The sequence below is a fragment of the Mus musculus genome, chromosome 18, assembly GCF_000001635.26.
Source record: "Mus musculus strain C57BL/6J chromosome 18, GRCm38.p6 C57BL/6J".
Classification (NCBI taxonomy): Eukaryota; Metazoa; Chordata; class Mammalia; order Rodentia; family Muridae; genus Mus; species Mus musculus.
Genome location: NC_000084.6, coordinates 47,198,117 through 47,486,474, shown reverse-complemented (window position 1 = coordinate 47,486,474; position 288,358 = coordinate 47,198,117). Strand labels below are relative to the sequence as shown.

General features: G+C 43.3%; 1 protein-coding gene, 1 long non-coding RNA gene and 1 pseudogene across 5 annotated transcripts; 2 read left to right on the top strand and 1 right to left on the bottom strand.

Moving 5' to 3' along the window:
• Nucleotides 1-15,606: 15,606 nt before the first annotated feature.
• Nucleotides 15,607-33,807, bottom strand: 9130209A04Rik (RIKEN cDNA 9130209A04 gene). Its single transcript, NR_033453.1, has 4 exons — nt 33,690-33,807; nt 32,294-32,394; nt 29,938-30,075; nt 15,607-15,925 (listed from the first exon to the last, which is right to left on the bottom strand). It is a non-coding gene; the product is annotated as an RIKEN cDNA 9130209A04 gene (long non-coding RNA).
• Gm6883 (predicted gene 6883) lies at nt 71,095-72,043 on the top strand (annotated as a pseudogene).
• Sema6a (sema domain, transmembrane domain (TM), and cytoplasmic domain, (semaphorin) 6A) lies at nt 115,275-241,221 on the top strand. Of its 4 annotated transcripts, none has more exons than XM_006525726.2 (20): nt 115,275-118,237; nt 179,982-180,119; nt 182,254-182,371; nt 186,331-186,391; nt 187,336-187,398; nt 188,188-188,289; nt 192,365-192,455; nt 194,468-194,587; nt 195,291-195,379; nt 196,282-196,499; nt 198,921-199,052; nt 203,011-203,166; nt 204,504-204,680; nt 205,043-205,183; nt 205,275-205,355; nt 207,301-207,359; nt 209,869-209,889; nt 210,006-210,056; nt 215,702-215,866; nt 236,891-241,221. In XM_006525726.2, exons 2-20 carry the CDS (start codon nt 180,020-180,022, stop codon nt 238,090-238,092), a joined length of 3,147 nt encoding a protein of 1,048 aa, XP_006525789.1. In that variant the 5' UTR covers nt 115,275-118,237; nt 179,982-180,019; the 3' UTR covers nt 238,093-241,221. The 4 variants fall into 4 exon arrangements, with proteins under 4 accessions (XP_006525789.1, NP_001298026.1, NP_061214.2 ...); XM_006525727.4 differs by lacking the exon at nt 115,275-118,237 and adding an exon at nt 129,028-153,201; NM_018744.2 differs by lacking the exon at nt 210,006-210,056 and having other exon boundaries at nt 117,607-118,237.
• Nucleotides 241,222-288,358: the final 47,137 nt, after the last annotated feature.

Below are 288,358 nucleotides of genomic sequence, written 5' to 3'. Positions count from 1 at the left end.
CAAATTTGTTAGCCACCAAATATTCCGTGAAAGACAATCTAATACCTTGAAAGAGCTATATAAATTCAATGTTTTCAGTTTGTCAAATGTCTAATCTTGGAAAGGTTTTCTGTATGCCTCAGTTTTCTTCTTTCTTTTCTTTTCTTTTCTTTTTTTTTTTTTTCCGAGACAGGGTTTCTCTGTGTGTAGCCCTGGCTGTCCTGGAACTCAACCTGTAAAACCAGGCTGGCCTTGAACCAGAAATCTGCCTGCCTCTACCTCCCAAGTGCTGGGATTAAAGGCATGTGCCACCACTGCCCAGCTTGCCTCAGTTTTCATATCTATAAAATGGCAATAACAGTACTGTTAGTGTTATCAGAGGAGACCCAAGGAGGGCTGGAGAAATTCCTCAGTGGTTGAGAGCACTGACTGCTCTTCCAGAGTTCTTGAGTTCAATTCTCAGCAACCACATGGTGACTTACAACCATCTGTAATGGGATCCAATGCCCTGTTCTAGTATATCTGAAGACAGAAACAGCATAATTACATAAAACAAACATAAATCTAAAAAAAAGAAAACAAAAACAACTATTTATTAAGAAAGGGAGGAAGAGAGAGAGAGAGAGAGAGAGAGAGAGAGAGAGAGAGAGAGAGAGAGAGAGAAGAAAGACAATCAGAAGAGGCCCATCGAGAGAAACACCTAACACCTTCTGGTCAAGAGACTGTATCACCTCTGGGGCTTGGTAGGAGACCTGGCATTCCAATTGGCCTAGGAAATTAGGTTTAACTTCAGCCAGTCTAAAGAGGTCAGAAGAATCACTAGTGCTTTAATGAGATTCTGTAAATTTTCATCCCAGAATCTACCCCACATAGGGTGCCTGTGAGTCACATGAGATTCTATGAGGTCTGTACTTTTTTCTGTGACCTAAGTCACAGAACAGGTACAACTTTTTCCTTTTTCTTTTTGCATCCCTGTCTTTCAGATGCTGTCCGGAATCTACATAAGCATTTGCTGCTACTTTGGCCTTCCTCAGTCTCCCTCTAAAGGTCCCCTTCCACCAGTGGCTGCTTGTCATCCCCCACGAGTCTGCCTCCAGGCCAGCTTAAACTGCTTCTAGTCTTTCCTTTGCTCTCCTTCAGGAAGCAACTGAGGTTTACAGCTTGCCTGTCCTGGGGTTTTTTCTTTTAAACTATAATAAAATTGACCTTGAACTTCCATTCAAGTCCATTTTGTTTGTTTGTTTGTTTTTGTTTTTTGAGACAGGGTTTCTCTGTATAGCCCTGGCTGTCCTGGAACTCACTTTGTAGACCAGGCTGGCCTCGAACTCAGAAATCCTCCTGCCTCTGCCTCCCGAGTGCTGGGATTAAAGTCCTTCCTTAAATTCTTTTATTAATGACACTAAGAACTCCAGGAAAGGACCCCCAATTACCCCTATATCCCCAATATTGTCACTGCAATTCAAGTATTGCAATGAAGAGTAAATGATTTGATGTGTATAGTGTGCCTAGAGCAATGCCTGGCTCACTGTAAGATCCATACATGTGTTTGCCAAGAGTACTGCTTGGTATTATTGTCAGTTGCTGCTACTGTGTTCAGTAGGACAGAACTAATCGATGACACTGTATAGGGTTGGGATATATTTCCATTAACATTTTTCTGACTTGCACCTAGATTACCAGAATGAATAACTTCAGAGAGCTGATCGAAGTGTGTGGGGAGATGACAAGATACCATAAAATTCCAAGGCTGGTTGGTGCTAGTCAGTTTTAAAAGAATGAGCGTATCTTTGAAACACTTCAGGGGAAGTCCTGTAACTCCCAGGGGTGGGCACAATCCATCCAGCTGCGTGCACGTTGGGAACCACCTTCATGGCCCTGTGTTTCACTCTTCTCCAGATATATGACCTTAAGCTAGAACAAGTGCCCTGTGAGCACGCATGTGCCGACGTGTAAGCTGTGCCACACGATGCAGCTTTAGGCTCTGAAAATGGAAACTGGCCTCAGTTCTATTTAAGTAATGTTGAGCTTCTGTGCAGACTGCCAGAGGGTTGGTTGGTGTTGCTTGTGTGTTTGTTTTGTTCTGTTTTATTTAACATAACCTTCTTATCGATTACTTGGAATTTTCATATACTGCACCCCAATCACACACATTTTTCCATCCTCTCTGGTTCACCCTTGACCTTCAAGTGATCTCCCACAAAACAAAAGAAGAGGAAGAAAAAAGGGGGAAAAAAAGAAAAAAAAATCAAGTCTGATTTGTGTTGCCCATATTCTCACTGGAACATGCTCTAAAGCCAAATGGCCAGCCCCTTAAAGAAAACGTAGTCCTTCCTCCCTGACCCTAGCCCTTTCCAGAAGCCATTAACTGCTTTGTGTTCTTAGGAGACTAGGGGTGGTTCAAGCTGATAAGGACCGCTGTGAAGGCGCCTCTTAGCCAGGCATTACCTAAAGGTCTCCTTTCATCTATTCTTATAGAATCCACTGGATGAAACAGGATCTTACATTCTCTTAGATTGTAGGAAAGAATTGCACCTCTTTGTGGCTCTTGGGGTCAAGTGGATGGAGAGAGCAAAGTCTAGAAAACATCTCTTTCAATAGATTAGAGTTTGAGCAAATATTGTCTTGGCCTTCCCCCTACCGCTTCCATTGTTAGATTAGCCCAAAGCCTCATTCGAGGAGATGAGTGTTTGCATTTCTCATTAATACGACAGGTCTATGTAATAAGTCCCCAAACCCAATAGTCCAGATTGAGGAGTGGTCTCTGTCTTGGCTTCCTCATACAACATGAAATTCTGCCCTTCACACACACAGTGCTGGCATTCTTGGTCACCTCATGCACAGACGCAATCTTAACAAACCCAAGTAGGATGGTACCTGAAGCTATGAGTAAAATATTCATCAATGGAGTTGCTTAGCTACTTGGGAGTCCCACAGAGTAATCACTTGTTGTTTCATCTAATCAATAACCATTAAAACATCAACAACAAAAAACCCCTGTATACTCAAAGAATTAGGGGAAAGCAAAATCTGGTGAGCCGTTTTTCACCTCCCCATTGCCCCTGAGCTTTTGTTAGCTCCCAGTTTTTCAAGGCAAAAGCTATGCTGTTTAAACATCTATGCTGTTTAGAAAGAAATGTTGTAGTTACTAAACATGGACTTAAACTACTTGGGTTCATAGAGCCAGCATTTCCAGGGATGTTTCATGTCATCTGGTGCATCACAGCCTTAGCTAACCCTCAAGTCTCCCCGGCAGTGCAGAATGGAGGAATGCGGAAACAAGGAGATGAGGAACCCAATAGCTGTGCTCTCTGGCTCAGGGCAAGTTTTCTGACTATGTACCAGAGAACTAGAGGACCTGCCAATGAGCTGGAATCCTTTTCTCAAAGGCAAAGGACAACAGCAAACCTCCGAGAATGAAGAAGAAAGGGGCAAAGAAGGAGAGGTTGTGAGGCAGGGCATCCCGGGCATGGGGATCTGTGTTGGAGAAGTTTTAGGTTTCATTTCCAGTTTTCTCTCTGCCTTTTCTCTTCTCAGACACTTTTGTAGAACTTGGAAAGTGGGCTCAAAGAAAGTCCTCTCCCTTCCCTTGCCTCTACTAAGCAGGGCTGTCCATCAGATTCTAATGAGCACTTCCTACTGAGACATGAGGTCTCCTAGAAGCCACCTTCTTTCCAAGGAGTAGAAAGAACAAGGTGAACCTAAATGCAGTGTCTTCTCGTTAAAAAAAAAAAAAAAAAAGATTGGGCTGGTGAGATGGCTCAGTGGGTAAGAGCACCCAACTGCTCTTCCGAAGGTCCAGAGTTCAAATCCCAGCAACCACATGGTGGCTCACAACCATCTGTAACGAGATCTGACTCCCTCTTCTGGAGTGTCTGAAGACAGCTACAATGTACTTCCATATAATAAATAAATCTTTAAAAAAAAAAAGATTTAAGTTTAAAATATATAAGCATTTGAAAATGTAATTTTTGTTATATATGTTGGACAAAACCAGAGTGGTCTAGAACCTGGTTCCGCTGTCAGAATGGACTCCAACGTGCAATGAGAACGAAGAAGACACTGCTGGACAGATAGCTCCAATTTGTTGGGGGTGGGGAGCACTAATGAATTCACAGCTTTACCAGGAGGAGGAGTTGACAGGGTTACAACAAAAGTGACTTTATCCTGCCCGGAAAGTATCTGCTTTGGTTAGAGTAGCCTTGCAGGCCACTAAGGATGGATTTCCGGGACCATTTAAGAATTCCTTGTGGTCAAATAAATGGAATCTACCCCTGACTCTGGGTGAGTACATGATAGGATCTGCTGGAGAGACTAGAACATTCCATGCCATTGCCTCCTCATGTCATAGTTAATGCAGCTGGTCTTGTCAATCACCCAACCAGGGAGCTACCACTAGGAAATGTTGATCTGCTAAAGTCAAGCTAAGGAAAGGGGAGGAATAATTCGCCTCTTAAGGAGATAACCTGCAGACCCTTCTCAGAAACTCTGCTTCCAGGCCATTGCTTCCAGGGCTGTGGCTTCACCTGTATCTGCTCATGCCATGTGCATTTCTGCAAAAGGCTGTCACTTTTTTTTTCTTTGTATCTTTTTCCCCAAAGTTAAAGCTTGCTTTTTCTGACAGTTTGAGTTTTCTCATACTTTCCCATTCACCCACACACCTATGATTGCTCATGCCCTCCTCCTCTGGGCAGCTGCCAAGATTTGAGGTTTGCCTAACCTGTTGCTTTCCTCTCAATCTCCAAGGAAATTGTTCTAGAGTTTTCTCCTGATTCTGTTTCTAAATTCTTTTGTTACTGAGTCTAAGAACACAAGGAGGGAACTCCAACCTACCCAGTAACACTTGGCACTCGATGAGGGACTTCCCAGAGTTTCTGGTCACCTATATCTCATACTAAGTCAGAAAGATTCCTGGACCCACCAGGATCTAGCAGTAAAGTAGACATATTATAAAAATAGTTTTGACATTTCATTAGAAAACTACACAGGAAAAAGCAAGTCAGTTTACTAGAGAACGGCTATGGATAAGATGGCTACAATCATATTGTAACAGGGCCCCCTGACTTCAGTAGGCCCCCAGACGTAGCACAACGACTCCATGATAGAAGTACCATTCAGGCGACAAAACTCAGCACATAGACAGCAGTACCTGCTAAAACTAAAAGCAAAGGCCTAACCCATCAAAACCCATCGTTCTGGGAAACTCTTTAAATGTGTCTTAGTCAGGGTTTCTATTCCTGCACAAACATCATGACCAAGAAGCAAGTTGGGGAGGAAAGGGTTTATTCAGCTTACACTTTCATACTGCTGTTCATCACCAAGGAAGTCAGGACTGGAACTCAAGCAGGTCAGGAAGCAGGAGCTGATGCAGAGGCCATGGAGGGATGTTTCTTACTGAATTGCTTCCCCTGGTTTGCTCAGCCTGCTCTCTTATAGAACCCAAGACTACCAGCCCAGAGATGGTCCCACCCACAAGGGGCCTTTCCCCCTTGATCACTAATTGAGAAAATGCCTTACAGTTGGATCTCATGGAGGCATTTCCTCAACTGAAGGTCCTTTCTCTGTGATAACTCCAGCTGTGCCAAGTTGTAACAACCTTGCTTTTTGACATCTGTAGTTCTGATCCTGGCTAACTGTTCTTCTTAACTGAAATATGCCAACCCAGAACATGATTTTTTTTTTTAATGTTTAAATGCTAACCCTGAGAAAGGCTTGGTGCTACAACTGACCCCGAACACCCAGTGTAGTCGCAGACCAGCTAATACTTTCTATTGGCTTAAACCTATGTCCAAGCAGTCTTCTCTGGCGTATACTCCACAACTTTCCCAAGAAGAATCTGTACAAAGAAACTGTATAGACAAGTAGCTAAATACCATGTCTTAGGTCAAATCTTGGACTTTGCTGTCTTTGAACAGCTATGAGAGTAAGGAGAACTTAACTTTTCAAAGCTTCAAATTCTCAGAGCTGGAAGGGAATGGCAATAATAATAATAATAATAATAATAATAATAATAACAATGATAATAATATAGTATTTATTTATTTATTTTGAAACAGGGTTTCTCTGAATAGCCTTGGCTATCCTGGAACATGTTCTGTAGATCAGATTGGTCTTGAACGCAAAGATCCACCTGCTTTTGCCTCCTGAGTGCTGGAATTAAGTGAGTACCACCCCATCCCATTCAGAAGAGAGATTCTAATTGTAATATACATATATATGATATATATGTGCATGTGTGTATGTATATATGTATATTATATATATATATAATGTAAAATTGTTACTATAGATACAAAGAGTATGTTTTATGCTCTCATCTTTATATCCCTAAGAAAGAAGAGTTCTACTTTACTGATTGATAAGGCCCTAGGATTAGAGAATTAGTTAAGTGGAGGAAAGTTAAAATAGACACAAAGAACCTCTGCATAAGGAAGCAAAGGTTTATAGCTGGAGATTCAGGCAGTATTTGCATTGTCCCATATCTAAAAATACAAAGAAGAGACTTCAACACCTGGCAATGGATGGAGCCAGTTTCTGACTGTCCTATGGCTGGTCTGTGGGGAGCAGAAGGGTCCACACTGACCGGAGCAGAACATCATGTTTTCTATAGATGGGAACACAGCTGAGCAGGGGAGTAGAGGTTTTCAAGAACCCAGAGGACACTTGCAAAGCCCAAGTCTTCCTTCACCAGGAAACAGAGCTGTACTAGAAGATACATTCTATCAATCAGGAAACAGAGCTGTACTAGAAGATACATTCTATCAGGAAACAGAGCTGTACTAGAAGATACATTCTATCAGGAAACAGAGCTGTACTAGAAGATACATTCTATCAGGAAACAGAGCTGTACTAGAAGATACATTCTATCAGGAAACAGAGCTGTACTAGAAGATACATTCTATCTTCCTTGTTAAGATTTTCTGGCCCTGGAAGTTTTTTCACATCTTTATACTATGGTAAAATAAACACACAGGGACAAGTTGGTAGGAATTAGACCTCTGATGGAAGGGAACATAAGATCCCTAGGGATGTAGGAACATTTCCAATCTAATCTCAGAAATCCTTCCCAATAAGTCTGAAGATCTTTTACTAGGCTTGGTCCTTTGGTCAGGTAAGCTCTTCAGCTGACAATGAAGCCTATAAGTCTACACAGGTGTTTAAAGTTCTGGCTCACTCTTAACCTTCATTTTACTTGCTCGATATACTTAGTATCTTTTTAGACCATCCTTCAGACACATGAAGAAATTTCTGGCAGTTATCTCTTGTTCTATGTTTACGCATGTGCATATACACACATATGCACCCAACTGAAGAACCTTGGTTTCTTCAAGTCCACTTTTCATACATCGTCTTCCCAGCATCTTGCTTTCCTTTCTAGATTCTGCTAATTATGAAATCTCCCTTCCAAGTGTGATGCCTCACGGGGATATTGTTTCTGACACTGACGTTGGTAGCCCCACCGCATGTCTGCTTGATCATCATCCTAGCTGAGCACCCTCCCTCTTTTGTAACAGCCAATGCTATGGGTTCTCTTTCCACTTTATAGTTTATACTTTTCCCCTGGCCCTCCCCTGCCTCAGCCCAAGGTCAAAATGGTCTCCAGTTGACTTATTATCTCCAGATGTTGCAATTTTTTTTTCACCTGGTTACCAGAAAGTTCTTTCTTACCCCAAAGTAACAGTTCATTTGCAGAGAGAAAAATGTTCTGTCCTAGTGGCCTTCAAAAGTGTTCTGTCCTAGTAGTTGTGACCCCATGGCATAGCATTTGAAGTCTTCTGAGATCTAACTCTAAGCTGCCTTCTGAGCTTCTTTGCCCTCAATACCCTGCCGGCCAAGCTTAACCTCCTGCCATTCTCCTTAGATTCAAATGTTTCATGTGTTCTACCTGGCTGTAAAGTTTTGTCTTACTTCAAAGCATTTTCGAAAAAGCCATAAATGATCTCAGCTTTAGAAATTCTAACATTTTTATATGTAGTTTTTTCTTTAGAAAAAATAGATTTCTATAAAACCTTTTTAAAATATTTGTTTGTCACACTATTTATGAATAATTTCTTCTACCTCTTTCCTACCTCCATCCTCTTTTTAACTGGACACAACTTGAGATTCTTGACTACTGTGTAATGAGTTGCCAGCACTCTAAGATGAGCCAGCTGAGAGAGCCTGAGCTACAAAAGTGGGCATCTCTTCACAAATGTTCCCGGGGCCAGAGAGATAGGTCAGCAGATCTTACGGAGGATCCGGGTTCAATTCCCAGCATCTACACGGCAGCTCATTCATGTCTGTACCTCCAGCTCCAGGCGATCGGAGCCCCCCTCCTACAAACATGCAGGCATACAAAACACAAAGGAAGGAAGAAAGAAAAAGAGGAGAAAGGAAAAGGAAAAAAAAGTGTTGTCCAAAGTTTCCTATTTTGTAGGGCTGAGTCCCTAGGTGGTGGTGCTACTGGGAGATGATTGGATAGTAAGAGCACTAATGTCCTTCAATGAATCTATGTATTGTTCAATTCACACTGATCGACCTAGGCTAAGATGGAGGAAACATGACAGTTGAGGTATATTCTGGAACTCTACCCCACTCCCTGTCCTGTCCCTCCCCCTCCCTCTCTCCCTCCTCCTCTCCCTACCACTCTCTCTCTCCCCCTCTCCTCCCCCTTCCCTCTCCTTCTCCCTCCCCGCCTCACTCTCCCTCCCCCTCCTTCCTGGATGCCCTCAAATAAACAGCTCATTTCCACCAAATTCTTCTGCCAGACCCCAGAAGTAGCCAGTCACAGACTGAAAAGCTCTGAGATTGTTAATCAAAATAAATTATTCCATCCAGGAAGTTGTCTGTCTCTGGGTACTTTGTCGCAGAGACAAAAGAAAATGACTAACAACAATGTTCAACCAGAGACTAAGGTTAGAAAGCACTCACCTAAAGACAGAAGAGCTGTCTTCGCACACGAGCAGGAGCTGCAGGCAAAGGGAATTATCTTTAAAGCATCCCTTTGACAAATGAGATCATGGCGGTTTAGAGGAATGAATTTGTAACTGTGTGGCTGCTTTGAAGCATGAAAGGTAGGGCGTGGTGGAGATGAATGGAGAGGGGTTGGCCAAGCAATGTCAGGCTGGGCCCTGCAAGCTCTGCCTCAGAGGTTGGCCCTCATGGGAAGGACAGTGAAACCCTTGAAGGATGTTTTCTTGCCAGGAGAATGGTACGTCATGATCAGACCTGTTGAGATTCAGAATCGCCATTCTGGCTAAGAGTGGAGGAAAGAAACGAGAGCCAGTTTGGAGCAGAGGCATGAGACTCTGCAGGACACTTGGGGAAATTTCAAATATGTTAGTATATACAAAAAAAAAAAAATGGTGGCTAGTCTCAAAAAAGGGGGGAGGAAGAAGTAGAAGCCTCAAATATAGTGACTAGGGTATGAACAGTTAGAAGGAAGGATATATGCTAGGTTCCCAGGTCTCTAATTAGCTTTTCTTTTACTTTCTATTGTTTTGTATGATTATCTCCAAAGAGGAAGCACGACATCCCCCAACATCAAAGTTCTCATTATTTCAGGCACAATTTTTTTCATTAGTATCAGATCCTCTGTAATAACTCAGCCTTGCACAGTCTTAGCAAATACCTGAATGGATTTCCTAAATCTCCTCATTTTGTAGCAATTTTCATTTATGATTGCACACAGAGTGTGTTGTTTCCCAAGATGCTTCTGCAAAAGAACACCTGTTGGCTCATCCGTGAGGTCCTATACGTTTTGTGTCCCACAGCTATCCACTGGGTATTCCTAGCCACTGCTGTAGATGTTGGTGATACCACAATGAAGATAGCTTCAGACCCTAACTGCACCTGTCCCACCAGCAGATGATATACACAGAGTGATACAATAAAAATATAAGTTTACATAGATATAATTGTACAGAAGAAAAATAGAGGAAACAGTAAAGACAATTAATTAAGGAGTAAATAATTCAGCTAAAAATTAGGTGTCAAGAAATAGACTGAGATACACAAGAAGAGAAAGTTGGGCAGGTGGGATAGTTCCTTCTTTTTTTTTTTAAGCTTTATTTATTTATTATATGTAAGTACACTGTAGCTGTCTTCAGACACTCCAGAAGAAGGTGTCAGATCTTGTTATGGATGGTTGTGAACCACCCAAGTGGTTGCTGAGATTTGAACTCAGAACCTTCGGAAGAGCGTTCAGTGTTCTTAACCGCTGAGCCCGCTCTCCAGCCCCAGGATAGTTCCTTGAAGATATCTTCTGTATGGACCCAAAATAACAGGAGAAGAAAGTGCCCTGTATTGAGATTAGCCATGTGGGCAGGTCACTTAGGTCCTCACAGGTCCTGCAAAGGAGATTTGTGCATTCATCAGGAGATGGACTCGACCTGAACTTGGATGTACTGTCTTCTCAGTGTTGGTTGTCTTAGTTTATACCTCACATCTGTGGAGAAAAGCAGAAGAGTACTCTATGACTTTGCCTTTCCTGAGCATTTTTTTTTCTCATCTTCAGAAGAAAGCAACTGAAGCATGTTTATGCTCTTCATTCAGCAAAAGTTTGCCTGGGCTTCACTCCAGCATCTTTAGCAATATTATTGATTCTTTCTCCAGGTGCAGGAATGTACACCACTCTTTGTCCAAGGAGGGGAAGCTGAGCAAAACACAGAACAAAGTCTCTATTATGTTGTGCATGGAGCCTTGGTGTGTGGTACCTCTCTGATACTCGTCTTGGAGCATGAGAACTAGGAGTACCGCGACAGTCCAGGACAGAACTAGCAGTCCTGGAATCCTGGATGGAAAAAGAAGAGAGGGAGGCTGGTGCAAAAGCCAGGAGCAGATGGTGGCAAAAGAGCTCAAGTAGGTGATAAATGCAGGCTGAAGGAAAAGGGAAGCCAAGGTCAGGGAGACAATGTGGCTTTGAGCCCCTTAAGGTGAGACTGTGGCTTAGCATCAGAATTGCAGCTGTGGCTCATTTGTCTCTCCTGAGTCACCAAGAAGAAACAGTAGCAATTATTTCTTCAGTTCCAGGGAGCAAACAGGGAGTAACCAACCACAGCTAGAAGCCAGACTACAAAGCAGAGCCCTAGAGCCAATCCTCCGTTCCATTCCATTTGCCCACCAGGTTTTCTCTGTGTCTTGAAGAGTGGCGAACACCTCTTAGAATAACAAAAGAGGTGGGCAGCAAGGGTGGGCTGGGGCGGGGCTGATATTGATAGAAAGAAAGGTGTCAATGGGAAATAGGATTCTGTCTTAAATATGAGAGCTTGCTTTCTCTGTTGGTCACTATCAAACTACCCCTATCCTGGCCCTCTTCTCCCTAAACAACAAGCCGTCCATCCTTAGAAAAAGCCTGTTTTCATTTATCTCTAGATTCCAAGTAGATTATTCTTAGGACTATGGATGAGGCCGTGCTATGAAGTCTCTGGTCTTGGGCTCTTTTGCCTAGTCACTAGAACCTTCATCAATGCCCTCACAGTTGAGTGCTGTTCATGTGTTAGTGATCTCACAGAGACACCATTGTATTGCTTCGTGATGGTTTTCCTTAGAGGGGGAGGGAGTGAGGAGGAGGGAGGGTCCTTCATAGGTTCTAACATGCATAGAAGCACTACTGTCAAATTTCACTCAGAGTAGAAGCCCGAGCTTGTCACTCAAATCACAGGGGAACTGTATTGGCTGCTTGTCAAAGGTTGAATTGATTTTAAAATTGCTTTGATGACTTATATATTCAGGGCACAGTTTGGGGCCTCTGTTTATCTCTCCATATGAGCCTAATCACAGCTTGAGAGCATTTGAAGCCTGCTCGATTGGCGGTTTGGAAACACAGGTTGTGGTCACGTGGAGTGTGGGCTTCCAGTTGCTGATGCAGAGTCTCACATTTGGAGTTCATTCCTGGCTAGCCTCCAAAGCATCGAATGAATAGGTCTATTTAAGATGAAATTTCAGTTTGATCTCTCCACAGAATGCTTTTGAATTAAACATATACCTAAGTTGGGCATGATTGTACTTGGAGTTACACAGCACAGGAGAGCTTTGAAAGAAAAAGAAAAGGAAGAAAACAATCTCAGGAAAAACAAAAATATCCCCAGCCCACTGGTTAAATTGGTCGCATTACCTATTCTTCCTTCCAAGTCCAGTCAGGTGTTCTGCACAGCAGGAGGTCTGACTTTTGCCCAAATCTCCCACCAGGATGGATAAGAAAACCTTGCCATGGTAGCCTGAAAATGCAGAACTGGACAAGAAAGATTAGACTTTTCTTCACCCATGAATTGATAAATAAAAGGGAGGAGGGGCAACTGGGAAGGAATCTGAACTGCGGCTCTCGTGAACGTGAACGGCTAAGCCTTTGTGCTGTGCTGGATTAGTGAGGATGATAATTGGTTGAAGTTAGGAAAATGGAAGGCAAACCTGCAATGTGATAGCCTGAAAAACCAGCATCCCTAGAGCTCTGGACTTGTCCTGTCATGACTAGCTGATGTTTTTTGCACAACCTTCCCCAGGGTGGGGGGTGGGGTGGGGCATGCCAACCCCTTATGCTAATGAACACTTTTGATGGATTAGACTAAAATCTAACTGGGAATATTCATTACCCTGAAAGGTACATGATCAATGAACATGGACTTGGAAATGTTCAGGACGGAGGCAGAAATGAATTCAGACCCAATTCTTATAATTTAAAATGCTTATGTTAATCATCTTCTTTTCTGATTATTTTCAGTCATGGTCCACAGTGAGTGTCGAGGACGGGGACATCAGCTGTCTGACCTTTAGAGAATAAAAACACCCTGAAGTCGGGTCCATGGGTGTGAATGAATAGCAAGCAAGCTTTGGGTTAACCTTCCTTGCAGGGTTTAATAAGAAGCAGTGCGGCCCAAAATTGCCTCTCACATTTTCTTTTTCCTTTGCTTTCTAAAACACAGGACCTAAATCCTGCATTCAACAGAGAAAAGTGTGTGGCCTCTGAGTCAGCTGAGCAGGCACATGAGGGCCTCCTGCCTCCCAGAGTTCCAAAGCTGTAGCTGTTTGTGGTCCAGACTACAAAGGTTAAAAGCCAGGACAAATATGGGCATCCTGCTTATGCCAGTCAGTACATTTCAGAATACTGGTTTCAAGCGAAGGATCAGAGATGGGTTTCCAGCACAAAGTCCTTCACTTTTCAGAGACCCTAAAGAGAGTCCCAAGCATGGGATCCTGTTTTTTTAGACCTTGGAAACAGGTATTTTAACTGCCGTGGATAAAACTGTTTCTCTCCAGCTCTGACTTACCATCCATTTCTCCTTGTGTAGGAGGTTCTAGAATAGCTGAGCACTGTTGCATGTCTATCTGACAGGGTGAAGTTGGGACAGGAATCCAATAGCTTGGGTTTAGTGTGGTTGACAACAACGTCTGAGTATATTTATTCCTAGTCACCCCCAGGATTTGGGATTTCCCGAGGAGTGATCTTTTATTTTTTTTGTTTTGATTCGTATGTTTTTGTTTGTTTTTGTTTGTTTGTTTCCTGGCTTTGAACTACTTGTGAAACTGGACAGATAATTTCAATGTGTACTTTCTTTTATAGTCTAAATATTTTTCTGTTTTTATATTTAATGTGTATTTGGATTGTGTGCTGGTCCTTAAGAAGCTCCAAAATCCCGGAGCTGACACTGCCCGTGAATAAAGGCGGCATCTGACTGCATCAGCTAGTATTACCAGAGACTAGAGGGGAACTCAGGAAACTTTCTAGAAATTGAGAGTCCACAAGCAGAGGGCAGGATCACCATCACGGAAATCAGCCTTAAGCCTCAAGGAAGGAACCCTGTACAGAAAAGCCCTGCCTGACCAGTCTATCCAGCAAGACTGAAATCCGCACACCCTCTATGCAGAAGGAGTGAGCGCACTGAAAGAGGGGTGACTCCTCTTAAGGAGGTGGTTAAGCGAGTCCCAGGACCATTTCCATCCTCTAAGGGATGGACCAAGTGTACCACTGGAGACACTGTGATCATCTGTCAAAAGCATTTGGTAAAACTCCCATTACTGCTCAACCTCACATCTGAGGTGTCAAGTCAGGAGCCCTCCCCATGATCACCTCAAATCCCCATTTAAGCTCCTCCCCAGTGACAGGCTCCTTTAGTGCCTTCAAAGAGAAAACAAAGAAACAGAAACTGAGCTGAATATGATGTCCTTACTCCTGAGAACACACTCCCTCACTTATTCCTTAAAGCTCTGAAGTATTCTTCTGCACAGGCGAGAGGTTTCCTTTAGCATCCTAACTTGATCTCCTCATTTCTCCGCCTCTCTGCTTCTCCCACGGCCCATCTAGAAACCATATTCCAAAAGACGTTAATTAATAAAGTAGCTAATGGAATGCAGTGTGAGTCATGTCCCATTATTACTCATTCTTTCTTCTGCTCTTTAGAGCATAATTGGAACACTAGAGTCCCAAGCAATTTTGGTCACCAGATGAGCTAAACACATTTTCAGTACAAATGAGCTATTTGTATTTATATTCAAATGTAATCATAGCATATTAGAGACATTCTGAGAAAAAAGTCAAAAGTCTAAAAATATGAATACTAGATAGGTCTAAATTTCTCATATTATAGATGATAAGTTTTGAAACTATAGGAATAAACTTTCTTTCTTTTTTTTTTCTTTTCTTTTTTTTTTTTTTCTTTTTTTTTTCTTTTTTGGTTTTACGAGACAGGGTTTCTCTGTGTAGCCCTGGCTGTCCTAGAACTCACTCTGTAGACCTGGTTGGCCTCGACTCAGAGATCCGCCTGCCTCTGCCTCCCGAGTGCTGGGATTAAAGGTGTGCGCCACCACCGCCCGGCACCTTATATTTTTTCAACACAACATACGTTGGAAAGTTTTACAAAAGTCTAAAATATACTACGACTATCACGGCAGTTGCTCATTATTGACACCATCAGCCCCTATCTGTCCTGTGTAGTTTTCTGCTGCATTGTAACAGTTTGGATTCTGTTACCAAAAAGAATATGAGGCAAAAAATAAATAAAAAATAAAAAGAACATGTCCCTTTTAAGATTAGGTTGTAAAAGACTGCTGCTCTTATTATTGAGTTTGCTTGCTCACGTACGTGCTCTCAATCTCTCTTTCTCTCCTCCTCTTCCCCTCTTCCTCCTCCCTCCCTCCCTTCCTCCCTCCATCCTGCACATCTCAGGAAGGAAGCTAGTTGTGTGATGTGTGATGTGTGAGCAGCCTCTGGGGCAGTGTATGTGATAAAGAAACTAAAGCCTCCAGCCAATAGCCAGCCTGGAACTGTGGCCTGCCAGCATCCATCTGAGTGGGCATAGAAGTAGACAGAGAGGCTTGACTGACACCCGACCACCACACCAAGTCTAAACTTCAGTCACATTGACTGGAGAGTATGTCTCTCTGACCTCACAGACTTGAGAAAAGTCGGTGTGTGCTTGAAACTTTGAGGGTCCCATGCTTAAAAAAAAAAAAATACCTCTCCTGTTAACCAGTACACAGTACACAGTAGTAGAGAGACATGAGGGGGCATGAGAGGGGAATGGGCGGGGCATGGGCCGGTCATGGGAGGGCATGAGAGGGGCATGAGAGGGATAGAGTGCCAACAAAATTACCAATGGTTTTACTCCAGTTCAGCTTAAACTCATCTTGTCCTAATCCACAAAAATACCACAAATTGAAGCCCCATATTTCTGAGGTATATTTAAATCACATTACATTCTTGCATCAAATTCTTTGATTGTGAAATTTACATTTGCTATGAATGGAAAGACCGTTGTTGCTAGGTCAGTTAGTGCTTTCTTAGAAACTGTTAACGTCTGCGACATAACAAGTCAAAAAAAAAGCATTTTTTTTTTTACCATTCATTTTAACTTGCCAAGGAAATAAAATATGAAATCTTCACTTTTGAAAGTTCCCCAGGTACAGGTGACTAGCAGCCTATTCAGTGACATCTGTCGCTGACAGTAGACAAGAAGTCCGTCTTTCAAACACAGAGCTGGGGAGAAAGCAAAGCAGGTTTCAAATGGCTATGAATATTTTAAGACTCCCTCTCCTTTTTCTTTATTTCTCCTGCTTTGCCAAAAAGGTCTTTCATTTATGACTTTTCTGGTATGATACTCTGGAGTGAAGAGACCAGAGCTGGTTTATCTCCGAATCCGGCCTCTGAGAGCGTGTGACAATACAGGTGCATAGCAGAAGTGTCAAGCAATTTGATTTTACCCCAGTCCTCTCTTCTCAGGCAAACCCTAATAAGATTCCATGAGAGAGACCACCACCAGAGAAATAACAGTTAAGAATGAGAGTGAGGCAAGCTCGTTGGCACACTGTAGTATCTTCCTAATGAAATCTTGCTTGACTCACAGCTGCAATGTGCCCAGTTTTTTACCACAGAACACAAGCTGGTGTGTAGGCCACCAAGGTTTCCATCCAAAAGAATGTGTACATATTTTCAGTCTGCTTATCTGCTAGAACAAAGTAGATTTTTCTTCAAAGTAGATTTTTCTTCTTTTATGATTCCATATGTCGTCCCAATCTTAGTGTGTTTTAAATAAGTAAGACAAAAAAAAGCTTTGTGTGTAATGTTGGGTCATGGTGAATAATCTTCCCTGCATTATATTCCCACTGAAATGCTTTGCCATGAAGAATTCATCGGTACTCAAGAATCCTGGAATCTATCTCATCAAAACAGGAGGAAACGCACTCTGTCTTCCAGGAGTTAGTATGTGGGCTGCATTTCCATTCCAGGTGACCAGGAAGGAGAGCTTTATTTACAAAGTTAAAATTGGAGCCGTGATTAAATAATTACTGCCAGAAAACTAAAAATAAACTTTACTCATAATTACTACCAAAATAATACAGGAAAATGCTGGGACTTTCTTTTCAAGAACTTCCTGGCTATGCAAATGCCAAAGTGTCATTTGGCAACAGTTGGACAAACAAGAAAGTTTTGTGTCACCCAACACAAAGCAACAGGCTACTTCCAGATATGTTTCAGAGCAAAGGGAGGGGCCTCAGCTCCATTGTGAACAAGAGTCCTGCCCCCACCTTCCACTTTCATTTTTATTTATTTGTTTATCTGTTTGTTTGTTTGTTTATGCTTTTTATAAAAACTCACTTGTCAATTCTCTGGGAGACTGAACTGAAAGCCTTCTCAAGGACTGGATCCGCATCTGGCCAGAAGGCAAAACAACTGTGCCGGCAAATCAGCGCCTTCTCAGAAATGAGTTTGGCCAATGAAGCAAGCAGTCTAGAAGTTTTTTGATGTTCAACAACATCTGTCACCAACCGGGACTTTTCCAAGCACTCCAAAGTGTCTATTGGCTAAATCACTCCCATGTCACCAATCAGTCTAGGCTAACTTTACCAAAGTGAGACTCTTCTGTAGACACAAACACCGAGTACATATCTCCCAGCAGAATGGCCTGCCTGCCTTGGAATCACCTTGAAGCCAATTTCAGATTGTATTCCAGGGCAAGCAACATAAGGTAACTTCAGTGATGGTTAAAAAAAGAGAGAGAGAGCGATAACAATAAAATCTGTTTCATGAGGTGGCTCAGAGAACTGAAATAGATGAAGACACAGAAGGCACTTGCCTTCAGCACTGCCTCCATCAATCTAGCCATAGCTCCCTGCCTTCTCCTCATTGTTAATATCATCACTACTTTGAGCCTACAAAGTCAGATTTCTGAAATCAGACTGTGCACTGCCACAGATAGCATGAAAAATGTGTTTATACATTGAAAGGGGATAATATTATAAAGCACATTTATTGAGGCAATTCATAGATACAACATACATAGAGCATGGGCTTTAAACATAGAATCTATCACCTAGATTCTCATGTCCCCTGCCCTATATTCTGCACAATGATTATTTCATATTTGCTGTCTGTCTGTCTGTCTGTTTGTTTGTTTGTTTGTTTGTTTGTTTGTTTGTTTTTTGTTTGTTTGAGATAGGGTATTTCTGTGTAGCCCTGACTGTTCTGAAATTCACTGTGTAGACCAGACTGGCCTCAAACTCATAGAGATCTGTCTGACTCTGCCTCTCAAGTGCTAAGATTAAAGTGTGTGTCACCTCACCTGGCTCACATCTGCTGTTAGAACATTTTTTCAATCTCCTCATAAGTCCAAATTGTTCTTCTCTACACAGGACTTCTCAACTCCTCTCATGACAGAATTTTCAGCATAAATGTTGACAAAATAATTTGAGAAATCCACCTCCACTCCAAAGAACAAAACCCACAGCCAAGAGGGATGCTACAGGACACATGTCCTTATAAAAATAAAGATACAGAGACAGCAATAAGGGAAGCCCAGAAAGCTTTAGGCTAAATAACTTTTAGAAGGAAAAAGAAAAAAATATATAAGGGGAGGGGGACTCTCTAAAATGAAGTCTTGTTCATAAAAGCAAAATTTCTGCAGGGTAAGTCAGCTGATAGGTTTTTAATGGAGTGCGAACCTAATTCAGTTACAAACTGAATCACACCCAAATCAAATCAAGATCCCTCTAGCTGACTGAAAGAGTTTGAGAAGAGGCCATCATTCATAAAGGCCTTCCTTCCTCTCACACGCTTTAGTCCATTCAAGAGAATAAACACATTTTTAAAGCCCAACACTTGGGGTTGGTATTTGTCTTTGCCTCGAGAAATTCTCCTCTCTTCCCAAGGTCCGAGAATAATCAAAACAGCCAGCTTTGAAGGAGGAGGATTGTCAGTAACTGCCAAGTCAACTCCCCTTTGTTTTGAGCTGAGCAAAGATAAGCCAGTGGTTGATGTGTTTGTAGGGCTAACTTGGCAGAAGGACTTAGAGTAGTGGGTAGAATTCATCTGATCGTGGCCAAGAAGAAGGAAAGACTTGTCATTCACAGAGGCTTGTTGTGTGTCGGGCAGGAGTGACTTACAAAGGCTGTAATTTAATCCTTATAACAATCCAAGGTTGACAGCATTGCTGTCCTTATCTTAGGATTAATAAAAGGACTTATATCTAAAAAGTCTTAGACTTTTACAGACTCTAAGTCACTAGAGATCAGCCATCAGTCTAAATCCTATTTTGTATTTTGCCCTCTACCATTAACCAACAAACAGGCAAAGGTATTTTGCATGTGTATGTGCATATATACACACACACAAACACACACGTACATGGACACACACATGCATGGACATACATACACACACACTACATTTAAACAAATGTCAAAAATTATTAACGCAGATGTTAGCAGCTCACAGTTGATTTTGATATAGAAACAATATTATAAATGGTAGTCTTGCAGACCAGTTTGCAAACAGATCATGAAAATGGAATTTCACCATAGTGTTTGATTACTGTTGCATAGTTACTGGTTATTTCATTTTGCTTTATTTTCCTAGGTTTAGGTCCTGGAAGGGGAAAGAACAGGAAAAATCATAATTTGTGACTCCAGATCCTTGGCAAGAGCTCTGGCTACAAGGTACAAAATTTACTCAACTTAGTTGAAGAAAAAGGGGAGGATTACAGACAAACAAACAAAGAAGAAAGCTGGCGAGAGCTGTATTTTTCTCCTCTACCTCAGGGTTTGCAGATCGACTGTTTTCTGTCCTCTGAGTTACTTCTTTCTTCTCTTTTCTCTGAGGACACTTTTCTCTGCCTTTTTGGACTCAAGGTGGAAAGTTCCTTGCTTTGTATCCTTCCCTAGCTTAAATAATATTCCAAAAGATAGCTCCGTATGTTTTTGGGGCTATGCTTGTTTCAAGGTCCATTGCCTTTTTAGTTATCATTGGAGAAACTTCATCCTGCAGCAGACGAGGGCAGATGTAAAGACCCTCAGGCAGACATTACACAGAGAGAAAGCCCCGGGAACACACAGCTAAATGGAAGGTCTCCATCAAGTCCATCCCCTCAGAGTTCAGGGAGCCCCCACAGAAGAGGAGGCAGAAAGAACATCAGAGCCAGAGGAGACAGAACACATGAGGATAAAGAGACTCTCAGACTCAACTGACCCAAGCTCATATGCACTCATAGAGACTGAAGCAGAAACACAAGGCCGATGTGAGTCTGCACCAGGCCCTCTGAATGTGTGTCATAGCTTTCAGCGTAGTGTTTTCATGGGACTTCTGAGTGTGTGAATGAGTGTGCCTCTCGTTCTCGTGCCTGCTCTTGGGGCTCTTTACTGTTGGTTTGCCATGTCCCGGCTTGATATGATGATTTTGTTTTATCTTACTACATTTTATTTGTCATGTTTGGTTATTATCTCTTAGAAGCCTGTTCTATTCCAGGGAGAGACAGAAAGGGAGAGGATCCGAAGGAAGTAGAGGTTAGGAGTGATTGGGAAGAGGAGAGAGAGAGAAAACTGTAATCAGGATATATTGTATGGCGGGGGGGGGGGGGGAACTAATTTCTTTTCTTATCTTTTTTTTTTTTTTTTTTTTTTGGTTTTTCGAGACAGGGTTTCTCTGTGTAGCCCTGGCTGTCCTGGAACTCACTTTGTAGACCAGGCTGGCCTCGAACTCAGAAATCCGCCTGCCTCTGCCTCCCAAGTGCTAGGATTAAAGGCAAGCACCACCATGCCCAGCTGAAAACTAATTTCAATAAAAGGAAAAAAACAAAAACTAAACAAAGTAACACGGGATGGGGCTGCGTCTGTGCCCTTCGCTACCAGAGTATCTGTTCATTCATCTTTCAATTATTTCTCAATGATCACTTCTGCCAACTACAGAGAAAAGAACAAGACATGGCAGGCCCTCAATGAAGCCTAAGCCCACCTGGGGAGGGAAAATTGATTATCATGAAAACCAGGAGCTGCTATGGGCACAAGGGTGGGCTGACAGCACTTTAAAATCTCAGAGAAGAGCAAAGACGATGTGATACTGTTGGTAAGTTGTTCTGCACAGCTGAGAAAGCTGAGTCCTTACTGAGGCAGCTTTATTAAGCTGTATAGAGCATCAGTTTTGCAGAGTCATGAAAAGAAATTCAGGGTTCAGAGGGGATGGATTCATTGACCCAAGACTTCCGTTAAGCTATACTCTGTATTTTCTTATTAGAAGTAAGAATCAGGGGCTGGAAAGGAAGGTGGTTCAGCGGTTGGGAGCAGCCTGTTCTTACAGAGGACTCAACTTTAATTCCCAGCGCCCACTATAGCTCCAGGGGAGTCTGTAAATTCTTCTGTGCTCTGTGGCAAGCTGTGCGCTTGCACACACACACACACACAACTCCTAATTCAAAATTAAGCAAAAAAAAAAAAAAATCTTTAAAAAAAATGAAGTGGGAAGGGATATGGCAAAAAAGATACGGGAGTCAGGTATCTGTCATTCACCAAGCATAACTATATCTGCAGCAAGAATGGTTCACTGATGTCCTGGATCAGCTGGCAGAGGTTTGCAGGGACTGGCCTGTCTTTTCATCAACATCCATCATGAACATCGTCACCACACAATGAAGCAGCAGAGAGTTGTATTTTCCACTTCCAACTTGGCCCCTCCCCGTTGTCAGGCCGTGGCCTGGCTCTAAGTCTGAACAGCTCATAAAGAGGGTTAAGGTGAGACTGGTCCAGAGTTACTAGCAATGAGGCATAAAAGCAATCTCAAGATTCTCACAGTCAAGAAAACACGCTGGAACTCTATGCAAACACGATAAGGATGATCGATGGGTTCTGCTTTTCCTTTGGACATGCTAAGCCCTCATTTCCCCTCGATTTCCACATTGCCATTGTGACTCCCACAGGACCAAGGTTTTGCTCCCCGTTTTCCAATTCTGCTTTCAACACATTGTTAGAGTATCGTCTTTCCAGTTTCATTACATCATTCTCTTTTCAGAATCCTGTTTCCATCTACATCAAATGCATGGGCTACTGTTCAAAGCTTTCTGTTATCCATTCCTGCCAAACTGGTCACACTCCCACCTGTGGTGTGCTCATCCCATCTCTCTGCCATACTCCTCTGCTTGAACAAGTGCCGTGACGGCACTAGCTTGAGTCACTCAGTCCCTCAAGATCAGTGAAGTTCCAGTCTCTTCATTGAAACCACTGTGACCATTTTGACTTCTCAGCTAATAGACATTATGATTAATGCCTACAATCCTGGGTGGTGGTATTTGTCCCCTATGGATTGCTGTCTATATGCAGGTGAGGGCAGATACAACATAAGGCTAGAGCCTGTGATTGGGCAGTGGATAAAGAAGGAGGGCTGAGAGTTTTAGAGACATAGGGAGAGCTAGGGAGACACAAGGGAAGGAAGGAAAATGGAGGAAGAGAAAGATGATCCAGATACCGCGTGGTTTTAAATAGCCACAGGTAGCTATGAATATCATATAAGGAATGGATAATTACAGGACAATTTGTTTTATCTACGTGGGCAGCTTATATCAATACCAATTGGCTCCGAGTTCATTGTGTGGACATTTTGTGGGTTGAGAATTTACTGATATAAATCTGACTGATAAATTACAAGCCTCTAGAGTTTTGATTTTCGGGTTATGGGGATTTGCGACAGCTAACCACTGGAGGCAGATGGCTGGGAATGTGAGCAGGATCTGCCGCAGGAGACCCTGGTGGCGGGGGAACCATGTTACTAGAACATAGCCGGCGGCGCTAGCATGGGTGCCTGCTTTTTAATATTTCATGCAACAGTCCCCAAAGGCCCATGTGCTGATTAATTGGTCCCCAAGCAAGACGCCACCATTGAGTAAGGGTAGAACGTTGGTACATAAAACCAACTTCAGGTTCCTGAGGACATCCTTTAAAGAAGATTGTGCACACCCAGGCTCTCTTCCACCTCTGGACCATGAAGTCAGCAGGTCTACTCTACCATGAACTCTCATTGTGATAAACAGGCTCCTAGGACAGGCACAGTATAGACTAAAACCTCCAAACTGTGACCCCAAATAACTCTTGTCTTTTTATAAATTGGCCATTTTAGGCGTTTGTTACAGAAAGCTGAATAGTACAACAGATTGAGTGATATTGTAAATAATAGTATTGATGTGTTTTAATTGTGTTTCCCTGACTAGCACCTGGCACCAAACCTGTCAAGCAGGTTTGATACTTCTTTAATAAATGAAAGAATGAATCATGTACTGGCCATAACATCTATTGTCTTTATCTCCCATATAACAACTTACTCAAGCCAGTGTCAATATTCTATCCAAACGTGTGTATTAAATAGTTTCCAAGTATTACACAAGGGTGACTTGTCATGATGAGATGATACTGTAGGCAAACTCCTCCCCCCACAAAGAGGACAACACATGAGAAGGACAATTTCCAAAGTATAAACGGTACCTGAAATTTCGGATTCAGTAACAATTAAAACAGTTGTTCTGTGAAGACCAAGTGCTTATTATATAACACATGCATTGCTGGGCAGAGAGATGGCAGACCGAGCAAGAAATGTTCTTGCATTAGTGACGATCTTCCTACATCAACTCTTCCATCCTGGCTTGGACAAGACAGGTGTACAGGCCAGTCATAGGAGAAACAGGCTCAGATATATGGACAACCAGGTGTCCGTGTAGGTCTGTTCCTCAAAATATAAGCACATGCCGTCGGAGTTGGAGTAGGAAGGAGGGGGTTTATTTGCTCAGTTGTGGATTGTGACTCCAAGTATCTGCCTAGACAGTTTCGAGTCATCGATCCCAGGTGTTGTGTGTGGGTTCCATTGGTGATTCATCTGTTCTCCGGCTGCTTTACTAGGTGCTCTCTGTTAGCTTCCTCACTAGTTCAAGCATGCAAGACACTAGGCCAACCCTTCACATAAAAATAAGATTGATGAAAAGGATGAAAACTGAAAGAGAAGTAATCCAGGCCCCAGTGGATGGGACAAATAGTAACCCTGTGAGAGCCCACAGAAAACTGCAGGCGCCCCTCGTATTGCAGAAATGCGTCCCAATTAGAACTAAGAATGTTAAACTCTCTCTCTCTCTCATTCTCTCTCTCCCTCTGTTTCTCTCTCTCTCTCTCTCTCTCCCTCTCTCTCTCTCTCTCTCTCTCACACACACACACACACACACACACATACACACACACACAAGGCTGACACTTTGTATTTTATTCTTTCTGGCACTGACATAGTAACTAAACATTTTAACAGAACTTTCTGTACATCAGGATGTATGCTGAGTGGCCTGAAAGATTAGCTCACTTCATCTTAATGCCAGCACTATGTAGTAGGTACTGCTATCAGCTTCATTCTGCAGATCAGGAAACTAAGGCACTGAGAAGGGAAGAAACATGTCCAGGAAAACAGAACTTACCAGTGTTCAAGATAGATAGATACATAGATACATAGTATAGATAGATAGATGATAGATAGATAGATAGATAGATAGATAGATAGATAGATAGATAATAGATGACAGATAGATGATAGATAGATAATGATGATGGTGATAGATACATAGATAGATATAGATAGATGGAAAATAGATGATAGATAAATGATTGATAGATAGATAGATAGATAGATAGATAGATAGATAGATAGACAGATGAGAGACAAAGAATGTATCTACCTCTACCAGAAAGTTAGCAAACCAAAGGAACATTTGTATCCAGGAGCCTTTATAATCAAGGAATTCTGAACTTGATACAGTATATCGAATTAGGGGTGAGAATTCAATTTAATTTAGCAAATATTTATTTAGCCACGGAGGATTAAAGGATGAATAAGATCTAGTCACTTTCCTTAAGGAAGCCAATACACATGGTGGGAAATGGAGACAAGTAAACAGCTCATTACAGTGCACTGTGGTGAGTGCCTGAGTACTACTTCCATTGTGTCAACAAAGCTTGTGGGCTGCAAAAAACAAGGGATTAATTCTGCCTGCCAGGTTTAAAGAGGCTTCCCAGAGGTTCAGACCGAGCCAAGCCTTGACAGCAGACAGGCTCTGCTCTGGAGAGGTGGGTTATGAATGGGTAGGAAGAGATTTTTTTGCAGGGGATGGTCAGACACAAGAGAAGCAAGTGTTGACAATCGATTTGCACAACAATAGTACCTGGATTCTGCACTCATGGGTGCTTGGCACGAAATAGGCAATGCAGGCCAAAAATTTCCTTCTCAGCTTCTTGTCCCCTACCCAGTAGCATATATTCTGACAAGTTGGGTTGTACTCATCCAGGAGGCCACCTTTAGCCAAGCGTAGTAGGTGGAAAGCTCTCAAAAGTCTCACAGTGTATAGAAGGATTCCTCTAGTTCTTCCCCAACTCCAAACTGATGTAGTGTGCTTCTCCACTCTGACTTAAGCCAAGCTAAACCCAAGCAGAGCATCCAAGTGAAAGGAGCACTTGGAAATCACAGCCATGGGCCTTAAGGAGGATAGGTGTGACAGTGTGAGAGAGGTGGGCCAGGCTTCCAGACAGAAGCCTGTGTTCTACCTGAGGCACAGATTTTGAGGTCTTCAACCCTTGAGTGGAGAAGAAACACGGGAAGGAGTCAAAGAGACAACTCTGTGGGCCTCCTTGGTATTCCTACCTATGGCATCCCTGGGAGTGTTCACAAGATGTGCATTTCGGTTTTCTCTTATTTAGGTTAGGACTGGATCCCACTGTGTGTTCCTGTTTGATCCAGAACTTCCTAGTAGACAAGGCTGGCCTTAGATTCACAGAGAACCATCTGTCTCTGCCTATGGCTTTTGTTTACTTTGTTTTGAGAAACAGATAGAAACATAGTTCTCACTCCTCATTAAGGACATGTTCCTTTGCAACCATCAGAGAGCGTCACAGAAAACCATAAGCCATCAAAATGCAGAGCTGTGGAGCCCAGCCCCAACAGACATATTGACAACACAATTCCTGCACCTGAGGCTCTGGGATCATTGCAGAAGAGGGGGAGGAGAGATTATAAGAGCCAGAGGAACAGGAAGTTTGCTGTGAGACTGCGTCTCATAAAAAAAAAAAAAAATGTGTCACCAACGGTGGTACCTAATGGCTGACTAAACTTGACCTGAACAAGCCCAGGGTAACATGAAGCAGCAAAGCTCAGGAGGCCCTCAACTCTGAAAAAGAACTAAGGGCAACTTGGGGGATGCTAAGAACAAGAGATATAGTCTTCTCCAAACACACAAATCAGCTATCCAATACCAAATGGTCAGCCCTGAAAACATACGTCCATGTAAGATAACAGTAAATAGACTATTAAACTGATTGTATTTGTGTGTGTGTGTGTGTGTGTGTGTGTTAAAGAAAAAGAAACATGAATTTGAAAGAGATCAGGGAGACAGGATGTGGTACATGGGAAGGTCAGGAGGGAGGAAAGGAAAGGGGGAAATGCTAAAATTATATCATAATCTCAATAATAATTAATAATAATATAAACTAAAATCCTGGAACGTTCTTATAAGAGCTGCTTCTAAGGGAACCAGGTCCTAGCTGATGTGACCAAAAAGGGATAGAGAATAGGTTTATAACCAAGCTTTGTAGCCTCCTAACATTACACAGGAACCTCTGTCATATGACGGGGATATTTACCTCCTATAGCGACTGGGACAATTCAGTGAACATGTGTGCCAAGCGCCATGCATCAGGCTTGGGTACATGAAAGTCAGTCTCTCCTCATAAGGGCCTTGGATAGATAGTCCTTGCCTTCAGAATGGGGCCTCCCTCCCCCATTCGTGTCACTTGCTGTATGGTCGGTGGAGGAAGCAGATTGAATGCAGGGATTTAGGGGCTTGCAATAGTGCTATAAAGAGTGAGGTAAGTCTCTCAAACTAGCTCCCTGGACAGAGACCAGACCAAGAAATGGCCATGCCCCCAGGCAACTATGGGAGACTTGCACACCATATAAGAAAGACACACTCATGCTGGGGCATGAAGACAAGTAGAAATCCAAAAGCTTGGTTTTTTAATCTTCTGTAAGACATTCTGGAGAATGGGGTTTCTTGGTCAATAACTGTGTGCCAAGCCCAACAAAAGAAAACAAAAATCTGTAAACAAGATTTTAATCTAAGACCAGATTGGAGAAGGCCACGAGATGTATCAGTTGCTAAATATGGTTTCTAGTCTTTCAGAGGGTTCAAATTCTATTCCCAGCACCAACATGACAGTTTACAATGGCTTGTGCCTCCAATGTCCTCTTCCTGTCTCCTTAGGCTCCTGCACACATTCAATACACATAACATCATCATGAAGACATGCACACATAGGTACAAAATTTAAATTTTAAGATCAGATTAGAGGACGCATTTGAAGACAGGAAGCAGTGTCAACAAAGACTAGAAGAAAGAAAGCAGTGTCTTCAAGTACCTGCTAAACCTTAAGCAAGCTCTGGGGAGGAGGCTGGGGACCAGCTTTGAGACATTCCATTTCAGTTCAAGTCAGATCATCCAGACCACATGCCTCTTAGAACAGTTCAAGCTTGTGACCCTTCCTTGGATCCAGGACCCTACAAACCCTGTGTAAAATTCCACTAACTTGTCTCTATTTCCTAAAGCATCATTAAATGGGTCTGGAAAGGATCAGTGGTACCTTCCTCCAAGGCCAACTCTACCTGGAACTGATCTTCCCCAAAGCCAAGTTGCAATATCTACTTGGGGTAAGTCAACCTATGAAAGAGTTGCTAATAGTTATGTGTCCTTAGAATTGAGTTTTTCACGGAAGGAAAAAGGATGAGAGTGGATGAACAACAACAACAACAAAATGATGTGAGGATTATGTAAGAAAAATGGCATCCTACTGCATCGACTCCATGAGCCCCTGATGGCAGGAGCCCTTGTTTTGTTATTCATGCCCATGGTGCAGGGGAGAGCTCTAGTTGTTTACTGGTGAAAATGGAGTGGTAGAAGCAAGCAATAGAAGACAGTGCTGTTTTCATTTTACACTAATGTCCCTAGACAGCCATACACATTTCTCAAGGCTCTTATTGTCCTGGTTTCCTGTTTAAAAGAAAAAAAAAAAAAATCAAGCTATTGATGGCAGACCCACGCAGTCCCATTAGAATACTGAAGGCAGTGTATTATAGTACTAGGCAGGAGAGGGGAGCCAGACAATAAGTATAATAACAACATATAAATTCTCAAAGAAATAGCAAGCTATACGCCATAGCCACTGCAGAGCAAGAGCCAAGGCTTGAAAATGAGGACATGGTCACAGCAGTACCCCGAAAGCCCAATAAGTAGAGGCTGAGGACAAATAGGCAACAAAGACATTGAAGAAATCTCTGTAAATCAAAACATGGCTACAAAAAACAAGCTCAGTTTAGCCATCGAAAGGATAGTTTTAAACAAAGCTGTTTGAACACAATATGGTAGGCCTATTGAACAGATATCTAACCATTGGAATCTTTGATGTTTTCTCAAGCATGCTTCTGTGAGTATTATCAACCATAATATCTTATGATAAATGGCTCGCTTTGCCTGGACAGAAGTGGGTAAGGAGAGAATTCCTTCAAGAACAGAAGATTGAATTCCAGGGTCAGTCCCTAGGGGCTTATGGCTAGATTGTACATGTCACTGAGATTGAATGTGTCACTGAATCTATGGTTTAACAGGCAGGAGAAAGCTCATCAGACAGATAAAACACAGGAGGACAAAAATGAGTGATTCCTAAGTCGGGCCTTGTACAGGCAAGAGCAGCAGAAGTCCTCCGGAATATTCCAGATCGTTATACAGCGCTTCTAAAGATGTCAATCTACAACCACAGATCCATGTTCAACCTTGTACAAGGTTAGACAAGCCATCCCTTGCAATGAGAGATTGATTTTTTTTGTTTGTTTTTGTTTTTGTTTTTCGAGACAGGGTTTCTCTGTATAGCCCTGGCTGTCCTGGACCTCACTTTGTAGACCAGGCTGGCCTCGAACTCAGAAATCCGCCTGCTTCTGCCTCCCGAGTGCTGGGATTAAAGGTGTGTGCCACCACGCCCAGCTGAGAGATTGATTTGAAAGCCCTTATAAACACATTTATTCAAAGCAGAAGAAAAAATTTCTTTTCCACATATTCTCCCACCTGGAACAAATGTCAACAAAGCCTTTTGGAGGGAAAGGATTTGTTTCTGTTATCTGCTGTATACAAACGTCTCAAAATTCATCAGCCAAAATATGCTCAACAGAGAAGATCGATTTGTTATATATACCTGATGAAAGTCAAAGAAATGCAAACGACAAGGAAATTCACAGCAAATAAGTACCTTTGCCTTAAGTCTCATGCATAAGATCACATTACTGAAGAAATATAAAAGAAGACAGGCTGCATTGCTAGATAGGAAGTCGTTTCTGTGAAAAGTGACAATTCTTTCCAAATTAAGATACTAACCTTCTTGGCGCCTTTAGCCGTGTTGTCATGACCTAGGCCCAAGCCCAAAAAATGATTTTTTTTAACCTCAAACACTGGATTATCTGCATGAGTTTTTTTTTTAGGTGACCTTGCAGTTTACCTATTTGGACGAATTTCTATGTCTCTTCAGATTGTCCTCCCTACATCTTGTTGTTGTTTTATTACTGTTATCATTACCCCTTTAAAGAAAAGGTAGGTAACGTATATTTGCAAATACTATCTGGTCAAAATGACCTTCTTCACCCATTTGGACAAGCTCAGCTTCCCGTTCACTGGAGGAGACTGTCCAAAGTAGAATGGAGAGAAATTTCTCCAAACAGGTTAGGTTAGGGGGTGGGGAAAGTCAGGCTGGTCCTGATTTCTAAGTGGCCATGGGACTTCTTAAAGATGATATTTCTCCAGTTACTAACATAGCAGAGTCAGAGAAAGTGCTACTGGCTCTGCTATAATGTTTGTGTCATGTTTTTAGTCGTGGATAACTTTGCAAAGGAAATATAAGTTAGTGGCCTAGGAGGACCCACCTCTGCACTGACCCTTGGGAGCAGAGCTGCTATTAATAAAAGCTTAAGAAATGAGATCTTTTAAGTCTTAGACGTCTGTCTTCAGTCTTTGCAGAATTTCATTCTCCTTGGAACACTTGAGAACTATTTAGCAGAACACATGTTTTAACAAAATTCAGTCCATGTACCCATTTTAAACCTTGGAGAGCCTTACACATCCACACGTTGACACTGATATTTGGTGGCTATTACTGAACCATTACAATTCTCACCTTCAAAATTAGTAAGTGGCACTCCATGAACGTAATTACATTGTTCAGCTCTCCATAACCCGTGAGTCCTCCGCGTGCAATAACATGTGATCCAGGCTTCTTGAATCCAGCTGCTTCAAATAATTGCTTGCTGTCCTGCTGAGAAAGAAAAAAATAACTTTTATTAAATGATGCATTAAAACAAAATAGTGAAACTGTTTTCATCGCTACAAAATCAGAGGTGGTTTCTACCCAGAATTCCATTCTGTGGCCCTCTCCCCACTTTTGTAGCATCACCAAGGAGACTGGTGGAAGTAGGAATTAGAATATTGTGACTAGAACCCCCACAGTTTCATAGGAGCACTACCAGGATTTTGCCACTAATTGAAGAAATAGATAACACACATCTCCTCTAGCAGCTCTAGTTTCCTTAATAGTCTTTCCCCCAGCAACTTTGGGAAATGTTTCCCTTTGAAATACAGCATCACATAATGGGCCCATCTGGAATGGTGTCTTTGCACAGACACTAAGAAATGAGAAGCGTTTTTGTCTTTGTCCAGGGTAAATAATTGCAATTAGTTGCTGCCAAATATATGTGTGTGCATATAAATAATATATATATTGGAATGATCAAAGTCTTTTATTCAAAGGCATTCAAAATCACCAGAGCTTTGTTTTGATATCCAAGAAAAAAAGATGTAGCAAATATCCTTATTCAAACTATAAGCATTTTATTTCTTATTCAGGTCCATATTTCCTTAATTTCTTATAATTTGGGGTTTTATTTGGGAAACAGGATTTTATATATCACAGGTTGGCCTTATAGTCAATGTAGCTCAGCCTGATTTGAACTTCCGATCTTCTTGCCTCTCCCTCCCAAGTGCAAAGATTCTCGGGACACAGTGCCACACACAGTTTACGTGTTGCTGGGGATCACACTCAGGGCTCTGAGCATGCTACTTGAGCTACCTCTTCAGTCCAATTGTGGCCTTTTTTTTTTAAGGCATTATTTTGGAACAAGAAAATTACTTCAAACTATGATGACTTCTTGATTGAAGAATGAGAGTTTTCGTTTGAGTTAAAAGACATGAAAATCTTCAGTGGCAAATAATAAATAAATAAATAAATAAATAAATAAATAAATAAATAAATAAATAAATAAATGGCTGCCGACTGCCTTTATTCCAGAGTTGGGGTGAATGGACACTGAGGAAGCTGAAGTCCTCAAGACCAAAGGACAGGATGAGTCCACCTAGTGTCACCAACTCTTCTTTCAGCAACCTAGGTCTACACTCAAGGAAGCAAGAACACTTAAAACATTCAGGAGCTCCTGGCACAGGAAAGCCACCCTGGTAGCCTAGGATGAAGACTGAAAGTCAGCACCAGAGAGAGTGACAGTTTGACAGCCAACGCAGGAGCTTCCGAACGTTTTTTAGGAAAAGGCCGTGTATATTTTAAAAACGGGCAAAGGATAAATATTAGGTGCACTAACTGAAATCTTCCACCCACCTTCAGGGTATGTTTCTGATCTGTGCCATCGGGAGTCTGGACAGTCCTGTGTCAAGCCAAAGTGTTTGGTTTTCTCCTTCCCTCTCTTTCCTTTGGTTATTTGTTGTTGTTTTGTTTTGTTTTGTGTTTTGTTTTTTGTTTTTTGTTTTTCGACACAGGGTTTCTCTGTGTAGCCCTGGCTGTCCTGGAACTCACTCTGTAGACCAGGCTGGCCTCGAACTCAGAAATCCACCTGCCTCTGCCTCCCAAGTGCTGGGATTAAAGGCGTGCACCACCACTGCCCGGCCCTTTCCTTTCTTTTGTGACATGATTCCAAACATGAAGTGGAAATCCTATCGCACTGTCGTTTCATGGAAATAGTGTCTTCCAAGACAAACAACAATGAATTCTAACTGCAAGGAGCATTAAAAGCAGACTGTCTGGATCTGCAGACCTCACAGGACTATATCTAGCCTTTGAAGATAATGACATTTTGGACACAAAAATCACTACTTTGCAAAAGAAATATGTGATATTTAATCTGCCTCTGTAAACATATGTTTTGAGCATCAGATGCCGCTTATTTCATTAAGTCACTCTGAGCCGGGGCTTGAAGCCATCATGCTGTTACACCGCAGTGCCTTTTTCTAAACCACAATGTTTCTACAAGTGTTTACTTTTGCTCTTTATCGTCCACTCTACTCTGTTCCCCCTCTGTGTGCCAACTCTCCGTGACAATAAGAATTATCTGCCGGTATCATTTTGTCTTCCAGGACTACAGGTGCTCATCCAAAGATCTTACAATTAACGTTGGAAGATGAGATCAAAGACCCAGCCCTTATATTTATGATGGAATGAAACTCTATCAGAAAGAAAAGGTAATAGCTACTTTGGCAAGCTGAACGGCTTCCACGCATAGTTGTAGTAATTCCGGCATCTGTGCGCAGTTGGGATCCTCCCAAGGTGTTGTCTGGCAGCCAGAATCTGAAACTTAAAATAAAACCTCCCTGTCAACAAAGGTAGGTCTCCAGGGATCCCGTAAAGCACAGATATCCACTCAGGGTGACATGCAGTTTCATGGGAGCGAGGTGACTCCAAGGGAAAAAGGAAAGTCACATTTCAGAGTTTCTCTTTCAAAAAAGGTAAAGCTGCATTCTCTCAGGAAAAATTTCATAGGTGGGTTGTTGCTATTGTTTTTCTTTTAAATACACACACACACTGACACACACACACATAGATACACTGACACACACACAAGCATGCACACAGACACAGAGACACACAAAGACACACACACACACACTCTAAATTTTCATAACAATGACCAAAAAAAAGATCAAGTTTCTATGTCACCCCTGTCACCATATAAACAATTGACAAAAGGGTACTGTGTGCAAACTTCTCTTAGGCCGGATTAAAGGCTCTCTACGCTTTTCCTAAAATTTCCATGTTATGACACACTCTCTGGCAAACCCTGAACCCTGTCATTACTGTCCTTAGTTCAACAACACTCAGAAGCTGTGGTCCCTAGGGATGCTGTCATCTTCTACAAAGGCCACATCACGCCTCTAATTCTTGCTCCTCGCGGTTCATTTTATATGCTCTGCGTGCGCATGTTTGACTTTCAGAACATGACTCATGCCTTTTAAGTTACTCGTCAAGCCTACAAATGGACAAGGAGTGATGAGTTAGCCGATTGGAAATGAAAGAAAGTGTCCTTCACTCCCTGGACACTAGGATCTTTTTTAGAGAGTGCACTAAGTGACTTCCTGGCGCACAGAGACCAATGTGATGTGACATTTGAGAAGCGAAAAGGATAGGGGGTGTTCCCTGTGCATTATTTTTAGACAGCTCATCACTTTCATTTCTGAAAGCAATACCTCCCCTCCCCTCCCCCACCCTTTCTTCAGTAGAATAGCAGTGCAGCATAGGATGTCATCATAGGATGCCAAAGCTCAGATTCAGGTAAGTAACTTATACAGAGATAACATAATGTCTTCCGTACAGCTATGTTATCAGTGTATCAGTGGAAACTGGGAAGGGCTTAAGGATTTAAGATATATATATATATATATATATATATATCCATCCATCCTGTGTTTGGAAGAAGATAATTCTCTCTCTCTCTCTCTCTCTCTCTCTCTCTCTCTCTCTCTCTCTCTGTGTGTGTGTGTGTGTGTGTGTGTGTGTATAAATGATATGTGTCTTAGGATTTTACTGCTGTGAACAGACACCATAACCAAGGCAACTCCTATAAGGACAACATTGAATTGGGTCTGGCTTACAGGTTCAGAGGTTCAGTCCATTATCATCAAGGTGGGAGTACGGCAGTGTCCAGGCAGACATGGTGCTGGAGAAGGTCAGAGTTCTACATCTTCATCTGAAGGCCGCTAGGAGAAGACTGACTTCCAGGAAGCTAAGGTGTTAAAGCCCAAGCTCACAGTGACACACCTACTCCAACAAGGCCACACCTCATAACAATGCCACTCCCTTGGCTAAGCATATACAAACCATCATAGTATGAGGGAGAATATTTGGAAAAATATCCAGTCTATATAGGCACTTCTGACTCTTTTCATTTTTCTGATTCCCTAACTAAAACAGAAGATAGCTTCAAGCAAACTTGACAAAATCTTGAGTGACAACCCCACGTCTTAGGGAGATTGCTGCCCTGTCATTGACAACTATGACTGTTCTGGGGTGGAGCCTCCTGACATCATGATCACAATGCTCTTTATCCTCTTATTATTTTGACTCATGTCTTTCCACTTTTCAAATGAGTTTTACATCCATTATGTCATTTCAGAATGAGGATACTCCTATGAGATGGCCGAATTACAGATAAGTCTCTCTCAATAGAACCATGACTCTTACCTCAGGGTTCCTAGCAGGAAAGATGATCTAGTAGCTTTATGGCTTTCCCAGGAATGTTCTCCAGTGTTTAAAATGGCCAGGCATTGCAGGTGACTAAAGGAATAAACCCAGAAAAAAAAAATCGGTGACCTCCTAGACGGACACACGTCAACAGCTCTGCCTAGAACAGGAGTGAGGATGAGCGATGCTCTCCTGTACGGTTCCGTTTCATCTTTTGAGTCTGTTAGGATGCGCAGGTTTTGACTCCTTGGGGACTGATACAAATCCCTCTATTCCATATGTAGGGTTATAATGCAAAAGAACAGAATGGGAAAGACAGACTCTCCTTTTGTCTTAGAGCTCTTCCTCTACAAAACAGTAGGAAGGCAAGTCTTCAGGAGCAAAGATGCACAATGTTCTCCTTCTCAATTTTTTCCCCAGCTAATTAGATTAATGTGCCAAAATGCAGGATGCTTCATAGCCAAATAAGTCATTTCATCTTCCTCAAGGACTTCTGTGACCATTGGAGGAAGTGAAAGTACACACTTAAAGTGATTATTATAAATAGTATATATAAAGTGGTATGTAGCACAGGTTTATTAAATGTCATAAACTATTTTGTATTTGAGATCGACAACAAGACTGATTGGCATGCCTTTTCAAATAGCTACCTACTTCTGCCCTATAGAGCTTCAAATGCCAGGGCACAGGGAAGGAAAGGGTTACAGGCATCTAGTGGCTATGTTTCAATTCTAGGAACTGAACCCAGGACCTCGTGCATACCAAACATGTACTTTGCCACTGAGCTATACCTCAAGCTGGAGTATCACTCTGGAGTATGGAAAACAAGTGTCCATTTTATGAAGTGGGTTGAGACAGGCTAGGAAGGAAAGGCCAACATACAAAATGCAGCCAGCCTTCCATGACTCACCAAGTATATTGCAGCCAGAAGACACACTGAAAAATAAAGGCAATGGTTACCACAGCCAGTTCTCTTTAGACTGAGGGAAGTTAGCTGTGTCACTTTATCCAACACGCCTGTTGACATTTATGATCTGCTTGTTCATATGAAAAGCAAGAGCTAAAAATGCTTTTTCAAATTCATCCCATTTACAACCAAGTGAAAATATTTCTGTACCAAGAATACTCTTTCATCAAATGGCTTTTTGTTTTGAGCAGACCAAATTTAATCAGCTAGAATTCTTTGTTTGTTTTGGTTTTGGTTTTAAGATGCTATTCTATTCAACCTTTAAAAAATAAAGGATCTAATTTTATTTATTTGTTTATCTTATGTAAATTGGAGTTTTGTTTTCATGCATGTCTGTGTGCAGGTGTTGGGTCCCCTGGAACTGGAGTTACAGGCAGTTATTAGTCACCATGTGGGTGTTAGGAATTGAACCCATGTCCTCTGGAAGAGCGATCTGCATTCTTAACCACTGAACCATGTCTCAGTCACTGTAGAAACTGATTTTCATGTAAAACCTTCATCTCATCAAAGATGGTATATAGAGCTCTCACCTTAATTATTCTTTGAGAAAGAAACACTTCACAGCCGGGTGCTTAACATGTAGCAAGAACACAGACTAAAGATGGTTGCCTCTGTCCATACTGACTGCCAAGGGCAGCCACATCATATTATTGCAGCTTGAGTGCTCAAGGACACATGCTGTCATTCTTGACAGTAATGTCACTACATGTCCACACATCAAAATTTAGAGAATGATTGAAGCAGATTAATAAAGCTTCATGATCATATGACACTTTATACAGCCCCGGAATATCTCATGGTATTTTGCTACTTTATTCTCTATCAAGCAAAAAAGTGGCCAGCCTTCAGGTACAGAAGGATCATGACTGTGACCATAAGTATGTGGGCAGCAAAGCCAAGATGTGAATCAACCTTCTTTAATAACATTACTTCAAGTTCTGCCATGCAGCTGCCTAGTTAACAACTTTTGTGGAAGGGCTAAGAGGCAAAATAACTATACTTAAAGGAACACTACTGAGCCTGCAAGGTGGCTCTGTGAACAAAGGTGTTAACTGGAAAGGCTGACAACCTGTGTGTGATCCTGGGTCCCAGATACTAAAAGGAGAGAAGTGGTGTGTATTAAATTTTTTAAGATTTATTATTTATATGTAAGTACACTGTAGCTGTCTTCAGACACACCAGTAGAGGGTATCAGATGTCATTACAGATGGTTGTAAGCTACCATGTGGTTGCTGGGATTTGAACTCAGGACCTTCATAAGAACAGTCAGTGCTCTTAACCACTGAGCCATCTCTCCAGCCCCCTATTAAATTCTTCTGAAATTAAAACCTTCTATCCTGGAGAGAAGCTTGTTAGGACACAGAAGAGTGTTTTAAGACAGGGTGTTTATGAATAGGAGGTGAAACATTCCATCCTGTAGAAAGCTCCAAAAGCTCAGGAAGTAAACAACTCAATGGTTTCAGAAAATCCCTGAAACTGACAAGATTCACTAGGACCCTCCTTCCCCAAGCATATATAAGCAAGACAGCTGAGCAGAAGAAAAACTAGCAGAGACCAGCCAAACTGCCTGGAAGAAACAGAGAAGAGCCCAGCTGCCAGGAAGAAAGCAAGCACCAGTTGAGACGCCTAGAGTCTCAGACCAACTCAGACTACCTATAGAGGACACTCTGCCAACCTGTTGGGATGCCTGCAGGTTTTAGACTGTGCTCCAGTTTCCCAACTTTCATGAGCTATCTATAGTTACCCAGGCTAGGGTAGGCTTTGGTGATGCAGCTGCCTTTGTGTGATTTTTGTTCTATGAGTAACCCTGCACCCATGTTTCTGTAAGTAACCCCAATAAAACTCATTGGTACATCATATTGGACTTTGGTCTATCATCATTTCCCTCTCCTGAGTGATGAGACATTTGTTCATGTTCTCTCCAGGAATAGTGTCACAAAACAAGAACTAACTCCTGCAAATTATCTTTGGTTCTCCACAGGTGTACTATGGCATGCATGCTTAAGGACACACAAACGCACATGTATACCTACTGACCTAGTTAGGTTTTTATTGGGGTGATAAAATACCATGCCCAAAAGCAACTTGGAGAGGAAAGGGTTTATTTTAATTTATAACTATTGGTTCACACTCTATCACTGAGGGAAGTCAGGGCAAGAACTTGAAGGCAGGAGCTGAAGCGGAAACCATGGGTGAACACTGCTTATTGGCTTGCTCCTCATGGCTGGCCCAGCTTGCCTTCTTCCACAGCATACAACCACATGCCTCGGATTAGCATTTCCTGCTGTGGGCTGTGCCCTTCCACATCGATCATTAATCCAAAAAAAAAACGCCTTACCCACAGACTTACCCATAGACCAATCTTATGAAGCCATTTTTCTCAATTGAGAGTTCTTTTCCTGGATGTATCTATATTGTATCAAGTTGGAAACAAATGAACAATGACAGCAGAAACAACCAGGACACATACACAAATAAATCTAATTCTGAAAATGGTAAGGGGCAGAAGTGGCAGATGAAAGTGAAAATCAGTTGAACTCTATTTTGTATTTTAAGTCTTGTAATCTGGACTATATTTTCCAATCCAGTACCTCCAGTCCTCACCTTAGAAGAAGAAATGTTAATTCTGTCTTTGTCCATGCCACGAAGCTATTAAGTAAAAAAGAGGGTAATGAATATGAGACGATTGTTAGAGATAGAAATTCTTTCCAAATGGTGATATGGAGATACTTTAACATAAGTTAGCCTCTATGGGCATGTTGGATCGAATGAATATTTGAATATTTGAAAAGCTTATAAGATCAAATGACCACTGGCCTTTTAGATGACTCCAGAAGCCAATAGGTAGAGAAGACACCATCGATTATGTTGACTAACTCTCACCTCCCTTCTGATGACAATGGCTATGGATTCCACTTTGGAAACGTTTCTGCTCAACACAGGCTTGAAGGGAGTGTAAAGAAGAGCCCATCACCTTGGCCTTAGTGTGCAGTGAGTAGGTCTAGGAAAAGTGTGAGCTTTTTCCCCTCCTGGGGATGGCTTGAAAGATGCCCCATGCCTCCTGCATCCCTGGAACAGCCCAGGTCCCCAACCCTAGCTAGCCTTTCATTCTTTCTTTCAGTCCTGTGAACTCCTGCTCATTCTTACAGAAATCCCTTTCAGTGACATCAAGTTATCATCTCTGTTACCGAGTTGGCTAGTATGAGACCCTTCATGGTACGAGCAGCCATGCAAGATTTCCTGCATGAATTAACTGAGGGTGGATACCTTCCCATATAAGGGAGCCTGGGAGCAGGAAGGAAGCAAGGCTGCTTTTGCCTACCTGCTTTTACTCCTTGCTGGTGAGTGCATCTACTCTGTTTCTGATGTCACTGCTACTGCCATTCTTTGCTGACCCAGATTCTTCAGACCTCCAATGTAGACCAAATCTTCTTGGCCAGCAGCACCAGAGTTTTATTTTAAAGTAAGCTATATGAACTATAGCCCGCACCGCACATTCGGGAGGTATAAAAAGCTTTCATAAAACTGCTTAAGACACTTGTTGATACTATTAGTTTTACAAGATATGTACGGATGGTCTGTTAATAAAGTAATATGGTCAACTTTGTGTGAATATCACTCTTCCAAAGGTAAGTTCTTAGAAAGGGAAGTTAGTTGGTGCTGTCATCACAGGATTGAGTTACAAGAAAGAGCTGCATTCCAAAATCTTCACAAGTGGTCTATAAGCAGATAGATATTTAGAGGTGTTTTATGGTGTTTCTAGATGTTCATATGTGGAAAAATTCAGACTTTCCTATTCAAAAACAAACACATTTCCCTACCTCATTTAGTGTGTATCTAAATATTAACTTAGTTTTAATGTTTCCTGTTTAACTATTGTTATCTGACAAACCACTCAGGATCTCAGCAGGGAAAAGCACTTGACCATGCTAATGGACACTGTGGGCATTGCAGATGTGTGTTCTTGCTGCTCTGTGATGGCAAGGCCCTATGCAGAGAAGACCTACGTACTGGGGTGGTTCGGCAGCTGAGAATGAACATCATGTTGTTTGCAATTTTCTCCTATTCATTTTGATGCTGGCTACCAGCTGAGATGGATGACCAAAGCACACTCAAGTAACTTCTGCACGTGGCTGCAACATCCTCAGGAGAGCATGGCCATACCAGGGGAATCAGATATCTCACATGGCAAATCAGGGCTATCCCAAACTTGAGTTTCTTTTTTCTAACATCCTCCAAGGTTATGTAGCAATAATTCCACAGAGCATTGTGTTGGTTACAAATTAGTCTCAAGTCCACTCAGCCTCAAGAGGAGAAGCCATCAGACACCAACTCCTGGTGAATACCTATGTATCCTCACAAAAAGAATGTAGGGCATGAGAGATTGATAGCCATCCTTGAAATAATGTACTGGGTTCCATCTTCCCAGATGTTATTCCAGCTGCTGCTTCTCTAAGCTCACATAAAATTCAGTCTTTAAAGTGATGCTTCCCAAATTTCATTATCCCAAGTATCATTATCATGGACATGGTCCATCTCAGCCATTCCTCTAAGAGCTTCCAGTCACTCCCTTTTGTCTCTCTCTTTCTCTCCACCACCAGTCTTCCAGCATAGAACAGAGCTTTCAGCACTTGGAGAGCAAAATGAACTGCATTGAAGAAGTACGGATTATTTTAAACCAGTTTCAGCGATGATTACTATATGCCAAGGGTTAGTCTCAGGCTGGAGAGATGGCTCAGTGGTCAAGAGTACAGGCTGCTCTTCCAGAGGACCCAGGTTTAATTCCCAGCTTACATGGCAGCTCACGCTCTCTATAACTCCAGGCTCAAAGACCCTCTCTGGCCTTTTCTGACACCAAGCATGTATATGTGCATAGACATACATGTAGGCAAGATACTCATACATACAAAACTATTTTAACTGTTTTTTTTTATTCTTTTTGAGTTTCACATTATGCACCCATCCCACTCATCTCCCTGTCCCCTCATCTCTGCCCTTGCAGCCTTCCCCCAGTCCCCCCAAATAAAACACACAAGGAAGCAAGGGACCCCCAAGAGAAAAATCCCCAAACACATTAACAGGTCTCTTCTTAAATGTAAGACCAGTAATTTTTTTTTAAATATACATTTCTTTTTTACAGTTTGCTTTTTTTAAAGATTTATTTATTTATTATATGTAAGTACACTGTAGCTGTCTTCAGACACTCCAGAAGTGGGCGTCAGATCTTGTTACAGATGGTTGTGAGCCACCATGTGGTTGCTGGGATTTGAACTCCAGACCTTCGGAAGAGCAGTCGGGTGCTCTTACCCACTGAGCCATCTCACCAGCCCCAAGACCAGTAATTTTAAAATATATATATTTATTTATTTTATATGTATAGGGATTTTGTTGCACACATACATATATGCACCATGTGTATGCTACTGCCATGAGTCCCCGGAACTGGAGTTACAGGCAGTTGTAAGCTGCAGTCCCAGTGTTGGGACTTGAACCTGGGTTGAGCATAGACCCTTCCTCATCTTCAAACTGTCATGCTCCACCTATGGCTGATCAATCTGCAGTGACCCAGATCTCACTGGTGCTCTCTGCAGTGTTCCAGCAACCTGTCCACAGTGTCTACTCCAGCTCCATCTCCATGGCGACATACGGTTACCTAGCCACCTTGAAAAACACTTCCTTGGGCCATATTTCTCCCACATGCCCATTTTTTTTCTCTAAAAACAAAATAACAAACCCTCTCCAAATAAAAATAGAAGACACTTACAAACAAATAACATCGCTGAGTTTTTTAATGCTTATTTGATTGTTGGGTCTTCTTCATATTGTTTCTTAACCTCACCCAGAAAAGGGTTCCCTTAGCTACTCCACCAATAATTTCTTCAGAGGTTTTGCTTGTTTTGTTTATTCGTTTTTGTTTGTTTTACTTATATGTAAGTATCCAGGTGCCTGTGGGACCTAGAGAACATCAGAGCCCTTGTTTTTGGAGTCATATTGTTGTGGCAAGCTGCCTGATGTGTGGGGCTTGGGATAGGAACATGTGTCCTTTGCAAGAGTAGCAAGCAATTTTAATCACTGAGCCCTCTCACCACCCCAAAACTGGCTATTTATTTATTTATTTATTTAATATAAGTACACTGTAGCTCTCTTCAGACACACAAGAAGAGGGCATCAGATCTCATTACAGATGGTTTCGAGCCACCATGTGGTTGCTAGGACTTGAACTCAAGACCTTTGCAAGAGCAGTCAGTGCTCTTAACCAAATGAGCCATCTCTCCAGCCCCCAAAGACTGTTGTTTTTAATGAAAGTTGCCTTGAGCCATCTCAGCACTGAATCTAATTTTCAGTTCTGTTTCCTCATGAGCAACCTCTGATGCGGTTAACACTCTTCTCATCCGTACACTTTCTTTCCAGAGCACCACGAATGTCCCTGCAGTCTTCTTGGTGCTTCTGGATCCTTCCCTCACTCCTCATCTGCTCCCGTGCTTCCTAGTGTTGCAGTGCCCCCGAGACAGGCCTGGAATGTCTTCTCCATCTACCCTCACCCCCTTTGTAACGTTTCCACTCTCTTAGCTTTAAATACCCTCTAGATCAGACTACCTTTGAAGCCTATCTCCACTTAAGTGTTCTTCGATCCACGGACTTGATTGTTCTACTCTGCTTATCTAGTAGACACCTCTTCCTTTGAATTCTCTATTCAAAAACATTTAGTCTGTTCTTTCTGTGGTTTTTTTCCATCTCAGATGTTGGCGATACCATTCTTCAAGTTCCTGGTGCCAAAACATTAGCATCAGTCTTGGTCTCTTCTGTAGCCACCGTGTTTGTTATATGAAGAATTTATATATCCAGATTATATAGCCAGTTGTCTCCAGCATCACAAGTCCCCACCATCCTTTGCCATAATGAAATTGCTTCCTGGCTGGGCTCCCTTCATTCTCCTCCCTCTCCACTGTCTGCTTTTAACAGTGCAACCAAAATTATGAAAATCAAAATGTCAGGCATATCGTCTCTCTTCTGTTTAAGTCCTGTAATGCCTTCTTACCTTGCCCAGAGGCAAAGCCTAGGTTCTAAGATGGCCAACCAGTCATTACATGATTCGACTCGCAGGTATGTCTCTGACTTCACCTTTTATAGTTCTTCGCTGGCCTTCTGTTTTACTGCCAACATTCTAGGCAAAGACCTGCAATAAAAACTTTGCCCTGACTAATCCCTTTTGTGACAAGGTGTAAGCATTGAATGGCTTATCTCTTCCAAGTCTCTAAAAAAATGCCAGGCTACCTTCTCAGAGTCCAGTTTGAATGACCTGCAGGAGCCACTGAGCCGCCAGCATTCCTAACTCTCCATACACAACTCTATTGATTTGCTTATATTTTATCCCATTGGACCTGTTCTCATGAAACCCTAATATGCCAATTTATTCTTTGTAATAGTTACTACTTACTCTCTTGTCTCACAAGAAAAAGAAGCTTCATCTGTTTTGTTCACAGAGCTGTCATAAGCCCCTAGGATACACATGGTAGGTACTGAAGGAATAATTTCTGAATGAATAGAAGTTGTGAAGTCAACAGCCCATGCATGTCTGAGATACAGGTCAACATGCATAGGCTTGTTAGAGATCTAACAACTTTGTATTTTTTTTAACCTCAAAGTCACTTTCTCAGCACGTCATCTATTAGCTTACATTCTTCTTTAGGTTTAGCCTTTACAGTCCTTAATTACAAGAACAAAGCAGTAGAATCAAGAAATGAGAATCCACACTCAAAGATGTCAGTGAAAGCTCAGAGAAAAGTTGAGTTGGGGTTAGTGAAAAGGTAAAGGAAGCAAAAGAGGAGTGACATCTAGAGAGGGTTGGATCGTCTCACAGTGTGCCATCTCCTTTCATAGAATATGGTCGACACTCATTAAAGGGAAGACAGAGTCCCCCCTAAAGAGTTGGATATATTGGTATGGCCACTTTGAGGACAGCACAGCAGCATAATCTAAATCACTCCTAATCACGGAAAGTTTATTTCCAGCTGTATATCTTATTGCAACACTGGTTCACCCACAAGTGACATTTGTGTAAAGTCATTTGTTTGCCAAAGAGGAAGCGATCCAGAAATCCATCAAACTGGAACATATGCAATAAACAAGAGTAGATCATCTACTGTAGAAGAATTCTATGTGGCTGTAAAAAAGAATGAGAAATCTCAGTACTGACGGGGGAAGAGTTCCAGGGTTCCAGAGTTCCAGGGATTGCTGATAGGAGAATGAGAGAGACAGAGAGAGAGAGAGAGAGAGAGAGAGAGAGAGAGAGAGAGAGAGAGAGAGAGAGAGATTTGGATAGGAATATATTGTAGACTGCCTTTATGTTATAGGGAGGCTTATAGAAAATGTTTGTACCTGCTTTTATATATTAGAAGGAAATTCAAGAATTTAATGCAAATGAAGGATATGTTCATCTAAGGTAACCAGCAGGGACCAAAACTGTTCCACAAGCAAAACTTTTACCTACAATAATACTTATGGCATGTTCAAATGGTTTTAATTAAGTTTCATGATAGTAATAATTGGTTGTATATATGGGATATATTAAGTGAAAAATATAACAAATTCCATGGGGAAAATTGATTCTGTCCCCCTCTCCAAAAAGAGAGCGGGATGGGGTGGGGGTGAGAGGAGACAGCCCTGGAAGAATTGTGTAATGGCCATTTCTTCATCTGAAAATCTAACAAATAAGTTACAACTGTGCTTCACCCACAAAATGAAGTAGAGTGGATAATATCAGACTGGGAATTCAACCGCTACATTTGAACTCTTTCTTCCTTACTCAGTACTTTTCAAATGTGCCCTCACTTCCTCATGCTTTGTGAATGATGGGAAGTGATGGAAATGGCCAGACCCTGGAGGAGGATGGTCAGGATGTGTCCATAGAAGAGAGAAGGTTCCTAGGGAGGCAGTGGGAGGCTTCGACTCAGTCTGTTTCCATCATATACAAATGACTAGGACAAACATGGACTCGCTTATTAATAAGACAATTGAGATGCTATCTTTCCATCCATTATCTACGACCACATTGGAAACCTGAGAGGGAAGCAGTCCCAGTTGATCTTTGTTTCAGACCATGGGCAGATAACTGTAGTGTGAAACCAAGACAAAGGTGCTCAAAGCAGGACCAGAAAAGCTGGCCAAGCCAATCCCCAGGAGCCTGCTTAAGGTTCACAAGGAAAGAACACCATGTAGAGTTCCACTGCCCAACTCAGGCAAGGAGGCTCAGCATGATCTCTTTATTTTCTCTCTAACTAAAGTCCTTACAACAGCCACTGATGTCTTGTTTATAGCTCCTCCTCAACTTTTATGGGCTATCGCACCTTGAAAACAGATACAGGCAATGAGAACCTACAACCCACGCCCCACCCTTACTCCCTTACCCACCCTTCCTTCCTCCTGCTCTGCCTGCCTCGTTTCCTTCCCAATAATTGTTTTAGAGTGCACAGCAAGCACTATTTACAGGATTAAGAAACAACAGTCGTGCTCACTGTGAGAAGCAGTAGACACCAAAAGCAGACACGAAAGTGATTGCACTCACATGAAGTTGCAGAACTCATGTCTGATCAAAGGTCAGGGAAGCAGAAAAGGAACAGGGGTTGGGAGCAGGTACAAGGAGGCTCTGAAGTGCACTGATGATACCTTTTAATGGCTTTTCTGTGCCTTTGTCCTACACCGTTTAAAAACAAACAGACTCTGAAGTGTTTTTTGAGAAAGCAGATTCCATTTTGTTAGCGAACATGAAAAAGTTCAAGCACACAAAAGTATTATGTTCCTTCCATCCCCACAGCAAGTATATAGCCTAAAGGGAAAAAAATCACAGGAACAAACAGACGCTATCACATCCTCCCTTGGTAGAAAGTTAGCTATCAAATTATCTAAATACCCTAAGTGTAACATCGGAACAGCTTTGTATCACTATGGTAGCCATCATCTACTAAAAGATTCAACATAGGCAACCTTTGAGTGTAATTAGCATGTGAAAACTTGGCAGTGCAGAGCAGGGCCTGAGAGCAGAGGGGAAATTGCACTCTAACCAAGCTTCTGAGATGTTGCTCAGAACAAAAGCCCATCTGTCAACAAATTGCAATAGGGAACCTGTCTTTCTGCATAGGTTCTGAGCAATGAGTTATAGGAATTGCCTCTGGGGGAACAGAAGAGACCACTGCAGGGGCAAGCCCTAAGACAAAGGGAAAGCTCATCACATAGGTAATTTCACACACTCCCCTTCCTGGTAGAGAAGATGAATGGAGGTCAAAATATTTGAATTTAGGAGTTGAATTCTCTAGGAAGAAAACAGGAGTGTAGGCTGTCTTTCCACTCCCACTTATAATACGGGGTTAGGCACTGGCATAGACTCACAAGAGAAAGCTCTATCAGAGTCCTGTCAGCAAAATTTTGCTGGCATATGCAATAGTGTCTGAGTTTCATGGTTGTTTACAGAAATGGATGCTCACAGTCATCTATTGGATGGAACACAGGGCCTCCAGTGAAGGAGCTAGAGAAAGCACCCAAGGAGCTAAAGAGGTCTGCAACCCTATAGGAAGAACAACAATATGAACTAACCAGTACCCCCCCCCCCCAGAGCTGTGTCTCTAGTTGCATATGTAGCAGAGGATGGCTTAGTTAGCCATCAATGGGAGGAGAGGTCCTTGGTCTTTCGAAGATCATGTCCCAGTAGAGGGGAATGCCAGGGCCAGGAAGCGGGAGTGGGTGGGTTGGGGAACAGGGCAGCGGGAGAGTATAGGGGACTTTCAGAGAGAAAACTAGGAAAGGGGATAGCATTTGAAATGTAAACAAAGAAAATATCTAATAAAAAATTAAAATAAATAAATATGGGGCTATAATCAATGAATTAAAAAGTCTTTTTTTTTAATTGAGACACTGTCTTATGTAGCCTAGGCTGGCCTTGAATTGTCAGGGCTTGACAAAGGCCAAGAATTGCATCAGATTCAATTGTACATAATGGGTCATTCTCAGGTGATTCTTCCCCTCATTTAGGCTATAGATACTCATGAGCCATGGCTACAGGTCTATTAGAAGATTTTCTCCCTCCCTCCCTTCCTCCCTCCCTCCCCCCCCCCCCTCTCTCTCTCTTTCTCTCTCTCCTAGATTTTTACAGTTTTTCAAGACATGGGTTTCTTTGTATCTCTGTCTGTCCTGGAATTCATTTTGTAGACCAGGCTGGCTTCAAATACAAAAATCCACCTGTCTCTGCCTTCCAAGTGCTGGGATTAAAGGCGTGAACCATCACCACCTGGCTGCAGATGTGTTTTTTAAACGTGAACTTTCGAGTGGGTAGAATGCCCTCAATTACCAGTGATGCTCCTTAAAGTAAGTATTTTTCAAACATTTACTCTTTTTTTTTTAAGATTTATTTATTTATTATATGTCAGTACAATGTAGCTGTCTTCAGACACACCAGAAGAAGGCATCCGATCTCATTACAGATGGCTATGAGCTACCATGTGGTTGCTGGGATTTGAACTCAGGGCCTCTGGAAGAGCAGTCAGTGCTCTTAACGGCTGAGCCATCTCTCCAGCCCCTGTTTACTTCCTAGCATTCACATTTACGTTAACATTACGGTTCAACTGAGAGAAATAGGAAGTATCTTTCCTACTCCAGGGAGTGGCCCTGTGGTGCTCCTGCGTTTTGATGCAGCTGCTTTCTGTGCCCATCCAGGAAGGTATAAGACACGGAAGACTTCCTCGCCTTGCCCCTCCCTAAAGTAATTACACATGGGAGTGGCTCAAGCCCTAAGCCAACATAAAGGGTAGATTTCAGCTACATGGGCTTATGTTTACAGTTTCCTAATTTACAAAAGTGAACCCTAATATCCATGCTATTCTTTTGCTTTCTCCAGTCTGACAGGGAAACCTTCCCATCACGCAAGGGCAGGGAACCATCCTGAAACATTTTTTGGAGTGCTGTGGAGGAAACAGGAAGTCCCACTGGTGGTGGGACAAATTTTGTGGTGACATCATGAGAGTAGCCCCACCCTGAAAGTAGTGGAAAAGAGAGAGGAGCCTTCTGAGAATCTCAGCCATATTTGCTTCCCTGCTTTGTAAAACAGTCTCTCCAGTTCTCAGCAATTCCAAGAATCAATAAAGCACTTTTGCTGACCTGGAGACACACTAATTTGAGGCAATCTGTTTCATTACAGGATACCCCAATTTAAGAAAAAAAAATAGTCCAGCCGGGCGGTGGTAGAGCACGCCTTTAATCCTAGCACTTGGGAGGCAGAGGCAGGCAGATTTCTGAGTTCGAGGCCAGCCTGGTCTACAAAGTGAGTTCCAGGACAGCCAGGGATACACAGAGAAACTCTGTCTTCAAAAACCAAAAACCAAAAACCAAAAAACAAAACAAAACAAAACAAAAACAAAAAAACAAAAAAACAAAAAAAAAAACCCACCCCAAAAGCAAAAAAAAAAAAAAAAAAAAAAAAAAAGTCCTTAATTTGATTCAATATCAACACCTTGATTTCAAAATACTGGTCATAATTTATTATTTTAGAGTCAATAACATCAAGAAACACAGAGAACCACCTATTTTTAAATTCATATAGCATTCTCAAGTTAAATATGTCTGCGCATATTCTTATATAACATACATTTTGGGTTCTTTTATTTGCTATTTTTTGGTTTGAGATGGGGTCTATGTATAAATAGCTCTAGCTGTTCTGTGATGTACTATGTAGACCAGGCTGCCCTTGAACTCATAGAGATCTACCTGCCTTTGCCTCCTGAGTGCTGGGGTTAAAGGTTTGGGCCACTACGCCTGGCTTAACTGACTTTAAACACATGAAAAATGCAAAGGTTCAGTCTGAGGATAAAGTGTGGTGGTAAAGTATTTTCCTCACTTATTCAAAACCTTGGGTTTGATACTCAACATTAAAAGAAAGAAAGCAGGGAGACAAGACACCCAATTAAATCTGAAATTGAATTCTGAACAAGCAATGAATAACTTTTAATATGTTTGCCTGTGAAATATCTACTATATAATTACATTTTAAAGTATCCATTGTTGATAAGGAATTTAAATTTAGCTAGATCCCCTGAATTATCTGCAAACCTCACTCCTGTTTCTTCATCTAACTAAAAATGCCCTCTTCCTATGGTCAATTCTCCTTTACTTTTACTGCCTTGTGCTGCAAGGTTGGGTCCACAAAGGACCAGATCTACACTATCCTTCAGCATGGCCAGCCACTCCTACCCCAATCACGATGACTTTGCCCTCCCCGCCCCCCATCACAGAACTATGATCACAGGGGGTCCACTATCCCAGAGAAAAATTGGGCAGCTCCCAAATAAAAGAAGAAAAGACACCAGAAAAGAGCTGGCCAGTCCTGCTCTACCTCTTGCTTCCTTGACCACTGGACCCTGGATACAAAAGCAATCATCTCCTGGATTCTGGAATGTTTCCATTTCAGAATCTGCATGATCTAATAATAACACACAGGCTAATGCTGCCAATGTTTTCCTTAGCGAAGACACTATAGCTTGTTATTTAACCTGTACTTTAAAATATTTGCTATTCAAATACTTATTTATATTAGCTCTGCCAAATTGTGGTTTATCTTCAAGTGTTCGAGGTAGCCAGAGCCGGCAGATTTCCATCTAACACATCATATTGCTGCTCGATTAATTATTCATCAACGGGATCCTGTGAGCCAGAGTGCAGACCATGATGGATCCATTTATCTTGACACTAATTAGCAGCCTGGATTGGAGGTGCTGTTTATCCACTGAGTTCAACTGGTTGTTAATGAGAGGAAACACACACAGTTCATGGGACATAGGTTTGGCTTCCATCTTTACCTCCTACAAGGCAGAGATTATGGGAGGAAAGCGGGGTGATGGGAAGACAGAAATGATGTAGCAAAGGCAGAGGAATAAGCAGGGATGGGCACCTATCTCTCTGTGCATTCTGGTTCCTCTCACCAAATCCCATGCATTTTTATTGGCCATCATTTTCACAGGATGCCTCAAAAACATAATCATAATATGTTCTTTGTTCTGTAACCTTTTTTATTTACAATATATCTGGAAGATTTTTTCATTTTAGCACTTGAATCTTTGCTTCACGGGTTTAACAGCTGTATTCGGTTTCATTATAAAAATATTACACTTTACTTAGTCCCTATCAAGTTTTTGCCTTCTTCATTATAATCATAAACAATTCTGCGCTAAATATTATTATTTATTCTTATGCATAATCAAAAGTTTTTCAGTTGTAGTTACTAGATGAGTCTACTCATTTGTTTAAAAACATGGAGGGCTGGAGACATAGCTCAGCAGTTAAGAGCATTTGATGCTCTGGCAGAAGATCCAGGTTCAATTCCCAGTACCTACATCACAACCATCAACCATCTGTAACTCCAGATCCAGGGGATCCAACATCCTTTTCTGGCCACCACAGGCACCAGGCATATGCACATGGTGCACATAAATATATGCAGACGAAACACTCATATGCATAAAATTAAACAAAAATATGGAGGATTGGGGAGGTATTTCAGTTGGTAAAGTGCCTAGTTTGCAAGCATGAGAATGGAAATCTAGATCTCGAGAACCCATATAAAAAGCCAGATGTGGAAGGATGCTCTTGTGACCTCAGAACTTTGGGGTGGATGACAGACAAAGAGAGGCAGACCCCTGTAGCATGTTGCTCACCCAGGGTAGCTCAATGCATACACTTCGGATTTCGTGATCTTATTTCAAGAAATGAAGATGGAGGGCTGGAGAGATAGCTGAGTGATTAAGAGCTTGTGCTGTTCTTGCAGAGGGCCCAGGACACATTCTTCCAAGAGAATCTCATGTCTTCTTCGGGTACCTGCATGCATGTGGTGCACATATATACAGCCAGGTACATAAACATGTGCATATGCACATGACTGTGCATACAAACACACAAATTTAATGTGTGTGTGTGTGTGTGTGTGTGTGTGTGTTGCTAAATAGACATAGCATTACACAGACTCCTAGTGACTTACTGATAGGCACATAGACCAGTGCATCTCTCAACCCTCATCAGACAAGCTTCTTGCAGTAAATGGCACTTTACACAGAGACCTATAATGGTCAATGTACTGAGAATAAGAGACCAGAATTCTCAGCCCTAAATGGGATGTCTATATCATACCCCTCCCCCCAAATGCTTGGGAATCTATGCAGAAGGGTCAGAAAAATTGTGAGAACCAGAGGTGGTGAATGACTTTGAGGAAACAGTAGTGTTTTCCCATCACAACAAGCCAGATGTGCATACAAACTCACATGCACATTCCTGGTGGTTTAGCTGATGGGTTACTGTGACCTTTCTCAATGAGATCTGAGCTATGACTGTTATATATGTCCATTTGCTATTAAGCATAAAGGAAGGAATTTCTAGAGCGCCCTGGTCTGGGACAGCAGCCCTGTCTTTTTGTGATCACAAGGAGTCCTTACTCTTTCTGAAACGGATGGAAGCTGTTCCCACCTGCATGGTAGACCTTGGCACAAAGATCAGGCAGTAGCGAAATTAAAACTAGGTACATAACCTCCCGATGAGTTTTCTGGAGGAAATGTTCTTTCTGGAACTGAGACCTTCCAAGCCTAGAAACCTGAAAGTATAATAAAAAATGATGCACAGATTTTTGAAAGAGGGATACAGATTGACATAAGCAGGGTCATGTCTATTTCTTTTCCTTGGTTCCTAGATTCACAAGGCTACCTATGCAGAAACTGTTCATAAAATTATTGCTGACTGGAGGGGTACACAGTGAACTGGAGGACAATGTCCATCTCTAATCTGTGTCCTCACTGGTTATTAAAAATTATTTCATCACTTTATCAGACTTTGTCCTCGGGGCATTGCAGGATGCGATAAGGCCAACGGAGACTATAATCCTGGGCCTACTGCTGCTCGGCCTAGCCTTTACCGGGCTTCCTCAAGCCAATGCAAGACTAAATAGGCTCCTGTGTCAGTGAGCCAGGCATTCTGCAGCCCTTTGATAGTCATGCTGACAGATGCCCTTAGGCAAAAAATGACAGTCCCGTGCCCAGTGTGTGTGTTGACTCAGTCAATACACATCAGTGACTCTTCCAAAATGGAAGGTGTCCAATGTAATCACTTGCCACCAACTGGATGGTTGATCTCCACTGAGGATGGAGCCAAGCCAGTGGCTCAGTGTTGACTGCTGTTCCTAGATGTCTGGATATTTATCTCTAGCAAGTTAGCTTAGTGAGAAGGTACTGGGTCATGCATAATTTCTACTCTGTCACTATGACACGAAACTTGTAAACTAGTGTTAGCTGACCAAGCCACCAAGTATGGTGGTGGTGGTTCATCGCTTCTTTCATGCCAGATACTCACTATAGGCAGTACTGGTTAACACAAGGCTTGCCACTCTTTACATTCTCTCCAATACATGCTTCTAGATATGTCTTCCAAGACACCTACCTGTGTTTCTAATCCTACACTCTTTCTCTTTCCAGGTTCTCAACAGCCAAACGTGCCCCTTACTACCAACTATGGGCTTCCAGGTGCTTTTACTCTGTACTACTTCTTTGTTTTGCATAAACTGTATGGCCACGTAGACTGCCAAAGTATCTCCACTTTTTTTTTCAGGATTACCCCTAAACTGAGCTGTATTAAGCCAGGCTGTTTTCAACTTATATAAGAGTCAACTCATCCGCAAACCAAACTTGGCCTTTAACTCTTTCATAAGCTGGTCAAAGAGGTCTCCTACCCACATGCAGTCATAGATGGGACCTGAGAAATAGGTTTCACCTGCTTGTCTTGGCATTGCCTGTGCCCAACCTCAGATGGTCTTTTATTCTGCCGTGACTGTAATTTTAGGATGCGCTGGCTCTCACAGTAAGAAGCAAGGCAGTGAGGAGTGGATTAAAAGCTAAGTGGGAGATGTTCAGGATGTCCCTACATCCTACCCAGCACAGAGGCAGAGCCCCGGAGGTACAGCAGAACTGGTTGGTGTTCCCAGTAGATAGCATCACAATTATTCTTCCCCAGTTAACTAACCAGTTAGTAAAATTTCACTTCCCAGGAGTAGAAACAGTAACTGGGCAGAGGAAAATCAGCAACGTACTTAAGTAAAATTCTATTTTCCCCGTCGGAAATCCAGTAGGGAACCAAAGCATTTCTGCTCTAATAAGCAGGCTGAGGTGGATCCTCCAGGGCCAGGAGAAGTGCAATCGGCTAGGAGGAGGGCTTCTGAGGACCATGAAGGTCGGGGCTGGAGAGCCGGCTCACTCACTGCCTCTTCTAGAGGTCCTGAGTTCAATTCCCAGCAACCACATGGTGGCTCATCACCATCTTTAATGAGATCAAATATGTGTCTTCTACTGTGTCTGAAGGCAGCTACCGTGTACATATACATATACATATATATATATTTAATAAATAGCTCTTAAAAATTAAAAAAAAAAAAGACCATGACGGTCCCAAGGCTGTCCAGCTCCAATGCTGTCCAACAAAACTTCCTATGAAGACCGGAAAGGTCTACTGAGTTTGAACTGGCTACTCGGGGTTCCAAAGTACTCGGGAACGTGGCTGACAAGGCAGAGAAACTGCTACCGGTCTTACTGCGTCTTAGTTTACATTAGAATGGCTGCAGGTGGTTTGTTGAGCTGAACGGCACAGACAGGGAATGTGTAGGCCTTGATCTTAGGGATTAATACCTATACAGGCAGGCCCCATGGAGCGAGTGACCGCAGGAGACGCTTTCGGGTGAAAAGGTGAAATTTTCCCCTCCCCCCCCCACCCCCGCCCGATCCCATGGGTGTGGGTCGGGCTTTAGAGTCACTGAACCTCAAGTCAGCGCTCACCACGTTTAATTCCTAGCAAGCTGAGATTCATTTTAGAACAACAGTTTATGGAATCATTGTAGGTATGAGCATCTGGAAGCCATCTTATCTGCGGTGGTCACCAACGCAGCCTCTGATCCTAGCTTCCTAACTTCACCTCTCACCTCCTGCACTTCCAGAGCTAAGCCCCAGAATAGCACCTCAGCCTAGATCCTCTATGATCTTGCTGTCCCGCTGTGAAGGATGAAGGAGGTTAACGGTACCTCTTGGGCTGGGTATTCACATTTATTGGCCTCTGAGCGCTGAGGGCATGGATAACTGAGTGTCAACATGGATACTCTAATTACTTTTTAGGGCGTGAAAAATGGAGACCGGTCTATAACCTCATAAATATGGCATTTCCTTCCACACCGTCTCTAACCACCTCACTGACAAAATGACCTAATGAAAAAAATCAGCATCTTTGTTACACTGGTGGAAGCGAGATTCTCACCTAATTTTTGCTGTCAGTTCCCAGGAGTAAAAGTCTAAGGAGAGGCTGAGATTATCAGTGGAGAGCCCTTGTCTGGGAATTACGTAATTCCCACAAGGCAAGCAGCCAGAAGCTGGGTTTGGCAGCTCACCCGGGTTTGCTGGGGGCTGACTTCTCTGTTTGGCTCTTTAGCAAGTTGCTTTTGTTTTGGTTTGGGATGTTGGGAGTGATGTTTTGAGCTATGCAAGTATTCTCAGGTCTGCTTTCCTGCCTGTTATTGGGGAGGAGAGAGCGCGCTCTTTGTTTGCGATTAGTAATGACCTTGTTATTCTGTGGCAGGAGGTGTGGGGAAATTCAGAGGTTTTGAATTTTAATCTAGCTCCATGATGGATCCTTCTGATGAATTTATGTTTTAATTTTTTTTATCCGTGTCTCAGCACCACATCTCTTATTAATAAAAGAATACATAAACAAAATTCATGAACCTGGGCCCAGGGATTTGAAACAGCGAAGCCTTGCTGAGTTTCAGGGGTGAGTTTTAACATCAGAGCCTCTCATCTTGTAATTTGTTATTTCCCATGCAAAAACCTTGTAATGAAGGAGCGAAATAGGTCACTCCCAGCTGTCCCAGAATAGAAGGCAGCGAGGAGATATCAAGGAAACCCCACAGCCTGTTGTGTCCACTGTCAGAGGACACCATTATAGCTTTTATTTTGCTGATATTCCTGGAAATCAAAGTCCTGAGAGTGGACTGGCTCTTCCACCCTTGTCAAAGCAACCGCAAGAAGGTGGCACCCCCAATCATCTTTGTATGGAAAAGTGGGGCATATGAGCATGGAAATAGAATGTTCCGGGAACCTCGTGGCCCCAGGCTGACATTAATTCTTTTATCATCTTCTGCTTTTTCGTGGGGTTTTTGCTTTCTTAGAAGAATTGGGTAAAATCGCATCGGTTAGTTCATCCTGATCTCTTTGAAAGTCACTTTGTACTCTTTAAAAAGCAGAAACAAAACACAGAGTTCAACGGCTGCGCTTCATATTTAAATCACTTTACCAGTTTTCGAGCCAACCTCAGGTTTGCGGAAAGACAGGAAAAAAAAACAAGTTCTGACAATTTACAGTCTTAGAGAGAGAACCCATGCCAGTTCCCTAGAGAGTGGGGGAGCCACAACATCACAGTGGCAGTTTCTTCAAAGACAAATACAATGAATGAAGGCTCAGAACAAGCAAAAAGGAAAGATTATATCCTAACCAGGTTACCTTTGGTCAACAGTTGTAAATTCCTTTCTTATTGTCTCTTTCCCCACCTCCATTCAGAGGCCACCTGGAGGGCAAACCAACTCCTAAATTGATGCCTGGAAAAAAACATGAATGGAGTGTTTCCTGGGAGCTTATTGTCTCTCTACCCTTTGTTTAGTATTTGTCCCATGGTCGGGCTGGGCTAAGAACTGTGTGCTCTACAGAAAGAAGATGACCCACCACTACATCCTTGCCACCACCGTCTCTCTACACTCCGGGTAGCATCCATGATATCATATAGTATATGCAGCACTTGCGTACTGGGTGTCCCATTCTCATCACTACACCAAAGTCCTGGCTTTTCCTTTACTGTCACATCAGGCTGAAAATATCCTCAGCGCTGAAAGGAGAACAACAGCAGGGCAGGGTCACAGGAGCAGCAGGACACCCCTCAGTGTTGTTATCCTGTGACTACCGTGGTCCACCTCATGGGGTTTCCTCTCTAGAGTCCAGGATGATGCTATCCTCAGAACTCTGGAGGTATGGCATAGTGGAACAGTCCCTGGCTAAGTCAGGCATGGGTCCCTAACACAGCTCCTCCCAGAGCACAACCTATTGAACTATCAGTTCCCATACAAATTCATTTAGATGATGGAACCCTGTTCACCGAACTGAAAAAGCTGACGTATAAAAAGCAGACCATCACCAGGACAGTGAAGGAGGTATCATGCAGAATGAATAAAATGTCTTTTCTAATAAGTGTTTTCTTGAACTAGACTCTGGAAGACACCTGGCTGGGAGTCAGAAACAGGGTGGTCTTGGAGAATCTCCAGAGACCCACCCATTCTGTACCCAGCACAGAATCTAAGCAACAGAATTCTCCACATTTCTGAAAAAGGTGTTGGCTTTCATTTAAAATTCAACTTAATTTCCCTTTGAGATAGTCAGAGGTTGCCTGTTCTTGAAGGGGTAGAGGGTTGCCTTCGAGGCCTTTGGATGGTGACTCCAGAGCTCTTTCTCTTGGTCAAGGTACCGTAGGTGCAGTTCTTGGAGGTGGAGGAACGAAGGCAGCTGCAATACACTCAGTCGTCCTGAAAGACGGCTCTACGTTCCCTAACAAATACTTGGCTTTAGATCCAGCCAGGAGCACGTGAAATGAAGCCAAATATCTTTTGCTTGCTGGGAAAATAAAACAAGGGGAAGAAGGAGGAGCAAGAGAAGGAGAAGGACCAGGAGGAGGGGGAGGGAGAGGGGGGAAGGGAAAGGGGAAGGAGGAGGAGGAGAAAGAAGAGGAGGAGGAGGAGAAAGAAGAGGAGGAAGAGGAAGAGGAGGAGGAGGGAGAGGAAGAGGAAGAGGAGGGGGAGGAGGAGGAGGAGGAGGAGGAGGAGGAGGAGGAGGGGGAGGGGGAGGAGGAGGAGGAAAGGAGCAAGATTAGCCGTAGCATATATTTTCTTTGCCATTAGGACCCTTTGATTTGATCTCATATGGAATGGCCATGCTCCAGCATACAGCTGCAGAACCGTAGAAAGTGAAAAGAACATAAAGTATTATAGAAGCTTTCCCCCTAGAGGCTATGATATAAGAAATGAAACATTTTCTACAATTTTCTCAGATTCTCACTCTGACCAGGTTTATTTATCTAGAACTCTAGGCCCGCACTGTACACTCTGGGACATTCCCACTGTCCCAGCCAACCAGTTCTCACAGTCAGACCTGCATCTGTGAGACATTCGGGGTGACTCGGGCTGCCCAACCTTTCCTCACTGTGTATGAATGAAAGAAAAGTTGAGCAGGAAAAAGTCTTGCCTCTGAGACCCTCTTTCCTTCCCTTATACGTTTGCACAGAGCCTGCACATACTATTGAAGAAACTGGGCTGTTCTTTCCTTTTGCATCTGGAGGTAGAGTCAGAATGGATAGTTTACCATTCTCAATTGTTGTTGTTCTTTGTTTGTTTTCAAAACAGGGTCTCACCATGTAGCCTTGGTCTGAACTCACTTATGTAGACTAGGCTGGCCTAAACTCACAGAGATCCACCTGCATCTGCCACCCAAGTGCTGGAATTAAAGAAACGCACTACTATGCCCTACTCATTCTGCACTTTTAAAAAATTAATTAATTAATTTATTAATTAATTTATTTATTATATGTAAGGACACTGTAGCTGTCCTCAGATACTCCAGAAGAGGGCATCAGAATTCGTTACGGATGCTTGTGAGCCACCATGTGGTTGCTGGGATTTGAACTCGGGACCTTCGGAAGAGCAGTCGGCGCTCTTAACCACTGAGCCATCTTGCCAGCCCTCATTCTGACTTTTAAAAAGATGCATTTTAAGTTTTTTTTTCCTCACGTGTACGTGTATGTGTCTGAGTGCCTGTCTGCACACAGGGAAGGCCAGAAGAGGCTACTGAATCCCCTGAAACTGGAGTTATAGGTGATCATGAGCCATCACATGGGTTCTGAGAACTAAATTTGGACCCTCTGCAAGAGCAGCATGCAGAACACGGGAAGTGCTCTCATCTGCTGAGCCATCTCTGCAACCCGGCATCCTGTGTTTTTGCTGCTAAGCATCTAGCACTATTCCTAGACATTTTTAGAGTGAACATGACAGGTACAGCAAAGTCCGGAGCTAAAGCTTTTTGCCAAAAGAGAGGCCAACTTGCAGTCTGTGCAGGGTTGGGAGACCCGAACCACTGGTGCTAGATGAACTCATTTGATTTAGTGGCTGCACCAGTCTGATCTTTTAAATGGTTTCCTAACAGAACGAACCAGCTCTTGGGAAAGTCGGTCTGACGGTAATTTGCTACTAATTGTAGTTTCAAATGAGCTACTCTGGGCATGGCAGATAGCGAGACGTAAATTCAAGCATCTGCTTTCAGCGTGTCCTTGGATTAAGGTGAACTTCAGTATCCTGACTTCCTGGGCTTCGGGAGGGTGAATGATCTCGCTGTCATTTGTGTAGATAACGCTACTTCCCAAATTTAAGTCAGTGCTCAAGTTATTGGAAAAGAAAAGAATGATTCTAGGTGGCATTTGAAACTCTGAAAAAGCCAGAGAGGCTAATTATATAGTGTACTTCCGATGTGCTTTTCCTTGGCTGTTCATCCTCTGTGATCTTTAATCTTCCTCCAGCCCGTTACTTTTCAGCCATGGTCACAGATTTTGATCTATGGACCACGTTCAGTTCACTAGACCCCAATCTACTGAGTCACAATTTAGGGGTAGTATGGGAGGAAGATGACAGAATTTGGCATTTAAAATATTATGTTAGTTAGATACTGATGGCTAAGCGATCCCCAGGCTGGGGGTGCTGGGGGTGTAGCTGAGTCAAGAGTACTTACTTAGCATAGACAATCCCCTGAGTTCCTTCGCCAACACTGGAAGAAACAAAAGGCACCCCCAAAAGATTTAAATTATACCCATGTTTGAAAACCCCTGCCTTGTAGATAGTAAGTTTGCTGTCAAGGGAGATTTTTTTTTTCTTTCTTTGTTCATTTTTGGGTTTTGAGACAGAGTTTCTTTGGGTAGCCTTGGCTGTTCTGGAACTCACTCTATAGAGTAGGCTGACCTGGAACTCATAGAGATCCACCTGCCTCTGCCTTCAAGGCATGTACTACCACCACCCAGCTTCGGGGGAGTGGGGTGTTTCTAAATAGAATCATCAGTGTTGTTTTGAGTGACATGGAGATTGTGGAGTTGGAGAATCAAGGATGAGGGCCCACGTCGTCCTCCAGGCACCAAGTCTCTACTGGTTTCCCTTGCTCTCTTGGCTACCACAGGCCTAGGTGGATCAGGCTAGTTCCAGAGGTGGATTCAAGATCCTGAAATACATTTCAGGGTTCTTCCTGTTTCCACCTTTATCTTCTCTCACACACACCCCACTACATTTTATCCAGTGGCTGTTCCTCATGTCAGCCAGGCCATGCCAGTCTGTTTATAAACACAGGCATCCCTACACAAAGCATTACCTCTGCATGTCGACATCACCCAGTCTTGCCTATGAAGCTCCGACTCCCACAGGGCCCTTTTCTAGCCCCTTCTCTAAAACTGTATTTTGTTTAGAATTAAGGATCCATATGTCAAAATTCACATTTAATTTATATAATTCCCATTTTAGCAGCTGCATCTTAAGTCCTCTCGCCAAAGAGACCATCGGGCATTTCAAAATCTCCCTCAGTGGTCAGCACGGAACACACATCAGTCTCTGACTGATGGGACAGATTCTCACCAGCCCAAAGGAGTGTGCATTCATTTCAGCAGTCTGGAGAGCTGGCCCCAGCAACTGAGAGTCAGCAGTGTTACATAAGAGGAAGAATCACACCAGGGGCTGGAGATGCAGCTCAGAGGTTAGAGCATCAGCTGCTCTTCTAGAGAAATGGAGTGTAGGTCCCAGCATCCCTAGCAGGTGGCTCACAACCACTTGTGACTTCAGTTCCAGGGAACCAGTGCCTTCTTCTAGCCTCTACAGGACCCCAATGCGCACATACACACAAATGGATATGTGTGTGTGTGTGTGTGTGTGTGTGTGTGTGTGTGTGTGTGTTATATAAGCATGGCACTGCTCCAGTGATATATATGTAAACTTAAAGAAGAATTGTTTTAAAAAGAATTACACCAAAAGAATGCACACGTTGCTTATTAAGCCCCAACTGTGTACCTAGCACTGGGCAAGTTGCTGAGTGTATGGTTGTTCTAGTTTGCTTTCTATTGCCTGATAAAACACCAAGGTGAAAGAAAAAGAAAAACAAAAAATAAATAAACAAACAAAACAGCTTAAGGAGGATAGGGTTTATTTCAGCTTACAAGTCCAGGTGACGGCCCATTACAGAGGGAAGCCATGACAGGAACTCAAGGCAGGAAACTAGGTGCAGGCATTGAATCCGAGCATGGAGGGGCACTGCTTACGGGTGTGTTCTCCAATGCTTATTCAGCCCACTTTCTTAGATCAACCAGAACCGCCCGCCCAAGCATGGCACTGCTCCAGTGTTCTAGTCCCTCCCATAGCAATCATCAATCAAGAAAATGCTCCCACAGACTTCCTTATAGGCCACTCCGATGAGGCATTTTCTCCACTGAAGTCCTTCCCAGATGACTACAGCTTCTAACGATTTGACAAATGGAAAGGATCACAAGAGGAATAAGTAAACTTCTCTCTCTCTCTCTCTCTCTCTCTCTCTCTCTCTCTCTCTCATCTCAGAAGTCCTCATACCCCTGCTGAAAAGTGATAATCCTTCCTGGTAAAAATTAGTAGATTATTGATTATGCATGATAGGATAAAAATTTCGAGGGTTGCAGTACCCTTGAGAAATTATACCATGTAACAGATCTAGTGTAAGAAGTTTACTGGGGGAAGGGAAGAGAAGCAGAGAGAGCAGAGAGGTGGGGTGCAGAAAGAGAGAGAGAGAGGGAGAGAGAGAGAGAGAGAGAGAGAGGAGAGAGAGACCTCAAAGAGAGAGATCTGGGGTCTCTAGGGGCCCTTGTATGTGCAGCACACACCTGGCACACCTAGCACACCTTGCAGGCAGTAGGTGATGACATGAACTGCTGCTGGGTCCCTGAGAGCAGGCCAGTGGGCATGCCTGTTTAGTTGCAAAGCATACATGGAAAACACAAACAGGACCTCACCTTGCTCATGGGATCTAGAAGTAGGGAATACCGTGGGGCTGAAACAGACTCTGACGTCAGGTTTAACACTGTGCAAAACTCCCCCATACACACTTTCCTGCTACAGAAATGGGAGTCGCAGGCCTGTCACAAGTATGAAAGAGCTCAAGTCCATGGGAGTGAATTATGGAAACTAGGTGATCAACCTGGTTTATGGCGAATTGGTGAAATCCCTAGAATTCTCCTTGGACCTCCTGGTCATAAAATGGGTTTGATAATAGAGTCCTGCTAGCTTCATACTATGAAGATTAAGGAATGTAATATTTGCAACTCCTGGGAAGAAGTTAAAATCCACTATCCAGTCTGCAGAGATTTAACACTAAATGCTTTCCTAGCCAATTCCAGAACAAATGTAAAGAGATTGTGTGTGTGTTTGTGTGTGTGTGTGATGTAAACAAACAAACAAACAAACAAAAAACATATGTACTGTCCCAATGGGCTTTTAATAAAACTAGGTTGCACAGTTCAGCTGCTCTCTTGTGCCTTTCTGTGAATTACAACAAAGGAACATTTTAGGGGGCTCCAGAACAATCCTCTTAGGGAAATCTGACTGCCCATCATACATCACACATCGTGGGGTATTGTTTGTTTGAATAGCTTTGTCTGCAATAGGCAAATTTAATGACAAGGTAGTTACCCTGAAAACTCAGCGGGTAGAAAAAGCAATAACATATGGAGATGGAGAGGTGTTTTTGTTGTTTTCCTTTCCTGTAACTTGCACAGAGTGTGGTATGTGCCTCCCAAGAGTGCGTAGGAAGGTACAGAAGAGGTGAGGGGAAGACACCAAAGGCGCTGGCCACTCAATACAGCTCTACTCGGTCAGATGGATTTTATTATGCAGACTTGCACAATGAAGACATTTCTCTTCAACCTTTAAAACTCGAGATTCCACCTCACACATTGTCAGACCCGGAAGACTTAAATAGATAACACACCTGATTGTATTTAACAAAACACTTTCAGTGAGACCTGCAAACGCCTCTGCGTTAGCTGTATTATTCTTCTAATAGCTTTTCTGGTCTGTTTGTGTGTCTCCCTTCAAATATAACACTTAGAAGACAGTTCAACATGGCCTCAGAATCAACTGACTCATGAGAGCTTGCAGAGATCAGGGAGTCTGTAGAGGTCTAACTTTGGTCTTCTGCATATATGTTATGGTGTTCTTATGGGAATCTGAGCAGTGGAAGTGGGGCTGTCCTTGACTCTTTTGTCTACGTATGGGACCTTTTATTATCATTATTTTTTAACCTATTGGGTTGCCTTGTCCAGTCTTGATGTGATGGTATGCGCCTGGTTTTACTAATGTCCCTGGGAGGCCTGTTCTTTTCTGAGGGGAGGGGAGGTGTGACAGTGGGGGATTTGGAGGATGGATCTGGGAGAATGGAGAGGTGGAGATGGGGAAACTGGAGAAAGAGAGAGGGGAACTGTGGTCAGGATGTAATATCTGCCCGGCGGCGCACGCCTTTGATCTTAGCACTTGGGAGGCAGAGGCAGGCGGATTTCTGAGTTTGAGGCCAGCCTCGTCTACAAAGTGAGTTCCAGCACAGCCAGGCCTATACAGAGAAACCCTGTCTCGAAAAACCAAAGAGAGAGAAAAAGAGAGAGAGAGAGAAGAGTAATAATAAGAAAAAGAAGTCAGATCATTAAGAATTCATACCTATCTTTGCTTTCCAAAGCATACACCCTTCTATTCTTTGCCTATCTGAACTTATCTCTTACCTGCTAAAAAACCTATGAAAAAGGAATGAGTTTGACTTACCTCCCAAGCAAGAAAACCAATGTACAGAGAGGCTTGAGCCTTGCCTAAGGTCACAGTGCTAATCACTGGTATAAGGATGTGACTTGAATCCAGGCACAGAGATGCAGTCAAGCCTCCCAATGGTCTGTCTTACAGGCTGGTGAAGAAAGATTTTATACTGAATGTAATTGTTTTCGAGTAGTTAGGGAACATGTAATGTGTCCCTAGGCTTTCCATAGGCCAAATTTCAAAACTCTTGTTTAGCTTGATGGTGAGTGATGAGGGAGTCACGTGTTACCTCACGGCTAACTACATGCCATAAATAAATCAGAAACACCTAATTTGGACAGCCTAACTCAGAATCGGTAATGAAAGCAAGGGCAAGAAAAATGTTTGAGAAAAAAAATGTTCAGAGAAAAAGGCAATAAGTAAAAATTGACTCCCTGAGGTAAGTGGACTCTCCTCTTTGCAATTTACCCAAGCGCTGGGAGGTGACTTACAGCTCCTAGCCTTCGCTTGCACGCACGCTAAAAAGTGCTTCTTTTAGCAGCTCTTGTTGGATAAATTATGACTTCAAAGCAGCGATGTCTCCATTCAGAAAAAACGGGTCGCTGACAAGAGCTCGAGGGTCTAAAGAAACTATAACAAGCCAAGAAATACGGCAACAAGAAAAATGAGTCCTTAGCTTGGGTGCCACCTCCCCTCATCCATTTCACGCCATATTACGGAGAGCCTCATTCTGTCCTGTCACACACGGAGCGCACCTGAAAGAACAGACTCAATTCCACTCACTGGGACTGGTCCGCACGGAATGCCACTGAGAGAAGGCGCCATATACTTTTGCAAAGCCAGATCCTTCTCACAATGTGGCCCTAATGGGCTCAGGCCCTCCGACGAGGTAGTCCAAGAAATCAAAGCTTCGGCTGGAGCTGGGAATCTGGGTCCAAACCCCTGTGGCCTCAGGCACTTCTTGCTGAGTGAGTCAAGCGGCTTATTTCTGCCCAAAGTAGGGTTTCTGTGAAATAAAGAGTAAGGGTAGTTTTACAGTGCTGAGGTGAACAGAAGAAGCAAGTCAAACTTCGGGAGAGGGCTGGAGAGATGGCTCAGTGGTTAAGAGCACCAACTGCTCTTCTGGAAGTCCTGAGTTCAAATCCCAGCAACCACCTGGTGGCTCACAACCATCTGTAATGGGAACGGATGCCCTGTTCTGGTGTGTCTGAAGACAGCTACAGTGTACTTAACACATAATAAATAAAGAAATCTTTAAAAACAAAAACAAACTGAGGAACAGAGACGGTTTCAGAGAAGCATCAACCCCTACCAGCAACAGTGATACAGATACAGGGGTGGCCACATAAAGCCCTAAGATGCACATAGAGGGGGCATCCAGGAATAACCCACCATCTAGCCCAATAGCGAGGAACTTGTTAGAGAGTGCCATTCTTCTGTTGGGTAGGACCCACCTGCAGCTGTTAACCTGGCCAAGAGAGGTTGGAAGCAGCCTGCCTCTGGTGGCATTCTGGGCTGTGTCTCTCGGTGTGGGGGCCAGCACTGCAGTTAGCGGGGACTGGAGCACAGCCTGAGCCTCAGACCACTTGGCTGCTGTCCTGGTGTCTTATCTAGCTTTTGCTCTCCTTTCTCTCCAATCTGGCAACAGCCTGAACTTTTCCCTCCCCAAACTCTAATTCTAAAGGAAGCAGCAAACCTGCATGTAGGGCTGGGGAACGGGGAGGGTGGAGGAGCTACAGTTCAGGACTTCTTGTGACTCCTATGGGCTGGCTTCCTGCAGTCAGTGTTGCTTCCAGAGGAAACTTTGTGTCAGGCTCTCTAGGTGATGCTGGCATTGGCTCTATGAGGGTTATACTTTGTTCCTACTTTTGAGAGGAGAGAGATAATAAGTTTCAAAGTGGGTGTGACTTACCCAAAGGCTAGCACTAGGTAGTGGAAATTAGATCCAGGCCCTAAGGGCAAGTCTACTCTCCATGGCTGTATCAATGGTTACAACAGTAGGCAGTCACCGGCTGCTCTCTCCACACTCCATAGCCACTAGGGGAAGGGAAGCTGCATCTTCTTCTGGGACAAAATAAGTAATAGGACAAGATCAGACTCCAACCCTTTCTGGTGTCTAGATTGAGGCACAAAACCATAGGGAACAGGTGCAACCCCAGGAAACTGAAGAGTGGCAAGAGTTAGCTGGAAGCCCAAAGTGGGGAAAGAGTTGGATGCAGGAATACAGCTAGACTGAAAATGAAAACCACTGTAAGTTCTTTCATCTTTGCTAATAGATATGGTATAAGAATACAAGTAACCAAGAGATGTCTGGGGAGATGGCTTAGTGAGAAAAGGAATTTGCTGCCAAACCTGATGACCTGAGTTTAATTTCCAAGACCCACATAGTAGAAGGAGAGAACGGACTTGTGCAAGAGATGCCCTCCGGTCTCCATGCATGCTCTCTGTGGCAGGGACACACACATTCGATAGATAGATAGATAGATAGATAGATAGATAGATAGATAGATAGATAGATAGATAGATAGACAGATAGATAACATAACTGACAGTAGAAAAATAAATAAGGAAATCAAATCAAAGACAGAGGGGAAAACATAAGACCATGCATGTCTTTTTTTTTATATAGTGCAAAGATCAACTTCTGCTATCAGTCAGCATTGCAAAGGGTCTGGTCTGATTTCTGTCTGGCTGTGACAAGAGCCATGACCTCACCCACTTTCACCTTCATTTCTAGGTTGGTTCAGCAACTATTCTAAGCAATGTCCTCCACTAATTACTCAATCCATTGGCTCCTACTTACTATGAACCGTTCTGGCAACTGTATGGATACAACACACACAGAAACAAAAGTGGTGGGGGAATGTCATATTCAGTCATTAGCTTACGAACTAATACATGCAAATGTTTTAATGTCATTTATTATTATTGTGTCGGTAAGTGATGTGTGCTTGAGTACAGATATGCATTGCATAGGAAGCTTGTGGAGGTCAGAGGACAACTTTCAGGACTTGGTTCCTTTCTTCCACTTTGGGTTCTTAGGGTCAAGCTGAGGCCCCCAGGTATATACTGCTGAGCCATTTTATGCCTCTCCACCCACCCCACCCCCAATTGTTTAAAAACATTTAGACTGACATTTAACAGATAATGCAGTGGATGAGAGTGCCCTGAACCATCCCACTGGCCTGCTTGGGCTTTGCCATCATTAAACTGTAGGCAGATCAGATCATATGTCCACCATCTGGGCATGGTAAAGATTGTGTATCTTCCCTTTAAGGAGGAGCTCACATAGCCTGCAGAGAGCAGACTAGTCTAAGTATTGATCCTACCCCTTTCCTTGCCTCTAGAGTTTAGGAAATAATACAGGCTTGATCACAAAAATCTAAGGCTGCGTTTTCAGTATATTCTGTTTTAGTGAATGAGGCTGCCATTTGTGTTAAGCATGAGTGGTATGGAAGAGACAAGCATCACCATGCGATTCTATATCAAAATTTATCTTTCCATCCTTATTTGAGAACTCTGGAGTTTCTCTGAATGCTCTGTGATTAATTTTTAATAGACCCCAGAAATGAAGATGACAGCCGTTGTGTGGAAGAGAGAGCCATGGGGAGCCAGTCTGTATGTCACTTACCTATAAGATGCCAAGGGGAGAAGGAGGCTCATAACCTTTGCAGTGACATGCTTTTTATTTAATGCACTCAGTGATTTCATTAGACTGCCAATATAAATCTTTTAAAAATATAATAAAATAAAAATGTGAGCAAAGTCAGCAGGGGTCCAAGTCCTGATGTTATTTTCCCCACCGCTGGATAAATGATTTCCCCCACCACACCGCAGCACATGCCCTCATTAGTATGCATGAAACGAGAGCAATGAGCATTGGGAAATTTACAGTACACTATGTCTGACTTCATGAATAAGAAAGGGAACCCATTTTTTAGGGGAGGGGTCAACATTCACCAGTTCCTACATACTTGATCAGTTTAACATCATAAATTCATCATATGCAGGTGACTTTAAAAGTCTCCATCTCATTTTCTCTACCTATTGCAGCTATTAACCAAATTTGTCTGTATCTACTGTGATGTTAATTTACATATTATACCTTATCTATCCTAGGCTGGCCTCTAACCTTTTCTGTAACCCAGGAAGACCTTGACATTTGGCTTCTCCTGCTTCTGCTTCCTGAATGCTGAAGTTACAGGTGTGCAATGCCAAGCCCTGTTTACGCAGTGCTTGGAGTCAACGCCAGGGCTTTATGCATGCTAGGCAAGCATCCTGACACCTGAGCTACATCCTCAACTTACCCTGCCATGACCTTTAAGTAGCTGATGTAAATTAGTTCTAACCTTAAAGTCTGTACCCAGTACCCATCTTACCCTCTGTTCAGTCGATACTAAATAACATTGTGCCGGCGAGTGGCACAGGCTATGCTGGGTTCAGAAGATACAAGCTTGTGTAAGACAAAGCCTGAGTTTCTAGTAACATTCAGTTAAATAGATAAGGCAAGGATATAAAGGAAGATGAGCAGAGAGAGAGAGAGAGAGAGAGAGAGAGAGAGAGAGAGAGAGAGAGAGATTGCAGAAATACATAAATAACCAAAAATGCCCCGGACTATAGCAGCAGAGGGTGGAAGCCCAGGAGGAGGACGGTCTGAAGTTTCCAATGGAATTAATGCCTGAACAGTATCTAAAGGCAAATAGCCACCTCCCCCAGAAGATTTTAGAACCTAGTGAGAGTAAGTGATCAATAGATGTAAAAGAGGGGCTGGTGAGATGGCTCAGTGGGTAAGAGTACCTGACTGCTCTTCCAAAGGTCCGGAGTTCAAGTCCCAGCAACCACATGGTGGCTCACAACCATCTGTAACAAGATCTGACGCCCTCTTCTGGTGTGTCTGAAGACAGCTACAGTGTACTTACATATAATAAATAAATAAATCTTAAAAAAAATAGATGTAAAAGAGTTACTGGCCTACACCTGTCAGACATGGAAGGAAATGACAGCATTTTAGGAGGAGGTGTTGGGGCAAAGGTTAAACGTTCTTGACTTTCTTGAGAATTATGAAGGAGACCATGATTTGAATGAGAACATGATGAAAGGTGAGCTGGAAGGGGATTATTAAAATAACAACAAGAACACACAAACAGAACCACTTGGTCCTGAGAAGTAAGTAACCTTCCAAGAACTATTCACAAAACCCTGGAGATGCATCAGCCCACAGGGCAGGCTCATACATCAGCAAGTACAATAGGAGAAACACCTTGAAAACCACGAGGCATTGTTCTCCGACTTGTTTACATGGCAAAAACAAAACAGAGCCAGGTGTCTCTATGACAGGATGTATTTCTCTCCCTTTGGAATAGTGGAAGTTCTGGAGGCGGGTGGTGGTGCTGGTTGCACAATGATATGAATGCATTAAACGTCATTGAGTTGTATGCTTGACATGATTCAAATTATACAGTTCGACCGTGCATATTTTACAACAGTCAAAGAAAGTATTTCTTCAGCATTCAAGAGGTAGAAGCTAGAAAATGGAGAGACCAGCCTGATGCACATAACAGATTGTAGACCAGCCTAGGCTACATAGGGAGACTTTATTGCAAAACAAACAAGGGTCTGGAATAGAGCTCAGCCACAAAGTGCCTGCCTGGCATATGTGAGGCCCTGGCTTTGACCCTCAGAGCTACAGAAATATTCTAAAGTATTTCCTGAAGGCCTGAAATGTATAGAGTTTAGCTCAGGGAATTTTAGTCATCATGAGCAGGCTCACTGAGTTTTATTTTTCTTCGTGGTTTCTTTCTGTCTCTGTCTGTCTCTGTCTGTCTGTCTCTGTCTGTCTGTCTCTGTCTGTCTGTCTCTGTCTGTCTGTCTGTCTCTGTCTGTCTGTCTCTGTCTGTCTGTCTGTCTCTGTCTGTCTGTCTGTCTACCTGTCTGCCTATCTGTCTGTTTCTCTCTCTCTTCTCTCTCTCTCTCTTTCTCTTTCTCTCTCTGTGTGTGTGTGTGTGTGTGTGTATGTGTGTGTGTGTGTTATATGTGTTTGTTTGTGTATAGCACAGGTATATATGCCCACAAAGAAGCCAGAAGAGAATATCAGACATCCTGTTTATCCTATTCCACCTTATTTCCTTGAGTCTGAACCCATAATTAAGCTGGGAGCCAGCCAATTCCAGTGATCCATCCTCCTGTCTCCACCTCTCATAGTGCTAGGGTTATGGCCACACATATGGCTAGAGTGAATGGCCACACTCAAACAGGAGTGCTGAGGATTTGAACTTGGGTCCTCGAGCTTACACAGCCAGCACTCATACTCACTGAGTTCTCTTCTTTAACAAGACATACGTATATGCATGCGTACAGGTCTATGCTTGTTTGTTTTTGTAAGTAGGCACTAATGTTCTAATCCAGCACCTCCATCAAGATGCTATCAAGAGGACCCAGCCCTCCAGTGGGTCCCTTCCCCGGGAACTGATTGTCCTCAAAGCTAACCGTATTTCTGGTTCCCACCATTTTAGTTGGGAACAACATGTGCTTATCCTCATGTTTCCTTGATTTTATGCAGTGGCCCTGCCCCTTGTTGCCACACCTACTTGGGTCTTGTTGTTGTTTGTTTTTATTCTATGACTGGCTTATAGCAAGACCAACTTCCGATCTTCAGTTCTCACAGATCAACATTGCAGGCATTGTTTAACTGGGCGCTTGGCAGAGAGGCTCTTTCCCAGCTAATGTCAAGGCGTAGGCTAGGATGTTAGCTCATCTGACGCAGCATCCTCCTTCATGCTCCCTGTGTGTTGGCAGGATTCATTCCCTCGCATCTGTCCTACCAAGGTCACCACATGCTTGCCTTCTGTCCTTTAGTCCCCTTCAAGGACACCTTCTGTCTTGCCACTCTAACCCAACACAGCAGTTGAACTCTTCAAGGCCAGGTGAAGGGGAATGATAGCTCCTGTTTCTCAAAAGCTTGCCTAATTAGCTCGGGCCCATGCAGAGTAGTTTCCCTTTTGGTTAGCTCAAAATCAACTGAGTTTGGACTTTAATCTCATCTACAAAAATCTCTTTGACATATAACTCAACATTTCATGGCATTTACAGAACAGCTCACACTTGAGAGGAGAAAATTATAACTAGCCCATGGGGTGAGGGACAGGAATGTCAGATCACCTAGAATTCCACCCTCTTCAGTTGCTTCTTATGCATTTCAGCTGACCACAAATGCAACGTGACCATTATTTTTCTATGCAAGACATTTGCTGCCAAACACTTAGAAAATTGAGTCAGGCAGTGATAGTGCACACCTTAAATCTAGCTTGCAGGAGGCAGGGGCAGGCAGATCTCTAAGTCTAGCGTGGTCTACAGAGAGAGCTCCAGGATAGCCAGGGCTATACAAAGAAATATTGTCTTGAAAAAAAAGAAATAAGAAAATTAAGAAAATTGCAATCAAAACAGAAATTAATATAATGCTTTCTATTATAACCAGGTGTAGTTAGAATTTCAGTTACCCTGGAACATTATAAATACACATACATAGGCATATTAGGTAGTTAACTGGGTTTTAGTATGGTCTTCATTGGATCCTTTAAGACCAATTTTCATTTTTTGGTGCTTTTATTTATATAACATCCAAGCACATAGGTGTATAATAATATTTCAGTCTGCTAAGCTAAAGTATGCAGACAATATGTTTTCTAGTTTTATCTCTGTCTTCGTTATTAGTTAGGGTTTTACTGCGGTGAACAGACACCATGACCAAAGCAACTCTTATAAAGACAATATGAATTGGGGCTGGCTTACAGGTTCAGAGGTTCAATCCATTAACATTATAGCATCCAGGCAGAGCTTGAGAGTTCTAAATCTTCATCTGAAGGCCACTAGGAGAAAACTAGCTCCCTCGTGATTAGGAGGAGAGTCTCATTGCCTACCCTGATAGTGATACATATCCTCCAACAAAGTCACACCTATTCCAACAAGCCCAAACCTCCTAATAGTGCCAATCCGTGGGCCAAGCCTATTCAAACTACCATAATCTCTATTGTTGTGATAAATCATAACCAAAGCTACTAGGACAAGAAAGGATTTATTTAGATTGCAGTTCTGTGTCGCAGAACATCAGTGAAGGAAATCAGGGTAGGGACTCCACAGGATCTTAAAGCTGGAACCATTGAGGAATGCTGCTTGCTGGCTCAGCCACTCCTAGGTTTGTGCTCAGCTAGGTTTATTATACTGCTCAAGTCCAACTGCCTAAGAATGAACCCTCCTACACCAATCAATAATCAAGACAGTCTCCCACAGATATTCCCGTGGCCCAATCTGACTCAGGCAACTCCTCGGTTGAAGCTTCTCCTCTCAGGCGACTCTGGGCTGTCTCAAGTTGACCATCAAAGCTATCAGAACAATACGCATGAGAGTACTGTAAAATCCTTCTTTCTGTGTGGCAAACATGGAGAAACTGACCCAAGAGGTTTCAAGCTTGCCCAACTGTGCTTCATTAGAAACCAGGAGACAGAACTGACTGACTGACTAAACACTGAGGGGCTCAGAACTTAGTTTTCACAAATGATTCTTTTCACCATTTTTAAGTCAGCAGTGGTAATTAAGGCTTTCATAAAAATTTCCATCTTCCCTTCTCAGAGCATATGGTGGCATTACTTTTCCCTGTCCTCAAGTAGTATAACCTATATGACTTATATTCATTTTAAATTAGGAACCGACTGATATGTGGCATTCTGGGGTCATAATGACGAGTTTTCAATTTGAAATATTACCTCTGCCCAGCTGTAAGATGACATGTGCTAGTTTTCTCTGCTAGCCTGGTGTCTAGGAGGCCCCCTCTACTGTAAGTTCACATTTACAATGAAATTATTTCTCTGCTCAACCACCATGTTATTTCTTTAAAAAAATACATATACAGCTCTTTCCCGTCTTGCAAGATGGCGGGTGAAAAGGCACCTGATACAAAGGAGAAGAAACCTGCGGCCAAGGAGGCTGGCGGTGACGCTGCTGCCTCCTGTCCCCGGGCCGCCAGCACAGCCAAAAAAAAAAAAAAAAGGTTCGCCATAAAAAAAGACCAAGAAGGCGAAGCCCCGTTGCAGCCGAAACCCTGTCCTGGTGAGAGGAATTGGCAGGTACTCCCGATCTGCTATGTACTCCAGGAAGGCCTTGTACAAAAGGAAATACTCGGCTGCCAAGATCAAGGTTAAGAAGAAGAAGAAAAAGGAGAAGGTCCTTGCTACTGTCACCAAAACAGTTGGTGGGGACAAGAACGGTGGCACCCGGGTGGTGAAGCTTCGAAAAATGCCTAGGTATTATCCCACCGAAGATGTTCCTCGGAAGCTGCTGAGCCATGGCAAGAAGCCCTTCAGCCAGCACGTGAGAAGGCTACGCTCCAGCATCACTCCCGGACTCTCCTGATCATCCTCGCTGGGCGCCACAGGGGCGAGAGAGCGGTCTTCCTGAAGCAGCTGGACAGTGGCTTGCTGCTTGTGACTGGGCCTCTTGTCATCAACAGAGTTCCTCTGCACAGAACACACCAGAAGTTTGTCATTGCCACCTCTACAAAAGTTGATATCAGCGATGTTAAAATCCCCAAACACCTGACTGACGCGTACTTCAAGAAGAAGCAGCTGCGCAAGCCCAGGCATCAGGAGGGCGAGATCTTCAACACGAAGAAGGAGAAATATGAGATTACAGAGCAGCGAAAGGCTGATCAGAAAGCTGTGGACTCACAGATTTTGCCAAAAATTAAAGCTGTTCCTCAGCTCCAGGGCTACCTGCGACCTCAGTTTTCCCTGACAAACAGGATGTCTCCTCCCAAACTGGTCTTCTAAATTGTTAACCTAATTAAACAGCTTCATATGTTCAAAAAAATACATATATATATACACACATATATATGCATGTATATCTACATATACATCAATCATATGTGTCACATACATCATATATATATGCACACGAACATGAACACACATATGATCCATAATCCATATATATATATGTACATGTACATATATATATGTATATATATAATGTGTGTGTATGCATACTTATGTGCACATACACACATACACACCACAGCTTGAACAGAGGCCAGAGGATAACGTTCTGAGATCAGTTCTCTACTTCTACCATGTGGATTCTGGGAGTGGAACTCAGGCCATCATGCATGGTTACGTCCCATCTCTGTAGGGAAGTTACAGTAGCAGGAGACTGAGATAGCAGGTCATAGTGTATTGCATCCACAGTCAAGGGCAGAAAGTGCTAGCATGTCCACTTGCCCTTTCCATTTTATACTGTCCTGATCTGCCCAAGGAATTTGTGATATTCTGCCCACAATTAATATGGGCCTTCACATTGCTAATTAGCTTAATCAAGGCAGTTCCTCATAGACATTCTCAGAAGCTAGGCTTAGTCTATATTGTCCCTCGTAGGTGTGCTTAGAGGCCTGAAGTTGAAGCATTATACTGACGGTGACACCATCTCTGCCTTGGTGATACCTGAGGAATTATCAGTGCACACCCGTACTTCCTTCCTTAAGTTCACACTGACAGCTATTTTATCCTAGCAATAAGACAAGTGAGGGATATAGAGAAGAATCTGTCATTGATTTGAATTCTGATGTAATTTTTGAATAAGAGTATACAGCTAAAGGGATAACGGGAGTACTTAGTGCCCCCATAGAAGTCTGTCCTCAGAATGCCTCCTACCTTAGTAGATAAAAAAAATCTTTAATCCTCGGAGCATCACAGTGATACTGGTTAGAGTTTAGAGCCCTCTACTTAACCTTAAAAATTAAAAATTGTCCTTTCCTAGTTAGTTAGACCTTTCCTAGTTAGTTAGTCCTTCCTAGTTAGTTAGTCCTTCCCTAGTTAGTTAGTCCTTCCCTAGTTAGTTAGTCCTTCCTAGTTAGTTAGTCCTTTCCTAGTTAGTTAGTCCTTCCTAGTTAGTTAGTCCTTCCCTAGTTAGTTAGTCCTTCCCTAGTTAGTTAGTTCTTTCCTAGTTAGTTAGTCCTTCCCTAGTTAGTTAGTCCTTCCTAGTTAGTTAGTCCTTCCCTAGTTAGTTAGTCCTTTCCTAGTTAGTTAGTCCTTCCCTAGTTAGTTAGTCCTTCCTAGTTAGTTAGTCCTTTCCTCAGATTACTTAGAAGCTGACATAAAAAAAATATCCAAACATTTGTTCAAGTTGTTAAACCTAATCCTACTAGAATTTCTGTTTTTTTGAAATTTTTTAGCGTATATTCATTGTGCAAAATAGTCAATTTCATTATGACATTTATATACATACATATAACGTACTTTATATTCTCAGACTCTCATAATTCTCCCTCATCCCCCTAAAATTCCCTTCTGAAAGTAGGGCACCACCAGGGATTGCTTTTAATATAGATGAATATGCCTTTATGAGCACTCAGTCCTTCACAATCATGTCTAATATGAATTTTCCATGGCTAGAGTCTTCTGACTCAGTCCTGGGTGCAGTTCGTACTTGGGAGCCTAAGGCATATGTGAGTCCTATGTTTTGCTGTTAACACAAAACAGATAACAAGCAAAACCTCAAACCATCAATCCAGCACTGGGCAGTAGGTGATAACAGAATGCTCTTAGAAATGCTAAATCCTAGCTTATCAGGTGGCACAGTTACTGTGTTGGAGTCAAAACAGATTTCCTAGTATACACCCATCATCCATCATTGTAACTGGCCTGATTTCCTTTTTCCAGGTAGCCATACCTCCAACGAGACATCGTGCTGTGAACAAGACGGACTGTGACACTTTTCCCATAAAGGATAAGTATGCAGCTTGGGTCTAACTATGCAGCTCAGGTCTAAGCCAGTGGCTACCACCTCTCTCCTAGCACAGAAACTGCTTCAAGAATGCAGGAAACAAAAGCCAAGCCAGCAGGACTGGAGACATCTTAGTGATGAAAAAGAAAGCATCTTGCTCTTTCTTGAGAGCTCCTTGCAGTGGCCATCTCTCAGACTGTGCTAGGACACACATGGATATTTGTCAGCAGCCAAATGGACACCTACAGATGAGACCCACCTCACAGTGATCTTTACTCTGTGGTAAGAAAAAGCAGTGCCCCACCCCCATTGATGCCGTTGTTGAGCCTGACAACTAAATTCACCCAGAGTTGCATCCTACGTCCAGATTTTCAATTATATGCACCAATATACGTATTTTTCTTTCTTTTTCTTTTTTTTTACATTCATTTACACATGTGCCACAGCATAAATGTGGTAAGAGGACAGCTCCCAAGAATCTGTCGGCTCTTTTCTTCTTCCATGTGGGTTCTGAGACTCAAACTCAGGCCATTAGACTTGGTGGCAGGTGCCTTTTCTCACTTTTTCGTCATCTTAGTGGCCTGATAAACATGCCTTTTTTTTTTTCCAAGTCAGGGTTTCTCTGTATAGCCCTGGCTGTCCTGGAACTCACTCTGTAGGCCAGGCTGGCCTCGAACTCACAAATCCGCCTGCCTCTGCCTCCCAAGTACTGGGATTAAAGGCCTGCACCACCACTGCCTGGCCTAAACATGCTTTTAATGTTTGATTAAAACAATATTTCTTAGAATTTCATTCCTTGTATCTGACATAATTGAGAACAGACATTAATAGAATGCTTAGAAACCAGTTGCCTAAAATTCAGATAGAGAACAAAAATCATAAAACAGTTGTCTATTTCACTGCTGGTTGTGCTGGTTTTGTGTCAGCTTGACACAAGCTACAGTTACCTGAAAGGGGGGAACCTCAGCTGAGAAAACGCCTCCGTAAAGACCCAGCTCTAAGGCATTTTCTTAATTAGTGGTTGATGGAGAAGAGCCCAGCCCTTTGTGAGTGGTGCCATCCCTGGGCTGGCGGTCCTGGTCTATAAGAAAGAGGGTTGAGCAGATTAAGCAGCAGCCCTCCACGGCCTCTACATCAGCTCCTGCCTCCATGTTCCTGCCCTGTTTGAGTTCCTGCCCTCACTGCTTTTGATGACGCACAGTTTTCTGGACTATGAGAGAAGTAGACAGCTTTTTTGCCCCAAGTTGCTTTCGGTCATGGTGTTACATCACAGCAGTAACCCTAACTAGGACACTGACCGTGAGGCTAAGTGCCCAGAAATGATAGATAATGGAAAATTGTTTACAATTCTATCCACAGCACAATGGACAGGATGGTAAATCATAACTATTCTCTTTAGAAGTTTAGAAGATCATCTAAGCCAGGCAGTGGTGGTGCATGCCTTTAATCCCAGAACTTGGGAGGCAGAGGCAGGCAGATTTCTGAGTTCAAGGCCAGCCTGGTCGACAGAGTGAATTCCAGGACAGCCAGAGCTATACAGAGAAACCCTGTCTCAAAAAAGAAAAGAAAAGAAAAGAAAAGAAGAGAAGAGAAGAGAAGAGAAGAGAAGAGAAGAGAAGAGAAGAGAAGAGAAAAAAGAAAACCAACAACAACAAAAAAGAAGATCATCTAAGAGAATATATTGTGATTAAGAAGGAATTAAAAGGAAGGAAGGAAAGAAAGAAAAAAGAAAAGGAGGAAGGAAGGGGAGATAACAGAGAGAAAGGAAGAAAAGTTTTACTAATAACTATAGCAAACACTACCCGTTGCTCACTGTACACCCAGCAGTGCCCTAGCCAGATGGCTGATTAACTCACACTTCATAATATCTTATAATAATGTTTTATTTATTCCCATGCCAGGGTGTGAAGAAGATGGAGTTGTCAAAGTAAGCCACATCCTAGTACCTTGGGTAATAAGATCACAGGTCAAGCCACCAGGCCTGATTCCAGGGTGAGCATCCCAATGCTTTTGTGGTCTTTTGGGTCCTTTACGGCTAGTGTAGCAGTACCACCACTGATATAAGGCATTCTTTGCGGATGCTCTGTTGCATCCTCTACAAGTTAGCAGCAATACTTTGGATGCAGCCAAATATTCACATAGGGATTTTCCTGGCCTCCTAATAGATGAAGACTGTTTATGAACACATTTTCTAAGGAATTTTCTTAGGTCCACAGATGGGGATCTTCTGCCGGTGACCTACCCAGTTTCCAACTACGTCCCTTCTGAGATTGCTGGGAATCCTAAGTTTCTTTTCTAGAAATAAATGCTGCATTTCTCCCTCAGTTTTTTCCTAAAAAGGGACGTCACTACAGGTGAAAAGGTCCCGTTTGAAAGATATATTTTGGTTATCTTTTTTTAAATATTTTTGCATAGATATAGATATCAATAGCAAAAACATAGCAACTTCAATTAAACATAATCCAGAGTGAAAGTGAATAAACAGATAGCCATAACACATTGGAAACTCTGGCCCTTGAGCTAATGGTGTCTGTTGTTGCCACTGTAAATGTGAAAAGAGCACTGAGTGGAGAGAGACTGCATTTGGCTACTGACTTAACACCAGGGGTGTCTGAAGGTAACTATGAAAAACATCGCCAAATCCTAAGAAGGCGCTCTTCTCAAATCTCCATTTTCCCATGTTTCTCTCCCACCCTGCCCCCTCCAGCTCCAGATCAGATCTCCCTCACTCCAGAGACCCACACAATAGAGTGGGAAGAAGGGCAAACCCCAGCTTTGTGTCTTTGTTTTATAAAAGCCAAACCCTTGGGGAAAGAGAGTCTCTATTCACACCCTGAAGAGCCAGGATGAAGAAGTTCCCTCAAACTTCCCAAATTCTCTGGGCTTAGAGAAGAAGAGAAGAGGCGGAGGTCTGGAGCCAGTCCCAGGATCAGAGGGGGGCAGAGTCCCACATTAAGCAGCCCACTAGGAAGGCTGCCAGCCTGGAGAGAGATGGCCACATTGTGCACATTGACAGAAATATAAGCAGCTTCACAAAGATCCCCAAGCTCCCAGCATGACATGGGAACAGCAGAAGACCATTAAGACTAAGGACAGAAATGACAAGCTCTCAGCCTATCCCATCTCCAGTAAAAACAGAGAACCCACTGTCTCTTGGCCCCCAGCACTTGGCTCTTTGGAAGACGCCTGAACTGGGCCATAGTCCCAGGGAAGAAGTCAGACAACCCCAAGACAAACTAAAATTCCATTGTTTTCTATGTTGACTTGTTTTTCCATGGACAGAGCTGAGCAGGCAAATATAAGATCTCAAGTTCAGATAAAGAAAGCAAGAGGCGGAATCACTGCGTACAGACCGGAGTTTAGTGTGCAGAATTCGAGGCTTCTGCAGGACAGGAGGGCGAGATGATCCCTCTGGAAAAGTTTAGGGTCTCCCAGACACAGAATAGAGCCTAGGCCATCAGAACTCGAACAGAAAGAAGTCAAATGCAGCCGTGCACTACAAACAGAATGGACCATCTGCTTGCTGCCAATCCCCGGGAATCATCACGGAAATGAGGGATTTGACATGGGCTCCCAAGAGGATGAAAACAGGGGTGTATACAGGCCAGCACAAACTCAGTGCTGAACATGAGTATATTCAAGGTAATGATAGGAGGAACACACATTTGACAACTACTATGGGAGGATAAAGAATGACTAGATAAAAACAGATCACACTTAGAGAGTCCTGAGATCTTGACTCAGAAGTTTGAGTTGGATACCATATTCGAGAGTCTCACATAGGCTGGGAAAATGATTTTTACTGAGAATAAAAGATTATCTGTAGTTGGCATGGCATATTATGATTGGTCAGGAGACTTGGAGTAAAAAGAATAAATGGGAGGCCATTTCGGTGATATAAGGAAAGTAGGGTGAAGGTTTAGCTGTTTCTCAAAAAGAATGGAAGCACAAGAAACAGTGTGTGAACATGCTCCGAAGAGTGGAATCGGTGTGGTCAGTTGCAGCTATAAGCTAAAATCTCACAATCGTCTGATCTCTTTGGACCTGGAATAGTTCGTTCACTCTAAGTCCCGACAGTTGTCTGACATCAGACCATATGCTTCAGTTTGCTGTTGTAAACATTTGTTCATCTTAGTCTTGACAGGGTTAGGAAAGACTCACAACATTAAAAACAAATGTGTCCAGCCTTGCAATCTTTTCATTTCTATAACATTCTTCACTATTGCTTGGTAATGTCATCTAGCACTTGACATGAATTTTTTTTTCCATTTTTTATTAGGTATTTAGCTCATTTACATTTCCAATGCTATACCAAAAGTCCCCCATACCCACCCACCCCCACTCCCCTACCCGCCCACTCCCCCTTTTTGGCCCTCGAGTTCCCCTGTTCTGGGGCATATAAAGTTTGCGTGTCCAATGGGCCTCTCTTTCCAGTGATGGCCGACTAGGCCATCTTTTGATACATATGCAGCTAGAGTCAAGAGCTCCGGGGTACTGGTTAGTTCATTATGTTGTTCCGCCTATAGGGTTGCAGATCCCTTTAGCTCCTTGGGTACTTTCTCTAGCTCCTCCATTGGGAGCCCTGTGATCCATCCATTAGCTGACTGTGAGCATCCACTTCTGTGTTTGCTAGGCCCCGGCATAGTCTCACAAGAGACAGCTACATCTGGGTCCTTTCGATAAAATCTTGCTAGTGTATGCAATGGTGTCAGCGTTTGGATGCTGATTATGGGGTGGATCCCTGGATATGGCAGTCTCTACATGGTCCATCCTTTCATCTCAGCTCCAAACTTTGTCTCTGTAACTCCTTCCAAGGGTGTTTTGTTCCCACTTCTAAGGAGGGGCATAGTGTCCACACTTCAGTCTTCATTTTTCTTGAGTTTCATGTGTTTAGCAAATTGTATCTTATATCTTGGGTATCCTAGGTTTTGGGCTAATATCCACTTATCAGTGAGTACATATTGTGTGAGTTCCTTTGTGAATGTGTTACCTCACTCAGGATGATGCCCTCCAGGTCCATCCATTTGGCTAGGAATTTCATAAATTCATTCTTTTTAATAGCTGAGTAGTACTCCATTGTGTAGATGTACCACATTTTCTGTATCCATTCCTCTGTTGAGGGGCATCTGGGTTCTTTCCAGCTTCTGGCTATTATAAATAAGGCTGCTATGAACATAGTGGAGCATGTGTCCTTCTTACCAGTTGGGGCATCTTCTGGATATATGCCCAGGAGAGGTATTGCTGGATCCTCCAGTAGTACTATGTCCACTTGACATGAATTTGCATGAAGCAACAATGGGGACAAAGGCTTCAGACCATAGCAATAAACTGTGAGTGCCTGAATCTGTTAGTCCTTGGGAAGTAAGAAAGAACCGGTACTAGAACCAAAGTTTGTGAGAAAATCACTGATAGAATAGAAAACACACACACACACAAATAAATGAATGTAATAAAGCCTACAGTTTATCTATTATAATAATGATAGTAACAAAACAATAACAGCAACAATAATAAAGCACACACAGAGTTGCTTCAGTGGTGTGCATGCAAAGGTTTTCAATTGAAACTTTGAATTTCAAATCTTGAAATCTTTAATGCTGAATAATGGTGTGGTCTTTGGCAAGGTACTTAGCAGATTAATCCTGAGGACTTTGGTGAAAATTAGGAGCAGGAATGCCTCTTGGCAGATGAGAGTCCCTGGAGGGTGGAGGACTAGTTTGTTGACCTCCACTTATCACCTTGGTTGACCACCCATGTGAAGTAGCAATGGACACCGCTGTCTAGAGTGGGTCTGTTATTTGACGTCTCTGCATTTTCATTTCCTCTTTGTACATGGAAAGAAATGAGAGTGCCTGCCCCATGGGGGCTATTTTAGGAATTTAATTGCTATAGAGCATGTAGTGTTTAGTATAGTGGTTGGTGCATTTTAAACAGGCTGCAACGGTTTATTGCGACTACTGTATTATTACTAATGTAAATCTCTCACATCTGAGAGCAAAGGTTGGCAAACTGTGACCCAGAGACTGACTCCACTCCACAGACAGCTTCTGTAGAGCCCGAGAACGAAGCATTGCTCTAATATTCTTAAATAGTAAAAGCAAATTCAATAGAAGATTCTTATGACACATGAATATTTTGCAAAAAAAAATCATACTTTACTGTCAGTGATAAAGTTCTGTTAATGCACACACTATTTTACTCATGTACATACATCTCCATGTGCATACATGTCCATGTGCATGTATGTCCATGTTTTATGTAAGACTGTTTCTGAGTGACAGAACTCAGAAGTAACAAGGAAAGCAGGTCTATAAAGTCCCAGCTATTTCCTACCTAGTCGCATGAGAATGGATGGGTCTTGCAGATCCTATTATAAAAATGCTTTCAGTAGTACCATGATTTGCTCCTCTGTCGCTTCCAAAGATTAAAAGAAAATCAAGATAATTTTTAAAAACTCTTGAACACCAGTGAGCTTCGAGCTATTAAGAAGAGAAAAATTCTCAGTCTTTCCAAGTATTGGGGGAATAGCTTTCAAAACACTGTCACCTTTTTTTTTTTTTTTTGGTGGGTGATGACAATGGGCCTGACATTAATTCTCCTTCTAATACACAAAGTTAGTGGCAGCTTAGTGCTGTGCTGGGGCCAAACCAAACACAGGCCTGCAAAGGCTGTCTGAAGGGAGACTGCACCAAAACGGAGGCAGAGAGGGAAATGTATTTTCCGTGGATAGGCGCCAAGCAGTTTTTGGCTGTCACATCGTGTCAAGATATATAAATGCCAAGGAAAAGGTTGTCAATCATTGAGATTCTTTATCTATTTGACGACAAAGCCCTAGATATTTGGAAACATCTGGCTCATAGACTATTTCTTGCTTTGCATCTGGATTTAGTGTTCAGTCTGTTTTGGTTGATGAGAAAAGCCAGATATTAACCACTAATACAAAAAAGGAAAAAAAAATCCCCTCTACCCTCTCCTAGATAACTTTTCTGGTTCTAATTCTTCCTATTTAATGTGTGAGTTATTTTCTCCCATTTCCACCTCTTTTTTTCCACCGTATTTTGTCTCTTCCTCCTCCTCTTCCTCTTCTTCCTCCTCCTCCTCCTCTTGCTCCTTCTTTTGCCCCTCTTCCTCCCATTCCTCCTCCTCCTGCTTTTTCTCATCCTGCTCCTGCTCTTCCTCTTCCTCTTCCTCTTCCTCCTCTGTTTTCTTTTTCTCTTTTACTATTTCTTCCACCATAATCTTTCCTGTTTCCTGTCAAAACTTTCCAAGAGTAGCATCGCCTTCTAAATTCCACCAGGAAGAAAATAGTTTGAGGTATAATATTTGAAACTCTCAATTAAAATCCAGTATTCATGCCTCCAGTGGCAATATATATATATATATATATGCTTCTTGCTTTCTAGAAGGCATTTCTGTACAATTCCCAGCCCTGATCCTGTGGCAGAATACCAGTGAAAGGTCACAGAGAGACAGGTTTTGGTTTATCTATTCACGATTTTCCTATTGCTTTAAACCGATTTTTAACCGGCTGTTCAGTATTAGAATTGCACATAAAGTCCATATGACAAAACACAGACCATCCCAATCGACTTCTTCACAATTACATCCTTTCTGTGACTTTGGCTCTTTCGATAGGCATGGTTATGGTCCACACTGGTCCACAGCTTCTTTTGTAGTAACATAGGCCTTGCCAAGACAAAGGTAGGCCTCTCTCCCTGCTCCCCTAAATTTTTGATCGATGCTCTGTCTTTATGAAGTCTTGCTGGGCACGCAGCTTTTATTGCACAGAGCTCTTGTCCGAATCTCTTTTGCACATTCCCAGGGAGCGACTTTTCTTCTCCAAACAACACTGTGAGGTTAGCGGGAGCCCCAGATCCTATAAACAGGCACAGCAGCTGCAAAACTGTGAATTTTATTGTCTTTAGTTCTAAGCTGCTGACTGCATAGTTTTAAGAAAAGGAGAGCTTCAAAAAGGAAGGGAGATTCTCTGGTTTTTAAATAATTGCTTGCGATAGCTGGAAAAAAGTGAGCTATGTAGATCCTTACAGATCTCTTCCCCGTTTAAAGTTCTCAATAAAATTTCATCTTCTGGAAAGGAATTATAATTAAAGTAGAAAAAAATTACTTTGGGTTCTAGATTGATCAGCTTACATTCAATACCTGCCAGATCTTAAAAATAGTGAATAAAAAATCTTGGAAAACTGGGAGCACCAATGACGGAAAAGCAATTGTAGCCAATGACAGGCAAATCAGGACGATATTATTACAAATAACACTTCAAAAAGGTTTGGGGGTTTATGTTTTCCACGGTGCTGTTACGATGTAGATATGAAGTATCCCTCCAAAAAGGGTCATGCGTTGAGATCTGAGTCCCCAGCTGGTGGACCTCAGTTAGAAGGGGAAAGAATTTGAGGAGGCATTAACTTAATCAACAGGAAAATCCCTCAATGGCCATGTGTTTTTGAGGGCATTTTTGAGGAGTGGTGGGAGGTAGAAAAGGGGGGCCTCCTGAGAGGAGGAAGTTAGTCCCTGGAACATGCCTCTAAAGGTATCTTGCCTCGTGCCCTTCCTATTAGTCTCTCTGCTCTCTGGCTGCCGTCTGTAGAGCAATCTACTTCTGCTGGGCCTCTCATCCATTCAGCTTCCTGTTACAAGGTAATCTTCTCCGAGCTCCTGGCAGGTAGGTGATTGCTCTTCTTGCCACCCGCTAGAGTTCTCTGGATTCAGGAATGAAACACACACACACACACAGAGAGAGAGAGAGAGAGAGAGAGAGAGAGAGAGAGAGAGAGAGAGAGAGAGAGAGAGAGAGAGAGAGAGAGAGAGACTTCATATTTTGATATGCCTGGACCAGCTCAATGGTTGGGCACTTCCAAACCTTCCCGCTGGCTAGCACACACTCCCCTCCCGTATTCCTGAGTTAATGTTTTTTCTAAATCTACATTTTATCTTTGCTGCCCTGTTTCCTTCTGGGCAGCCCTCCCACAGGGCCCCTTTCCCCTTGCACCTACATTGCCAGATGATTTCTCTCCTGAAGCCCTTAAATCGATCTCGCTGCTTCTGCGCGATGGCGATTCTATTCCTTCTCTCGTCTGCATTTTTTTTTCCTTCTGAATAAAGTCCTGCCTCTTTCACCCTGCCCAGTCATTGGCTATTGGCTCTTTATTGATTAATCAAAAACCAACTGGAGACAGGGACCCTCAGGGTCTGGACATGCAGATTCCCGTGTGGGAGCCAAATTAAGACAAAGCATTAGAACCCATCCCCAACAGCTTCCTGCTTGTCCTGGACCAGTGATGGAGCCCGAGGACCACCAACAGCAGTCAAGGGACAAACAATCCCTGAAACCAAACCAAAGAAAATTGGCCTTCTTCAAACTCCTTATCAGGTATTTGTCACAACAATGAAAAATCTAATCTATACGAGGCCAAATCTAGGACCCCACACATGGGAGGTAATTTACTCTGAACACTGAGCTGCGCTCCAAGACCTGGAAATGACTTTTAATTAGATGAAGAATAATTATAAACAAGTACCTTACAGCTTTTACACACATAGGCATTCAGGTCTGTGACATTTCTATGTCTTTTTTCTATGTTGAAGGGGAAGAAAAAATGAAAGTAAAGAAATAGAGCCAAGATCATCTCAGTTCTTATTACCAAAGTGTCTGGTCCCTTCAATACAAGCTTCTGGCTCTCTCTCTGGAGGGAATTAGACAGATGGCATCACACTCTTTCTTTCTTTCTTCCTTCCTCAGCTAACTCAGCGTGAAGTCTCAGAGGCAGTTCTGCTCGTTCCTAAACTTCCACCATGAAAGAAATCCCTACAAGTTATATTTTTTTCCAGAAACGTGGGAAGCTTTTCCTATCTCCTCAGAAGCCTCCATGAAACCTTTTACTTCCCTCAGAGGAAGCCCAAAAGTTTCCTAGGAAGACATACAAAGCCCAGGTATCCGACCCACCCGCCTTTGCTGAGTAACCTACACAGACCTAAGCTCACCCTGCCATGGGATTTCTGTTTTTGTTTTTGTTTTTTCTGGAGAAAGCCTTCAGCCAGGTCAACTCAGTTCACTCAGGTGACATAGGTCCAACCCTCAGTCACCCCCTAAAGTGGGCAACAGAATGGCTCTACTGGAGGTCACCATCCCAGTCTCTAAAGAGGCCTTGAATCTGGGATTGTCTGAAGATGTAAGGGTTAGCCTGTATTTGGGGGTGGAGCTAATGTCATTACTGGAGTCCTTGGGATAAGTCAGAGAGAGACTTGAAAATACCAAGCTACTGACTTGGAAGAGAAGTTAATGAGCCAAAGAACACAGGGAAACAGTTCCACTGTAAGAGCTTCCACAAAGAAAATAACCCTGCCCACGTTTTGATTTTAGCTCAAAAATACCCATGATGGACTTTTGACCTAAGAGTAGAATGAATACACTTGTGCTGTTTTGAGATCCTGATACATGTAATTTGTTACAGCATCAATAAGAGACTCAGTAGTAACAACCCTTGCTTCCAGCTACTTTCCATCGTCTTGGCTGTCTTCATTTTTCTTCACAGCATTTACCATCATTAGACCTTGCCTTGCTTTCCTGTGCTTGTTGCTTATCTGGCTCCTCTAAAATGATGTGAGCTTCATGGGAGCAGAGACTCTGCGGGGTCCTGGATCTCTCAAGGTGGAGACGGCAAGTATTCATCAGTTTTTGGTCAGTGAATGACTGAACAAATCAAGAAGACAAAGCTTACTAAATCCGGATCCTGCCATCACACTCTCGATGTTACTGATAGGTGTGTGTCTGTGTGCTCATGTGTATATGTTTGTGTATGTATGTGTGTGTTACTAGAGTACAAGCGATAAATAAGGTGTTAATAGCAGCAATAGCCAGACAGTGGCAGTAATGGTGGAAGTTGACCTGGTATGTTGCAGAGCAGTGACCCTGATTGACAAGAGCCCAAACTCAGCAAATATTTCATAAAGGCTACTGACGTGCTCCACATGAAAATATTCTCCATCTATAAGCTCAGCATAGTTCTGAAGTAGCTGTCCCTACCATCCAGTCAAAGCCTTCACATGAAAGGTCCTACCCACAGAGCAATTTCTGAGATTCAAGGTCCATTCACTGATTATATACTTTGACAAACTTCCAGATGTATGTGACTGAAGACTTAGTGTGATAAAAGTTGTAAAGATACAAACAGGTCCCTAGAAATATTTAAATTCTTGGCATGTAAAGCAGAAGACACCCTCCATAGGATGGAAGAGAGAAAATCTGAGAAACTAATTGGTACCAGAAATAGACCTTAAAGGATTTACAGACCCAATTAGCAAATTGGGTCTGGGTTGGCAGTTCTGGTTCTAGTATAATGATGTATTTATTTAGCCACCTTCAGAGATTCTTTGTACTTAAAAAACAGTAATTTTCTTTTAAACTACTAATGACCCTTCAAAGAATCAAAAAATAATCTCTTTCTTCGGCTGCCTGTGGACCATCTCGCTATTCCGCTTCCCACAAATGAATTCTTGTGCCAACCAGTTAAACCAGCCAGCATCCTTTGCCCATTCTTCCATGTGCTGGCAGTGTGCTCCATGCTGGGGTTTCTGTTGTAGACATTCTGGATCCCACTCTAAAGGAAACAGCCTCTATAAGAACAGTATAGTGAGATACCAGACCAACACAGGTGTTGCTGGGTTTGGGGTAGTGGAAAGGTGAACGATAGTGTAAGATCAAGACATCTTGGGAGAAGTATAGGAAACCTATGACAATGGAATGGGTGTCCTAGGAGACAGGGAAAGGGTGGGAGGCATGAGGAATCCTAGCAAGATGGAAGGCACCCAAAACCACATTCCAACTTATACTTTAGACTCCTGCAATTACAGCATGGAGAGTTGTACTGTATTCTTGTATGAGCTGTGCATGTTAACATAGAGAGACAGTTTGCCTTTGTGAAATAGTTTTAGTCTCTCAATTGATTATATTTTGTTTCTTCTTTTCCCCCACGGATAGGCCTTAAATTGTTTCAACTCTTGTTTTACTCTTGGTATTACAATAATGCTGCTATCATCATAATGAGCGTTAAGTAGTTTTTGTTATGCTTCCTTATATGTACATATGAGTGACATTATAGGATAGCGTTCTAAGAAAGGGACAGTGTGTGCCTGGATTGTCCCAAAGCTCCTGGTTGAGTTCTCATAAATGCATGGGCAGCCAAGTGACCCAAAGGTAGTTCATAGCTGCTTCTGTTCTTTTCTTGTTGAGTGGAAGCTTGGGTTCTAAACCCAGGCAGCACAGCTCATCCACATGGGGTGTCATGAAAGCAAAAGGCAAAGCCTTGTTGCACTTATCTACTGAGATTTTGGTGTTTCATTCCTATTCCTGCCCACGGGAAACCAATGAATACCAAAGCGCAGTCCCAGGGTCACATAGAGATTGCTGAGAAATCCAAATTCTCTTGCCCCAGGCCCTAACCTCTGAACTCAGAAATTCCATAATTGGAGAACTGGAGCTGAGGCTGTTGTTTGTTTGTTTGTTTGTAACTTGGCCTGTCAAGTGGTTGTGATGTAAACTCGTGTGTAAGAGCCAGTGGCCAAGACCCTTCTGACTAACCACGCATGAGTCACATAATGAAGGCTCAAAAATGATAGTTCTTATTACTTGGTCAAGCCACCTGTGACAAAGGTAGTTATTGCAACTGAGTAAACAGACTCCTGGTGATAATCCTTGTGATAAAATGTGTTGGGCATATTTTATGAATGGAGCCTGGTCCCCAGGTAATGCCTTTGCTATTGGGAAATGAAGATGCTGTTAACATGATCAAGAAACACAGGCTGCGACAATCCAGATGCTAAAGTCAAGTTTATGATTGCAATGAAATTGATATGTGAGCCTCATTGCTGAGGTTTGGAAATCATGTCACCAAAGTTTATAAATATTTCACGATCAATTGTGCAACACAGCTGCAGTTTCCAAACTGTAGAGCTCAGAAGTTGAAAAGTTCTTTGCTTTTAAAACTCTATTTGCCTGACTGAACCTATGCTGTGTGTATGTGTTTGTCATCAGGAGAGTGAGCATGGCCTTCTTTGATGCATACTGAAATGTTACCGTAATTGAGTCATTTCAGCATGTGGGCCTTCTTTTTTCTTTGTTTACTGAATTCTGTTCAGAACCTCTACCTGAGAGAGAGAGAGAGAGAGAGAGAGAGAGAGAGAGAGAGCACAGAGAGAGAGAGAGAGATTGAGTTTTGGGGGTGGGGTGGGGAGGGGCTCAGCTGTTGAGTAAATTTGGGCCAAGGTGCTCATGTGATATTGAGACAACTTCAGCTGTCAGTCCTCTGAACTTTGATAGAGTCATGGTCTCTTCTTGTTGGTGTGGTGTTGTTCACCACTGTGGACACCAGGGTAGCTGGCTTGAGGTCTTCTGGAGGAAGTCTCCTGTCTCCACCTCCCATCTTGCTGTAGGAGTGGTAGAATTACAGACCCTCATGACCTAGTCCAGCTTTATGTGGGTCCTGGAGACTGGACTCAGATCCTCACATTCGCTTGGCAAGGACATTACCCATTGAGTCATCGGTCTAATCCCAGAATTTTTTTAATGGCCTAAAAATGTTAATTGTTTTATACAGAGCAGAGTGGTGATATAATACTCCCACACTAGTCTCATTAATAAAATGTGATAATCCATTTTTCTCTTTAAAGTGCTGCCTGACATATATTTACTTGTCCTAATTAAAGTGAGCTAAAAATAAACTTTGTTTTAAGGATTTTGGGGCATGCCTGGAGCTTTCTTGGAGATCAGCAAAACTGGATCTAGAAAGTACTTTTCGAAGAATATTACAACTCAAGACAACTTTGAACTCTTACTTGGAATTTTCAGTGAGAGTGAGAATCAAGATATCAAGAGTTTTTTATTTATTATTTATTATTATTATTATTACTTTGGTCTGTACTATTAGGTTTTTGTGTTTTATATTATAACCTGCCTTCGACCCATATTTCTTCACAAAACCTTTGGATAGAGTCCCCAGCTGACCTCTTTGCTTTGGCTGTGGTAAAACTCGAAAGCGACTTGGAGGAGGGACAAGTCTATCCGGCCTAAGAGTAACAGTCACTATCAAGAGAAGCAAGGCAGGAACTAAGGGCAGGAACTGCAGCAGAGACTGGGGAGGAATTCTATTTACTGAAGTAGCTTGGAGTAAGCTAGGCCCTCCTCTATCAATCAACAATCAAAAAGGAAAAAAAAAAAAACACCCTACAGACATACCTATAGGACATTTAATGAAGACAATTCTTCAGCCAAGGTTACCTCTACCCAGGTGTGTTCAGTTGACAACGAAACCAACCAGGACACACACTAATGAATGAATGTTTATAAACTCATTTTTTATATTGCCATTCTTTTCATTTTTATGCTCACGCACTGTAGAGTCTCATTACATTTGCAGAATCCATTCATCATTTCGCAACCATTTCCCCCTGGTTTTAACTGTTTCTCTACTTTATTTCCTGTGTCTACCCACAGCCATCCCAGTACATTTAATGTGCGTGCTTTTTCTTACACCTTTACAAAATGCATATTGCTATTCTGACTGTATATATTTTTACATTTGTGATATTAGGCTACATACCTAACCTTCTTTCATGTATTTTATACTTAGTACTATATCTTTTGATACAAACTCATTATGTATGCTATCAATCTGCTTTTGATAATTCTTTTGTTTTGTTTCTTTGGGTTTTTTTGTTTTGTTGTTGTTGTTGTTGTTTGTTTTTGTTTTTGTTTTTTGTTTTGTTTTTTGGTTTTTTTGTTTGTTTGTTTTTGAGACAAAGATCTCATTAGATTGCTTTCCCTGTCCTGGAATGTGATATATAGACCAGAATAGCTTTGAACTCAGAGAGATCCTCTTGCCTCTTTCTTCCCATCACTGGATTAAAGGAATGCGCCACCACATCTGGCAGTGTTCGTTAGCTCTTGTGTAATTCCTCATGACCCACATTCTATTAAGAATAAAAGGACTAGGAGCTATAACCAAACAGCTGATAGCTTGGCTACATAGCACTTGCCTAGCATGTACCAGGCCCAGGATTTGATCCCCAACATTACAAACAAGCAAACAACAACTCCCTCTCCATTATAATGACAAAACAGAATAAAGAATCAGACAAAAATTAGGCCTTTGTTTCTACAGAGGTTTTTTTGTTGTTGTTGCTGCTGTTATTGCTTCTGGTTTTGTTTATTGGTTGTTTGTTTTGTTTTGGCTTTGGTTTTGTTTTTGGGGGGTTTGTTTGTTTTGTTTTTCATTTTTTGTTTGTTTGTTTGTTTGTTTTTTGTTTTTAAGACAAGGTTTCTCTGCACAGCCCTGGCTATCCTGAAACTTGCTCTGTAGACTGCCCCTGCCTCCCAAGTGCTGGGATTAAAGCACGTACCACCACTACCCAGCAGGCTACAGAGCTTTGTTTTGATTGGAGGACAGATATTTAACAAATAAGTACCCACAGCACAATAAATGTCCATCACTCTTTTTTCTTTCTTTCTTATTTTTGGTGGGGGGGTGGGGGTGGAAGGAGGGTGCCGGGGACAGGTGGCAATGGACATTTCTTAAATGGTTTCTGTCCTATGCCTTCTGCACTGAAGAGAAAATAGGGACGATGATATACGAGGGACGCCTGCATTGACTATCTATGTCTTGTAAATCAGAGTACAGATTTAAGGTCAGTGGCACATTCCTGAGCAGTTTAATGCAGCGGGATGATAAGCTGCAATCTGTGTCTTTATTCTGGACACAGTATGAACAGTGAGTTAGAAGGAAGCAAGGGCAGATTCCAATATTTACGGTAAAACAATGAAAAATGGGGGGTGGTGGCAGTCAGAGAGAGAGAGAGACGGAACAAAAAGGCTCTTCTAATAGGTTCATGGTGGTGGGTTGGGGGCAAGGAATCGAAGAACTCTGGAATCTCCAACCATGAAACAGAGAAGGATGAATGTGAGTTGTGTTTGGGTCAGGTTGCCTAAGCAGGGAGTGCCAGGTAGGAACTGAGCCTCAGGCTCTGACTTTTGAGAAACAGCTGAGGAATGGAAGGTGCATTCAGGAATCACCAATCCATTCAGAAGGTCAGAGGGAAAGGGACCTACGTCCTTGAAAAGCAATTTGTCTGAAAGTTAGTGTTAAAGAAGCAAGGCCTCAAAACAAGACCTCTATATAATTTACAAGAACATCAGTTTCTACATTGTCACAGGGCAAATTTGGGTGGAAAAAGGGCAGCCTGGTGGACAGAAATTGTTCATTTCTGTCTGGGGTAAGACCATGGCAGGCTTTGGCAGAAAGTCAGCAAACAGCACTGTTTGTCATCATATTTAATGGAAGGCTATACATCCTCTCTTTGTTAAAGGTAAGAAGGCATATAGAAGAAAAAAATTCTCCATGATAAGTCCAATGCATATACCATAAGACAGAGGGAACATAACGAATGAAATAAAGCCACTTAGTAGTCAGCGGATCACTGGATACCTCCCTCTGAGTTCAAGTCCTCTGTTGAAGTTTCTGCTTAGGCTTGGGGGGAAGGCACATGCAAAAGGAGCAATATGTCTTAATAGGCAAAGGGTAGAAGGAAACACATTTAAATATACCACCTCCATCCTCAAAATCTTGGCTAACGTGTACAAGTGAGTAATGTACTTGCTACAGTGTTGACAGGGTAATATTAATTAATGCCTTGGCACTTTCTGAAATGATATCCTATATGTGATACGTTTACTGATTACATCGTGTTTTAATTTTCCTATCTGTATGCCCTGAAGTTGATGGCTCAGAATACCAGCAACTCACATGGGGTAACAACACTGTAGGCAGAGTAGCTCAAGAGAGATACTTCTGCCCAACAGTGTTAGACTTTCAAACCCAAGCTTATCTAATGATGTATTGGGTACGGAGAAAGAGCTTAGTAGTTAAGAGCACTGATTGATTTTGGGAAGACCTGGATTCAATTTCCAGTACTCACATGGCACCTCACAAATGACTCTAACTTAAGATCCTGGGGATCCAGCATCTTCTTCTGGCCTCCTCAGATCCATGGGTACAGGTATATAAGCAGGCAAAACAACCATGCACATGAAATAATAAAATAAATCAAAATAAAATAAAATAAAATAAAACAAATGACCTGTATGTAGGGGGTGTTATTTGTTGCAAACATTGCTGGCTTGGGAACTATGGGGCTTAACATTGATTGTCAATGTCTTACTTAGGGTTTTATTGCTGTGAATAGACACAATTACCAAGGCAACTCTCATAAAGGCAAACTTTTTTTTTTAATTAGGTATTTTCCTCGTTTACATTTTCAATGCTATCCCAAAGGTTCCCCATACCCACCCCCCCAATCCCCTACCCACCCACTCCCCCTTTTTGGCCCTGGCGTTCCCCTGTACTGGGGCATATAAAGTTTGCAAGTCCAATGGGCCTCTCTTTCCAGTGATGGCCGACTAGGCCATCTTTTGATACATATGCAGCTAAAGACAAGAGCTCCCGGGTACTGGTTAGTTCATATTGTTGTTCCACCTATAGGGTTGCAGTTCCCTTTAGCTCCTTGGGTAATTTCTCTAGCTCCTCCATTAGGGGCCGTGTGAACCATCCAATAGCTGACTGTGATCATCCACTTCTGTGTTTGCTAGGCCCCGGCATAGTCTCACAAGAGAGAGCTATATCTAGGTCCTTTCAGCGAAATCTTGCTAGTGTATGCAATGGTGTCAGCATTTGGAAGCTGATTATGGGATGGATCCCTGCATATGGCAATCACTAGATGGTCCATCCTTTCGTCACAGCTCCAAATTTTGTCTCTGTAACTCCTTCTATGGGTGTTTTGTTCCTATTTCTAAGAAAGGGTAAAGGGTCCACACTTTGGTCTTCGTTCTTCTTGAATTTCATGCGTTTGGCAAGTTGTATCTTGTATCTTGGGTATCCTAAGTTTCTGGGCTATTATCCACTTATCAGTGAGTACATATTGTGCGAGTTCCTTTGTGATTGGGTTACTTCACTCAGGATGAACCCTCCATGTCCATCCATTTGCCTAGGAATTTCATAAATTCATTTTTTTAAATAGCTGAGTAGTATTCCATTGTATAAATGTACCACATTTTCTGTATCCATTTTTCTGTTGAGGGGCATCTGGGTTCTTTCCAGCTTCTGGCTATTATAAACAAGGCTGCTATGAACATAGTGGAGCATGTGTTCTTCTTACCGGTTGGGACATCTTCTGGATATATGCCCAGGAGAGGTATTGCTGGATCCTCCGGTAGTACTATGTCCAATTTTCTGAGGAACTGCCAGACTGATTTCCAGAGTGGTTGTACAAGCTTGCAATCCCACCAACAATGGAGGAGTGTTCCCCTTTCTCCACATCCTCGCCAGCATCTGCTGTCACCTGAGTTTTTGATCTTAGCCATTCTGACTGGAGTGAAGTGGAATCTCAGTGTTGTTTTGATTTGCATTTCCCTGATGATTAAGGATGTTGAACATTTTTTTCAGGTGCTTCTCTGCCATTCAGTATTCCTCAAGTGAGAATTCTTTGTTCAGCTCTGAGCCCCATTTTTAATGGGGTTATTTGATTTTCTGGAGTCTAACTTCTTGAGTTCTTTATATATATTGGATATTAGTCCCCTATCCGATTTGGGATAGGTAAAGATCCTTTCCCAATCTGTTGGTGGTCTTTTTGTCTTATTGACGGTGTCTTTTGCTTTGCAGAAGCTTTGCAATTTTATGAGGTCCCATTTATCGATTCTTGATCTTTTTTTTTCCATTTTTAATTAGGTATTTAGCTCATTTACATTTCCAATGCTATACCAAAAGTCCCCCATACCCACCCACCCCCACTCCCCTACCCACCCACTCCCCCTTTTTGGCCCTGGCGTTACCCTGTTCTGGGGCATATAAAGTTTGCGTGTCCAATGGGCCTCTCTTTCCAGTGATGGCCGACTAGGCCATCTTTTGATACATATGCAGCTAGAGTCAAGAGCTCCGGGATACTGGTTAGTTCATTATGTTGTTCTGCCTATAGGGTTGCAGATCCCTTTAGCTCCTTGGGTACTTTCTCTAGCTCCTCCATTGGGAGCCCTGTGATCCATCCATTAGCTGACTGTGAGCATCCACTTCTGTGTTTGCTAGGCCCCGGCATAGTCTCACAAGAGACAGCTACATCTGGGTCCTTTCGATAAAATCTTGCTAGTGTATGCAATGGTGTCAGCGTTTGGATGCTGATTATGGGGTGGATCCCTGGATATGGCAGTCTCTACATGGACCATCCTTTCATCTCAGCTCCAAACTTTGTCTCTGTAACTCCTTCCCAGGGTGTTTTGTTCCCACTTCTAAGGAGGGGCATAGTGTCCACACTTCAGTCTTCATTCTTCTTGAGTTTCATGTTTTTAGCAAATTGTATCTTATATCTTGGGTATCCTAGGTTTTGGGCTAATATCCACTTATCAGTGAGTACATATTGTGTGAATTCCTTTGTGAATGTGTTACCTCACTCAGGATGACGCCCTCCAGGTCCATCCATTTGGCTAGGAATTTCATAAATTCATTCTTTTTAATAGCTGAGTAGTACTCCATTGTGTAGATGTACCACATTTTCTGTATCCATTCCTCTGTTGAGGGGCATCTGGGTTCTTTCCAGCTTCTGGCTATTATAAATAAGGCTGCTATGAACATAGTGGAGCATGTGTCCTTCTTACCAGTTGGGGCATCTTCTGGATATATGCCCAGGAGAGGTATTGCTGGATCCTCCGGTAGTACTATGTTCAATTTTCTGAGGAACCGCCAGACTGATTTCCAGAGTGGTTGTACAAGCCTGCAATCCCACCAACAATGGAGGAGTGTCCCTCTTTCTCCACATCCAAGCCAGCATCTGCTGTCACCTGAATTTTTTATCTTAGCCATTCTGACTGGTGTGAGGTGGAATCTCAGTGTTGTTTTGATTTGCATTTCCCTGATGATTAAGGATGTTGAACATTTTTTCAGGTGCTTCTCTGCCATTCGGTATTCCTCAGGTGAGAATTCTTTGTTCAGTTCTGAGCCCAATTTTTTAATGGGGTTATTTGATTTTCTGAAGTCCACCTTCTTGAGTTCTTTATATATGTTGGATATTAGTCCCCTATCTGATTTAGGATAGGTAAAGATCCTTTCCCAATCTGTTGGTGGTCTTTTTGTCTTATTGACGGTGTCTTTTGCCTTGCAGAAACTTTGGAGTTTCATTAGGTCCCATTTGTCGATTCTCGATCTTACAGCACAAGCCACTGCTGTTCTGTTCAGGAATTTTTCCCCTGTGCCCATATCTTAAAGGCTTTTCCCCACTTTCTCCTCTATAAGTTTCAGTGTCTCTGGTTTTATGTGAAGTTCCTTGATCCACTTAGATTTGACCTTAGTACAAGGAGATAAGTATGGATCGATTCGCATTCTTCTACATGATAACAACCAGTTGTGCCAGCACCAATTGTTGAAAATGCTGTCTTTCTTCCACTGGATGGTTTTAGCTCCCTTGTCGAAGATCAAGTGACCATAGGTGTGTGGGTTCATTTCTGGGTCTTCAATTCTATTCCATTGGTCTACTGGTCTGTGTCTATACCAGTACCATGCAGTTTTTATCACAATTGCTCTGTAGTAAAGCTTTAGATCAGGCATGGTGATTCCACCAGAGGTTCTTTTATCCTTGAGAAGACTTTTTGCTATCCTAGGTTTTTTTGTTATTACAGATGAATTTGCAAATTGCTCCTTCTAATTCGTTGAAGAATTGGGTTGGGGGCTGGTGAGATGGCTCAGTGGGTAAGAGCACCCGACTGCTCTTCCGAAGGTCGGAAGTTCAAATCCCAGCAACCACATGGTGGCTCACAACCACCCGTAATGAGATCCGATGCCCTCTTCTGTTGCGTCTGAAGACAGCTACAGTGTACTTTACATATAATAAATAAATAAATAAATCTAAAAAAAAAAAAAAGAATTGAGTTGGAATTTTGATGGGGATTGCATTGAATCTGTAGATTGCTTTTGGCAAGATAGCCATTTTTACAATGTTGATCCTGCCAATCCATGAGCATGGGAGATCTTTCCATCTTCTGAGATCTTCTTTAATTTCTTTCTTCAGAGATTTGAAGTTTTTATCATATAGATCTTTCACTTCCTTAGTTAGAGTCACGCCAAGATATTTTATATTATTTGTGACTATTGAGAAGGATGTTGTTTCCCTAATTTCTTTCTCAGTCTGTTTATTCTTTGTATAGAGAATCGATTCTTGATCTTACAGCACAAGCCATTGCTGTTCTATTCAGGAATTTTTCCCCTGTACCCATATCTTCGAGGCTTTTCCCTACTTTCTCCTCTATAAGTTTCAGTGTCTCTGGTTTTATGTGGAGTTCCTTAATCCACTAAGATTTGACCTTAGTACAAGGAGATAGAAATGGATCAATTCGCATTCTTCTACATGATAACTGCCAGTTGTGCCAGCACCATTTGTTGAAAATGCTGTCTTTTTTCCACTGGATGGTTTTAGCTCCCTTGTCAAAGATCAAGTGACCATAGGTGTTTGGGTTCATCTCTGGGTCTTCAATTCTGTTCCATTGGTCTACTTGTCTGTCACTATACCAGTACCATGCAGTTTTGATCACAATTGCTCTGTAGTACAGTTTTAGGTCCGGCATGGTGATTCCACCAGAGGTTCTTTTATCCTTGAGAAGAGTTTTTGCTATCCTCGGTTTTTTGTTATTCCAGATGAATCTGCCGATTGCCCTTTCTAATTCGTTGAAGAATTGAGTTGGAATTTTGATGGGGATTGCATTGAATCTGTAGATTGCTTTTGGCAAGATAGCCATTTTTACAATGTTGATCCTGCCAATCCATGAGCATGGGAGATCTTTCCATCTTCTGAGATCTTCTTTAATTTCTTTCTTTAGAGACTTGAAGTTCTTATCATACAGATCTTTCACTTCCTTAGTTAGAGTCACGCCAAGATATTTTATATTATTTGTGACTATTGAGAAGGGTGTTGTTTCCCTAATTTCTTTCTCAGCCTGTTTATCCTTTGTGTACAGAAAGGCCATTGACTTGTTTGAGTTAATTTTATATCCAGCTACTTCATTGAAGCTGTTTATCAGGCTTAGGAGTTCTCTGGTGGAATTTTTAGGGTCACTTATATATACTATCATATCATCTGCAAAAAGTGATATTTTGACTTCTTCCTTTCCAATTTGTATCCCCTTGATCTCCTTTTGTTGTCTAATTGCTCTGGCTAGGACTTCAAGTACAATGTTGAATAGGTAGGGCGAGAGTGGACAGCCTTGTCTAGTCCCTGGTTTTAGTGGGATTGCTTCCAGCTTCTCACCATTTACTTTGATGTTGGCTATTGGTTTGCTGTAGATTGCTTTTATCATGTTTAGGTATGGGCCTTGAATTCCTGATCTTTCCAAGACTTTTATCATGAATGGGTGTTGGATTTTGTCAAATGCTTTCTCAGCATCTAACGAGATGATCATGTGGTTTTTGTCTTTGAGTTTGTTTATATACTGGATTACATTGATGGATTTCCGTATATTAAACCACCCCTGCATCCCTGGGATGAAACCTACTTGGTCAGGATGGATGATTGTTTTGATGTGTTCTTGGATTCGGTTAGCAAGAACTTTATTGAGGATTTTTGCATCGATATTCATAAGGGAAATTGGTCTGAAGTTCTCTATCTTTGTTGGGTCTTTTTGTGGTTTAGGTATCAGAGTAATTGTGGCTTCATAGAATGAGTTGGGTAGAGTACCTTCCGTTTCTATTTTGTGAAATAGTTTGTGAAGAACTGGAATTAGGTCTTCTTTGAAGGTCTGATAGAACTCTACTAAACCCATCTGGTCCTGGGCTTTTTTTGGCTGGGAGACTATTAATAACTGCTTCTATTTCTTTAGGGGATATGGGACTGTTTAGATGGTCAACTTGATCCTGATTCAACTTTGGTACCTGGTATCTGTCCAGAAATTTGTCCATTTCGTCCAGGTTTTCCAGTTTTGTTGAGTATAGCCTTTTGTAGAAGGATCTGATGGTGTTTTGGATTTCTTCAGGATCTGTTGTTAGTCTCCCTTTTCATTTCTGATTTTGTTAATTAGGGTTTTCTCCCTGTGCCCTCTAGTGAGTCTAGCTAAGGGTTTATCTATCTTGTTGATTTTCTCAAAGAACCAACTCCTCGTTTGGTTAATTCTTTGAATAGTTCTTCTTGTTTCCACTTGGTTGATTTCACCCCTGAGTTTGATTATTTCCTGCTTTCTACTCCTCTTGGGTGAATTTGCTTCCTTTTCTTTTAGACCTTTTAGGTGTGTTGTCAAGCTGCTAATGTGTGTTCTCTCTAGTTTCTTTTTGGAGGCACTCAGAGCTATGAGTTTTCCTCTTAGGAATGCTTTCATTGTGTCCCATAAGTTTGGGTATGTTGTGGCTTCATTTTCATTAAACTCCAAAAAGTCCTTAATTTCTTTCTTTATTCCTTCCTTGACCAAGGTATCATTGAGAAGAGTGTTGTTCAGTTTCCACGTGAATGTTGGCTTTCTATTATTTATTTTGTTATTGAAGATCAGCCTTAGTCCATGGTGATCTGATAAGATGCATGGGACAATTTCAATATTTTTGTATCTGTTGAGGCTTGTTTTGTGACCAATTATGTGGTCAATTTTAGAGAAGGTACCATGAGGTGCTGAGAAGAAGGTATATCCTTTTGTTTTAGGATAAAATATTCTGTAGATATCTGTCAGATCCATTTGTTTCATTACTTCTGTTAGTTTCAGTGTGTCCCTGTTTAGTTTCTGTTTCCATGATCTGTCCATTGGTGAAAGTGGTGTGTTGAAGTCTCCCACTATTATTGTGTGAGGTGCAATGTGTGCTTTGAGCTTTACTAAAGTTTCTTTAATTAATGTGGCTGCCCTTGTATTTGGAGCATAGATATTCAGAATTGAGAGTTCCTCTTGGAGGATTTTACCTTTGATGAGTATGAAGTGCCCCTCCTTGTCTTTTTTGATGACTTTGGGTTGGAAGTCAATCTTATCAGATATTAGGATGGCTACTCCAGCTTGTTTCTTCATACCATTTGCTTGGAAAATTGTTTTCCAGCCTTTCATTCTGAGGTAGTGTCTATCTTTTTCTCTAAGATGAGTTTCCTGTAAGCAGCAAAATGTTGGGTCTTGTTTGTGTAGCCAGTTTGTTAGTCTATGTCTTTTTATTGGGGAGTTGAGACCATTGATATTAAGAGATATTAAGAAAAAGTAATTGTTGCTTCCTGTTATTTTTGTTGTTAATGTTGGCATTCTGTTCTTGTGGCTGTCTTCTTTTAGTTTTGTTGAGGGATTATCTTCTTGTTTTTTCTAGGGTGTGGTACCCGTCCTTGTATTGGTTTTTTTCTGTTATTATCCTTTGAAGGGCTGGATTCGTGGAGAGATAATGGGTGAATTTAGTTTTGTCGTGGAATACTTTGGTTTCTTCATCTATGGTAATTGAGAGTTTGGCTGGGTATAGTAGCCTGGGCTGGCATTTGTGTTCTCTTAGTGTCTGTATAACATCTGTCCAGGCTCTTCTGGCTTTCATAGTCTCTGGTGAAAAATCTGGTGTAATACTGATAGGCTTGCCTTTATATGTTACTTGACCTTTTTCCCTTACTGCTTTTAGTATTCTATCTTTATTTAGTGCATTTGATGTTCTGATTATTATGTGTCGGGAGGAATTTCTTTTCTGGTCCAGTCTATTTGGAGTTCTGTAGGCTTCTTGTATGTTCATGGGCATCTCTTTCTTTAGATTTGGGAAGTTTTCTTCAATAATTTTGTTGAAGATGTTTGCTGGTCCTTTGAGTTGAAAATCTTCATTCTCATCCACTCCTATTATGCGTAGGTTTGGTCTTCTCATTGTGTCCTGGATTTCCTGGATGTTTTGAGTTAGGATCTTTTTGCATTTTCCATTTTCTTTGATTGTTGTGCCGATGTTCTCTATGGAATCTTCTGCACCTGAGATTCTCTCTTCCATCTCTTGTATTCTGTTGCTGATGCTGGCATCTATGGTTCCAGATTTCTTTCCTAGTGTTTCTATCTCCAGCGTTGCCTCACTTTGGGTTTTCTTTATTGTGTCTACTTCCCTTTTTAGGTCTAGTATGGTTTTGTTCATTTCTATCACCTGTTTGGATGTGTTTTCCTGTTTTTCTATAAGGACTTCTACCTGTTTGGTTGTGTTTTCCTGTTTTTCTTTAAGGACTTGTAACTCTTTAGCAGTGTTCTCCTGTATTTCTTTAAGTGAGTTATTAAATTCCTTCTTTATGTCCTCTACCATCATCATGAGAATTGCTTTTAAATCCAGGTCTACCTTTTCAGGTGTGTTAGGATGCCCTGGACTGGGCAAAGTGGGAGTGCTGGGTTCTGATGATGGTGAGTGGTCTTGGTTCCTGTTAGTAGGATTCTTACGTTTACCTTTCGCCATCTGGCAATCTCTGGAGTTAGTTGTTATAGTTGTCTTTGTTTAGAGATTGTTCCTCTGTTGATTTTGTTACCCTCTATCAGCAGACGTGGGAGACTAGCTCTCTCCTCTGAGTTTCAGTGGTCGGAGTAGTCTCTGCAGGCAAGCTCTCCTCTTTCAGGGAAGGTGCACAGTTATCTGGTGTTTGGACCTCCTCCTGGCCGAAGATGAAGGCCCAAAACAGGATCTTTCTCAGAAGCTGTGGTGCTTTGGCCAGGAAGGTGGCCAGTTGTCTGGAGCCGAAGATGGCGCCGCCTCAGAAGCTCTCTGGCTGTCGCCTCAAAGGCAAACTTTTAATTGGGACTGGCTAACAGTTCTAGAGGTTTAGTCCATTATCATCATAGCAAAAAGCATGGCAACATCCAGGAGACATGGTGCTGGAGAAGTTGCTGAGAGTTCTACATCTCAATCTGAAGGCAGCCAAGAGATTAGATGTACTTCATATGGAGTGTCGCTTGAGCATTTAAGACCTCAAAGCCCTGCCTCCACAGTTTCTAACAAGGCCACACCTATAATAACGTCACCCCTCTTCACAGTGCCACTTCCTATGCCCAAGCATTTAAACGACCTTTATCAACTTGACAGGATCTAAAATCACCCAACAGAAATACCTCTGGGAAGGTCTGTGAGGGATTACAGAAATTAGATTAATTGAAATGACCCATACAGCAGGTCCATTTATCTGAGGGTCTCAAGTGGACTGTCTCCTAAGAACCAAATGGGGGGTAGAGGGAGATGAGAACCTTGTGCAATGAACGACACACGGAAGCAGTCTGAGTAGCATCAAGGTCTCACTGTATTAGCAAGGCTCAAGGTTTAAATGCACAAGCAAAAGGGGAAGTACTTCTCAGCAGGAGGAATGGGGCAACGGAAATTTTTCTTTTGGCGACTACACGGGGAAGCAGGAACTTGGCGGTATCAGGGTACATCTTGAGGTCAGGACATCTGGTGCTGACTTAGGGCTGGAACAATCTGTGGTTGTTTGTTCTCAGAGCGGTGTGTTGGTGGCCCGCTTTTGACCCCCTTTTCTTCTTGTGGGGAGAGGCCCAATTCAGGGATCAGGACAATAGTGTTGTCTTAATAGCTCCCAACATTGAGATAGGGAAGATCCACTTGGACTGTGCACAGCACCTTTTCATGACTGGGGATTGTGGATCAGTATAAAGGAAAAGGTGAACTGAGTACTGATGTTCACCTCTGCTTCCCGACTACAGAAACGTTGTGGCTACCTCAAGATTTTGCTACTGTGAGGTTCCCTGCATGATGGGCTGAACCCATGAGCTATAAATCTAAATAAACATTGGTCCTTCAGTTGCTTTTATCGGGGTATTTTCTTGCAGCAAAAGGGAAAGCAAGCAATGCACCTTGTGTGCTGGCCTACTGTTAACATGGTGATGGGGCATGGGAAGAGCTATCAAACTCTTCTCCACATCTGCAGAGCTCTACTAGTTATTCAAGAATCTGGCCTGATTTTACAATCCCTTACTGTGATTAATTGAATAGTAGGTAATACCAACATATCTCAAATTGACTTATTGGTAGATCTATTGGTTTAATAACTGAAAACTCTTGGTAGCCTACTTGATGGTATCTTCTAAGAAATAGAAAATAAAGAGGCTGGGCAGTGGTGGTGCATGCCTTTAATCCCAGCACTCAGGAGGCAGAGGCAGGCAGATTTCTGAGTTCGAGACCAGCCTGGACTACAAAGTGAGTTCCAGGACAGCCAGGGCTATACAGAGAAACCCTGTCTCGAAAACAAAACAAAACAAAACAAAACAAAACAAAACAAAGAAAAGAAAGAAAAGAAAAGAAACGAAAAGGAAAGGAAAGGAAAGAAAAGAAAGAGGCTTCCAAGTGAGCATTCACTTTGGTTAACCTTGATTTGGGGGGAGGGGGTGAATCAAAACCGAAAACTTGAAACCAAAGATCAAACTTTCTGGATTGATAGAGCCTGGCTCTCAAATTAGACCACGGCTTCAGCTGAGTTCTTTGACAGGCAGCCTTTTGTTATTAATCCCAAGTTACTCAACTCTATATGGTGATCCTGAATCCTAGAGGTGAGCTGGAATTAAATCCACCTGGGTCCACAGCCTTTCACACTGTTGTAGGACTTACTATTTATGCCAGCTTTGCTTCTGTTGTTCGATCCATTTTGCCCAGTGTGAAAAACGTTTGTATGTGTGGGGATAGGAGAGTAAGCAGAAGTGTGTGTGAGAGAGAAGGCGGAGGGGTGATATAGAGATAGCAAGAATAAGAGATGTAGATAAGGCACAGGTACAGCGATAGATTTGTCAATGAGTATGTGACCATAGCCAGTTTGCATGTTAAAGCATAAAAGTTCACGTACTGTTCCTGCAGCAAATGAATGGATGCTGACCCCTTTCCTGTGTTGTCGTGTCTTTCTTACCAAGAAGTCTTAGTTCTGAGGCACGGTCTTCTGAGGTCTTTACATCAACAAAAGTCTTGGACTGATGCTATCCAAAACTGACAGTGCAGTGAGAGAGCTGGTATATTTATGCATGACTGGTGGCATCATTACTGGGCACAAGGCTTTGGAAAGTTATTGATCAATTTTGATCAATAGTCATAAAATGTACTTCTGTTTGATGACTCAGTCATACCCTTAAGGAGTTACTGCAGGGGAATAACTCAAATTTAAAAATTCATGCATGTAAAAATGTTTATTCAACAATATCTATGCTAACAAGTCAGACATGGTCTAGATGCCAACCACAAGGGAATAAATAAGTAAACTATAGCATATCAATTGAATTGAAATATTGAATACTCATTAAAGGGCAATTATGAGGAGTATATAACAAGCATGCTAAGTGGAAATAGCGATCTACAACAGCATACACACCCTTTGATAACACAAAACGTGTCAGTGCCAAATCCAACAAGCTCTAGGGATGAACCTGAGTGGAGGTGCCAAAGACAAGGAGAAATGACAGATGGATGCACAGAAAGGCTGGAATCCAGTAGACTGAGCTCTCCAATGGAAACCACAGCACCACAGAAACTCACCATGGTTCTAATATAGAGTTGGTTATATATGGGGTTATTTTATACAGCTGAACAAGCAGGTAGGTTTATTACATCCAATAAACAGAGAGATGGGGTTCATGGTATACAGTCAGATCAAGGAGACAGGTTCAGTTAACAGACTGGTGGGGGAAGAAGTCTTCAGGCTATAAGCATCCCAGAGGGAGAAAGCTATGGTGAACATTTTCTGCGCACAGTTAAAATCCACAGACAGAAGGAAAGGGTTTGCCTCTGGGTCTGAGGCTACGATCTTTGATGTGTCCATGTCTTCCTCAACAACACATATCCTCTCAGAATTTGAGTCACTCAGGGCTTCCTCAGATCCCCACGTATAAGAATATATCTGAACCCCTGAAAGGAGTATCTAAGAATAACATCCATGTAGATGGAACAGGGTTATGATGGGAAAGTTGTTTCTCTTTCAATTTCCTATAATATTGGTATAATAGTAAATTATAACAAATATTTTTAACAAGAAATTTCTATGACTAAAGAAGGATTATCTCAACTTCTTCATAGGGAGTATCTTAAGGATTAATGAACTGTGTCTAAAATGTTTAGGAAATGCCTGCCACATACTGAAGAAGCAGTAAATACTGGCCATCAATATTGAGATAACACACAGAACATATCACAGAGTATCCCATGGTAGGGAGTGGCTGTTTTACTGGAGCCTTTTCTAGTGATAAGAGAGAGAGAGAGTTCTCCTTACCATACACCTCCCTATCAATCACACTCCCTTATTCTACTGCTGTGACCTCTAGGGATTCCTGTTGGATGCATGGTATTTCTAGGGAGTTTTGGCACAAGATTTATGTTCTGGCCTTAGACCTGAAGGGCAGTCCTCTTGGAAAGTATTGCTGGAAGGATCAGAGAGCATTGTAGATGTCTGTAAGTACCTTAATTAATATTGTCCAGTTGGGGCAATGGCGTGGAAAAGGATGGTTGAATAAAGAAGAGAAGAGAGGAAGAGAGAAGAGAAAGTTGAGTTTTTACAGTTAACCACATGAGTATTACATGAATATATCTCCTTTCTATAACCTGAGAATGTGATAGCTTTCATTTCAGCTCAGCCTAAAATCTTCTGGGACACCTATTTTAGCCTCTTTGAGCCAGCATAACAAAATTCCACAGACCATGGGGCCTAAATCAACAGAAATATATTTTCTCACATGTCTCTAGGTTGCAAAGTCTACAGTCAGGGTTTGCACAGGATTTGGTGTCTAGTGAAGGCTCCTGTTTTGGTTGACAGCCCACTGTCCTCTCAGTCTGCCCTCATGAGTCCCTTCCTTAGTATACACTGTGGGAAGAGGAAAGGAAAGACAGAGAGAGAACCATGATGTAAAGGCAAAGACCCCATCAGGTCTAGCCCCACCTCTATCCCCTTTGGCTTCTCTAAACTGAATTTCTTCCATATCCCAAAAGTAGCCCTTTGGGGGTTAGGCCTTGTGATGTGACATTATTCTGGAAAGATGAGAACAAATATCTACTCACCTCAAATAGGGAACGAATGGCAGACCACCAAAGTCCAATTTGATGAGCCAATGAGTTTTATCAGGGTTCCTTGCAGAAACATGGGTGAGGGGCTACATATGGGACTTGAAATGACTCAAATAAACAAATTGTGTCCCCAGAAGCTTACCCCAGATGAATGAACAGCTCGTGAAAGCTGGAAACCTGGGGCTAGAGAAATGGTTCAGCGGTAAATGGTTCTGGCTTCTCTTCCAGAGGTCCTGAGTTCAAATCCCAGCAACCACATGGTGGCTCACAACCATCTTTAATGGGATCTTCAGACAAAGTGTATTTATATAAATAAAATAAGTTGAGAGAGAGAGAGAGAGAGAGAGAGAGAGAGAGAGAGAGGGAGAGAGGGAGGGAGGGAGGGAGGAAAGAGAAAGCTGGAAACCTGAATCACACTGAACAGTCTGCAGGCAGCTCAACAGCTTGGAACACGTCTTTGCATATAGCTCAGTTGATTGAAGCTTCTTGTAGCCAACTTGGATTGTGTGGGAGTGTCTGTCATCAGTCCTTATTGTTTATCTGTGCTAGTAGAGGAAAGGCCTAGTGAATCCGGTCAGTTTTGTGGGCTTGTGAAGGTCCAAGTTGTTTCCTTCCTGAGAACCTCAGAGGCCTGATGTTAGAACATCCTAGACCTTAACACATTTCCCATAGAGTGGAACATTCTAACTAGGAGGAATATACTGAACAAGTCTACACAGATGTATTTGGAAGGGCCCAAATATTTAGTTTATAACAACACCCTCTCCAGTTATGACTTCTGTTACCACACTTGCTATGTAGTTGTTATTTTCTTTTTAGTGTTTGAGATAGGGTTTCTCTGTGCAGCTCTGACTACCCTGGAACTAACTCTGTAGACCAGGCTGGCTTTGAACTCACAGAGATTCACCTGCCTCTGCCTTTGCCTCTGTCTCTGAAGTTCTGGGATCAAAGAAATGCACCACTATTGCCTGGCTTCTGTTGCATTCTTAGGTACAGATTTTTCCTAAACATGAAAAATATGTATAGTCATTGATTTTTATGGAGTATTTTTGCTCTGAGAAGTTTTAAAAATCTTCGTATGGATAGACTTTCTTTTATTGTAAAATATATAATATCTTGAGTTTTTACAGCAATATGTGAATATTGATTTAAAAGTTTTAAGATAATGTTTTTATTCTTTGAGATGACTTTTAAAATTTAGCTGTGTAAAATATTTTAAAATATGATTGCCACACTGCTTAACTATTTTAAATATTTGACACCATGTTACTAAATATTCATGTGTAAACTCTTTTTTTACAGTGGCAAACAATTAAGCAATGAGAGACTTTATTTATGCCTCTTCGTGTAAAATTTGATTTACTTCTCAAAGTGAGATGATAGAATATGTACGTTAACAATCTTAACAGAGATTGCTCCAATGTTGTCCAAAATGGCTGCACTGGACTGAGAGCCTTGCAAAGGGGCTCCTTATTCATCCTTGCCAACAATGATATTATCAACAATTAGCATTCCTTATCTATCTGATGAGTAAAAAAAAGAAAGTTATCTTACTGCTTAAACCTGTATTTTTCTGAGTGGTGTTGCAATACAGTGTTCTGGGCTATGTTGGCCAACCGCATTCCTAAGTCCTACCTTTGTATGTCATTTTCTCATTTTATTCCTAGCATTAAAAAAAAAAAATCTTTTTACCCAGTCTCTATAGCTTCCTACATGTTAAGCCTTTGCTAATTGGGCCCTAAATACATCGTCCCAATCTGCCACCACCCTTCTTATTACAATTCTGATGTATTTTGACTTAGAAAGTGTGAATTTTGGAAACAGGCAAAATTTCTGATAGTTTTACTTTTATGGCTTTTGCTTTCCATGCCTTACAAAGGTCTCTTTTGTCCTCAGGTCAAAACTGTGTTCTTCCCAAGTGGTAGTGAGTGGCTCAGGCCTTTAATCCCAGCACTTGGGAGGAAGAGGCAGGCAGATCTATGAGTTTGAGGCCAGCCTTTTCTACAAAGTGACAGTCAAAGCTACACAGAGAAACTTTGTCTCAAAAACAATAGCAAAAAGCAAAACAAAACAAAAGAACCCCCACACACACACCTCAAAAATCAATCAATAAATCAAGCAATCAGACAAAAAACTGTGTTCTCTAACATACATGAGAACACACATGAGAACATGGTCAGAACACAATTAACATTTATGAGAACACTTGCATATTTCATTTTCATTTTAGATATATTACCAACCTGGAATTTAGTTTTCAAAGTGCTAAGAGCCAAGAACTCACATTATTTTTTGTCTTAATTGACTGCTAGCTGTTCAGTGGGGAAAACCGGCATGTTGGAACCTCAATCTGAAAATGGAGAGTCTTCTTCATAACTCCCTGCCTCTGAACCACTGCATGCCTGCCCCCTCTCTGAATCAACCCAAACAACAGAGACATCAATAGTTCTCAACCTTCCTAAGACTGCTGTCTGTTAATGCAGTGTTATGGTGACCCTCAACGGTAAAATAATTTTCATTCCTACTTCATAACTGTAATGTTGCTGCTGTTATGAATAGTAATGTAGATATCTGATGGGCATGATGGCTGGCATGACCCCCAAGGGGGTCCCAACCCATAGGTTGAGAACCACTGGCCTAGGCTGTTCTCATTCTCCATAGAACAAGTACAGGTCGCCAGTGACATTTTAGCAAGATCTAACACTAAACTTGAATCAAAGCTTACTTTAACACCGATCCCTCTCGAAAGCCAACATCTTCTCTACAAACCTAATTATCAACCTCTGTTTTTTTTTTATCTCTTTTCTAATTAAATTTTTCCTATAATTTGGTTTTTGGTTGAACGAGCCCATATTCGAATGTGGACAATTTGCTGACACCGTGCTCAGGGAAGATTTTCTGTAACATTAGATGCCTCCAGAGCCACCTTCGATTCTGCTAAATTACATGCAACATTAAACACCACGTGCCACCAGGATATTTTGGACCTCTGTGTCATTTTCAAAAAAGGAGAGATAAGGGACATTTTAGGCACTTGATGCTTCTGCCCTAACAAACTTCAGTTGGGGTTGGTGGTCACGAATGGCCTGATTCATTTTTAGTCACTAAACTTTGGCCAAGCTGCCTTAATACCCAGGTGCCTCATTTGCTTTGTCTGTCGAAGAGGGGTAGTGAAAATACATCTTAGAGTTATTTTAATATCTAAGTGGCTCAATGCCTCCCAAAGATTCTAGAAAAGCATCCACAGGACTGTTTCCAGGGTTGGGGAGAATTTCAACTGTGTGTGTGTGTATGTGTGTGTGTGTGTGTGTGTGTGTGTGTGTGTGTGGTGGTGGTGGTGGTGGTGGTGGTGGTGGTGGTGGTGGTGGTGGGGCGCTACTTTAATGATGTCTTACTTTTGTCTGTTTATATTATCTTTCTATTATCAATGTGTGAGTGTGTGTGTATGTCTGTGTCTCTGTGAGTGTTCAGGATAAAGTCTTTGTCCTTAATTTATTGTTAAAGAAAGTTGAGAGATATCTTTCTGAAGTGTATTCTGATTCCAACCCCCAGTATACTTCCAAAGAAAAGTGAACATGTCGCACAGGCCAGGCCAGCTCAGGCCTGAGTTATGGAAGGGATCTAACTGCTTCTGGTACACCTAGTGGAGGTACCATATATGTTCCAGAGGAGCTTCCAGAGCATATCTCCCGGATTTAGAGACTAAAGTCCTTTTGGTGGGCAGCACTCTGGTGATTTCTGGTGTATTGTTTCAGGAAAAACTAGGCCTCAGGGTTGTCCAGGCCAGCTTCATTTTTCCTAGGTCTTAAGCCACACATGCTATCTTTTCCACCAATCAGTCTATGTTCTTCCCATCAGCTCTCTTTCTTCCCCTTCCTTCCTCCCTTCTTCATCCTTCCCTTTATTTTCTTCCTTCCTTCCTTTTCCCCCACCAGCCCAGAGTGTGAGAAAGACACTTGAGGTCCTAGAGAAAGATAATGATCTGCAGGCTGGGACGGGAGAGTCCCCAACTGAATCATTATCATTGGCTAAATGTATTATGTTGACTTTCCATCTCTAGAACTCTGAGAAAATATGTTTCTGTTTTCTACCCATGTACTCTGTGGCATTTTGCTTTGGTAGACTTAACTGACAAACACAGATGTCTGGGTGGAGGTTTTAATGTAACACTAACATCCTACTCTGGTCTGTGGTCATACAGGGTGAAGCAGACATCAAGGAGAGAGATAAGACATCCCTACTCATCTAGAGCAAGCCTTCTCCTTCCTAACCCGCCCCCCCCCACACACACACACACACCCTTATGTGTCCACAGGGCCAGAAGGCTCTGAACTTTTGAGGTTTTTATTTTTTCCTCACCTATCAAACCTATAACAAAGACAGGTTAGCAAAAGAAAGACATTAACCAAAGCTTTATGGGGCATCACAGCCTTCAGAGGTAAAGGCCCAGAGACCCAACAAAACCTGGATTTTGATGTTAGGTCCAGAGAAATGTATAGGATGGAGGATAAAATTGCATAAGACCTAAGGATAATGGTCCAATGGAAAACCCAGTTGGGTCTGCCTCTTCCAATTCTTCTTGGGATCTCTGTGTGACATTCCTTCTTCCTGAGCTAATGAGGTTCTTATCAGGCAAGGTAGGTTAAAGAATTACTTTATGGCCAATTCACACACAAAGGAGAGGAAGCCAGAGTACTTCTTCTCGGTTTTATGGCAGGCTTTGGGAAGGAGGAATTCTGGTTTTCACTCATAGCCTTAGGGAAGAGGAATTTTCATTTCCATGGCTTGACCTAACCTGGAAGGAAGCAAGAGAAAGCCAGGAAAAACTTGCTTCTGACAAAGCTCGCCTGTCTTACAGTCCGAAGTACTCACCATGCTAGGGTACCAGACTTTGAATTCCTGACTTCTGAGTCCTAACAACATCCATTCTTATTCTCACGAGTAAACAGTATCCACCTTCGCAAAGCAAATTATTTTGAAAATAGACTGACATTGTCTCCTCGAACATTAGACCAAGGCATTTCATTCAAGAAAGCTCTTTACTTGAAGGTATTTCTTGACTTGAAGCTATGCACTTTCGTGAAACATTACCTAGTGTGTAGTATGGGCACTTATCATGACTATGACTGGTAAATTATGTTTATACACTCATTTGCTCAACCAAAATTTAACACAAATATTAGATGTGTTAGTCACTGCCCTTGTTGCCAGGGACCTGACAGCAAGGGAAAGAGACAGCTTTTGCTTTGTTTGTTTATTCTTTTGTTTGTTTGGTTTGGTTTGGTTTAGTTTGGTTTGGTTTGGTTTGGTTTGGTTTGGTTTGGTTTGGTTTGGTTTGGTTTTAGGGGGACAGGGTAGGTAGCCCTGGCCAGCCTGAAACTCCATAGGTAGACCAAGGCTGGCCAAGCCTTGTGGGAGGATCCTCCTAAGGCCCTGAAATTTCCTTATAAGGAAAGAGGGGGGAAAGCCTGAGGTACATAGGTTCAGGATGCAAGTAGGTCAAAGTGGAGTGAGAAGTAGGGAGAGAAGGAGGGAATGAGGCTAGATAATTGGGAGAAAGGTCAGGTCGTATGGGCTGCGGATTTTACCCCGAAGGACGCAGGAAAAAAGTATGGATGGTTTTCCACAGCAAGGGGACATGATTATAACGAATGAATTGAAGTGTCATGTTGATGTTATTGGGAACTAGCTGTAGGCGAGTGAGGTCAGCCATAGGGCATAGGTTGACATGCTGCTGGGTGTTCTGATGAAGATGAAGATGGTGGTGGCGGGGTCCCATGTCGTAATGATGGAAAGGAGGCGTGCTAAAACTCTGCACCAAGTTTGAAGGTCGGCCACAGAATGTGCTGGTGACTAGTAACAGATGAGAATGGGAGCTGGGGGTGGGGGTGCTAGGCTGGGTAGCCAAAGGCCAGCATCATTCGGTGATAGGGTGGACTCAGTACACAGACAGTGCTTCCTGGCCCACAGAACTAAGTGCAATGTCCTTATACCTCGAGTCTACAGGAAAGGTAGCAGTGAAGAGGAAACAAAACAAAACAAAACAAACAACAACAACAAAACCCTAAACTAAGGTCTGTATTGACTAGGAAATGATGAAATGAGGAGGGAAATTCCCTGATGCAAGAGAATATAGGGGGGAAAAAAAAGCCAAGCCCCGGGCTATCATGACAGAGCTCGGAGCTTGGCTGAGGTAGAAGCCTGGGTTAGGGACTTTTCAAAAGTTGACTTCACCAGGATAAACACCTTTAAGGGGTGGTTCGTAAAAGGAAATGACTGAGTCACTTTGAGGCAGGCCAAGAAAGGGTGAGAGCGAGGCAACCACCTCAGGGATTTGTCACTGATACAGCTCACGCCGCCATGACCTCTCTGGAAACAGCTATGTAGACTTCAGTTCAGACTCTGAGCTAAGGCATTCCTGTTTCAATCAGTGACTAAGGGGAGTAGGTATCAGAGAGGAGGTCCTCGTGGCTGGATCCTTTGAATCTCTGGGGTTAGACTGAGTCCCACGGTGATAGTTACACTCAACTTCAACCTACAGGCTATGTCTAGAAGTGCTTATATCTAGCTAGTTAAATGACAGCATTGTTTTATAGAACAATTAACTAGAGACTTCTCTTGAGTACAAAAATCTCAAGTAAAGTTAATGAAAATATTCTTATAATTTATACTTATGCGTATTTAGGGTGATTTTTCTTAATTATATATTCAATAGAATTATTTTTATATAGTTAAAATCGAAACATATATTTTTAATTAATTAATTTATTTATTTATATGTGGGTATAAGGTTCTGTGGGCACATGTGTGGATGTCAAAAGACAACTTTTGGGGTCAGTTCTTTCTTTCCACTACTGTGGGTTCAGGATCATTAGGCTGACTACAGGTACCCTTACCTGCTGAGCTATCTTCCCAGTCCCAAGCATATAATTTGTAAAGTACACTCGTGGTTATCCAAAATTACCTACCGTAAGTTTAGACGTTTGACACAGCTATCTTCTGTTGTACAGCTTTCATGTTAAATCTAATGCTAATCCAGGTTGCCGCCATGTTTCTGGTTATGAAATGACTCCTAAATATACATTCATCAAAAAGAGCCCGGAAACAGCTCTCAGCTGATATCAGTACAGTTTTCCAGTGTAATCTGAAAACTAAAACTGGAACAACCTGAGGTGTAAATCTCGCTCTGTGCATGTGCAGGCCAGAATAACCCCTCTTCTAGCTGGGCCTTCTGTGAAGCAAAGGCCTGTGGAGAGTCTCATATACAAGTGCATGTTAGCTTTCACCATTCCTCTGGCCAAATGACAAATTACTAAGTGGCATCTAATCAGTCAATTGATCTAATTTTGAATAGGATAGGTTACATTTAGGTAACTACATTTTCAAGTAAACTCATATCCAAGTAGATACTGTTAAGGCTAAATATTAGGAAGAAGGGCGATTACAAGGCTAGGTTGGAAAAAAAAAGAAAGAAACCAAAGACAATCTTTGTTCTATATCGTGTAACAGATGAATTCAACTGCATCTAAAGGCCTTTTGTGAGGGAAAAAAAAATTAGATTTGTACGTTCTGGTTTGCTTAACGTCCATTGTTCATTCATTATCTTATTTCTAATCTACCATTCTCTTAATCTTGCAAACAATAATTTGATATGAGGAGTGAATGGAGGAGGGCTTTGCTGTGGTACAGTGGATTGATTGTTGCGCTCCAGGGGAGGCAGCAGGGTGCAACTATTCACAGAGGGGCAGACAGTAAATCACTGTTAGCAAACCCCACTTGCATCACACCCAGTGGGCTCAAGTCACAGCTTCACCTCCTGCGATGCATCTCTTAGAGTTAGGTTTCTCATTGCTTCCTAGTCCCAAGCATCTTTTCGGATTTACTCACCACTTACTGTCTCTAAGACCTCCCCTCCCCCCATTCAATCAAAAATGCTAGACACTGTAAGGTGGCAGTTAAATGTCTGGGGTGGCCTTTATTCATCTTTAGATCTAGAATCACAAAATAAGAAGGGCATAATTGCTTTCCAGTGTTTCTTTTTCTTTATCATTTTGAAATGCTGCTCTTTTACCCAATGAACTATTCTTTATATTACTGAATCCTTTAAGAAGAACTCAACTGCTTTTTACTAAGTCAACCTTTCCTTTATGAATGGAGTTCTTGCTGTCTGCTAGGCACTGGAGATAAAAGTGGAAAAATCAGAGACTGTGCAAGGGTTTAAGGCTTCTTCTAGTCAAACAGGGAAGAAAAGCATTGAACACACCATCGCACGGGATCTCAACTCTGGCTGTGATGTAATCAGATAAGGCTGGATTTGGCTATGAAGTAAATGTACAGAGTCCTTTGAGTATGAATAAATAATGAGACGTGTGTGTGTGTGTGTGTGTGTATGTGTGTGTGTGTGTGTGTGTGTGTATGTGTGTGTGTGTGTGTGTGTGTGTGTGTGTGTGTGTGTGAGAGAGAGAGAGAGAGAGAGAGAGAGAAATATGGGGGGGACTTTCTTGAAGTAGGATATTTGATGCAGGTACATGAAGGATGAGTAGGACGTTTTGCCAGGAAGAAGGGGGAGAAAAATCACAAGCACAAGTATATAGACAGGCCTTACATAAAAAGCAGGAGTCTAGCTTTTCAGGAACACACACACACACACACACACACACACACACACACACACACACACACACACAGAGTTTGCCATGTGGGTCCTGGGAACCAAACCTGGATCCTCTGGAAGAATGGCAAGGACCCTTAAACACTGAGCCATCTCTCCAGCCAGATAATTAAACAATGTAACCATGTCTTCTTTCAGAAAGGGGGGGGGGGGAAGAGGTGGGTGAGAGGAAAAGACTGAAAACAAATATGACACATTTTTAAACAATTGTTAATTCTGAGTAGTAAAAGATGTTAGTTGTAACTCTGTATCTCTGTATCTTTTGGTTTCTCCTCTCTCTCTCTCTCTCTCTCTATTTTATTTTATTTTATTTTATTTTATTTTATTTTATTTAGGGAAGGAGATGTAGGAAAAGAAGCAGGGGACCAACAGGCACTGTGTCACAGAATGAAGGAACAGAAAGTGTTCCAGTTTCACAAGGAGAAATAACTATTTCCACTCTGCTGAGAATTCAAATTAAATGAAAACTTTAAAATACTCAGTGCATTGGATGCAATTGATACATTTAGGGAGAATCTTGTTGACGGATTGCCAAAACTATTTGGTAACTTTAGTACCACGCTCTCATCAACAGGTATGCCATCCGAGCAGAATTAATCAGAGAAAGACTTGAACTAAAACACTTCAGAGAGCCCAACAGAGATCGGCAGAACACTATCCCCAAGCACTATACAAAACGCATTCCTCTCAGAAGCCGGTGAGCTTTCTCTAAACGGCATCACATATGCGGATACAGATATCAAAGGAACGAATGAGCAAACGGGTAAGGCAATCTTCCACTATCTTTGACGATACTTGCTTTTAGAAAAGACGAAAGTGAAAGATGACCTAAAGGAATAGAGAGCCCACAGACAGGTAACTTCTAAGTTGAAAAACAATGTTTACATATTGATGGGGAGATGCAGGAAAGGGACTAAAATCAACTGGGCTGAATTTTGGAAAATGAATCAACAATGCAGAACATGGGAAGAGAAAGGTTGTGAGAAATGCTTCCACCATGTAACAGCTATGAGGAAAGGAGCAAGCATATCCCAATAAGTTGCACAGTAGGTCCTGCATAGTCCAGCCATGGCCAGCCTCGTGCAGCTGGATGACTAGTAGTCCCAATCTGACTACTGACGCCCTGAAAGATTCCTGAACCCTTACTGGTCTTCAATCCATATTGGAAGGCTGAAGATGCTGAGCCTTAGTGTTACCGAGGCATGGCAGCAGCAGCAACAACAGATGCATTCACCATCAAGAAGCAAAGACAAGCAGGCCAAGGGAACTGCTTTCTCCTCAGAGCTGTTCATATCTGGGTCAATTATAGAAGCCACCCTCGAAGACCTGTATAAAGGTTTGTCTCTTAGTTACTTCTAGATCCCATCAAATTGACAGTCAAGATTAACCATTATGATCGTCATACAGCTGTCCAATGCAAGCGCAGAGAAGGATGAGCATAATTCCGGGCTGGCTAAAGAGAGTCAGGTGTTGACAGATCAGCCAAGAAACTGCAGAGGGGGAGGGGAAGAAGAGGGGAAAGGAGAGAGGGAGGGAAGAAGGAGGAGGGGGAGGCGGAGGAGGAAGAAGAGGAGCAGAGACAGAGACTGAGTCCTGGAGGAAACAAGGTTTCAGGACATAGGCAGGCTGCATTGTCACAGTGCTTCCGTGAGGCTGCACATTAGAATTATCTGAGGAGATTCAACAGACACCCAGGTCCAGGTGAAAAACTTAAACCTTTGACACCTGACCATTTGCATCCTTTAAGGTGCTCCCTGGGCGTTCTAATAGCAAATGGAGTTTGAAACCACAGATTGAAACAGAAAACAAGTTTGGTTAAGATGTGTAGGAAAGGGGCAGGTTTCTTATCCTCAAACTGGGCTCTCCAGGCTCCAGAAGAGCCAGCTAGCAGCCCTTTCTCGGGGGGGGGGGGGGGGGGGGGTGTCATTTTAAAGTGGCAGAGTTCCTCATTAAATGACTAGGTATGTTCTTTAAAGGCATGCAGGGTGAGCTTACCTTTTTAAGTCTTATTTCACACACATAACCTCCCCCCACCCCATTCCACCCCACCCCATACAAGCCTTTTTAGGTAATCTGAGGGAAGTGTGGATATGGTCACGTAAGCATCTCTTGAAAGTCACTCCAGGTAGCTTCTAGCCCTGACCTAATTCTTGACAGGAAGCCACCTTACCTCCGGGCCTCCGTCTGACCCCTGTAAAATGTGACCTCAGGACCCACGCGGACGATGACAGATACGTTTGCTAATGCTTACTAGGCAGTGAGTGTCCTAGATTCTCTGTTCACACTGGCTGGTCCACAGCATTCCTGAGACGCGAGTCAATGAGGAACCCCTGGGACAGGTAAGTCAGCTGTGGCTCCAGAAAGATATCCCGGGTGGCCTCCTGAGACCCTCCACCTCATGCCACTAAACAATAAAACGAGCTAAGTTTTTAAATTCTAACATTCTGTGATTCTTTACTTTCGTTGGCCTTTTCTCTTGACAATCAGGGTAAATTGCAGACTCTCAGAGCGTTGGAGGGGCAGAGATTTTTGTTGAAAAGTTAAATTTGGCTTTTGGGAGAGTCTGAGGCTGTGAAGGGGAAATGGCATCGTGAGGTTTCTAGGGTTGGCTCTTCCTGATTCCTGGAGCATCTTTTCTCTGGCAGGCGTAAAAGTAGTATCACGTGGTCAGGACATCGGGCGCGTAATTGGATAGTGAGCCCTTAGGATCTAATAATTGCCACGAAGATTCTGGGTGGTATTTCTTTACCGTCAAAAGAAAGTTCAAATTCTTTCCCTCTTGTATCCCACAATTTTAAATTAGGTAAATTTAATCTCTCTCCTCGTGGCTCGGTGTTACTACAAGTTAAACATGCAAGTATTAATATTGAAAATAATTACCCTTTAAACAATATCTGGAAACACGATGTGGGGCACTTCCAATATATCCATAAAGCAAACAAGACAGCTTAATTGTTTGTTTCTCCAAGGGAAGGAGCTAAACCGGAATTAATTTGGTTCTGTCTGTGAAACAATTCGTTTGCTCTGCCTAATTCTGCCAATTAAAGAACTTTTCCCAGACATAATCAGCATGTAAATCAGCGGTAGGTAGCGAAGAGGGAGCCTTGGCGACCAGCGCGGGGTGTAGATGCTGGACGAAGGACCGATTGCCCCTGAATCTGCCCATTCTTAGCCTAAATCTGGGTGTTAGAGAAGTCTCCGCCAAGAAAACTTGTCCCCCCAAACCCCAGGGCTAGGAGAGCGACACATGGAGGCAGCCCTCACCCAAGCCTCCAAAGCCTGAGCAAGCCAGCCATCTCCCATCCCCAACCTTCCAGAGTCGCGCCCAGAGCCGCTGGTGCTGCGCGCGCACCTAGGGCCGCGCCCCCAACCACCCGGGATCTATATCAGCTTTTGCTGGCCTGGGAAGGGTGGGGATAGCATCCCCTGCTGGTAGTTTTGGAGAACAGCAGGACTGATTTTTCAATTTAATCATTCTTCCCACCCTTTACCCAGGTGGTTTTGTTAGAGAAAAGAGAGAGAGAGAGAGAGAGAGAGAGAGAGAGAGAGAAAAGCCCGAGGGCGGAGGAGATGTTGAGGACGTTGCCACGCATTCGCTTTTCTTTCTTGAGCACTCACGAGCAGATTTTTGCACAAACAAGAATGAAAATCAGGGAACGTGGACTTAGTGGCAGCAGCCCCAAATTGGGGAATAGGTACAATTTCTAATAGGAAGCTTCTAAGTCAACCTGGGTCTGAGACTCCGCTGACCTAACGTGCAGTAGAGATTGCTCCGGGAGCTGCTTGGCCACCCGGCGTTACTTTCCTTGAAAGCTGTGGCCTCGGTGGGCACCATCTGCGAGACCTACTCTGGGAGCAGCAGCCTAGGCGCGCAGTTGCTTGCAGGGCGCAGGCGGCGCGGCCGGGAAAGCGCCGCGGCTGGGGGGAGGGGACTGTAGTGTGGCCTGACTAGTTGGCACATGCCTGTAACTGCAAGACTTCTTTCCTATTGTAAGTCCAAGCAGCGGAGAGAGTCCGTGCCTGCCATTCTTCATGCTTCATAACAATAGAGCCTTGGAAATAGTTGCGATTTCCCTTTTCCAAGAAGCTGCCGGGTTCCTTTTTGGTATTATTGTTCGAGTCTTATTTCTAAAGTTTACTCATTTCTAAGAACAATCCTCATTGCGGACTTTGAAACTAAGAGTTTAAAACAGATCGCGATCTTTAACCACGTTCTCAGCACAGTAGTTTATATGTTTATTTAGCGTATGCTATGACCGACTGTGTGCACGAACTATTTTTAACCACATCGTCTTGTATCTAATTCATCTGGGTAGGGAGAGGGTCCATCACTTCCAGAACCAACCACCTCATACAGTAATCAGAAATAGAAAGGTTCGCCGACTCTTTAAAACTTTTCCATTTAAGAAAATCGATGGAGAAACTCTTTCTTGTAACTCGCTCCTCACCAAGTCTATTTTTATTTATTTTTCTGATTTGGCAGGGCTCAGTAATGCTGTCTGGGATTTCTTTCCTTTTTCTTCTTTTTCCCCCACTTTGCTAGAGCAGCTGTGGGGGTGGGGAGACAGGGGCTGGGCTTCTCCTAGAGTCGCCCCCGCTGGGACCTCCCGGGTGCGCGCCCGGGGGAGGGGAATTGAAGTGATAGGAAGCCGGGCTGGCGACTCAGTCCAAAGCTCCACCTGCAGTCGCACGGCAGCAGGTCTCCTTTTCCTTTGGCTCGCTCACACTCTCTGCCTCCCTCTCCCTCCCTCGCGCACACACCACAGCTCTCCTTCGGGTCGGAGGAGACGCCAGCCCAGGGAGGCGGGGTTGCTGGAGGAGAGTCCGCTCTGCGCAATCCAGTCCGGGACTTGGCTCCGCCCGGAGCGTCGGCCTCTCCAGTGACACAGGAGTAGTGTGCCGCACGGGGTGAGGCTGCAGCCAACTCCGCTCCCCACGCACTCGGCTGCCTAGGCGCTCGGGACGCAGCACAGGCGCTTTTCCGCGGTGCCGATTGCCCGAGATGCCCGCCTAGGAGCGTGCGGCCGCGGCCAGCGTCGCCACACCCGGGACACTGCACTCGGGGTTGCAGAGCCGGCCAGAGCCCTGCACCTCTGCCTCAACCCCCCACACCGCCCCCCGCCCTGAAATGACTAGTTAATGGGCGCTGGCACCGCCGAGGGGACTCAGAAGTGAATCCAAGTGGAATTTGGATTTGGAAAAAGAGTTTCTTGAGCATTTACCCTGGTCCTCGCTGGTTTTCTTCTTTTTTCTGTTTTTTCCCTTTTTTCTTTTTCTTTTTTCAGTTATTTTATTTTACTTTTTATTTTTATTTTTTATTTTTGGTCTTCCTCTCACCTCCTCTTCTGTCATTGGAGATGAACACAGCTCGCTTGCATCCCAGAAAGTAATCGCCGTGACTGTTGCCCCCAAAGAGACAAGCACACATGTAGGAATGACAAAGGCTTGCGAAGGAAAGAGCGCAGCTCAAGGCCCAGAGAGATCTTCTCGATAATGGATTACTAAATGGGATACTCGCCGTGTCAGTCCGCTCCGAGCCGCGGCCGCCTGCCCGTCGATGCACCGAAAAGGTATGGCTCTGGCATCCCTGGCGCCCCACCTCCTGGATCCAGGCTGGAGTGAGGGTCCTGGGGTTACCCCGGGTGTGCTTTGTGGGCTTTGTAGTGCTTGTGTTTTATTTGGTCTCACGTCTCTGTCTCCTGAGCGTTGTCCCTCTCTGGGGGGACTAGCCCCGAGCCTTGCCTTCAGCTCTTTTCTGTCCTGAACCCCAGAGACCCCGGGCTCCATGTCAGGAGCTTCCTCACCCGCCTTGCACACACCACCGGCGCCGCCCCGGACAGAGACCGAGAGGATGGCTGTCCTACCCTGTGGTGTGTGTGTGTGTGTGTGTGTGTGTGTGTGTGTGTGTGTGTGTGTATGACCGAGTCTAAGAGCTCACTCTTGGGCTAGTAGGGAGGAGAGCGGCCCTGGAGGGTGGGATTCTCTAAAGCGCCGGGTCCCGGTGTCGATTGCTGGAGAAGGGGAAAGGGAAAGGGTTCTGCCCTCGAGGGCTAGAGAGGGTTTGGGAGTACAAGGTTGTTTGTGTCCAGCCACAGGTTTAGGCTCTGATGTGGGAGAAATGGTTGTGCGGAGACGGTGGAGAAGAGATGAGGATCTTTTGTTATCAGTGCGGGGTCTGGGCTGGGCTTGGTTGAGTGCGTGAAACTTGTAATGGCCCTGAGCATCTGCGCGCCCTCTCTCTTGGTGGGATCCACTCTTCAGTCGCTGCTGGCACCAGAGGTTCCGGGCTTTGTTTGCTGGAGAAAGTGCCTAGGAACAGTGTCTTTATATGGCGCGGCGCCCCCGCCCTAGGTCCTGTCCCCTGCCTCAGCTCCCACTCGAGCAGGGCACCATTTGTCGCAGCTGCGTCTCTCTCGAGCACTGAGCTCTCCACGCTAGGGCTGGCCCCTGCTGCGTCCTCCTCCAAGACCTGTGCGGTCCCTCTCGAGAAAAGATGTGCCCGGGGAGAGGGAAGGGTGGGGAGACCTGGTAAGAGCTAGCTCTGGGCTTGCCACTCTGATGTAGGCTCTGCTGGGCTGCAGATTGTGGGTGTCCTGACTGCTTGCTGTGTCCTGGAGCCCTGCTTCTGTGGGGCTGTGGGGAGCCTGAAGCAAGCTGGCCAATTCCTTCTTAGCGACCCTACTAGGAGGGTAGTGAGTATCACTTCCCCCGAATGCCGCGTTTTACTCAGCTCTCCACGGAGGGAGACAGTGTATGAAGCAGGATCTGAGGTCTCCCGCGGGCTGTATAGAGCCAGGCTGCTGTCCTGGTCCTGCGTGTGTCAGTGAGAGAAGCCGGACCCCGACATTTTTTTCCCGCTCGCTCGCCGCTCCTTTCCCAGCGCCTCCTCCCCTTTACAGTGCAGGGTCCCTGTACCAGGCGCTTCTGGAAAGTTTCTGTGATAGCTTAAGACTCCCGGAAACACCAGCTGAGGGCTCAGCGTGGTCATTCTGAGACCGAACGAATTGAGCGGACAACTGGGATGGGAGTAGGAGCTAGACGCCTGCCCACTGGAGAATGGTACCTCCTGACCCGCCGCACTTGCTGGACCAGGGTCTCAAGCAACTGGAGTAGGGCCGGGGCGAGGGGGTGGGGGTGGGGTTGTCGGGACGAATTAAATTCACGATGCTAGTGTGACCACAAGTGGCGGACATAAGCTACTGTGAGGGCGCGTGTGGACACTGGCTCTAGCTCGCTGGCTCACGAGTTTCTGGCTCCAAGTGCAGCATCCCGAACCCCCTGCGCCAGGCGCAAGCCATTGCGGCTCGCACATGCCCAGGGAGAGAGAAGCAGGGCCAGGTGTTCGGAGTGGAAGAAAGAGGAACGATTGGAGGCGCTGTCCTCCTAGCCTGGGCAAGCGTTTCCAGGGACGGCCTCCAGCCTGTGCAGAAGTGGGCAGTCCTGCCGACGATTCCGTCTCAGTCGGTGCAGAGCAATTGTGGCAGCCTTGAGTGTGGTGAGCAAGCCCAGCCACAGAGGGACCTCTCCCTCTTCACTCTGGATAAAATGGAGTTACTACTGAATGGGATCCTTGAAAGGCTTAAAATACGGTTGAAACCTGGACACACACACACACACACACACACACACACACACAGTATTCACAACTTTTCTTTCCATTTAACTCAGTTGTAATGTTCTATTAGTGGGTCTCAGAAAAGGCTATCGTTTAAGGACCCTCAGTTCTGGTTTTCTTGGGTTGGGCAACCGAGTGCCTTTGCCTTGTTTTTCCTTAATCCTGGTGATTTGGGCCTTCCTTCCCCTGGTGGACTTAAAATTTTGGCGTCAAATCCACCATCTGCTACTGTGATGGCAGGAGGTTAGTGGTTTCAGATACATTAATTCTTTATTTAGCTCCCTCCCCGCCCCCCTGTAAAGGCGCCTGTACTGGATTTTTGAATGAAAATACCACAGTTTTTTTTTTTTTTCCTCTCCCTACCCAAACAGCTACCAGAAGTCAAAATAGCAAGCGTTTTGTATGGTTTATAAACTCCACATTTAGTCTTCCACAATAAACTTTTATTAAACTACTCCAGGCACCAAAGGTAATTATTAACCTAACCTTAAATACAGTGGCAGATCTGTGTCTCCTCTCCCCACCTAAACTGTCTGTTAAAATATAATTGCCCTGGCTGTTTGGATTGGGGTTACCTATTTCTGTTTATGTAGTAACTCTTTGACTCTTTGGTAACCTAGCCTTTGCTTTCATACATTCTTGAATGAAGGACTTTGCAAGGCAACCTAAGCAGGGAAGAAGGAGCAACAGATTTGAGACCTTGATTTTGTTCCAGATTCTTTAGAGTCATCTTGCTGCAAAGTATCCTATTTATTTCTTTTTGTTATTTACTGGGGTTGGGAGAGATAGTCTCCCTCATGTGTTAACATTTTACAGCTGTGACCACTTAGCAATTGCCGCATCCCCAAGAATACATGCAGCCTGCATATATGAATGTTAAAAAGCCATTTACCTTTGGAATCACATCTTGAAGAGTATGTGTTGGATAAAATGTCCGGATTCAAATAGGGTAAAAATACATATGACCTTGTGTAGAACTCTCAAGAAAATGATGAATGAATAAAGGGATGAATGGGCTTGTCACGCATGGTTCACTATTTTCATGTAGAGCAGGCGGGTTTTTCTTTTCCTGTCGTGAAGACAGTGCTTGCCAGTGAGTGATGATTACACAGTGATAATAAGGGTGACTCTCTGTACACAAACACACACCTCTCAAGTTCTCTCCACATCTAGTAGTGCTTTTGCTCTCATTTTAAAAGGGAGAACATTTGCATTTTGAGGAGGCGTGTAACGTTGCACCAGTGAAACTGGTCATGTTACAGAAGGATGGCAAGAGTTACACAGGCTGTTACCACTGAATAAAAATAATGCGTCCCAGTTTGAAGAACTTGTACTAAATTTACAGTAAGCACCTATGCTTGCAAAGTGAAGGGTAATTACACTTACATACGAAATGGGGGGGGTACTTTCTTGTATAAGGAAGTTTGTATGTGACCCATACATTGTAGGCTTGTTCTTTTCAGAGTAGTATAAGGGGGGTGTGGATGGGGTGAAAGGACATTTTAGAACTAGTTTTGAGGGCTAGTGTACTCTTCCATCTAATTTGTTTACACAAAGGGAATCAGAGAACAAGCCAAACTAATTGAAATGCTTTAATTAGACACCTGCCATTTCACCTCCACAGCAAGTCTCTGTCTACACAGCCCCTCCCCGCCACACCCTCCCTCGGGTTAAGACGTTTCTGGTCCTCCTCCCAGTGTGGACTCGCTTTGCTTTGTTATTTAAGAACCATGTGTTACAGCACCTAGGTTTGTGCCAGGGGAAGGTGGGGCCGTGGAGCATCCTGCTGGGCCCTCCCCTAGCCCTGCCTCTTCTCCCAGGGTATCCTGGAGCCAAAGAGCTCTGAGATATTTTTATTTCAGAGTGAAGGCTTTTCTCATTTGCCTTCAAATGTACTGCAAGAGCAACTGAGCTATTCTCTCTGGCAACCACTTGGCTGCCTCTTGGGGATATGGTAAGGTAGGGAAGGGAGGGAGGCATTTAATCCCTTTGAAATGGGCAAATAAGATGTCAGACCCACAAACCTCAAGGGAGAAGCGAGTTCAGGGCTACTTAGCATGGGACTATTGCAGAGCAGTAGATACACAAGGGCATCTTGCCTTGTGAAACAGGCGAGCTCTTGCAAAACATGTTTTATTAGAATAATTGTAATTGCACTCAGGAGGGTCACGTTATACTACCAGCACACCGATACCCGTATAACCTCTTCTTCCAGACCAGGATAGGAAATCCCTAGGGCACACTGGGTAGGTAGCTCGTCTTGGACCTTATAGGTCTCTCACGTCTAATGTGTTCAGAAAGCATTATTCTAGCTCATTCTACCCAAATCAGCTTACTCCATCACCTCCACCGTGGTAACTCCATGAGTGGCTCAGGCCCCACAGCCTGTGTTCAACTCCTTCCCTTGTATCATAGGCCAGTTGCAGCGGCGTACACCATCTTCAGGACGCACGCGCACTCTATCTGGGTCGGCCACCTCCCTGGCCCTCATTCACATAGTCCTCCTCTGCTGGGCTTTGTGCAGCATTCCATTAGTTGCCCTGCTTCTGCTTTTGACTCCTATCAACTTCTCTCAATACAGCAGCGAAAACACAGCAAGAATGAAAAGTAAAGAAATTCCTAAGCCAGCTCAGCTAGCCTATCATTTTCTACCAAAAACTTAAGTTCTTCCCCTGGCACAGGATCTGCACTCTACCCTCTCTGTGGCTTCCACTGCTCTTTGAGTTTACTATACCTGTGGGCATGCGGCCCTGGAAGTCCTTCACGGGGTCTTTTTTTCCTTTTTCTTTAAAAAGATCTATTTAGTCATTTAATGTATATGAATACACTATCGCTGTGTTCAGACACACGAGAAGAGGGCATCGGGTCCCATTACAGATGGTTGTGAGCCACCATGTGGTTGCTGGGATTTGAACTCAGGACCTGTGGAAGAGCAGTCAGTGCTCTTTACCGCTAAGCCAACCCTCACAGGCTCTTTTGTACGTGCTTTTTGGGAATTTGGGGCTTTTATTTGGGAAAAAGGCCTAGGAATTGATTTCAGAAACGCTGATACTGCTTTGTTGGGGGCATCATGTCTGCATGATTTGTTCCTCTACCCTACAGACCTCCACTCAGATACCACTTTCTCAGCAAAGCCTTTCCATGCATCTGACTTACTTGACCTCTGACTTCCCACCCTTATCTTCTGGAACACAATACCAAGAGGATGAGTGTTATCTTTATGGTTTATGCACTTTATTATTGCCCCGCCTCCAAACAAAGAAAACCTGTCTGATCCATTACCCACCTTCCATGTTGTTTGTTGCATGAATAAAGAGGGCATCTTTTTCTTTTTAAAGATGTATTTATTTTTATTGGAATGAGTACACTGTAGCTGTCTTCAGTCACACCAGAAGAGGGCATCGGATCCCAATACAGATGGTTGTGAGCCACCACGTGGTTGCTGGGAATTGAACTCAGGACCTCTGGACGAGCAGTCAGGGCTCTTTACCACTGAGTCATCTCTCCAGCCCAAGAGGCCATCTTTTTGTAAATAAGTAGTCTAGGTATCATCTCCTTTTCTGCCTCCTTTTTCTTCCGTCTCATGTGAGATGCTTCCCTCCTGCATCCCTGACTGTGCATCTGCTGGCTTCCTTGTACACAGGCACGATTTCTCCTCTCCTGTTAGTGGAATAGTCACAGTGTGTTGTTTTCCCAGCCTTGATAATGGATTAGAGTCTTTCCCTTCCCACAGGCTCACCCAGTCCATTTCTAGGGCCAAGAGCACACATCTGTTAGACACCTGGTTCTAGCCAGAGGAAGTCTGAACTAGGGAAAATCAACTTGACAAGAAATGGAGCTAAGAAGTAGCCAGCACTTATGGGGACTGAGCTATTGACTCTAGTCTCATTTGCTCTGCATTCTAATCACTGACCACTGAACCGTTTTCTTCCCCCCAATAATTTTTTCTGTTTTTGTGTGTGTGTGTGTGGGGGGGGTTTAATATGCCTCTTAACCTTTGCCTTTGCCCTTTGCCAGAACAGCTGTTAAAGAACATACTGGAAGACTTGCTCTCCCTCTCCCGACTCTTATTTCTTGGATGAGACACGTTACTTCCCTGAAGGTGCATTATGTTAGAGGAGTTCTATGACTTGTGGGCCTCCTCTCTCCACCTTGTAGGATCGCAGATAGAATGATATGAAATAATATGAAACGTGACTCTATCTCACAAAATAACGACTGGCAACTTGGAAAGTTTGATGTCTCTTCTTTTTGTCTCAGCCCGTGGTATAATTGTAGGCTCTGCGCTGTCTTCTGTATCATCAGATGAGTATTGTATACTGTTGGCATGGCCTGAATATAAACCACATTATGAAAATGGACAATTTCCTGAGAATCGTTGAAAACACACAGCCCATTTCTAGTGCGTTACTGCACCGTGGATAGTAGCTGTATCAGTCAGAATGTCAACTGCATCAAGTAAGGACTGCTTTCAATATGACCATTATACTGGGGCAAGGTCATGAGAGTGGCAATCTGCCAGACATTATAGAAGAAGAAAAAATAGGAACAGGATTATTCTGCAATCATATGCATCAATGTCAGTGTAGCCATTAATGTAGAACAGATATGTCAGGGCGAGCGAAGAGGACTGGAGGAAGTTCCCATATCTGCAGTAACAAGGGCAAATTCACTGTGGTTGGGAATGTACAAGGTGGGATGCAGAGAATAGTCCAGAAGCAGTTCTCAGGTCAAGCCTGGAAGAGGGAATGCAATGCGTGCATGTATGTATGTGTGCGCCCGTGCACATATGTGTACATATATGTACACATATGATATGTGTGTTTGCCAGTTACAAACAGGATGACTTTGTTTCTTCTGTTTCTGTTTGTTAACCCTGAGAATGGTGGTAGTGCTGTAGTCGCTGGAGGACTAAGCAGCTAACACCTGCAAATAGCACAATGCCTGGCACACACAAGCGCTCATCCAACACAAAGGCTTGCTTTTATTTGGAAAGTGGCCTGGGAATTGATTTCAGAAACGCTGATACTGCTTTGTTGGGGGCAGAGAACAGAAGGAAATGGCTGCGGATCTGGAATACAGAGGGAGGATACAAAGGAAACAACCCTTGGACTCTAAAGGAACAATCACACACACACACACACACACACACACACACACACACACACACTGAGCCAGCCATAGCATTACGGGAGTTGGAAGCATGTGAACAGTTTGTGTCAGGGGAAGAGGGGCTATGATCCTTTTCTAAGGTAATAATATCACACCCCAAACATGAAAAGGGAAACACAAGCGAAACATCACAACACTGTACAGCTGAACAATGGAAATATCGGAGATTTATGGCAGATCAGAGACCATAAGATTGTTGTTGTTGTTGTTGCTGTAGTTACTGCCGCTTATAAACATTTAAAAATTAGCGCACAGCCTTTACCCATATTTAGTACCTGAGGGTCATCTCTTCAGAGATGAGCCAAATTCCCAAAGAGAAAATGTACAGAAGAGAGGCTTGGCTGTCCATTGGAGGCTCTGCATGCAGCCTCTACAAGACTGCTTTCAGGGTGGCCATGGGACAACAGGTTGATCTTCCCTAACCACACTTGGGATGAGTTTGGAAGAACAGGGTCTCCAAGTTAAATCTTCTCCATTACAAGTGGGAAGTGGTGGACTGCCCGGAGCAGAGCCTGGCACTTATTCGGCTGACTGATTTCTTCCTACCAAATCTAAACTTTTGAGTCAAGGGACAAGACATCAGTGAGGGAAAAAAAAAATCTGATTTCTAAAAGATACAACAGAAGGATAACTAAACTGGTATTACCACCACAGTTCCCTGAGGTTGCTACCTGTCTGTGTCCTCCAGGACTCCCTCCATCCCTGAGAATTACAGTTATTTTCAGCTCCGGAGAGAAGGAGTCTTCTCAAGTTCTGTAAGTGGAGAGGCCATGGAAAGAGGGAAACAAGTCAGTAATTAACATGCCTCAATGGCGGGCTAGACCCTTCCAGGCAACAGATGAGATGACTCTTACTTTGAAAGGATGATTAGCAATAGATATTTCCACATAGGTACCACCTTGAGACTTGGAACTCCCTTTAACATGGCACGGTGCGTTTCTCAATGGTTTCCAATTCCTCCTTGGCCAATCTTCTGCCACGATTTGATTTGATGCCTAGATAGACTAGGACAGAAGCTGGCATTTTATACAATGAAAACATACCCCTGGGCTGGGGGTGGGGGCATTGTATGAGCCAGAGAAGAGGAAAAAATTAAAATGATATCTTAATTACTGTGTGATGCTATATGGCAGTTCTGCAGATGAAGAGTCTGTGATGGGTCCTCTTTTCCTATTGTCTTTGGGTATTTTTCCCTTAAGGAAAGTGGTCGTCTTCTCATTGGTATGACAGTGTCAGCAGCACCACCCTCCCCTTTCTGAGACTCTTAATGCCCTAGAGTCAGAGATAACTGAATGAACACCAGTAGACCCAGCATGTGGGCATAGTCCTGTCCCCAGAATGGAACACTTCATGAACAGTCATATTCTGTAAACATCCTCAGATGACCCAGTCAGTCCCTGCCCTTCCCCCTTCCTAACTCAGGGAACCATGTGACTTCATTCATATATTTGGGGGGTTGAATGCATTTGCTCTTAGGCCCCCAGGCAGGCAGGTGGGAAACTCTTCTAGCCTGCATTCTTCTCGCTATTGTAAGAACAAGTGAGGATCTGAGTCACTAAGCAGAGTCTCACCCTGCATAGTGAATGAGCAATAGAAACGAAATCATCTCGAGCCTTCCAAACTCCAGTGTGTGGAGCGGAATGGCGGGGTGTTGGTTTTGTGGAAGAATACTTGTTAATGGCTTTCGAGATGGAATCTGCGCTAATTCTGCTCACATCATGAATGATGGTCCCAGCTAGACACCATCTCGGGGATCTTCATCTATTAATCATGGAGGCTGCTTTCTTATTCGGTTGCCATAGTTTCAGTGCCTCAGCTAGTATTGGGGTGTCTTGGGGAAGATTTGAGACATACTAGGGCTTGCAAGCCTTGCAGTTATTTTGGCAGGGCGCGGGGGGGGGGGGGGCGGCGCTCTAGAAGAGCTGAAAGCTGTTTCTGGTGTAATTCAGGGCTAGATTAAAAGAAGCAACTCCTGAGAGTCTCTCCCTGGACCTTGTTATGTGCACATCCAGCTGGTATTTACTCCAGGATTTGCCTCTTCCTCAAGTCTTGAAAGAATTCCTCAGTGAAAAAGATTTACAGTCCAAAGGCTGATGTCACCTTCATCCTCCCGAAAGGAGGCAGAGGGGCTCCCCCTCTTCATTAAGGGCCATTCCTAAATAAGGAGGTAAAACAAAGGTATCCGTAGACTTTGCTGACAATGTCACCTTCTCCTAGCTTGGTTTGGGCACTGCAGGTTGCTAAGTAAGGGTGATGACATCATTGGGGCCACGCCTTGTGCTTGGCTTTGCAATGTAAAGGTTTGACCTTTACTTTGGGTTTAATCTTCACTCTTTTTAAGTCCAAGTTATTGAGGTGTTTGAGGCCATTTGGTTGCCTTTTATACAACAAAGGGATAACCTTGGACCAGCCAGCCTCCTGTCCATGTCAGCTCTCCAGCAGATTAATGTTTTCATGTATTTGTTATTTTAATGTCTCGTCTCGGGGACCTGCTGATTAGGGGAAGTTCTCTAGTGGTGTGTATATCGGGTGGCTACATCAAGAAGGCATTTGGGGAGGCAAGAGCTGCAGGAGAGGAGACAAAGGCTATGGTGCTGTGCCTCCCCATGTGAGGCAGGCCACAGCTGGCATCCCATACCCAGTCTGGCCCAGGGTCAGGAGCACTCATGTGCTTCTCTTAGTTCCCGTTTCTCAAGTGGACTTTCTGGAACTCCTACATATCCAAGCCAAGCAGTTTGATTCCTTTGTAGATTAAAACATTTAAAAAAAGAAAAAGAAAAAAAGAAAAGAAAGAAATCTTACACGGGGAGAGACAAATTGGGCTGAATTCTGGACAGGCAACACAGCACGTGAAGAGGCAAACTTTGAAATCATTACAAACAGGACTAATCTAGAAAATTAGTCATTTAAAAAAAAAAAACAAACCTAGAAAATGACTAGTTTTTATTTCAAAGTGAGCTTCAAAGCAGCCGTTTTAAATTTCCCCAGACCTTGCCAAAATGTCTGTGTAAGATCAACAAGCGTTTTGAACGCACGCGCCTATTGTAAAGATGCCTCCCTTACCCAACCGCACCGAATGATTGATTTTAGAGACCAATAATATGAAGTAAATGAAAAGGATAACATGGCCGTAATTGCTACTGGCTTCACCAGGCTTCTGGGCACTGGAATTCCTTGTGGAGAAACACTTTTAAGTGTCACATCGGGTTTTGATCATGTGGTCTGCCTGCCTTACACATAGGTTGCAATTACTGACTGCCTGTGTTTCACCTCCCCCTCATGTATCTCCCAGAAGCAAAGAAAGCATGCTTTTGTAAATTCAGAATTATAGACCCTTGATTTTTGGGGGGGGGGGGGGGGAAGAGCAGGGTAAGAAAATGTTTCTGCTCATTTTGCAGAACATATATACATATATATATATATATATATATATATATATATATATATATATATATACACACACACAAGCCTAGGTTCACACACACACACACGCATGCGTGTACACACACATGCACATATCCATGTACTGATGCATGCACATGTATATGCATATGGAGGAGGAACACAATGGGAAAAAAAGATCAAAGCTTTTTCGTTGTTTCTAAAAGAATTACAGTAAATTTAGTTCATTGCCCTCTGGATGATAAGAAGATTGTGGCTACCACTTGGGGATCCAGTTAAACATAATATTGCAATGCTGTTTTTAGGGGAAAAAACAAATTGATGCTTTCTGCGTGGATGCCAATCCAACGCCAAGTGGACTTGAAGCAAGTTTGACGATCACCAGTGTTTCGGGGTGGGGTGGTGGCTGTATTTAGATGGAGCATTTTGCACAGGAGGCTTGTGCGCATGCACTCACTAGATTTCTAGGCAAAATGAAGCGCACTGGGTTCTCAGTGTGATGGAGAGAATGACCCTGCCTCCTCACAGAATGGCCGTGTGAAGGTAGGAACAACTGGACTGCTGTAAGCAATGGAGCCTTTGAGTCTTGTAGAAGAGCTACCTTTTACTTCAAGACTTTATCTTCTTCTTCCTATCTTCTGATATTTACTGGCTCCACGCTATTTCTTCCAAAGAATAGAATGGGACTTTGAATACTGTCCCAATTCTTTCAAATAAAAGTGTGTTATATATGGGAGGCTGTGGACCAAGCAGCATTTCCTTTACCCAGAAGCACCTTTAGTGGGTGCTAAACATAACACTCAGGGAACTTGGAAAACTCTGGAGGAAACAGGCTCTAACTCTTGTTTACAAGAGGTTTTGTGTGTGTGTGTGTGTCATGAGTTTTATAACAGATATCAAGAAACTGAATTATAAATGTTAATGTGCTATTTACATTCAACTTTTAACCAGCGAGTCTAATAAAAGTTAGATATAATATATAAATGCCAACTTAAGAATTAAATTTCGGTCTGAACAATCATTCTGTAGCTTATATGAAACCTTAATGACATATAGGCCCATCTAGTTTAGCATAATTTGTGCTTATGAATTATAAATGCTTAGCTTTTACAATTAGACCTACCCAGCTGTAGGCATCTTAATGAGAAATTACCAAAATTGAATTGATTTGTAATATCCACTCTACCATGTTCCAGAATGGTGATTACCGGAGGTAGTTTTCAGAGCCATCTCCCGCAGTATGCGGCAGGAAAGTTCTGTGGTAGGATCCGTGTTTGACCGTCAGAGAGATGCCAGAATCGAAAGGAACAGAGGCAGTTCATATGGGGCCAAGAGTGTGCGCATGTGCATGCATGCAGTTCTTCACATGTGTGCTATGTGGTTACATGGAGGTCAGAAGACCTCCATTTTAAGGATGTGGTTCCCTCGTCCCTCTTATTTTGAGGCAGAGTCTCTCCTGTTTCTGCCACTCTGTGTACTTCAAGCTAGCTGGTCCAGGGGCGTCCAGTCAAGGCTTGCCACCTCATTTGGCTTCTTACATAGATAGACTCAGGGATTAAACCCAGCTGCTCAGGCTGCACTGTACGAGCTTTTTATTGACCAAGCCATCTCCCTGGCCCTAGACACTCTTTTAAAGTGATGCTCAGAGTCCAGGGACATTTCTATTTTAAAAAAGCAACATTTATATACAAGGTGTTTCCTCTTATATGTGCTGAGGGGAAATTGAACTCCTTGAATATGCTGATTAATTAATCCTCCAGGGATATCGCAGAGGGTGGAGGTTTTTCTTGTCACATTTTACTGGGCCTAGAACACAAGCCCTGTTACTATTGCCCAACCAACATCCGTTCCCAAGAATAAAGAGGACAGCAGCAGCATCGCCTTTGCTATGAGAAAGCAGCCAGCATCCAGTCCTTCAGCAGATCTCACCAGCGCGCCAGGTGTGGAAGAGAAGACTTTGAAATGTTGTGAATAGCTTGACATTATCACATTATTATTGAAATGCAAATTCTTCCCAGCAGAAATGAAAGGGCGAAGACAATGTACTTTCTTGCATATTATCGATCATACCTAGCCTTATAGCCTTGCCTGGAGGGCTTGTTCTATGAGAAGTATTCATGATGTGCATGCCCCGTTCACCTCGTGTGTTTACTGTGCACAGCACCCCCTCCCACGTGTGGGACTACTTGTCCTTATCCTCAAAGGGAAAGATGAGCTGCCAGCTGAGAGCTGCTCCTAGGGGGCCCTTCTGTAAAGGAAAGGGGGTATTGTCCCTGGAGACTCTTGGCAAGTCCTTCATCAGAACTGGTTGGCTATATTGATCACTGTCAAGAGTGTTAGTAATAAGGATTCATTTATATACTGCTTATACTGCGTATTCTTTCCATAAGCGTGTCAACAAACATTGCCTCATTTCAGCTCATTACAACTCGGGTTGTAGGGCAGGTATGGTAATGGGTTAGGCAGGGCAGGTGTCATTATGCTCAATTTTAAGATGAGATAACTGAAGGTTACAGAGGTCAAATAATTTGCCCAAGAGCAGATCTCTGATAAGAGAAAGACCTACAATCTTTGAGTGCTGCCCTCCCCCACCCCCAAAATCTAAAATGTCACAGTGTTGTTTACTCAGGACTTTCATAATTTGTAAAAAGGACAGTTTTTCATCACAGACATTCTCACCTCTGCCTGCCTGCTCTTTGAACCCTGCTATGGGACACATTTAGAAACTGTCTTGAGAATGCCCTGCCCTGCCCTCAGAGGCCACAGAGCAATTAGGTCCTGAATTCCTTTCTTCTTGATGGAGAGCATTGTTGAAGGGGGTGTTGTCATCCCTGGAGACTCCTGAAATATTAAGACAAAAGTCTCTCAAGAAAGACCAGTTGACCATGGAGAGCATTTTTATTCAGGACTCGGCTTTACAGCTGGAGTTGGAAACAGTACAAGGTGTCAACTTTGTGACATGAGGGACAAAAAGTTCAATTAGATATTATGGTGGGAATGACTCCCTAGGATATTTGCACCTATGGGACAGAAATGCACTTTTTAAAAATGTAGGAATGAAGTAGACCTCATAACACAGCCGAAGTGACTCGTCCCTCTGGCACCCGTCTTGCTCTGTCTCAGCTCAACTACTGGTCTAACGAAAGGAGCAGCTGGCCTTTAACTTAGCATTTAGACATTTAGTGCTTTCTCTAGGCGCAGAAGCATCCTACCTGAGGCACAGACAGTGGGGAGTGGGTTTAGAACATACTGATTAACTGTGAACATGTAGAGGGCGGGACCAGGAGCCCATGTTCTATCTTTTCAGCAAGAAGATGACATCACCAAATAGTTCTTCCTGAAGTACATATGCATGATAGGACTGTGAATGGACAGAGGCAAGCCCTGGCTGTATGGGCGTGGTTCAGCCAGCAGGACTTGGGAACTCACTGGCTGTGTGATGTTATTGGATGTGTGGGGTACAGAGTTGATGAGTTTCAGATAGCTCTGAGATGTCCCAGCTGGGTAATAGGTAATGAGAGCAGTGACACTGGCCAAGACAGGAGGTCAGGTTAACAAAGTATTTAGTTAGCAGCTACTATATCCCGAGTTTAAGTCATATGCAGTAAACTGGATATCAAAGGCTTGCACACAGATGTACTGCTCTCATCCTACCTCTGTATGATATTGAAGGCTTTCAGATGAACGGCTCCCCCTGGCAGCCCTGATGATGCTTTGCCTAGCCTTGAGCCGGTTCTCAGTAAGTTCAAAAGTAGATACCACAAGGAAGACTGAGCACTCACCACCCTGGGCGTATGTGGCTCATGTAAAGACCAGGCGTGTGTGAATGAGCGCTTTTCTGTGGGCTGCACAGTCCTAAAATTGAACACCGCTCACACAGTGGAAGGGAGAATGTGCCGTTTAATGTTTTATTAAAAACATCTTCACGGTATAGGCGATTGAGGTCGCTCATATTTCATTTTGTGGCTCTAATCTTTAGATAAATATTGACATTGTATGGTTGCCCAGATGAGTCTTCCAATGTAGTATAAATATTAAGAAATATTTATCTTTTTGTAGAGTCTCCAGAAGGGTGAGTCTGCTCTGTTTACTTTCATGTTGCACTTTTTCCTTATGGGATTTTAAAAATAAAACTAGTAGTATTAAAAAAAAAAAAAAAAGTCTTATTCCTACCTAGGAGTTCCAAAACAAGGCTGAGTATTTTGAGGAAGTAACAGAATATTAAAAGTGGGCAATAAAATGAGTAAAGATGAGAAAGTTTAAGTGTTTTCTAGGGTTGGGGGCATTTTAACAGACTCGGTTTTTAGACAACAGACTCAGTTTTTAGACAACAGACTCAGTTTTTAGATGGGAAAACCTGTATTTTTAAGAGCACATTCAAATTGAAAATTAATACTTGGATTCTTTGAGAGAAAAAAAAAACCTGGTACCATGTTTTAGTCGATGTCATAATGCTGAGAGCTGAATTTACATCACTATCGATTCCCCTGTCAAATTATTGCACAGATGTGGGACAGCTCGTCTCTAACTTCACTGGTAGGCTGCCCTCTAGTGGCAGTTGGCCTCAGCGCACCCACTTTTGTTATGATTCCCTGGAAGGTGAGCGCAGAGTGTTACCACTTAATCACCAGCCACCTCCACTACACGGGGCCTCTAAAGCGACAAAACTTCCAATGAAAGGTCTGGATGGTTATGATAAATTAAAAATTCCCATCACAAATGCTCTTGATAGCAGAGAGGATAACAGTGTATGTGACAAACACATTGATGACTAAAAAGCCAACACTAGAAAAGTTTCAGGACTATTAGGTAGTAGTGCTTACTATTTGTTTGTTTGTTATTTTCTTTGTGTTCCAAAAGATCCATATGTGCTAAAAATAAGCTCTGTAAGTAACTTTAGAAGCTCTTTACATAAGATCAAATCAAAGTAGCAAGTGCCAGGAGAATTGCGGTCATCCTTGGAGCTCTCAGGCTAGTGCATTGCCCTGTTCCAAGCCCTCTAAAAGTAAGTTTAGCCTTTTTGCTTTCTGACAATATGAAGAAGCCTGGTTGCAGCCACACTGGGTGTAAGTCCTGTGCCGACAGTGGGTGCCAACTCTGCTTTGCCTTGGCTGGGGAATGAGCATACTCCAGGGTCTCCAATAAGTGCAGAGAAAATGTCAGACTCAGCAGCTATGTCTGCACGTGCGATGCTAGCACTCTGCCTGAGGTACAGAGGCGGCATGTCAATGATCCGAGTGTATATCCAGAACACAGCAGCAGAATGGCTGTCATATTTCATAACAGTGGCAGTGTGCTGCTGTGGCTGCCACTGCTGCTGGTGGTACTTATCCTGGCATTTCAAGACAGAGATCAGAAGGAACGAAGAAGAACCTGCTGATGCCACACACACAGCACAGTGTAGAAAGTCCACCTTATGTCCCTTGTACATGATGTTCTGATGGAGTTCTAGAGTTTTATACTTGGTCGACAGTGGCTTCTTTGGGAAGTTACTTTATGTCTCTGTGCCTTGTTTTCTTCATCTGTAAAATGGGACTACTAATTGTGTCCACCTTATAGGGTAATTGAGATAACATACCTGAATGATAACACTCAAGAAAAGTCAGCCATTATTATTCACCATCAAGCTGTCCTAATAGAACTAGCTAACCCCTGTTTTCTGTTGCTACCTCAGTGTAGGTTGTTGGAATGGAAGCTAAAATGGAAAAGGCAAAACAAATCCTGAGAGTGTGATAGTTCCTGGTGAGACATTTGCTTGCCCTCCGTATGATTCTGTGTGCTCCTCTGAGTGTTAGGGTATGGTTTAAAATAGCTGACTTAGTAACCGTGAGTTCATTAAAACATGTGAGACCTTACATTCACAAACCTTGTGTTTTGAGACAGGGTCCCACTCTGGAAGGCAGGCCGTTGCAGGCATCGCACCCAGGTCCAAAGTGTTGAGTAAGTCTTTAAGGGTAAGGAAGTTAAATTCCGTGGGTCCAGGGCTCAGTCAGGAGCAGGTTTGTGAGACTCTTGGTGCCTGGGCCACATCGCAGTGTTCTTATACTGGGGCGTGCGAAGCTCTGCGCTTGCTTGAGACTCGCGTTGATGAAGGGATTCCTCGCTGAATGAGCTTTCTGAATGCAATGTTTAGATTGGAAGTGACGTCATAATGTTCAAGAACTGTCACTCAAAAGGCTGTAGGGAAGTCTCTTCTAAATTAACGTTAGGCTCAAAACTGACATATGAGTGGGAACAACTTTATTTTCTACAAAACACTGCAAAACACTGTTTCTTAGCCTCATCTACTGGCACGCTGGCCTGTCAAATTGAGGTCTTAGCTTCACACACACGTAGTCTCCAAAAGATCTAATTCCTGAACAGTAAAGTGGCCAATAGGAAAACAACTCCCTATTCTGAGCAGGACTTCACCCCCTATTTAGGAAGGCATCATGAGGATATGGAAAAACTGGAGATTGAAGAAGAATCTAGAGGGATGGCTCAGTGGTTAAGAACATTGATGTCTTCCAATGGTCTTGAACTCAGTTGACAGGTCCAACTGCCTGTCAACTTTAGGTGACCCCACACCCTCTTCTGCTCCCCACCGGCACCCACACTCAAATACACAAACCTGTACCCAGACACACACGTATACGTATCATGAAAGTAAAAGCAGTATTGTACACATATATTCAAGAGTAAAATAAACATTTTAAGAAAAAAATATATATAATGAAAGCAAGTGGGCAGTGGGCTGGAGATGTAGCTCAGTCAGTGTGGTGCTTGCCCAGCAGGGTCAAAGCTCTGGTTCCTACAACCAGCATAAACACAAGCTTGGGGGCACAAGCCTGCTATCCTGTAATCTCAGCATGTAGGAGACAGAAGGGTCAGAAATTCAAGACGCTCTTAGTCTACAGAGCAAGTCTGAAGGCAAACCAGTGTCAGAAGCAAAACAAAGGAGAAAGATGGGGCGAAGTAAGGGGTCAAACTGATCAGCAACCTCGGGCAAGCAAGAATCCTGCCTTATCGACTCCACTTGTTTACTCAAATGGTCCGCACAGCCTAGTCTGCAAAACATAAGGAAGTTGTTGGTCAGGGTTTGGGGAGTGTGCTAACAAGCAGGAGCTCGGAGATGGGCTGTCTCTAGAGACAGATGATAGGAACCGGGGCCCTCCCCAGCGGTAGCAAACCTTGTTGCTCATTTGGTATTCATCCAAAGTTGGGGACCATCTGACAGCTGTTTGGTGTTCTTTATGAAATGGATTTGGACCCCGACCAGACGTTAGTGGACAGCTGTTCACAACACAAAACACTTCCTCAGAAGAGGCACTAATGGGCAGTGCCCTAATGTCTTCACAAGTAAGGCAGGAGTGGGCAGGCTCAGCAATGACCCTCCCCACCCAAGCCTGGCTGCAGGCTGAGGGTGGAGGCCTTGTTGGCCACTGAGCCTTCTCTACAGTCAGAGACTTTGGACCGCAGGGCTTCTTGGGGGGGGGGGGGGTAAGGAGCCTCCAAAAGAGTGTTTATGCTTTATGTATACCTATGCCTGTGTGTGTACGGGGCTAGCCTTTTCAAAATGGTCAGCCAATCAGAGGCCACTTGGTTGCCACCACACCATATTTACTAAGCCAAATTCAGTAGAGAATTTTTTCCACAGCTTTGCTTCCTGTACAGTATTTGTTAGCAATTTTTATAAAAGTTACTTTGTAAAAGTTATTTATAAAAGTTTTATGAAGGTTATTATGCATTGCTTTCATGTGAGTATCTCTAAATGAACCAGTATAGTCCATTCCTCCTTCTCCACCCTGCTAATTACTGACTAGTGACCACTGCCATGGAGTTTTGAATATACAGTCCGGTTACAATGGACTTTAAAAACCACTGACCACGTTAAAGCAGGTGCTTGAGGGGCCAATTGGTTTGACAACTGTTCATCAATAATTACATGGGCTTGCACCTACCTGTGTACCTGCCTGTGCAGCCTTCAATGGGCTGTTTTTTAATTCAGCAGTCACTGGAGTGTCTGAGGCACTTTTTTGAGTTAGAATTCTCTCATCTTTTCCTTTCAACTTTGCAAGTTAGGAACAAGCTCGAAGTCACTCTTGCCGTTTACTGATGGAATCTCAGCCTTCCACGGATTGGCGGGTGACTCTTTGTCAGAGTGCAGTGATGGGGAAACAGCTTGCTCCCCATTAACTGTTCGTCGCTTCTCTTTACAGAGTCAGGCCATGTGCAGACACAGAAAGGGACACTCTGTGCTCTGTTCCCGTCACCCCATTCACCCCCTCTTTCCAGAGGTAAAAGTCTGTCCTATTCTCTACTTCCTTCTAAAATACGATCTATGTAAGCCAGTCCTGATGCTGGATACACTTTACTAATCATAGCAGTTTATTTAGAAGAGATTATAGTCTTTGTTGAAGCTGCGTCCAGTTGGGTGGGGAAAGTGGTATGTCCTGACCCTGGTATGCAAGTATGTTGGGGTTTTCCTGCCGTCCTGCGCTCAGCATTTCCACAGCAGTAAGACACCCTCCTCCCCTTCATTTTATAGTGTGGCTCCTGCTCCCATGAATGAAAGGCCCCGACTAAAGGAGCTAGAATACACCCAGCAGCCAGTGCTGGGTACTATTGAGCCCATTGTTTTCTCCCAGCTCCGTGGAGCCAAATCTCATTTTATAGCACAGTGTATTCTAGGAATTCCACTCCATCACAACAGACTTTCTCTAATGCCTTCCTATTTTCCCCATTTGCCGCTGTCACAGGCAGCGCCACATAGTCCTGCAGCAGGCAATTAGAATTCACTCCTCCCCAAGGCTCTGCTCTGCCCCATTTGCAAAGGGACCACAAGGCATCAGCTGCCATATTAAAGAGACACTAATGACAGCAGGGGCCAAGATCAGCCAAAGCAGTGATGGAGAGGAGGTGTTTAAGATTCAATTCCTATGAGGGACTAAACCTGGAGTTCAGACACGCTCCCACTCCCGTGCTAACATCGAGGTTTAGGAGACATAGGGCTAAGACTGTACTTGATGGGTTTTTCATATACTTAAGGGTAAGTGAGGTGGGTGTGTTTAAAGTAAATGCACGAATGAAAGTTCCCCAATAGGGTCGCACAAAATTACGTAGTGCTGGGTGTATTTGAGCTGTGTGTGTGGTTTTTTTTTTTTTTTTCCTTTATAGTTTTCAAAGAAGAATGCAAACTAGTAATACTGTCCTTTGGAGGTGCCATTTGAAGATTTCCAAAGTATCTTGGAGTCTGTTTTCTTCCTGCTGGGGCCCCTGGTGTTTTGATCTGAGATGTGGAGTCTACATTGTGACTAATTGGACCCTGAACATAATCCAGAAACTTTTCAAAGACTTTCTGGTGCACTTTGACAATGGCTGAATGACACATTATTCATTTTTGTCACATCTGGCACCACAGGACCACTCGTGGAATAATTTCCTATTGGGCTTATGAAGCTGCCCCATTAGTAATATTCCCTGGGAGATGGAGTGTGAGGAATTATGGTGTGCCTGGGCCTTCCCATGATAGAAGTCGTCCCGCCACGTTAAATTGATCGAGGTCTTCCCTGTAGAGAGCAGACAGCCCAGCGCCACATTTAGAGTGGGTTGTCTCACTTTCTTACTCTTCAGGCCTTTGTGACTGGAGATTCTGCCGTGGCCCGTGCACTGGGCTTCGGATGGAGCAGCAGCGCCATCCTCTACTGACGTGGACCCTGGAGGAATTTCATTGAGTCCCAAATCATTAATTGACCCAGGCGGTGGCCAAGTAATCAGTGTAGTTTTCAAAGGTCTTCTGCATTCACCATCTCATTTCCGTTTCACAGAACCGTCCACGCCTGCCTTTGCCTCATTTGAGAAATAGATGGAACATTCTTCTCTCAACACAAAGAGAGTCTGTATAAAGTTATGAGGTTTTTTTAAAATATTTTCCCCCAGATATTACACCGTGTGCTCCCCAGCTTGACAAACTAAAGCTTGGTGGATGTATGGCTGCCTGCAAAATCTTCCTTTTCCAAGCAGTATGAACATCGGAGGATGCCCTAGGCCATAGACTCGTCTTTTCACATGTGAAAGACCAAGTCCTAGCCAGTGGCTCTTCTTATAGTGAGTGCTCTTGGTTAGACTATGGTTCTTTGATGGGTGTCAGTGACATTCCAGGGTGGAGTGACCGTCAGGTTTTTCTCTTGTGGTTTCCTCAGGTGAGTCTAGAAAACTACACAGAAGCTCTATACCCTGGGCACCATGTCTTGCAAGAAAATGCTTCCGGTAAATAACAGGCAGGTGCTCCAAAGCCCAGGCTTGGCTGTCAGAGAGTTGATGGCGCCTGATGCTTAAAGTTGTCCCCAGACACTCACGTATCCTGAGGTTATTGTTGTTGCCTTTGTAGTATGTCTGCATTTAATTGCGAACACAGAGCTGATACAGGAAGTTTTGATTACAACTTATGTAACATCTAGTGTGTCCAAGTCCACTAATCAGAACAAGACTTAGGTGGCTGGAGGGAAGTGAACAGAAGTCTGTGTGTGTGGAGCAGACAGTAGAGCCAGTGCCTAAGGTCAGATCCATGTGGCATCACTCTGACTGTGTGGCCTCAGGCAAACAGTAACCTCGTTATGTCTTTATTTGCTGTCTTGTACAGTGGAGTAGTAGTTGGGGCTGCCTCACAGGTAGCCATAAGGATTCAATGAGTCAATATGTGTGGCTTGCTTTAAGTACTTGTTACACTGTTAATACTAGGTAAGAACTCACCACCCCCATCCTCTGTGAATTTATATAAGCATGCTGGGGAGATGAGCCGATGAGCCCAGAGAATTTTCACGTGTGTGTGTGTGTGTGTGTGTGTGTGTGCGTGCGCGCGCGCATGTATATGCTAGAAATTAGCACACAGTGATGATTGAACACCTGGATTTGGCTTTTGTAGCCCTTCTTCGCCCATTTTGATACCTTCTCTGATATCAAAGCTACTATGTCTCGCCCTCTTCCTCCACACCCCTTCTTCCACTCTGCCACCCATATTTCTTTTAGTAGTGATGAGTATCTCATCCAGGTGACACTCCATGAAGGCCATAAAGCCACTCATCTTCGAAGTCACCAGTCATTTATGTTCCACGTTGCTTGTTGAATGTGCTCATGGGTGACGTAAGGCTGAAAGGGGAGCTAATTTCTTCTGTCAGGGTTGGAATCCTGTTTTGTTGTTTGCTGTTGAGACAGGATCTCATGTATCCCAAGTTGGCCATATATTCTCAGCAGATTTGGTTAGTTTAGGATGACCTTGACTTTCTACTCCTCCTGCCTCTACCTCCCTTGTGATAAGATTACAGGTGTGAGCCACCATACCTGATTTCATGTCATGCTGAAGTGATCAAACCCAGAGGTTTATACATGCTAGGCAAGCACTCTATAAACAGAACTACACCCCCAGCCCAGTGACCTGCTAGATCCAGTTTGGGATTCAGAAAATCCATGGGAATAAATACCCTCCTTTTGCTGGCAGTGGTAATTCTTTCTAGAGGCTTCTGACTAGGGAACCACTCCGAGGATAGCATTTCTTGTTTTGTGAGATGATTCTGGTGCTGACCGCATGATGTCCTGTCTGTTTGAACACAGCACGAAGCTCCAGTCAAACCTAAGGGGTCTCTATCATTACTAGCCAAAGAACACCAGGGCGCTTGTCCCAGGCCCTCAGACTACAGAGCACAGAGATGTCCACTGGGCACACGCTGACAAGTCCTTCCAGAGCTGGTCACTGGGGAAGATTACGTCAACCTGTCTGGGAAAAACATCTCTCCCTGTTTTCATCGAGGTTCAGGAAGGCCAGTCAGAGGCAAAGTGTCAAGTTCAGGAGACTCACGGGGCTCTTCATATCCCATGGTCTTGTTGGCAGTGGCACTTTAGCAGTATTACTTCACAGACCTTATTTCAAGTTTAAGACTAAAAGGCAGAATAGTGGTGTCAGATAACCCTACTCTTGATAATCCCCCTCTCTTAAAATAATCCAGACGTTGCTGATGCTGTGAAATTTGTGCTGATCCTTCAGTACATGTGTACATTTTTTTTCTCTCTTAAAATAAAGACCTAGTAGGCTTAGAAGGAGATGTTAGGGAAAATAACTACTGACAATGAGCAGGACTGTGTAAAATTTACGTTTTGAAATGACAGTGATCACTTTAAGTTTGGTCAGCACCAAAATAAATGAATGAATAAAAACAAACCAACAACTCTTTAAACTGTCAACCCCTTTCCAACGAGACTATAAAGGGGGCCATGGGGCTTCTTATTTTCTAGGTTAGGTTCTATCAGCAACTTAGGTGTGACATCAAGATGACCCCTCAGTGGGAGCTTGGAGGTTGTAACTGGTATTTGGGGTCACAGCTAGTTGAGTTTGAGGTGTGTCATGAGGGGCTATATATAGGTAGTATATGCCATTGTCAGAGAGACGGCTGTGATGTTGTAAAACCATTGATCATTCTGATTATCGTCTATATGCTAGTATTTGTTCTGTAAAAGTATTATAATTTGCATGTGGCATAAAGGACAGGGGAAGCCTCGTGAACTTCTAAGTGAAGAATGCTATGCTTCACTTCTGTGGTGGCCAGGAAGGCACTCATGTGCTACCTTCTGGTAACAGTAATTGGATATTTATGCCTCATTAGAAGAGTGTAACTTCCTAGATATTATAAATCAGCTCATTTTTGTTTTGTGTCTCCAGTTTCCACCTCCACTTATATGTCTAGTCATTGTTGACAAAGTTAAGGTAAAAAGTGTCCTTTATAGCCCCTATTAGAGGAGAGGCAACTAGGGGGCCACTGGGTCTCCCCACTGGAGATGTCTCCACTGGAGCACCCATTCCTCTTCCTGACGCCACAAGGCTATTTCTTCTGTCAGACAATAACATAATCAACCAAGAATCTGTTTCCAGTCTCTCCAAGCCATAGTGTTCCCTTCTTAATGTCTGGACTTTCCCTATTCCAGGGGGGATAGATTCAGGTTTTAAAGGGACCTCCTAAACTCCCAAGAGAAAGTTTTATCTCTTGACTCAGTTCTCATATACTAGAAATACATGAGACTTATCAAATAATCTCTTAGATCCTTGATACCCAAGGATTCAATACGTGATTTTCTTTTCTCCCTGGTTTTTGGGTATCAAGGAGAAAATACATCAGGCTTACTTTATTGTACGTTATTGTGTGTACATTTATTTGATCTTTCCATTAGCTAAAAACCAAAGCTCCCTTTAAAGCTAGTTGCTAGTACTGCATAAGACCATGCTTTGCTTCTTGTGTGGTTCTTTCCAGAAGTGGGAAGTGCAGGGAGAAAAGGCTGCTCATTTCTATGACGCCTTTATTTTCTAGGGCTGCATTCTTCAAAGCATAGAGTTTAAAGTACTCTGGTGCCCATTGTGGTTTACGCAAGGAGACTGTGCGGCTGTTTGGAGATGAATTGAAGACATCCAGACAGTGAGAATAGACCATCTTCTTATCTCTTCTCCTGGCTCCGTATAATCTGCAGGCAACTGTTCCCTGGCCTCAGTGATCATCTCACTGACAAGCACATTTGGTGGCTAGGGGTATATCTCAAACTCCTCAGCTGAGGATGCTTAACGAGCCTACTGTGTGAGTGGACTAACTTTCCCATGACGGGCAACATTATCTTTACATACTACACAATGCTAAGAGATCTATCTGCCCAAGCAGGAGTTTCAAACTTGTCTCCATTCACCATCCCAAAGCCCATTCTTTTCTCCAGTGTCGCAAGGAGTGTGATGTTCACCAAGGTACAACATGAGCTTTGAGAACCCATTGTTCAACTCCCTTTACGTGAGAGTACCCTGTATCAGGAATCTGTACGTCCTCCTGGGAAACAAGGATTAAGATTCCTAAAGTACCTTAAGTACCACATTGAGAAAAGAAAGCTGTCAGGAAGGGTAGAGGCACTGTAAAGTGGCCCTAGCTCCATAGTGCGACGCTATGCTACTTACTGGAGCTTTGGAGTCAGTTTAAGATTGATCAGCCCAACATCTCTATTGGCAGGTGTAAATGAAGAGATAGGGTAGACGGTCTTACACAGAAACCAGAACAACTATGAGGCTAGAAGCCCTAGCATCAAAGATGCACCTGGAGAGGGATGCTTTGCTTCATGGTTGGAAATGGTATTAGTTTGCAACACCTAAGGACACCATAGCTCTTAGAAAGAGGAGTTTATAGATTGCAAGATGCAAAGTATAATGTATCTAATTAATCATGCTGGTCATGTCCCTCCTTATTTGCAGACTGCTTTACATTCATTGGTGTTGACTGGAGGTCACTCGGTATCTTAATAAAAGTATCAGATGTACAGCCATTTACATCATTGCATTCCCTCCTCTGATTTAGATCCAAAGATATCATTCGCCAGCCCTAATGCTTGCTTGTTAATAACATTGGTAAGAAATAAAGCTTCAGTTAGTGGCTTCCTTAATAGAATCAGTGTTTTACTAAGGAGAATCAAATAGTGAAGCGATAAAGGAAAAATGATAAAAAAAAAAAAAGGCTTCTAAAATAGCCTCTTTAGGAATATAGAGAACTGACTCACTTTTGATAACAACCCCTTCCTATGTCTGAATACTGGAACATAAACATAAATTGCAGTTGGACACCCTCAGAGGGCTTAGTGTATGCCCTGGTAGGCTCCACTTCAGATGACCTGTATGAAAAGGATCAAAGTACATATTTTCTATAACACTGAATATGAAATTTTTTTCAGCCACGTCAATGCCCACCTTTTCAGGACACTTAGTGCTGATGGTATTACCTACCATTTTTCTTTAATGCCACAAGATAAAAAGGACAGCTTTTTTTTTTCTTTTTTTAAAATTCTAATAGATTTTTAGAAATCCCTTTAAAACCTCTTTTAGAACAGCAGGAAAAACTGATTCAAAGGCAGAGCACAAACAGAATGACTTAATGGACATAAGGCAACAAACACAAGGGAAAAAACTAGGCTGGGAACCTAAAATAAATTGAATATATAACACCTTTCCATTTCCCTCGTTTTGTGTGTGTGTGTGTGTGAGAATGTGTTATTTATGGAAAAGCCAGTTGATTACTTATCAGGCCAAAGCTTGTGTTTGCTCAGACTAGTGATAATAAACAATAAAAAGAGATAGAAATGGCTAAGCCATGCAGAGATGGGACAGGGAAAATAGGTGTGTTCAGTATAGGCTGTGAGCCCAGTACCGAGAGCTCTGGAATTCCCTGCAGTGCTCTTACGTTAATTGGAGGGGGGTTACTATAAGGAACTATAATGAGTATGGGGGCTTCCCAGGCAATCTCCTGGCCCCAGGGAAGAGCTCTCAGTAATTACTTAGTTCTATCCCACAGTTGGGTGGAGAGGCATCTGAAACCTTGTTCTGAGCCAGCTGCAGCACGGTGACCCTAGAGCTGATTAGAAATGCAAATAGTCAGACCCATGCCAGCCCACCCAGAGAGGACTCCTCACCCTGTCTGCAGGTGATTGGCTGCAGGTTGAACTGTGGGAGGCCCTGGTTGAAATGACACCTGGACTTGAGGTAGAGGGTGCAGATATGGGGGGTTATCTTAGGAAAAGGAGGGGCAGGTTATTTTTAACCAGTGAGTTAAGTACATTGTAGACGCACGAGGGTGTTTGTTAGTAGGTTTATCTTTCAAGTTGGAAAGGAATCACAGTGTCTCTGGGAATGAATTACCTGGACCTTGATTTGCTTGTGACTCCACGTAGTGCAGTGCACAGACTACTATTTACCTAACAGCCCTGGGGCCACGCGGACAAATGCAGCCGAGGTAAGAGAAAACACTGGCTGATAAGGAAGATGGGCATTTCAGTGGCCCGCCGGATTATAATTACCACCATGTTCTAGCTCCTTGCATCAGTAAAACTTTGACGCCGCCTGGGTCTCCAGCACATACTTATTATTGAAATGATTTATCATTTTATTAAAGCTTCTTGCTTCCAAAATGGTTTATAGCCCTTAAAAAAAAAAATCTCAACTGTCCTAACAGCCTCGTGAACAACTAACAGCTCAGAGCTGTGTGTTCCCTTAATTTTAAAAGCTAAATGATTTCTGCCACTGTGCCTGCAGAGTTATGATGGATGACAGAACGCATGGTCACCGTGAGGATGGTGGGATGAAAAGATCCCTCCTTGGAACAGGTTATCACCGAATCTGAATGATACCTCTGAACCTACATCACACACTGCATGTGCTCCTTGTCCTCATCCGGTGCTGCCATTTACCAGAACAAACAAGCCCATTAGGTGGTACTTGAGCCAGCTCTTTTTACACGGTTGCCTGTATCAGTGGAAGGCGAGGCTGATAAATCATCGTCCAATTCATCTTTTAAGTCAAAGTTTAAAAGCAATAAATACCAAGCTAGAGAAACATTGACCAGAAACGATGACATCACAGGAATCACAAGTCTCTCTTTGTCCCTGGAAATTTCTTTGTATAATGGCCTCAGTCTTTTTGACAGATACACTCCATTCTCAGGGTCATGGGAGAACTCTCCACAGAAGCATAAAAGGAAGCTGTAAAACGGGTAGATATCATAGACCCCGTGTCCATGTTACCGCACATCCACGTCCCAGGGTCATCCTCCAGAAAAACTGGGAAGGAAATTCTTCAGTGACCCTAGAAACTCACTTTGACAAGGAAGGGCCACTCACAGTTGACATGGTTGGAAGGGTTACCTTCAGACTTCTTACAAACAAGCAAGGAAACACAACTGTAAATATATTACTAGGAAAAAAAAAACAAACCAGAAGCTAGCCCCATCTTTCCCAATACCTAAGTTATTAGCAACCTAAGTTATTAATAGAAACATTGAGGGGCAAAAGAAAATTCTTTGTCTCATCTTTACCAAGGTGAAGATCATCCTGAGATGAGGGGTAAAAGCCTTCTGCTCCGGGTTCAGGCTTGTGAATCTATCAACAAGCCCACCTAATCAAAGGACCTCCACGAGTACATTTAAGAGCTGCCTCCAAAGATCGTAGACCTCACCAGAGAAGCAAAGGAAACAGATCCAAAGACAAAAGCAGTGGAGGCAAAAGTGATAAGGGATGGGCTGGTCCTGAATTTAACCACACTGGGGCGTTGACCAGGAACACTGAGGCTCACCACGGTATCGCCCCGCATCTGCCAGCTTTATCACCTCATCCCTCTTTTCCTTTTGCCAGCAAACACTCAGGTCAGCACGTGGGAGTCTTCTTTCACCCACCTAATCGGTGTTAAACAGTCCTGGAGGCTCAGGAATCCAGTTAGATTATAAACCTTTGGAGAAGATTAAATAGTCATCATGTGTTAATCGCTCTTGACGCGCTTTGGGCTTGAAAGTGGAGTTCTTGGCCTTGTTCTGAAAAGTCACACGTTTAGGTGTTAACGTTAAGCAGCGTTAGTTGAGATGTATGGGGATTACTCGGGAGCCCGGGTATGTTTCAGGTGTAATGCAAATAATCTGGGGGAGAAAATGGTGTTCTCAGTAGAACCCACTGAAGGAGAAAAACAGAAGATTAAGGAAGATTCAGCAGCAGTCTTGAAGAACACTTGAAGAAAGATGAGAGCCAAGGGCTCTTGAGTGAGAGAGAACCACTTCTCAACTGGGTCATTTAGTCACATATTATATGGGACAGCGTGGAGAAGGGCACTTTACTGGACCAAGGGGTGTGGCAAGAGTCTTCTAGAAACATTAAGTACAGTTTAGTTAGTCACAAAGTGCTAGGTGCCCACGACTTAAAGATTCCAGTTATTGTCATAACAGTAAAAGCTATCACCTCTCCATCGTACTTGGAAATGACTGTGACATCATCTTGAAAGAGAAAAAACTACTATTTCCTGAGACTGGAGGTGGGGGTGGGGCTTTCAATACCGTGTTTAGGTTTTTGAGTTTGTCTAGAGTCTCGAGTACTCCACATAGGACTGAATCTCAGCATTATCATCTGAAAATAAAATGTCTCCAAAATGCCACAAACAAACAAGCAAACAAACAAATAAACCAAAACAGGGAAGGTTCAAGGGTTTTGAGAACATGCAGATGCAATGGCCTCTGATCGTCAAGAAAGTGGTGACAGTCTAGGGGTAAGTAGAGAGAGGCACTGTCACGGTGCCTGCACACAAGAGGGATAGATTTGCCCTTCCTTTCTCACCAACAAGCCCACAGACACCACAGATACTTCCTTCCTTCACCACAGACACTTCCTGCTTCTCAAGCATGATGGAAGGACATCTGTATTGGGCGTCTCAAGTGATGACGGGGCACCACACTTTCGGCGCCAATTGAGGACTTTCCAGAAACTTCATCTTCAAAGAAATCCAGACTCTAGGAGTCCCAGTAGAACACAGTGTTCAACTTTTATCCTGTTAGTTTATTTGATGCAACAGATGTATGCACTCATGGTGCTTTTAAGTTCTGTGTAGTAGAAAGTTTTGGGGGAGGAGGCAAATGTTTTCTGGATGCTTTTAATGAAAGATAAAAGGACAGGAAGGGTTGCTGTGAATGGGGCTATTAAAATTACATGCCTATACATATATGTAGCGAGCTTGGAGATGGTTCTCGTGGGAAGAAGCACAGTAGAGGAGTAAAGAGGAGAATGGCCTTGAGGCCCTTCAGAAGGGAATTTACTCCTCGAAGTGAAGAGATATTTTGTTTTCAAGAACACCCAAACAGCGATCCGCTTTGGCAGCAGACTTGAGCGGATGAGCCCGCACAATCCGATTAGTAGAGAGCATCCGAAGATGATGCACTAATTATCTCCCGGCTCTCTATCCAGGCTCTTAGGGGCTGGAGAAGCTCAGTGGTTAAAAGCACTGGTTGTCCTTCTGGAGGACCAGGGTTCCATTTCCAGCATCCACATGGTGATTCAGAGCCATCTGTGATTCATAACTAGCTGGAGTTCCAGTTCCAGAGGATCCCGTGGCCACGAGGCATACGTGTGGTTCAAAGACATACGTGCAAGCAGAAAAAAGTTCATATATATGAAATAAGAACTAATTTAAAAATTTCTCCATTGCTTCCTGGATGTCCATGGAAGAGAAAGTAGAGAGAGACTTCATCAATGGTTCCCCAAGAAAACAGAGCGCCTTGCCCTAATGGTTCCCCAAGAAAACAGAGCGACTTGCCCTAATGGTTGCCTAAGAGTCAGGTACTGAATCCTCAGCAAACAAAGAAGAAAATGAACAGGGAGTTTCCAGCACCTTTGCCAAAACCCAGATTTGCGGTTCTGCTAAGATCTAACTGAATTTTGAAAATAAAAATAAAATAAAAGGCATCTTCAAGAACTTGAGGGGTTTTTGTTGTTCTGGTATCCATTCATATGTAAAGTGTTTCTAAGTTACCCCTAATTGTTAATTAGTGTTTGAACTGGTAATGATAGGCAAGCTTAGCACTGACAGAATGAACCTGTATGGGTGGCCTCTGAGCACTGAAACATGCGCAATAATTAACCCTTTACTATGTCCCATTTGTGTAGCATGGCTCCCTTTGAGAACATTGGTTTCACATGTTACTGGATATTAGCAACCATCATCGTCATCATCACCACCACCACCATCATCATCATCATAGATTTCATGATTCCATCCCATTCTATAGTACAGGACTTTTGAACACTAACACATCAAGTTTAGGCAAAGACCATAACCTTTCCATATTAACATGAAGTGACCAGAGTTTTGGTATTTACTGCACTCAGGCACATTGATTGTCACCAGCTTGTAGTCTAGGTAGCAAGAACAGCATGTGGTTCTTGGTGGCCTGTCCCCCTCCGTATCCACCCATTTCACTGCTGAGCCTCATGAATACTATCAAGCGTTTGCAGCCTGAGAAAGACTCGATCCAGGTCTGACTCCTGAATTTTGCCCCAAATAATATCAAACAAGACAGAGCAACCTGCCCTGTAAATAGTTTATGTTGTCATCTTAATACCATTGAGAACTTTATTGTCTTGAGATGCGTTGAGAGTTTTGACGTGAGTTCAGTGCCAGTGACGGGAAATGTTATTTACACAAGACTCTTTCCTGACCGCTTTCAACCATGTGTAGAAATTCGCTATCATCTAAGTGCCCAACGATGCTGATCTGAAGTAGAAATCGTTGGCAGGTAATGGTGCCAGTAAGATGAGAATGAACAGTCAAGAAATACACAAGTGAAAATGTTAACATAGGCCATTCATTTTCATATTCTCTCTCCTCTCCATCTCTTTCCCTGCCTGCTCACCCACCTCTTTCCTACATGGTGCATCTATACAGTGCCAATCCACTGGAGTAACAAAGCCTGGCTGATTTAGAGACAGACACAGAGCCTTGGGGGTGGAAAAGCTCTATAACCCACCCCTGATGTTGCCAATTTACACACAGCCTAAATCTTTCCATAGCAGGGTTCATGTCAAGTGTCATAAGAAGGAGCTGATTTCTTTGCTATTTCAGACTGTGACAAGGGCTGGGCCCTCCAGGAACAGTGATGCAGCGAGAAGCATGGCTTTTCTGCGAACACCCAAAGCAGGAGGGCATCCAGGGGGAAAGCCTTACAATGAGGTGGATAGAAATGCCACGCAGGCCTGGGCAGAAATCAGCCTCCAGCCACCTGCTTCAGGGCATGTTTGTAACAATGGCAGAGTTAACTGTGACTGGAAGGCACCATAGTAATTCACTCATTATATTAAAGGAAGTATTTAAAATTATTTTCAATCAAGAGTGTGGTGACGCAATTTTTCCAATGAAAACATGGCTGTTTCAGGCTTACAGTAACTACAGGCTTTGAACACAGTATTTGGATCCTGTGTCGTTATATGTAAAGAAAATAGACTAACCATATACAGAACCCTTTAACTTAGCCAAGATGCTGAAGTGCGGAAAAGAAATTTTACAGAAGTTATACAGTGAATGGGACAAAGTGAACTTGTAATGGAAAGAATAAAAAAATAACATTAAGAAAAGAACAGCAGAAAAGAACAGGGCCAGTAGGTTCTCACGCTTTCATCCACAAACTAAAACTGAGCCAGACAAAGGCATGTGTTGCTTCCTGTTGCTTTAAGATATATTAAGAATGACAGCAACATCTGAAAACCTAAATGACTACAATTGTATGTAACAATCAAAAGGTTCGTGTTCAGACCAGAAGTAAGATAATAACTGAGTATAAAGTATCTGCATTTCAAGAATTCTGGGAAATAATTTATCTGAGCATCTACCACTGGTGTTAACCTTTCCAGGGGGGGTGAATACTAAGGAGGAAATCTATCTATCTTTTGACACTGTGTGTGTGTGTGTGTGTGTGTGTGTGTTTTGAGGGGACTTAATTGGGCACAAATGAAGGGAAGTGCACACGCCAGAGTGAGAGCAGTTGTTGAAATGGATTGCAGTGAGGTACAAGGTCACCACGCTGGACTCCCAGGAGCCTCTCTCTGGAGAGCCAGCCTGGCTCATGGGAGCAGCTCTGCACACCATTCCATGCAGCTGCCTAAGCACGAGCCCTCTCCCTTCATGACTCTCAATGATTTGTTTTGTTCTCAGATTGCAAAACAGGGCAACTGCTTGCTTTCAAAGGCTGCCATGTTATGCGCACACCCCCCTGTCTATAGAGTTTTAATTACCTTAGATTTAGGAATATGTGACATTTCAGGAGGAACACTATAAACATGAAACAAAAACTGCAAAAGCAACCTACTATTGCCTCCAGCTTTAGAGGCAGGGCCACAGTGCAAAGCTTCACACTGAAGACCTTGCAGAGACTTAGCTCCTGTCAGATAAAGTGGTGCACACCTTTGATTCCCAACACTTGGGAGGCTGATGCAGGTGGATCGCTGTGATTTTTCAGGCCAGCCTGATCTACAGAGTGAGTTCCAGGATAACCAGTGCTACATTGTGAGACCCTGGCTCAAAAAAAAAAAAAAAATCAACAAAACAAACAACAACAAAGAGAGTTAGCTCCTTCCAAAGGAAGAAATGCTGTTTCTTGCCACTTCTCAAGATGGAGGCCTGGTGTTGTTGTACATATGGAAAGGGGTGGAGTAGTAGAGGTATTTAAGACTGATTGGTCTATAATGAAGAGTTTGCAGAACACAAAATATTTTGTTAGCTGTTATTAGCGAGTTCCAGGGCAAACTATGGCCAACAAACTCCAAGTACTGACAATAAACTACATTGTTGAACAAACATGCAAAGAAAAAAAAACCTTCAGAAAGTATATACGAATTGGAATGCTTATGAATGTCGTCACTCCTGTGGGTTAGACTGGGAGAGCTATAAAGTAAGGAATTTGGAGTGATGGTCATGTTGGACCTGATCTTTGTGTATTTACTTAATGAGAAAATCACCATGCATTAAGTATATCCTTTATATGTAAAAAACAGTCACATAAAAATAAAGAATAAGTAAATGAATGAGGTACCAATAATTGTTGAAATAAAAGCCACAGCTGTGACTGGGAATGTAGCTTAGTTTGTAGGGTGCCTGCCTATTCCTGAGGCCCTTGGCTACTTGGCCAGCACTGTATAAATTTCCCAGAAGGCTCATGGTGCATGTGCAGTTTTGATGTCAGGACAATTCGGGACATTGCCTCTTGGCCATCCACATTAATACTTCAGGGTAGCCAGAATACTGATCATCAGGGGGCACGGGGGGAGGGAATCTAAAATGTTCAGCAATTAATTATTTTGAGGAAAACAACGATGCTTTTAAAGGATCAAGGAACCCTATTACTAATATTGGAAAAAATGAAGACCAACCATTGAGCCTATTTAGCTGGCTGAGAGGCATGGTATTCAAGTCTGAGGGTGGCTGATAATTACTCACACTAAGCATTTGGCCCAGGTTTTCAAAGGCAGATAAAGCCATGAAACCTCTGGCTTGGGTGACCTGCCTACATCTATCTGTCCCTCGCATGCTGACTCTCATTTACTCTGTAGTTATGCCCTATGTATTTCCCATTACCGTGCTTCTCCTTCCCTCCCTCCCTCCCTCCCTCTTCCCCTCCCTCCCTCTTTCCCTCCCTCCCCCTCTCCTTTCAATGCCTGAGATAAAAATAGCACCTCCCCTTTTAGTAGCAACAAGCTCACTAAGCAACACTTCTCTGATGCCCAGAGTTTATCTTGGTAGCACTCCTAAAGGCATACGTTACTCCTTATCCCCAGTTTTGAGTCACGTCACTTGAGCTTTGGAAGAATAGAGGAATTTTCCCTGAAGTCGCTGCTAGAAAATAACAATGCTAGAGTCTCAAGTCACTCACTAGTCTAGTCCCTAAGCCGGTGACAAGGTCTCCATGGAAACTTCCACACTGCTCCTGGTGCAAAGTGGGTAAAAGGGCCATCCATGGTATCCCCAGTAAAAGGTGTGTGTGTTTGAAGATATTGTTTGTTTATGAAATATGCAGGGTCCTTTGGGGTGAATCCTTTAACTTCTCTGGAAGCACAGGCTTGTCTGACGACTGGGGCACTAACTTCCCTTGTTCTGTGGTTCATCCTGGCCCTAACCTTCCTGGGAAGGGAATACATTTTCTATTAGTGTCTCAGTGTCAGGCATTTTTGTTTGTTTTGTTTTGTTTTGTTTTGTTTTGCTTTTGTGAAGATGTCCTTTCACATGGATAGGTGTGTATACGTGTGTGTCTGTGCTCATGTGTTTGTGTGACTGCTGCCTGCAGACACTCACCTTCTAACTGCTGGCTAGGTAGGTGTCCCTCACATTGACCTGCTCTTGCTATGGACTTCATTCTCAGGAATGCCTATTCTCTTTGTCCACACACACATGCTAATACACTGTCCATCTTGCCTCTCCTAATAGCCCGTTGAGTCTTGAACTTGGAGCCAGCAAAGTACTGCCTTTGTAAAGCACAAAAGAACACCAGTTTGGTGGGTTTTTTTTTTTCCCCTAATCACACAAGGCCTGAATAAAAAGCTTTTCTGCTATTCAGAGGCCACTCGCATTGTGCAGCTGCCCCTGGACTGCTGAGACCATCTCAAGGCTGACAATGGAGTACCTGACTGAGCTTCTGCTCACAGGACTTATTCAGGAGCCCCCAGGCCTGGGACTGGTGCCAGCGTGCTCTGGGGGTGGGGGTTGGGGGGGGGGAGATTGAGGCCCTTTTCTTGGTCAGACCCTGATAAGCATATTGGAGTTTGTTGGAGCTGTTGTTTGTTGTTTGCCTGCCAGTGAGGGTTCCACAATCTTATTGCACGGCTGTCTTCTCAGCAGGCTGGCTGTCAGGGTAGGTTTTGTTCCTGGTTGGGTCCCACCTCTGTGAAATGTACAGTGAGACTTGGGTCATAGTCCACTCGCAGTGAGCCATACATCACCGTGTGGACTCAATTCCCATGACTCTGGCTCCTCGGGACAATGTCTCTTTCTTCACCATGCTGATGGTAAATATCTGGTCAGCCTCATCTATTTAAAACCAGCCAAGCAGGAATCCTGATGCTGGGGAGTGGATTCTTTTATTTGTTTGTAAGTAAACAAGGGACTCAGCTCTTCCTAACTGAAATTGAATTCCAGTCACTCTTACCATAATACCAAAGGACACTCCATCTTCAGTAGCTAGGAGGGACAAGGGTATACCGAGGCAGGTTTACTGTTTCTGGTTGCTGTTTAGCACCTATGCCTAATACCTGTCTTCATGACTGATAACCCCTGTGGGAAGAGAATCATGTTCCTTCCTGGCTCGCAGAATTGGGCAAATCAAAGCCAGGTGGGCATCTTGGTTTGAAGTCACTCTGTTCTTGAAAAATTGGATTGGATTAGTTGAGATACTTGAGGGTTGGCATTTAAGCATTTGTAGATTTTTTTATTTTAAGCTAACTAAAGTGTTGTGCAAAATGACCAGCTTATATTTTTGTTCTACAATGATCCCGGGTTTCTGAGTAGTCTCTCTCTGTAAGTGGAAATCTGATGCTGAAAACTTTGAGCGAGTGGGACTGATGTTTTAGAGATTCTGTTGATCACAAGCCCTGTACTTACGTTAGAAGCTGGTGTGTTTGGATGCTTGACTTGGCTTGCCTGGCATATCTGAGGCCCCAGGTTCAGCCAGCAGGAAGACAAAGAATAATTAATTAATGATTTAATTAATTAGTAAATGCTAGATTGATGTTGAAAGAAGCTATGGATTCCCAAGAACTGAGGTCCAGCTGGTGTTATGGGGTGTTTTAGTACCCCACAGAATGAATAGCATGGAAATGATGTTGCTTTGAAGCTTCCTGTGAATCTGAGCACGTAGGCTGTGACCCCTTCAAGTTGAATTTTGCCCTCTTCCCTGCTATCTAATATTGAATCTATCAACCTTTTTGCCTGTATTCTCACATAATACATCCTGATGTTGCTTCCCCCTTCCTCTATCCCTCCTGGTAACCCCCCACCTTCCCTCCCATCTGAATCCATTCCCTTTCTGTCTCTCATTAGAAAAGAACTTTGGCTGTATTTCTTGCTGGATACAAACTCAAAATGATATTACCTTTATCATGGTGTCAAAATCCAAAGATCACATACCTTCCCTAGACTGCTTTTGCTTGCTCAGATGGGCACATTACCCTCTTGTACCAGCCTGCATTTTCTGTTTCTGTTTATGGTCTCTCTGCCCAGCTTGCCTGTTTCCTCACTAGGGCAGTGACCTTATTGCTTGGTCTGTGTTTTACCACTTTCTGGTGCCCCATGTCTTCCTCTGCAGGTTTCTGCGCCTCTCTTAAAGGCTTGGCTCCTCCAGCCTTTATGTTTCACTTTCCCTCTAGTGACACAAGAGCCTGCTCCTCCTGTGTGGCTGAGTGGCTTGGTTTACATACATACATACGTGTGTGTGTGTGTGTGTGTGTGTGTGTGTGTGTGTGTGTGTGTATGTATGTATGTATGTATGTATGTATGTATGTATGTATATTTGGGTCACTAAGTACCCTTTCTGGTATTTAAATTGCTAGAAAACTTGATATGTGAATTGCTTCCATTGTGGTTCCTTAAGTAGGATTTCTGCAGTTCTAGAAAAGCCTTGATTAATAAAGGAAGGTCTTCGCCTTCCCATTCCTAAATTCAATAGCATTGTTCCTGACCCAGACCTTAGCACATGGGTTCACAGCCTGGGGGGTGGATATGTATGGAAGGACACTTCTGTTTACAGCTGATCCTTACTTGTGAAGGGAGAGCCTGCATTAAGGAGAATCCTGTGGCGAGGAAGGTGAGCTGAGATTGTCTCCAGGCCAGAAGGAGCTCGCTCTAGCACTAAGCCCAAAAGGCAGTTGACTGGAAGTTACACACAAAGCCACCAGCTCCTGGAAATGGAGTGGTGGGGCTGAGAGCTGCACCGGATATCTGCCCATTGTCCTCTGTGCTTTGGGAAGTGCTGATAAGGCCGGATTGACACTGGGCACAAGTGAAGTTAAGCAAAACAAAATGGTGGCGTCGATCTGAGCAGGGAGAAGGAATGCTGGTTGAATTTAGGAAGAAATAACAAGCCTTGGATACGGTGGCTTGTCTTTGATGGCGGGTGCTTTGGCTCTGGGGAGGTTACTGCGCGAGGAGAGACTCCCTTCTGAGTAGATGGGAGAATGCTTTGTAAATGCTGTTCATAGCTCAGGCATTTGGCCTTCCATTCAAGCAAAAGGTAGAAGAAAAAGAAATAGGCATGTTTATAGAAGTGTCTGTGAACTAGAAGGTGATGCCACCAGAGAAAGGGTGAGCGGATGGAGAGCCTGCTGGAGAGAATGAGGACCAGAATTGGCTTTAACTGAGGGGGGGGGGGGGCAGCTTGGGAGTCAAGGGCAGCCTGCAAGTGGGCGGATGGGAGAGGGAAGGCTGCCTCCTTCTGCCTATTGTTTGGTCCCGGAATAAGCTAGGAAGTACTGCTACCAGGGGCAAGAGGCTTTGAGATAAAAACAAAACAAAGCAAAACAAAACAACTCAGAATCCTAAACTGCCTCAGGGAACTGCTTTCTAGCAAGAGGAAGGTCTGATGAGCAGTTAGCAGCTTTTCTAAATTTGTTTTTCTGCCTTTCAAAACAGCTCTGTACATTTCTCTGCCGCGGCTCTACCTCACTCCAGAGAAAAGTGTTCTGACATACTTTGGAAAGATTTTCAATAACGAGGGCTTCCTAAATAACTTTCAGTTTCTCCAAGAAATCAGTCAGCCAGAATGCCCTTCCCCCGCGAATTCCAGTTAGTCAAAGTTTTACTGAAACATGTCAGCACTGAGAAATGCAGAAGGCAGCTAAGCCCGTCCAATCAGAAGGCGGAAGAAGTTTCACATCTGTGGAAGAGCAACGGAGTCTGGCTCTTCGGATTCGCAGGAGCCCGCTGGCTCAAAAGAAGAAACACAAAGGGGATCTATGGCTCCTCACAGAAAGCCTAGCTCTTCCCAGGGGTCCAGGACACATGTGCTTGTGTTCTATAGAACATTCCCAAATGCTAACTTGGAAATTACCCATTAGCTTCGAATAGCTGTAGAATTCTTATTTACTTATCAGCGCGCATGCGTGCACGGTGTGCAGAGAGGGGTGTGTGTAGAGGTCAGAGGACAACTCAGTGCGGTTGACTCCCTCCTTCCAGCTTTATGTGGGTTCCAGGGCTTGAACTTTGGTCAGGGTCCTGCACAGCAAGAGTGTTCACCTGCTAAACTATTTTACTAACTTCGAATGGTTTTAAAAGTGATCGATTTAAAGAGTCGAGAATGCTCGAAGTGCTACCCAATAAATGTGCTCCAGGGTTTATTTAAAAAAAAAAAAAAACAACAGTCCTGTAATAGTGTGTACAGTGCACACACACAAAGCTGAGATTGGGTGTGTTTGTGAGCAGTTGGCAGAGGCTGTGGAGGAACCTGATCCTGGGTGTCGTAAATTATGAAGTGTTTACACCTGTCAACTCTGTCTGTGTCCCTGCTAATGATACCTTAACAACTGGCCAGGGTGACACAACACAAAGGGTCATTCCTTTTGAGCTCTGTGATGTGGGTGAGGACCTTGCCACCGGGTTCTGGTGGTTTTAGAAAGGTGGCTTGGCCCTTAGAGATGCACTCACAGGTCATTGGGGAGGTCCTCACACAAGGGCCTTTGAACTGGGCACGGGTTAAAGTATCAGAAGGAACCAAAGGTTCATAAAGGAACGATCAGGGAAAAAAAAAAAAAAGGCAATGTTTATGATTTGAGTGTGCAGCCATTGAATCGTGTTCCGCTGGCCCACAAAATAGTGTAAACACAGAGGGGTATATGTGTGCACTGGCACATGTACATACATGGAAGCTGGAGGCTGGTGACGGGTATATCGTCTTTGCTTTCTGTCTTTCACAGGGTCTCTCAGCGAAACAGAAGTGCCTCTGTTCAGAACACAATTCACAAACACAAAGCATCCTTTCTTATTAAATGTAGGTTCTGGGGACTTGAACTCAGGACCTCAGGCTTGTATAGCAGGTACCTTACTGGCTGAGCTGTCTGTCTCTCCAGCACCTGAGTTTGTTTCTCTCCCATCCCCCCAGCTTATACCTTCCCCCACCTCTAGTACAATGCCCTGTACTAACAAAGTGGCAACTAAGTGACACATATTAAATGTTCAGTGAATTAAAGATCAGAGAAATGGCTGTAGGAAACTGGAGAGTACACATAGCAGTTAGGAATGTGCGCTTCGGAGCCAGCTTGGCCAGGCCCAAACCCCTGATCCCCACTGACTAGTTAGTGTGTGGCCTTGGGGAGTCTCCTCACCTGTAAAATGGGGTTAATAACCGCTTGCACCCAAAGGTGTTGCAAGGATGAAATGACTGCCTCATTACATGTCAACCGCCTGGTTGGGGTCAGACACCCGGTAAACCTACAAAACACTGTTCTACAAGAACAGATCGCTTTGAGCAGAGAACGCTTATGAAAACATGCAGCGCAAAGGCAAGCGGGTACTTTTGGTCATTGATTCACGGAAGACTGGCAGCCTGCGAATGTCTAATAGCCTCTTCTTAGGCTATAAACTTTGTAAACATGGGCTTTTACCATTCAGAAGCCAAAGAAAATTTTAAAATAATAATAATTTTAAAAGTCCAGTATAAATCTTTAACAGCAAGGAGCTATTTTTTCTAAAATATTTTTCCCTTTTGGAGGAAAAAGAAAGTGCTTAGTAGAGTCTGTTTCCTTATTGGAAATAAATTCACATCTGGGATGCCAAATTTCAATCTTTTTCTTTTTTTAAAGATTTATTTATTTATTATATGTAAGTACACTGTAGCTGTCTTCAGACACACCAGAAGAGGGAGTCAGATCTCGTTACAAATGGTTGTGAGCCACCATGTGGTTGCTGGGATTTGAACTCTGGACCTTTGGAAGAGCAGTCGGGTGCTCTTACCTGCTGAGCCATCTCACCAGCCCCACCAAATTTCAATCTTAATGCAGCGCTGAGCAGCTGAGTTATAATTTGTTAGCCTCCTGGAACGCACAGACTTCTGGAACGTGGGAAAGAGCAGTTATCTTTTCAGTTCAGTGAAGACAAAGCCCACAATAGTTTAGAGAACCCAGAGAAAAATTCATACTTAAAAATTAAGACCATGTGTGATAGGGAGTGTCTACATAGCTACAACCCTGGACTCCATGAGATTCCCCTATGGTCATAGTTGTCTGTCTTGTACCAATGATCAGACACACCAGTGATTCATATATTGATATGTGACTAATATAAATGGTGGTAACTTAAACAAGGAGTTTACAACCTTTGACCCAAATAGATGTACCTGCAGTGACAGCGAATGCCTCCTGACTCAGAAAACAAAATGCTACACTTACAGAGAGGAGATAGAATTCAAAACTGCTTCCATAATGGGCAATTTTCATCTTCACAACCGTCTTATAGATAACTATAAGTCTGAATATACTAAAATAACTTATTGAAATAGAAAAAAGTTGTCCTGGCTCACACAGCCGACATTTTTCATTCACCTTGGCTAGATTCTGTTCGGTTCTTCTTCTGGTTTTGTTAGGGTCTAAGGTTAATGATGCCCTCAGAGACTGGAAACACCCACCCCGTACCATCAGCGTCTTAGCTTATTAAGTTATGCCAATTTCACAACCAAAAATCCATTAGTTAATTTAACATAGTCAGAGAAAAACTCATTTGTCTCCTTCACTGTGTTTCACAGTCAGAGTGACACCTGAGCACCACTGTCTGGAGGGGGACAGTGAAGTCCTCCCCCACCCCTGGGTACAGCCATCCCCAGCCCTGGAGTGGATGCGTGTGAGGCTGGGTATAATTACTAAACCACAGCAGCCCCCACAGCCCCCTGGGGATCTAGGAAGTGTCTGTACCATGAAGCACAGTTTTGTATATCTTTGATTAGGGCTTAGGCAACTGCTGTTTGCATTTGGGGAACTGGAAATGCAGAGTTGAGTTTTCAGATGGGCAGAGAGGATCAAGGGCTGCTAAACTGCTGACCCTTCTGCCAGGGTTCTAGCTCAGGCTCATTAGCTGAGTGGACATCTGAGCCTAGTCTGTCTCAATGCTGACGGCGTCCTCAGTTTCATCCCGATAATGCACTTGAGCTGGCTTTCCTGACGTTCAGCTGCTTTCTGCACTAGCAGCTTGGTATTACATGCAGACCAGAGTTGGGCTGGCAAGAGGGACGCAGGTCTGGATGGTTGTTCCTCCTTTCAGGAGAGCCGTTTCCCAAACGCACGCATTATGTTTGTAGGTGTGAGAGATAGCAGGAGGTTTGCTAAAGCTTGTTAACCACTTTTGATTTCAAAGGATTAGGTTGGAAGTAGGGGAACCCTGCTCCCTGTTAATCATTTAAGAATATTAGGTAGCCATTAAGGAGATGAGACAAGGAAGAGACAGCAAAAGAGACTTCACATTTGCTGACTGCGTGGTTAACTCTAGTGGGGCTGAAGTACTGGAAATTGCTTTACAACTAGATCCACTTAACTGATACGGCCTAAAGGAAACCTTATCTATACTACAACTTAATCCCCCATGAGGAGAACCTGGTAATGAAAGAGAAGCCAGCATTGCTCCCCTCCCCCATCTCTCTCTTTTTAACCTGCATCTTAGTTCTCTTTGGTTTCATTAATGTTTAAAATTAGTGACAGAAGCCGGGTGATGGTGCATGCCTTCAGTCCCAGCACCCAGGAGATAGATGGAGGCAGGCTGATCTCTGTGAGTTCGAGGTCAGCCTGGTCTACGGAGCCAGTTCCAGGACAGCCAGAGACACACAAAGAAAATCTGCCTTGAAAAACAAACAAACAAACAAACAAACACCACCCAAAACAGTAGCAACAACAAAACAAAACGGTGACAGAATTTATTATATTTTCTTTTTTAGCAAAAAAAAAAAAATTGTTTTTAAAGACTATGTGTTATGTACAGGACCCTGCTTGCGTTTATGTGTAGCAGACGTATGCAGGAGCCCTTAGAGGCCAGAAAAGGCACTGGGCTGTAAGAGGTCGTGAGCCACCATGTGGGGGCCAGGACCTAAGCCCAACTCCTCTGCAAAGGCATGCTGTAAATGGCCGAGACACCGCTTCAGCCACCAGATGATATTTTCATACATATGTACAAGGTATGCGCCTCCCATGACTGTCCTCGCCCCATCCCTCCATTCAGTATCCTTCCATCTCCCAAATAAACTTTTCTGCCAAATGTGGGAGAAAAGATACCTTTGCCTCTTCGCCCACTATAACCCTCTTGTTCTCCTTCCCTCTTCCCTTTAGACCCCTCCCTCCCTCCCTCCCTCCACACCGTCCTCCTGCATTCATCACACACACACACACACACACACACACACACACACTGCGTTCTCCATGTGAGAGAAACACATGGTCTTTTTTTTTTTTTTTTTTTTTTTGTGAGTCTGACTTTTGCTTAACAAGATAATATCCACTTCCGTTTACTTTCCCACAGATGGGAAATGTTCACTTTTCCTTTATGATGGGAACAAAACATTGCGTATTTAACCCTCCTCTGTTGGTGGGCAGCTAGGCTGGTTCCATAACTTGTTTTTTGTGATTATTGTTGTTGTTGTTGTTGCTGCTGCTGCTGCAATCAACATGGGTTTGAGGGCATCTCTCTCACAGGCTCCCTTGGAGTACTTTGGAAATGTGCCCAGGAGCAAGGTACCTGGGATCATATGGTAGATCTATTTTTAGCCTTTTGAGAAACCTCCACATTGATTTCTATAGTGTCTGCACTCGTGAGCATTCCCCAGACGTGTGGACCCCTTTCCTTTGTATTTGTTCTTCTTTGAATAAGTGTCTGCCTCGAGCCTTTCAGACAAGTGGCACCTGACTTGGACTTTTCATTCACTAGACAGGTTTGTGTCCTCAAGTCTGAGCTGCTTGTCTGCTGCAGTTCAATCCCATCTGTGGTCTTGCGTAGCACTGGTTGAGTCCTAACAAAAACTCCTTACTTATTTTCACACCGTGCTATGGACTCTGACAGCCTAAGACTAATAATAAGCCTGCACTAGAACTGACTTCTTTGACAAGGAAAAACATAAATCAGTTGTCAAATCGACAAAAAAAAAAAAAAAAAAGAAAAGAAAACAAAACAAAAAAAGCATTAGGAAAAGCATTTATGTAAATTTATGAGGCTAAAAGAATATATGAGCTAGCCTTGGCTCACATCCGATTTCGGGTAACAGATGGACAGACTGTCCCCCTGAGCCTCACTTACACTTGTGTTTTCATGGCTTGCTGGGATATGGCCACTTTCTGAGAGCATCTTGAATCATGTTAATTAATTAATTAATTAATTACTAGTTGTATGTGTGTGTTCAAGCATGTAGCAGTGTCATGTGACATGGGCCTGGGGTGACCTTTCAAAGGAAAGGTTTCCCTCTCCTTCTGCCAGGTGAGAGCAGGGCAGGAACTCGGGTTGTTGGGTTTGGCAAGTGCCTTGACCCCACTGAGCCACCTTGCTGGCCCATTTTCTGAAAGCCTTTGTTCAAGCAATGCTTCCCTGTGTGCAGGGAAAAAAAAAAAAAAAAAAAAAGCCCATGTATTTGCTTGCATTGAAGCATTAGAAATAGTTTGTTTCTTCTTCATCATCATCTTCATCACCATCATCACCTCCACCATCATCACCACCATTAATATTTTAAAGCCAGCCTAAGTCTGTTTGTTTAATTTGACAATGCTTATCTTTTGGCCACGTTCAGTTTTCCTTATCCAGCACCAACGTTACAAAGCCTTTGCTGGCCTGGAACTTGCTATTGTATAGACCAGACTGGCCTCAGCCTCCCACAGATCCCCTTATCTCTGTCTCCCTAGTGCTGGGATTTGAGGGGTGTGCCACTCTACTGAGCAGTTGCTCTTTTGTTGTTGTTGTTATTGTTGTTGTTGTCGTTGTTTTTAAAGTTCAGATAAACAGATGCTTAATGTTAGGTCTGACTGACAGTAATTACCTTCTTCTTGAATTTATGTTTTGCTGGATGTAGCTTTGGTGACTGTGTTAACTCCATTGTCAGGAGCAGATAAAATAAATACCGTCATCTTCTCACACTCCCGGGATTCTGGACCAGCTCCATCTCTCTCTGTTCTCTTATTGTCCATATAATTGAATAAAATATCTACTCTAACGCAATAATAAGGTCACAGATTTAATAATAGAGAATTTGGGAATACAAAATTTACTTTTCTCAGGATAAAAATTATATATATTTTTTCCTGTGATGGGCCTTATATCCACTCAGCTGTATTTGAAGCAATATAATGAGGTCAAGGGATGCTATAGACTACCGAGGTGTGTTACTTTAAGAATCCTAATGTCTTACATTTCATCAGCGTATGTTTTTGAGGACAAAGACAGACATCACTTGTCAATGTGCTGAGTTACCAGGGTGCATACAAGCCATAGGACTTTAAAATGAAAAATCTAGTGTAGTCTGTAAGAACCACTTACTTCAAGGACATCATCTCATAGGAAGTAAAACACAACTTGACCTAAGCCATTATAGAAAAATCTAAAGGATAACACATACAGAGTTTTCCTTGTATTTGGCAGTGTGCTGTTAGCACATCCATCCCCTCCAGGAATTACAAATCCTCCGAGGACAGGGATTGTGTGTAGCATGACTCATTGCACCACTCACTTACACACCAAACCTGGGTGAGCCCTTGCCGGGTTTGGCTTCTAGTGGTGTGGACAGATGAGTAAACAGTAGCGTCCCCGTTTGATGGCTGTGATGGAGCATGCTCAGGGGCTGTGGAAAGATGGAGAGGGAAGCTAGCAATCAGCTGTCAGTGGGAATCAGGGAGGACTTCACAGAAGAGGTGATGTTTGGGGGAAGTCAGAAGGGAGGGATAGGGTTTCCAAAGGCCGAGACAAAAATGGGTTAGAAAACTGGGCTTTAGATCATATATATATATATATCTTAAATATTATATATAATATATATCTTAAATATTATATATAATATATATCTTAAATATTAAAGTATGTTAAAATAAAGCCAAATGCTGAGGGAAGAAAAGTGCAAGATATGAAGGGAAATGAAGAAAGAAAATGGAACTCCCAGAAGAGCCATCCAAATCCTTTACTCAACTGACCAATTCAAGTGAGTTGTGGGAATTCCCGAAACATTGCCATTAGAGAGAGTTCATTGGAATCTGGAGCAGACTGTCAACCCCAGGCAGCAGGCAGGAACGTTCCAGTGTGGTGTGGAGGCAGAACAGCTCATCCCACAGCTCTCTGAGAGCATTGCACAGATTGCTAAATCCTGTTCCTGCCCTGCTTCTCATCCATCACCTACCCTCATCTCCGTGTGGCTCATAGTACCTCGGTAGGGCCTGGCTCATAAATAGACAGTCCACACTCAGTTCAAGTTGTTGGAAAGAATTTGAAAGAGACTACTTGCCCTGGGGTGTTTGTGGTGTGGCTGGCACAAAAAGCCGTGGACCAGGTAAACCATGAGCAACACTGCACTCGGCTCCTGTCTTTTACATAGGCGTGACGCTGAAAAACGGATCCTAAAAAATGTAGCCTTCCTTAGCCCAAAGGAACTTTTCACACTTCCACTAAGTTTTGCAGTCAAGGCTTCTCTCTATCTCTGTTCAGAGTCACAAAAAAATAGGTCCAATGCCAGCCCAAGGGAAAGAAAGCTGTGCTCATAAAGTTTGGGGTCCAGGAAAACCTGGCTCCAATTCCAAGGGCATTGAGAGAAGATGCGAACGTACAAAGTTCAAAATGATGAATGGCACAGGTACTTCAGTTTTCCAGTTGCCAGCTCCAGGAACACTGAGAGACATGTGTAATGAGCAAACATACATTACACATTCCTTTTAATGGGTTAGGGACTTTTCATCCTAATGGTGACCAAAGGAAAGGAAAAGTGCCATTAACCCATTTCACATCCAAGAAAGCTGAAGTTTACAGAGATGAAACAGCTAGGTCAAGGCCACACTGGTCACTAGCAGGAAGAATCTGCCAGTTGCTAGAATGCAGACTCTTCGAAGGTAGCAAATCCCAATATCTACAGGATGCTCACACAGCAAGTGCCCCGAATACTTATTATCTTAACCCAGAATTCCAAGGCAATGTTTATGAAGTGCTCAGAGTCCAGTTGGTCTCAGAGATGATAAACCCTTGTACCTGCTCCCAGGATAAAGAATTGTCAAGATAGGCAAACAGGCAGACATTCAAGTGGAATAAATAACCAAGCACAGCGAAGACCAATGGAGATAAGGAAGACGCAAGGTTGGAGACAGCGTTGCTTAGATCTTTACCGCAAATATTTTTCATGATAGCAGCAGAAAAATGTTTTCCCTGTCATTAAAACAATGGCCAAGGCAGCGTGCAGAGTGTCTGGTTTTTGCTGAAGAACTCCTAAAAGTTGTGTGTGTGTGTGTGTTTGTATGTGTATATGTGTGTGTATATGTGTGTGTGTGTGGATGTAGGTGCCACATGACACTGTGTGACCTTACCCAGATTTTATAGGAGGAAAACCCATGAACATAATTTGTTCTACATAAAGTCTGTAACCCTGACTGCACTGCAGCATTGGCTGGTGGGAGTTCTGTAATTACTGGTAAGATTTTTTTTTGCTTTTTTTTTTTTTTTTTTTTTTTTTTTTTTTTTTTTTTTGGTGGCGACCGCTGAAGATTTCTTTCAGGGTTTGACAGTTGCCCTCCCGATATTTATGCGTTTCTTGCTAGGAGCTCTAGATTCACAACTCCGGGGCTTGTAATGAGGAAAAGAACACAATACAAATAACAGGAGAAGGACCATGAGTCGGACCTCACCAGAGAGACAGATCACATATTCTAGCTGCTTTAATTGGAAAACAGCCTTTTCATGGGGTTTCCTTTCCCTTCAGCTGAGATAATTAAGCCGGGGCTGACACTGGTGACCAGGGCCTGATGATATATAGTTAGTTACTAACAATGCAGCAATCAGTAATCCAAATTTATATTTCCCAGGTTACCGGAGCATGGTGGAAGAGAAAGGCAGTTTTGATAAGGCTGGGAGATGGACTTCCTAAGGCGGTCTTCACATGACCTTCACTCCTCTCCATTCTGGGAGGGTTAATTAGGCCTGCTTTCTTTCAACCCTGTCAGAAGAGAAAGCACACCTATTGTCTGTGTTTACATTAGGAATACTTTGCAGGCCTCACGCTGCCAAAGAAGTTTCTTTTCTCTGTGGCTCCCTGTAATTTTTAATGGATTAAATTATATTTGTAAAGTGGATTGGTGTGAAGGGTAGGTGGACACAAAACAAACTTAGATGGTTTTAAAGCCTCTCCAGCAAGCTGGCCCAAGCACGGGGACTTTGAAACAAGATTAATTATCCCTGCCTGTGACTGGAAGCTTGGCAGGGGAAGGGATTGGGATTAGAGGTTGGAAACCCTTTGTGTCTCTGTTAGAAATTCCCAAGCTGGATCTTTTTACTAGTAGAAGCCCCTCTGGATCGACTAAAATTTCTAAAGCCCAGGACAGACAACCCCAAGCCAGTTAAGTTGGCATCTCTGGGTGTGGTTGGTACGTAGACAGCTTTAATTTGTGAAGCTCTGCCGTCGTCCCAATGTGCAAGGTTGAAAGGCACAGAAGTTTAAACTCACAGTGTTAAAGATATTTATATTTGGTGAAAGACATGGTAGTGTATCGAGCAGTGGGAGAGAAAGAACAGCCACATCTCGGCGACATCCCTTGCCTCCATGTTTGAAGTTAGAGTTAAAAGTGGAATTAGAGAACATTTTCTACCCCAGTGAGAGACCTTGAACTCGTGAGAAACAGTGGCCCACCCACTGGACAAGAGAATGGACTTCAGAGATGATGCCATGGAATTAACCATGAAGAGAAGAGATGCCAAGAAAAGGGGAAGGAGGCCTTCCTGCTTTCTAGAGTCCACTTCAGTGCCTGTGAATGGGACAAGTGACAACAGGCAAGGTGTCCTCTTGCTTCACACCTCCCCAGGTGAAGGCTAGCATGGAAGATGCTCTTGGTTCTCATATCCCAACACCATGAGTGTCTCTCCACACTGCCATATTTAGCTCAGTAGCCCTGGGCCACCCCAGGATAAAGACTGTACCAGAGAGAGGATATCCATTCATCGGCTAAGCAGCAAGTGTCCCTTGGGTGTATTTCCAACGATGGATTGGATCCTCTTCTTGTTTTGGCACAGAAGGTACGTGAGAAAGAAGTAGTGACATTACAAAGCATGGGCTGAGGGTCTGTGCAGGAACAGGAGATGGAAAAGCCCAAATAAAGTAGTGAGACCTTATTTTGGGGAAAAAACAATTATACGGAGAGCATTTGCCTTAAGCTTACTGGTTCTTAGATTTCACTGTGTTCCGCCTTTGTGAGCTGGCCACATTTATACAGGAAGACCATATATTGGGCAGCCCTCCTTGTAGCACACACATGGCTGAACACACTGGGAAAGGATTCAGGGGGTGGAGAATTGGCAGATATTATTGGGCTAAAATTTCAGGTTTGCCCCTGGAGAAAAAGTTGTTGGGATCTCTTTTGTTTTGTTTTGAATATAGTTAATAGCTCTGTTTGTCAGAGAGAGAGAGAGAGAGAGAGAGAGAGAGAGAGAGAGAGAGAGAGAGAAAGAGAGAGAGAGAGAGAGAGAGAGAGAGAGAGAGAGAGAAGAAAAAGGAAAAAGAAAGACAGCCACCCCCCAAATTCTATAAAAGAATGTAACATAAAAAGTATATTTCATTCTCCCTGTGACCCTTTGTCCTCCTCCCTCAGAGACACTGTTACTGGATGCTTACATATTGGAACAAATATGCACAACACATTTTTTTTCCCCTAAAACTCAGTCAGTCTTGGCTTGCATTTCCATTTTCATTAACAAAAATAGCCCCCTTTTTACAGCTGTTGTAGGACTTCATACACTGAAATTTAAAAATATTCAAAGATACTCAAGTCAACCCAAAAGTTACTTAACAATGTGTATGTTCTTTTTCTTTAAATCTGTCTAAGCCAGCTACTCTGAGTGAGGATTTTACACACATATTTCACACTTTTAAAACAATCAACTAGCTTACATTTATATTAGCACAACACAGGAGAATAGATTATTTCCTCCAAACCACAACTGAGAGTTTTTCCTTCCCTGGCCACCAACTTCTCAACTTTTCATATATTCTCTAACTGAGGTGCATATGTGAGGCCATCCTGGTCAGGGCCCTAGCTCTCTACAGAAGGACTAGGCCAGAGATCTACCCCTCCCCCTTCCCCTCCCCCCAGATAAAACTTCCTCAAACTGTAGACCAACAAGAGCTCCAGTGTTCTGTTTCACACTTGTGTGCTAAAGGATGAAAGTGGTCAGGCAGAATTGCTCTTCCCACCCACGTGGGGAGAGGAAACTGGCTAACGCCAGGGTCCACAGAGAGAGTCTGAGAGGACAGCGTGAACGAGAGTTCAGAGCCCCTGGGGCTCCAGCCAGCTACATCTGTATATCTTCTCTCCAGCTGGCTGGCCCAGCTGTTCTGATGTCAGGAGAAAGTTATGAGTCACTGGGAAGGGATTTGAGACAAGAGTGATGTTAAATCAGCTCTTGGGGTCTGTTTGTCATTGACAATTGAGTCTCAGCATCAACTTAGTGGTTGACATTCCTAGAAGGCCACACACCAGCCACCCTCTAGGACTGAGCTACCTTAGTGTGAAATAAAGTGGGATTATGTGGATGCTGTGGGCCTCCACCCTCAGAAATGTCTGGGTTTTGCTCATGCTACTAAATATATCATTGCCATCTCTCTCCTTGCAAGTATGCTTAGACTGTTGACCCATATACATACATGTTGGCCAGATGGGAAAGCTAAGTGAGTACACATACACTTGGCCAAAGGCTGAGGACTTGGGTCCTTGGATTCTAGGTTCATCATTTCATCAACAGCAGTAGAGCGAATCAGCTGCTCAGAGAGTCTGAGTCCATAGCAGGATTTTGCTGGATCCTCTGTGGTTTCCTGCTCTAAATAGTGCTTTCCCAGGATGTGGGAGGAAGGAGTGCCAGTGGATGTAAGAACCACAGACAAGCAAAGTCTCTCCACTCTCCACAGAGACCATAAATGTGCTCCAAGTTTGGCTCTAAGTCTTCTCTAGAGTCCCCTGGATACTATTTCTTCTGTTCTTCTATTCACCTGGCCCCTCTGTAGCCCAGTGTGGGGCAACTCCTGTTTTGTTTCTGGGACGGTGGGAAATCCCTCTTTATTCCCAGCAAAAGCCGTTTGCTCACAGTCGCTACTCATTGCTCTTCGATCCATCTCATAATGGCTGTCCTCAAGGTAGCTGGACATGCCTATCCTTGCTCGGACAGCTCTTTTTTCTTTGTTTTAAACTGAAGGAAGACTAATTCGATAGCTCCTGTATAAATCTGGATGGTGAGAGGGTTGGGTTATAGTAAGGTTATATTAAGAGGACTATAGTTTCAGATAAGGAATTGGACAATGGGGCATGCTGTTGAGACCTACAGAGGATGGCGCCTCTCAGTCTTTTTAACCTTTACAGTATAGTTACAGCTGTTAATATGCCATCTATCTGCTTTGGTTGTCAGGAGGTTTTCTAAGAGCTCAATCCTGGCAGAGTCCATGATTAGTCTTCCCTACTCCCCTTCCCTTCCAGCAGCATGTCTGCGAATGGGTAACGGAAGTGAATTGCTACCGAAGGCAGCTTCTATGCTTTATTGAATATTGAGAATGACATCTTCGTGCGTTCAGTGCTCAAACACTTGCACAGTGCAGTTGTTTGTCTCACATTTTCTCTGGAAACTCCCCAAACACTAAGAGGATAATCTATCTATAAGGTACAAAATCACTGTTCCCTCTGGAATAAAATTACTTTCAAAGAATGGAACTGTCACTGATAACAATTCTCATTACCTTGGAAGGAGAGGCAGCCTTCTGCCCCTCATTCTCAGCAAGATGGAAATCTCACACGAGCTTCATGTGATCTCTCTCTCTCTCTCTTTGTGTGTGTGTGTGTCTGTGTGTGTGTGTCTGTGTGCGTGTGCACATGCGCACATGTGTCTGTCTCTCTGTCTGCCTCTCTGTCTGTCTGTCTGTCTGTCTCTGCATTGAAGATCCTGGAGAATGCTTAGCCTTTCTTTCATGCCTTGTTGCTTCTGGAAAGAGCTGATGGAGTAGGCATGCGCCAAGCATGTCTACCTATTCTTGCATCACCCTTCAGGATGACTTGTCCCATTTGCCTCCCACTCTGTAGAGAAATGAGGACTCTGTTAACGAAACAGGAAGAATATTGTTACTTGTAATCCTCTAGTTATTCTAAGTGAACCTGGGCCATCTCCTTTCTGAAGTGCTATTCATGCTTTCTTTGCCCCCAAGCTGTGGAGTCCCATCTGTCTGTCCTGACCCTCTCCAGTCCTTACCAGGGCAAGCCCAGACAACCCAGGTATACCTTCGCTTCCCAGAAACCAGGGACAAGAAACTTTCAGAGCCCTTATCTGTGCCCTCTGCAAGCCAGTGCTTGCTTGGATCTTCCTACTGCAAGAGAGGGGCAGGCCGGGACTCCTCAGCTGCCATATGTCCCCCACACACTTTCTCTCTGGTCCATCGTCTCTCTTTGGTTTGACCCCTAGCACATTAATTCAGGATCTGCCTGTCATGTTCAGACTTACGAACAATTTTATTTTTCCTCCTATTCTGATCTCTCTGGCAGAGAGATTCTAATTACAGTGATTGCCTGTTGTGCTATTAATTATAAGAATTGTGATTCCCCCTTTGATTTAAGGGTTAATTGGTGATAACCACATGCTATCTTCTCTCCAGGTAATTTGAGCTACAGTAATTAACCTCATGTCCAGGTTATATAATATTAACCATTTGCCTCCATTTTCCTACATTTTTAAAATTGATTACCTTGTGCCGAATACTCAGTGTTTTCTTAGAAAGAACGGAATGAGCTGGTGAGTAGAAGGGCACATCAGAAAAAGAAGGGAGATTGCTGGCCTGAGTAGCAAGGGCCCCCATAAGCTCATATGTTTGAATACTGGGTGCCGAGTTGGTAGAACTGTTTAGGAAGGCTTGGGAGGTGTGGCCTTGTTGGAGTAGGTGTGTCACTGGGGGTGGGCGTTGAGGTTTCAATAGACTGTCAGCTAGTCCCAGCTTCTCTCTCTCTCTCTTGAATCCAATGTATGGATCATGATGTGGAATCTCAGCTTCTCCTGCCGCCATGACTTTGATCCACCGTCACGGACTCTAACCCTTTGAAACTGTTAAGTCTCAAACGCGTTCCTTTGTAAGTTGTCTTGGTTATGGTGGTTTATCACAGCAACAGGAAAAACAAAACAAAGCAGAAAACCTCAAACCAAACAAACAACAAAACACCTAAGAGAAGTTGGTACCAGAAAGTGGGCTGTGACTATTGTAGGCATGCATGTCTATGTATTTGTGGTTTTGTTTTTGTTTTTGTTTTAATTTCTGTTTGGTTGGAGGAATTTGGAAAGCTTTAGGACTTTGGACCAGCAAAGCAGCTGATTGTTGTACACAGGTCTTTTTTGGTTTTTCAAGACAACGTTTCTTTGTATAGCTCTGGCTGGTCCTGGAACTCACTTTGTAGACCAGGCTGGCCTCGAACTCAGAAATCCGCCTACCTCTGCCTCCCAAGTGCTGGGATTAAAGGTGTGTGCCACCACGCCCATGTACGCAGGTCTTATCAGGCCTTCCTAGGAGCCTGGAAGTCAGTGCTGTGAGCCAGGTAGACATGGGGGACCAGATTAAGACAAAAGCAAGGATTTTTAGCAGCAACTGAGAAAGAGATCATTCTTATGATATTTTGGCAAAGAACATGGCCTCTTTTTGCCTTTATCCTCGTCATTTGCCTGAAGCTTACTTGAAAACTAGTGCCTAATTTCTTTGGCAGAAGATATTTTTTAAAACGCCTACTAGAAAAGTAACCTAGACTGGGAGGGAGCATGCCTGTCTTCTAAGCCCATGTTGTCCACTGGAAACATCCTGGAAATCCAAAATTTCCCTTTTATTTCCTAATTTGATTAAGTTCTGGTTTTACCAAGAGAAGGAGGGGATGGGAGAGAGAAGAGAAAGAAGACTTACTGGTGTTGGAAAACGAACTGCGTGAATAAGTAAATAAAGAAGCCGCTGCTGGTGAAGTCCTGCCATTCAGAGGATGGCCTGCAACTGGGAAAGCCCTTTGCCCCTTTGTTCCATAGGGGAAAGAGATTGCTAATAGCTGACCTTATGAATATTACTTGGGAGAAACTACTACCACTAACACAAAACAGCCTGTGGTGTGCACCCCCCATTACAAAGGAAGGTCGAGCCGCTCGTACTTGGGGTCAAGTGGGAGAGCAAGTGAAGCTCCCCCAAGCAGAGGGGTTTCAAGCCTCGCCAAACAGCCCGCTTCCCACAGTTCACTTTGGACTCCTCCCTACCAAGATGATATCTGCCTTGTGAGCCTCATTCGTTTTGTGGAAGCCTTCTTCCTGTTGGTGTCTTGCAGGGAGGGGGAGTCTGTTAATCTGTTATTAAAAATACAGAATAGAGGAAATTAGGAAAAGTCGACTCACTCAGCAATTCCTAATCACTGAATTAGCCCCGAAGGATAATGCGACACTAGAAAAATAAATCAGTTAAAACGTTCTTTTTTTTTTTTTTTTTTTTTTTTAATTCTCTGGAGATTTCAACAAGAGACCATGTGACGGTCAGAGAGTTTCCTGTCTGAGTTGGCAGCCCTGTCCTGTCCCTCCATCCTACTGATCCTGTTTGCACTCACTTCCAAGGCAGGCTTCTGTTTTTGCAAACCCTGGAAAACATGTGTCTCAGGATCAAAATGTAGCAGGTGAAAGACAAGGGGCAGAGAGACAGATAACCCAAATCAGGTCTGCAGTGATATGTAGCAAAATTAAACTTACTAATAGTTTTGCGGTGAAACATGGAAATATTTACTCTAAAGGCAGTCAACAAATGGCCTCATGGTGCTTCAAGTCTAGCTGTGATGCCAAATGAGTAGGGAAAACTTTCTGGCTTTCAGGGGGTTTGTTTGGTTTGGGCTGTGTGCCTGTGTTTCCAGAGCAAGCAAGCCACATATGACAGGGCAGTGTGAAACACATCTTGTTTTCTTTTAAACTTGGGGAGAGTTGAGACAGTTTTAAAAACAGTTTGCTACACCGCAGTGGTTTGTCCAGGTGCTGACCACCTCATCGCACTCTGTGACTTTTCTAATAAACAGGACTGTGAGTCTGGATCTGGGCTCTGACCCTTCAGTCACCTATGAAGAGAAGCGCATCATTAGGGAGTGGGGACATTTAAACAAAGCCCCGGCTTCCTGGAACTTATGTTCACTGGCCTTGAGGAAGCATTTAATCCGGATGTTTGGGAATAATGATTGATTTTTGAAGGTAGGACTTCTTATTTATAATAATAATAATAACAACAACAACAACAACAACAACAATAATAATAATAATAATAATAATAATAATAAGTGATCGTTTTAGGGAGTGGTGTGACCAGAGTTGACTCCAATTTGGGCAACTACCAAATGCTTTTCCCTCCACCCGAAAGCAAATTGATAACTGCCTTTGGGAAAGTCCTTGAAAACTTTGCTCCAGTCAATAAAGCCAAACGCATGAGTCACTGTTTTTACGTGTAAAGTACATGAACACAGCCAATAAAAATGGTATTAACTTAGGCAAACTTGGCAGTGTCTACCTGATTCAGTAATAGTTTTAACTGTGTGGGCCTGCGATTTCACCTCAATCATTAGCACACGAACCAGACTTTTTTATAAAATAGTTAATGAAGTAACTATTCCAAACGAATGTAAGGAAATTTGGGGAATGGTGCTTCTATCTCATTTGTTCTGTTTGTGTGTGTGTGTAGACATTAAAAGGCTCTTGCGAGTGTCGAGAGGAGAGTGTTCTATTAGGGAGCAGTCATGATATTGTGTCTCTTTTTGTACAATCAGAAACCATTAGTCAATTATAAGTTCTATTTTTGGCTTTCTGCGTGCAAGGAAAGCATCCGAGAGCAGGGAACAGAAGGCAGGGTGGTGTAGGCAGCTAGCACCAGAGGACCTGACAGACCACAAGAGAAATGCTCTGCCCTCTTTCTAATCCCATGACTTTTTTAACAAAGGCAAACATTTACAAGCAGGTTTGTAGAATTTCAGAGCTTCAGTTATTCATGATTGGTAGCTTCATGGGGGACAGGGGTGGAGTGGGGTGGGGCACAGGACTGTTTCTCAGTTTTGTTTGGATTTCTTCTGAGCCATGTTTGAAGTTGATTCCAAAGTATGGAAAGATTACCTCCCCACAGGGAGCCCAGCATGCCAGAGAACTGTGGCACGGGGGAGGGGGTGGGGGGTTCTCTTCTCTATTAACAGTATGAAGAGAAAACAGATGATAGATTATTAGAGAGCTATCCTTTCCAAACCCTGTGTACTGATGAGGGCATGAAAAGCCCCAGTCTTTGAATTTCTGCAGTTTGCTCTTTTGGAGTCATTCTGCAGATACTCTTGTAAGCACCTGAGCAAAGTACCTTACGCCTAACGTGTGTCGATTTTAATAAAATGTACAGAAAATTAGGGCCACTGATGTACAATGACCCACCTGCTTAGCTCTGGCCATCCATAAGGACATCTTGAGTTTGCACCTTAGAGTACCTCTACCCTTTGGTTTCTGTCCCATCCTTAGAAGAAAGTCATCAGACACAATCTTCATCCTGAGTTACAATACTTTAAATGAAATAAATAAATAAATAAATAAATAAATAAATAAATAAATAAATAAATAAATAAGAAAAGCCATCCATTATATTAGACAAATGTTTGACTTTCCTTTAAGCAAAATTTCTTCTGGTACAAGAATAGGACCAAAGTGAGTGTCTCAAAGTCTAACCAGCATGAAGCTGTCTGTAGCTGCGCCAGTGTGGTCCTTACATCTGAGCTGTCTGAACCTGTAGAGCAGTGATCTTCACAAACCCCGCCTGGGCTCTCCCCAAGTTTCTGCAGGTCTTCTCACCCCACTTACCTCAGCAACAACCCAGCCCGAGGTAAAATCTTAGCCACTTTTGAAAAGGTATTGTTGTACTTGTGTTCTATTTTGGTGTGACCCCAAGCGCTGTCAGACCCAGCCACTACTCGAGAGAGGTCCAGGGCATATTCACGGGGTTCCAATCCCCGCATCAGCGCCTCCACATAGTGCCTGGCTTCTAGTAGAAAACAGTCAGTGAGATGAAAATCAAGTGAACATCAGGCAATAAGCCAAGGAGAAATGAATGAATTTTGGCTCCTTTTCTGAAGGCAGCGTCATGTCGGGGAGAGCGCCACGTAAGAGCAGGGAGCCCTCAACTGCTGTTTGGCTTTGCCACTTGCCTTAAGATCCACATTTGGCAAATGACCCCGCTTCTCGGGGTCTCGGTTTTCTTAACAGTGAGATGAAAGGAGCGTTTGTTGCTGCAGCTGGAGCCGAAATTTGAGTTCAGCAATATTTTTTAAAGTTTAAAAGAGGTGGGGATGGCAAAAAGCTGGGCATGCCATTGGGCACGCAGGGTTGGGTCTTGCTGATTTCTGAGATCAAGATCGCTTGCCTCTGTTTTGAGGCCTGCGGAGAAATCGTGACTACAGTGGTGGAGACCGCATGAGCCTTTAGATTCTATCTGAAGCATCTAAGCGAAGTCCACAGAAGGCACTGGCTCAGAGGCGCATGTTCGGGAATGGTGGGGGTCGGGAGGAGAAGGTACATTAGATAGAAGAACCAAAAAAATCATGCTATGCCTTCTTCCATCTGAAAGTTCATAGACATACACCAGCCTTTATGGAAAAATAAAAAATACAAATAAGATAAAACTTCTACAAGTTCTGTCGAATTCACAACTGCCCTTGCGTGCCTCTGTGCCAGCGGTTTCAGGCCCGAAATAGACCATCTATTATACATAGTCGATATTTATTATAACCCTCCATTGAACGCCATCATTGCTCTCCAAAATGTGTTGAAGTTAGGTCTGTGGCATTTCCCTTTCCTCTAAAACGGACGCTTTTATGTCTCTGTTAATGGCCGAGAAGAAGAGCGATGAGGCTGTATTAAGAGGCTGATGCTTTATTAAGAGGCTAGAGTGATTTCTCACATTTTCTTTGAACTTAGCTCTTAATGCAAGCATCCCAGGACAGGTGGTTCTACCTCCTGGTCCTCTGAAGCCTGTGCACTGACCATTTCCACCACAATCAATGGGCCCAAGTTGTTTCTAATTTCATTCGGGAAGTGTTCTCTCGCTCTCCTCCACATCCTGTGGACGGCAGCATCCTTCTCACGCGGGAGTCCTTGAAGCAGGCCTGTCCAGGTCAGTGAAGGACACCTTCTATTTAAGCGCTCATTAATGCTTTACATTTTCCTCTAGTGTGAGAATAATCAGCAGTTTCTATCTCTGGCTGGTCTCCAGCATTCAGTGAGCTGGGCTTTCTGCACAAACACCCTGCTTTCACACCTCCGTGTGGGTGAAGGTTCCTCGCTGGCTTCAGAGGTATCCGATCTGTTTATCAGCCACAGGAGCAGGCAGCCTCGTTCTTAGCCTTAACAAATGACACTACTCTCTACAAGACATCTTCAAGGGAGGCAGGAAGGACGCAAATGGTCCCATTTAACACAGTGGTGCTCTGACATAAACGTAATCCCTCCTAAGTCTGGGGTTGAGACACATTTGCATCTTTGCATCACCTTAGACCTGTGATCACAGGCCCATAAAATGGAACGAGCCTGAGAGCCTACATGTTTTGAAAGTTACTGTACACTCGGTTTATGGATTTTTATGACTGAAGCCATTAGGGACTTTCAGTCCCTCTAGCCACGTAAGCAAAGATGCAGCAACCTGTATTCGATTATTATCTTAAGTGAAGTTTCTACCCGCAGCCTCGCTTACCTTTTGCCGTTCCCCTTCCTTGATGTCCTAGGAAGGACATAAACTTTGCAATCACACAGATCGGGGGCTGAGAGCTCGCTCTCCCCTTTGCTGATCATTGCTGTTGCTGTTCCCTAATGCGCTGTAAATGTTTACTCTGTGCTACCTAGAAATGTGACTTAGCCAGCTGCCTGGGCCTCAGTTTCCTTATATGGGCATGATTAGGCCTGTCTGTCGGATTGCTGTAATTATCAGATGTATGCTTGACCCCGCTGACCTCGAGATGAGGTAGCATAGCATGCTAGTGTTCTTGGCACCAACAGATGAAATGTGCCCAGCCTTCTATGCTGGGTCCATTGGCATCCACTAGGCCGATGGAAGGTCTTTCTCCACATCTCCTGTTCATCACGCACAGTACCACACATGTGCACACAGATGGTCTACACTTCTTCATCCACAGACTGTGTCAGAACAATCAGGAGAAACTGGAGAAAGAAGGGCCTGTTAACATGACTGACTTGAAAAGCATGTTTCCCAGGTGCTTGGAACTTTGTCTGCCTGACTTGTCATAATCTCAGAACCTGACTTCTTTTTCCCATCTTAGCACCTCCCCTCAGTCTGGGCTCAAACTTGCTCCTCCGACTCTTCTCCCTGCTACCTGATGGTTACCTTAGCCTAGAAAAGCAGGGTGGCCTGGCTCAGGGTCACTCCCTTTGCTGCACCACCTAGACTCTTTTCTCTCTTCTTCTCCTTTTTTTTTTCTTCTCCGGAACACATACAGTCTCAGCCTTGGGACTTTTATGGATTCATCCCATTTCCTGTCCTTACATTTTACAGGTGACAAAATGGAGAACCAGCCAGCCTGACTGAGCTGCCTAGAGTCACATTATTAGCGTGTCCTTCCTTCTTATAACAACCATGTGAATTATTGACTATCGTTAAAACTTCCTATGATGTCAGTAGAAGATGTGTTTTTAAAGGGATTGCTGAAACTTCATAGCCCCAGCAATACCATTATTTTTCTCCCTCTATTCAAGGACATCACTAGGGGTTTCAGGACATGTTTTCACATCACTAGCACTCACGATTAAAACCTTCTTTGAGTGTGAACATTCTGGAAGATTTCCATTGTGTCGACCAAAACAATCAAAAGTTGTATCTGTACAGACAGGTCCACAAGCTAATGGTATCCATAGCTGAACTTGCAGACAGTGAGCGGGGCAACCCCATGTGGTCTTTAAATCAGGCAGCATCTCATTTATGTGTGTAGATACTGGTCCCGCAAGATCAACTTGGCAAGGCCCGCTAAGTTTGACCGCTTTCATCCATGTGATGAACTTATTAACCGCCCGATGATGGGAAGATAGAGGAGAGGATGGAACTATTCCCCCCTGGTAAAGAGCCCAACTGTAAACCTGGAGATGCATCCATGGCAGTCTGAATTGTGATGTTGTCTCTACAGAAGCATTAAGAGAAGCCATGGAATTACAGCACAGATTTCTCTACACTGTTCGTCCTGCCAACTTCAGGGCTTGGGGATTTCGCCTCATATCATTGTAAGGTGGGAAGAGTTAAGATATAATTTTTTAAAAGTGGGACTTCGTCTTGAGCTTACGGGACATTTGTGCAGAAGTGGATGCAGCTGTGGCAGGGTAGGGACTCATTAGTCATGTACAGAAAAATATCTTTAAAATACATGTTCTGTATTTCCCAACATTCTAAGGGGATGTGGCTCTGCTTCCTGCGTTTCCTTTACTGTGCTCCATGCTGTGAACTCAGGCTGTAATTCTGCCCTGGGTAACGCTGCTGCTGCTGCTGGTGCTGCTGTTCCTTGCCACATGTTTCCTCACCCAAAATGTGACCACTGATGTGAGCTGTGTTTGTGTTTTAGGCACTCTGATTACTGATTGCCCCTCCCCCCCTTAATGTCATACTGAACAGGGCTCCAGAGAAGCAATGGGGACCTCAGAGTTTCTTTCCGTTGTGTTCACATGCCCCAGATTAGGGAGTACAGGCGAAGAAGGGAATGAATGGACCTGTTGTTAACCATCCTGTAAATACACGCTATGTCTCCTCGGAATGGATTGCCTTTGCGAACGAGTAATCACTCGAAGTTCAATTTTAATCTGCACATCAGAGAGAGAGAGATATAGAATTGTTTAGGCTTTTTTCTCGACTTCTTCCCTGCTTTGATTTGTCTTTGAGATAAAGCAAATTAATGAATGTGCACTTTCGGTTGAAGAAATGATTAAGACCCAGCTGTGTCTGTGAAATTATAACCTACAATGCACCCGGGACTTGTTAATGCTTTTTTTGGCATGAAGAAAAGAGACATAGGTATCTAATATGAAATGGTGTTCCAGAAAGCGTAAGTTAGTAGTTTGTTTGCCAAATTAACTTTCAAAGACATTTAGGCTACTAGGTTTGACATTTCTAAACACAAATCTTAAATGATTGATGGACTACTACAGAATAGCTTTGTTCAAAAAAAAAGATAATCTTTGGCAGGCTGCTTCAAAGACTGCTTCTCTGGGAAGATGAAACGATAGCCCATTTTACGTTAATTTCCCTGATACATCAATGCTTATTTGAAATCCTCCTGAGAGTGATGTGGTATTTACTGTAGCGTGAGGCTGTGTTCACTGTATCCAGCAGCTCCCTGGGACTTTTCTCTTTTTTTTTTGAGCTGTAGAAGGATCCTGCTCCACATAAAAGCTGCCTTAACATAATACAGCTGAGCAGAGCAGTATTGTTGCAAAACCAATGCACAGAGATACGATTCTCTTTTTTAAAAATCAGCAATGATGTTCCAAGAGGCCAGTTCTGATTCTCGTCACAGAATCGGAAATGTTGTTCTTTTAAAAAGTAGACTGTGTACCCCCAGGTGAAGAACCATAGGCAGCTAACAATTGATGAGAAGGTGAGGATTGGCCTTCTCCAGGATGAGCCTCCTCATATGGAGTGGTCGGCCTTCAGATCATATAATACAAGTAACACAAATCAGACTCAGCAGGTTGTGTGTGTGTGTGTGTCTCTGTGTGTGTGTGTGTGTGTCTGTGTGTGTGTGTGTGTGTGTGTCTGTGTGTGTGTGTCAAAGAAAAGAGAGTTTGATATAGAATAATGGGCATGGGAGGTGATTGAAGGAGGAAAAGGGATGACAACATAATTATATTTTAATACAAAATAGATTATATAATTTCCATTTAGGTCTGAAGTCACTGTGAAGTGACAAACGAGGTCAACATCTCAACTCTACTAAGTAAGGGGTTCTATTGGAAATAAGAAAATGGGGTCAGTTGTGTGTGGTGTGTGTGTGTGTGTGTGTCTCACATGCTAGAGACAGAGGTATGATACCGTCATAGTGCCTCTGGGTCATAGTATGGCATGTGTTCTGACTTATATTGAAGCTGGGAGTCTAGATCATTATCAGTTATCCGCATTCTTCACTACTGACCATGGTATCACATTTCTGAGAGATTCTTGATTGGCCAAAACAAACAAACAAAACCTGTTAAAGATGGCAATTTTTGACCTCTGTAAACCTCTGTAAAGGAAAAGGAGAAAAATTGCTTGCAGTTGTTCATACTTCTTGAAATCCAGAGTTTTATAATTGTGAGATTGCAGCTACCATGGCCTGTAATGGTCTGGTCAAAGGAAGTGAGGCTTTTTGCAAAAGTGTGTGGTGCCAGGGTGACATTGGGTCCAGTGGGTACCGGGCACTGTCTTTATGTAATACAGTATGACCAATGAATTCACTGTGGACAAGGCAGGGAACAGAAGCCTTTTGTCTTGAATCATCTTCAAGACCGTTGCATTTTATAGAACTGAATGAAGCTGACTTGCAAAAAGAGAGAAAACGAGAAGTAAGCAGGCTCTTTTGCTCTTTGGCAGGGTGAAGTAGAGAAGCAAGTCCCCCCGCTGAACCTACTATGCGGCCAGCAGCCTTACTGCTGTGTCTCACACTGCTACACTGCGCTGGGGCTGGTTTCCCAGAAGATTCCGAGCCAATCAGTATTTCGCATGGCAACTGTAAGTATCATACTCTCACTCTCACTTGGCTTTTGAGGGCATCTTAGCCTGCATCAGCCCAGCCAAAAGTTAAAAGGAACCCGGAGAGACCCAGTCATTTTCAACTGCATGTGTGACAAGGATAGGTGATTTCACAGCAGGTTGGTCGGACGGAGCTGGATGGATAGGGAGACTGTTCATAGCTTCATCAAGTGTTGTAGCAACACCAGCAAGCCTTTGAAATGTCCCTCGAGCCTCCTGATGAAATTTTACTCTACACACAGAGGCATACTCCTGCCTCCACACCAGCTACAGGAGAGAATATTGCTGACATTTGAGGACTGAGAGTGTTATGTTTTTAATTTGTAACCTTTATGTATAAAATAATGGGTGTTTTTTACATACTTAAGAAGAAAAAAATAATAACTTTTTAAAAAAGCCTTAGAAGCTTGCTACTCTTAGCAAGCGGCTGGCTTTGGAGCTATAGAAAATTCATTCCATTTATAACTTTATTCTGATACCTGGTTTTTGTCAGAGGTAGATGCTGACATAACTAGAACTACTGGTGACTCCCTAAAAGAGGAAAGTCTTCCCTCTGTTTTGGAAAGAATACCTGATTCCTATTTTACTGTCTCCCTCCAAAAGGCAATTGTGTCCCAGTAAAGGTGGACAACATTTTTGTCAAGTACCATTTCCTATGTAGTTATTCCCAAACAGTGAGTGGACCATACCAAAAGATGTCCAGGATATTACACAGAAAGTACATACACCAGTGCTGAGCTTCCAGCTGGGATTTCTGGAGAAGGAGATGATTTTATATACAAAGATGAGGAGCCAAGCCTGAATTATATAACAGTGGGTGGGCAGAAGGTCAAAGGTCAATGCTATCACTTCTGAAGTAGCCATGTTCCCCTCACATAGGATTTGGCATCCAATAACCATAGATTTATCTCCATCTCCATTTCTATCTAGATTTCTATCTTTGATGTTCCACTTCAATAGGAATCCTGGCCCAAATATGTTATTGACAATCATTAATGGTCACACATTCCCATGATAAAGGAGATAGAGGCATTGCCATAGCGAACCCCAATGATGACCAGATACAAGAAATTAAAGAATCGTGGAAGAAAAAGCTTAAGATGATTGTATGACAAGCTTATTTGGAAATAAAGTATATTGAAGCTCTCTAGTAACACACTGCTGTGAGAAAGCCCAGATACCATGGGGTTAAAGTACAGTCATCCAGGCATGAATCTGTGAATGGTTCCCCACTCATAGTTACATCCCCATAACTCCCCAGAAAACATAGCCTTTTGAATGTGACTCATCTTTCTTTCCACTTTTTGGAGGGTTGCCAGTGCTCTGGAGACTGTAGGTTTAGAAACAGAGAGATGTTGAGATGCAGGTATTTCTAAAGGTCAGATATTATTACACATCACAGACTCAGCCAAAGAGCACTAGCAGAAAGAAATGTGCTCATGGAGTCTGCCTGATCACCCAACTGGCTACACTCACTTTGACCCTGTCCTGTCAAAGCCCACTTCTCTGTGAGATTAGCCAATTGCTTAGCTCCAGTGTGCACTTCCCACAGTTCCTAGAATGCCAACCAACCTAGCAGGGCTGCCCTCAATGGTAGATTATTCCACCCGGACGCCTGTGGAGACTGTATTTTTCTTCTGGCTCCTGGATGAAGGCTCTCGCCTCCAGACCACATTGCCTTTGTGGTGATTGATGGGGAAGGCAGCTTTGAAATAGTTTTGTCCGGAGACAAGATCTTTGGCAGCCTGCCCCCTCAGGCTTAGCACTCCACAGAAGATGAAAAGAAAACTGGAGAAGAAAAGAGCACCTTCGTGCTAAGGGGTCGACCAGCAAGTTTAACCCTCAGAAACTGTGATGCTTAGAAATGCTAAGACCGGGCTTATTATCATCTGGAACTGAAGTGTAACTTGATCATCCTCAAGAAGTACTCTCAGAGTGTTTCCTGAAGTAACAGCTCTGCTGGAGATGGGAAATGGTGGCATGGTCTGAATTAAAACATGGTTTTGTTCTGTGGCCCTCCTCCTCCTCTTCCTCCTCCTCCTCGAACTGGCCCCATTGATTCTTGGCTTGATCTGCATTTCCCTCTCTTACCCCGTCTCCTCCTTTTTCACAGATACAAAACAGTATCCGGTGTTTGTGGGCCACAAGCCAGGACGGAACACCACGCAGAGGCACAGGCTGGACATCCAGATGATCATGATCATGAACAGAACCCTCTACGTTGCTGCTCGGTAAGAGACATTCCTTGCCTGCACCAGCAGAGGACCTGAAGGTTCCTGTCCCCACCCACCCACGGTGCATCTTTCTAAGAACTTGAGGTCCCTTACTATGTTATTTCAGCTAAAACCTACTTGTGTTTGTCAAGCAATCCTTCTTTCAAGAATTTTTCCATGTCTGTTTAACCTTTTGGGGATTTTTCTATGTCTGTTTAACCTTATGTGGATTTACGGAGAAATAATTGCATATTTTAAGGCTTACAACTCAACTAAGCCACTGTGTTTCTTGAACATATATGCAAATATTTACCCAAGTACACAGTCGAGTACTCCACTACTTGACAGTTGTTTGTTAAACCGACTTGGATGTATTGACATGTACTATATAGTGGGCAGAGATGTGTGTCTATTATAGCTATTTGCACGTTTGCATTGGATGTTTGCCAGGTCTTTGACCGAGTGATGATAGTGAGCAGAGAAAGTACAATAGTGTGTATGTTTCTTAAGTGTTCTGTATTTGGCAGTAATATTAAGCTGCAGTCCTCCTTTGGGAAATGGCATCTGGACATACTGCTGTCCTGAAGCAGAGTGCCATCATAAGAATGCCACCCAGGCTGGGGTCACGTGGACTTGGACTTTTGTTTGTTTGTTTGTTTGTTCTTATGCTGCTGTGTTCAGTTGCTCCATGGCTTCTCGGGCAGTATGTGGCCTCTGCCAGGTAAGAGGTTAGGTAGGTATCTTCATGAAGCCCGTGCTGATGTGTGGAACTGTAGAGACGACAATTCACAGGAGGTGTCCAAATCAGCCTGTTTCTCACAATTCCAGCCAGGTTTGGGTTATGTTGCTCACTCAGGGAGGACCATCCTGATCTGTTCCTTTGGAGACTTACATGGCTCCAAATAGATGAATCTTTTCACATCAGGAAAAAGATGAATGATGTTCATATGTGGCTGTGAGCCAAGGACCAGTACAGCTAGAATAACAGCAGTACCAGCTTCCTTGGAAGTGTCACAAGTGTCGTGAATGCCTCCAAGCCCAGCACACCCTTGGCTGCAAGAACCAACAATCAACACTTAAAAAACAAAAAACAAAAAAAACCCCCACACTTTATAAATGACCCTCATGCTGGTCATGTGGTCATAACTTCATAAGTGTCAATTTGCCTTCCCCACTTCTTGTAGAAGGATTTCAAGGGACAGAGATGAGAAGTCAGTGGGCCCAATAAAAGCTGTCGGATTTGAACGAGGATAGACTGGCTGTGAGGACCACACAGCCACTCCCTGTCCTGTGCTGCCCACTGCGAAGTGAAACTCTTTGTCCCGTGTTAATAACCGTCTAATAGCTGTTGCCTGAGAGCAGCCTTTGTAGCTATTCATTATGGAACATTCCAGTGAGGCCTGAGTACCCACCTCTTTGGAAGCATGGAAGCTCCTTCCTCAGTATCCTTGTTAATTTCCTACCATGTAGCAAAGCAAGATTACACTTATAATATAATGTTTAAAAAAATGGCTGAGCAAAACAAATGGTTAAACATGGAACCCGTGAAAAATAGGTTGACTCCAGTATTGCCCATGAATTGTTCTTTTCACAGTCGATGCACTGGGAACAAAAATGATGGAAACAGACAGCCCTTGTAGCCAGTGATTTAGCATAGGTGTGGGTTGCAGGCCCAGGGCAATAGAAACATTAGGAGCCAGGTGTTGTGTCTACTAAGAAGCATTCATTATTCCAGCTCATTAAAACCAAGACAGTTTCATCTGAACTCTCCATCTCAAGGAAAGGGAAAAGGAAACAGAAAAGGGGGGAAAGAAGTGCCCTCCTTTCAAAAGCAATGGAACAGACTGGCCATTCCCTGAAGCTCAAGTGTCTGACACCTTACATGTTGCGTTCATACCATACCCAGCCACCTCCCTTCCCAATACACTTCAAAACAATCTCAAAAGGAGTTTTATGCTTGCCACATGCAGAGCCTCTCCTTTTGATTTCACATTTCCCAACCCTGCCCTGAGACATCCAGGTTCCACGTTTGGCAACACAACTCAGTATTGTAGTCAATGGATTGGAAAAGAGGAAGTCCTTGGATTAAGTCCCGTTTGTCCTCCAATGGCTACATTCAAGATGTCAGAGCGTCGTGTGCATTCTAGGATGCACAGAGGCAGCAAGGAATGATCTTTTTTCCTGGAGTATAGTTGACCATAAAGCACCATTTCTGTCCACTGGAGCCATGTGATCTTTGAGATGTTGAAAATGATTGCCACTGTCTAGAAGATTTCCCTCGTGGAATTGTTTTTAAAAGGTTTCCCAGTTCTCCCAGACAACCGGAGTCAGCGATCCAAAGCCAAGTCCCATCCAGAACTCCAGGGACTGATGGGGTTTGGTGGCAAGAACGCCTTCCAATTCTTTCCTATTATTATCCACTTTGTAAATTCTTCTTTCTTTTTAATCTCTAAACTACTAATTAACATAAACAGACCATGCCAAAAGGGGGCAATCTGAGAGCTTTCTGAGGAGCTGCCAATGCATATTAATCAGTTGTTAATTTACAATTCATATATTCAGCTTCTACTTAAGTTTCGAAGGGAAGAGGGGCAAGGAAAAGCTTCCAGTCATTTCAAACCCAATTCCAATGTCATAGGCAACTCTAGTCTAATAATGTGCCTGACCACAGCGCCATCGTAAAGCCAAACAAGTAATAAGGGAATGCAATAAACGGCCTCAAAATTAAAGGGCAGAGTGATGCTGGTCCCCCACAGAAGCTGGGAGAAGCATCTTAGTTCTGCAGTTTGGAAAGCAGGCTCACTCAGTCCTACCCTGACACAAGTGCACATCTTTCACTGCCAAAATTACACACTGACACACACATACACACAGACACCAGTGCACACACAGTTCAGGAGCAGGCAAGGAAACACCCCTGCTTTCTCCTTTTATTTCCATGTGAAAAACCATTCATGAGTTTTCTGTCTTTTTTTTTCTCTGAAAGAGAAGTAAACAGACTTTTCAAGAATTGGATATTCATGTGTATATGTACATATTTGAACACACACATACATATATCATATATACATCTTAAAAATAGTTGCTTTCTCCTCTCCCCCAGCCCCTGTGTCTTTTTAACTAACAAGGAGGTTTGAAAGTCTACACAGGAGTCCTGAGGTCCTGGTTTAAAACTGTGGATAATTTTCCAGCCCCAGGACTTCCTGCACTTTAGAAAAATGTCAATGTTATTTCAAGGGAAAATGAGCTGTTTGGATTTACCCCTGCTAGCCCCCCCTCCTCCACTGAGTGTGCCTCTCTTCCTCCCTTTCTTCTCAGTTCCAGACAAAAAGACCCCTTGTGTTCTGCTCACACAGAAGGGAGGTTTCAATAGAGCCCCACACCTGAGCTGCCGTTTCTGCATCTCCCCTTCCAAGGGGAGATCGGCAGCAAACGGTAAAGACAGTCAAACTCAGGGCAGAACAGGAGAGGAAGCGGAAGCATAAAGTCTCAGCCTTAGCTCAAGTTCATTTATACTTGAATTCAACGCGGTCTTGTGGAGGAAAGGGTCGCGTCTGGAAACAATTTTACCTTTCTATCGTCTTGCCTATCAAGTTATCAAATGTAACACGTTGAATACCGAGCAGCTTGTTGTATGAGTTTAAAGATACCAAGAGCAATGTGACCCTGTATCCCAGCTTCTGAACTAGGTTAGCCTTCAGAGTCTTCTAAGCTGAGCTCTCTATGTATGGCTCAGTAGTGCTGAGATTAGGAGAATGGTTACCAAAAGTTTTCATATGTCAACTGGACACCAGGATAAATCATAAATGCTAGGTATGGTTCAAGATAATCTCTTACACTGAGTTCTTTCCTTTTTCTAGCATGTGGGCAGCCTGTGTCTTAACAAATAGCGTCATGGATTGATCTGGCCTGAACATGATAACTTACTCTGTAGAAAATGAACTGTCTTAACTCTTGTGTCTGACTTTCTTTCATAGAGACCATATTTATACTGTTGATATAGACACATCCCACACAGAAGAAATTTACTGTAGCAAAGTAAGTTGTTTTTAAAATCATCTTTCTAAAACGGGATGCTTAGGGGATCCGTATTTAAAAGCAGTGATTGAAGTGGGGTGGGTGATGGTAGCATACCTTTTGTGATGTCTGATTTAGGGTGAGTGAGGGTTTATTACACATCCCAAAAGACATATTTCATCAGTGTGTGCATATACATTTCAGGGTGTTCTATAATTTGTAAAATAAAAAAAAAATCTTTTAATAAAATATTGCCATGTCTATCAAAGAAACTACCACTTTTCAAAAATAAGATTCTGTCCCAAAAACATATTAAAAACTGTCCCAATGTTATGGCTTCAACATCATGCAGCCTGAATGTTAGTTGATGGATGAGGGGCTGGAATGTAATTATTACCCAGACATACATAACGTCTAACGTGCGCTTTCCTCATGACTCCACACGGGGATAATTTAGTTAATGAAACTTTGCAGTAGAAGAGGGAGCTTTGGCCCACGAATTGACACGAAGGAACACGACCTGAGTTAAACCCCTCTCCGCCCGGAGTGAATGTCTACTTTATGTTTAAGAAAATGACTTCCATATTTTAAGAGAAAGGACTTCGCTACAAACACTGATTGATTAACTGAACGAAAAGGGTAGCCACACGCATTTTATTAAAATGAGCACAATTTGCAAGTTGCTTTAGATATGGTTATATGAAGTTCCCGAGCTTCTCCTTTATCATCATCTCGAAAGGAAGAACATCCTGTAGTTTAATGAACAGAAAGAATCCTAAAATTAAGCAAAAAAGTTTCTTTCTCTTATATTTTTGTTTTCATGGGGAATTGCTCATGGGGAAGGCGTGTAGAAAGCTTTCAATAAATATATGTTCAGCCTCTACTTGCCCCAAGGGAACCCTTACTTCTAAAATCAAATGCAACAACCTCTGGGCTCTAATTGATTTCTTTCTTGATCCCTGCAGAAACTGACATGGAAATCTAGACAGGCTGACGTAGACACATGCAGGATGAAGGGGAAACATAAGGTAGGCAATTTTCATTTCTCCTGCGGCTGCCACTCCGGGTTACGTTTTTGACGGTTATCTCCTGCCGTAGACGATGATTTGAATGCTTCTTGCTATTCCCTTTTCCCCCAGTAATTGCTTTTTCCCTCAACTTATTGAAAGCTTTAATTTGCAAAAATAGCCTGCTCTTAATGTGATGAAACATTCCAACATCTGCTAGGCCTACATCAAGAACTCCTAGGGCACAGTAGAGATTATGGACGCAGATTGGGTCTCCTGAGTACCCTAGCCCAGTAACCCACCTCATAGGCCAGAGCACACATCCAGTCTGTGTAAGCACTCACGAGTAGCACAGCAAACTCACAGGCTTTTGTGCCTTTGGTCAACAAACAGCATAGAAGTAGTCTTCAATCAGAAACTTTGCACATCAAGGAACTCTGGAACATCTGGCATTAAAATTAATATGATCAGAGGTTGCTGTATTCAGCTCTCTGTTCTTCTGTAACATAAAAGAAACACATGTTACCTATCTCTTCCGTGTTTGTATTTACTGCAGCAATAATCATTGACATCCTTTCTTGGTTCACATTAGCAACAGCTTGACCATGTAGCTGGGAAACCCAGCTGTGTATTGCTCCAGGACAGTCATCCTGAGAAGGCTTCTAAGCTTCCTGTTTGTTCTAAGCTCTCCTTACCCGCTGTACTCTCTCCACACTGTAACCCTGCTGTTGGCGGACCATGGCTGGTGGTGATGAATGGGCTTTTGTTCTGAGTGGACTCCATTCAAAAACAGTTTGAACTCTGTTTCAGGATGAATGTCACAACTTCATTAAAGTTCTTCTCAAGAAGAATGATGATACGCTGTTTGTCTGTGGAACCAATGCCTTCAACCCTTCCTGCAGAAACTACAGGGTAACTGTCATTTGTCTGTCGCAACCACACTGCTCGGAGGTATCCCATAATGTACTGACATCATACGGTGCAGCAACTGAAGCGGGGTAACGCTACACCACATGGGTTCCCCTTACTTACCCAGCTTAGTGTATTGCTCCAGGACAGTCGTCCTGAGCAGGCTTCTAAGCTTCCTGTTTGTTCAGAATTGACCGACATCTTTAAAGAGCATTTCTTGTGAAGGTGATTTCTAGAAGCTTCTATTCTTTATTGTTACAAAGACTGCATACTTACCACATATAATGAATGGCATGTGGATTTCCTCTCTCCTCCTCTTTGTCCCTTCCACTCCTGTATTCCCTCTCTGAGGACAAAAACTCACTTACTTGGTAAGGAATTTTCTATTGTAAAAGATGTGGGCAAAGCATGCTGCTTGAAACTGCAGACTCTCCTTGTAAGATTTGCAAGAGAGGAATTTAATTCCATTTTGTACCAGCTTGCTTGGCCATGACATTACTTGCTTTGACTTTCATACATGAAAAGAAAGAGTGGAGAAGAAAAAGAATGATGATGAAGATGATGAAGAAGATGATGATGATGAGGAGGAGGAGGAGGAGGAAATTGGCCACAAAAAACAGGAAATCCAGTATCAGGAGTGAAGGGGGACTTACAGCTGAGGATCCAAGAGCTCTTGAGCTGCTAGACCAGGGTGCCAATGCTCTAACATCTTGGCTTCACCTCTGTTAGCTTTTCTTTGGATCACAGGTTTTCTTTAGAAAACTTCCATTGATTTTTTTTCCTCCTGTGGCCAAGCACTGAGGCTATCAAGGCAGAGAAGTGTTGGCCATTAGGGAGGCCAAGCCCCAAGAGAAAAGCTACAGGTCTATGGAATTGCTATGATGTGATGTGTTAGGGAAGCATAGCACAAATGCTTTTACCTTCACCAGAGATAAAGTCGGTGGAAGCTGCATGCAGCAAGGTGGATTAGAGCCCTCTAAAAGCTCCCACCTGCTGGTCTCATAGCTGGAACGTTAACACCACCCAGAGAGCTTCCAGGGCAAGGAACACACTCATGATTACTCAAAATCTGAAATGGTGCATCCCAAGCCAGTGCTTGGTGGGGAAAATCACGAACGAGCCAGTCTATACCTTTTGTCACAAAGGATAGTAGGACGGCAGACAAATGAAGATTGAGGCCATTCTGGATAGGGGAAGTGGCCCAAGCAAAAACACGGCACAAGAAATGATCTACTGAGCAGCAGACATTTTATCTAGTACTGAAATGTTGGACCCTGAAATGACAAGGGACAAGTCAAGTGACTGCAGACGTATGTTGCCCCAGGATTGAAGGAAAGAGAAGAGTCTTTCAGAAAACTTAGGTCGATTTTCTTTTGCGGCCAAGCACTGAGAAATGCATAGGTAAAAACAAACAAACAAAACAAAAATAACAACAAAACCCCAGGGAGATTTTATAATTGACAGGGAAAGACGGGTGACAACAAGAGCTCCTAGACTGTCTCTTAAGAGTAGGTGATGGGGCTGCCTCCTGTCTAGATGGACAAGGGGATTCACAGGGCACTAAGGGATGGGAGTTCTGCAGTGCAGGTTATGGGTTGTGTTGTACAGGCGTGTTAGCGCTTTCATTGCTCTGATAGAACACCATGACCAAAAGCAATCTGGGAGGAAAGAGTTTATTTTGGCTTACAGCTCCAGGTAATGCTATATCACTGAGGGAGGTCAAAACAGGAACTTAAGTCAGGAACTTGGTGGTGCCACCCTAAGCAGAAGCCACAGAGGAAAGCTGCAAACTGGCTTGCTCCCTATGGCTTGCTCAGCCTGCTTGCATTTTTAGTCCACAACTTCCTGTCCAGGCTTGGCGCCACGCCACCTACATCGCCCCCTCCCATCGCACATTAATTATTAATGTAGAAAATACTTCAGGAGACCTTCCTACACCCCATTTCCCACAGTCCCTCGCCTGTAGTAATGCTGACCCCATAGTACTGTTTTTTTGTTTGTTTGGGGTTTTGTTTTGTTTTTTTTTTTTTTTTGCTCGTTTTGTTTTTTTTTTAAATTTGTTTAGTCTCCAGACCATTCCAAAGACACAAAGCAGCCCATCAGTTTTTGCTGCTTCCTGCTTTGACTCGGCTGTAGCTATAGCCACCCTAGAGAAAGGTCTCAGATTCCTCTTGACTTAGGATTTGAGCACACACCACTTGGGGTAGGTCGTTCCAATAGCATGGTGTGCGCAGGGACTGATAGCTAAATACCTGCCAGAACCACAGACCACAGAGTCTGTGAAGTTCAACAGAAAGCTCTTTTTGGGATAATGTATCTGAAAAAGACCCCTGTAAAGAATGTTCTGGCGAGGGAGACTACATTAAAGGATGTCTCTGACTTGATTTTCTTTCCCCCAAAACACAGTTACATTTTAAACACTTCTGTTTCCTGTGATTTGGATATGCAGTTTACCAACACAGGATAATTTAAAATAGGGGCTACCTCAAAGTGGTTACCAACAGGAAAGGCCTGTCCCATCCTTGCGTTGGGGACGTTAGGACAGAAGGTACAGGGACTTCAAGTGTCTTGACTTGGGCAGCTTGGTTCACTGCAGGTGAGTTTTTTTTTTTTTAGGCTTATCTTCTCTCAGTCTTCAGATCAGTGGTCAAGCTGTGCAGCTCCAGGATGAGAACATAGCCTTAAGCTAAGAGCAGGATTAGGATAGAAGTGGGTATGAAAACAGAAATGTTAGCGAGATCATTTTTGGATTTGGTACAGAGCTCTTGCCTACTAGCAAGTTGCTAAGAAACAATGATAAATTCAGGAGCCGGGGCTTCATTGGTGAAGGTGGGCTAACCTCTGACTCATGTGAAGGGTTTACTCCATGTGCCCCTCACAGTCAAGTCACACGTGGTCAGGGAGATGATGGGTCTGTTCTATGAAGGTATTCAAGAGACCAGGCTCTTTCCCAAGAATACCTTTGCCATCTCTGAGGGCCCTGCCATCCTCTATAGTGTGCTGAAGGGAAGCAGGAAGGACCAAGGCTGAGAGGTAGCGTATACTCACTGGTCACTGGCCAGAGCATAAACACATGGCTGCACTGGCGTTCAAGGGACATGGGGGAATGTGCTCTGGAGGAATGAGCAGTGGCATTTAGTGAACAACTGGGGAGATGTCCTCACATCCACAAATGCCTATGGGCCTGGCATGTGTGTGTTACCTGTAGGATAAGTAATAGCCACAAGTAAGAAAGACATGCATTTGACTTTCCTTCTGTCCAAAAGAAGGAAGAAATCCAGAAATACAAAAGTATGGAAGTTTAAAATTTGTATTAGGTTTCTTCTCTTTCTCCTCTCTTTTCTCTTTGCCTCTATAACTCCATGCTGATTAAAGCCAAATATAACTCACAGGCACATCAGTTCTAACCTCATATTCTTTAGTGTAAAGGTACAAGGCCCAGGGTGGGCTCTGGGATCAGCAGATAGCAGCCCCTCCCCTCCCCTTTAGGGCCTCCACTTTCAGCAGTTCGTTCTGAGGCTGGCTTGGTAGGTGCGGAAGCCATCTAAGTTTTGCTGTCAAGAGTGTTTTTCATCTTGGCTGATGCCACACTGCTCTGCCAATGAACTGGAGGAAAAAATTCCAGTGTCTCCTACTGGGACTTAATCCACAAAGGAAAGGCTCATCAGGCCAAACAAATCCAGAAAAGAAACTCATTCTCAATAGAGTTCATGACTCAGGAGATAATTGGGGCGGGTAGATTTTCCCGGTAACTACCTCAGAAATGCCTTAGTTTAAAATGCTTATTTATTGACCATTCCGCTAGGATATGGAAATCTGTTGGTTGTAATAAGTTAAGAGCCAATCAGACATACTCAAATTCCACACTTGGCTAATTACGGAGTCTTGATCAAGTAACTTAACTCTGGAAGCCTCCAATTCCTTATCTGAAACCAGTAGATGTTCTCAGAGGGCATTTGCAAGAATGCATTTGCAAGGTGCCTATGAATTTACTTTGCATGCTAATCACTTTTAAAATATCAGTTTCCGTTACTATTGTCGGGGACCGGCGGTAACTCAGACCTGTTACTTCATTTAGGTCGATACCTTGGAAACTTTTGGGGATGAATTTAGCGGAATGGCCAGATGCCCTTATGATGCCAAACATGCCAACATCGCTCTGTTTGCAGGTAAATGACCTGATTTCTTCTCATTAAGTTGTTTTTGCATCTTACAGCCCATGGCTGAGAATTCGCTTGGAAGGATCGGTAGAGTCACAGTTGTACTCACTCTCTGATGAACACTGTAGTTAAGAATGCCTCTTCCATTTGAAATTAGGAGGGGAAACTAAGTCTTTTTTTTTTTTCTTTCTTTCTTTCTTTAAAGAATCTCTGCCCCACCCCCACAGGCTTTTGAGCTTTCAGGAAAGTTTGATAGCACAGCACTGCATAAGTGAAAACAACTTTGGGCTCAGATACTAGAATACTTTATGTAGAACCACCAATGCGGATATAACACTGGTGGTTGGGTTGACATTAGTTGGACTCTACAGTAGTCTGCAGTGTGTCTCTCCTAGCCATTTCCCTATTCTCCGTTTCCTTCTTCATGAGACAGCTGCTCTCAGCACCGCAGAGGCTTCTCATGGAGCAAAAGGGAGAGAGGTAAAAGGAAGTTTCTGGAAACTTCTCCCATAGCAGCACTTCTCAAATGCCATTGATTTGATTGGGCTACAAGCCTATCTCTGACCAAACGGCCACAGTGTCTGAAAAGATGGTGATGATTGCCTAGGTGGGCCCAGGTTCCTGCTGAACAGGGTGTGAAGAGGTAGCTACTCAGCCATCATTTTCGAATTTAATGGGGTTTTTGTATATGAGTAGGCTTTAATTGGGAAGTGTGTTTAGGAAATCATTGCCAGATGTGCTTGTGGAAGTGAATACAGAGAGAAGTGTTGGTGTGAAGGGATCGATTGTTCCAGCATGCAGGCACGCCATTGGCTACCATTCCCACAGAGGCAGCAAACACCTGGCCTAGCTTAACTGGGAAGGGAACTTTGTCAACACGTGTTTTCTCTACCTGTATATTTGTGCAGCACATGCGTGCCTGGTGCCTTCAGAGGCCTGAAAAGGGCATCAGACTCCTTGGGACTAGTGTTACAGATGGTTGTGAGCTACAATGTGAGTGCTGGGAATCAAAGTTGGGTCCTCTGGAAGGACAGCCTATATTTTTCACCACTGAGTAAATCTCACTATCCCCACCTCAAATAAACTGTCTAAAATTCGAGTACACTCGATTTCTGTTCAGTTGACACAGGTCTTCCTTTTCTTAACCATCTCATTTGGTTTTTGGTTGCAGAATATTTGCTAGTCTAGAAAAGAGCCAGAAGTTCAGTGACTCATTTTCAGTTTTCTTTACTGTCTTTCCTTTTGGACATGCCCAAAAGCAAACCTGTCTCCCCAAAGGGAGAATTTCAAAAGACAGGACGATTTGCTTCCAGCTCTCTCCACCCCTTGATTCTTTGCTTTGGCCACTTGCATAGCACAGGGCTTCCATTTTGGGACTTTGGAAATCCAGAACCAACAGTCTGTTATTTAAACTTGATTGGCAGGGCTTCATGGGTGACATGAGTGACATGACTGTGGGACTGTGGCTCTCAGGACTAAAGAAGTCATCTGGTTGACCATTTAGAGCCTTTGAATCCTCCCTCTTCCGTTCATCTCACACCAAATCAGTCCCAGCTCCAGCTCAGGTCATCCATATTTCTGAGTGAGATTAAAATCTGTGTTGATTAAAAATCGCTTTCTTATTTCTCAGGGCTCCCTTCTAAGCCAGTTGACCACAGCTTGGTTGCAGTAGCAGCATCCCAGTGTCCTTGGCCTTGAGCTTGCAGTCAAGGTCCATCTAATCAAGTGAAGCAAATAGCATATTTCATTTGCCCTTTTCCCTCAGCTGCTGCGGCTGCCCCCGCTACTTAGAAAAAAAAAATTGCCCTGCAATTTAAAAACGAAAAATGTTTCAATTCTTATGATCCTAATTCAAAATAGTGAGGAATGGGGGCCAAGCTTTTTCTTAACGACTCTTGGATTTTTCCCAGTTGTCCGATCTCATTTGCCTGATACAGGAAAGCAGACCGGGGGATGTCTCTACTGTCACTGGTCCCTGCCTTGCTCAGTACCCTGTTCAACTCTTTCCTTTTTCTTCTAAGATGGAAAACTCTACTCGGCTACAGTGACTGACTTTCTGGCCATTGATGCAGTCATTTACAGGAGCCTCGGAGACAGCCCTACCCTCAGGACTGTCAAGCATGATTCAAAGTGGTTGAAAGGTGAGCAGTTAAAGGAAGAAAGGAAGAAATCGGGGAGGGGATACATATCTCATAAGAGATGTAGAGTCTGGATGGACCAGACTGTAGATTCACTTTAGTAATGGATTCTGACAGTCAAAACCATGTAAATTGCATCTTTTGCCTCAACTGATTTATTTACCCCTCTTTCTCCCCTCCCATGGGCTTCTGGAACACTAACATAACTACCAGTGCTGCGACAATAGACTACACCACATTCATCTTTCCCTGCCTCAAATTCATTTCAGAGTCCCCAATGAAACGAGCTGAACAGAACATTCATGGAAAGGAAGGGGGGTGGGGGGGTGGGGGGATCGGAGATGGTGAGGAACAGGAAAGGGGCTATTCATAGCCCTGAGTGAGCCAGCGTGATGGAGCAATGTGCAAAAACTCCTCTAGGCAATATGGACATTCCATTGTGGAAAATAAAACTACAGAGATTTGCAAAATGTACTTATTCTTCACTGCCGGTTTGCAAAGCTTGTGAAAGATGTAATTTGTAGGCTCAAGTGCCTTCTGAAATCACTAGCGCTTGCACTTCTGAAGTCATTAGAAATGGTTAGTGTTAACCACATGTCTAATAGCCCTACACTTCCAATTAATAACACGTCTTTGGCTACACTTGATTAAAATTCCCTTAACACTATGTGACATATCTCCAATTAAAGTGCCCGTTTGTCTGCAGAGCCGTACTTTGTCCAAGCCGTGGATTATGGGGACTATATCTACTTCTTCTTCAGAGAAATTGCAGTAGAATACAACACTATGGGGAAGGTAAGATGGGAGACTATCCCTGGCTCCATTGGTGACATTTTCAGAAACCTACTTTTGAACCAGCGTTGCTGTAAGTGATCTGGAAATGCAAATTGAACCCGATGACAACAGGGATGGCCAGAAGTGACAGACTAAGCTGTCTGGAAACCTGATCCACTTTTTCAGAGCAGTAACAAATTACAGGGAACCTCTTGAATAATCTCTACTGAAGATCTAACCAACAGATGTTTGGTTACTTTCCTACCGAATTCAAAGTGTTTTGAGATGTAGCTCCCAGGTATAATTTCTCCTCTTAATTGAGTTACTCCACAGAGACAATACATACCCAGTATCTCTAGGCAAACTGAGTCTTAGTTTTATTGCAGATGGTTTTATTGCAGAAAGAAACAGTTACAGGATGTTTATTTCTGTTACTTTATTTTATTTATTTTTTTTTACCAGACATCTGATCAAGGTCACTAAGTGAGAGGGCACAAATAAAATACCAGGGTGGCTTGCATGGTAGAGGGACTCACACTCCAAGTATGAGATTTCAGGCCCCAGAGGCAGCCAGTAGGGATGGCAGAGATGGTGCATACAAAGTGTGCTTTTGTCTGAGGAAATAAAAGCTAAGCAGTCTGTATGGAAATGAGTTTATGTGGCTGGGAGCTGATCCCCTGAAGGATTTATGGCTCTGTATTAAATGCCACTGCCTTATCTTTTAAAACATTCTGGTTCTCTGCTGAGTTTTTTTTTTTTTTTCCTTTTTCTTCTTCTTCTTCTGTTCCTGATTTTTAGAAACTCAATATTAAATTAAACACCTTGTTGTTCTGATTGCGTCATTAAGCAGAGGCAACTTCTTCTAAGGTCTTCCGCATTTCAGAAGGAAATGACTGCCTTTCCCTGTGTGCTTTTCCCTGTAGGTTGTTTTCCCTAGGGTGGCTCAGGTCTGTAAGAATGACATGGGAGGGTCTCAGAGAGTCCTGGAGAAGCAGTGGACATCTTTCCTGAAGGCTCGCCTGAACTGCTCGGTGCCTGGAGACTCTCATTTTTATTTCAATATACTCCAGGCAGTTACAGATGTGATTCGCATTAATGGCCGTGATGTTGTCTTGGCAACCTTTTCCACACCTTATAACAGGTAACCATGCCCTGGCTGGGTGGGCCTTCCCAGCTCCTTTTCCCAGGGGGTAGGAGTGGTGGGAGGTTTGTGACTGATAGAAAAGCAGCTGTCACTATTCGTAGATAAAAAGCACTTTGCTCTGAGTTTTCATCCATGAACTAATTAGAATTTATAAGCATTATTAAATTAAGGTTTTAGGGAGAGTAAGTTATAACATTATCTTCCATTTATATGAGTGACGTCGAAATTGATTAAAACATTCCTTTGCCTGGACCAGGTAGTCAGTGTTAGAAGGCACAGGTTTTGAAACTAAGAGTTTTTCTCTGATCTCTTATAGGTCATGTGACATTCCTGTTTCACTTGGTGTGTGTGTGTGTGTGTGTGTGTGTGTGTGTGTGTGTGTGTGTGTGTGTGAAGATTGGGCATTAATTAAAATGTTACAGTGAGGTATTTGGAGCAAGGTGCCAAGGGTTCCACCTAAATGTCTAGTTATCATCCAAATTGAGGGTTTAAATCTCAGTGACGTCAGGAAGTTGGTTCATGGCTCAGATCCCAACCCCAGCACAATTGCCTCCACAAGAGTCTGGTGAGGGTTTCTAGGACCTAGAAATGCTGTGTATAACTTCATTTGTATTTTTGCATTTAGTTCATCAGAAAATGTAGTCAACTAAATGAGGCATTAATAATTGTTCCTCCCCCCCAAAAAAAAAAATCGCCGGGTGTGGTGTTGCACGACGGGCGTGGTGGCACACGGCTTTAATCCCCAGCACTCGGGAGGCAGAGGCAGGTGGATTTCTGAGTTTGAGTCCAGCCTTGTCTACAAAGGGAGTTCCAGGACAGCCAGAGCTATACAAAGAAACCCTGTCTTGAACCCCCGCAAAAAATTGTCCCCAAAGTAGTGAATATGCATAGACATGACATAACATAGACATGACATAGAGAAACATCTAGTGTTTACAGTCTTTTTCTGGCATCCAGGTCTCTATAAAGCCCAATGTTTCAAACTCTCAATGCTGTTGTGTGAAATGAGCATAGCTCTGGCTTGTAACCCCTGGCCATGAGTTTTAAATGCATGCACCATGCCCTCCTGTCTGTGTAGGGATTTAGAGGTTCTAGATGGAATGTCCTCTTGTAGGAGTACACTTTACATTATCCTTTTTACAAGAACTTTCATGAACTTCATGAGTGCCGAAAATGAAGTTGAGGCATGAAAAATGATACGACTGGAGGACAGCATCTCAAAAGTCATGCCTAGGAACTGGGTAGAGCCCTGAGCAGAGCGAGTTGAGGGATGAACTCACACGCCTCAGTTACAGGGAGGGCAAGGGTCAAGCTTTTCTCACTGAAGATAAATGAAAGCAAAAGCTTATATTGCAGCAAGAAGTATTTAGGTATGTTTTAATCATCTATAGGGATTTTTAGACTTGAGGATGCGAAAGATATAAAATATCTCAAGGCTTGCATATTCACATTTAAGGTCCTATCTATCTAGGATTCTTGGAAAACATAGTGCTTTGAAATATAGGAATGCAAGGGTTAGTAGAATTTAAGACTACATTTCTAGTTCAGGTTTTATTTTATTAAAAGTGTGGGTTATTTTGTGATTATAATACCGCAGTGAGTTTTTGTGTATTATAGTTAATTTGTTTTCTTGAGTGGCCCTACAATTATCTTATTATGCTTATGCGGTCTCAGAAATATTATTTGTTCAATGAGATCAGACAACCTAACTTGTTAATCTACATATGTCTTTAAGACTTGATTATGCCAGATTGCTGTCAATCCTTGAGCGGTGCCTCTTTACCTGAGCAAAAAGAGCAAGCAATTGTTCTAGCACACCAGCCCATCGTGGTCTGGCTCCCTTTCAGCCTGTTTCTTCCTGTTTTTTGGTCACACACTCCATACTACCAGCTTACCAGACCTAAGGTCTTTTTCTCTGTAAGATCCTCCAACCTGACCAATGTCTGTCCATTAAAATCTGGTAGAGGAATCTCATGTCATAAGACTTCGTGCTAACAACTCTCATGTACAGATCTCACTGGCTTGCTCTGAATTTGCTTATAGTTGTCTCCTTCGTAACCAGTGATCTAGCTACTAAAGCAGGACGTTGGTTCTGTGGCATTCATGAAGCATCTATAACCAGCTCATAATTCTCCCCCCGCCCCAACAAAGGAGTTTAAACAGTAATGAAGAATGGTGGGCTTTCTCCCCTTGTCTTGAGTTTACTGCAACCAGCCAATTTTTTTTTTTAAGACTGTTGATGCACATTTGATTGGCAGATACATTCTCTTTACACATTATGATCCCTTCATTTGTAGTGCTCAGGGTACTTGACTTGAAATTCTACCTGTCTGTAATAAGAGTTTCTCCAGAGTATGTTTCCTAAAGGAATGTATCATAGTTCCACAAGTCACGCCTTGTGTGAAATGTCCTTTGCAGCATCCCAGGTTCTGCAGTCTGTGCCTATGACATGCTTGACATTGCTAATGTTTTCACTGGGAGGTTCAAGGAACAGAAATCACCTGACTCTACCTGGACACCCGTTCCAGACGAACGAGTCCCTAAGCCCAGGTACGTGCATATGTTTATTTATTCTGCTATTTTCTAACTCAGAGATGATGAAACTGGCATCTCTGATAGTGAGCATCCTGTTGACCACATATGAATGGCGGCTTCCATCATGAGCCAGGTAGACAGAGGTCCAAGAATAGCAGAAAGACCCTCGTGATCATTTGTATTCACCTTATCAGAACCCAGAGTTATCTTTAGTTCCTACAGACCATGACTTTAGTCTTCTGGTTAATATTTGTAAATGTGGTTGCCCACTATAATAACAGGTGATAGGAGCCATCTGCTTTGCTCCTATTGATGTATAGGTAGAGAATGAAGGACCAGAGAGTAAACTGTATTATACAAATTTATTTAACTCGAGAGATACTTCTGTTGTGCTTCCCTCTGGTTTTTATATAAACTCTTATCTTTAATTCCAGTAAAATGTGAAATATAAATGACATTCCATGGATATTTGGGGACAAGTGGGATCAGAGTTGAGTCTAGGGCTCTGGGTAAAGGACAAGAATTATATAGTTGGTACAGTGGGCTGCTTTTCTGCACTCACCTGCAGTATAGTGCTAGTCTATTTTAAGCTGTGCCCTAGACTCTCTCACAAAAGAAACCCATGACCCAGCAACACTGCAGAAATTTCTTGGCCCTGTAAAATCTCTTCATATCATGTAACAGTGAACCCTGGAAGAACAGTTCTCCCATCCTGTCCCTGTATTTTCCAATTCTGTAGCACATCCTCCATACATCCACCTTTGTGGTCTCAGTTACATGGAAATTTCTCCTTTGAGTTTACGTGGTGCTGGAAGCAATCCTAATGTCTTCCTGGGTGCTTTGCTTTTCAATGTTCTCCTTTAGCTTCCTATCCTACTTCTCCTGAAATACCTACAAGTACATTTAATTGAACAATTTAGATATTAGAAACCAAGGAAGGCCAACTGGCCAACCCTTTATTATCAGTTGACTTTACTGGTGTATTCATTCTCTGTTCAAAGCAGACTCTATGTAAAAGGTAAACCCAGATAAATTACCCACATGCTTCCATACGCTTATTTTACCCTCTTGCAAATATTAGGCTGATTTGGAAGGGCTGGCTGTAGCTACATGGTATAGGGAGAGATTGTATCGTAAGGGCCCAACTTTTCCTCTCTAGCACCAGCAGGTAGCTGGGCATCCGGACCACAGTCTTTAGTATTCTCTGATCTGACTTTGCTGAGATTTTCATGTAACCCTTTCAGCGACAAAATTTCTTGCAAAAGTTCACTTTTGCCATCTTTGTTCAGTTGCAAGGAATTGGTCCTTTAGGAAAGAATCTTCAGTGTAACTGTCTTTTCATAACTTCCAAAGCCTCATAAAAGTCAAAAACAACAAATGAAAAGTAAACTTATATACCCTGAGAGCATATAACATTGAATCATGCTGGTGTGTAACTCGGTGACTGAAAATCAGTTTTCTGTGCTTATAAGAATATTTAGCGAGAGTCTTGCCCAACACCCGCAAGGGCCCACACGGGACTCCCCACGGGACCCTAAGACCTCTGGTGAGTGGAACACAGCGCCTGCCCCAATCCAATCGCGCGGAACCTGAGACTGCGGTACATAGGGAAGCAGGCTACCCGGGCCTGATCTGGGGCACAAGTCCCTTCCGCTCGACTCGAGCCCCGGGCTACCTTGCCAGCTGAGTCGCCTGACACCCGCAAGGGCCCACACAGGATTCCACACGAGACCCTAAGACCTCTAGTGAGTGGAACACAACTTCTGCCAGGAGTCTGGTTCGAACACCAGATATCTGGGTACCTGCCCTGCAAGAAGAGAGCTTGCCGGCAGAGAATACTCTGCCCACTGAAACTAAGGAGAGTGCTACCCTCCACGTCTGCTTATAGAGGCTAACAGAGTCACCTGAAGAACAAGCTCTTAACAGTGACAACTAAAACAGCTAGCTTCAGAGATTATCAGATGGCGAAAGGCAAACGTAAGAATCCTACTAACAGAAATCAAGACCACTCACCATCATCAGAACGCAGCACTCCCACCCCACCTAGTCCTGGGCACCCCAACACAACCGAAAATCTAGACCCAGATTTAAAAACATTTCTCATGATGATGATAGAGGACATCAAGAAGGACTTTCATAAGTCACTTAAAGAATTACAGGAGAGCACTGCTAAAGAGTTACAGGCCCTTAAAGAAAAGCAGGAAAACACAACCAAACAGGTAGAAATCATTAAAGAAAAACAGGAAAACACATCCAAACAGGTGATGGAAATGAACAAAACCATACTAGAACTAAAAGGGGAAGTAGACACAATAAAGAAAACCCAAAGCGAGGCAACGCTGGAGATAGAAACCCTAGGAAAGAGATCTGGAACCATAGATGCGAGCATCAGCAACAGAATACAAGAAATGGAAGAGAGAATCTCAGGTGCAGAAGATTCCATAGAGAACATCGACACAACAGTCAAAGAAAATACAAAATGCAAAAGGATCCTAACTCAAAACATCCAGGTAATGCAGGACACAATGAGAAGACCAAACCTACGGATAATAGGAATTGATGAGAATGAAGATTTTCAACTTAAAGGGCCAGCTAATATCTTCAACAAAATAATAGAAGAAAACTTCCCAAACATAAAAAAAGAGATGCCCATGATCATACAAGAAGCCTACAGAACTCCAAATAGACTGGACCAGAAAAGAAATTCCTCCCGACACATAATAATCAGAACAACAAATGCACTAAATAAAGATAGAATATTAAAAGCAGTAAGGGAGAAAGGTCAAGTAACATATAAAGGAAGGCCTATCAGAATTACACCAGACTTTTCACCAGAGACTATGAAAGCCAGAAGAGCCTGGACAGATGTTATACAGACACTAAGAGAACACAAATGCCAGCCCAGGCTACTATACCCGGCCAAACTCTCAATTACCATAGATGGAGAAACCAAAGTATTCCACGACAAAAACAAATTCACACAATATCTTTCCACGAATCCAGCCCTTCAAAGGATAATAACAGAAAAGAAGCAATACAAGGACGGAAGAATATTTAGCATAATCCCCTTCTTTGTAGAACATATACCTCTAGAATAGAGGGTCTCAAACTGTAGGTCACTATCCAAAAATAGGACCATCCATTAGAAGACACAGATATTTATATTAAGATTCATACCAGTAGCAAAGTTATAATTATGAAGTAGCAACAAAATAATTTTATGTTTGTGGGGGGGTCACAATAACATAAAGAACTATATTAAAGGGTCACAGCATTAGGAGGGTTAAGAACCACTGCTCTCAAACCTCTAACAAGATACCCTAGTTTGCTTTCCGTTGTTGTGATAAACACCAAGACAAAAAAGCAACTTACGGAGAATTTATTACAGTTTATCATCAGGAGAAGCTAAGGTGGGAACTTGACCCAGAAACCACAAGGCACACTGCTTCCTGGCTTCCCTCTTCTAGGTCGCTTCCTCTAGCTTGCTCAGCCACCTCTCTTGTACACCCCAGGCTCGCTTTCCAGGAGGTGGTACCACCCACGGTGGGCAGGGCTTTCTTACATCAATTAACCATTAAGAACATGGCTCACAGACAAGCCTGTGTGTTAGAGGTATGTCTAGCTTTGTGTCAAGTTGACAGATAGTAACGCATCCCTGAGAGGCGTGTCCTCACACACTCATTTCCAGTTCCATCTCTGTTCACTGGGGTTTGTTTGCGCGTCTGGAAGGATGCCAAGTTGCCTGGAGATGCAACTGAGCTGTTCTGGCTAAGGCTCTCTCATGGAATGAGGAGGCAGTCCAGAGGAAATCTCAGCATGTTGTACTTGGTGGCATTCTGCATTGTTCAACATCCTCTTCTTGTGCCTGTGGTATAGTCTCCTTCATGCCAGTTACTTAGAGAAGCAGTTAATTCAAAGAGTTTGCCAGAAGGCATGAACAACTCTATCCCCTCCACCCCTTGTTTTCTTTTAGGCCAGGCTGTTGTGCTGGATCATCCTCTTTAGAAAAATATGCAACCTCCAATGAGTTTCCCGATGATACCCTGAACTTCATTAAGACGCATCCACTCATGGACGAGGCAGTGCCTTCCATCATCAACAGACCTTGGTTCCTGAGAACAATGGTCAGGTGAGAGTGTCAAACAAACTGCATCCAAAGTGGATTTCCTTGACTTTATCTTGTGTTCACGGATCCTGTCATTGGATGGTGCTTTGAAATGCCACAAACATCTTCTGCTCTCCTGGGCATGGATTCAGCTAGGAAATGTTGACAGGCTGGGTAGATGCCACCAACTCCCCATTGCCACATTCTCAGTGAGAAGAGTGCCAGTATTTTCAGGCTAGTTCTACACATGCCAGCAATTAGAAGATAGAAAAAAAAATATTTCCTTCCAGATTAGCTCATTAATCCATTCTGCGAGTTACAAGGGAGTCCTGAAGCAGGACCCGTCAGAAGTACTTACCTGTTTGGGGTTTACACATGACTACATTGCTGGCATGAAGGGGCACAGCATTTGTAGTGGCATGCCAACATGAAGGGGTTACGCTTTGGTATTTTTTTACCTGAAGTGATGCCAACGTAGAAGCAGTGGCCAACTGCGGAGATCTCTGACAGCATTAAACATCCTTTGTGATTGCAGGTCATTTTCAAAGAAGATGATGTTTTTTTTCTAAACAGTGGCAGTTGATAACACAAAATGATTTTTATGCCCTGGCCTTACTGAACATATCATGAACTCTCTTGACTATAACCTAGAAACCATGCTCTATTACCTGTGGGAAGGCTGGTGTTCTCTAGATCCTGTCTTGGTACTTAGAGCAAATAGGTATCCACCAAAGGTGAAACAGACATAAAGTTCCATAGAAAGAGGATGTCCACTAGGCCTTACTTATTTACCACTCTGGCCCCTTCACAGATATGGTTTGGCTTGCATGCCCTGATTGTAGTACTGCTCTGAGCCCTCCACTTTTAGGGCCCTCTTTACCCCTTTGTGTACAACCTGAAAGTTTTCTAAACTTGTTGACAGAGGTTTTATGCCTCCTAGGAAAAGAGTGAAGGATGGTGTCCACTATTTTCCTTTTCAACGTTAAAAAGAAATGCTAAGTATATTCCCTTCCTACATCTGCTCTCTCCATTGAAACCATCAGTCTTTCCTTATTGCTCATGGAAGGGATCATTGCTGAGTGGTTTCATATGGTTATGGATATTTATTTATTATAGAACTTGGCCTCTGTACACATACTTCCTTCTCCCGTTGGAGAAGTTGGAGTCGTCATACTAATGTCTGCATATGAAAATAAGGGACCAGACCAGCTTGAGAACATTACTTACATGCATATATATTTTTTTCATGACATTGTTACTAGAAAGCCGTGCCACACTTGTTTGAAGTGGAAAGAGACCCTTTAATGATAGACTTACAAAGAGATTTTTTTGTTTTTCAAATGTGATCCTCTCATTTTTAGATACCGCCTGACCAAAATTGCAGTAGACAACGCTGCCGGGCCATATCAGAATCACACTGTGGTTTTCCTGGGATCAGAAAAGGGAATCATCCTGAAGTTCTTGGCCAGGATAGGAAGCAGTGGTTTCCTAAATGGCAGCCTTTTCCTGGAGGAGATGAATGTTTACAACCCAGAAAAGTGAGTGGAACGTTGGGTCCTTTCTTGGTAACTATTTGTTATTCTACTGCGACCTCTCCCATTCATGGAAAATCTTGGCAGACAAGTTGTGTGATCACACCGTTTCTTAAAAAAAAAAAAATACTGAGCATATAAAGAGCATTGGTTTTTTGTTTTTTGTTTTTTGTTTTTTTCCCTTGCCAATAATGTATGGCCCTATAGCTGCTCATATAGGGTGTCCATATAAGGTCGGTAAAAGTTCAGTTATATCAGCCCATGAAGTCAGCATGTCAGTCCAGAAGTGGGGGATGAGGGTAATGGCAGGGAAAAGAAAACTGTTCCAAAGAACCTACTAATGGTCTCCTCCTACCTCATCAAACTAGGTGCAGCTATGATGGTGTAGAAGACAAAAGGATCATGGGCATGCAGCTCGACAGAGCGAGTGGCTCACTCTATGTTGCATTCTCTACTTGTGTGATCAAGGTGCCTCTTGGCCGCTGTGAGCGACATGGGAAGTGTAAAAAGTATGTATTCTTTTGCCTTACTGACATTTCGAAAATCCATTAGCAGATAGAAAGCAGTCCTGGTTAGCTGACGGTCATCCTTCTTCTACAGAACCTGCATCGCCTCCAGAGACCCGTATTGTGGGTGGGTAAGGGAAAGTGGTTCCTGTGCCCATCTGTCACCCCTTAGCAGGTAAGGAGCCTGAGGTGTGGGAGGGCAAAACGCCTGGGTCACATCTTCATGCTAGATGTAGACTTGCCTGTGTTCCCTCAAACCATCTGAACTCATTTCTCCATGTGAGAAAATTTCAGCCACGGAAGTGCCAGGTGCCTCCTCCAGCCCTAATTCAGTTCATAGACACACAGTAGGCTTCAAAAGGATTCCCTAGAAAGTGGGACATGAAGATACCCGCCTTGAACATCACAGTTCGAGGATAGCAGAGAAAGAAGCCACGGGGAACCAATTAGATTAGTAGATGGTTTGTCCAGCCACAACAAAACGAGTTTGCTAATTGACCAACCATATGAGCCTGAGAAGAAACAGCAGAGCATTTGTTAAACCATGTGATCCTGCTTCAAGCATGGTGTTCATATCCAATAAAGCTTTCTCCCCTGCTGAACAAACCCCGACCTTACTGCTCATCCGGCACACAATCAATGTTTGGCAATTTCCCAAAGGGTCCCCTAGATCAAGCCCCTGTGTTCAGCCCTGTGAGTTTTTCTTTTTCACTTCAGAGGATGTGAAATCTAAAATAACATTTGGAAAAAATATTCAAAGCGCGTCTCTGAGAGATTGTGCATAATGCAAGTGAGGTGTCCAGGGTTCTCCTTCAACAAAGGAGCTTCCCTAGTTCCATCTGTAAAACAGAACTAGTTTCCCATGCTGGGAGCATCTTTCCTGCTTTTAAAATAGCTAGACAACTAGAGAGAGACGATTTAGTGACTACCACCTACATCATTTGAGAAATATTCTCTTGAACAGAGCTAATGACAACTGTAAAATATGGCCTGGAAATCTGAGCGTTGCAAAGATGCCCACTCTCTGTTAGTTATCAGCTGTGGCTTTGCAGGTGGCTCTGTTGACTTTTGATAGAGTTGGAGCCTTATATCTTTTCATGAAATTCCTTGGGGTGGAGCAGAAAGAATCAGTGAGAGGGGGAGCTGAGGAGGGGCTCATCATTTGTCAACAAGTGGGTAAAGATAACAAGACTTTCATAAGCTGTTTTCGAGTTACTATCGGAACTCCCAGAGGCTCCCTCTGAGCCCTGCATTTATATTTCAATGCCACAGGCACTGTTCAACACATGCATAGCTCTGCTGGCTGAGAGGGCTTTGGGACTGGATGGATACTGGCTTTCATTACAAGAAATCCGTATCCTTGGAGAATGAAATTAATTTTCATTACCGCCCAAGATATTAGAGGCTAAACATGGATTATTAGATCAAGGTGCGCCTTTCAAAGCGGGTTCTTACGTGGTTCATGATAGACTGGGAGCCAGCCACAAATCAGAATTTTCCATTACATTTTAGAATCCTAAGCAGAGTGGACAAATCGGGGTGCGCTTGTTTTTAAAAATTAGGGTGAGTGGTGGTGACCTATAAGATGGAGGAGGATGAGAAGAGAGTTGAGGATTGGGCAGGGAGAACACAAGATCGTTGCCAGAGTCTGCCCACTCAGAGGCTGCACATGCTCACTGGCCAGTTTTACCTTTAAACACTTGGTTATATGTGCTTGGTAGGCAAAGAGCTAATGAGGAACAAAGGGCCTGGGAAAGAAAGCAGAAAAGAATAGACATTTTCATCCAAACTTCCCTTATTGCTTATACGAGGAGTGAGCTTTAGCACGAAAACTTTTTAACTGTTTAAGTAACGCTCAGGAAGCAGAGTAAGGACGGCAGAAGAGTAGCCCACAAGCCAGCGAACTCCTGATTCTGCTCTGAGCTCACTGCTCTCATAGCTAGCTTCTCCTCAGAGACTCCCATCACACTCATTGCTATAAGCTCCCGCTGAGAGCTCTTTCTCTCTTATACCCACCACTCAGCTTAGCTAAAGGGTCACTTGTTTAACGAAACTAAAGACTCACTCATGGCACTGAATTTTCTTTTTTTCTCTTTCCTCGTCCTCTCCCCTTTTTAAAGACTGACATTTGAGCAGGACATTGAGCGTGGCAATACGGACGGCCTAGGAGACTGTCACAGTAAGTATAGTTTTAAAATCTGTGCCTGCCTGTGGATAAAGATGCTTTTCTCAAATGGTCTCAACATTGGTGGTGACCCTTTGTGGTCACCTAAGGACCTCAGAAAACACATATTTACATTATCATTCAGAACAGTAGCAAAATTACAGGTGAAGTAGCGACAAAAATAGCTTTATGGTTGGGGGTCACCACAACACGAGGAACTGAATTAAAAGTTCACAGCCTTCGCAGGGTGGTTTTGAAGCATCAGATTTGTGTAAAACAACGCATCTGAGTCTGGATATAACAGAGAGAGAATGGTGTATGTGGAGGGCAGCACTGCCAGAGTTAACTGCTGTGAATGCAGGCACCTCTCCCATCATTCTAATGCTGTGGAGTAAATGCATGTGAGGGGTATTAATTATAGCGAAGCAGTAAGTTATGTCAGTATTTCCATTACAAGAATGACAGTCTCGTTGCTTCTCATAATGTGCTATTACACTACATTTTAGCCAAACAATCAAAAGTTTAATCATTGTGCTCTGGCTTTTTAATTGAGTGGGGCTGTTTTAGTGTTCTTGAACATATTTACCAATGAAAGTAATTATTTTTCAAAATGAGACTGTTTGAGATAGGAACAAACTTAAGAAATAAGACAGGTGCACAAAGCGATTCTAAATGACCCCTTTGCAGAAATTAACCAAGTGCCATTCTTAGAGTTCATATCACACACATTTAAGTGGCACCACTGCACTTAGATCTTTTTAGAGACATTCAGGACTCTCTTCTGAGCTGATCAATATCAGGAACCGCCTGAAAAAGCTTTAGAGTTGTGAACTTGAATAATAGTGTTATGTTCTTAGAAAACAACGTTCAGTTTATGACTTTATAAAAAATGAGCATTTAGAGTATCTAACACAATCTCTAAGCACTTGAGTTGAAAGAAAGGCATTTAGGAATCAAGTAAGACAGGTCTGAGGCTCTGAGAATATGGCTGTGGGCTTCTCAAAGGAGACTCACCTGGTGTGTAAATTTTTTTAATCTTCTGTGTATGGAAATTCATAAAATTTACATTCAAAATGGCACTGCAAGACAGCTCTTAAGGGAACAAAATTGGGTGACTCTATAATAAGATCATAGATGCAATTCTAAGTCTTCAAGTGGTAAGAACTGAGATCTCAGACCAGGCTGTAATCTGACTTTCTATCATATGCCTTTGTAAGAGATACAGAACAATCAAGTAAAGAGGGTAACTATCAGAAACTTCTTGACTCAGACATAAGTTGGCTTATTAATAAAATATACGACCAACATTTTCCTTTATCACATATTCACATGAAATATTTACTCATCAATCCGGGTGCAGGAGATGTGTCATCAGCAAAATGGCTGTGCTGTGTGTGTGTGTGACTATTCATCTGCATCAGTAAAACAATTTCAAGTTCTATCATGGCGGGTCTTAATTATCTTGTGCCTTGTAGTCTCAGTTTTGGAGAAACGGGTGTGTTGAGGGGTGGGGGGCTGTTATAGATGTTTAATTAAATTCAGAAAGCACTGTCATTTCATTTGTGTGGTCTGGTGGTATGAGTGCCTGTAAATAGGAACAGGGATTTGGCTTAAATCAGGAAATGAACAGAGAAGATGCTGAGGGAATGCTACTGTGTGTTTGAGTGTCTGTACACACCTGTGTTTTGAGGCAGAGGAGCCTAAGAGAACAAATGTATGTCAAGTAGAAGCTTCCAATCTAGTGATTTAGTCCTTATGGCCAGGGTCAGCAGTAAAAGCCTGTTTTTCTCCAGTTCCATTCTGGAATCCCCACTCAGGACAGAAGGTGGGACTATGCCTCTCTACCTGTCCCATCCTGAGAGCTTCTCCTGTTCTCATGCTCCCACTAGAACAGAAACTACTTCTATATGTGTCAGTATTCAGGGGCGATCCTTACAGAATTGCTTCACTGACAGGATTTTTAGGAAAGTCAAAGAGAGCCGGTATTTGGTGAACCAATGATGTAACATAGACATCAGCACACAAACCTACATATGTGGTTTCCCAAGTATGGGGGGGGGGGGGTTCAACTTACAAACTCAAACTCCCCGCTGAGTTCAGAACATTATGGCTTATGACACTGGACAGTTCTCTCAGTTCATCCAAAAGGATGAAACTGGATAGAACATGAAGACAAGTTCTTATTTACAGATGTGGCTTGGTTACTTCATCCACAGCCATGCCCCAAGCCGTGCGTGGCTTCCTGATGCTCATAGAGTTGTTGCAATGACTACTTCCTCTGCTAACTCTTGGGTTTTCAGTGCCAGGTGGCAGTGGCTTTGGAGAAAGTCACTGGTGGAAGAGATCTGGAGATAGGAAATTGGATTGAGGAGGAAGCACCTTAGGTGACAAGCAGGAAGTGACAAAGACCTCTGAGTGTTGGGCTCCCACATTGACCCAGCTCTCAGGGCTCATCGCTGCTCAGTGTGTAAGTCACACGAAGAGTGTGCAGCCAAGTAACCACATCCCCGCTTTTGTCTTTCAGATTCCTTCGTGGCACTGAATGGTAAGGACAATGTTACTGTCACAATTTCACGTTGATGGAAATCTGTTGTACTAATCCACCTGAATAGTTTAAAGTCTTAGGTTTCTTTTTAATTAATTTTTATCATTTTTTTATAGACATTTCAACTCCTCTACCAGATTATGAAATGTCTTTCAACAGAGTGTATGGTCAGTTTATTGCTATATATATATATATTAATACTTAAAGTTACTCATCCTTTGGTAGTTTTTAGTTTTCATTCTTAATCATAGAACAGATTCTTTGTTACTTCAGGGCCCCAATTCACTAAACTTAATTTTAGATTTTATTATACTTAAAAAAAATACATTCTGCTTACATGAGACAGTTAAGGAGACCAAGTCTTACATATTTAATCCATATACTATGAAACATGCCAAAGTTCAAGTATTGGGTAAATCTATCTAATGAATTTTAGAAGGAGAAGAAATTTCTTCTTGAATATGCCTGTATATAGAGAGATTTAGGATAAAAGAACAGTGCTTATAACAGATAAACTGTAGCCCCTCGGCTGATAGGGAATACCAACCCCCTAATCCGGCCTGTCAGGACAACCTCTCCAACAGGGAAATTCCCATATAACAGCACAGACGCCGGGGTTTTGTGAGGCAAGCATGTGCTGTGTAGCATGAAAATGGCCAAAAACATTCAAGTTCAGAAAGAATTTGAATATTTAAACATATTTCCAGTAAGACTTCTTCAGAATGTATGCAAGGAAGCATGAGGCAGTGAGTGTAAGATCCAAACAGGATTTTGCCCATTGTTCTCCACCTGAAATACACAAGCACAGATCCAAGTTCAGGGGGTTATCCTTACTTCCTCACGTGCAAGCCAGAATGCAGCTGTTTTGGTTTTGGTTTTCCTAGCACTTCCAAACACCTATTAATTTAAAGGATTGAATGTATTTTTTAAAAAAGAAAGAAAGAAAGAAAGAAAGAAAGAAAGAAAGAAAGAAAGAAAGAAGGAAAGAAGGAAAGAAAGAAAGAAAGAAAGAAAGAAAGAAAGAAAGAAAGAAAGAAAGAAAGAAAGAAAAAGCATGATATGAAACCATCTCTGTAGTATCAAAGTTAAGCTTTTGCCTTTTAATTTGGATGGTGAGTTTTGCCATTTATAGTTTTTTGTGTCCTAGATACACCACAAAGGAATGGTTTAAGAGGCAGTCTTTAAATGTAAGCACAGGCAAAAATGGAGGAAAGACAGAAAGAAGAGAAAAACCACAAAATTTAGGAAACAAGCAATACTTCAAGGTGGCTGCAAATGTGCTCAATTGTTCTATGTAAAATTTCAGGCCCTACGCCTGGTTAACAAATTAACATAAAAGACTTATTGAAGTCTTCAAGACTGTCTTAAAACCCAGAGCTTTGCAATGCAGTTCCCCACCCAGCCCCGCCATGATTCAACACAGGGTAGAACAGAAAAGTTTGCAGAATTCCTCCACCTTTGACATCTGCTCATCTATGATGCAAACAGGAATATTGAGCAGCACAGACCAGGAGAGAATTGCTCAGAAGGCAAATGTCATCTAGCTTAACCTTACCCTTCAGGAAGGAAACCCACTTAGCACCTGGTCTTTTGCAACGTCAGACCTTGCAATCATGGCCTGTAACTGAATAATTCTTATCAGATGTTGAGAAATTCAGGCCTTGAAAGTGAACCAGCAGCCTTCCTTGCATCCATCAAATATCCAAGACCAATTTGAACTCCCAGGGAATTCCTTGAACATATAATTAAACTCCGGGATGCTCTTTCTGGACAGAAATCACTCTGCAGGCAAGTTTGGAGCTTTCATTTCCTCCTCAAAGGACAGGCATTTATTAATTTTTCCATACGTTAATGGGGATATGTTACAATTAAAGCTTGAAAGGACAATGCCCAGTTCTTGTGAGCTCTTGATCTGGAGTTTCTGGAAGGAAATCAGAGAAGAATGGGGCTTCCCCTTTAGCTCATAACCCTGTCCACTGCAGGTAGGAACTATTCAACCCGCAGTAGTTAGATGGCAAAAATTTACCATCAAAATCAGTGATGGGCTACCACAGAGGTCAGGAAATTACTAAAGAGCCTTAGAAAGATACTTTCAAAGGAGGGAAAACATAATATATTTTTAAGGGGAAAAAGAGAGAGAGAGATATGCTGTAGATAGTACTTATCTAGTACTTGGTATGAACTAATAAAATATTTAATTCATTGAGCATATACTTGTTGAGTGGCTGCTGTGGGTCAGGCATGGTGTATGTGCAGGATTTGTATCCCTAGAGGGAGGACCAAATTGCTACGTTTATGGGTGTGAATACAGATGAGCAAGACAGTCCAGAGTGCACCTCTGTGTCTTCTGTATGTCCTGAGCTTTGCAGCTATTTTAGGCCCACAAAACAAACCACCAAAATGGGATTACCTTTTTTTTTTTTTTTCAGAGAAAGGCGTCATTTTAGTCTAGCACTGTGTAAGCTTTGTGTTGGCTAAAGCTGTAGGCAGCACCAGTCACATCTACAAGAACGCCTTTTAGTGAATTGGGCCCTGATTGTTTTTCCTCTCTCTTCCTCTCTGTATTGAGTTAGTGTCTCTTATGTCTAATCGGCTACAATCATTGTTAACAGTAAGAATAGCGGGAAGGGTCTCTAACCTGTAGACTCACAGTGTCTTGTAGATGTAGAGAAACCACACGATGCATGAAAATTAACTTTTTGAAAATATCTATAGTTTTTGGATCTGTGAAGACTATAATAGCATCCATTCCACTGTTCAAAATGTGTCCCTATTGGACAGCATGATTGCAGCAAACCCATCAACATACAATACCATGTCCTCGAGCCATTGCCTATTTTCACGACATCCTTTTGGTTACAAAGTCTCATAGACAATGGGCACATATCGTAAAATCACATTGTGAGAAAGAATATCTGTGATTCCTACCTGTTTAAGAATGTTTAAGAGTTTAAGGATGGAGCGTCAACAGATGCTTGCCTTGGGGGCTGCTGCTCTTCTGAACTCTCACCTCTCACCTGGTGGCTTGACACTTTGAGGCTCACGTATTTGCTCTCTGTTTACTTCACATCCACCCTGTGGCTTTCCATTTTGAAGCACAAGTTTAAAAGATTACAAAGCTTTTTTTTTCCCCCTTTTCTGTTGAGTAAATCAGATGCATAGTTTCTCTACATTTACATATAGAAAATTGAGACATGGCGCGTATTAGACTAACCCTTCAGAGATAGGAGGAAGGCTGATTTCTCACATTTGTGGAAAACATTTTCCTACCTAACTACCATCTGGTCCACATTAATTTCCTCCCGTAGCCATAGCTTTCCTTCACCGATGCGTTTTCCATGTATCTGTAGCATATGGTCCAGGAAATCTTTCTACAGAAAACGTGTCCCTTAGGCATATATTTCCCCTAGATTACCATATTAAGAAATGTTCTCCCTAAACTACGGTTATGGCATTACCATAAAATTGCCCCTTGAACACAGTTAAATTGGAAGCGCTCACAATGCCTATCCATTCAGGTAGAAGAAATTCTTGCTACTTGAAGGGGCAACCCTCACTCCACACCTCCCTATCCACCTACAAAGCTATTTCTAATTCTTTTCTTATGTCGGGTGCTGAGTTGTAGTTCTGGATGGCCATAATTTTTTTTTAATGTAGTCTTGAGTTCAGGAATGGAAATAAACATGTCTTAGACGTCAAGGGAAGCAGGAAGGAACTTCATAACTTCTATTTCTCAGGCTGATTTTCTTACCGCAATTCTTTTATCAGCATTAGGTGGGATGTAGAACTCAGAAATGCAGCATCTAGAGTCAGACATTCCGTGAGGCTTAAATGAGCATATCTTCGGCAGTGGGCTGTAGAGCAGAGCATTTTCAACAAAACAGATGTTGAAAGCTGTGTGGGAACCACCCAGGTTCTACAGAGGGAGGGACTTCTTAAATGTTACCAAAGCTTTGTGGTGGCTCTCCGGAATAGTGTTTCCAAAGAAATCTATATTGCTTATGTGAACTTCTGTTGGCTTGCTTTTCCCTGACAGCAAAATTTTAGGATATAATGCTAATAAACAAACAAACAAAAACAAACAAACAAAAATGTGGCTGGAGAGATGGTTCAGTTGTTCCTAGCCACGCTGACTACTCTTCCAGAGGTCCTGAGTTCAGTTCCCAGCAACTACATGGTGGCTCACAACCATCTGTTATATGATCTGATGCCCTCTTCTCTTCTCATGTATCTAAAGACAGCTACAGGATATTTACATACATAAAATAAATAAATCTTTAAATATGAATAAATAAAGACACCCCCCAAACAAAAAGAAAACATTGTTTCTTAATTTGTAACGTTAAAGTCTCCTGGAACTCCTACTTCTAATGAAAATTGCAAATTAGATAGAGAGAAAGAGAGAGAGAATGAATACATCTATCAATAGAACCTTGTACATTTATCATGTATAAGGCTATCAATCATATTCTGAGGCTAGAACTCTTAGAATTACTCTGAGCCTATTCTCCTCTGTGCCAATGACACTGATTGCACATATACAATAGCTGTCTTACTTTCTTTCCTAGGCTTATCTGGAACTTTATATATATATGTGTATATATATATATATATACATATATACATACACACACATACATATACATATATACATAGCCTTGGCTGGCCCCAAGCTCAGAGCAATTCTCCTGCCTCAGCTTCCCAAGTGCTAGCATTATAGGCACAAGGAATGACACCCAGTGTTATCTTTTCTAAAGTTCTTAGGATGTTGCTTTAGGCGAGATGGTTAATAATCCACTTGAAAGCCACAGAAAAGCTATATTTTATTTCTACAAGAGTGGACTGCTAATCAGGCTCCTTTAAATCATTTGTGAGAGCCGAGATGAAAGGGTCTGCTACAATCTGCATTTAATCTTGTGGGATGATGGAGAGCGAGCATCCAAATGTGTTCCTAGGAAATGTCTAACTTATCTGCGATGACTCCCTGACCCACCAGTCTTCTGGCACCACATCCGGGATCAGAACCTACCTTTTTCTAGTTTAATTATCTCAGCCAGTGAGGCCACAAAAACAATGTCTCATAAATCTGCGTCATAAAACACTGAACCCAGCTTTAAACACCGAAGGTGTGTCCCTATAGACAGGTATCAGAGGAGGCTTTCATGCTAGAGGCAGGAACGGATCCCTCGGCAGAGGGAACATCCCTTGGAATGGAGAATGCCCACGGGGTTAGCTGAGACTGAACACTAGACACACTGTGGAGCTTTGATGGGAAGGACTCAGTTATTTCTGATGGGAGAGATCATCCACTGTCATGGATGCCCTACCCAGTCACAAACCATGCTTCTGGAGTGTCCCTCATGCTGCCGTGGGAAGTGTTCTAGGGACAGACACTAGTGTTTCCTGACCATCGGGCACTGTGAAATGTCCATGATTCTGCCACTTTATCTTCCCAAGGCTGGCAGGGCTCACTGTCCCTACAGTGTGGCATGGTGTGGACAGGGTAAGTGATTACCCAGGCTCAGCCCACTTGGAGCTGAGACAGTCTGTGTCCCTTCATCCTCTGACTACAAGTTGAAAGGATCTTGTGCTGAGCACGGTATAGATCTCTCTCTCTCTCTCTCTCACACACACACACACACACACACACACACACACACACACACACCAATCTCCGTCAGCAAGTCCTGTCATTGCCAAGGCTTGCCCTCGGTCTCAAGGTCATCATGGGTATCCTACCTCCCGACCAAACTGACCAAAGGGAATCCAGTCTTTGGTGTTGTTTCCCTAACTGTATTTGTGATGAAAACAGGGCACGCCAGTTCCCTCTATCCCAGCACCACTACGTCAGATTCGGCATCCCGAGACGGGTATGAGTCTAGGGGAGGCATGCTGGACTGGAACGACCTGCTCGAGGCACCTGGCAGCACAGACCCTTTGGGGGCAGTGTCCTCTCATAACCACCAGGACAAGAAGGGTAAGGCCTTGGAAGTGCCACTTCCTCTGGGGAGGGGAGAAGGGTGGAGGAAAGGGGAGGACTGTGTACCTGCTTCCAGCTGAATCCTAGCAGCGTGAGGAACCTCTTGGGCACCATCATTGAAAGCATCTCAGAAAAGACTGCAACCCAGCCCTTGAGCCAGGCTTGATCCCCGTTTGCTCTCTGACCTAGGAGAAACCACACAACAAATGACATGTCCCTCAGGGCTTCCTCTCTCCAGAAGAGATAGAGGCTTGGGCTGCTTCAAAGCCAATGCTAGCTCCTCAGATCCTTTCCCACTCCTCAGAACTCCTAGTCCGATGCTGTGAGTTCTCAGCCCCTCTTCCTCCTGCCATAATGAGATGGAATGCTGTGCAGGTTTTGGCAAGTAAAAGCAATGGAAGTAAAAGCCTGCTAGTCAGCGCTGGCCCCTCTCTCGTGGTGCTGAATCTGAATAGCCCTGTGCTCCACAGACCACTGTAATCACCCTTAGAGGACCAGAGGCGAAACAAAAATATGTTATTGAATCCAGGAGAATTGCTATGCATTTGCCACGGGAAGGAAGCTTCGCTAAATGAAAGGGACTCTACTGTGAACTGTCCTAAATTCTCCTTTGCTTTCTGTGCTGGCCTCCAGACAGGAAATGTCATGTCTTTTTCTCGCTGTTTGCTGCTTCTGGTAACACATCCTACTTCAGCCGCAGCTGCGAGCAGAGAGGCCTCTACTTATCCCGAAAGCAGTCTTGTAAATAAATCAGTGCCTCAAAGGCCCTTATGTTGCTGGGGCCATCTCCCCCAATGCAGAATTGTTTGCTTCTATATGTTTTCAAGAGTTCCATCTAAGCTAGGGTTGGAGTTTTGAGGGTCAGGCATCCACAGGGACCCTTGGAGGACAATGTACCATGCCTTCTCTTGGAGGTTTGCTTTGTTTTGCTTTGTTTTTGTCTTAGATGAACTCCTTTGTGCACCGATCCCCATGCTAATCTTTCCATATATATTTTTACGTTGCTTTTGTCCTGTGAGCACGATTCACAGTCCCTTGCCCTAGTTCCCATGCCTAAGCGGTGAAGATGGCCCCTTTGCCCCACTCTCTTGTGTGCCCTCTTTGCTGACTTCCTTATTCTCCTGTAGACTTCTGTTTCTTTGTATGTCCTGCTTCAAATCTATTTAAAGAAGAACAAAGCTGGTTTTGTCTCATCGGCCCCTTTAAGTTAGAGGCATATCTGTCCTTACCAGCTTACAAAAGTATTCAGTAAAGGGGAAACGGCCCGGCAGGCTGCAGGCCTCAGCATGTGACATTGTGTGTGGCTCCAGAACACAGATTCCTCATCCCTGGCTGTCTCCCTTTGGTTTTGCCTGTTAGAATTTTCTGGGGGTGGAAGAAAGTCTTTCTAGTCAAGCCTGGGTTGCAGTCGTTTTCTCCGCTCTTCGCTGAGAAAGGGCGGCATGCGTTTCCTCCGTTCATCCGCTCCCGTAAGGAACGGAGGCTCTCAAGGAGTCCCATTAGAACTTTGACAGATTGTTTTAACATTCAGCATTGTTCTGTTTCCCCGGGTCTTCTTATGAGCGCTGAGGAAGCTGGAAGCAGTGTGCATAGCGTCAGACAATGGTGGCAGAGTTGACTGCATGGGTGTTTAACATGGTTGCTGTTCTTGTGCTATGACCAGCCTCCTTGCCTTGCCCCATCAAATATGAGTTTGATTTTTTTTTTAATTTAGACAAGTTCTAGTGTACCACTGGTGGGGCAATGCCAATGAGTTGTTATGCCAAAATCGAAATTGATAAGAGCTTAATGTTCCCTGTACCGTGATTTTTTTTTTATTTATGATTTCTGATTTCTTCTTTTCTCTGAATGACCTTTCTGTTTTGCTGTTCATGATTTGTTTCCGACGTCTGTTTTGTTTCGCCCGGCACTGTGTGGTATGACATGGTGATGACGTCACTCTGTTGGAAACATCCCTGCTCCTTTTCCGAATCACTATGGTGTCCCTCAACCCGACCCAACCTGTGCTCTCTTTCCCGGCTTCTTTCCATCTCCTGATGTTGGTGCTTTAATGACGTCGCATCCTCGTGTTCCGCATCTGCTGGGATGCTGGACTTGTCTGGGTTTCCCCGAGGGCCTCTGCGAGTGTTCTCTCCACTGGGCCGATTGTCTCATGGGAATGTGACACATGTGTGTTCCAGCTCTCGGAGCCAAAGATACTCTGGAATTGTTTCTGAGATGCTTCACGTTTCTTCACTAAGCAGAAACTGTGTCCACGGACCAGCTTCTTAGGAGGAGTCCCGTGCCCGGTGCCCTTTCGTTTGAGCCATTAAACAAGTGTCAGTGAGCAACATGTCCCCAGATGTCCCCAGTGCCTTAGCTCTGCATGGCTCCTGGCTGACCCTGGGCTGGGCACATTCTTTGTTCACTCCACACTTCCAATATGCATCTGCACTTCCAGAGTATGTTTGCTCATTTTCTTTCTTTTCCTTGTCATGTCTTTGGTCTTGGTTTAACCCTCTGCATCCCGCACCTCTGTCACAGCACCGTCCTCACCTTGCAGTCTAACCCCCTTCTGCTACCATTGCTCTTAGCCTCCCCTTTCAAAATAGTAGACCCAAGCCCTCTTCCCCCCACCCTGTGGACTGTTCCAAGGCTCTTTCCTTCTGTACTGTAAGTAGCATTCAGATGTCGTGCGGATATACTATCACACTAACAAAGAGCGAGAGGAGACCTGCGAGGCACAAAGGAGCATTATCATAGAAAATGAAGTAATTTTCTCTCTCAGTAACTAGTCTTGCTCTTCGTTACCCCACTGGCCTTGTCTAATGCTTCTTTTCTTTAAAAAAGAAATGCCCGATATCTTCCAAGCCCTGGATTCATTAGTTAAAAAAAACAAAAAAACAAAAACCACATACTATACACACACACACAGAGCCAACCACTGTGTTTTATCTCTGGGCCCTGGATATCTGGAGCCTTCTAATCATCTACTTGATAAATTAGATGCAGCTTGACTACTTCTTTCTTGGTTTTTGCCACATCTAAAAATATATATTATGTATTCATCCAATAACCATTGGGTAGTTATAAAGGGGCTCTAATTACATATAAATAAAAGAGAAAACCCAGTTTATTTTTAGGCCTGGCTTAGCCTCCACCATGCTTCCCCACAGCAGAAGAAAGAAGAGCTTTCATTTTTGAATTAGACAAATTTAGGGAGTAAATGGCCACTCTTATACCTTTCTTCTCTTATTGAAAATAGGAGTGGTAAGGGCTGGAGAGGTGGCTCAGTGGTTAAGAGTACTGACTGCTCTTCCAGGAGTCCTGAGTTCAAGTCCCAGCAACCACATGGTGGCTCACAACCATCTGTAATGGGATCTGATGCCATCTTCTGGTGTGCCTGAGGAAAGTGACAATATACATTAAAGGAAGGAATGGGGGGGGGGGGGAGAGAGACAGAGAGAGAGACAGAGAGAAGAAAAGAAAGAAAATCTTAATTTAAAAAAATGGTATAAAACCCGATCCCCCAAGAGGGCTGCAAGTTACAACAGGGAGTTGGGCAGGCACAAAGCTGCCACTACTGTGGAGTGGTACAAATATGAACCATAAACCCCAAGCCTGCTGTGGGGATAGATGCGTGAACTCCGAGCAGGAGAATAATCCCCCTCTTCAGACTTCATTGCATAGCTCTCTCACGAGTCCTCGGAAAGCAGACAAAATGGTAACTAGAAAAGTAGATGTTCTCGTTTGGTGAGAAATGACAGAATTGTATGCTTATCCATTTTAGGAAAGTGATAGACTGAGACGTTGTCGTCTGGCCACACTTAGTCAAAAGGATATGGTCATTATAGCCAAGGGAAGGAAGTAGCATTTAAATTAAAATAAAATGAAGAGTAACTGTCGGCAGTGTTTTAATCAGTGTGTAATTATGTTTGGGAAAGAAGCGTCTGGTAAGACGTGGGAAGTCTACTGGGGATGGCACGTGGATGGCTCATGTTTTCATGCTCTTCCTGAATACAACTCTGTGAAATAGAATTTGTCAGTCATCCTCTTCATTGCCAATTGCTTATTCTCTTAATGCACCACAGCCTGTGGCAGTGTTGCCTCTGAGAGGGATGTGTAGCATCTTACACGGGATGGGGATGCTCTGGGTGATGCAGGGGCGTTGTGCGCTTCAGGAAACGCAAGTGGTATGGGGGGACTTTATCCCCCCCACCCTCACCCCCAAACCTCATCATTATGTCAGGAGATACTCTCCATCACTGCTGTGTCCGCCTCAGCTCCCTAAACTCGCTGCTGTCCCTGTGTAACCACGAGGGGACATCAGGCTTCAGAATGGAGCCTTGTCTTGCAGCCAGACCCAACTAGACTGAACATTGTCTTACTCTCCGTTAAACTTAAAGTTAGCTTTCTGCCCTTGGAAAATCAGTTTGTGTGTTATGGTTCCTGTAAATTCTCCATGTCAGATGCATTAAGTTGAGTAAATTAGAGTTTATTTAAAGCAGCTATTAAGGAGTAATACTGGAGGCCATAGAGATATACTATTGAGCAAATCAGGCGGTGAGGGTTGTTGTGTTACTACAGCTGTAGAAATAGTTCCTGGCTTATTAAAGTTTGGGCCATGGGAGACTTTTGGGATAGCATTGGAAATGTAATTGAGGAAAATATGTAATAAAAAAATTAAAAAAAATAGTTTGGGCCATGATGGCTTAGATGGATCACCAAAGTCCAGGAAAGATGAAACTGCTACCAAGAACACCACCCTTAGTTCTCAGAAGAAGGTGTGATAGCTTGCAAGCCCTGGGCTGTCTGGGCCCTGTAAGGCCAAGTGACCGGGAGTCAGCGTTGAAACTGTCAGTCCTGTGTCCTACCCATTTGTGTCCCAGCAACCAAGCTTTGGAATTGGGCAAAAGAATTTTAGTCAAGTATGAGTTTAAAGACAGTAGATATAAACTATAATGAAGTTAGCCTCCGTAGTCTTATATATCCATCACAGGTTTTTGTTTGCTTGCTTGCTTGTTGTTTTGAGAGGCATTTTTGTTTGTTAGGGTGGTTTGGTTTTTTTCTCTCTATCAGTAGTGAGTTCCCTAGGTAGGATGCAGCTAGCGTGTGACCACAGTATGGCCTGAGGAGGAGTTTAGCTCCAGCACCTCTGCTTCTGTGGGCTGTCACATGTTCCCATGTCCTGAAAACACACACACACTGACCCTTTGTCCCTTCCCTTCCATTCACTCAAGAGTTCCAGGCTTTCAGAGCCAAGTCCTCTGTACAGACGGACTGAGGAATCTACACACTGAACCACAGAGCCCATGCCTAACTATTCTTGCATTTTAATAGTTGCCAATGCTTAAAACCTACCTGATTTGGTATTTTAAAGTATTCGAGTTTTCCCAAAAAGAAAAAAGTAATTTCTTGGCTCTTCTCAAACTTAATAGCCACATGGTTTAGAAAATGTTATTCTTCATGATAGTATATGAAGAAAAACAGACCTCTTGCTTTTTTGACTTAGGCCAGATGTTTTGTGCTCTTTTTTTTTTTTTCAGTGACATACTGTAACAAAAAATATTTTCTGAAGTCTCAGGCAAAACTCATCACTGATTCCATAGTGCATTTTAGGATACCACTGAGGAGCTAATTGTGTGAGACAGACACGCCCACTTGCTGTCAGGGCGTATCCAGCCACAAGGCACATGATGCACAAGTAGAAATGAAAGTGACAAAGGTTTATCTATGAACCAGGTCAAGACACATAAGAACAGATACAGGCCCTCGCTGCAATATCACGGGTGTGGTACCTTGGGTGGATGGATGGATGGATGGATGGATGGATGGATGGATGGATAGATGCTGCATCCCAGCCCATCTTACCAGTCCTTTCCTTTGGTACCAATATCACAGCAGTAATAGGTCACCAACTGGCAGGAGTGGAAAACGAGTGTGTTGGATACAGGATTTCTATCTAAAATTTTGCAAACACTGACTTATTGAATAGCTGGTGCTTTCTCTAAAAAGGTTTAAAAGCAAACCACGCTGATTACATAGCTTTTAGGTAGCATCAGAGTCATCTTTAGATCAGACTATGGAGCAGGACTGGTCTCCAGGAAACACCTAGGGAAAAGGCTGCTGTCAAACATGCATGGTCAGAGGCAAGGTGGCTGAGAAGGACTGGCCTTACTGAGGGAGGGAGGACTAGCTTTGCTGAGAGAGGAGGACTGGTCTTGCAGAGGGAGGGAGGACTGGCCTTGCAGAGGGAAGGAGGACAGCCTCAATCAGAGGTCCTTTATTTCTGTTTGGGGGGAGAGGACGGATGGAAGGTATCCTGTACTATACATAGAAAAATGGTATACAAGCCCGTGCTGTTGGTAAGGAAAATGCCAACATCTCTAAGTGTATGTTATACAAGGTGCACACCATAAAGATTTAATATCACTTTTATAACTCTTCTCATGCTGTTCTAACCTCCAAAACTTTCAAGTCTATACAAAAACTGTCTGTGGACTGGAGAAATGGCACAGAGGATAAAATCCTGAGGGCATGAGTTCGATATCTGGGATCTTCATGATGGAGACAAAGAAAACTGATGATCACAAGTTGTCCTTTGACTTACACATGCACACCATAACACACACACACACACACACACACACACACACACACACACACACACAAATATTCCTCTGCTTCTTTGTTCATTTAAGAAGCATCCATGTACAAATGTCTTTGCTGGATGTTGAAAAAGATGAAGGATTTGATAGGAACCTGCAGAAGCAGCTTACATTCAGTGGATGAGATGCACAGCTAACTTCTGGTGGGACCAAGGAAAGTCCACGCAAGAGAACTAACTCTCTCTCTCTCTCCCTCCCTCCCTCCCTCTCCCTCTCCTCTCTCCCCTCTCCCTCTCCCTCTCTCTCTCTTACACACACACACACACACACACACACACACACACACACACACTAACTTAAACAGTTTTTAAATGATTGTCTGAGAGTTAGAGTCATGGAACCACGTTGTTGGAAGTAGAAAAGGAGGATTGATTACATGGTAAAATACAACAAACTCAGATGAAATTAAACTTCAGATACATTTAAATAGGACTTTTCAAATATTTAGATAAAACTGAATGTTTTGCAGTGTAAGCATATACCAAACATTGCATGAGATTTTTTTTTCTTAAAGCACTACTGTTTGTCCAAGCTTCTAGGTAGCCTTGCATCAAGTATTTTTTGTTACTTGACCCCTATTGATTTATCCCAGATGAATACATCCCTCATGGGACGTAGTTCCTCCAAAGTATTATGTACCTGAAGTTTAACAGTAGCAGTGTCCTGGTTTGCTTTGTGCCGCTGTGATAAACACCATGAGCAAAAGCAGCTTAGGGAGGGAAGAACTTACTTGGCTCACACTTCTCAGCAACAGCCCATTGTTGAGGGAAGTCAAGGGACGAGCTGATGCAGGAGCAGAGGCAGGAACGGTACAAGAGTGGTGCTTACTGGCTTTCTCTCCGTGGCTGCCATTCTTAGATAAGCCAGAACCGCCTGCCATGAGATGGAATTGCCCATGAACTAACCCAGTTCCTACTTGAGCTTCCCTCTTCCCAAGCGAATCTAGCTTATGTCACAAGGCCAAAAAGCTAAAGTAGCATATGTTGCCCACTATAGAGCAGTGCTGGAGACTTTACTCAATGAGGTTCTGGGAGTCTGCCTCACAGCTGGACGGCACTTGGAATTTGACAATAATCCAAACTAGAAGAACTCAAGTTAAAAAACTTCTTCTGTAGCTGGGCAGTGGTGGCACACACCTTTGACTCCAGCACTCAAGAGGCAAGCGTTCCAGGCCAGCTTTGTCTACAGAGCAAGCTCTAGGAAAGCCAGGGCTACACAGAAAAACCTTGTCTTAAAATACATAAATACATACACACATACACACACACACACACACACACACACACACACACACACACACCACATCCTTCTGTGATAGTTTTATCACATTTGATTTCAGAAAAATAATCACTAGCATTTGCATATTGGCCTGAAACATAGGATTGGTATTTGGAGCCACTAAGAGCAGGCTTCAAATGACACAGGTACCTCAAGAAAGCTCATAAATAGAATTGTTTCCAAGCAAGACCATTAATACACCTGGTTGTTGTCAAGTTTATTTAATAGGAAGTTCTTAGCAACTGTCAAATGATCTAGATTCGTGTTTGGTGTCATTCTGATGCTTGTTTGTTTGTGGGCACTGGAACTGAGAAAGCACTGGAAAATCATAGTTCAATTGTGGTGTGACAAGAGCATTAGCGTCAAAGAAAGACCAAGAGCAAACTTTCTTGAGGCTGTGCACACAGCCCCCTCAGTAGAGTGTGTTGTGGACAAGCATTGAACCTGGATTCTAATCCTTACCATCCACCTAAACACCTTGTGCCTGCAGTCCTAGCATTGCACATTTGTGTGTTTATACCTGTGCACAAACACATACACACACATAAAAGATGGTATTCTGAGGAATGCCACTCAAGGTTGTCCTCTGGCCTGCACAAGCATCATACACACATACACACACACACACACACACACACACACACACACACATTCCTTTTTCTGTTTCTTTGTTCATTTAACAAACATCCAGGTAGAAATGTAAGTTTTCTTCTGAGTGTTAAAGAAGATACAGATTTTGATAAGAACCCACAGTATCCATTTAGAGTTAATGGGCGAGATACATAGCTAGCTTCTGGTGGGATGAAATGAGGTCCATGCAAGAGAAGCAAAGAAGAGCAGACAGAGCACTGAGGGGGTAAAAGCAGGCCATAACTGGTTGGTTCCAAGTGGGGTTGACTAGGAGGAGGTCTGGAAAGGCATCCATCGAAAAGTTGAATGTCAGGAGTTGCTTGGGGGGAGTCAGATTTGTGGAGACACATTGCAAGGAGAACAAATCGAGTGGACAAGGTACAAAACAGAGGCATTTCGTGTGGGGTGACTAATGTGATGATCAAGGCTATGTAGGGCTAGAATGGAGCTGAGCTCAAAATGGGAGCACGGTGCCCTAAGTGTGGTGCTAAGGTGTCTTAGCATTTCAGGTTGGGGGGGGGGGGTGAGAGACAGCAGAAGAGAGAGACCAGGGGAAAGAAAAGCCCAAGGTGGATTAACTGACCTAGGCTGCCGGTTTGCCCACATGCATTTATGGATGACATAGATTCTATGAATTTGGGGGAGGGAATCTTGTGTCAGTTTTGGTTCTAACATGTATCACTGCCTACTGTGACAGTTTTCCAATAAATGTTTCTTGCATCCAAACCAGACCCTTGATTCCAGATAAAGAGATGGCAAACCGAACCCCAAAGTGGGGCTTCTCTGTCCCGTTACTTAAGTACTGAACTACGTGGTCTGGAACCTGGTGTGTGCGACTTAAAGTCACAGAGTCTGAGACAAGAGTGCTTTAGCTTCAGGATATTGTTTAGGTCACTGCCCAGAAGCAGAATCGACATGGGCTCTCTGACCTTAGGAAAGGGCCTAGGAGAATGGTCGTGTGGACAGTTCAAGAGTGGGCCTTGGGGTGGAGACTATGGGAACTTTCTATGCACACGTCTCAGAGAGGAGGCTCAGGCAGAGATGCCCATGCAGCCACTACAGTTGTTCCTTTGGTTGTGCAGGCAAGGATGTAGATCTGATCTAATTAAATTTCTATCCTCTTGACAGCCAGCTGAATTCATCTAAGGTCTTGATGAGATTATTGTGGAAAGGGTAGAAAGGGAAAAAAAAAAAAGCTAAATGTCAGCCATGCAAAAGCTATCTTCTCCCTGCCTGCCCGAGTCAGTCAGTACATCCACATTGGAATTTTCTAGAGATAAACACCTGGAGCCCTCCCCGCTTTTATACATAGCAGCCATTTTTCTCCCCAAATGAAAGTCCTAAATTATGACTAGGAAAGCTGAAGCTTTTACTTTTAAAACACCAGATTTAATTTAAAAAAAGAAAAAAGAAAAGAAAAGAAAAAATCAGCTGGGCGTGGTGGCGCACGCCTTTAATCCCAGCACTCGGGAGGCAGAGGCAGGTGGATTTCTGAGTAGGCCAGCCTGGTCTACAGAGTGAGTTCCAGGACAGCCAGGGCTATACAGAGAAACCCTGTCTCGGAAAAAACAAAACAAAACAAAACAAAACAAAAACATAAAACAAGAAAAGGAAACAAAATCACCATCCAGTTGTGCTGCTCCCTTTGTAGCCATGTTCTCAGGCCCTGTCGTTCCTGACAGTACGCTTCACCCACCTTTCCCCTCAGTCTCTCTCTTTGTTTTTTTCCACTCTCTCCCATCTTTTGAAGAAACACACACACACACACACACACACACACACACACACACACACAAAATGACAAAGTTTTCTGACAGCTTAATGGAACTTTCAAGGACTCGGGGGACTAGGCTAGGCGTGATCTTATTAACAGAACATCTGGAGCAGTTACACACTTGCTCTTTAATTGATCCAACTGCACTGTGTTCCCTCTAGATTCTGTTGAGTCTTCATAATGAAATTGTGAAGAGTCAATTTAAGGGCTTGGGTCCCATGTAAGAATGGAAAAACAATATTAGCTTTCTCTCAGAGCCCACTCGGCGCCTAGTTCTGTGTGATTTGTTAGTTTTAAGACTTCTGAGCCAGCTCGCTTTGCAGCCCTCCTTGTTCCGCAGGCAGACTGGTCTACAGACAGCGAAATAAAATGGGTAATTTCCTAAGAATAGCTGCTCTTTTTCTAACATTACAAGTGAGAGTGGCCTCCGGCTCTGTAGGGCTTATCCAAAACATATAACAAACATCACTGTACCAGAGAGAAGGGGCACGAAAAGCTATGCTCTGTTGGTAGTACCAGGGCAATAGAGGCTGCTTAAAGTGATAAGCAACACCCTGCACAGTGCACAGACCACTGAATGGACTGTCAGCCGTCCCATGAACCTCATCAGACATAAGTCTCTTTAGCGCTTTAAATCTCACTAAAGCCCTGAAGCAAAGTACTGAAGCATAGTTGGCCGTACTCAGATATGCTGGGCACATGTTAGATGGGATCTTAGTCAATGTCAGAGAGCCCATTATAGACAACGTAGAGGTTTGTCATCTCCAGTTACCATTTCCTAATCTCTTCCAATTCTGAAGCTTGGAACTGTCTGGGTGATGCGATTCACTTTTAATGGAAGAACTGGAATTCTCCCACCCTGGTTACTTTTAAAGTTCATATTTTTACAAGGATCCATTTCTTTTCAAACACGCATCCGCCATTCCTTCCATGGAGTCAGAGGCGGCCATTATGAATGGTATAGAAATAATAGAACTTCCATATGGACAGCCACTGACAATGCTTTATTTGAAGGGGGAAATGGTGTAAAGACATTTATAGGGCTGTAAACTATATTATGCCTAACCTTTCAGGCATATTAAAGCGTGTCATTTGCAGTCCTCTAGCCTTGTTATTCATAAATAATAGATAACCCTGGACACAATCATCTGACATTTGTTAAGGTAATAAATACATCCTAAGTGCTGATTGGCCTTGCACTCTGTGATTTAAAAGCACACAACAGAAATTTAATGTAACTTAAAATGTCATGCACTTCGATGGACTTTCCAATTCCGTTCTCCTTAACAGAGCCCAAGAGCCAAGTTCCATGGAGGGCACTGCCCTGCTGGGTTTTTCGTTACCATAAAGCAGTGCCTTAATATGAGACTGATCTCAGTTTCCTCCTTTCAGTTGGAAAAAATATAAAGAGAGAGAGGACCTTCCTGGGTTCTTTTCCTTGTGTCTAGTCATGCAGAAGTAGGGGGAGAGATTTTTACATGCCCCAAGCAATTATCAGCCGTCATGAGTGGAGATTAAGAAGCTGATGTAGATGTAGTCCAATAAAGAAGGTGAGTTTACCCAAGGCTGGGTACCCAGAAGCTTTCTGCGTTGTCTTCCCCTGAGATCCAGGCATACCTGGGCTGATCCAATCAGGGACACATCTGAGTTAAAAAATCCAACCAGTAGCCAGTGGCCACTATTACAGAAGTGGGAATGTGCCCTCACATTAGGGCCACTAGAGACCGCATGCATCTTCTCAGGAGCTACGGGACTAACAAGTCGGGGTGGTTTGGTTTGGCGTTGTGAGTGTAGTAGCATATTTTAGGGGATATATAATAGTTTGTCAGGTACTCGGTGCACATGCCCCAACACAGTCACAGATACATGAGTAAAAATAAGAAAAGTAAATCTTTAAAAAGACAAAAGAAAGAAATTTGCGCAAGGAAGAAATGTGATGGATTTGGGTGTTTTCTAATAAAATAACACTGCTTCGGTGTTCTTTGTCCAAAAGTTAGTGTTAATCAGAGTAAAGAAATCACACATATAACCTGAAGATGGGCACTTTGAACACCAAGGCACACTTGGTTCAATTACTTCTTATGTTTTTCATAAAACGTTTTGAAAACCTGATTATCCATCACCTCAGTTGTGTCTGATGTAAATCATATAGGTTTGTTCTCTTAAAAAAATAATAATGCCAATAACATTTAAGGCGAGGTTCAAAAATGTTAGTGAGCACAAAAATCTCAGTGTCTGAGCCCAGCTAGGCTTTGATGCACAGGAGGGGTTTTGGGGCTGGACCTGAAGAGCTGTGTCTTTAACACGCTCAAGGTGTTGCTGATGCTGGTGAGCACTGAATCATGGCCATTCAAGTTGCTCATGGGGCATCTTTTTGAAGCTCATGTCAGTATGTTTTGATCCTTTTTCTCCAATCTTAACTAACACAGCATCTTGGGTTCTATTCAAGGCTTTTCTGATTTTTCTGAGGTTTTAGAAATACTGCTGTTGCTGTTTTAGAAAAACAGGTCAGGTGCTCGCCATATTGGCCCACTTCATGCTTCTAATAACCCTCATTTTATAGCCCGTGTTGCTCAGGCTGATAGAGAAACATGCCCATACATCACAGAGTGGGTTAACTATAGAACCACATCTCAAATCCAGGTCTTTATAACCTCAAAGTTTATGTTCATAACCAACATCTCCCAGTGCCGTCTTCGAAGTGAAATATTATTAAACTCAAAGATTTGTCTGAATCTCCCAATTTTAGCCAGCTCCCCAGTTTACAGTTTGATATCTCATTATAAAGCAAAGGAAGAAGACAGGATGAGGAAGTTGGTTTGATTTCAGAGATCGGATAGATGTTAAAATCTTGGTCTTATCTGAAAAGAAAACATTGGGCCTTGGAAGTTTCACAAATGGTGCTGAAGATATGGCTCAGCAGTTAAGAGTAAATTCAGCTCTTCAGAGGACCAAAGGTCATTCCCAACACCCATATCAATCAGCTTAAAACTATCGATAATGGAGAAGTTGAGACCTTTGCCCTTTACTGACACCAGATGAGTGAATACATCTCTCTCCCCGCAACATTCACACACAGTTAAAAATAATAAAATAAAATTTGTGCAAAACCACAAAAATAATCACTAAACTTATGCGGACAGTAACAGTTCTAAAGAATGGGCCCACAGACCAACATTCCAAGGCATGGCTTTAAAAATTATCATACCATGACTCCTAATCCAACAGGGACACTAATCTACCTCCTGAATATCCAGTTCCACTGTCAAGGTCGTGTCTAAGCCAGTGGAGCCTCCGAGGATGAGGCAACAGAGCCCAGGGGGAATTGGAGGCAGTGTTCTAAAAGAAAATCGCACGAACTTCAGGCTTGCCCACCTTTCTCTTCACATAAAGGCATCCCAAACAAAATTGTCACCATCTCAGAGGTGACAGATCTGGCAGCAGTGAGCTGCCACAGTGAGCTTTATTTCAATGTGTGAGTCCTAACCTCGGGTTGTTAACTGGCCAGGGTAGGGAACTGCCTATCCTTGGACATGGCGAGTCACGTCCTTTAGACATCTCGAAGACTGGGACTCCTCCCAATGCTTAATCTATATAATGCCAGGGGGTAAAAAAATAACAAAATAAAAAGGAAAGTTTGAGTTATGAATTCGAGCCCACTTCCAAGGCTGCTGGCATTTTCCGTCTCTTCCAAACCATCTGGATAACGTTAGTCCCTAACACAAAGAGACTGCTGTTTCCTGCCGAAGTAACCGCAGAAAGCTACCACTTCGTTTTCAGTGTGGCTGTCCCTGCGGGCTGGGGTGTGGCCCCGAGGACAGACAGACTGCAGCTGAGGCTTTCCCGATGCTTGCTTTCTTCTCTTCCTAGGGATTACAGTGAGCTCTATGTGGTTAGCCCTGGTGCTCACTGGCTCTCGGTTGCTTCATTCATTCTGATTGCCTTGGAGGACTCGGAGCCTGGCAGTTTGTTGCAATAAGATTTTTTCAAACAAGAAAAATTGGGTTGTTAGATTCTATTCACTCAAGTTGTTATGAGGATTTCAAGGAAATTGCAGGCTTGTCTTACTATACAGCAGAATCGAGAATCTATTTTTAGGGGATCTGACTCCCGGGGCTTTTCTTGGGGTTTTGCCATCGTTCTTAGTTCTCAGACCCAACACAAACCCCCTCTGGCTCAACGATGGAGGAAATGTCCGTCCTCCTTTCTGCCTTTGCATATTTCTCTAAAGGACACAGAGTAGCTTTGTTGTCTTTGTGGTCACCGGGTCCGCTCTGCATAGATGCCTATTAATCAGTTCACTATGGAGACAGACACATCCATCATACCACCGCAGTCCCGAAACAGGCAGCCCACTGATCGAGGGTGAGAGGCTAAAGTACACACTTAACCATTTCGAGTTTCCTGGCCGCCTGCGTCTTAGACCAGGAGAGAAGGTTCACTGGAGGGGTTGGGGATGGCTTGGGTTTTTAGATTACTAAGCAGAACTGATTTTATCTAAGTTTGTCCACTTTGATAGGTCATTTAGCATCTCCCAGGTCTCTGTGTAAATGGCAGGTAATGGGTACGCTTGGAGACTGAGAGTTCTAATTGTCAAAAAGAGTGTTGATGATAATAGCTGTGCTTTTGATGCAAGGGTACTTGGCTCTGGTTTTTTTGTAAGCTAGTAGTTTTTCAGTCCTGAATTTAATATAGAACAAAGCAATCTTAGCATCATCTTCCCATGACAAGACGAAAAAACTTTGCTTCTAAATCAGCCAGGTCTTCCACACACCTTTTTTGGTCATTCAAGGCTGTCCAAATCTTTCTCCCAAAGGCTCATGGCTTCCATTTTTCTTAGTTTTCCTCCAGCTGTATTCATTCACCCAAGTGTTTATTTACAGCTGCTTTAAGAGATATCTGCTGAACATCTTCCTGGGACTGATTGGTGAGTTCATTTCTCTTAGACTAGCCTCACCAAGGAAGACAAATATAAAGTATGCATCTTGTCAATGATGATTCTTGGAGAGAGGATCAGGGCCCCAGAATAGAGGTAGAAAGTAGGCCTGGCCCAGAGTAAAGCAGTCTTCTCTTAGGTTAGACTCTAATAATCGAGCCACATTTGTGAGAAGGTGGGAGATAGTCCCAGACAAAGGGGGCAAAGTGTGTGAAACTCCAGTATCAAAGGACAGTGCAGCAGGATGGGTCACACTAAAGTGTAAGGGACCAGAAAGGAGTTAGATGCTTTCTTACTGGTGTGGATACAGCAACCCTACACGTCTTTAAAACTCAGCTCAATTTCATCTCCTTGTTAAAGCATTGTTTGGCCTTGGAATGGGAAGGGTGCATCCTACTCTTATTTCTATACTTTGGCTGGAGTTCATTGCAAGGTCTGCCTTCCTTCCCCATCCTGGCTTGTGCCTCCCTCACTACCAACCCCCACCTCTCAACTCCGTGCTTTAGTGTGCTCAGTTAATATCTGTCTGGCAAGGGCAGCCTCAAAGATGCTAATATCAGGAGAATGCAAAGAATGCAAAGAAAGACACCGAGAGAATCTCAGTCTAACCCAGAGTTCATAGATAGCATCCTGTCCAAGTATGCTATCCTACAGGCCAGATCTGGCTCCTGTATACAGGCAAGGCAGGCGCGGAGAAAGCTGTTTCCTACTTACCAAAGCCACATTTCTAAACAGAGGATTGGGTTTCTGACATTTTAGAATTCATTTGCAAGGTCATCATGGGAAAACTCAGAACTGTATCAGGGCTCCTTTTGATTTTACTATCTATAATTGCTCTTATTTTTGAATCGTGGGCTGCAGAGCCCGGGGGGCAGTATCATTCATAATCTTTTCATTGCTCTGGCCTCCAAAGAGCTTCAAATTCCCTCATTGAGGCCTCTAGGCAACCTGAAAATTCTCACTTCAAAAAGGAAAAAAAAAAAGTACAGAGTATCTACCCTTCTTAGTTCTGCCAATTTAAGGCATGATTTCAGAGAAATCTCTGTGTCATTGCGCTCCTCGCCTCCTGCAATAGGGGAGTGGAAATGAAGATCCATTTAGCACCTTATGACTGGTGAGAAATAGCTGGTGGTTAATGAATCAATCCGATGCATTTTTTTTTGATACTGTTTTTGTTCCAAACGCCCCAATTTCAACTGGTGAGAACAGAAGTCCTGGGGACTGATAGAAAGCATGTCAACAGCCCAGGGTGGAAAAGGCTATTCTTTTCCTTCTGCATCGTGTGTGGGTACTTGGACAGGTGAGAATGTTCCATCCCCAGGATCCACACAGCATCTGAAGCAATGCATGTTCATTCTGGCCCCAGCCTATGGTCCTTTGCTCTTTGCAGAGATACATTTGTTTCAAATTAAGCAATCTCACTGGAGCATCAGTTATCATAAATAGCCCTTTCACCCTCAGGGGCTTCTTTCCAATTATCACAAAGCTACGTCTTTTTACTTATAAGACAGTTGCTCCTCTTACTGTTTTGAGCAAATACCCGGGTACCTTTATAGATTTTTATTTGTCTGATAGCAAAATTCTATCAAGACCATAATTGAAGAGCATGTCTTTCTGAGACTTCCAAACCAAGGTTTTATGGTCAATCCAAAGATGACTCACAGGGTTTAGAAATGTGTTTTAAAGTGTCCCTACAATGTACTGAAACCCCGCATGTTCAATAGTCATAGTTATTCAATAGTTATTAAGCTACATAACTCTGGATCCTGGGGAAAGCCAGAATGACAAGTTCAAGTAGTGTGGCAACTGCTTCAAGGAGCTGAATATGGAATTATTAGTCCACTGGGCATCTTAACTGGTTTTGCTGGGGTGTGCTCAATATATTTCAAGCTTCGTTTTAATTATTTCAAAGTTCAGGACCTACAAGCTGTCCTGAAATAAAAACATTCTCATAGGTTACCTTGAGTATCCTCTCATCTCTCTGGCCACATTTGGCACCGTAAGAAGCAGTAAGGATGCATCTGGCTGCCTCTCTGGGAAGATGGATAACTGGCAGACTCAACCAGAGATGCTGTGACTTCCCATCCTAAGAGCTACTAACCTACCATTTACCTTTTGTGCAGTCTTCTGACCTTTAGCTCTGTCCCCCAAACTGGCATTTCAACTCTTTCTGGGCCTTCATTTGATCATCCTATCCTCCTGAAGGCAGCACGAGCTGTGTTGAGCCCAGGTTATAGATGAAAAATCTGAGGTCCAGTGCTGTTAAGCAACTCTCCAAAATGTCACCAGTCTGTAGGTGAGGACCCAAGACTCCAGATCCTACTTGAATCAGCCTCCCTGATCAACCTCTTAGAGCTTTGTGTTCAAACCTTCACCATGGCTACACTACAAAATTAATTTCATTGTTGCCCTGAACACTGCATTGCTAATTTTTCACATCTTTAAGCTTGGAAGGCATTTCCAAAATAAAAGCCCCTTTCCAAGCTTCCCTTAGCACTTACTCTCTGCTCTGTTTTTCACAAGGCGCTGAGGCTTTCTGAATTTGTCTTGTTGAAACAGATAAGCAAAGCCCCCTTGCTTTTCTCACCTAAGGTATGAAGAGATGCAGGAAGGCTTTATGTGGTCCTTGTTTGTAAAGCACTACTTACCTAGCAAAATGAGACTGGAGAAAATAGTGACACCATTTTCCTGAAAAGTCAGATCCTACTTGACTTGTTAACAACAAGAAACCTGAACTCAAATGTCATCATCAGCTAGAAAAGTCTTTGCTGGTATTAAAAAAAAAAAAAAAAAAAAAGTGGTTTCTAGGAGTCTTCAGACAGCTAAAGATCTTTGCACATGAAAGAAGGCTATTTAGGAGCTAGAATTACGGGTAAGGAGGAGCAGTGGATAAATGTGGTCATTACACAGAGCTCTCAAGGAAGTAAATGGATTGTTCCAGCCATATTGTACTGAAGTCACACTCTGCTCACTGTACACAGCTGTTGGGAGGTGGGAGAACACACAACAGGACAGGTCAACTGGCAAGGGGCTGACAGGGGAGGAACTCGATCACATGAGCAAACTCATGTTAAGATTTAGGACCAGCTTCTTATGAAAGGGAAGCCCGCAGGAGGAGGGCCTGACTTGGTGGTGCTCTGTATAGGAGATGGGAGTTGCAGACCGATTGGTGGTATTCTTTCTGCAGTGGGTCAATGTGTGTGAGCATATGACATACAGCGAGTTAGGATACTCTGATGAATAGATGGCTTTCAGATTTGCAAGACTTCAGAACAAAGAACATTACTCTCTGGGACTGGCCTTCTAACTTATGGGTATCAATACATACCCAAAGGACAGGAAGAAGGGACTGTCTTGAGTTCCTGTTAGTCATCAACAAGCTTGCTGTATGAAAGAAAACACACTACACCTGGTTATTATGTTAGCTAGAGCAAGATATGGGGGTTAAATGTGGAGTACTTATGATATCTAGTCTCAATGCTCTTCTTTGGTCTACCCATTTAAGCTCTAGAATGCCAAAGTTCACTATAGGCAGCTTTCTCTAAGAATTTAACTTTTCTTGGTAAGACAGTCCCCACTAAATATGAGTGCCTAAAGCCATACCGTGAGATGCTTGTTGTGGTGAGAACTTCTGTCCACTACCCTCTATGGATGCAAGTCTTGCCATGGTTAGAACCACGGAACTCGCCAAATCAATGAGAAAAATGAAACCATTTTATTCACAGGTGTACACATTTGTTTGTGCAATTATGTGTAGGAAGCTTGAGAATGTGTGCAATAGAATTCCATACACAACCAGAACTGAAGGAAAATCAGTTGCTATCTTAACACAACAAAAAGGAAATGTAAATTTTAGGAAGAAATCTTCATTAGCACGTTTTCTTTCAGGCATAGGTACTAAAACATATTTGAATGCAAGACACCCTAGGGAGCACCACACATATAATGTGTGAGTTAGAACCACATTTCCCTGCTGGGTTTTTTTGGTTTTCTTTCTTCTTCTCTTTGGTTTTGTAGCCCTTAAAAAGCTCATGAAGATAAGTCTGGAAATCTTTGAAAAGTGTCACATTGAGAAATTAGTCAGTAGCTTACCATCTCCACTGTTTCCTGGGGTTCATGATCTGTTCCTCCCCCCATCACCAAGCATATTTGTTTAATCATAAAATCTTGCAACTTAAAAGGTGTTTGCTACTCCTGTCTATTCCCACTGGAAGTCACAATTCTTTGTCACAGGAAAGTCACCCCCACCTCCCCAGCAAGCACATGTAATGATGTCACAATATAAAAGAGTCCTTGAGAGAGAAGAGTGTGATCTTCCAGCTAGGTCCTCTGGGTTTGGGTACATTCACTTTAATAATCAAAATATTTTCATCAGAAATAGCCCTCCCCCCGATGACAGAGCTATGTTTCTTCTAGGTCTAGGCTGTGACATTTAAAATGTAACAGTGACAATCAGAGGAATGTTAAGGGTTGAATATGGCAGAAGTTTAGGAGTAAATAGAGATTTTTTTTTCTTATTTCATCTCATTCTAATTCAGGGCCCCTCACAGTTGCCAGTAAAGCACATTAAACATATTCCAGAAAGAGTTGATTTAGCAGGTGAGAAATGTGTCTCCAGGGACCAGACAAGGTACATTTTCTGTCTTGCCATCTTTCCATAATAGGAACAATGTTTACACTCCCTCATGCAGTGCCTCTAATGCATTCATGCTCCCTCACTCTCCAGAGGCAGAGATGCAAGTATTTGAGACTTTATGTTTTTTTAGCTACCGGCATCAAGCACTTAGGATCTGAGGGTTGTGATGGCTGTTCACGCTTGGTATTAGAAAATAAAAGCTCCAGTGTTTGCATTTGAGTAGAGGAGCTCAGTTTGGTGGCTGATTAAGCAGGTTAGAAAAGGAAACTTTTTTTTTTCCTTCAGATACGAAGCTTCTTGGTTAATGTAGTGGAAGATAATAGACAGGGGTAGCCACGTAATTTTTATTAAATCGAAGAGATCAGCTCTGCTGAGGACTTTCATGGTGACAGCAAGCCCTGAGAGTAATAATGGGACCTGACATGTTACAAGCCCATAACGGGGCCCTGATTTAAATATTCTCTCACTTCTGATGCATATTTACCTGAAATTGAGTGTGGGTTTTCCTTTTTCCATGCAAAATAAATGTAAATGCTGTAACCTGTGAGCTTCGGCTATTTTTCATTGTGGTGACATAAACCCCCTCTATCCTCGTGTAGATTCAAAAGCAAACATGCCTTTCTCCAGACAGAGGTCTCCTTGTCAGAAGGCAGTCATCAAGAAAAGACTGAGTGGAAAGCCCTGGATTGTTGTGTGATTTGTTCGATTAACATGCATAAAATTGTTGCCACTTCCTCCAAATAGCTCATTTATTCTAATTCTATAGAAGGTGGGAAAGATCAAAAGGAAAAGACAGATAAATAAAATTTGACCCTGCCAGCCATCGTCCTTAGAAAGAAGTTGAAAAAATATGTACCAGAGAGGACAGCCACAAAAGAAGGCAACAAATAAAATCGATTTACATACACATCCCAGGGCTGGCTGGGGTGGGGTGGGGGCAGGGAGGATTAATTAGTTAATGTTTGGCAAGCTGTGCCCTGAAGATGAGCTATGCAGAGGTGCTATCATCACTTATTACTGTTATTAATTAACAGTGTGATTGCCAAACACCAGAACACCCCCCACACACACACCCAGTGTGTGGTTCGTTTCTTAATGCCATGTGCGATCTCTATTCCAGGAGTGATTCGGGAAAGTTACCTCAAAAGCAACGACCAGCTTGTTCCTGTCACCCTCCTGGCCATTGCAGTCATTCTGGCTTTTGTCATGGGGGCCGTCTTCTCGGGCATCATCGTGTATTGTGTGTGCGATCACCGGCGCAAAGACGTGGCAGTAGTGCAGCGCAAGGAGAAAGAGCTCACTCACTCGCGTCGGGGATCTATGAGCAGTGTCACCAAGCTCAGTGGCCTCTTTGGGGACACCCAGTCCAAGGACCCAAAGCCTGAGGCCATCCTCACACCACTCATGCACAACGGCAAGCTGGCCACGCCTAGCAACACCGCCAAGATGCTCATCAAGGCTGACCAGCATCACCTAGACCTCACCGCCCTGCCCACCCCAGAGTCCACCCCGACACTGCAGCAGAAACGGAAACCCAACCGCGGCAGTCGCGAGTGGGAGAGGAACCAGAACATCATCAATGCCTGCACCAAGGACATGCCTCCCATGGGTTCCCCTGTGATTCCCACGGACCTGCCCCTCCGGGCCTCCCCAAGCCACATCCCCAGCGTGGTGGTCCTGCCCATCACGCAGCAGGGCTACCAGCACGAGTACGTAGATCAGCCCAAAATGAGCGAGGTGGTGGCTCAGATGGCACTGGAGGACCAGGCTGCCACCCTGGAGTATAAGACCATCAAAGAGCACCTGAGTAGCAAGAGTCCCAACCATGGGGTGAACCTTGTGGAGAACCTGGACAGCCTGCCCCCTAAAGTTCCACAGCGCGAGGCCTCCCTAGGTCCCCCGGGAACCTCACTGTCACAGACCGGCCTGAGCAAGAGGCTGGAGATGCAACACTCCTCCTCCTATGGGCTCGAATATAAGAGGAGCTACCCCACGAACTCGCTCACAAGAAGCCACCAGACCACCACTCTCAAAAGAAACAATACTAACTCCTCCAATTCCTCCCACCTCTCCAGGAACCAGAGCTTTGGCCGGGGAGACAACCCACCCCCCGCCCCGCAGCGGGTGGACTCTATCCAGGTGCACAGCTCCCAGCCCTCTGGCCAGGCCGTGACTGTTTCGAGGCAGCCCAGCCTCAATGCCTACAACTCACTGACGAGGTCGGGGCTGAAGCGCACCCCCTCGCTAAAGCCAGATGTACCCCCCAAACCTTCCTTTGCTCCCCTTTCCACATCCATGAAGCCCAATGATGCATGTACATAATCCCAGGGGTTGGGGGGCCAGGAGTTGAAGCATCCGATGAGGCGAGGCACCCACCCAGCTGAGCAAGGTCTCCATTGCCTCGAGTATCCACCCGACCAAGATGGCCCTGGAGGAGCTGAGGACGCTGGGTCCTCCTCCCTGGGACATAGGGATACTCTTCAAAATTGGGCCGTGTGGTCTGGTGAAGGTTTAGCAATCCACCTCTGCGTTCTCTTCCTTCACATCCACGTCATACAGCAGGTCGGACTCACGAAAGACTTCAGTATCATCACAAACATGAGCCAAAAGCACATCTCCACCCCATCCTCACATGAACACAGGCCACAGTCACATTCGTGCACTACATACACATACACACACACACACACACACACACACACCATACCACACCACACCACACCACACCACACCACACCACACCACATCACACCACACCACACACGCAATGGTAAACGACAACCACATTTTGTCCCTGACTATACAGGACGTTACCAAACTTGGCTAAGCATCAGAAACTTTAAAACACACACACACACACAACCATTTTTTTTTTAAAAAAAATCATGAAAATTAAAAAAAAATAATAAAGGATTCATTGATAATTCTAACTCAGACTTTAACAATGGCAGAAGTTTACTATGCGCAGATACTGTGAAATGCCCACCAGTGTTACAGCTTTGTTATAGCAGGTAAATGCCATGTTGGGCAACGATGTCATAGATTTCTGCTCCTCTTCGCTTTTAATGAATAACGTGACCGTTAACGCAAGTAACTCTTATTTATTGTCCACCCCTTTTCTTTTTCCTCAAGGAAAAGACTCTTCCAAATGCCACCACATGAACAGCTCTGCGGAAGCCCGTGGAAAGTTAAACTATTTAACGTGAAATCCATTAACTGGAATAATTGAGTTTCTTTATTTTTACAATAAATTCACTGAGTAAATAATTTGGAGCTGGAATTCTGAGCTTTGTGTTTGGACTATCGGATCAGTAGCTAAAGGACAGTGCTAGGAAGGAATATTTATTTAAATCTAGTTAATTTGTCAGTTGGGTTTCTCGCCAAGAGGAAAAAAAAATGTTTAAAAATCCTTCCAGAGTCTAACTTCCAGCCAGGACAGAAATGTTTAGAATGGTGCCTAAGCCCCATTGCCGTAAACATGGCTTTGTCTGAGGACCCCACCATCAGGAAGGCATTAGCTTGTGAAACCTGCCCCTACCCCCTACCCCCGATCCCCGACCCCCACCATCTCATTTCACCTTGCATGTGAGACAGCAAAACAAAGATCCACAAACTGTGTGAACTAATTAATATGCTGGCTGCTACCTTGCATAAATTAATGATTTGATCACACGGGTGTTTCATGAGGTTACATCTGTGAATAGCCTGTTTTCCACATGTAAATTTGTGCCTTACACTCTGAGTTGTATACACTTGTAAACTGTCGTTATGATCAACTTTCTTTTCCTACTTGAAATAAAGGCAGATATTTATTTAAACCCTGCCCTCCATTCAGCCCTCTGGAAGACTGGAGACAAGCAAATGGAACAGACACGGTAGCGATGGTTGTAATGCTGAAGGCTGGGTGATACCCTTCAGTTCTCCCTGCCTTCCCTTGTGCCAACGCCAGCCACCCTTTGGCCATGCTGCAGAGCATGGACCTCCAGTGTTGTGGGTGGAAAAAACCCCTTTCCCTTATATTCCCAGATCATTTCAATTTGGTGACATCTTCCTGAGCCAGCCGAGAAAGGACTGTGTTCACTGACTGGAGAATCTTGCTGCGGTGGTTAGGGAGGCAACTGGGAGGCGTCTCCGAGCTGTGCCTTCAGCACACCCAGGCGATACACAGAGAATCAACCAGAAAATAGACCAGGCAGGCTGGTCCCTGCTGTGATTAATGGGTACCCCAAAGTACAAACTAACGACAATGGATGCTGAAAAATCCATTTCTGGGGCAAAAGTATTTTTTTGTTTATTTGTTTCTGTTTTTTTTTTTTTAATTCTTTTATCTGTTTGTTGTTTGTAGAGGGTTGGGAGGGGTAGTGTGTGGTTTTGTTTTTTGCTTTTTTTGTTTTTCCCCTCCCTTGGTTTTCATTTGCTAAAGCACACAGAAGGCACCTTTGTTTACTCTATCATGAACAAAAGAATTGTCTGCACACTGTAATCCGTGAGCACTGTTTCCATATAAACAGTTTATTTGGTGGTCTCTTGGTCTCTTTTCTTTTTCCAGTTTGATCTAGGTTTTGTTTTGTCTTTAAAATAAAACAACAATAATAATAATAATAAAACTTTCAGAAAAAAAAAGATTGGCAAGAACAAATTCGAATTGGTTATTTAAAATTTCTATGTTGCACCCGCCGTCCGAGCAGTCCTGCAGAGCCCACGGTGTACAGCCGAGAACAGGTGTATAGCCCTTTGTTCCAAGACTTGCCTCGGACCAGCTAGACTGTTGTTTGAGATACATAAGATATCACTGGTTTTGTTTTGCTCTTTAGAGGAGTCATTGTTCATGGTCTGTAACCATTGCACCCTGAAGCCAGAAAGGCTTTTCTAGAAACAGATGGTGTCTTCTCTATTTCCTTTTCTTCACAAATACAAAAATGAAAAGGAAGGTGCCTGTCAGCCACCCCATACCCTCTCCTCCCTTTTGACTCCCAAGAGTATTACCCCAACCTCATGCCCATGTTAATGGGCATCATTGCCTCAGTTGTGTTACGGAGACCCATGTCAAAACCCACATTCCTACACCCCACACCCCGCTCCTTTCGGTGTCCCACATGTATTGAGCTGGTCTTCTGCTTTTCCCTGTCCCTCTCCCTTTCTGCCCTGACCTTGCATTCGGGGGTAGGGAGGAGATTGCCCATGAACCTGAGCGTGCCTTCGCTTTCCACCCTGGCTAGACAGTGTCGATGCAACAAACGCAGACTTACATTGGTTGTAAAGTTGTAAAAATATTGTGATGTCACCAATTTTCCTTCCGTCTCCACACATCCTAACATCTGATTCACAGTTTAATGTATGTAGTTTAAAAGAAAAGGAGAGAGAGGATGAAAAAGAAAGGGGGAAGAGCGGAAAAATCAAGGGATATGGCTCTATTACTTAAGAGTAATAAAATCAGACTGTTCTACGTTATCTTTTGTGTCCTGAATGCTTTTGTTTATGTCTTTAGTTTTCATTCTTTAGCCACTCTCCTGCCCACCCCCTCTCAGGATAGGATTCTCTTCCTTCTCTCTTTCTCTCTCTCTCTCTCTCTCTCTCTCTCTCTCTCTCTCTCTCTCTCTCTCTCTCTCTCTCTCTCTCGTTTCCTCATAAATAACCATATAGTTAGACGTATTTGTTTGCAGCCTCCTCGCCCTGCCCCCTCCACCCAACTTATTGATGTGTTTTTTTCTGGCTGCACCCAGCCTGGAGCAGGATTTTAGTAGAAGCCTCTGTAATTAAAAGGCAGAGCACGCGTTGACTCCCTCTATTCATTTCTTGTGCTTTCCTTTTATGGGCTTGTTCATCATCAAACATTTATGGTAGGCTTGATAGTTTAAGAGATCAAGGCTAGGATTTTAGTATGGAGGGTCCACTAAAAATAGATCCTTGCCCAGATGTGACTTCAGCCTTCTTACATATTGATAAGGTGGAGGAGTCTGGAAGTGCTCTCTGTTAGCGTTTCTTTCCTGTAACTGGGAAGATTGCTGAGTTATAATAGTAGGATGAAGAGCTTTGTTTTTTTCCCCCTTCCCTCCTTCAGGATAGCATTATGAAATGCCTGCGTCAGGTTTTCCCCTCTGGAGGCTTTTTAAAAAAACAATTATTTAAACAAGTCTTTGGCTAAGGTATTTCACTTGTGACCTTTAGTCGTAGAAACATGCTGTGAGCCATTGAGTGTGAGAGGCTGCAGGGTGGGGGTTCAGTTCACATCCAGAGTGGTACCTCGGTGTGGCCCAATCATCTTGTCGTAAATGACTTCTAATAGTGTTCTCTCGTACACGTTTGTATTGGTATATAGAAGTTGTACCTGTGAATGAGTAACATAACGACATAGTCTTCTAAGCATATCACGTAATTGGCCATATTCACTAGCTGTGTTTCTTGAAGTACATTCATTCATAGCGAGGACACATTAGGCACAGATTTGACTGGCCTGTCTCCTCATTTGCATGGAGAAACTAGCATAGGCCCTTGAACCACCATTTAAAGGTAAGGATCAAACGCCGAACAAAGTTTCCCAGAACCTAGGACACATGACCACCTTTGAACTGGTTCTTAAAGGAAGTGTTCTCTGGCCAGCTAGCTCAGAAAGGAACTAGCTTATGAAGGGGCAGGCAGCTTGGGGTCTCTGAGAAAGGAAAAGTTTGGTTCAATTTGAACAGCGCTTGTGAGAACCTGGACTGGAGAGCCTGACTCCTATATGCTAGGATTTTATCTGCTGTGCACCAGAACCTTTCCTTGCATGGAGAATATAGAGCAACACATGTATCTATTCTTTTAAAAAGCAACCAGACAGCAATGTAGAAACTAGCTGGTCCCAGGGCAGGGTTGCAGGCAGCTAGAAAGGTGCCAAGTGATGTGCCTCACTGATAAGAACATCTTAAGGCTCAAGCCCTCATCCAGTTCCACATCTAGAGAACAGAAAGCCACTCTGAAATCGTCCTTCCAAAGCCAGACAAGAACTTCCTTCTTACGAGTTTGTCCTGCCCAGTTGTCCCCAAGTGTCCTCGGGTAGAACTGAAAGGATGGCCCACAGCTGGTTCATTTAAAAAAATAATAATAATGGGGGAAGATAAGACCCAGGGAAGAATTTCCGAGTGATCCCAACACTGATACAGAAGTGCTGAGCGGAGCACAAGTCCCTTGTCTCCTATCAGACACACTCAGATCCTTAGAGCAAGATTTGATAGAAAGGCCTGATACCCTCCCTCACCTCGGTCCTAATTCACAAGCTAAGCATACTGGAAACCTTTATCTCTGCCAAGGCAAGGGGTGGGCGGGAACTCTAGGTTTCAAAGTAAACCATCCTACCAAGCCAACATTGTATTTATCTGGTGCCGTCTGCCACCGTCAGCTGGCACTGGTCTTTCAAGGAGGCAACTGAGGCAGAACAGGTGCATCAAGTATTTTATCTGGAGCCTCAGGGATGTCCCCACGTAGATGGAGGGAAAATAAACACCTCAGACAACCTGATTTTTAATTGCTGTGTTTGCTTGCTTGGGTGTTTGTTAAGGAGACTGAGGGTTTCTGCAGGGTGTCTTTAAACTGTTGTGTCTAAGGAGTGACTGTTTCCCTGGTCCAGAGAGGACGTGTGGGACCTGACTTCTTTCCTTAGGTTTCGTGTCAGGTAAACTCAGGTTTCATGTCAGGTAAACGTTGGCAGACGCCAATCATGATGTCACAAACCTCAATGCGTGGGTTTTGCTATCTTTACAAAGACTCTTTCAAAACAAAGTCCTCCAGCAAGTGAAAGTGTAGGAAAGGCAGCTCTGATTTCACACACTGCTCCATTTGGCTGGAGGGAAAGGGACAGGAGGAATTTAAAAGAAGCCCATAGAAATGAAGTAATGTGATTAAGAACATAATCCCTTCCCTGGCTCAGCCCTGTGACAGCTGGGCGTTTGGACCAGTAACCCTCAGAAACCCCATCTCACGCTTGTCTTAAAACCAGGCGGTGACATGTCTCTCCTACAGAAGCAGGATGGAAGGGCTCACATTTATTGATCGGGACTACCAGACAGATGGGGATCTTCAATATTCCATTTAGAGTATTGTATATCCCCTGAGATGGAGGAGGTTGACCTCAATGAAGGGTTAGGGCGGAATTGATGTGCATTAAATGTGGCTGGGCAGAAAAAAATATACAGATGTCCTGGTAGTAATGGAAACGAAATTTGAGCAAATCAAGGGAGGCAGCTGATTTGCACAGGGTTGCCCAGCCCCCTCAGAAAACACGTGTGTGCATGTACACACACATAAATTCTATGCTGTGGCCTTTTTTTTTTCCTTGAACCAAAACTGTCACACAGAGTTAAAACCACAGAACCAGTGTCATCTGAAGGTTGTCCCGTCAAGAGCACTTTCTCCTCTTTGCTGGGTAAATCAGGGTTCAACCTAAGCCCTTTTCAGGGGAGTCGTGATGAACTACAAATTCAGAAATGTGAATGGAGGAGGTTACCCAAGAGCTTCATGTAGGTGCCTTACTGTCAGTGACACTGGCTGAGGTGGCAACAACTTCTTCATTCTCCCTAATCACCTTCAGAAAGAAGACTCTCTGGAGATTCATTAGCATCATCCCCAAAGCAAGTCCTCCATCCTGCTAGCCTGCTGTAATAATGGTCCAAATAAGGGAAGCTAATGAAAGAGGAAAATTGGTACCCACAAAATCAGAAGCGGTTGTCATTGATGGTTTCCAACAACAATAAAAACAGATGAAGGTGACCTTGATACAGGGACACCAACTGCAAAGACTTTTGGGCCAGAGCTCCTAGGTTCCTTTGGATAGGGACAATGATGACAACCCAGCTGGGAGCACATCACTTCTTGGGTGTCATGACAACTTCCTGTACATACATAAGGGAGGTGAGAAAGTGCCTGCTATGCCCACTCTCTGATGTGGACACTGAATGTTTTGCATAGTTGGTGTCCTGTTAGAGAAAAAGTATAAAAAATATGAATTTTAAGAGTAGGGCTACCTTTTTTTTTAAATAAATAAATAAAAGAGGAATGGTCCTGCTACCCAGAAAGGGTCATTGTTTCCAATTACTAAAAAGCATGATTTGCATATTTTAGCATATTTAGCATAATAATTTGCGAGAATCATCTTGTCCATTATAACCCTTGATCTTGGTCTTAGCCAAGTGTGATGGACAGTAGGCACAAGATCATCCCCATTTTACAGAAAGTGGAATTCAGGGAAGGGCCTCTTAGGACAGCACTTAGCGTGGAAATGTAGTCATGTTTCACACTCTAGAGTTGACATCATCCCGCAGCTCTCTCAGGGACACCTCGAGTTACACAATTACCCAGTCTCAGCGAAAGGGAAGAGACTCCTACAGGGTTTCCCAAGAGGGATGATCACAACAATAAAGTCCCCAAAATAAGGGCTCAGTGCACATGTTCTATTTTAAGACCATTGTGCTCTGATATTTTTCCATAATTAAAGAGCACAACTCTTCCTTCCTGCGTCTACAGAGCCCTTTGGCCAGCCTCATTATTAAGAGCCATCAACAAAGCAGAGAAAGGAAAAGCCATAGCCAAACATGGTGACTACCCTTATAAGGGTGGACCCCATCACTTCAGACATGGTGACAGCCTGAATCCATTTGAGGAAAAGGACAAAAGACTCAGGCTTTGGTGGTTGCTTCCTCCCATGCCATGCCTGTCACACAAGTCACAAAAGAAGTTTCAGAAGCTTAAAAGGAATAAGGCTGCATGAGGAGGAAACCAAAAGCATCCCATGCCTGGCAGCTTGGAGAAATTTCCCAACCTTCTCCTTAAAAAGGACAGAGGTAGCTGGGAAAAGAAAGGTGTGCAAGGAATGTCGACTGTCACCTCTCTGGTCCCACAGGATGATGTGAAGTTAAGTTGCTTACGCGCCTGCCTAGAACAACATCTCAAGACACAGAAGTCAACATCTGTTCTCCACCGCACATTTCACTCCTCCGCATCCGGGCCCCAAGCTCTGTGCTGTAACAGCCACAGTCTGGACCTCCCAGAGGGAATAACCTAAAGCAACGAACTCTATGGGGTAGACGGGACTGTCCTTCCCGTTGTCTGCAGGCCATGCAGCTGGACAGTCATGAGGCTAGATTTCTCCACAGCACTCTGAAGAAGCTGGGCTCCTCCAGCCCTGGGCTGGTGACCTAAGATCCCGTTGGCAGGAAGATGAAGGTGGACGTCCTTCGGATCCCACTCTTTTTCTTTACACTGATTATTCAGTGTCTTGTTTACTACTGTTAGACAATTAAAGGCCTGTTTCTAATCTATGTAAGCTTTTCTCTATATACAAATGTGCATGGTGGTGAATAAGGAGCCTTGATTGTGATCAGCTACAACCACAGGAACTGGGCATAAAACATGTATGTAATCCCACCTGCACTGCCATGCTGTTTACTTAATTATGTGCTCATTAAGGGGAACAACTTTGGAAGCAGTTTACTTTCCCTGATCTGAAGGGTCAGAGTCAATAGCCAGTTAGCATTGAAAAGGAAGTTCTATATTTCAGAGTGTGGATCACCATGGCTGAATGCCTGCCTCCTCCTTTCTTGGAAATGTGTGTGTGTGTGTGTGTGTGTGTGTGTGTGTGTGTGTGTGTGTGAGAGAGAGAGAGAGAGAGAGAGAGAGAGAGAGAGAGAACCTGTCTGTTGAAGGTTAGTGTAGATGTCAGCTGATTTGAATTCTTATTGGTGTTTAACTTTACTTAAGAACTAAAGATTCATTCTCCTTTCTTTCCAGGGTGAAGAGAAAGCCTGTGATCACATTTCTTGCTTCAGGAGAACAGATAATGTGTTAGACATATATGTATGAATAGAAACAGGTATATAGTCATATTTCCTCTGTGTAATTTAAACAGTGTAAGTCAGTAGGGAAGGGCTGTAATTGCAGCCAAAGTAAGTGAGGTGAAAATTACTAGGTGCCAGAGCATCTGCATCTCATTTTAATTAGGTGACTATAATAGCAAGATCAAAAACTTTTCCTTGTCACTCAATCTGTTGGGTGTTCTAATCAAGAAGCCAAAAGGATTATTTTGTCTTCAGAAAATAGTTACCCCAAAACAATCCTCTCTTGATATGGGCCCAGAAGCATAGCTCAGCATTTGTGGGGGCGTGGGTTGTGTAGAGTGAGTGTGGTGAGTGTGTGTTGTGTGTCTGTGTTTGTATGTGTATGTTTGTGTATGTATGTATATGTGATTATGCATTTGTGAGTCTATGTGTATGTATATTTATGTGTATAATGTATGTTTGCATATGTGTGTCTATGTTTGTTTGTGTGGGGGGGGTGAGAGGCTTAGGGAATACTGTGGGAAAGAAATGCTCCAAGCCCTACTTGCAAAAGCTTAAGTACAATCATTCCTAATTGAGTAGCTTGGCACTTTCCCTTCACAGAGTAAGACAGCTGAGAAGAGGGCCAAACCTGCTGCCTGTGGGTCACTGTTTGGGACAGTTGGTCGCCATGGTGGGACAGTAGTCCAAATTTCTGGCTTGTTCTTTTTCTCACTTGAAAAATAGACTTAGTGACACCTCCCTGTCCACCCTCAGGAGTGTGCAGAAGTCAAACCAAGTGAAGGTTTAAAAGTCAAAATCCTACTTCATCTCCATTTTCCAGTGCCCTCTACATTGCCAAATTAAGTGACTGCATTCCCACCTGACTGATAATGAACCCACCCCCCACCCCTTTCTCTCTTTTCCCTCACTCCAACTTCTTCTCTAAAAACAAAATCAACCAGTGGTTCCTGGCTAAGCAAGCCATGCTGTCCTCCTTAGAAGGCTAAGCAGTTCTGTTTCTGTTTCATTGTGGTATCCCTACCATGTGTGTCAATATGGTGGCTAGGGGCAGAAACCCTTCAATGTATCCATTCCAAAATGGGTAGTCTAAACAAAACCACCTCCCCTGTGGCCCAGGGCTCCACCATACTTAGTTTACCTGCAGCCTGTGTAGAATGCTCAGGCCTTGAGAATGGGGCCCAGGAGTCCCTCCAGGGAATACTCAGTAAATTCACTCACCACCTTTGAGCCAGGAATCTTACACTTTGTGCCCCAGGTCATGATGGCCTGGTAACCTTGGCTTGCCAATCCATTTCGGTGACTTGCACCTTAAACTGATTATGTTCACAGTTATATATCCCAAGGGCATCTTCAATGCTGCTACGCCCCAGACCTAAGTGCTTCATTTTCTACAGCAAAATGGCCTGGGTAGAAAAAGACTCACTCCATCTCAAAATGTATCTCATATCCCAAGAGTTCATGACTTTCCTTGCAAGGGAAAAACTCTAAAGCATTATACCAAAAATATTATTCATTATTATGTCATAATATTGAAAGGCCTAATTCAATACCTTCATTTTAGGGAAGAATAAATGTAGATATGAGTGTTTGTTCAATTGCACACTGCTTCTTTTTAGCAGATGTGGGGAGAAAGACAGGAGACACAGGTTATTATCTCCCTGGGTGAGACCAGGCTATACTAAGGAATGCTAACTCCTAATGAAAGTAATTCCAGAGCACAGAGGCTAGAAAAAAAATGGTTAGAAATTTATTTAATTCTTATATAATTTCTCTACAGCTTATGATCCAAGGTCAGTGGGACAGCTTGTTGGTCAATATGTGACTCCCAATTCCCATCTCAAGTTGTTCTAGCTATGATAAATTCTCAGACAATGCAAAGCGGGAGAAAAGATGTAACTGCTGGTGGGGCATACTCAGTAATTGTAAGGATTGATCTCATGGGTGGCAGGAACACTTTGGTCCACATCCCACAGGAAGGGGTGTGCATTAGTCAAGGTCCCTAGGCCTACCTTGGGCTTTTGAACCTCAAAGCCTACCCCCAATGACACATTTTCTCCAACAAGGCCACATCTTCCAAACTATCTAAGTAGTGTCTCCCCCTGATAACTAAGCATTCAAATATTTAAGTCTGTGAGAGCCATTCTTATTCAAACCAGTACATTCTACTCCCTAGCATCCATACGTATGGTTGTTTAAAGATGCTTGGCCCAGGGAGTGGCACTATTTGGAGGTGTGTACTTGGTGGAGTAGGTATGGCCTTGTTGGAGGAAGTGTCCCAGGGAGTGGAATGTGATGATTTGTATATGATAGTTTGTATATGCCCAGGGAGTAGCACTATTAGATAGTGCGGCCCTGTTTGAGTATGTGTGGCCTTTTTTGGAGTAGGTGTGGCACTGTGGGTGTGGGCTTTAAGACTCTCATCCTAGCTGCCTAGAGGCCAGTATTCTGCTAGCAGCCTCCAAATGAAGATGTAGAATTCTCAGCTCCTGCAACATGCCTGCCTGGGATGTTGCCATACTCCCACCTTGATGATAATAGACTGAACCTCTGAACCTGTAAGCCAGCTCCAATTATATGTTGTCCTTTTAAGAGTCGCCTTGGTCATGGTATCTGTTAACAGCAGTAAAACCCTAAGACAATAGGCTTATAGCCATATCATAATTCAAATTGCATTTAGTCTAAGTTCCCATATTTTATCAGTTTCGACACTGTTTAAAAGATCAATGTTGCTTCTGAGACTGGAGACTATTTCTTAACTGTAACCTCTATAAAATTAAAGTTAAAAAGAAAAAACAGATCACATACTTCTAAGATACAGTTCTAAGGCACAGACTATACGTTACCATTCCAAAAGGAAGGAAAGGAAGTATAATGAGGAAATACTGGACCAAAGCAAAACCAAAAACTGGCAGGACAAACTTATCTCTGCATCTCTATGTCTGATGTCAAAGTACTCTTCAGATCTCCAACTCTGGCATCGTCTCCAACAAAACAACCCAGGGTTCCCTTTAATACTTCGTGCAAGGCTTCTCTGGACATCCATGCAGGAACACTCCTGACACATGCCTGGCCTCAGCAGATTCCCTTAACTGTGGAGGGAGACTCCATAACCCCTTTCTTGTGCTCTTGACTCTAAAGCCAGAACAACCATGTGGATAAATTTGCCAAGTTCTGCTGCTGGCTGGGGCTGGTAGGCTGCCTCCTCATTCAAATACATCTGGATCAGCTTTGTTTCAGATGTTTGTCTTCACTGCTTAAGCTTCTCTTTAATTCCTTTTCACAAGTTGCAAGCTTGGCTGGGTGAGGTCCTGTCATGAGGTCACCACTCCCTTTATTCCATTTAGCTTCAGGCTTTTCTTCAAACTTTTGATCTCCTTGAGCACTGGACTTAGCTCTATTATACTTGCAAGTGCTCCTTTCCTCCTTAAACTGTACATTTTACATTTTCCCTGCTCCTTTTTAAAATATAGACCTGTATTAAAGTGGCCACTAATAACTATATGACAGAGTCAATATTAGGCTGTCTTGAAATCTCCTCTGCCAAAACCATTAATCTGAAACTCTTCAATTTGGCCTCAGGCAGATTTTTTTTTTTTTTTTTTGACAAGGGCAGAAAGCAGCCACATTCTTTGCCAAAATATCACAAGAATAGTCTCTGGACCACTTATTAATATTCTTCTCCTCTGAATCCCCCCCTCCAAGCCAGGCTGCCATAATCCACATGTTCTCAGCACCACTGCCTTCCATATTCCTATGAGTATGGCCCATTAAGTCCTGAGTGTACAGCTTTCCTAATCCAAAGTCACAAAGTCCACATTCTGCCAACACAAAACATCAGCAGGCCTGTCTCAGTAATCTGCCATTGGCTGGTACCAACTTCTGTCTTAGTCAGTGTTCCATTGCTATGAAGACACCATGATCAAGGCAATTGTTATAAAGAAAAACATTTAATTGTGGCCTCCTTACAGTTTCAGAGGTGTAGTCCATTTTCATCATGGCAGGAGCATGGAGACACGCAGACAGACATGGTGCTGAAGAAGTGGCTTGCGAGTTCTACATCTGGATCTGCAGGCAGTAGGAAGAGAAAGAGAACCACTGGGCCTGACTTGGGCTTTTGAAACTTCAAAGCTCACCTCCAGTGACACACTTCTTCCAACAATGCCATACCTATACCACATCACCCAATTCTAAGTAGTACCACACCCTGATGACTAAGAATTCAAATATATAAGTAGTACAGATGCTGTGCTAAAATCCAATGGTATGTATCATTAAAAAAAAAAAAATTGGTAATAACACATTTTGGTTGTAGTATCAAAACCTGTAAAACGAGGGGAAGATGGTTCCTTGACATTAGCATTATCAATGTTTTTTTGTTTGTTTTGTTTTGTTTTGTTTGTTTGTTTTTGATGTTGTTTCTTTTTATGAAGCCTGGGTGACAAAAACAAAATACATAAGTGAAACTTCATCAAACTAAGAAGCTTCTGAACAGCAGGGGAATCAAACAACACAAGGGAAGGTCAATGTACAGATGAAGGTTAAAATAATATTCATAAATCACATATCTAATAGAGGCATTCAAAAATTAAAATATACATGGAATTCACAAAATTTAGTGGAGAAAAGGAAGCAAACTATCTAAAAGCAGACAAAGGACTTGAATAGACCATGCAAAGGAGACACACAAGTAGCCAGTAGACGTACAAAAGGCAATCAGCTTTCCTAAACATCAGAAAATGCAACTCAAAACCACAGTGAGACATGACATCACACCTGCTGGAATATGGACTAGTTAAAAAAAAAAGAAACAAGCAAGTTTTATGAGAAAAAAAGGAGTGCCCTTTTAAACTGCTGGGAATGTTGGAAAGCTATTATGGGAAGTAACATGAAGCTTTCTCAAAGTTTAGAAATAGAATTACCATAGAATCTATAAATCCCAGGTCTGAGTAGATATCTGAAGGACATGAAATCAATATAATGACAAGATATTCAAGAATGGAAAGATAAGAGAAAGTTCAGTGCACACCCCGACAGAAGAATACTATTAAGCCATAAAAGAGGGGAGTCTATCTTTTGTAACAGCATGGATAAACTGAAAGTATATTATGCCAAGTGAAGTAAGTCAGCAACAAGTTACTACTGAGTCTTACTAGTGTGTGGAGTGTATATAAAGTTGGCTCACGGGAGGAAGGCAGGATGATAATTGCTAGCAATGAGGGTAGAGCAGAAATAGACCAACGTGGGTCAAATTGCACAAACTGTTTCTTTTATTAGATATTTTCTTTATATACATTTCAAATGCTATCCCGAAAGTTCCCTATACCCTTCCTCCACCCTGCTCCCCTGGGGCACAAACTTTTAATTATACAATGGACAATCTGTGGGGATCTAATGTACAGCATGGGCATGATAGATAGGTTAATTATTTTGATTGTTGTAATCACTACTATATATGTGCATATATATCAAATGGTCATATTGTGTATCAGATAATCATATTACATACACTGGACATAAGTTCAATATTTATCAATTAAATATTTAAATAAAATATTAAATTAAAAAAGAGAGAATGGGTATTGTAAGTCACCCATTTGTCACACTTTGTATATGTAAAATCATACAAACTTTATTGTGCATTGTAAAGATACAGTAGCCAACCAGGAAACACAGTGCACAGGCTCTTAGCTTAGCCCCCTGTCCTCAGCAAGCCTTTGCTGAACTCCTTGGCTATGGTGTACTCCTGACTCTCAGAGCACTCTCTGCCTATAAGTTTCTATTGCCTATCACAGAGTTTTGCTCACCCTTGTGCCTTAAGCATTTTGAGAGTAATAATTTTATATTTCCCACTTTTGCAAGCTTAAAGTCTACACTGAGCCTAGCAAATTCTAGGTGCTCAGAAATCATTTGCTAAATTAGCAAACAGTAGGTGTTGAGCTTCCACACACCACAGAGACAAAATTACTGGTAGTGGTTGCTGTAGACATAGTGTTAGTTGAGGTATAAATTGCGCATTCACTGTTCTGGCATTGGCTTAGCTGTTTTCTGGATAAGCTATTTGATCCTCACAGGAATCCATCGGGTAGGTAAGTAGCTTAGGTTATTTCTGTTTGGCACATGTAGCAACTCTAGTACAGAAACTTAAAATTTTTTTCTCATACACCCCAAGCTAGTAATTACTGTATCTGGAGTGTGCATTTGGGTGACCCTGTAACCAAGGCTCCCAGTCATCATGTCTCATTAGGTGGGATGGGGACCCTTTTTTAACATGATTAAGAGTGACTAGCAGAAACCAAGAGACAGCCTACACTCTAGGAACCAGTGGTTAATGATGTGAGAGATGGGAGTCAGACTAATCCCTCAGCAACGCTCTTTCGACAATACATGGCAGCAACATGCAGCCAATCCTGTAGCTAGCCCATATGTGCACACCCACGTCAGTCCTGCTGAGGCATGCATTCTGCTTTTCAAAGGGCTTTAGCATCTGAGATAAAGTTAGTGGTTGAAATTTCAAGTGCTTCAAACAAAACCACAAAACCTTCCGATGCCCTCCTATTTGACCCTCACTATATCCCCACCCCAGTACCCACTCAGGTCCAAAATCATTCACAAAAACAAAATGACACAAGAACGTGCACAGGGAGTGGAATAGGAATCAGAGTTGACCTACGACTGCAGAGCAGGTATGTAGGGCACTCTGACCAGCGTGGCATGGCAGGCATATAAGTAAGATGTAATGTTAGTTGAGGGGACTACATCATTTGTGGGGACTAAATATGTGCTTACAGCTCTTAGCAGAGAATAAAAGAGGAGTGGGGACTGATATGGGGATTTTGTTAATGCTCCACTGTGTAAGTAATGATAAGAATCTCCTACAACCACCTTAGGAGGTTATTTTAAAAGCAACCTGGGCATACTGGTGGGGAGGAAGGGTAGACTCGTCATTTGGTAGGGGAAAAGACAACAAGATTTGATTTCACGGTCGCTCCAGCAATAATAGCATAATCTTATCCGTTTGCAGCAAATACACAATCTGAAGCATTCAACCTCCCATAAAGGTATATCGCCTTCACTGTAGCAAACTGCAGATTAAGCTTTTTTTAATGCTGTTCAAATTGCCTGTGAAGCAACCTTTTATGAGATATGATGGCTCAAACTATTTTGCAAAGAGCAGAAGACAAAGAATACATTTTTACACCAAACTGGTTTCCTAGGAAACAGAAAAATGTAATGCCGTGTCTCCTAGAGGTGGTTCAAGGACCAGGGCTCCTCTTAATGTTCTTCAGCAATGTTTAACACTTGTCTTTTCCTCTCTCAGCAGTAGGAAGCCAGACGAACTGAGGACACTGGAGCAGGAGCCTATGTGTCCTTTCACCAACTGACTGTAATACACAAAGGAAATAGACGTGAGCCTCCATTGCTCTCTGAAGCAATCGGAAGTAAGAAATTAAGAAAAATTTATACAATTTTTGTTCTACCATTTAAAAAAAAAAATCCCCAAACCTCAACTAAAAAAATCAAGGAGGAAAAGTCAACACACTCTTTAAAAAAAAAAAAAAAAAAAAAAAAAAAAACCATCTAAATTAATTTGCCTCCAGGTCTCTAAATACCATTTCTTTTAATTTTATTTTGCTTTGGCTTTTCATCCAGCCCTGTGATGTGCCAGCATACGTAGGCTGACAGGAAGGTGCCTGAATTAGCAGGCTTATACATCTTCTAAGTTCATGTGCAAGGGGTAGCGGAGCAGAGAAGCTCGGGATGCGGGTGGAAGAGTGGGTTCCCTAAGAACCTTTTAAGAAGCAAGATGTTAGGGATGACAGCTCTGGTGGTCCTGACTTCCTCCATCCTGACTGATGTGGAAAGGATCTCGTAAGAAGCTGTGGGGGGAACATCTGGGCTGTGTGGGAAGGAATTAAATTTGATTTTAAAACAAATAAGGAATCAAAGCCTCAAGTTTCACTTATTCAAAAATTTGGGATGAAAAAACCAAAATGATGTGTATGACAGAGTGTGAGTGTGTTTGTATGAGAGGGGGTGTGTAAGTACATGTGTGAGTATGAGTGTGACTGTATGAGTGTGACTGTATGAGTGTGGTTGTAAGTGTGTATTGTGTGAGGGGGTGTGTGTGTATGAGAGTATGAGGGTGATTGTGTGAGTGTGATTGTAAGTGTGTATTGTGCGAGAGTGTGTGTGTGTGAGTGTGTATGAGACTATGAGTGTGAGTGTGTAAGTGTGATTGTAAGTGTGTATGTGGGTGAGAGAGTGTGTGAGTGTGCATGAGAGTCTGAGTGTATGAGTGTGATTGATAGTTTGAGTGTGTACGAGTGTATGCGAGTGTGATTGTGTGAGACTCTGAGTGTGTGTGAGAGATTGTATGTGAGTGCAAGAGTGTGTGTGTGAATGTGTGTGGGTATGTATATGTGTGTGTGTGTGAGTGTATGTGAGAAAGTATGTGTGTGAGTGTGTGTGAGAGAGTATGTGTGTTTGAGTGTATGTGAGGGTGTGTGATTGTGAAGGTGTGTGTGTGTATGTGAGTGAGAGTGTGTGTGTATGAGAGTGTCAGTGTTTGAGTGTGTGAGAGTATGTATATGAAATATGGATGTGAGTGTGTGTGAGAGAATGTAGGTATGTATATGTGACTGTGTGTGCATGTGTGTGAGTGTATGGATGCGTGTGTAAGTATGTCTATATATGTATATATGTGTGTGAGTGTACATGAGAATGTATGTGTGTGTGCTTGTGTGTGTATAAAGTAGAGGACAGAAGTCTAAGTCAGACTTCTCTATTGCTTTCTACATTTTTTTTAAAGGCAGTGTCAATCATTGAGCACATTGCTCCTAGACTGGCTGGAATGACTGGCCAGCAAACTGGAAATCCCCATCTCCACCCAGCACTGGGGTTACAGGAGCATTGCCACATCTATCTTAGCTTTTACACAGGCGTTGGGAGTCTGAGCTCAGGTCCTCTTGCTTACATGGTCAGTACTTTATCTAATGAGCCATCTCCCTAGCCCCTCCTACCTCCCTTCCTGTCTGAGCAGAGAGTCTGCAGGAACAAAATACTGAGAAGAGGCATCTTCCATTTGAAGACAATGGGTTTTTGTATTCAGGGTCTTAGAGGGAGAGAATTGGTATGACAGCCACTATAGTCATCAAGACACATTTAGAAACCACCTGTATGGATGAGTCGCTGTGTGAGGAATTGTGCAGGACAAGGGATAAGCCTTTCACAAAGAGAGGGACTAAGAAATGCCAAAGCAACAAACGTTTATTGACAAATGCAGTGTTTCTTAAGACTTCATGAAACCCAGGCTTTGGCTAAAGGACATAGCAGGAGATACTCCAGTCCCCATCCTACATGGTATTACTGTGGGCTAAATGGAATTTAAATTCACATAGGAAACTTCATCCAGAGATGGGTGATTCCACTTCAGGAGCACCCTAGGAATGAGGCCATCCTCCATGCCCTCCTCAGTCTAAACATAGAGCAGGGGTAGAATTCCGAGGTAGAAGACTTGCCCAGCATATACAAGATCCTGGTTATGTGCACTCAAGCTGAATATATCTCACACACAATATTGAAGGCCCAGGCCCAGGCTGCACAGCTGGAAGCAGCCACATCTGGAGATGGTACAATCCCTGTATTCCAAGAAGACCTGGGAATAAGTGCCAAGTAAGGAGGAAAAGTCAAGTTGGTGAAGCTGGAAGTGGGAATTTTTGTATGTGCCCTCTTCTACCTAGACGCAGGGCTACAGTCAACCTCATCCAGCTGGGTTATCCTGAGAGATTGCCTGATTCTCTCTACATGCAGGTCTCAAGTGGCCACCCCAATAAAGGCAAGCTAGGTGTCCAAAGCACAGTCTACCATGAACCAAACACTTAGCAGAGACTGGCCAGTGAATACCTTTGAGCCCTGGCGTTGTGGACTGGAGCGCTGGCTCTGTAGCTGCTGTGCCCTGGAAGGCTGGCTGCCTTCTAGACTTATCACAGCTTACCTGCATCCTGCATGTGGAAAGGGACTGCCTGCTCCCAGGTGACATCTAAGGGCACAAGAGGGGGTAGAGTTGGATGCTGGAGTTCATTTAACTTGAGTAGCTGGGGAAAAAAATCACTTAAATTTTCTGTTTCTGTTTCTTCATCTCAATGGGTCATTCCTCCATCTTGCCTTGCCAGGTGATCAAAGGCTACCCTCCTTGAATATTCATAAGGCCCAGGGATTCTAGCACATTCAGAGAGCACCTTATCTGGACTTAAAGTTCTGGCTATGCATACAAAGTCATTGAGCTTGCTCCAACATCTAGACTTGGTGTGTAAGACCATTATGTTGAATGGCAGTGCCGTAAGCAGTCTCTAGGACCTGAATGTGTTTAAACAAACATGACATTCTACGTGGCTAATGTGACTCAATAGGTGTTCCGTGTATTTTTATGCTTTAATGATAAAGTTAACATACATTTTTTTCCAGAATATCAGAATACCAGCTGTCAAGCAAGGGGTAAAAAAAAAAAATCCCAGCGCACTAATTATATTCATAGTTGAGGGGATATAGGGTGCCTGAGTGCAGCAGGTAGGAAATGGAGTTTTAATAACACAGAGTGTTCTTCTTGGCTAAGGCTCACTCACTGTTTAGATGTTAAGATCACAAGGATTGTAGCAGAAGTCTAACGGTCAAAGCAAACAAGTGTGTTTTCCTGAAAATGTCTGCTAAAAAAACAATTTGAAATTGATTCATTTAGGCAGCAAACACTCTGCAGATCACGCTTCATGTGTTGTTCAAGAGGATGGAGAAAAGGAACAGGTCAAAAGATAAGCTTGCGCTCAGTAGGCCATGCGTTCATGTGTGATGCACAGGGCCCTCCACAGGCTGGGGGACTACATGGAGCCCAAGAAAGCATCTTTGGGACTGGGAAGATTCCATAGTCACTAAAATGATTGCCAAGCAAGCATGAGTACCTAAATTTGGATCCCTGGCACTGATATAGACAGTCAAGCATGGCAGCACATACATGTGATCTCAGCACTGGGGAGGCAGAGCCGATAAGATCTCAGGGCTTGCTGGGCAGCGAGTTTTGCCAAACTGGGGGACTCTGGGTTCAGTGAGAGTCCCAAGTTCCATCCCCAGAACTCACAGTGGAAGGAGAGAATTTACTCCCCCCTGGCACAATGGCACAGAGATGCCTGCAGTCACACAGCCCTGCATTATACACACCCCTCCGTTCTAATATTTAAATGAAATAATTACAAACTCAGGTGAAGAGAGTGACTGATAAAGACACCTTCTGGTTTCCACAGGCAGACACCAACACACATGTGCACACGCACATATACATAATATATAAACACACACACACACACACACACACACACACACACACACACACACGGTAACTTGAAGGTGCTCCCAACTTGTACCTTAAAAAAAAAATCAGCTATGGAGATAGCATTTGGTTGGTGGGTATCACAGTAAATTTTTCTGTTGGTTTAATAAAATTTCCTGATAAATGATAAATACATCTTAAGAGAGAAAATAGGTTATTTTTGCTTCACTATTCAAGATAACAGGAGCGCAGCATGGAGAGAAAGCCAGGGTGACCAAAGCTTAAGTAACTGATCTCCTTGTAGCTGTAGTCATGGAGAGACTAGCAGGTGCTCCTGCTCAGGAGGTGTGGCCTTGTTGGAGGAGGTCCATCACTGGGGGTGGGCTTTGAAGGCTCCCCGCCTCTTCCCCTCCTGCACTCTCTTCGCCCATGCTTGTGTATCAGAGGTGATCTCAGCTCCTGCTCTAGCACCATGCCTGTCTGCATGCTGACATCCTCCTCCCCATGATGGCCATGCACTCTGGGAACTATGAGCCCCAAATTAAATGCTTTCTTCTTTAAGTTGCCTTGGTCACGGTGTTTTGTCCTAGCAAGAGAAAAGTAATCAAAACAAGAACTAGCACAGAGTACCTATAGAGTGAGTCTTCCCCACCTCAACTGTTCTCAGTAACCTTTCACAGGCATGCCTAAGGGTGGATCCTACCTTTTATATCCATTAGCAATCAAGAAAATAACCACAGACCAATCTAACAGAGGCAATTCCTCAATGGGAGTTCCTTCTCCCTGATACATCAAGCTGGCAACCAAGGTTAACCTTCCTGGGTGGCTTAGCAGCATCCCCTGAGAGAGAGCATATGTGTGAAAGTCTAGGCCCTGTGGATGTGTCTCCTGCAAGAATAGATCTGAGAGTTTCTTCAGCTGTTAAGGGCTCTGAAATCAGCTCACATTATTCAGTCTCTACTTACACATAATAATTTTTCTCTGAGCCACCTCCTCCCACAGGAATGTATGCACTTGTGCGCGTGCGCTCACACACACACACACACAGACACGATTGCTGTATGACTTACACCCTTACATCTTTGTTTTTCACAGAAGTATAAGCTCTGTCTCTCTACCAACCATATATTGTGAAACATTATTTGTATTATTCAAATACCCAAGGCAATAGTAATATTGTATGTCATAATATTATAATACCATGAATGTACACACAGCATCATGTATTTAGTCAACCAGGCTAAAATATATAAACATTAACTTATCGATGTCTTTTCAAATGCCCTTATACTTATTTCATGGCTTTCTAAAGTTTAGGTTACTGTGACAAACGGTATGTTTATTTCAATAGTAATACTTATTTCTTGAATATGTTTTTGTAGTTTAGTAATAGAAAAAAAAAGTAGAATTACTCTTCTCTTGTCCAGATGTCCCATGCTGGGCCACTATCTCTTTACATCTGGCTGGTCTTGTGAATCAAAAAGCTTATTATTTGACTTTTCACATTCTTCAGTATTAATCAAGAAAAGCAACTTCACACTCACTTAGAGAAACAAAAGGAGAATTTCCCCTCTCTCTTTCTTCACTGACTTTCTCTATTTTTTTTTCTGTATCCAGCATGTGTTAATTTTATTAAAAAGGGAAAGATGATCGTCATGTTCTAGCTACACAGCTCACAGGCAGAGCTAAGATGGAGTCATGGTTCAGTTCTGGCATGCCCCTGTAAAATCCATGTAAGTTCCCAGCCTGTGGTAAACTGTTGTAGCACACATAGGGCATTTTTCCTCACAATAATTTTTTTTCATTTTTTAATCTTAATTTCATACGTTTGTAATCGTCCCATTTTCTACATACACACATGTTGTTCTAACCCTGTGTATTACGTGAGACTATTTCCCACTGGCTTGTAACACCAATGCAGTAACTTTGACCTCCTCTGTCACCTCTTCTGTCACCTCCTCTGTCACCTCCTCTGTCACCTCAGCTGTGCTACATCTCCCTTTCCCAAAATCCTCTTCTCTGTGTGGTTCCAGGAAAAAACAGTTCAGGGAAAAAAAATCTGGAAATCGGTCACGACACAGCTGTGCTTTGAAGGTCACTGTAGGGTGCGAGGTTCTGTGCCAGCTCCTATGGGCTCCTGGCTGGGACAGCACCCAGGCCTGCTGCTCCTTGTCTGAGGACTAAGCCTGCTGCACACTGGCATCTGTGTCGCACAGCATTGCCAACAGCTCCCCCACAGCCTCAAGGGTGGAGCGTGAGAGAACAAATTTGGTCCCACGGCTCTCTGTTTCTCCCAATTGTTTCTTTTCTCTCAGCTCCAGGTCTAGGTTACTGACTGTGGTCCAGACTCATCTCTGCCAGCTCAGACCCTAACCTCACTTCCTTAAGCTCTCAGTGCTGAGCAAGGTCTACATCCCATATTCAGCCCTTTATGTCATGGTTTCTCAACCTCATTGTTATTGACGTTGGAAACGGCCGACTCTTTGTTGTGCCAACCACCCTGTGCATCACAAAACGTTAGCAACATCCTGTCATCTCTGTTCGTTATGTTCAGTAGCACCTGCTTCCAAGTTGTGGCTACAAAAACACTGTCCAGGATGCTCGTCCAAATGACCCCTGGGGATAAAACCATCCCTGTTGGACACTACTACTCCGGCTTACTGAGAATGATCTTGCTCCTGCGCATGAGCCCTAAAGGAGATCATCTGGTATACCATAAAGACTTTCTTAGACCTTTCTTCCTTCTTATTCTATCTACTGATCAATAGGTACATTTATGTCAATACCGTGCTTCTAAAAACTGTAGTGATTTACAAGCGAGTGAATTCAAGCTGCCGTGCTCTTTCTTTTGATCATCTTGGATGTAGAGTATATTTACTCACCTGCACGACAGCATCTCCCAGCCTATATACGTTTTTAAATTCAAGTTAAGAATCCATTTGAAACTGTATATAGAATTGTGTGTCCAGAGGTGGTATGCTGGCGGTCACTCTGTTTATTAATATTTTTCTAATTTTCCTGCTTTTTGTTTTCAGCATCTTATCTAGGAGTCTTAAAGTACCTGGCAGGCATTAGAGCACTCTGTGTCTACAACACAGGTAAAATTATTGCATGCACAGGAAGACATCCCAACATCTGCAAGAGATTCTGAAAAGGGGCACGAGCAAAGACTCTCTTCCTGAATCTCATCTGCGCTGATATAAAAAGAAACAAACTTTGTCAACTCCTAAATGTGACCCAGCATTCGGGGTGTACATCTACAGCAGGGAGCAGGGAGGGGAGGCAGGAAGAAGGCACAGCCATGACAGGGAGAAACTGCCTGCTGTAGCAGGCAGGGAGGCATCATTAGAGTACCATATCACATGTTCATCTCATTTATTATTTATACCCCACCTGCTTCCAAAAGGATGTCACACAGCTTTCAGTGGAAAGGGTGGAATATGAAAGACCCGGCCGCCTCGAAAACTGCTGTCAGAAGGCAAAAGGCAAGAAGGAGATGGAGTGACGTGAGGAAGGAGGATTTCTACAGAATAATCATCCCAGCCGACCTGTAAATTTCCATCACACACATCTATACACAGAGAGAGGGAGACAGAGATAGATGGAGACAGAGAGACAGAGGGAGAGAGAGACAGGCAGAGACAAAGAGAGAGACAGAGGCAGAGAGAGAGAGAGAAAGAGAGAGAGAGAGAGAGAGCATTCACTGATACACAGCTTCCTTTAGCTAGCTCGTCATCAGGAACAGCATCATCAGCCTCCCAAGAAACTCCTTTGGTCAACGGAGAGCCGGCAAGGACAGAAGGTATATAAGTCCCTTGTGAAACATCCAAACCTATAGACCTTATACCCGGTTTGGTTTGGTTTGGTTTGGTTTGGTTTGGTTTGGTTTGGTTTGGTTTGGTTTGGTTTGGTTTGGTTTGGTTTGGGGCTTGGGGTTTATTTTACTGTTGTTTGTTTGGTTGACCATTTGTTTTTAAACTACCAGCCTCTTCTGGTGTCCAAGGTTAAAATTACCCTTCCAGAACTCTTCATTTCATCCATCAGCTGTCTGCTTGCCACACTTTTACCCAGTGAGAACCTTTCATGGAACTCATAGTCAACTGACGAATGTAAACTTGAGAAAATAATTAAAACTAATTCTGATGATGTTCCAGCAGAAGGTGGTATCACTGCATGGCTTGGGTCCAGGAACCCTTACTGTAGGTAACAAGTGAATTAAGACATACACTACCCTGAGATTCCACTTTACTCCAGTCAGAATGGCCAAGATCAAAAACTCAGGTGACAGCAGATGCTGGCGAGGATGTGGAGAAAGGGGAACACTCCTCCATTGTTGGTGGGATTGCAAGCTTGTACAACCACTCTGTAAATCAGTCTGGCAGTTCCTCAGAAAATTGGACATAGTATTACTGGAGGATCCCGAAATACCTCTCCTGGGCATATATCCAGAAGATGTCCCAACGGGTAAGAAGGACACATGCCCCACTATGTTCATAGCAGCCTTATTTATAATAGCCAGAAGCTGGAAAGAACCCAGATGTCCCTCAACAGAGGAATGGATACAAAAAATGTGGTACATTTACACAACGGAGTACTACTCAGCTATTAAAAAGAATGAATTCACGAAATTCCTAGGCAAATGGTTGGACCTGGAGGGCATCATCCTGAGTGAGGTAACCCAATCACGAAAGAACTCAAATGAAATGTACTCACTGATAAGTGGATATTAACCCAGAAACTTAGTATAGCGAGATATAAGGTACAATATGTAAAACATATGAAACTGAAGAAGAACGAAGACCAAAGTGTGGACACTTTACCCTTTCTTAGAAATGGGAACAAAACACCCATGGAAGGAGTTACAGAGACAAAATTTGGAGCTGTGACGAAAGGATGGACCATCTAGTGATTGCCATATGCAGGGATCCATCCCATAATCAGCTTCCAAATGCTGACACCATTGCATACACTAGCAAGATTTTGCTGAAAGGACCCAGATATTGCTCTCTCTTGTGAGACTATGCCGGGGCCTAGCAAACACAGAAGTGGATGATCACAGTCAGCTATTGGATGGGTCACACGGCCCCCAATGGAGGAGCTAGAGAAATTACCCAAGGAGCTAATGGGAACTGCAACCCTATAGGTGGAACAACAATATGAACTAACCAGTACCCCGGAGCTCTTGTCTCTAGCTGCAGATGTATCAAAAGATGGCCTAGTCGGCCATCACTGCAAAGAGAGGCCCATTGGACTTGCAAACTTTATATGCCCCAGTACAGGGGAACGCCAGGGCCAAAAAGGGGGAGTGGGGGGGTAGGGGGTTGGGGGGTGGGTATGGGGGACCTTTGGGATAGCATTGAAAATGTAAACGAGGAAAATAAAAAAAAAAGACATACATTGAAGAAACTACAGACACACAAAAGTGGGAGTCAAGTGGTCTAGGCTCGCTGGTGTCTTGAGAAGCCCCAGTATGCAGAAGTTCCGCGTGTTTATTATATACAGTTGAAGAGGGAGGAAGGGTGATTACATCTGCAGAACAGGAGAGGCAGGACCACCTGATCCTGCTAGGACTGGTCTCTATAAGGGAGTAATCTTCAGGTTGTAACTATCCAAGGGGAATAAGGCAACAGCAGACACTTACTGCACACTCGGTTAACATGCACACTCCAACCATAGACTTTCCCATCCTTCACAGTCTCACTCAGGGAAGCCTTTACCATCCCATGGGAGTCATGGAGGCACAGACATCCCTGACATGGACGTGTCCATGTCAACAAAACACATTATTCGGGACTTTGCTCCTTTCCTAGGGAAGAGTAGAGTATAGAGGGATGTCAAGAGTTCAATATGGAAGATGCCTATGCACAGGACACTGAAACGGAGCCAGAGGGTCTCATTTGTGTGTGTCCATGAAAACCTGAAACCTGGGTACAGTTAATAATGAAGGCCTTATTATGTAAAGTTGGCTACCTGGCCTTTGGTACAGGAGCCATCAAAGCTGTTTTGGTAGTGTCGGTAGTGTTTTCTTTGTTTGTTTGTTTGTTTGTTTGTTTGTTTTTTGAATGCAGGGAGTGATGAATTCAGATCCTGGATATGGGTGTTCAGTTTAAATTCAAGGGGCTCAGTTGTACAAGGCTCTGGCATGAATCCCCATCACAATATAAAACAGACATGGTGTCCTATGCCTGTAATCCCAGCACTCTGGAGGTGGAGGCAGGAGGGTCAGACACTTGAGGTCATCCTAGACTACATATGTAGTCCATGGTTCAAGGCCAGCCTAGTGAGACCTAGTGTCAAGACAAATGACCCAAGGAAAGACCCTCCAATCCACATCCAAAAGGCCCAGGTAGAGGCTCACGTTCGCAAAAAAAAAAAAAAAAACAACAACAACAAAAAAATTCCTCACCCGGAGCACACTAGGGCTTCACCTTCCACGTGAACTCCGTGTTCTTTCTCAGAGCTGAACTGCATGTCCTTCCTCATCCTTAAGCAGATAATGAGAGACTCTGCACAGCAGCCCTCCTTAAACACAGCCAAGAAGAGAAATAAAGTCAGCAGCAGGAGGGCTGCTTCCAAGAATAAATCTAGGAGTTTGAGGAAGGGGGAAAAAAAGAAGAAGAAGAAAGAAGAAAAGCCACATCTGTGAGTCATCTAAAAATACATTCTGTGGGGACGGACGCACAGGTACTTTCTGTCTCTGTGTAGTTACAGAATAAAATGCGGCCTATTCCCATTAATGCCAGTGATAAATGCATGAATACGAAGCCCAGGGCAACACAGTTGAATGAGGGGCAGGAGCTCAGAATAGGATGGGGACCAATGACAGGGAGTTCGGGTAAAGCCCAAGAGTTTAGGACAGAGGTATGCATAAGAAATATACCTATTCTAAATGCCTGGGGTAGGATAAGACTCAGAAAAGGGTCAAAGCTGCGGTTTTGTTCTTCAACTCTACAGAAAGAAAGATGGGTCCACCGAATTTGCTGAATTCTCTGACAATCCCTCTTCTCTTCCAGCATCAGCCTCTGCAGGCTCTCCATGGGATCTGGCATCTCTCACTGGTCCATGAGCTCCAACATCCGTCACTGGTCTGCTTACATAAAAGCTTGCTCACTGCTTGTGTCCAAAGCTGAGCAAGTCCAGTAGGAAAGGAAATATTTTTATAAGCTTGAACACAGCACACAGACACAATTTACAAGACGAGGCCAAAGAAGGCTTGGGATACAATCCAGACCCACCCCCCAAAAAATTGTTTTAAGGTGACTGTGTCCTCCCCTTGGGGGTTCCTAGAGACTGAACCAACAACAAAAGAGCATAGGTGGGCTGGACCTAGGCCTCCCTCCGCACATACGAAGTAGATTTGCAGCTTGGTCTTCATGACCTCCAGCAACTGGAGTGGGGGCTTACTCTGACTCTGTTCCTCTAACTGGGCTGCCTTGTCTGGCCTCAATGGAAGAGGATGTGCCTAGTCCTGCAGTAACTTGAGGTACCAAGGTGGGTTGGTATCCAGGGGAGGAGTGGAGTGGGGGTAGGTAGAGGGACTGAGTGGGAGGAGACTAGGAGAGGAGGGGGGGTCTGAGATTGAGAATGTAAAATAAATAAATAAATAAATAAATAAATAAATAAATAAATAAATAAATGAAAAGTAGAAAGTTGGTATCAGTGATATAAATGTCTATTAAAATAAATGACCTGGAAAAAAAAAGGATGCAATTTAAAAATAAGATGATTATGTCCTCAAGATGCAGGCACTGAGCATCAGTTGTGACCTGCTCTTGATATAGGTCTTCTCATAGGGCTGTGTGGCCGTGTTTGTGGCAATGATTTATTCTTGCTCTATGAACCACTCTTTCACAGTCTCCCATGGTGTTCATTACACCCTTACAAATGGCTCTCAGGCCAAGGTCACCTTATGGTCCCTTATTCCCCAGATTTCCCCAAATCCCTTCTACAGATGTGTCCTTAGAAATTTGACCTCAGCTAGCAAAACCCCAGATCCAGTAGGCATAGTAGTAGTATGGGCTGGACCTAGGCCTCCCTCCAGCCCTCCCTCCAGACAGGAATAATCTAGTAGACATTCCTGTCTTCTAGCCTCTTGGAAGCTGAGGTGGGGGGCATCCTAAGTTTAGAGCCAGCTGTGTAATAAGTTATTGTCTCAGAAAGAAAAGGATTGGTGAGAGAAAGAAGGAAAGAAACAAGGAAGGAGGGAGTACGAGAGGCAGTGAGAGGAACATGACACGTAGCAATGCCTCATTGTGAGCAAGCCATTCACTTTGTGTTCAGAAGGGAGGCCTGCCAACAGTAGGACTGCCTGCTCTCTTTCTGCACTCACCCCTACCCTGACACTGCACCCTAGCACTGACCACAGTGTTCACAAGGCACTAGATCCTGTCTGGGCATAGTGGAGAAAATACTGGAGGGCCAAGGAAGGAAAGTGGCTTCCTCTTCCTCATAGGAAGGCACTAACTCTTGACCATTGCTCTCCTATTCAGAAGGGAAGAACCAAGACTTAATGTGGTCTATGAAAGCATCACAAACCCAGTAAAACCCCATTTCAATACTCCATGCTTCCAGTCTTTCTATGTGAGGTTAATATCTATACATAATTCCATAATGTTATTTTGGAAGTTTGTCATGAAGCAGGACTTCCAAACTGCATAAGCAAGGGGCCTTACAAAACTTGGCTCTCTCCCCAAAGGCATTGCAAACAAAGGAAAGAAAAAAATAAAACAAGGAAGTGCAAAGATGGGAGCTCTCTGAAAGAAATTAAAAGTATGATTTCAACTTTTGCATTAGAGGAGATTTACAATCTAGGAGGTCTTTGGACCTTTCTTTTTATCCCATGTGGGGATATCTCTCATCATCTAATGGGGAACCTATGGAAAGCAACACTATGCCTACATTGTCTCAGACCTCCTCAGACTTGAGAAACTGCTGTAGATTTCTCCTAGCGTCCCAGTGGGAAGGGCTGGGTGTTGCTGCCAATGGATCAGGAAACAGGTGCTTCCTCTCTGGAAGGACCACTTCCCTGTCTTCCTCAGAAGGAGCCCCTATGAACTCAGCAGGACACTCTACTGAAGGGACAAGAAGGCATCCAAAGGCAGACAGCCGACAAGCCGACAAGCCGGATGGACAGGATTTATTTAGCTAACATCGCTCCTTGCCCTGGGTAAGGGCTGAGGCAGAAGAACAAAGCCTGGGTGGAGGCCTTCGGGGGAATGTCCCATATACACAAAGCTTTGTTCTTGCCCAGAGCAGGTGCTGCTCCATGCTGTGTCTATAGGAATTAAAAACAAAATACAGAAAGCTCTCTTCAATTATTAGTCATCAGATGGGACTGTGTCACCGAATTGTGGACTTGCAAGAATTTTAGTATTTGAATATACAAGGAAAAAAAATAAAGAATCTCAAATCAAAAAACAGCTAGTCTGGAATGTTTCTGGCAGCTCTTGCCCATGTTGCATGGGGTGATCTCACTGTAGTGTTGGTTCTGACAACGTGAAGTGGGCACTTTGCACTGCATATACAGCCACCGGGTGCCACCAAACTACTCTGGTAACCATCAGATCACGTTTAAGACTGTGTGTTACACCTTGCAGGGGTTTACTGTACAGACTAAGTTTTCTGCTCTTATGGAAACAGTTGTTTTGTAGAGCAAAGCAAAGACTGCCTTTCCCCTACTGTCCTCCCACAACATCTGTATTGAATTCCTCTACCCCTGATTGTATTGTTTTAGCACATCTGGCTTGTAAAAATGCTACTTGCAAGTCAGGAGGCAGAGGCAGAGGGAATCTCTGAGTTCGAGGCCAGCCTGGTCTACAGAGTGAGTTCCAGGACAGCCAGGGCTACACAGAGAAACTCTGTCTCAAAAAAATAAGCAAAACAAAACCAGAAATGCTGCTTGGTGTGCTCACCTGAGTTTCGTTTTAAAATTCTCCCATAAGTTTTGTCTTAGGATTAGGTTATAGAATTTGAACAATTTTTGAAATAGCCCTAAACATCCTCCTTCTGTTTTATAAGTCCACATTTATGTAAAGCAGGTTCACAGCATTGAAACTTATGAAACTAAACAACCCACCAACTCTAAAAAACATTGAAGAACCTCTGTATTCTGCAGTATCAACTATTCAATCAAGATTTAGTTCTTGCTGGGAGGTGGTGGCGCACTCCTTTAATCCCAGCACTTGGGAGGTAAAGGCAGGTGGATTTCTGAGTTCGAAGCCAGCCTGGTCTACAAAGTGAGTTCCAGGACAGCCAGGGCTATACAGAGAAACCATGTCTCAAAAAAAAAACAAAAACAAAAAAAGCAAGCAAGCAAACAAACAAACAAAAACAAAAAAGTTTAGTTCTTTATTTATTAATAAACAAGCATGCCCACCGCGACTGTATAAAAACCTATTTTTCTCTTTAATAAATGATGAGATTATATGTATACCAAAGAATTGCCTTAAAATAAGTTTCTTTCTAATTTCTTATGTGTAAATGTTTAATCTGTAGATCTATTTTACCCGACTAAATACCAGAAGTAACTAAATACCAGTAGGGGTGAAAAGGAGCGACCAGCTGGAGAGACCTCACTGTAAGTGGACACAGCCTTGTGTCTGACACCCAGGCTTGGGGACTGGAAGGTTACAGTTCTCACACACCTCTGCAGCCCTTTCCTAAATGCAGAATAGTGACTATTTGTCCCAGGCTTCTCAAGGATTTCAGATTCTCCAAACCCTCTTTCCCACTTCCTTAGTTCAATCTGTGTGAACATAGAGCTTCCCAGGAGGGCCAAGGCCACAGGCCCAGTGGGAGGAAAGTCTGGGGTGACACACATCTACAGCAGTTTCCCAAGTCTGAGGGGGTCTGAGACAATATAGGGATAGTGTTGCTTTCCATAGCCCCCTCCCCCCCCCCCCCTGTTAGATGATGAGAGATGTCCCCACATGGGATAAAAAGAAAGGTCCAAAGACCTCTTAGATTGTAAATCTCCTCTAATGCAAAAGTTGAAATCATACTTTTAATTTCTTTCAGAGAGCTCCCATCTTTGCACTTCCTTGTTTTATTTTTCTTTCCTTTGTTTGCAATGCCTTTAGGGAGAGAGCCAAGTTTTATGGGGCCCCTTGCTTATGCAGTTTGGAAGTCCTGCTTCATGACAAACTTCCAAAATAACATTATGGAATTATGTATAGATATTAACGTCACATAGAAAGACCGGAAGCATGGGATATTGAAATGGGATTTTACTGGGTTTGTGATGCTTTCATAGACCACATTAAGTCTTGGTTTTTCCCTTCTGAATAGGAGAGGAACAGTCAAGAGCTGATGGTATCCCTTGGTCTCTGCTTTCCTTTGCTGGCTATAAAGCAGAGAGCAACGGGTCCTGTCTCACGCTTGGCAGGATCTACTTCAGTGTCTCCACCACTGATAGGGGCTCAGGCAACCTGATGATTTCTTAAGAGCAACCCAACACATCCAGTAATAACCCATTTCCTTTTGAAGTAAAGACAATCTGAGTTTGTTTGTTTGGTTGTTTTTTTTTTTTTTTTTTTTTTTTTTTTTTCTGTTGACAATGGTCTGGCTCTCCTCAGAAGAAGAATAACCCTGACTCTAGTCCTTCAGAGGAAAGAGCACTGCCTCCAAGCAGCCTCCCTCTGATAGGAAATCCTTTATTGTCCAAGTAAAGATGGAGAGGCTTCAGTACATGATATCACAGGTTGTTTCCAGGACTTAGCAAAAGAATAAAGTCCTATCCCTGCTTAGTGCCAGTGACTGACTGGCCTTCTGATGCTTCTCTGAGAGAAATTACCTTCTCTGCTGTTTAATAATAAATGCAAGATTTGTTATGGATCGTGAAAGCTATAAGGTAGCTATGGGTGACTTCTATAATAAGGCTCAATTAATTCAGAGGCATATAACTAAAGCATTCATTTCTCTTGTATGTATCTGCAGATCATTGGGACATGAGCTGATCTAGGCTGGGCTTCGGCAGATTAGAGTCCTAGCTCCAGGCTGAGTCCTGATTTATTCTACGTCTCTTTCAACCTCTACATACGAGCAGCTATCTGAGACATGGAGACATAGCGTCCCCATGGGAAGGAGTGGAGATGCAAAAGAAAAAGCTCCACCATAAAAACACAGTTTAAGACCCCACTCGTGACTCCACAAACACTTCAAAGACTGAAGTAGGTTCTGTCACTAGCCAAATAGCTCAAATAGAATTAAATTGCAAAACTCAATAGTGTTGCAATACACTCAGCCACTAGCGGGAGCAAGTTGAAAATTGCATGGTAGACTATACACAGCGAGGAGTAAAGGACTGAAAATAATCTTCTTTCCACCATAGTAGGTAGGAAAAGGCAAGAATGAGTGACAAAGGAAGTAATGTTTTGGGGTACTTGTTTCCTATAGCGCACTTCATCGTGTTCTTTGGACTTATCCTCATAAGGGCCTTAGACTGTGGATGGAAAGCTGACACCCATATGGGGAAGCTGGCATGCCACCAATGCAGGATTTATCTCTGGCTCTAATAGACTCCAAAATGATGGCTTGAGATGCCAGCTTCTGGTGCTGTGATTTGCTCTCCTCTAGCTACTCGTGGCTACTGAGGAAGAAAGGAGGTGAATATACTGACATCTTATTTTAATTCAGGCTTCTTCCAAAAACTACGAGTAAGGACATTATGCTTGAAGTAATAGTCTCAATCCAGTGGTCCGTTGCCTTCATTTTTAGGCTGTATTCTAGCTATTTGCTTATCCCCCAAGTTTTTTAGGCATTTAAACTAGTAGTAGGCTGTGTGATTCATACTATGCCACCCTGAAGCCCACGCTATAATAAAACGGGGGCTACTTTCAAGAGCAATATAAAATATCTATGTCTGAGGTGCTTTTTCACATTTATCTTGGTGTGTGTTCACACAAAAGGCAAATATGGTAGAAGGTGATACTGGAGACCAGTTGTAAATCCCTTAGCAACAAATTTTAGATCAGCAAGAAAGCTCTTCGGAAGAACAAAACAGGAGGCAAGTGTGTGGATCAGATATTAGATCAGTAGTGCTGAATAAATATTTGTCAGAAGAATGAATTCATCAACCACAATTTTTTACCTGTGTTGAGCAGCTGTAAGGCACTGTATGCACAAGTACTTGAACCTTGAAAGAGCTTATTAGGATTCTTCAAACCACAAATACTTTTCCACTCCTAGAAAAGCATTGCTTCTGAGGTTGACGCTACCCTGACCTTTCCCCTTCTCCTGAAACTCATCATACCAAATACAATGTCATGAAGTAGCCCCTGTTCTGCATGCTCCTTCTTAGCATGATCCCCTTTTGGGCACAGAACAACTCTGCGAGGGAAGGGAGTTCCTGATAGAGTTTCCCACAGCCTAGAGTGTCCATCCTTAGAAGATTGGCCTCAGCATTGAATATCTAAAGGAGAGAACCTGTGGGTACACATTATTGGTCCATACACAAAGTGTACAGTCCTTAGTTGATACCCTAGTTGTCTACTAATGTCATGGAAAGATTCAACATACCAGGAAACAAGATGTCAAAATACTTTCAGAGGCTGTATTCACACATTCCCAGCCCATGTTGAAGTACAAGCACGCATGCTGTTAGCTTCATTTACTATCTTCAATTACAATAGAGGAAGACATGCTTCCATCAAGCTGATATCAACAATACTCTCTGCTCTGGACCATCAGTCTCCTGCTCCCAAGATGGCACTGAAGAAATGTGCCCTCGCCAGTTCCTGTGTCTATGTGTTTGCCCCCAAATTCCAAATCCCTGGGTGATGTCAAGATGGAAGTATTACAAAACTCCAGGTGACAGACTCACACAGAATGTGAAAGTTCTGTGGTGTTCAGCTCCAGAGTCTGAACAAAGCTTCAGGAACAACTCCAGGCGTAAAGAGCAGCTGGTAGCTGGTAGCAACGTGGGCAAGTCCCTCATGAAGTATCCACCGAGATGACCTCGGGCAGGTCACTGGATTTCTTGACGTTTCAGTTCACCCTATTCAGGTTGTCAGTTCTAGCACATGATCCCAGCATTTTCTAAGACCCTACTCACTAGGAAATATGGGTCTATTTGAATCTGGGCTTTCTGTCAGAATGTCCTGCAACTATGGTACAGATGCTAGGTTATCAAAAACATGTTTCTCCATGGCTCTCGGGATGTTCACTTTTGGGAGGCTCTCATACTACGCTGTGATGAAATCCAAGTAGCCTTTGGAGGGGGCACCAATGACACAGTCAATACCAAACAGGCAGCCAGACAAGTGAGCCATATTGCAAGTTCATTCTCCAGCTCCCAATCTAATTCCTTCAGTTTACCCTTGTGCATCAGCGATGCACTTTCCCTGTGGCACACTTCCCATATTATAAACCCACGAGGTAATTAACAGAGACACTGTGTTTGAGGGTAAGCTGTTATGTTGCAATCACAGGACACTGGCAATCTGATGGGAGAGGCCATGAACAGTGAACACTCTCAGCAAACCAGAGAGAGTCATATAAGCTTCTATTCTGTCTTATTCCAAGGCACACAAGCAGCAAAGTCCCTCGTGCCAAGTCAGCAGCTGGCCTATGTTCAGAGAAGAGGAGGTGGCTGCTATAGACACAAACCAGAGGAGACAGGTGAAGAAAGGAGGCACAGAGAAGCAGCCAAGAGGAGGCTGCACTTTATCAAGACTCGGGGCTAAAGGTGACCCCATGAGGTTGTCTGAGACCCTTCCTCCAGACAGATGTGTGGAGAATATTGATCTTGTTTTTAAAGTTCTATGAGGAAACAAACGTCAGTGTTTAGCAGTAAGTGTGAGTTATTCTGCATTCTCTGTCAGGAAATCATAAACCAAGTCCCTCTGGTTTCCTATTTGGCCTATATTTTTGGATTATGTTGGCAGATAAATTAGGGGACAAATGAGAATGTCTAAAGGAAAAGCAATTTACTGGAGTTGGCTAGGAACAAAAATCCAGGCAAAGAGGGAGCCAGGGGGACAGGCAGGCGCCAGAGGTGGAGGAAGAGTAAGTGAACCAAGCTACCTGAACTTGCCACACATCCTCAGCTGCAGGACATGTGGCTCAGAGGGTTTGCATTGCTGCAAGGGACCGTTTGATGCCTTTTAAGAAGTACTTTTTCTACTTTTAAAAGCATATTTTATAAACAGTAGAAGCATGACTGTCTCAATTCCAATTTGGTGGAGGAGATCCATAAATTACCTGGCTCATCAAGGTGCAGACACCAGCAAAACGATATTTCTGGGCCAAGTTTTGGTGGCAGGAACTTTCTCTTTTGTCACCCAGTACTAGTTCCTCAATGTCAGGGAACTGCTCTTCACCTTTTCACTACACAGGAGCCACTGGGGAGCTGAGGAGAGGTGAGCAGGGATAGCTATATGATGGAAACCAAAGAGAATGAGCAGCTGGTACTATTGCCACCATATTAGTAGCATATGACATCAAGACTCTAGTCAACTCATTAAAATAGAGAAGAGGTGCATTCTGGGAACATTGGGTTAGCCCACCCAGCTAGCCATGCCTGAATACAACCCTACTCTTCCCATAGTAACCTACATACCAATAACGCATTGGACACTGGAGTTGTCACATGCAACCCAAGTGCTTAACTGGCCAATGCTTATGAAGAAAACACCCTATGATGACCGGGACAAGAAGAGTACGTGAAAAACAGCCCCACTGTGTGCACAAATGTTCCAAAGAGCCCCTCACCACAGTGGGAGCACCTAGCAGTCAGAGATCTTTGAGACAGAAAAGATCACTAAGAGGACAAGGTCTAACCAAGTATATTCTCTTGCCTCTCGCTGCCAAAGCTTTGAGCACTCATCCCTCATCCTACCAATCTTGAACACAGTAGGGTGTCCTTGTGAAAGATCCAAGGAGGTCAGGGCCACTAAGAAATTCAGGTTTTGTGAAATTAATAGCTATTGGTTCCTTAAAGCCCAGCCCAGTGGCAAAATTTACTCTCAGGGGAGCCTATTTTGGTCCCCAAGAACAAAGCCCCACAGAAGAGCACTGGTAGAGACTATCATCAACAGTGATTTGTTATAACAGCTACAGTTGGAGCTAGTGGGGACTGCCTTACTTTACATAGGTGAGCTATGACCAACCATGTATCCTGCTTTGAGGTTTTAAAAATACAGCTGTTACTCATAACCAAGCTTGCTTGTCTCATTGAGCACAGTACTCATCACAGAAGGTAAAAGCTGCCTACTTACAAGGGCACATCTGTGACTGTCCTTATCCAGTGCCAGTGTGTAGGACCGTGAGAACATTATGGAGCAGGCAGTGTTAGAGTCCTTGAGTCCAGAGGATGCTGAGCAGCAGGACCAGCTCTTGATCCCTGAGAACAAGTTAACAAAGCATGCTGCTCCTGATATGTTCAAAGAGCTGCCTAAATATATCGCTTGCCTACTGTCGTGTCCTGACTTAAGAGGGTTATAAAGAAACACTCGCTTCCTGGGACCACATTTCCTCAGTGTGTCCAGTTCCATGGCTTTGATTTCCTGTCCCAACCACCACCCATCTCCCATAGCACAGAGCATTGCTAAACACAGAAACACCATAGTCGGATTTCTAAAAAATAGTGACCAGGCAGGTGGGCTTATAATATCTTTCCTAAAAGAACAATTTGTCATAGTATGTGTCATAGTGGTGACATGTTTTGTATGGTTCTAATACACATTGTACATATAGGCCCCATGGTAGGGGATAGGATTCAAGGTTAACCAGTTTGTAGCTTTACTAACTTTTTTTTACCTCAACTCAATGTCTCACATTTCTGTTAAAGGGATAGCAGAATGAGGTACCACCATGAGAGAGGGAAAGGATGGGGGTCCCGATGAGGGTCCAGGGGCGGAAAGACAACATTCTTTCCACGCTCAGAGTGTTCTGTCTATGGGTCTGAGACACCAAAACTTCAGAACCCGCCTGGTCCACAGTCCTCTAACCCGTCTCAAACCCGTGGCTCATGGTTGACACACACAACCTGTCCCTTCTCTCTCTCTTCTTTCCTGCTTCAAATATATAAGGGATAAGAGGAGGATGGGTGCTGGAGGCTAAGCAGCGATTGATGGGAAATTATTCCTTCCACCAGTCCCTCCCTACCATCCAGGAAGGAGCACTTTGCTACACTTCCAGGGAAGCCAGCTTCTTGCATACCCTCTGGATGCATAGGTAAGGCTAGATCAGGGAAAACTGGGCTTCCACAGGTGCTGAAGGCTTAGCTTCCCAGTCCACTCTGTCCAGCAGACCTTTCCAAGAGACCTCTCCCTTGCCCGGGGATACATATTCAACTTCCTTTCTGTGCATAGACTTTACAGGTCACAGGCTTGTCTCAGAGCAGGATGCAAGTGACAGGGTTAGGCATCAGATCGTATGCTTGGCGGTCATTCTGGAGCTGTTCAGGTAAAGCAGTGTACTACAATCACAGCAGGGCAGTAGACAAGTGAAAACAGGGAACATTTTTTTTAATCACTCATGACAGAATGAACTTATTATGGTACCAGAACAAGGAGGAATGATGAGACGTTTCTAGATGCCTCATCTCCATGGGGGCATCACAATAGGTGAAACTTACCTGGGAGCCACAAGGCCCCCTTACCAAAAACTCCATTTATCTGTCCTTTTTTTTTTTTTAATTTTTTTTGATTGCTTGCTTGCTTGATTCCTAATGTGTGGGTTTTGCCTGCATGTATGTACATGTATCATGTGTGTGCCTGGTTCCTGTGCAGGTAAGAAGAGGGCATTGGATCCTGTGCAGCTATGGAACTGGGTTATTGGTGATTGTCAGCCACCATGTGAGTGCTGAGAACAGAACCTGGCTCTTCTGAAAGACTAGCAAATGCTCTTAACCACCAATCCATCTCTCGGGCCCTCAGTCATTGTTCTTATTGCACAGCTGTCTTCCAGTAAAACAAGACACCTACCTGGTAGTTTCTATGGATTCTGGATGTGTCCCATGTTATACATGTGAAAGTAAACTGTCTCTCTAGGGGCTTAGCCACCATAGCCCAGGTGATCAGGGGAGGTACAAACTGTAGCCAAGACAACTGGTCCATCCATGGACGCAAAACTTAGCAGAAAGGGGGAATGGTGACTTGCTGTATAGACATATAATTTCTACAATCATAGGAAAAAAACAGGTCCAGACATGGGAGCAGAGATGGCTTCCATTCCTCCCTTCTCTACTCCCTCACGTCACTGTGTGCTTTGGGCATTTGTACCAATTCCAAGGCCTTGAAAGTACGGTCCATTCTGCTCACCTGTGCATTTTGAAAGGGGGTGGGAGCTTGTAATTACAATATACTGTGTTATTATGAATTAAAGTAATATCCAATTAGTGCAGTGTGCATTTAAATGGCTTGTTTATGATGCATAATTGATTGAGGTTTGTGTACACAACTTTGCTGAGTCATAGCAAATGTTCCCAGGCCTCAGAAGACAACTGAGCTTCGTAGGCACTAGGCAACCTTGCCATCTGCCTCTTCTGAAGTCCCTGTCACCAAGACACACCAAGCCCTTAAAACTCTCAGCCTGTGCTTTCAAAGCAAAAATCGATGCCTCTCATGTTCTGGGAGGCTGGGAAAATCCTTGTATTTCGGTTGCCAACTTAGAAGGGGAAAGCCAGAGTAAACAGCAGGTGTGGGAGCTGGAGCCTGCCCTCCATGAGTTAATAGAGCAGAAAGGAGCTGAAGAACGACAGTAGCAAGGGTGAAGGGCAAGTTTCCTGCCACAGCCTGGGCCTCCAGCCATGGCTTCAGGCAGGGCTGAACACCTGGAAACTGTGCTCACCTGGTTCCTAGCGTGAGCTCACTGTCTGCCTACGACACTCACGTGTTTGCATCAAGGCAGCTGAATAGGCAAGAAGAGAAAAGAGAAAAGGAAAAAAAATAGAACGGGGCAAGTTGATTTGGGGAGGGGGCTGTGTTGTCCTCATCTGTGAAGCCTACTGTAAGGAAGGATTAAAAATATAAATGTGTTCTCTGGCAACTCTGGAGGCTGAAAGTGGAATATCAAAGTATCACTGGGGTCAGATCCAAGACTTCTTGTCTTGACTTGTAAGTCACCGTCTTCTCCCTATGTCCTCACGGCTTTCTCTGTGTATGTCTCTTTGTCTTTTTATAAGGATATAAATCACATTGGATTGAATCCAGGACACTGGCCTATCCTCATGAACTCTTGAATTTGGGTACATCTTTAAAGGCCCTATCTCTAGGCAGCACTGCAGAATTTTACATGTGATTTCTCCATTCATGAATTATGCCCAGAGACCTCTCTACATAGCACTGTGATCTCTGCTCATCCTAGGAATATCTCACCTGGGCATCTGGCTATGTGTCATGCAGATTATGAAGAGCAATTAGATACAGAAGAAAATGGAGAGAAAGGCCAGTGGTCCATGGTCATGGAGAGATGGTTGGCTTTGCACTCCCACAATCATGCTTACTATCAGTCCTATAAAAGAGTCTCTTAGGCTTAATTTACTGGATAGCTCATAAATTTAGTCTTTGGCTTTTTGTCTCTCTGTTTCTCAGTCTCTGTTTTTCTCTGTCTCTGTCTCTGTCTCTGTCTATCTCTCTTTCTCTCACTCACTCACTGTGCATGCTCACACGAGCATACACACACACACACACACACACACACACACGTGCATGCATGCTGGAAGTCAGAAGCTAACTCCCTCTCCTGGCACCTTTCAGGATCCCAGATTTGCACACAATTGTGTGTGCCCACAGAGCTACCTTGCCAGCCCAATTCAGCAAACATTTTTAATTAGCAACTGTATTGAGCAATTACATAGACTATCCTTTCACAACCACTGAATGAGGAAGGGTCCCAGGCTGTTCTTTGATGAAAGGTATGTGACCAGAATCCCCTGACATCCAACACTGCTCGTTGGTCTAGAGTCGCTTGGCCTGGAACAGCAAAGCAGTCAGCTGATCTAGTGGGAAAAGTGCTTCCTAAGAACAAATGACTTTAGCCAGGGCAACCTGATCATCTCTCCTCTCTGTGCCTCTCATACCCTTTGCCCCCTTCCCTCCTTTCCCTCTCTGGAATACAATTTTTAAAAAGCTGAGACTATATAAAGGGCAAAGAGAGAGAACACCTAGGAAAAGAATTTCTGAACCCAAAATTCTTAAGATTAAAGATTCATTCTGACATTATTGCTCAGGGCTGTTTTTTTCATTCATTCATTCATTCATTAAATTAAATTGTTGTTGTTGTTGTTGTTGTTGTTGTTGTTGTTGTTGTTGTTTCTGGTGGTGGCGGCACTAAAGATGCAGCCCAGAGCTTTGCATAGTACTTCCTCTCTTGCAGAGTATCTGGCAAGTATTCCTCTACCTCCAAGTTGCATCTCCAGCTTCTGACTCAAGGTGAACTCGGGAACACCTCCCAGATCCAGCTACCCTAGGCTGCATCCACACTGGGGGTTGAATTCAGAGATTTTGAGAGACAGGACTCGTTTCATTCAATTTTGTGCTCAGTAGCCTAGAGGCTATTGCTGAATGTGCACCTAAGAGCCCATCCCAAGGCTGGAGAGATGACTCAGAGGTTGAGAGCACTGACTGACTGACTGTTCTTCCAGAGGTCCTGAGCTCAATTCCCAGCAACCACCAGGTAGCTCACAACCATCAATAACGAGGTCTGGCGCCCTCTTTTGGGAGGCAGGGATATATGCAAGCAGACCACTATGTACATAATAAATAGATCTAAAAAATAAAATAAAATTAAAAAAGCCCATAGCAGAGTACCTCCTGACTCACCAAGCACATAGCCAACATCACTATGGATAATTTAGGTCCTAAGCTCACTTTTCTTTAATATGTAAGTTGGTTGCTTGTATTTTTCTAGAACCCTAACATTGTATTATCTCAAAACAAAAGGATGTATTTTCCCAGGACCTGAGAAAACGACCTTCACAATTTAGGTTAGGAAATAAATGGAAGAACAGAATGGTGAGACATCCTAGGAAACTGTATCAAGTATGCTGCATCAGAGGAATTTACGAAGCTTGCATCATGGAAGAAGTACAACCATGAACACTCACAACAGTGCCTAGTCCTTTGCCAGGCAAAGCCATGTGTGTTACTGTGTCTATTGATTAGGACAGCTGCTGCAGACTGGGCACTGTTAGCTACCTGCCTTTGGACAATGAGTCCACAAGATGATACAATATGACTTGCTGGGAGCTGTTCACCCAATGGCTGGTGCAGTGAGATTCTATATAATTCCAAGTTTGGTGCTTTGTATGGCATTCCAAGGCTCCCGGGTCCTGGGTTTAAACATGGCTGATCTTACAATATAAAATATCAGAGGTGCATGGGAAATCATCGTTGTTGCTGCTGTTATTGTTTGCTGATTATACAGGTTCAGCCTCAAGTGAAGGGCACGGGAAAGCGTTTCCTTCACTAAGCAAGTGTGACCCAGTCCTGGAAGAAACTAGTTCCTTTGCCTTTCTGATCTTCTGAAAAGTTGGGGTGTAGGGACAAGCCAGTTCGGAGCTTGCTGCCTGAAGCACCAAATGGGAAACAGGACAGTGGGGTAAGGTGGAAAACATGATCGCAAGCATGTCGTCTTAGAATAACAGTCCTCTGTCAAGCTATATTTAGAAGTGCAAGTCTGCCCTTAGTTGGCCCTGCTGCCTGCAGGATGTTCATTTTATCCCTCCAGACTTGGAGAAATGCTCCCGCCACATACCTAGCCCAGCCTTCTGATCCCAAGGAGGGGCTGAACGGCTCACCTGTGTGGGTCGGAGTTTAATTACACTCATCAAGCGAGGGATTTGAGAAGCTTTAATTTAAAGCCGGTGTTGAAGGCTTATAAATTATTTTAAATTTTCCGAGGCACCCAGGCGCAACACACATCTTTTATAAATTACAGAGTATAATGCTGAAGAGGTTGGGTGCACTCAGGGGCTGAGGATCAGAATGGACCCCAAAAGGTAAAAGAGATTCCAGGCACTGAGGAAGAGCTCAGAGCACGCCTACCATTATTGTTAATGGGGCTGGGGTGTTCAGAGGCACACAGCACAATGCAAATTTGGCTCTTGGAATTCGGTTTCTCATTGCTCCCTGCCCACTCAGTAGCACTGAGCCCTGGTGAAATGTGTGTCAAGTTCTTCAAAACAATTATTGCTGCTGGAGGAAAAATGATCAGTAAAATACTCCAAATTTAACACCTTCTTAGAGCTGGAAATGAATTCTAGAAATGTTTTCATTCTGCTTAATATGAATCCACAGACATCTCAGCTGCAGTGTGAAAGACGGGAGAACGATTTTAACAGATGATAATGAGTTTAGAAAGAAGTGTACGAGGTCTAAAGGCCAGATACACTCCGAGCTCTTGCCATCTTGTGCAGCCCACTTAACATCTTGGGGGGAGTCCTTTTGAAATGAGCTCAAAAGCTGTTTGTGCCAGTAACTTATGTTAGAAATTAATAATGTTGGTTTCCAGTAAGAGTGGCTGGACATCTTCTCAGATGTGATTGGAGAGGTTTTTCCTGTGGGAACCCTCCTGCAGAAAGGCAAGTGATTTCAACTCTAGGACCACTGTGGACTGAGTCTACTGCTTCCTGGATGAAGGGATGACCTTGGAAAAGATCCTCAGCTAGAACTGAAAATACCTACCTCACAAAGAACATTCCACTGACCACAAGAGACAGAACCAAAAATTCTTGAGAGGCATGGGATAAAAGGCCAAAAGGGAATCTCTTCAAGTTTGCTTTTCTGTTGCTAGGATAAATACATGACCAAAAGCAACTTGTGGAGGGAAGGATTTATTCCCTCTTCCAGGTTAAGGTCCATCATTGAGGGAAGCCAGGGCAGGGACTTGAAACAGAAACCACAGAGAAATGCTATGTACTTACTTACTCCCAGTCTCAAGTTCAGCTACCTTATATAGTACCCTAGGGATGGTGCCTCCCACAGTGGGCTGACTCCTCCTCCATCAATTAGCAATCAAGAAAAAGCTGGAGGAAAAGTGATTAGTGAATGTGATGCCCTATCGATGACATGCCCCCTAGGCCAGTGTGATGGAGGCAACTCTTCAAGAGAGGTTCCCTGCCAGGTTGATAGCTAAGATTAGCCATCACCAGATCCATTATATCTGAACTTTAGCTGAGGCTCCAGGAGCTGAGAGGAATCAGCTAGAATTAGGATTCCCCCAAGCCCCAAGTTAATAGAAAATACAAAAAATGATGAGGTCCCTCTTGGTTTTGTTGCTTAGAAAAAGTACAGTTAGGTCACACCTGAAAAAAAGTCTATCTGCTACATCAACTGTGTGGTAGAATGAAAAGCTCATCATGAGGCCTGATGACATAGTAGTAGAGGGTGGGCAGGAGGCGAATTAGATAATAAACAGTTAGAACCATTTGTTGTGGCTAATTTGGGTGTCACCACACCAGGGAAGAGGGATCCTCTGGGAAAGAACTGCCTCCATCATATTGACCTGCGGACATGTCTGCGGAGAAATTTTCTTGATTGCTAACTGATGGAGGAAGGTCTAGCCCACTATGGGCAGCACCACTCCTAGGCTGGTGTGCCTGGGTGGCATGAAAAAAAAAAAAAGCCAAGTGAGCAAGCCACAGAAAGCAAGCCAGTAAGAAGCATTCCTCTATGGCTCTTACTTTGGTTCTTCCTTCAGTTCCTGCCCTGAATTCCCTCAGCGAATTTTTGGAGTCTTAAGATAAAATAAAGCCTTTCCCTCCCCCCCTTAGTTACTTTGGCCATGGTTTTTATGATAGCAAAAGAAAGCAAACTTGGACATGGTCAGATGGATAATTGGAGAGGAGAGGAAATCCAACAGAGCCTATGGAGTGGACAAGATCAGGGAATGAAGAAGAAAATGTCTATTTCAGTTCAGTTACTCCAGAAAGAAAACGTGCTACCCAGAAACCAACTGAATGGTTCCTGGCATCCTGTTCAACCTGGAGGTAACACGGGCTATGCCAAGCAGATAAGTTGGTTATTGTTCACTTCTCTCTTTACCATCTCCTAGAGCTGCAGAAGCTAGCAGCAGTGCCATGACCAACATAAATAGGTAGAAAGGGACAAGTATGGGGGAGGGGAGGGGACAACAAACATTTTCCCTTCTATGCCATCCATGCCCAAATTGGGAGGAGAGAGAACAATTGATTTTTAATTGAACTCCAGACTGTAATTATTACAACAGACTAGTTATTTTAACTAATAAAAATAACTTAAAATATACTTTAAAATATACTTTTTATAGCTTGTTAACTATATGGGATTTTCCTGGGCTTTATCTAGTAGGTGGGAGAAACGGTTCTCAATCTGAAAAACCAATAGAATCCTGCACCCCACTATCTCAGGTCTTGCCCTGTGCCAGTTTCAAACACTTCTTGGATATGATGCTCTAGTGAGGATGAGGATAGGATGAGGTTAAGATGATGATGATGAGGAGGAGGAGGAAGAGGAGGAGGAGGAAGAGGAGGAGGATGCCACCGCTCTCTGGTGTAGGTGTGATATGGTCCATTTCCCAATCTAGCTATGTCACTGAGATGCCTGTCCCTGGTTGTAGAGCTGAGAAAGTTCTGGGGGTTTGCTGCTTTTCTCCCGTCTCTGGAAATTTAGCTGTCCAGGAATAACACTTTCAGATCTGCTTGATTGCTTCTAGACTGCTCATTTAAGCCAGGCATTCACTTTGATGAAAAGAGCTCATTTCTGTTCGTTTATCAGTGAAGAAGCCCAGAGAAGTTAAGGTGTTTGCTAAGAAAATTGTTCTTTTATTGCAAATGAGAAAAAAAACAAAGGCAGAGCTGATGAGATAGCTCAGCTGGTAAAGGTACCTACACCCAAGCCTGTTGTCCCGACATCCCTAGAACCCATATGGTGAAAGGAAAGAACCCACTCCCTAGACATTATCCTCTGACCTATACACACACACACACACACACACACACACACACACACACACCATTAAGTACATATATAAATGTAATTTTAAAAAGCGAAAGGCAGAAACAAAAGCAAGGCAGAGAGTAAAGGAGATAAAAGAAAATTCAGAGAAAGGGAGAGACTTATTAAATAACTGTATTTGAAAATATCAGGCATTAGTCTCTGTCTATATGAGCATCTCCATGTTCAATTCATGTTATCCTCAATATATCTTTCTCTGTGCCTTAGCGATGCATTTTTCTTTCTGTAAGGTAACATGAACGGTCGACCACGAGGTCTACCTTTATGAGCGATCAGTTGGCCAACCTCAGCAAAACTGAAAAGGGCCACACATTGGATTTCATTGCTGTAGTTGAAAACACAATGTCCAGTGTGACCCTTTTGAGCATAACTCACAACCTCCCTAGGGCTAAAGAGAAAAAATCAACTGTAGGGAAAATACAGAGTCTAAATAGAAAGCAGTTGCTGTCACTTGACGATAGGGACCCGGGCAATGGACAGGTACAAAGGGCAAATGTCTACCCTGGGCATCCAGCCAGTAAAATAGAAAAGCTAATATAATTTATACCTTTTGATTCCTAAACTCAAGGTCTATGTCGACACAATATAATTTCAATGATGTATCCCTCTTTCAAACATTGTATTAATTAGTATTAATATGGTGAAATTAGGGTTCAAGCATGAATTTACCCTGCCCTCCTGGGTAAATTATTTGCTAAAAATAAACCCATGTAAACAATATCATTTTCTGTACATGACAGCAAATGAAACCGTCAGCCTTGTTTTATTAGTATTGGTCAAGAAAATCATTTGTGCCCTAATTTGTTCTGACACTAGAGAAAACTCTAATTTGATAAATGCCTGATTCAGGATTACAAAGTGTCTCTCCTTTCACACCAGTGAAGCAACATTTACAGTAAGCTGCCAAGAGAGGCAAATGTTTTCTTCAGTGCTCTCTGGAGTTCTGTCAACCTCTCAAAATTAATTCCAAGAGTAGAAAGAGCCTAATATGACTTGTGGAAGTGACATAGTTGTTCATTTGTCTGACAAGAGATCAAAGACATAAACGGAATGATTAATGTGAAGTTTGGGGTTTTTTTCCTTCGTTTGTTTTCTTGTACAAGAAAAGGAAACCTTTTATGCTCTTAAACAAAGGATAGCTAGATTTTTAAAAATTCTGGACCCCTGTTGCTCCATCTATGGAGTGAGAGGACAGTCTAGAAGTGGTCCATCCTATATCCCATCCCAAGATATTTGGAAAGCAAAAACTGTGTCAATCAGAGGCAAGGAGGACTCTGGTATAGAACAGGACTCGCAGACCTCTCCACGTGTGCTTTGTTGAATTTACCTGGGACTGGGGTCTAGAGCATATTGCCTAAGTTGAGGTAAGACAAGTGGGCATCTGGGGGACCTGGAAGAGAGTGCCTGAATTAGACACAGTACAAGACGCTTTGTGTCATTGAGAGCACAGCAATTCAAAGATGTAATTTTAAAGAGATTTTTCAGTTAAATCTTTGTATTCACACTAACTTACTGAGAAAGATGGGTTCCTGTAACTTTCCCAACGAGAGGGCTTGGATAGTCTGTGGTTTCCACAGGGTTCTTAGTCTAATAACAGAACTAGACTGGATCCAATTTTTATCTTTTACCAGCTCTTTTAGACTTCTGGCCTATGGCCAAGCATTGAATGAAGGCCTCTTTGAGAGTTAATAAACTTCCACAAATCTATATAGCTGTCATCTATCCATCGTGGCAGCAACTTGGCCCCGTTTCCCTCATGTGTCATAGAAGAAGAGGATGAAGTCACTCCTAGAGGGATGACCATGACAGAGGGACATAGTAAAGAGCCGATCTCAACCCTGTGATCCTGCTTTCAGGAAACACTAGTGCCCCAGGTGTGAGTCTCAAAGACTGTCACAGCCAACAGGGGACAACAGCTGGAAGGATGAGGGTGCCCTGCACAGAAGGAAGGCTTTGTGCTAGCTTGGTGTGGAAACTCTCAGCAAGGGCAGCGAGGGCTTTCAAATGAATTTCCTATCATTTATCTTCTTATCAAAGGGTTTAAATACTTTCCGCTCTCCTGACATGGAGGGATAATGAGCTGATTCTGACCCTACCGATACAATGTACAATAGAAACAACTGAGAGACTATTTGGCCTTGGAAATGAATGTTTTTATTGTATAACATCACTAAAAACATAGCTAAAGGAATGTTTAAAGAAGAAAATCAATTTCCCTAATCCCTCACACAGCTACGCTGTCCCTGGGCTGCCTGTTGGTTATTGTGTGTGCACCCAGATGAGATTTATGGGATAGAATATTAAATGTCATCTCAGAGCTTCAAGAAGCCTAATACGTTTTAAAATGGGATGGACCTGTGGTTTTTAGAGAAGAAAGTGAGCCCTTCATGACTTGCCACTTCATCTCTAGAATATAAAATGTACTCAGAATCAGGGCTTTAATGAACAGTTGGGTTACCTTATTCTGGAAATGGTTTAAAAAAAAAAAATACTGGGCATCCCTTGAGGGCAAAGTCTGTATCATATAGCTTGATGACTGATGACTGGATTAGCGAGCGCACCTCTTTAAATGAAGTGCCTTTATGTGATAGCAGCTGTATTAAATAACAAAAGCCGCCTGAAACCTGAGTCATTCTGAGAGGTATGGGGTTGCCCCTTCTTGTTCCCCTGGCCTGGCTCTGAAAGGTTGTCTTCAGAAGTGATTCTGGCTTATCCAGCCTTCCATTTCTGTCCTCTCCCCCAGGTCAAAGGCAGGGATTTGAGTCCCTCCACAGTTCTCCACCATCAGAGGGAACGTCCTTTGCAGCTGATCAATCATTTAGTTCCATGGAAGGCTCATCCCTGATGCCGCCACTTACACTGTCAATCTCTTTAAATTGTATCTCGAGGGTGGGTACTTGCAAGTAAGTGAAAGGCATAGGTCCTGGATACACCACCCAGTCTGCATGCCCCTCAGAACCTGTGTGCCTAGGGCTCACACCTTGAGGACCCAGAGGTGTTCAATGAATTCACTCTCCTGGAGAATCCCACCCAGGTTCTACTGGAAGCAGAAGAGACCGATTATTGGTTTTTGATATCTTGCTGTCAGAGCGTCCAGCAGCCTTTCTCAGCTCCACCCTTCCCCATAGCCCCATCTCTTTGTCTCCTTCCTTAGCATGATCTCTGTCCCTTCTTATGCACACATACTTGCCCAGCACACGGAATTCCATTTATCTATTTCAGTAGACTACTTTTTACAAAGATGACGGTTGTGCAAGTCTGAAGCCATGTTTTAGGAAATCATATCGGTAGAGTTCCACATTACTCACAAGACAAGAATTAAAACTATGAACCCTGTGAGAAGGGAAGAAGTCTGTCAAGAGTTGCATAATTCTAAAACTGACAGAGACCCTTGGAGACAGTTCCCATGCTTCCACATGCCAGGCCACACAAATGCCTGCCTGTTCTTTTTCAGAGTCTGTGATTGATAAATCTATTGTTTACATATTTCAAAGTGTTAAATAGTATCTTGGTGACTGTTTTGCTAAGATTTTGACACCAGTAAATACCATTTATTATGCCTTAAATGTCTACTAGGGTATCATCCTCTAAAAGATCCCTAATGAGCAAGATCACACACAGAGAGGCCAATCTACTCCAAATTGCATTTCTCTGCAAGGGGAGCTGATGTGGTTCAGTGCCAAAACAAAGCCCAGCCATATTCTCTCGTGTCCTGTTAATGTAGGGAGAGGTTCTGCAAAATAGTTAAGATAATGTTAAGAAAATACAAAGCTACTTTACAGAAAAAAAAGACAACACAGTAATTAGATTTATGTTCTCCAGGAACACATCGGACTTTGTAGTTACTGCTATGGGAAAATTTGTCTTGACTTACGCAAAGTCTTCAGAAAAGCAATCCTGGTATAAAATATGACACCACGTCTATGAGAAGATTCTATTCCTCGGGCCCTGGAAGTCTGAAATACTCCCTAATGTGTCCAATGTCATTTCTCTACTTGGCTAGAGAACCCATTCGGTCATGGGGGCTGGAGCTGGGGAGCTCTGTCTCCCTTTGTCCCCAGAAGTCCCACATATGATCTTGTATGCTGAAGATGCCCAACCACGTGGCAATTTCAATCTCACTATCAAGGGCGAGAGAGCGAGAGAGAGCGAGAGAGAGTGAGAGAGTGAGAGAGCGAGAGAGCGAGAGAGCGAGAGAGCGAGAGAGAGAGAGAGAGAGAGAGAGAGAGAGAGATATTTAGTTTTGACTGTGCTAGAATTCACTCTGTAGACTTCTGTAGACCTGACCAGCTTTTCAGACTCAGAAAGATCCCCCTTGTCTCTGCTTCCAGAGTGCAGGATTAAAGGCATGTGGCATCATACCCAGCTTAATAATAATCCCCCAATTTATTTGTTTGTTTGTTTGTTTGTTTGTTTCTGCAAGCTTTGGTATTGACCAATTGTTCTTTTCTATTATGAGCACAAGGTGTTTTACTTCATGGTATCTTAGTTCCTCTCCTATACAAGGGTACTGTGTTCTGCTTGACAGCTCTTGTTTGGAAGAAATTGCTCTTGAAGCACATTCATAGTGAGGAAGGGCAGTGTCAAGGAGCTGCCCAGGCCACTCTTATTCCTGGACCCACTCTTGCCCTGCATGTGGAGTCCCTCATGATGTAGGACACAACCTTCCATCCAGTTTCTCTCTGTAAGACCTATGGTGGGACCTTCTTTGCAGTAAGATGTACAACTGCATCTCAGGAGACAGGGCAAGGTTGTCCCAGGGCTTTTGTGGTACAGAAATAGGTAGTATGTAAACCTTGAGTATCAAGAGATAAACGATAGAGGGAGAAGGAACCTGTAGAACACAGGCTAAAAATGAATTATCACAGTTGAATGAGAAGGATCCGACTCAGCTACATATTCTCTACAAACAGGACCCAGACTGTCACCTCAAATGAGAATTGACCAGACCAAGAAAGATGGATCTGAACTATATAAACTAGTTGCTTAGTGTAAATAATTGACTACTGGCATTATCATAAAGTTTAACTTAAAATTATAACTGAAGGTGTGAGGTCCTCTGAAATCACCTATGGTGGGAGTAAATGACACCAAGAAGCAGGCCAGCTCTGTCCCAGGCCATGGGGTAGAGTAGGTCTTCAGAATGAGATCCCTCCAGGTAGTAAATACGTGGGACACGGGAGACCATTCCTGTGAGCTGCTACCAGGTCAGAGGGCATCGTGGCACTCTAGTTATGATCCAGGTGCATCCCGAGGGCAGGGACAATTCTCCATGTATCAGGACCCAACAACTAATCTCTGAGTAAAACTGGAAGCCTCTTCAGATCAGTGAAGGACCAATAAAAACACAAGTCTCCTCATTACAGAGTTAGATAACACAGTTCTGAGGGAAGTGAGCACCTGGGAAATCTCTAGGAGGAAGGAAGAGGATACGGTGTTTACTAAAATTATTTGATTTAAAATGTGTTGTTTTCATGGCACATCATGCAAAACTTGCTTCCCAGAGTGCCTCTTGGCTGATGAGAGAC

What these genes read in the sequence shown, in the direction of transcription:
- Sema6a (XM_006525726.2), top strand. Translation starts at nt 180,020, where the DNA reads ATGCGGCCAGCAGCCTTACTGCTGTGTCTCACACTGCTACACTGCGCT. An exon ending in CTTCCTGCAGAAACTACAGG is followed by an intron (nt 188,290 to 192,364) that starts GTAACTGTCATT and finishes TACTTCATTTAG; the next exon opens with GTCGATACCTTGGAAACTTT. An exon ending in AATGTTTACAACCCAGAAAA is followed by an intron (nt 204,681 to 205,042) that starts GTGAGTGGAACG and finishes TCATCAAACTAG; the next exon opens with GTGCAGCTATGATGGTGTAG.